A 281,745-nucleotide genomic window follows, 5' to 3' on the forward strand; every position below is an offset into this window, starting at 1 on the left:
CACAGCGTCTTCTACAAAGCTTTACAGATGTATTCAATAACCTCTTGTTTTAGGAATGTACTGATCTACTGTTATTAATGTCAGAAAAGTACCATCTCATCATTATAAGTGAACTTCTGCTACCGATCTGATGAAGCAGGGAATGAAAATGTATTAAATCCGAACAAAATCAAAACTCTGTAGGTGTTTTCGGCTTCAAACCCTCCAGCTCCAGCTAGTCTTGTAGTTTTCTTTCACCATGGTCACAGTAAACTCCTAAGTAGAGCGACATTGAGGACGATTAGATGTCTTCAGAGAGGACGACTGAGTCTTCAATTCAGCTTTTGCTGGGAATTTGTAAATTTTCAAGGTTTGTTGAGGTGATGTTTTAATAGGAGTAAAAAGAAAAAATGTTTTTTACCATTGCCACTATGAACTGACTTCATTCATTACATTTTCTTTTTTTAATTGATGGAGACATGGAGCCGTTTTTCAGATTTGATAGAGTATCATTTCACTAACTCCACATGGCATATTTCTACAAGGTTTGTTTCCACTCGTACGGTGACATCCTGCTGCTACATGCGAACTGTACAAAAAATGATGTTTAATTCTTTCAGAAATAAAAGAACAACCCTGCAAACTTCATCATCGACTCTCCACAGTCTGAGATGGGATCACTTGGCATTAGAAATGTAGTCAGTCCCTCTGCGCTACATTAAATCTGTAAGACTGAGAGAGCTCAAAGGCTGGAGTCACACTTAACCCCACTGGATTCACCCCACAAGAAGACTTGGACGGCATATCAAAGCCATCAAGTGGACGACATGTGACAAATGTCCAAAACCATCCAACATTTTAACATATAATCTCTCCTCGAGTGTTGGGCGTATGAAACACATTAAAAGTTAGAATGGCTCTCACTTCAATCCACGCCTCAGGAAGGTTGTGTTCTGTCATAAGTCCTGTTCATTGGAACGATGCATCTGAAGGTCACACTGTTGCCAGGACTATGGAGGTCGTAACCAACATGCAACCTTCTTCTAACCTTCTTCTTCTGCCGCTTATCCGGGGTCGGGTCACGGAGGCAGCATTCGGAGCAAGGAAGCCCAAACTTCCCGATCCGCACAAACCTCCTCCAGCTCTTCCTGGGGGATCCCGAGGCGTTCCCAGGCCAGACCGGAGACATAGTCTCTCCAGCGAGTTCTGGGTCTTCCCCGGGGTCTCCTCTGGTTTAAGTAGAGGTTGTGTTGGGTGATATTTGTCAGATCATTCAGATGCTGATGGGAATGTACCTTCAGAGAGTGAATAATAAAATACTGGGCTCAACAACATCTAAAATGTATTTTAGCAATTCGAGGAGGCATGTGGTTGGCAGTGTGGGGAGTCAGTGAAATAGGTTGGAAGGTGGTAAAGTAGGGAGAGGTTGCGTTGGCCGTGAAGGCTAGGTCTTCTGCAGGGCTCATCCTGATGACCTAGTGAAGAAAAACAGGCCAAGGCTGTATCACTCAGTTCCGTTGACCCATCGATGAAAGATGGAGTAGCAGGTGTTCTCCTGGAGTTTAAGACCTGGAAACGTACTCTGGGATTGGAGCTATTAATGGGGCCAGATTTTAAGTTTCACAAACGATTAGCTCAGTTTTCAAGAAGAGCTTTTACCGCCTGAGCATCAAACAGTGAAGGTAAAACGGGTTTTATCCAGTGGGACTGTGAAAAGCCCATCCATGCTTTTATTACACCATGTCTTCACTAATGTAATGTGCTGTCCTCAGGGATCAGTCAAACGATCCTGCCCAGCTGCAGCTGGTGCAGAATGAAGCTGCCTGTCTTCAGATGTACAGAGGAGACCGTAATGCCCTCATCCTGGCATTTCTACATTGGCTTCCAGTGAATTATAGGATCCATTTAAAATTCCTGTCATTTGCCCACAAGTGCCTTCACCTTATTCGACCCGTCCACCACTCTGACCTGCTGCAGCATCACACTCCAACATGGCCCCTGATGTCAGCTGGTCTGCTGCTCCCACTGGTTCCTGGAGGCAGGCTGGGGTTATTCTGCGGAGGCTCCTTAATTCTGGAACATGTTGGTATTTGATTGTGATAAAACAAAATTCATAGAAATTAAGCAAATTATTCTTTTATAATTTGACAACTCAAATACCACTATATCAAGTTTCAGGCGTTGCTTGAGTTACCACTTCATGGTCATCATACACCAGAGCATGTATTCTGATCAGTTCACAGCTGTGAAGGCTGTTGTTGCCTTTATCCATCTGGTGCTGCTCCACGTCCAGACAGATGGACAACCACGTCGTCATCTCAATGACTCGCTGATGAATGATTTTGTCCTACGTCCAAGCTGTCATCATCATCTCCATCCATTGATGAGCAGAATGGACCATTCATCCACAAGTAAAGTGGAGTCATGCCAGAAGCAGAGACTTGCATGTGTGTTTGATTATATCAGCAGCGTGGCTCCTTCCAGGAAACGCCTGTCACCTAATCCCCCGCCCCCTTTTTTTTTTAATGAGACATGCCCTTCAGCTGCTTTTTATAAACAAAAACCACAAGAAAAATACATTCACGCTTTGAAGCAATGAGTGTACTCCACAGTGCTCGAGAGTTCATGCAGATCCATGCAGCCATCTTTCCTCGCTGAATGAATCAACAAAGTATGTTTCGGGTTGCGCTTTATGACTGCATTTCACAATTCGAGACAGTGCTTTAGTGTTGCTTATACAGCTGATGTATGATCCACAAAATGTACATTAAAGGCACGTGGAGTTGCCTTTGATCTATATGACAAAATCATTGAAAAAAAATAACCCCCTCATACACTATATACACACACACACACACACACACACACACACACAAGAAATAAAAATGAATGTAACATGAATATAAAGTACTTCGACAAAAAAAATCTTCATGTATTAAAAGATAATGCATAATAATAATCTGCCACACATTTGTGCTACAAGTTAGACCTGCTTTTCTCTTTACTGCTAGTTTCTATGAAACAATTTTGCTTGTGCTAAAAACATAATAAAACATAATATTGCATATTGTTTTGGGGGCTGTGTTTTGTTTTCTCAACGTTGACAGGTTGTCTTTGAGCAGGTGTTCCAGGTTAAATTCTCCAGGCAGCAACAATAGCGGCGATGTTGAACATCGTCTCAGAGGATCTCGCAGCTTCAATGGTATTTCCTCTTTTCTTACAAAGCTGGAAGCAATTTCAGCCAAGTGGGTTTGCCAGCCCTTTCATTCACTCTTCACTCATATCTTATATCACATTTTTGAAAATACACGCACAGACAAAAAACGTCTCACCCAGTGGTTGCCGTATAAAAAGTGGTCAAGACACGAGCATGTATGAAGTCTATCATGCACACTCCACCATGATCCCTTCTTCCATCTGCTTGTGGTTTTTGTATGTCGCAGTGTTGAAGAGTCAGCGTTTGATCTGCGTGTCTGCATCCCAGAGGTTTATGGGTAATAATGGAGGAAACATGGCGTATTCAGATCAAAGCAGGTAAGTTCAGAGGTTCACGGATAAGATGGAGATCTAATTTGACTATATTTCAGATTTACATTTATCCTTTAGTGCAGTTCAATGGGCTTAAGCATTGTCATTGGAAACCGCCTGCCCAATTTTCACATGTCGCTCCAAACCAGCCGATCCATCTTTGGGAGTTCCTGAACTATTGCGCTGCGGGCACATGTCATGTTGTCAGAGTGAGATGACAAAGATGGCCCAGGTGATCACAAGTCATGAACAACAAACGTGTCTAAGAGCAATAAAAGTCTTCATCGCTCATAATATTGCCATTTGCTTTTCAGCATGTAGACACAGTTACACTGGTCCTTATCAACGTTAAAATGACTGTTTAAAAGTAGGGATGTCTGATATTGTCACTGTCATGTTGTTTTGTTTGTATTTATTTCTAATATCAAATGATAGTGAGATCTGCAGCCGTACAGTACTGAAAACTGTACTGAAAACTACTCTGAAGTACAAACACCACTGTCGGAAAGAGGGACAGTGCACACAAAGAGGCCCAGTCCTCAGTCCATTACAGGCTCATATGGTCAGTGAAATTATGAACTAGGAAGGTGGGCTGAAGGATGAAGTCTTTCGTGTATCCAAGAGCAAAGCTGATGAAACAATACAAAAATTCCAAACCATGGACATTTTGTTGTAAGTATCGGTCGAGTCATGTTATTGGACATCCCTCCTGAAGCGTGTATTTATACACCAAAGGCAGGGAGATCACATGACTTTTAAAAAGTAGTTCACTTCAAGAGCGGGAGGACACCCCTGTCCTCAAACAAGTGTCCAATAGTCACAGGCCGAATTCTCATAAAGCGGTATTTATTAAATATCTACTGATCGAAAACTTCTATAATGCCAAAAGGAAAATCTACACATTTCATTTGTGTCAGACAAAGAGACTTTTAAGAGGATTTTGTGAGCATAAACGGTAAAACCACCAATGTCTAAGAAAATATGAAATTTCAAGCTGTGTTTTATTGTATTGTGTATTTTCAAAATATTTTGTATTTGTTTGTAGTCATATTTATTGCAAAAACGTAAAATAAATATCAATTCTGTTTGACTGCCCCCACTGAGATTTGAAAGGCCCTAAAAGTGTGCTAATTTCAGGGGATTTTTAATTAGAGCCCAGCAAAGTATAGAGTATCTTTTAATAAAATTCCCCATTAATCTTAGCTCATATGCAGAAGTATGTTGTAAGAGGCCCTCAGCTTGCTTTGGTTCCCAGTTGAAGTGACGAGTCACAGGCAGAGCCTACTTCAGTCCAGTGGTGATGTGACTGGGAACATTAAGTAGAAAAAAAACATTGTTTTCATTTTCCTTTGAAAACTGCTAACAGCAATTCTTTCTCCACAGTCTTTCACATCAATCAGATGCTAAAAGGTCTTTCCATCTCTGCACGACCGCTTTCAACAAGGAAGTAGCGAGACACACCTCCCGGCGCGGCACATGATGCGAGTGAATAAATCCCATAAGTTTCCATTGAAACTTAAAATAACTTTAAATGGAATGATTGGACTCCAAACTTATGCTAGGGTTATGTGTTTTGTATTACTTGCCTTATAAAGGTTTAGAGAACAAGCAAATGCCTTAATTTTAACTGACAAACAGCAACTGGGATTTGCAGTGAAGAAACAATCTGTGTGGAATCCAGGCTCCAGAACCGTGTCTGTCTGTGTGTGTGCAAAACCACGCACATACAATATCAACCACCACTACATGGGTCAATATAAGCGCAGACATGTTTTCGGGACGGTCCCTGAATGAAGCTCACATAGCTGAAGAGGGATTATTGAAAGAACCGAACTGGTTTCTGTTTACTTAAGGTGAACTGGTCACCAGTTTACATTCCTGTACACACTGGGTGCAAATAGACTCGCCGGATGATTTATTTTCTCAGCCACATCTGAGCGAGGCTGAAAGGAACTTATTGATAACGTTATGGATCATTTATTTAGTTTGGGTTATGGAAGGAGTCGGGGGAGGGAGCAGCCTAGATTCCTGCAGGTGATAAAAAAGTTGGAGTCAGGTCATCGTGGAACAGATAGAAAAGTTTAAACAATGGGGGGAAAAGTCTGAAGGAAAGTGCTTTTCTCCATACTGTCGTTCTCCAGGCAATCCCTCTGTGCAAGATGATTGAGTGGTGGATTTGATGAAGAAAGTGACTTGATCACACTCAAATCTCCGGGAAAGCGCGGCGCTCAGCCAGAAAATGAATTACATTGAAAGCTTGAAATGGGAATTCAGACTCCCCGGGAACAGATGTGGGTCGCTGCTCTCTGGCTGTTAGACTGCCTTGTGCTCAGACTTAAATATTTATTTGACATTTGACAAAGAGGGCAAGCGTGTGTGTGTACCTGGTTTAACTATACTTGTGAGGACTGATTCGAGGAAAAACACCTTCTTGTGAGGACATTTTTGCTGGTCCCCACAAAGTTAAAATTTCAAAATAACTGGGTCATTATAATTGAATTTAAGTTGGGTTTAGGTCCTGGTTAAGGTTAGCCATTTGTTGTGGATGGTTCGGTTTCGGGTGAGAGGCTGGGGAAAGCATGAAATACATAGATACATACATACATAGATAGCGGTACAAGGTGTTTGCATGGGTGTGTGTGTGTTATAAGATTCAGCTGAAAGAGTTTCACCAAACATGCCACAACAGAAGGGCCCACAGAGACACTGCACATCCAACATGTCCTGAGTGAAACAAATCCATAATAACTGTTCCAGTGATGATCTGACCCGTCACTGTAGTGCGCTACACTGGCCCTCCAGTAGGGGCCACACCTCTGGTAGATGACAAGAAGATGTAGGAACAATCACAAGGATAGCGTAAACTTGTTTAGAAGCTGGCAAATAAATCAACACTGACCTTCATTTTTAAATGTTTTTGTGGCTGAGAAAGTATTCATGTTAGGATGAGGACAAAGTTCAAAGCCAGTCTTCTGCTTTTGTGAGAATTGCTTGTCTCCTTCTTCTTCTTCTTTTACCTCCAATTCCAAGATTCCTGGTCCAACATTTCTCACCTCCCTCGCGATGTTGTCATGCCTCTCCACATGAGCCATCCCTCCGATATACTTGTTTCTAATCCGGTCACTCCTAATAAAAACTAACTGTGCTGCCTGTACAGAGCTATTTTCTTGACATCTATGCACAAACCCATTCAAGTCAAGGTGTCAGTCATGGCGACTACATGCTGTTTAACTGAAAGGCATGAGAAGCAGGTGATCGCTCGGAGAGTCATTCAGAAGTTTGGGTAAAATCATAGGTTTTTTCTCCCTCCAGAACTACTTTATTCTCCAAATATCCCTGTGTTAAAAACACAAACCAAAGCCAAGAGTGTTTGGCAACCGCTGCGAGTCTGCTACTCCATTATTGTGATTGCCTTTAACCTGCAATCAATATTTACAGCGCAGTAGCCCAAAGACTCGGAGGACTAAGCATTTATTTCGTCCTCAGGCTTGGTATTCCATTAACAGTGAGCTGAGGTGGAGGTCTGTCCCAGTTCGGAGCGTTGCAAGGGTCTCAGGTAATGATGGTCAACAGAATCCGCCTCCTCTGGCGCATGATGTTGGAGTCACAGAAACAAGGTCAGACTGGCAACAATGAGGGTACAGAGATGACGCAAGGAGGTTAAAGAGGATGAATACGGAGAGGGAGGAGGTTGGTGAAGAAAAATAGGAGAGTGAGAAATCAAATCTTGGGAGTGTGAAAGGCCAACAGCCCATGCTGTGACTCCATCTGGCCTCCTCCCTCAGCGTGAACAAGTGCCAGAGCGAGAAATCAACACATACAGTACGTGTGTATGTGTCGGGAAGTGCTGCGTATGTGTTTGTGCGACTGTGTGTTGTTGACCCCTCAGCGCTGCAACGTGTTGCCGCCTGACCTGTATACAGACTGGAGTCAGACGATTGGGACACATCTGTGATCCTGGCAGCACACAAGGCGGCTGTCAGCACCCCGAGCTACAGGGCTGAGATGCTGGGACAGCTGAGCTCCGTGGCACTCAAACTAAGATTTGATCATGTAGGCCAGGACTGATCTCGGGGCCCACCTTTCCCAGAACAAATGGGCCTGGGGTCCATTCAAGTAACAGAACTAATGCATAACTCTTGATTTCATTTGTGTTCAATGACCATATTTAATCTACGTAAACAAACGAAAACCTTGGGCAATGACATGAAACCATGTGATCATCGCAAAGATATTTACTTGTCATCGAAAAGTCCGACCAGAAGCAGAACCAGATATTAATCAAAATTTAAAAAAAAAAGTAAAGTCTAAATGAAAGCATCGCCATAGACTTTACTAAATAATTTTAATAACTGCTTCAACAGGTGCTTTCATGAAAAGTTTTTACTGTTGAGGCAAGCATCACTTTCTTTAGCATTTTTCTTTTCAGGAACTTCTCCATAGTTGGTAACTATCACAAATTTGCAGCTGTCAAGTTAAGTCAGTGACACACTACTGCAGCTGAATGTGGACAAACAAAAGAAACTTTTAGCAGACCAACAGTCAGCCAAGGCCCTTTGGTTAAGAATCACTGATATTGGCAACAAATAAGACTCAATATTTATGGGTGAGGTCTTTAGGTTTTATCTATGGCTAAAAACAGACTGACTCAAGTCATGAGAAAATAAGGAAACACTGACCTTGTTTTAATTTTCATGTACACCCGTATTAAATCAGTTAATTTAATCCTTCACTTTTAAATTATGTTAAGAAACTTTAATTCAATGTTACAGTCAGTTTATCTTCCCTACATTGACTTGAAGTCTCATCACAATTAAATTTCCCGTCAAACTTTTCTCTTAACCGTTTTCATGTTGCCCTTCTTGTCAGTCATAATCATTGATTAACATTTAACTGTGGAGTAAAGAATACGTCCATCATGATGGTTGATAATGTAATACTGAGCCTGTTTTTTCTCCAAACAATTATCACAATATACTGGATTGAAAACGGTTTTCTAATTGAAGAAACTGTTTTCTGGGATTATGCTTCATCTTTTTGTTGTCTTTTTTTCCTTTGCAATATAATTTTTTTACAGTGTTTATGCATATTATTATGTATGTCTAAAATCCTAAAATACACGTTGGTAACATATCCGACATATCAACCATTAATGGACTGATCGCATGGCTATTTACGGTCAATCATCTCTAACAACACTGTTGTTAGAGTGAATCTTAGAGTCCAATATAGTCAGGCTTAACAACAAGTTAATATGCACTATAGAATGATTAATTTCTGGCTAATGTGCTAATGCCAATATGGCTAATATAATACATGGAATGTAAGATACATTTTATTCAAAGCGTTTTTTTCTTATTTCTTGTAGCAGCACTTTTATTGCAGCACTTGTAGTTTCCTTTTCTTGTGCCTTCCAACAGTTAATAAAGTGCATAAACCATTTCACGACACGTTGTCATGCAGCTGAGTCCACGGCTGCTCACAAGAGCCAAATATCATTTCCCACCACTTTCAAGAAGGGTCTGATTCCACACTACCAAGCAACTCCATGGAACTGGAATCGTACGAATGTGGAGGAGGAATGTGGGCCACAGCTGCACTCTGCAGCTGGACCTCATTGAGCTTTTCCCCTCGCTGTCATTCAAACAGATCCAGAGGGACGGCAGCGCCACAGTGCTCAAAAGCACATGACATAGAAAATAGGGATCCTTTTACACTTCAACAGAGTGGATGGTCTTTTGTCATTCTAAACCAAAGAACAAAATAGAGGGCATTTTAGTTGGATGGTTATAACAGGAACACAGACTTGGGGGAGGAGAGGGGTGTCACTTGACTGCAAGCCCTTACACCAGAGGTGGGCAACTCATTTTCCTAAAGGGCCACATTAGAAACTGGTACGGTGGTGAGGGGCCACCATCATAAGAAAGACAGTGACGACTACAAAACATGACGGAAAAATATTCAAAATATATACTTAAATAACAAGGACAAAATGAACCTAAAAAGATGAAATGTTTATGATTAAACATTAAGAAGCGTAAATACGCCATGAAACCTCTTGAAAAATTTTATTTTATATGCTGTAAATTTGAATATAAATCATCAATGGACCAGACGTCCAAGATAAAAAAGGCAATTTATTTCAAAATATATTTTCACTATTCCCTCAATGTATTTTGAGGAACAAGAAAAACACAAAATGGCCAATAAAAGGAAAATGTTCGTCTTAAAACAAGAACATGCTATATTTACTGACTGGTGGTGGTGACTGAAAGAGAAAGAACAAAAAACAAAATTAGGACATATTAGTTATAGTTTTAGTCTGACGTCAAACGGGCCACGAAAACACAGGCATCGGGCCTCATATGGCCCCCAGACCGCACTTTGCCCAGTCTGCCTTCCACTGTATCATGGTCGTTTCACATCTTGCCTCTTGCATCTTGCGTCCCATGTGAGCAGATGACGATCAGAACCTTGACGTTTATCGTCCCAGAGAATGGAGAAATGACCACAAAAGGTCTGATCATCTATCAGCACATTCACGCTTTACAGTAAACCTTTCTCACCGCAGTGTTTCTGTACAAACATCTGTTCAGACTCGGAGCGCAGCAGCTGCACAACTGCATATCCAGGGGACTCGTTACGTAACAGGCTTACTGTACGTTGATAACCTGAAACAAATGATGCATTTCAGACCTCTGCCCTTTTGACCGACTTTTCTTCACAAACATCAAAATAGCAGAAATCGGAGCGTCATAATCCCCTGTGCTTAATAACACGTGGGATACAAACAGCTTAAAAACCCACTGACTTGAAACCGTGGGTGGAAGTTGATTCCCTAAATATCCAGTGACCCATTTCCTGCCTCCTTCGGGTGCTTTGCCCCGGTCTCATGTGAAGGATGCACGTAATGCCAGCGAGCTGAGAGCCATGGAGGGGAGATAACTGCTGTCTTTATTTCATCCAACTTGAGTTCCAAATTTCATATTCGGTGACTAGGGGTGTACAGTTCCATTGTGCAAAAATGACAAACTACATGTTCATGTTTGTGCTGAGAGGCTAAGCTCTCATGACACAGTCACTGATCTGTGCGAGCGAGTTGTGTTACTGACCAGTTTGCAGTTTGAATTGAAAGCCTTTCTCTACAGACGGTCCTCTGAAGCCACACCTCCAGAACCTTTGAGGTGAGACTGAGGGAAGGGAAGAGGAAGGAGGGGCGGGACAAAGGCTGGTTTATTACGTATCCCAAACCAATCATTTCGAACCAACACATCTTCACTCGAAGATGAACTGACATTGGGAAAGTGGATTTTTGAGTTCTATCCTGACTTCAGCTGTGCATGTTGACACAGTACACTTTCAATTGAAGCACAGGTTCGGCGCCGTGGGCAGCGCATCGCCTCAGAGAAGGACAGAGGTTGGCGTGACGTAAGACCTGTGAAGACGTTCCTTTCGTTCTTCATGTAGTTATGTGTCAATTCAGTCATGAGACATACAGGAGAGATCTACAAGGGGCTGTATATAGTCACATAGCTTATGATCTAAAACACCTTGGTGCTTGGCCGCGTCGCACGACGGACAATAGTGTCACAAAGACGGATGAAAAAAAATAGATCCCAGGACAGTTCAACTTTACTCTACTGAAACGGATGAGTCCACAGCTAGAACGCCAGTTCTGAAAACCAACTATGGAACAACACATCATTTTAACATTGAAATTTTTTTCAAACAGAGTCACATATGCAGATGGAGCTGCAAGTTACTTCCATTACCGAGAAGCACGTGCAGGAATTTTGAAGACGTTGACTGTAAAAGGGTCTATACAGGACCCCAGATAGTAATAGACAGTATGGAATGAGGTCAGTGAGAAAGACAAAACAACATGGTGCAATTTCAGGCCGTTCTGTTTTTCAAATCTTCCTCTCAGACAAAGCACCTCATTGAGTTTTACAAGGGCAGTGTAGGGACGGGCAGTTTTTTTTTTTGTTTGGACATTGTTTGTTAAAAATCGGAGACAAAAATAGCAAGCTTACACAAGTGCACTGTGCTATCTGCAGTCATTGTTATTTTCTTGGAGCTGAAATCTGATTCACCCACAAGCGTTATGTAATAAGAAGCTTTATGTTGCCAGGCTTGATGTAGTCATGAAGTTGTTTATGTAACGTTCGGAGTGAGTCAAGCAAATGGTTAGTGAGCGTCTCGTGAAAATTATATTGATGCTGTTGTCCAACAAGTAGAGTGCTCAATATAAATATTGCACGCCGAGCGGTACAAACCACATGATCACTCCATTAAAAATGGATGAATTTCACTCAAAGGAGGGCAGGGGAATCACTTGATACTTAAAAACGGCAGGCAAGCCAGGAAGACTGGCAAACTGGATCAATATGAGTTTGTAGGACAAGCTGTTCAACAAAATATGGCCGCTATATTCATTTCACAGGAAACAAACAAACTGCATTTTTTCCATTTAAATCCATGAGAAGAGTCAATCCATTGTTTTGTGTTCAGTTATTAAGAAATTTACATGGAAATGGAACATTTTACTGTGAAAAAATAGTGCATGAATGGCGCAAAGTGTAGATTTCACCACACTAAACTGTACAGAGAGAAGAGATGCACCATCCTTAAATGGAAAATGGTGAATTTCTATCTCCATTTCAACAGTAATACAACAATGCTTCCAAGTAGTATCTGTCGAGGGCCGGAACAGTTGTTGATATTTTAGATAGATAGATAAATAAATACTTTATTAATCTCCGAAGAGAAATTCCCAAGCTTTTTTGTGAACTAAGGCAAGATATGTCCAAAAATCTGGTGTCTAAACTTCTTTTAAGTTTCTGTTCATCTTCCAATAACAAGTATGACATTTTACGCAAAACATTCAGTTCTCCCCATTCTTTTTGTCTGCAATTCCAATTGCGTAAATAAAACGGACATCACTAAAGCTCATTCATGAACCTGCAAAGGATTATGGGATCCACAACGCACTGCACTGGATAAGAGACAGACGTCATGGAGCAACTTTGTGTCCGTGGCGAACTATTACCTTGAAAGACATGCATTTCATCCTGGATCTGGATCTTTATGAATCTGTGAATGCATCTTTACTGAAGCTGGATCCCTATATGTTTATAATGTTTTCAGATGAATACAACTGTGAACTTTGCGTGGTCCATGACTAGAATGAGGATCGACATATCGTAGCGTTGTCCCTCTTGTCAATGGCCCGACGGTTTGGTGTGTGAGCTTGGTGGCTTCTATTGTAACCAACGCAAACAATTACGAGCTGTAGTTATGGCCACGACTCAAGCCGCTCAGCGTCACAACCGTCTCTCTAGCTCACCTCTTCGTAGCTACCCACTCACCCAAACAGTGAATAATGGAACTGACAACAGCCACAACACACACAGGAAGTCTTGACACATGAAGAGTGACAGTGCTCATTCAACGTCTCAGTTGGGAGTTTGTGTGATGTTATGTGGTTCCGGTGTCAGGCTGACTAGTCAAAATTCATGGTCCTGTCTGATGTTAGTTGTGAGTCCAGTCCAGACTATAGAGCGCACCGGAATATTCGCCACACCCACTGAATTTAAGAAGGAAAATAGATCTAGTTCATACATAAGCCGCACTGGTCTATAAGCCGCGGGTGCAGTGGTGCTGTCTGCAGTGTAGAAAGGTCAGTGGTGCACCAGGCTTAAAAATGCATGAGGATCACTTCTAAACTAGTTATGAAAACGAACTGCAGCATGGAGACTGACTCATGAAACAAACTGGGCAATGTTCTGAACTTGAATCTTGAACTCCTCACATCTTTCATTGACGTTAAAGCACTCAAAATGTGCTGTTTTCACCCGTGTGTTTGAAGTTCCGACACCACAGCCGGTCTCAACTGCTGCTTCTCCTCTCCAGTCCTCCAGGACATTGGCTCTGTTGGCGTCCAAAAACAGCGCATTTTGAGAGCTTTAAGGTCAATAAAACGCCTGTGACTTCATTGGTTAGATGTGACGAAGCTCAATATTTTGGTAGCATGATGCACTTTAGCCTGTAAAAATTCACATATTAGCCAAAGGGTTCAGACTGCGTCAAATGCCATACTGAAATTTGAACTCCAGCATTCACATGTCAAAAATACAGAGGTGTTCCTCTTCCGTTTACCTCAGCTATCAGTTTCCCTTAACATTGAGGCTCAAGCTAGAAGCTTGTAGTAACTGCCTATCGCATGAATTATGGTTATTTTCCAGCAACATCACCAATGTCCTGGTAAACAGTAAAGAGGTGGTGTAGGTGTTGTGCAGTGTGTCTTTTAATTAGCTACAGCTTGCTAATACACAGTTGGCTCTCACCTTGTCATAAGACGCTTCAATTTTTAATTCCAGAGATTCAACAAAATATTCCTCTGAGAACTCAATCCATATTGACACTGTTCCGCAGTGTTTTTCAACAAGAAGCCGGTCAAATGCGCAACTTCCAGTTGTTTTAAAACAGCTCTAACTTGACTACACACTTTCACCACAGAACCATGGAGGGAGTGATCCTTGTCGGACCCACGACCCAAAAGACTGTCTGCACCGCAGAGCTAACAGAGCTAATGGCTAACGTGACGTCTCATTTCAAAACTCCTGGATTGTCAAAGTTTGCTTTGTGGTTTTAAAGTTGGGGGAAAACTAAGTGCACAACAAAATAAATGTGCTCCAAAAGGTAAAGAGAGAAGGAACAATTGTTTTTATGAAGCAAGTTCAGGCGAAGAAGCTAAGGATTTGTCTGGAAACTCAAAACTACAATAAAATCATGCGAAAGAGAAGTGATAAAATCGAGACAGTTATTTTAAACATGTAAATAAATCGTGATATATTTTTGCCATATTGCCGCCCCTTTCTGGAGACATTTGAAACAAACACCTTTGCACCTTGCAGATAGCCTGGCAAAACAAGCGAGTGTCAGTAGCTACAGTTTTCGCAAATGAATAGGGATTTTCTATAGGACTTTAAGCACAAGTGCGCTTTGGCCCAGGTTCCTTTGGTGGTGTTTTCCCCCAGGATTTTTTCAACGAATCAAGGGTGCCGTGGCTAGAAAAAGGTAGAAAAACACTGCTGTACAGTAACTCGCAGGTGCTGTAGTTTTGAATGTGGCAGAACAATGACGCAATCTCAGCTCCTACCGTGACACAAAGTTACTGTTCTGAGCTCATGTGACTGTTTGAAGAAGCCAGTGGACGAGGGCAACACTGGTCATGTAGTGATGGTCAGTACTACATGTACCACACAAGAAACCATGTCCCCACACTAAGCTTTCACACCTGGCCTGAGCTGTCGGTGGGGTACAGGAAGGCTCCAGTCTGCCACCCGAATGCTCCAAATTCTAACCCTCCAAACCTCTCATTGGTAATTGTGACTCATCTAACAGCTGTTTTTGTGTCTTCCACTGTTCTGTTTTTAAACTGGGCAAATGGCAGCTTCAGCGTTGTCATCTGAATTGACAAGAGTGGCATCTGGTGTTGGACTTCGACTGCTGTAGACCGTCTGCGTCTGACAGAAGTTATGCGTTCGGAGAACGTCCTCCACTGACCTTGGTTTGTTTCCACTGTTCTTGAACTGTTGCACTGCAAACCATCGACAATGCCAAGGAGAGATGCCACAAAGGGAATAAAAATTCTGTCTGTGATTTAAAAGTTGGTGTAGCCAAACGTTTATCATCCTTTCATAGAAATAAAGTGAAACATATGTCGATGTAAATAACCAACTGAAGGACCTACGTTTGAAACATTTATTAGCGGTGCAGCTGGAAAAAGGGCCAACTGGCCGTACAAGTCAAAAATAAAGACTGGGGAAAGAAGTGTTTTTCCACAGGAGACTGAACGTCATTGAGAAGCGAGTGAAATCCGCTGTGTGGAAACGAGAAACTGGACGCTCACTTCTGACAAGTAAACAACCAACTCAAGGTTGCTGAGTATCTGCCAGCGGCCCGAAACACAACTAAGGCCATGAGGTGCTTGTCTGTCAACTCTGTGTGTTATTGAAATGGATTTTCACAAAACATTGACAAAAACATTCAGTTGCCAGTTAAACTCCGGCAGAGCTTCAAGTGCCATTGCAGATTGAAGAGTTCAGTTATGTCTCATCTGGATCAGACCTAGGTCAGCTGTTAAAGTAGAACTAGAAGACAAAAAACCTTGAATGCTCATTTCAATTTTTAATGTTACTTCTCAGTTCAGTCTGATTCGCTAGTCATGAGCCTCATGTTGAGAGCGAAGGAAAGAAAAGAGAGGTCAAGACAGTTTGGACTGGCCAACTCACCGCTGCTTCACTGGTCCCTGCAAATACCCATTGGGCACCTACTGCGGTGTGATGCCTCGCTGCTTGTGTGCTACGCTACAACCCAATGCCATGTCAGCAAAATGCCAAGCAAATTCAGCGACGCGTCGATGTAATCCAAAGTATCTTTGTAGAGGTCTTAGAAAGACATGAGGTTGGACTTCAGTTGGAATGACCAACATTCATTTTGCATATCATTTGCCCTGAATAGAGAGGTCTCTGTATCGTTGCGTCGGCTCAACTGCGCCACGCAACAAAAATGAGTTTGTCATCTCAGCGACTGTCTGGTTTCATTAGCTCCATTAAAAAGATTCAGACTGTGATTTCCAACCCGATGCTTCTGGACACATTTTCCCCCTCCATCCAGACGGAGTGGCCTTGGTCTGGTCAGCGGTAAAGAACGCCAGTCTCCTCCAGCATTTCATTATCTTAAGTGTGTCTGCGGCAGTGAGGGAGCAGCCCGCATTGAGATGCACCATGGGTCGGACTGCTGAAGCCAGCGCTTCACAAACGGTAGCCTCTCACACAATACTGCTAATTGGCTGCTGACACTGTGAGACTTCCGAAAACCAAATATATGACTGGCCATTTCTGTTTCTCGGCAGATGTTGCTTTTAATCCTGGACTCAGGTTTAGATTCTGAAATATGTTTTGAGAACATTTCTGGAGTCAAATTCAGTATTGCGCCAGAGGGGGCGCCACATGAGCGGGAGGCGCAAGAAATGAACACTTTATATTATAGAACATATATCACCATAAATACACTACTCATATGTTTATAAGCCAGTAATTAATCATAATTATTTTCATATTAAGTCAGACTGTGTTTTACCCTGGAATGGGCAGCGAACGGTCACTCTTAACAGATATTACTGGTTATTAGCAGTAAATAAGCAATATATTAAGAGTTCATAAACGCTCACACATCTATTGTAAGGAACGTAGTCGGGAGACCCACATGCAGCAGACAGGGACTGGAGAATGAGTTCAGCAGTTTAAGTGAGCTCACTTCTATTACTAATTCTCAGTATTGAAGGAGTCAAAAGTACAAACAGAAACACTATTACAAACTAACAAAGGAGGTGGGAGGAACAAAGGAAATTCAAAAATGTCTACACTAGCTGGCGAAAGAGTTCAAACCAACAAAAGCAGAACAAACAACTGATTAAATTCTACAAGCGTCCTTGAGCACGACAGAGTCCAACAAACAAGTGTAGATAGAACAACAAGCGTCCATGAGCGCGTAACAAGTCCAGGAAGTCGGAAGAGGAACCAGGTAAACAGGCACAGACACACTGGAAAACAAAAGAGATCAATCAGCAAAACTCATGAACAAAAAGCGCGTGGCAAAATGTCCATGGTCCAGAAATTAATCATTCAGGCTGGCAAGACAAACACAGAGGGTCATACCAGGGAGAACACATGTCACAAACTGACGCTGGTTGTCATCTGGCCGGCGTTGAAATAGTGCAGGGGATGATTGTGGGATCAGACTCAGGTGTGTGAGTGTCTGTGGCGGGAGAAAGACACCCAATCCTGGAAGAGAGGCGGAGAGAAAGGCAGGAGCAGGAAGCATTTCAAACCAAATTGAGAAGACGGAGGGGGGTTTGTGACATCTATAGTGTTACTGACGTTCATCGACCATTCACTCACACAAGCAGGCTCATTTAACCTAGAAAGACCAAGCATGACCAATGATGTCACAGTCCACAAGCTTGAAACAACTTTTTATTCCCAACTAGTATTATTGGACCTGAACACAGTGGCCACTCCCAAATTCATTTCAGCAGCCATTACATGACATATAGAATGAAGAAATGGTTGACTATAAAAACCCTTCCATGGTGTTCACTAGAGTGGTGGTTCCATTCGGCAATTAACATGGAAACTGAACGATCCAATATATCAAGGCAAAAATCCAGTGGTGAAAGAGTGCACTGAACACAGAGAAGCTTGGTGGTAAACGGTAGTTACGGTAATTAAAATGGAGACTGACATACAATGTGTTAAGCTGAGTGGTTACTGACTTTTCATAAATGTAAATACAGTCACAGAAATCACTTAGAGGCCTTTCACACTGACACGTTCTTGTTCTGGTACCGGTGCTGTTCTGGATTCTCAGATGCTTGGTGCGTTCTATAGAAGCAGCCCAGGTTCATCCAAGTTTAATCGGAAGTTAAGTGAGAGGGCGCAAGAAAGTGCTACTCGGTTGGAAGTAAACAGCACAATAGCCACAATAGCAAAGTCGCATCAATATCCTGGAAGCATCTTTCGCTCCACTGAAACTATTTGTTTTCATCCAGCATCCAAAAGAGGAGACATTGAAGACTGTTACATCAAAGGCATCTGGAATGTAGCAACTCGACTGATATATTTTTCAGACATCACTATGGAATTCAACATGCCCTCCGATGATGCCACAGTCTGCAAGCCTGAAACAACTTTTCAATTCCCAACTAGTATTTTTGTACCTGAACACAGTGGCCGGTCTCAAATTCATTTCAGCAGCCATAACATGACAGACACAATGAAGAAATGGTTGACTATAAGAACTCATCCATGGTGTGGGGACACATATTAGCCCCGAATGGTAAGTCAACTCCAGGGGGAAAATCTACTACATTTATGGAAATATAAATCAAACCCCACACACAACATGATATAACAGTTCATTCAGGCGCACTGAAAAAGCTTTGGAACCACTGCACTGGAGGGGAAAAAGGATCAAGAAAATGAATCTAATTGGCAGGTCAACAGAAGGTGGCAAGCATCTGTGAAGAGCTGCTCATGTTGTCCATATTCACGCGTTGCGTGTGATTCTGTGGAGCCTTTGAGCTCGCCAGCATACAGTATTTCGCAGGTAGATGGATTTGGTTGCTACTGGGAAAAGATCTTTTATCCTCCACCTTGATGACATCACATTTTTCTAAACTAGTAAAGAAAGAATCCACGTCCTCGGAGCCCTCTGGAATATTATCCAGGTGTTTACTTCAGGGTGTGTTTGGTTCCAGAGCTCCAGAAGACTCCTGAGCATGAACTGCAAATGTACCTTGCTGTGTGTTTCACCGCTGTATCCAAAACATCTGTTGAGAATCCAAATCTAGAGTCGACTCTGCAGAACACAGAGCAGATGTTCCTCTAGCTGACTGATGAAAAGCAGACTCTTCTTCCTGCTCCATGGTTTCAGTGCAGCAAACATTCACACAACTGTCACGTGAGGCCATGTGAGCCAGGGGAGGCGCCATAAATTGGTTTGTCAATCACTCTGGCAGCAGATGTTCAGCAGATGTTGAATTAAAGTGAATTAAAAAAATAAAGACACAATAGAGGCACATTATGTTGTCACCATATCGATCATTGAGAAATGACATTCCAGTCAAACTACACAGAGGATTTATTTGGACGAGTGAATGACTTGGATAAAGGGTTTTATTGCCGGAATGTGCTTTTATTTTTTTCATTTTCAGTAATGATATAAATGGTAGTGGGAATAAAAACAAAATGCAATGCTGAGTCAGCTGTGACTTGAGCCTCTTTCTTCTTTTCCGCTCACACAAGGCTCTTCATCCGTCCTGCCTCTTAATAATGAAAGTCCAAACATTCTGTTTCCTCATTCCAAATCTAACTGAGTGAACTGTCTCGTACTGGACGCAACTGTGAAGTAAAGCGAGGAAGATGAAGGAGCGTGGCATTTGATTTCCGTTGGTCAGGAAAGCAGAGGAGCCGCGCTCGCGCTGGGAGAAGAGCCTGACGTTGCATCTCCTCCTGCTTCTTTCCGCTTCACTTCACTCACTTTGCAGATGAGCTTGGCAGCGGCGGCCGCCCCGTATTTCAGACTAATTTATGACCTCTGCAGAGTAGGGAGCATTAGAGAGAAGCCACGTCAACCTCTGCCACCGGGCGCAGCCATGAGACAGCGCGTGTGCCTTTGTGTGTCACTGTCTGTGTGTGTGTGCGCGTGTGCCCTGGGTGTGTAGTAGAGAGCATCAATTACAGCAGAAGTTTATTAAATTTGCAAAGCCTTAGCTGCACCCTGAATAGAGAGTTTCATCAGCTCTCTCTCTTCTCTCTGTTTCTTGGATCCACTTTTCCAACCTTTAAGCAACGAATGCTGTTCTGCACACAACCGAACGCCCACTCCACAAACAATGCAGCGTGTTGTGTATCATAGTGCTGAGTCAATTGTGAAGTTCCAGATCGGAGATAACAATACTGTAATTTAATACACCAGTGAGCATCCTACTGGTACTCCGATTTCCTCCCACATCCAATACCATTAAGTTGTAGTGATGGGATTTTTCATTGGTTGCGAGTGGTTGTCTGTTGAATTTCTCTAACCCAATGAAGCTGAGGGAGGATTACCAACACAAACAGAGCATCTAACAGCAGCCTAAATAGTGTCTAGTTTTGGAAGCAAGTTTGAGAAAAAAAAGAGTCCTTCTTGCTGTTGGCAGTGCTCTAAGACTAGAACAAAACAAATTCAAGGCCGAGGGGCCAAACCAAAACCAAAACTCTTTTGTCTCAAGGAGCAGAGAGAAGAATAAATCTTATCATTTCTGCCCCCTTTTAATGTATGCTATATTCCATGACATTCAGGAGTAATGGCATTCTCCTGTTAATGCAGCTGTGGAGGCTCTTCTGCAGTTTGGTAGTGACCCACTTTATCAACATGGGACCGAGCCTCTATGCCTTCATTTCCGGGAGCCTCTTTCTCTTTGCCACTTGTTCTTCCTGCCTTTATAGACCTTCTGTTGCCTTTTGACACCTTGCTGCCCCAATAACCTTGATTTCTATGTGAAGAGACTGAGATTATCGGCTTTCATAACTTGTGGCAGTGAATATACAATGACATTCTTGGCCCTTGCCTTGACTTCCATGTGTGCGATTCTCTCCTCAGACTAGGCTGCCGAGTTCACTGTGGACACATTCAACAACAACCTTCATTAATGTCTCCTCCCATTCCATTCTTTTTTTTTTACTTGATCTATAAGTAGATCAAGTAAAAATACATTTTTTTTTTAGTTTCCTGTTTTTTTTCCTCTCAGACTTGGTGAACTTGATCTTACAGTTCACAACTGCTATATTTACACATTTCTTCCTTATGTTTGTTTGCTTTTACTCTGCTCAAATAATATCACAAATTTCCAATTTCCACCATTATAACTCACACCCACATCTCATGCCAAAGTTTTTTTAATTATAGTTCCAAGTCAGATGGCACGTTTGTAATGTTTTTAATGTGAAATGATTGATGTGGAGATGTTGGTGCCAGATGTTCTTAGTAATATTCCCAGTTTTCATTCAGGAGCTGTGGCTCTTTTTGCGATGATCTTGCCATCTGATGACTAAGTTTCACTTAGTTCAAAATGAGTGCAACAAAATCTAGATCAGAACAGTTGAGATCACAAGACACAGAGTGACTTCGCTGAAGCTTTGCCACTTCACCAGCTGTTCACTGGCACGCACCGATAAATATCAACAGTCGACTTGGAAACTTTCAAAAACTGAAAATTCAGTGCAGATGGAAGAGAACTTGCTGAAAGATGGGAAAGCAGATGTATGTTTATGTTTCAAGTATTAAATGCAGAATTGGTCTGAGAGTACAATTGCAGTGTTTTGGCACAAACAGATGCTTCTAGCTAAAACCAGTCTTCCAAGGATAGAGACCCTTTTTTGTTTGTTTTTTTTTCCTTCAAAAGAACACAGAATACTCTTCAAAAAAGTATTCAGGTAGTGCAGCTCATCCAGGATGGCACATCAATGCAAGCTGTGGCAAGAAGGTTTGCTGTGTCTGTCAGTGTCCAGAGCATGGAGGCGCTACCAGGAGACAGGCCAGTACATCGGGAGACGTGGAGGAGGCCGTGGGAGGGCAGCAACCCAGCAGCAGGAGCGCTACCTCCTTCTTTGTGCGAGGAGGAACACGGGGAACACTGCCAGAGCCCTGCAACATGAGTTCCAGCAGGCCACCAATGTGCATGTGTCTGCTCCAACAGTCAGAAACTGACTCCATGAGGGTGGTATGGTTTGGCAGTGGCTGGGTAATGGTGTGGGGTGGCATTTCTTTGGAGGGCCACACAGCCCTCCATGTGCTCGCCAGAGGTAGCCTGACTGCCATTAGGCACCCAGATGAGACCCCTAGTGAGACCATATGCTGGTGAGGTTGGCCCTGGGTTCCTCCTAAAGCAAGACAATGCTCGACCTCATGTGGCTGGAGTGCGTCAGCAGTTCCTGCAACAAGAAGGCATTGATGATATGGACAGGCCCCAGACCTGAATCCAATTGAGCACATCCGGCACATCATGTCTCGCCCCATCCACCAACGCCAAGTTGCACCACAGACTGTCCAGGAGTTGGCGGATGGCTTAGTCCAGGTGTGGGAGGAACATCAGCTGGTTCATCAGGAGCATGCCCAGTCATTGTAGGGAGGTCTAACTGAGTCTCATTTGGACTTGTTTGAAAGACATTACATCATGTGTTTTTCCACTTTGAGTATAACTTCAAATCCAGACCTCCATGGGTTGATACATTTGATTTTCATTGATCATTTTTGTGTGATTTTGTTGTCAGTATTTGTTGTCAAGTATTTAATAAAAATATTCATTCATTCATTCAGATCTACAACATGTTACTTAGTTTTCCTTATTTTTCTGAGCAATATATATAGTATATATATATATATATATATATTTATATATAGATATTTATATATATAGAGAGAGAGCGAGAGAGATTCACAATGTTCTCCAGCCGTGGACGTCAGATGTGGAGCCAAAAGGATAGAGTTAGAGAGTGTGCCGTCAGCGCTGACCTCGTCCCATGACAACCATATGTTCTTTTGTTAAATATGCATGTCTTCTTCCTGAACGTGATGTGAGATATTCATAATGGACCAATGCCCAAAGGAGCGGCGCTCACATATGGTTCCACGTAGACTTAACTGACTGACTTTACATAAGAGACTTCAAAGACTGATCTTCTCCGTTTTTCTGTCGGGAAAACAACACTGTTGTGTGAAAATGTTTTGCATCCAGTTCAACTAGTTATGAATTATTAAAGCATAACTAGTGTAGTATACTTTGTTTTCTTTATAACATGGTGATCAAGCCAGAATCGTCCTTGAAGACAGAGGAAAGTGATTCATAGACTGTGGAAGCAATACTCCTTCCTAAGTGAGCAGGTCAGTGGCGGCGCTGTGAGAGCTGTGACTTCCCGCTTCCCTGACCCAAACATGACGTAATGAAATTGATACTTGTATATTGTTGCGCGACCACACATTTACACATAAGTGACCTCAGTGAGATGAAGCTTTGGAGCCACTCTCTTTGCTGAACATCTGAAAGACACAGCCTTCTCTCTCTCTGTCACTAGAGGATACAATAACCAACCAGGCACTGATCATTGATCTTGGCGAGGAAGACTTCAGAAGCAGTGGAGAAAAGAAAGAGCAGAGTATTTGATGAGAGTATAGGGATCCTGAGTGAAAAGAGTGGAGAGTTAGCAGCTGATGAGAGGAAGTGTAGGGACGTTTCGACTGCAGAAAAGAAAGTAAAACTCAAAACATGGGAGGTGGAGTCGAGGTCCTTTACTATGGTGTAGAGAGGCAGGAGAAGCTGAATAGGACAGTGGGGAGACCTGCAGGTATGTGAGGTTTACAGTCAGTGGCTGTGACATGAACAAATGGGACCGGGGCCCATTCAAGTTATCCACATTAACATACCAAAACCATGTGAAATGACATGAAACCATATGATATCGCAAATATTTCTTTGTCTTGGAAAAGTCTAACCAGCAGCTGAACGTACGTCATATCACATCAAATTTACTAGAGAAAAAAAGAAAATAAAATATACACTTGATACAAACTGTTGTGGAAAAAAAATAAAATTATCAATAAAATTAATATAATAAAATAATGTCAAAATGTCATAAACTTTTATTTTCAAAATAAACTGTAAAGAAGATATAAGTTAAGTGTAAATGAAAGTATCAACATAAAATTTTGAATTCATTTGAAAAACTGCTGTGACAGTTGAAAAGGTTTTACTCTTGTGGAGGTGGCATCACTTTCTTTATCATTTTTTCTTTTCAGGAACTTCTCCATAGTTGGTAACTACCACAGATTTGCAGCTGTCAAGTCAATTCAGTGACACACTACTGCCACCATACGTGGCTAATGTATTAAAACTGAGCATCTGGTGTGTGTAAAAGAAAACTTTAAGCCCTCTAGGAGGCGCTCGCGGCCCAACTATGGGCCCCAGCCCTGTGGTTAAGAATCACTGATGTTGACAACGCACGCAACTGTGTGAGAGCATGAAGATGCTCAGGTTTTCATTGGGAATGACCAGGAAGGACAAGATTAGATGGTGTAGAAAAGTTGGGAGATAAAGTTAGGGAAGCCAGACTCAGGTGGTTTGGACACACGAAGAGGAGAGACGGGAAGTAGCAGCTCAGAGATGGAGAGGAAGGAACCACTCAGCTTCATGGATCTGTGTCTTCCTCGTCTTTCCAAATGGCGTGTGTTGATCCACAGGAGATCTTCTCCGGATGAACACATCGCTGCTCCGTTTTTATCCGTCTCCTCTTCCACATCTGGGAGTTAAAGCGGCTCCTTCAGCAGCTGGAGGCTTTTCTGGCCTCATTTTCCTGCCTAATGTTCCTCCCCACCAACCCCCCCGGCTCTGACATCACGCTGCACTGATGCACCGTCTCAGGTTACAGACTCAACTCGGGCTGTTTAAAGTCAAGGCCAAACAGGAATAACTTCATTGACATGATCACTTGAAGAGCTCATTAGCAGGCCTCTTCTTCCAGGGTCGAGAGGAGATCAGCTCGCAGCAACACCACACCAGAGTGGCACACGTTTGCATGCTGTGAATGTCAAGTGAGTCATACCACCTACCAGCACCTCGTCTCTCTGACTGGACTCTTTCTTTCTTACACTTGGAAACAACACCTTATGACAGACAATAATACCATATCAAGTGAAGAGCACTTTAAATTATTCAATTTTTCTTTTTTTTTTGTGGATGATTCCTGGTGAGTTTGGTTTGGTTCCGTGAGGCCACATGTAACAATACTAATTGGAATTGAAGAATCACTATAAAATAGCTTGTGAGAAGTGAAAGACTGTCTCTGACCTGTGACATCAGGACCTTCTGTGCAGTATCATGTCGCTCCTCCATTTATCCTCAGAGCTGCAGTTCTTGTCAGGGGTTCAATAACTATCAGCTGATTCATGAAAGGACAGGGCGGCGGGGTCAGAGGTCCATTGGTGTATGCTGAAGACAGGTCAATCAGATGAGCTAGTGGAGCGGACATTACTGAACGGGGTGATGACGGTGTCTCGGGTTCTGAGGCAGCAACGTGTTCAACGCTGTGAGGAAGAGCTTTTGTGTTTTCATAGTGCAGTTATCAATTAGATTGAACCACAACTGGGCCTATAACTGGACCCATATGTCCATCTGCTTCTGCTTAATCCAGGAGGGCAGCAGACGACGCCAGCAGGGCCAGACTTCCCCAGAATCGTCCGCCAACTTTTGAGGGTGAAAACCAGTTGCCCAGAAAACCTCACCAGGGAGGCATCCAAGAGGCATGGTCCCAGAACCTCCTCCTTTCTACGCAGATCAACAGTGTTTCTGTTCAGCTCAGCAGCATTTCATTGGTTAAAAAGGTGTCTTCTCTACGACTGTCCTTCATCAAAAATTCAGTTTGTAATTTTCATGTTTATTATTTCTATGGAGGGGTTTGTTTGTTCGGTGACCTTTGGGTCCAGCTCTGCTCTCTGCTGATGAGGCTCTGTTGGCTCCATCAGGTTTCTTCGGTCCTCACTGGAGCAGTTTCCAGCTGAATGTGAAGTGACACGCTTCAAATAAGCCTTGAAACGAAATCATGAGATGTCACAGAAGCCAATCCCTCATGTCAACATTTTGCAAGTCCCAATGTAATCTTGTTCGTATGTCGTCACCACAGTCAGCTTCTTCCAAACAAAGCGCTCTGGCCACTTCTCAGACACAGATCGTGCTCAAAATGACTTTATGACGGGCAGTTTCTACTTTAAGTCAAAAGCAATGGACACTCAGCTACCGCACCTGAGCTGACATCAAATTTTATATTTGTCCACAAGCTCAAATAACGTCCAGGTCCTCCCATTCTAACGTGAATAAATGCACAAAAAGGCCTAAAATATAGGAAATAATGTTGAAAACCTGAGCTATAAAACCTTGAGTGTGTAAATCTCTGTGACACTTCAGGTTTCGTGAGGCAGGCGAGTTTCTTTATGACCCTTTTGAAAACTAATAAAAAGTCACCCGAAGTCTGCAAGATACTATGAATGATTCATATTAAACGTGTTGAATTTTCATTCGTCTTTTGCTAATGTCGAACTGACAGCAAGTTGAACTGAGATACAAAAGGGCGAGGAGGGACATTCATCACAAGGCGCTGTTGAAGATGGTGGAGAAAACCTCAAAGGAAAGGAGAGAAACGTTGATGCACTGAGACTTTCAACAGTTCAATCTCAACTGTGACGCTGTGTGTCTTGTGAAAGCCGAAGTGACTCCCCAAAAGTGGGATGAGTTCAGTGTGGGAAGCCACGAAGCGAAAGTAAACCTGGGAGCAGTAAAATGAAAAATGCATTTTGAAATTCAAGGGTGGATGTCGTGACTGTTTCTGGACAGCCGAAGGAAGAAAAGATGCTGCTTACAATGCACACATACTGATGCGCTTTAACATTGTGACCGCTGTGTGAATAACATTTGTTCTCTCGTGATCGGGGCACCTGTCAGTGGGTGGAATACATTTGGCACTGAGTGAATATTTTGTCAGCAACGTCAACAAAAACGTAACTGGACAGGCTGTTCTCGGTGTCCACAGGTCAGTTCCGATGAGAATGGTTTGAATAAGTAACGTGCTTTTCTGTCTACCTTAGACCTGGAGTTTTAGTAAGGCTCAGAATAAAACCGAAGTGTGGCAGCTCAGGCATCTTGAGGCCACCTGGAAGCCTCCCTTCCTAGCACCATTTTTCCTGACAGTTCTCAGTTAAATGGAGCCATTTCTGGATGTAATTCAGATGGTATCCTGCAGTGGGCACTGTAATACTCTAACAACAAAGAAGACATATGAAGCTTGCATGTTAACGGTGTGGACTGATGACAAGGGTGAGTTGTACGAGTCACCTGCTACAGCACATGATCCATCGACATCAGCAAGAGGAGCAATCTGGCAAACTTGTTGTAACTTGGTGACTGGCTTCTTGCTAGCACTAGCGCTCCAGTTCTAATGTTGGTAGCACGTCTGTGTTCACAACAGTCATTTGGCGATCACTATAATGAAGGTGTCGCTGGAAATTTTGTGTTAATATTTGCAATAACTTAAAAAGCTGGAGCCGAACGAGAACTACTCTGCGTTCCGCTGGCTCTAAAGTAACGTCGGTGAGTGCGCTCAGACAGACAGGGCAGTGACATCATGTTTGAGGAACAACTTTCACCTGGAAAGATGGAGAGAGCATTTTCAAATGTATCTTTCAAACTTCAAAGGCGTCAAATAGCGACTGACTTTCATACCTTATTTTGACGCTTCACAACTCTCTGTAACTCTCTGTAAAACTCTCTGTCACTTGATGTATATATACTGTAGCCCCTTTAGTGGCTCTCCTCCTAACTGAGCGTGCTGACTGAAACACACAGTCACTTGTGGAGCTTTAGATTCCAAGAGGAACATCATAGTATGCGGAGAGAAAGGAGGGCCAACCCATGGTTACCCCTAACCTCAACCTCCATCTTCCTTTTACACGACACGCTACCCTCAGCATCAGGATATGTGGCGGAAGGCGAAACTTGTGCTTCAATTGAGAGCCTAATGCATCATCATACAATGATGGAGACTGACTTCTGTGTCAAACATAGCACGCAAAACTCACTTGAAGAAAGTAGTTATGTGACGCCTTGGGCTTGACCATGTATTGCTCTATTAACTGGCTTCAAATAGTATCGGATACAGCGATTGGAAAGGCCAGACTCGCATGGATGAGTGGCCTCACTGACAGACCAACACTGTCTCTGCGCGGAGTGAGACTGAAGGTCAAACTGAGGAGGAACGTTTTGGACTGGAGACATGGGTGATAAAGGATGACTGAATGGAGGGAAGGAACACCGGAGGCGCAGCTTCTCTCTGTGACAGACAAGTGCACTACATCACCCCTTTTTAAGCCTTGAGTTCGACATCTCCATAGTGTGCTTGATCAGGGTATGAAAGTGACTCCACAATCGAAACTAGAATAACCTTCCACTCAATGGCAACACGCTTACATACTAATACATACAGACTGGTGCGTAGGTCAGCACTTCCCCATATACTGAAGCAGGCTCGTGTTGTGTGTGACCTTTCAGTAAATGAACCTTAGTCAAACACTGAAATACTCAGCAGGGTGACACACAGGCTTTCTTCTATTTCATTTGATGACTGGCATTTAATCTGCCGCACACGCAATGACGCTGACCTCATGTGTGATTCCACAAGGCAAACTATCGATAGAGGAGTTGACTGGGTGGGAACACAGATGTGGCCCGTAACATATTCACTGCGTGTGCGCGTCCTTCTGTCCTTCCTGCTGTCAAAGTCACACGTGTTGAAGAGAAGGAGTGTAGACGTGTGACATGCTATTAAATTCTGAGTTTCGCAGAGTCAGGTTGATCCATTCATAGTGTATATAACAGAGGTGAAAGAGGCCATCGTGTATATCAATTCAAACCAGGCTTGCCTTGTGGACAAATATTCCACAAACATGTCGACAGCTTTGCAAAGTCAAAAGTGCATGGATTCTATATTCTCCTAAAACAGGGGCGTCAATCTCACGACAAAAAGGTATTTGCTGATTCATTCATTTCAAGTGAAAAAGGAAACATTTTCCATCCGTTTTTTGTTCAGAATGTTTAGGATTACATTGGGTTGATATTGAATAAACCATTATTCACTGTGCTAAAAGAGACCAGCCACGCAGTCGAGCTAGAAACATTCCTCTCTCCGGCCTAAAGCTCGCTGTTATGCTTGGCAATAAAACCAGAACACCAGAATCACCAGAACATCCAGTACGAAATCCTACTTGACAGTGCACAAAAACAGCTCTCCATTATTTCAGACTGTACTCATCGGAGGCCACTGTTTTTGTCTGGGATGGCAGGAAGTGATGTTTGACTCACCACAACAGGAGCCGACTCGGAGGGCTGTGAGTCATCGCCGCTTAAAGGGCAGCAGGACTGGACGTTTTGGACATAAAGACAGAAGTGGTTTTTATTGTAACTGCAGCCACTTTCGAGTCAGAGCTGGTGAGATAAATGCAGCTATTTTGGTGGTGGGAGGATTTATGATGACTCCCTCTGACAATGAAATGAGATGTAACGCTGTAGAAGATTGATGATGAGCAGCTTTCTCAATCATTAGCGCCATCTTAATTAATGTTGATGTCATTTTTTGTCTGCATGATGTGAAAATGTGAAATGAGTAAGAAATATTTCAAGCTATCCGGAACATTATGGAACGTGTGTGAGCAAGTCCTTCATTTCCAGACTATAAGCGACTACTTTTTTCTCGAGGTCTGAACCTGCAGCTTATACAGCGACGTGGCGAATATATGGATTTTAACAGGCTAAAGAGCGCCATGCGCTGTTTTCGCTCGCGTGTCTGCAGCTCCACCAACAGAGCCAATCTACTGGAGGACCGGAGACGAGAAGCAGCAGCTGAGACCGGCTGTGGTGTTGGGCCCAAATGCAGTGATGGAAGAGTCACAGGAGGCTGGAGTGAGTCAAATACAACAATTTAACAAATAATACAAACATATACAACAAAAGGCGTCACCAAACCAGGAGAAGAAAATAGAAAATAAATCCAAAGTGTCACTGAAACTGGGAAATATCCACAACGGAATGAGTCCAAGGGAACAAAATAAAAGCAGATCATGACAAAAACAGCACATTTTCAGTGCTTTAATGTCAATAAAAGATGTGAGGAGTTGATGATTCCAATTCAAAACATTGTCCAGTTTGTTTCATGAGTCAGTCTTCATGCTGGAGCCCGTTTTCCAAACTTGTTTAGAAGTGATCCTCATGCATGTTTAACCCGTGTGCACCACTGACCTTTCTACGGTGCAGACAGCACCACTGCAGTAAATGCAGTGCATTTCCACAGTACAAAGTCGCCGACCTTTTACACAAAACCTGAATGAAACTACTCCGACATATTGTGTGTGGCTCTGATGAAGATATTGTGATGTTTACGAGCGCTAATGCCAACCCTGCAGCCCAAAGCAAGTGCACGTTCACTTGAGAAAACTCTTTTCTTCCTATTTTTCTCCAGCGTAAATCCTTGGGGCGCGGTAAGCTGCTTTGCTGCCCTCCGATCTGTCTCTTATGTTTATCTGCAGCTTCACATCTCACAGCTTTCACACGCTTTGTTTTCCCTGCGAACGTGTTTACGCCTAACTGGGCTTCCACACTTTAAAAATGATGAAGGGAGCGGAGAAGTGTTTGTGAAGGTGATCTCCTATTTGTCTGATGTTTCAACGGCTCCCCGTCCCATCTGTTATCAGCCAGAAGCAGCCAGATTGACAAGCATCAGGAACTTTGGATAAAAAGCCGTGCGTCGCCTTGAGTCCAGCTGAGTTGTTTACCACATGAAACAACACAGTTGAGTGAATCGATAGGTTGTATGCAAACCGTATCCAGAGAATGACTCAGTTGTGGCACTCCGGCTGACGTTTTAAACGCTGCAGCTTTCTTCAGGACGAGGGTTTCTCACAGCAACTATGAGACCCATCTGAGTTGGGCAACCAGGGCTACCGGGTGAGCTAATCCATAGCAGACGTACATAACCATAATAGGGCTGTTTTTGTCTGGACTTCACCTCCTACCCACCAGTCCTCACACTATAACATAATCCTGTCATGAGCTAAGAGTGAATTTGTCCCGATAATCAGCTCTAAAAACAGTCAGGGGCCAGCGACCCTGCCTGCAAGTAAAAACCTGGTTTTTGTATCAAATCTTTTTCATGACTAACAACTTAAAACAACAAACAACCTGGTGAGCTATGTCTATAGAATTACCATTAACATTTACAAAACACTTGTGCTGTGATGTGGCGCGAGCTGCATCCTCTTGAATATAGTTTTAAGCAGTGACGTTTCATAACACCATCGATAATGACACCATAGCTGGAGAAATATGATCCACTTATGCTCCTCAACTGGGTTCAGGTGATGCAATGCTCAGAGAGGGAGAAAAAAAGTAGCGGCCAATACACAAACTCTCTCAGCGGTCACCTTGTCGACTGTGGTGACTGCTGTAATACTTTATAATAGCCTCCTGTGATCCAGGAGAGGCACACAGTAGAACCACAGGGTAACTGGGAGGAGCCACCCGGGCAGACCCAGGACACATTGGCAAGACTAGGTCTCCACCAGCAGGAGGTCTGGGTGTTTGACTGTATCAGCATCAGTTTCTTCCTGATAACATTTGCGAGCTTCTGTAGGTGGCGCTCTCACAAACTCCAAACTCTGAGCAGGTCCATGTGAGACACCAAGCGTGGCAGAGAGTGGCCTGACCAGACACCACCTCTCCTGAAAGACGTGACACTTGTTATTAGAGTGTGTTGCACTATAATGATCTGGGTTTCAGGAGAGCCTCTCCGGCTGCTCCAGTCAGCAACATAAAGCCTCTCCTGGCTTCCCACTCATCTGTCAGGAGCGCCGCTAAATTTAATCAAACGATCCGCTGTAAGTGAAACCTCTCATTAAGTCCACGAAAGTCAGAGAAAATGGAGGAGCGGTGTGGTGTGCAGAAATCATCTGCTCCCCTCAAGTGCTGCTCTAATTAAATTCACCTTTTTCCTCTCACCAGCCGTTGTTGACAAGCTGCTCTCCAACATCTCCCCCCCCCCCAGACACTTCAGCTCGTGGTCCCATCGCAGCAAGCACGTGTGAGTTCCTGGAAGCAGCCGACCAGTCGGTTCACAGATGATGAAACAGTGGTGTAAAGGTGTGAGAAGGAAAGATGATCACGTAAGATAACACAAGCGTTCCACCTGGATCATGGCCGCCTTAACTGTCATGTCATGATGTCAAGTTACCTCATGTAATTCCCTGAAACAGGTGCGTAGATTAGGGGAGGATACATGTCATCGGCGTTTCACCACTGCAGATGCTAGTGTGGGAAATTTGAACATGGATGTCACCCGGCTCTGGATGATGGGGAGCATGTCAGGCAGAAGCCACGGTGGCGAGGGAGGGAGGAGAAGAGGATAAACTCTCTGTTTGGTGATAATTGAGCAAATGTATTTCTAGGGAACTCTGGCCTCCCCACTGTCCACCGGCCTAACACACAGTCGTTCACTCTGATATGACAAGGGGAGGCAATTACATGTCCCGTGGGGCTACATGAAAACTCTCGCTCGGAACCTGGGAACGCAACGTTTTAATGGAGTATTTGTTTGTCACAAGCGGAAGTTCAGACATGAACTCAGGCCTTGTAGACTGGCTTTGTGTGTCATTGTGTATTGTCCAACCCACAGCAGAACCAGGTGCAAGTCATAGTTATCAAATTTACTAAAGAAAAAAAGAACAAAATACACTTGATTTGAACTGTTGAGAAAATTGGAAAATCTGAATAAAATTCGGAATAAAATAAATATCATAAAATGTATTTTATTTAAACTCCAAAGAAGATGTAAGTCAAGTGTAAATGAATGTATTGCCATAAAATGTTCTAACTAATTTTCAAAACTGCTTCAACAGGTGCTTTGATGAATAGTTATTACTGTTTGGGGGCAGTAGTTTGGTGACACACTACTGCCACCATACATGGCTCATGTATTAAAACTGAGCATCTCACAGCGCTCATGGCCCAAAGGCATAAAACAAAAAAAACGTTGTGCTGCCCTCTAGGAGGCGCTCATGCTTCAGAATCACTGCTCTACGACACCTGTAAATGTAGCTGCTTGTGTGGAGCTGTGGAACGCTCCTTGTGTTTCCTGCAAAAGACCACAAAATCGTTTCCATCCCGAGAGCCGCGGTGTTTAGGAACAGCAAATACATGTGCACTTCTTCATCTTTCAAGACAATATTTCGCAGCAGTTGAAAAGTTGCTCCTATAAGTCAGTGGTTCTGTTTACAGCGAGCGGCGCATCATCAATCCCCTGATTCTTTCCGGGTCACATAAACACGAACGGATCACGTACTGAGGGGGTAATATTTCGTGCAGACACATTTTTAGACTTACTAAACTCAGAAATGGATTAACATGGTTCTTTCACTCTGACACCATTAGTTAAGGTGGCGTTTCATCTTCCTAACACTCTTCATTCATGGGCTCCCATTGGTGGTCCCCTCGAAGTGAATCCTGTCTGCATGAAGTCATCCGGTTTACTGAGTGTATAATCCACTTGCTAAACTGGATGTGAAGTCTGAGCTACCGCTCCAGAGCAGCGCCATTGCTTGAGCAACAGTCTGGTCATGATCAATGAGCTCAGCCACGCAGTGGAGGAAGGGAACTGGATCGAATGTCCGATATGCAACTGGCTTTGCATATTACCTTATGAATTTGTGCATACAGATTATTTTTGTGTTTTAATTTGGGCTGCGTAGCAGCAGTCAGCGGGGAAACATGAGGAAAATGCACTAAACATTGGAAGAAAGACGTGTTCTGGCCCCTCTCCAGGGGTGAGAAACGTGCTCACTGTGCTGTTAAAATCCAGAATAAACATTCAGAAAGCACAAAACAATGAATCCAAAACATAACAGAACAGCACTAACGTACCCTGGATGAGTTAAAAAATTGTTTTGTCGACTGTCTCTGCAGTCAGTTTGAAGCTGCAATAATGTAATATTCACCAGCAGCCTGTGTATTGTACATATTTCCAGTAGGGGACAAATCAGGGGAAAAGACATATTCAACTTTGTTTCTTAAAAAAATGATCCTGTGTTGTTTGGTGACTCTGTTGAATGACAGAAACCTGTTTGTTTAGTCCTTTTGTTTTCCTTAAAATATAAAAATTCTTGTCTTGTTCTCATAATAAACGTTCTCATGAAAGTCCAGTTCAACTGCAGTGAAGTTGAGTGAGGGTCCAGAACACTGTCCAGTCCATGACCTGCTGTACATCAAAACCAAGAGTCCGTCACCAGCCCAGAAATCTAATTCTGATGTTTGCTTTTCTTTAAGTTTGAACTCTGAGTATGGCAGAGTGATGGAGCGAGGCTGTGTCATTTCATGGGGACGTCTGGGGAAGATGAAGACCAACGGTGGGGGCAGACTGTTGATCCCTGAACAGACTGCAGAGCCGCTGCCAGCAGATCTGCAGTCTGTGTCATTGAGACAAACAAGTGTCTGGCCACTCCATTGTTACTTCACACTCATGCCAAGCCGTGCACGTCCTGGCACAAGCAGAGAAGAAGGTCTTCATTCTCTTCACATATAACAGAGGAAATTTTGAATTCATTAAGGAGGTTATAGAAAACGCTTATAGGCAAAGTTTCTAGTTTATTACATTATAATAACTATGAGGATGGTACAGTATCGTACCGTTCTGATTTAACTGTATCCTAAATGAAGTCAAAAAAACTGTTGTTTTCCATGTTATGGGTTGCAGTGTTTCAAGGTCTTATGCTGCTAACCATCAGAACATCCATGCTGCCACTGAGCTCCCTGGTTTACCGCCTGCAAGTTGACGTGCACCAACATGCAGGTTTTGTTCTTTCTCATCCAATGTAGCCTCCGGTCAGCTGACCTGATGGTGAGTTCACAACTTCCTGCAACAAGAGCAACAGCAACAGCCAGACTGCCGATGCCAACAGGAGAACGTGTGGTCAGGCAGATGGAAATTCTGGACCAGCAGATGACTCCTACACAGACTGATGTCACATGACCTCCCCGCACACAAGTTCGATCAGACATTGTTGGCTGTTGACAAACAATAAATATGCATCAGTCTGCTGTGTTTTCTCATCCCAACAGTTGCATATCTATACATCGAGGACTGCAGCAGCTACAGGTCACCTGTCTTTTTTATTTAGTGCTAACATGGATTAGAAATACCCAGGTTGTTTCCTCTTTATTCTTCTTCGACTGACCCGGTTCAGTCATCAGAATATGATATGAATATGATATAATATGAACCCTTCTCATCTGCTGTCTACTGGCTCAAGCTGCAATAGGAGAAGCACTGGTGGGGGTGGGTGGTGAGTTTCTTGCTCCCTCAATGATGATGCAAGACCTGATTTTACTATGCTCTCACAAGGTAGTCTTTGGAAAGTGATGTAGCTCTAAAATTCCAAGAGAGTGACTCTGAATGTTTCCACAACACATTCTTATTCCTAAGGCCTCATCTTTTGACAATTGTCAAAGCGTCCAAGGTTGACTCAGAAGCCAGTCATCCATGTTGTACGCCGAAAAGGACCCATTTTCACTCGGAAGACGTACTATAGCGATGATCCTTAAGGGACGTTTGCACCCAAGGTGGACAGAGAAGTCAGCCTTCCGCACTACATGTTATTTCATAGGTGTTTCAAAGGAGTAAAAATGTTTCTCCCGTGGAGTATTACGTTAGATGTCACTTGGTATATATAGCATGTAATGTGTCTCTCCCCTTTACTGACAGCGACACATGACGATGTAGAGAGCCAAAGGAAAGGAGCGCCATCCCATGGCGAACCCTAACCCAAACCTCCATCTTTCTTTAGCTGTCCATGGTGTCAGGATATGTCGCGGAAGGCGTAACAGGCTTCAATTGAAAGCCTCAGGCGTCAACATGCAACTCTGAAAGCTGCCTTCTGCATCAACAAAGTCACTTGAAGATAGTCAGTATTTGTTATTTATTTATTTCTGGGAGTGAGAATAAGTGGCAAAAATGTACCCGCACTTTTCCAACAATGTTACCGTCGCTGATCACGTTGGTAATGCTGTACAACAATATATCCACCAGGAGGAGCAGCCTGGAGTCAAGAGTTTATGACAACAATAAAGTCCCAAACCAACTTGGTGACTGTGGAAAAAGTATTGATAATGTATCTCTTGAACAAATGAGGAAATTGAGGCAGCGTTGTATGAAGTGGTGGTCAGTGAAGCCGTTGAAGATATCGCGAGTGGAGGACAGAGAGTTCCCGCCATTGTTATGCCGTCTTAGAGCTGCGTATCAGGTAGTAACAGCACCACTGCCCCCCATGGCTTCCGGTGGTACTGCTCTGTTTGGACCGTATCCGTAAGCTTTATTCAGAAATAATGACAACTTGAAGGCAGAGCACAAGCAGAAGACTTGGAATAATGGATAAAGAAATGCAAATCTTCACTTAAGCTAATGTACAGGACTCTGGAATTCAAAATTGCCTTCACTTAGGGGAAATAAAGAGACAACTGTAATACAATCCATTCGTCTCTCTGATCATGTTCCATCCCTGACACGCCATGGAAAGCGGTGCCTTGTTGTCGTGTGTTTGATGTGGAATTGAAATAAGCTTCCAAGCCAATCGCCGCACAGAAAGGACCATCCTCCAGGGGGTCAACATGTATCACAACACCGCTGGCTGAAATAAGGCATCCACTCCAAGCAACAGGTGAATATGACATAGAGAGCGGGTGAGAACGCCGCTCCAGATGAAGCTCTTTCATTCACCTGAAGGAAACTGTGAGACGCTGGCAGGCAGCTTGGCAGGTCCCTGTTAGCCAAACCTCTTCTCAGTCCTGGCTCTTTGTGTGCCCACACAGAAGAAAAACAAATGCTTGTGTTCTACTCACGTGCAGCTAAATCTCTGAACAAGGCTGCAGGTTTTTGTTTCTCCGAGGTTCCAACTTTCTGTCTGCCGTTCATTTAAACACTCGGGACAAAGGGTATCTTTTTTTTTTTTTTTTTTAAGGTTGAGCAAGATCTGCAGGAGGGAAAAGAAAATCCGATCGGGGTATTGGAACATGCATTTTAATGCACCTATAAAGGCATGCTCCGCCTTATCATCAAGGGGGAAATATGGAAATGCACTTTTGTTGAGGCTCCAAAAGTGATCGCTCATGTTGCTGTAGCTGAGAGAATAATGAGAAGCCTGATGCAGCACTGCAGTCTCTCAGGCCGCAGACTGATGAGCCAGGAGCTCATTGCATTATGGAGAGAAGGATGGAGGAGTGAAACACCACACACACACAGGAAAACATCCCACTGACACAAATCTGCTGCCAGCTTCAATTCCCACGCCTGTACATCACATTTACGGGGAAAGGTTAAGCAGAAACAAGCGGCTGAATTGGCCTGGTCAGGTGGGGAGAGGCAAACTTGATTCCAGCGAGGGGAGGTGAGGACAGAGGTGACCACAGCACGGCGGGGCGTCACTTTAGAGTTGAGATGGAAGAGAAAGGAAAAAGGAGAAAGAGCGTGCAGGCGGATGGATTGGACTGTCAGAGAGACGCTGAGGTCACCGAGTCTCACTCGAGTGTCTGGAGTCACGTGTCTGAAGGTACGTCTCAACAAGTGCACCAAGCCGATGCGCAACACCACGTATCGACTGAGGGTCCAAATGGTGATGAACAGAGCAACAACTGTTGTGGCTTCAGCTTTATGATCGTAGTGGCTCTTCATTGTTTTGGCACTTTTACAGCCCTCTATTGGAAAGCCATTACATAAAATCAGCACAGTTCTTCTTTCTACATCGGCTGTTTAGAGGTCCATGTGTGACACACCGTGTCAGTGACTGGGTGTCACGTGTTGCACCAGAACACAACCCTGTTCTGTACCTATTTAAAAAGCTGGTGAGTGACTTATATCAACTGCTTTTTTTTGTTTTTCTTAACCAAAGGTCCTTGGCGTTTAACAGGCTTGAGGAAAAATTGAGGAGCACTGGTGTCCTCTCAGACATGTGGTGAGTCCATGAATCCTACCCACTTCCATTCAAGCCCCTTCAGTTATAGAGACTACACAATGAATCTCAACCAGTTGTGTCGACCTCTTTGTCTCAAAAGGACTCACGCTGACAAGAGTTACCAAATTTTCTGGACTAAAGAGCGCAACGGAATATTTAACAAGGAAAATAGATCTTTTTCATCCATAAGCCACACTGGACTATAAGCTGCGGGGGCACTAGTGCTGTCTGCGCCTCAGAAAATGCATGAGGGTCACTTCTAGAGATGCTCTATTTCTAGTTTTGAAAACGTGGTCCAGCATTGAGCAATGTTCTGAACTTGAATCATGAACTCCTCGCATCTTATTTACATTTAAAGTGTTCAAAATGCGCTGTTTTCACCCTCCAGTGGATGGGCTCTGTTTGCAGAGCTGCGGACACACGGGTGAAAACAGTGCAATTTGAGCGCTTTAGGTAAATAAAATGTGATGGTTTGATGTGACGAGGCTCAATATTTTTGGACTGTAAAAGGGAAGATGGATGCTCCAAGAGACAGGGAGAGCACTCAGCGGAAGCAGCTGTCTTCAACCTCTTTCATGAAAGTTCCCACTCTGGACGTTTGCAAATGTTTCAGATTCAGGTGGCCAAAGAACGCTGCACCTGACACAAAACAGCAGCGGATTCGGTCGATCAGATTTTGTGATCTGCAAAAACAGGCAGTGATCAGCATTCACCGATCACGCCGAGATCCACCTTTCATAATCGGTGGCCAATCGTTTGGAGCATCCCTAGTAAGAATCCATATATTAGCTGCGTTGCTGTATAAGCCACAGGGTTCAGACTGTAAGAAAAAAAGTAGGGGCTTATAATCTGGAAAATACAGTATTTTAGGAGTCAGTCTCCAGTCGAGCCCCTCAAGTAATATGAGGTCAACTGAATTTGCATACTCAGCACGAATGAGTCAACTCTGGGGCACGTGCCGACACTTCACATCTGTGACTCCTAAATTACCGTCCTTCCAAATTTGGACTCGCAAGCAGAAACATTAAAAGGGTAGTTTCTGACTGACTTTATGGTGTAAGCTCACGCATTTCTACTTGAAATAACAGCTAAGATAATCACACCTGGACCAGTTATAACTCCTCCCACCTGCCAGCCACCTTTTTTTTTCCAAGTGTCCCACGAGAAAAACAAGGCATTTCTAAGCTCAAAAGTGAGCAGATCAGGTGAGAGGCTCTGAAGGTCACAACGTCCACATGAACAGGTCCATTTAAAAACTGTTTTCAGAAAAGCAGCCGACCATGTCATTTGATTCTGAGAAATGGAATTGTGGATATTTTGAGAGGACAGTGCATAAAGGTCAAAAGGTTTTCTCTAAATGCACCAGAGCTCTACTTTTAGCTCACCAATTTAACCACAAGGAGTTTGTTGGTGTATTCAAAACCTCATATTTTGATCTTAAATCCAAATAAAAATACAAGGAACAGATGTTCTCTCCCCCACATTGAACTTTTTAGGTCCTTTTCAGGCTTAACATGAGAACATTTGGATGCCAAACATGAAGTGACAGAGATGGGTAATTTCATCTTCACTCATCCACAAATCACCAACTTTATCATGGTGCTTTAACATCATTTATTTCAGGTGAAGAATAAACCAATGACTTTGTCGTGAGATCAGCCTCACATGAAGATGACTTTTCATGCTCACATGTGCCAGAGAAGTCAGAACGTAGTAACCTGTCCCATCATTGTTTGGTGTTCAGCTGCATGTTTCAGTGGCAGTGAGCAACAGACTCCTCTCAGCCTGAGCATCGATCGGCTCCAGATCCGTCCAGGCCAGAGCACTGAACCACTCTCCAACTCTTGTGCGTCATTTGAGTCACTTACTCATCTTGACTTGATTATATTGTATTATATTTAGACCTGAGTATACAGGTGTTTAGGAGACAAAGTCAGAGGCTAGACTGAGATGGTTTGGACATGTACAGAGGAGAGAGAGAGCCAGTACATTGGTAGGAAGATGTTGAGGTTGGAACTGCCAGGCAGAAGGTGGAGAGGAAGGACAAAGAGGAGATTGATGGAGGTGGTGAAGGAGGACATGAGGTTTGTAGGTTTGAGAGAAGAGGAAGCAGAGGACAGGGGGAGATGGAGGAGGATGATCCGCTGAAAGAGAAAGAACAAGACTCGTTTAAACTTGATTCCATTTGTATTTAACCTTTAACAGCACAGTAAGTTGCGACCATGTATCCACTCGCTACATTCCTTGACGTGTTCCATGTCTTAATCATAGGTTCCCGCTGAGGTGTGAGAAGCTGTGAGAGTGAGTCACCCAGAGCTCAGTGGGGAGTTTGTATTTACGTCACAGATAATGACACTTCATTTATGAGTTGCTGAAAGTGACAAGCGCTATCGGGTTAGATATCGATCTTGTTTACTTTTCCAGAGAAGAGTGCACTCACAGAGGGTCAGACCCGAGGAACTGACCCGGACGCCAGTGTGAACTGGCTGCCGGCAGGGTCTGTACCTTCTGAGTGAGAACCTGTGAAGAACAGTTCACCACCTTCCACGAATGGAGGAAGGTGGTGGGAAGCTTGGAGGGAAGCTTACAGAGGAAGACGGAGGGGGAGCGAAAGGAAGAGACGAATCTGAACACATCTGAATTCCATTAGCTGAAGCAGGTTTTGAAAAGAATAATGGTAAACAAAATGTCATTTTCCTGAGCAGCGTCTGGGGAAAGGTTTGAGATGTGAAATCAAAAGCGAGGCTTCAGCACCTTCCATATCGATTCCTGAACACCTTCCGCCACACACACACACTCTCACACACACATTAAACAAACAACCTGGGGTGGACGTTCAAACTGTGTCAACACTGTCCATGATGCCTGAGTGAAAAGTGATGTGGTTAAATGTGGTTCATTCATCCTCCTCTGCACCAGGCTGTTCCTCCCGTCAAGTGAAGCGTCTGACAGAAATTCTCTCCGAGTGAGACTTTTCATCCTGCCGCTGTTCCACCTCTTCTCCCAATCCTCCAACTCCCCTCCTGCCGGCACCTCATGTCAGTGTCTCCATTGTGGACCAGATGAGGCGCACGCCAGTGATGTTGATGCTCATATGGACGGATCGCCACGTGACATCAGCGGCGCACTTCTCTTCTTCCGCTCATGAAAACAACAGCATTTGGTGGCAAAGTGATCATCCCTCAGGGACCAGGAGAGCCGTAAACACACTGCCACACTTGACCCAGTTGAATTGATGTTTAATTTAAAACACTTTAGAATGAAGGAGCACAGCTTTTATCTTTTGGCTCATTTTCTATTGATAAGCAAAGTGCGTCCAGACTATAGCTACCATGATAAATACATAAGCTCTGAAGGTGCAGTCCAGAGTTTGAGCCAAAATCCGCTCATGCTAAGTGGGTCCACCACGCTATTTCTGGAGCCAGATAGAGAAAGTCCTAGTGTGTCAGTGAGCAGCACTTTCAGTTTAAAATGTGGAGGTAACGCTGCATTTTTAAGCAAAAGTTTGACTTTTCATTCACGACGGGTCCATCCTCAAAACACGAGCAGTGCATCATGGGAACGCCTGTGTGTCTTCTCTGAGAATCTGTTACAGAACTTTTTTTTTTTTAAACAATATGTGGTCTTCATAAAAGTCCATTCTCCACTCATTAATGGTTAAAGAAGAGCCATGACCATCGAGAGAGGACTAAAGTTGTGTATTACAATAGTGTCCAGTGACGTCCTTCAGAGTGAAACGGGTTCTCCATCAGCTCCGAATTTGGACAAAAGCTTTGGGGTTGATGGCACCGATCGGAATGATCTTGTGTGAAAATTGCCTGAATTTTAAATATAAAACAACTTCATGTGTACAACAACTCACTCACAACTTTTTGAAGGTCAAGAAGTGGACATTTATGTCCAACACTGACGCACTTCTCCGGCTTGGTGTAATTGCCATTGTGCTATTCCACTTCTGAGTCATATATATATATATATATATGAAATATGCGTTCAGTAATCATGTCAATAAAGTCAACTTTGACTTTTAGAAGTCAGCCTTCCGAGTCTTCGGAATTGAAATGTTGACTCACTAGGCTCTCAATTGGACCAGCATTTCCTGATGTTTGAAAACAATGGTCGGGGGTTTGGATGAGGACCGCGGGTCTCACTGTTGCTCTCATTGTGGAATATATTGCGTAGCACATTTCGGCATCACAAGTCAAGCTCAAGACCACCTGAGATGCCATGTATATAGCAAGTGATCCGGCTCTTTTCTAAGGTCAGAAACCCCATGACCAAGCCCAGGTCAACAACAGTGATTCATAACCCCGGAGCCGAGGGCCATTCGATGATATTTAGATATTGTTTTATTATATTTATTTTATTCAGAATTTTATCCATGACATACAGTTTTTCCACTTTTCTCAACAGTTCACATCGAGTGTATTTCTTTTTTTCTTTAGTAAATTTGCTGAACATGACGAACATGACTTGCATCTGATGCTGCTGCTGGTTGGACATAATAAATATCTTTTGCGATGATCACATTATTCTCTTGATTCCTAAATTTAAAAAAAAAGTCACTCTCTCTTCAATTCCACCCTTTTCAATCCGACGGGGTATTTGAAGAATTTTATCTCACTTATTTGTGACAAAATGTCAATTTTTTGTGTTTTTGTCATATTTTTGTTTCACTGATCTAAATGTTTTTTATGTCAAATTTTACATTTTTCTTTTGCGATGGGTGCCTTGTTTCTGGCCCTAGCCTCCCAAAAACGTCTGTGCATGTGCCTGTGTTTAAATAAATTTGGGTCAAAACCGGTAGCTCCACTATACTAAAGTGAAATCTTTTACCTGGGTTTCCCTTCGTCCTCCTCCAGCGAGACGTTCCAAAGACAGAGAGCAGCAAGCTGGACTTGTATCTGAAGAAGAAGGAGATGTGATGATGTCATTTACATGAGACAGTGATTGGAGGAAACCCATGAAATCGGGGGGGCCACGATCCATCGATGGATGAGATTATGCTGCCTGGCTCCTTACAAATAAACCATCAGGCCCCTGAGAATACAACAACAGGAAACAAGGAAACCTTTGCCAGAGCAGCGTCTGCCTCCCAGTCACAGTTTGACATGTTGGGGGGGTAATAAAGACGGGAGGGGCGGGAGACAAATGGGGTGACATTTTGTATGTGTGGAGGAGGATGCTAAACTGTTTTTATCAGCGGACAGAAGCGGTGGCAGCTACATCAAGGCTGTGAGGGTGTTTGGCATTTGATGAAAGAATGAGCAGGGGGTCTGTCCTTTCCACCGTGTGGGATGCAGATTGAAAGTGTGTTAGAGAGCTGTGACGGATGGAGGGACCTCCCCCACCCACCAGGCAGGAGAGATGAAGCCGGTGACGGGGGACATACCTCACCACGGTGCGTGGCACTGAACGCCATCCGTCTGAATCCTGAGCAAACATTATCGCCGGCTCCTTATTTCGGACATTCGTCAAGTCGGCGGGAAGAGGAGCGCTGCACGGCGCTTCTCTCGCTGGAGTTCACTGGAGGTGAAGAGCCAGGGAAAAGACAGAATGAATGACTCCTATTTACGCCGCCAATTACTAGTTACTTGAGTGTTTCTGGAGTTCAGCGTGTGGCCGAGGTTCTCTTGTCGGGATTAGCTTCGATGTGATGTGAAGAGGCTGCAAACACTTTTTGGGACTTGGCTGATCATTACAGTTAATTAAGACTAATTCCATTCTTTGCGAGTCGAAGTGCCTCAGTGACCATGGCAACCTGCTCCCAGAATGGCGAGCAGCAGCGCGGCCTGCTGCCGCTCCACTTCCTGCGGCAGTCTTGGTGATTTGTGGAGCAATTACCACATGGCTGGAGGAGAAAAGGCACTTCAGCGAGACAAGTCGGTGTCTCGTCTTCAGCGTGACATCCTCATGGTGTCTGTTGTTCTTTTTCTTTCTCTTTTTTTTTTTTTCGCGGCACCAGCTGGAGCGGAACAACCACGTCATCTGCAGTGTGGAGCTGGAAACTGTAACGGTTGTGAGGGGCCATCCTCAAAAGAAAGACATGACAGAAAAAATATCCAATATATATACTTAAATAACCAGGACAAAATCAATGTAAAAAGATTAAATGTAAGTAAGGATATTAAGAAGTGCAAGTATGCCATGAAACTTTTTGAAATATTTTATTTTATATGCATTTAATTTGAATCTGAGTCGACATAACTATGCACCAGACATTCAAGATAAAAAGACTTTATTTCAACGTATATTTTCAATATTCCTTCGATGTATTTTGAGGAACATGAAAAACACACAAAAATGGCCAATGAAAAGAAGAAAATTATAGTCTTCAAACAAGAACATGCTGTAAGTGGTGGCGATGACTAAAAGAGAAAGAACAAAAAAAGAAAAATTACAACATAACAGTTAAAAGGGCCACAAAAATACAGGCATTGGGCTGAATATGGCCCCCGGGCCGCACTTTGCCCAGGTCTGGTTTAGGGAAAACAAGACAAAGCACGTCAGTTTTGACAGGCAGGAAATCCCAACACCAACAACCGCTCCTGGCTGGTTCCAGTCATATCTCTCTGACAGGTCATCTCCAAGTCACCATAGGGATTTACCTGCAAGGGTCCATTTTAGGTCCCATGTTACCTTACGTGTCCTTCCACTGCTTTTACCCGAAAAGAATTCTCAAGGCTGAAGATCTCACTAAGTGGATGAAACAAAATTTCTTCAGGTGAACCAGTCAAAAATAGAAATATTAGTCTCACCAAACTCTCCAAGCTTCCCTGATAGAAGCCTTGGACCCTTATCCAAAAACAACACCTATAGCTGAAATCCTAGCGTCCTATTTGAGCCCTCACTTTCTTTTGACCTTCACATGAAAAAAAGCAGCCCAGTACTGTTTCGTCCAGATGAAAATGATCTCTAAAATCAAACCCATTCTCTCACATGGCGACTTCTATATTCTCACGCCTGAACTACTGTGACTCCCTCTTCACTGGCAACAAGAAATGTCTATCACAGCGCCAGCTGGTTCAGAACTCAGCAGCAAGGCTTGTAACTGGCTCTCACAGACCGCAGCGCATCACACCAGTATTAGCTTCTCTGCACCGGCTCCCTGTCCTCTTTAGAATCCACTTTAAGATTTTATTAATAACTTTTAAAGCCTGTCTTGGCCTGGCCCCCTGCTGCATTGTAGAACTGCTGACCCCTACTGCTGCTCTAGATTTAAATCTAGAGGTGACATTCAGGGATCCCCAACTCTGGAACAGTCTGGCACAGTAGATCTGAAACATGACGTGCAGCACCACATTTAAATCCCTGCTAAAACTCACTTTTGGTGTAGTCCACCATTGCGGTCGAGGGAGTAAAGCACTTGTAAACATTGTTCTAAAAAGTAGAAAGTATAAACAATCTCTTATTATTATTATTATAGTTATTATTATTATTATTATACAAACTCAACTGTAGCTAAGTGTTGTAGCGCTTGACTCGACTCGTGGACTCAAGACCACATGACCAACGTCTTGGCCTCAGACTCGACCATGCTGGACTGAGGACCTTGTGTCAAGAACAGTCAAGACTTCCTCAGACTGTTTTAATTCATGAGAGATCCCCGACCAGTAAGGCTTGTTAAGGCTTGTTTGTTTTTGAAGCCACCACCTGAATGTGACCCTTATGCCCATTAATGAACCTCTTTTACCTCACAGACAGGGATTGATCATGGAGGTTGTGTCTCATTGGGCTTGACTTGCTCCTGCCCCTCCTTGGTCTTGGTCTTGACTCGATCTGGCCTGCTGGGACTGGACTCATCCTTGGGTTAGGTGGTCCTAACTGCAATACCCCTTCAGTTTGTAAATAGTGATGATGTATGACCAATGGACGTGAGGCAGAATTCAGGTGTTTATCAAGCTACACCAGAGGGCTACTGTACTTACAAGAGATTGCAAACTATATCTGCAAAAACTGACGGAAGAACACCAGCAGAACCCCAGTGTGTTGATGGAGGATATTGGGAAGTGGCCAAATATACACTGGTAGAACTACAGTCCAGTGTTTAGGAGGCTGGAAGCATCTATTAACTCGACACCTCTGACTTCTTACAACCCACCCATGACCTCCTGAAGACACTGTGCTGAGAATGTTGCCACTTGACGTCACGACTGCACTGATACAACAGTCTTCTAGTGACCATCTGCTACAGTGGCTTATTTTCATGTGATGACTCATTCAGGTCACAGACTGAAAAGTTTACACACACTTGCCGCTCTTTTCTCCGTGATCCACAGTGGTTTTGTGTGATAAATATAGCAGCGTTTTCTCTCGACTGTTGAAAGAACCGGCATGAAAGACGACACTCTAAACTCATGTGACTATCACTACTTACGTTGATAACAAAGGTAACATATACAAAAGCTCTTGCATTACATTTACCATGTGCAGCATGTTTTAAAATAAATCATCCTTCCTTGTACTCTTCTCTTCTTACTAGGTGATAACTCCGGTTCTTCCATGCTTACTTCTATGATTTTTCTCTGAATGATTCCTCTTGCAACACAATTCAAAACAAGGGATGTGGGCCGCAGTGCATTGCGCATGCGCACACAACGCTCCTATTGTCAAAGCTGAAAGCAACAAGAAAAATAAATGCGCGATTGATGATAACTTTTGCTCGTATGATGCGCCGACCGTGACGATCCGTTTTGGATCTGAAATTGGCAAGTTGATATCGGTCTGGCGTGAAACGTCAGTGGGAATTTTTTTTGTTCTAATTTATTTTTCCGGCGTACACGATTTGCAATTGTAAAAAAAATAGAATACTGTCAGACTGTCGAATTCGTGACCAGTCTTTGTTTATTTTATTTTATTTTATTTTATTTTATTTTATTTTATTTTATTTTATTTTATTTTATTTTATTTTATTTTATTCCAAAGCACTCTCCTAGTTGGTGGGATTCCCACTGACCTAGGCAATAAATTGGATTCTGAAAACATAGTTGACAGGTATGAAAGTGTACCTTCCATCCTGAAGGCCAAAGACCTTTGTTGTTGCACACCAAGTCTGCGACAAGATGAGCAATGTGGACGACATGGCAGAGGGTGTGGAGAAGAATAAGACCTGGGGAATCTGGAGGAGGAAAGAAGGAAGATTGATATCTCAGGTGAACCATAACAAATAAAGAACCATTCACCTTTCAGCTGCAGCGTGGGCTTCCACAGTCTTGCTAGCAGTGATAAGCCACTGGGGTGTGGAGAGGCTCCTGCACACCTGATCCTCAGCAGCAGGTTTGTTGACGCCGTCTCGAGGACGTCACTGTTTTAAAAGCATCAACAAGAGACGGAACAAGGGAAGGTCTCCGAGGGCAAACAGCTCTGCTGCGCCGAATTGATGATGGTAATTGCAGCCATCTGTCCTGCGTTGAACCGCAGCAAGTGTTATTTGTTCACAACAAATTGAGCCTTTGACTGCCTCAGGCCACGTTACTCTGGCCACATGCACCGGGCCGAGCTCAAGAGAGGAGGCCGCGGGGGAATGACAGCCTCATGTCGGAGGATGGACCTAAAACCAAAACACACTGGCGCTGCAGGAAGTCGGTTACGGTTGAACACCAGCGTGTCAGTGAATCTGTGCCAATACTGACCTCCAGTGGAGGGACGTGGGAGTGACCGCTCGGTGGAAACGCTCCGCAGGACTTTATTACCCTTTGAATACTGTACTGTATAAGCAACTTTTATTGAAATAACGGGAGCATAATTCAGTCCTTTTAACTGTGTACACAAAACTACATTTCACATCTAAAAATGTATGGCGGGTTTGGTTATCTGACTCCCCAAGACGTTCATGTCGATTTTATTTTTTACTTAACTTTTCGGAACTTATCAGAATTTTAGTATATATTGTTTTATTTTGCTACAACTAAAGTTTCTATCATTTGTCCTTGAACTGTCGTATTCATTTGTTATATATTTAGTGACAGTTAATATATTTATTATCCTCTTAAGTTTGACTTGACGTCTTGACAATGATGTGACACGTATTAACCTGGTCTCCATGATTTCCCTTGTTCAGCTTTTCGAAATTAAAGATGTATTAATATCATGATCAGAAATCAGAAAAAAGCTTTATTGCCATTATCATGGAGGATCCCACCAACTAGGAAAGTGTTTCGATATATATATATATATATATTTATATATATATATATATATTTTTTTTTTTTTTTTTTTTTTTTTTTAGTCACTAATAAGAAAATAAACAGGCGCTGTTAAAAAAACAAAAGGCTAGTCAAGGTCGGTGGTGAGAGGAGAAAGAAACGTAGAGGTTCTGTAACTCACTGTAATTGCAATTCATTGTGATCCCACCACCATCGGACCAACCGGAATGAAGCAGTCCTTCGTCCGATATTTATAGGTACGTTATCAAACATAGTATAAGTCATGGTGCCCCGTGATCGTTGGAATTTTTAAGATGACAAAAATACGCATATTGAAGTAAACACAAGTATAATGGTGTTCGTTCATCTCTGTTTGCGTTTGAGCGCTTGCTTTCTAGTCTTTTGCGCAACTATGCATTCTGGGAAAAAAAGACACGTGACCAGATGTCGCCAACCAGTGAGTCGGATTTTGAAAAACGTTTTTTATTTCACTTTCGCTTGGATGAACAGTCAACAATCTTAGACTACGGGGGAATGTAAATATATATATTTTAAAATCATTAATGGTCCAGACATAAATGTGCCTATTCTTGCCTTTTGTAATTCATGTAAATACTTCGTTGCATGGGTTTTGTCTTGCTCCGATTTCATCATCAACAAACTTGAGCAGCTCTTTTGTCTGGTTTGAAACTATGCTCTGATTCCGGAGTCCAGCTGCTCGTGATGGACTCAAATCGAGAAGCGGAACCACGTGGTGTAAAACCTTGTTCACTACAAATTCAAAAACACGTCAGCTCAAACCTGCTCATCCTTTCTGTCCTCTTTTTGAGGTTAGTAATGAGGAATATGTTGTTGCATCGAATATATGATTATTATTATTATTATTGATCAAATCTAAAACAAAGCCACAGTGGCGCACCAGGAAGTAGGTTGAGGCTGAATAACATCATGTCAGTGAATCTGTGCCGATACTGACATCTAGTGGGCAAAAGTGGGAGTGAGCTCGTCGTCACCTATAGTCACCAGAGATCCTCAAGATTGAATTAGTTGATGCCTATAATAACTTTATCGAAATAATCGTGGTCACATTTGTTTTGGTTTTTTTTCAATTATGTAAATAAACAATACATTTTAGACAAAAAATATTATAACCAGAGAAGATTACTGTGTCAATCCTGAACATTTTCATGTTGAAGTATTCCATCTGATTTGATTTATTTCAGTTTTTTGTCATTAGTTTACTATTTTGACTAGTAAATGTGGTGTAAAACTGCCTTTATAAACACTATTGTGCGTCAATAACTTCCCATTATGCGGCATTGGTGACCACCAATTGGACCGATGATGGCGAGCTATCTAATGTGCATAACAACAGAAACTTAAAGCCTCTTCACTCTGTTGACCTTGACCGGCCTTTCGTCACGTCCAATGATCAATTGCCTATATTCTCTTTTGTCTCTAAATCATGACCATTGGAGAAAGCTGAGTCCTGCCCCTGTTGTGGGCTCCTCTCCAGTTCCATATCCCAGCACAAATGACACTCTGGAAGCCTGAACTCCAAACTTGACTGAAGTTAAGGAGCCCAAGATTTTTGAGAAATTCCTAGTTGATAAATGCAAGAGTTTTGTTGGTGAATTTGGATATTTTATATTATACCAACAGAAGGAAGGAATTCTTCATCATTCAGTCACAAGTGGTAGAGCTGTTTATACATGTCTCACCATCAGACTCTCCAGCGTCATCAGATCTTAGTCCCAAATGCACAGTTCATGTTCAAAAGCTTATATTTGCTGAGCTCACCGCAGGGAAGAGGTGCCACCTGGAGTACAATGATGTTTATTATAAATTCAAAAACACAGTAAACGATCTTCGCTCATCATTCCCGTCCTCCGTTGGAGGCCAGTAAGAAAAAAGTGTTGTGTTCACATGAGTCCAAGTTTGTATTCCACCATCATGTGTGGCTCGCCCATCACCTCACTCATAGCCGGGTCTGAAGACAGACAGGAAGTAGATTTGTGAGAAATGACGTAAGACCTGAAGAAGCAGACTGGGCTTTACCGTTGAGGATGTCCTCAAAGCCGATGGTCTCATCACCACCTCGGAGAGTGTCCAGTGCCAGATTGGAACTCTGCAAGAACGGCAGACGCTGGATCTGGAAACAGCAGAGGACAAGCTGGTTCACTCAGAGAAAATGAGACGGATGGAAGTCACGCCTCAGAGACACCAACTGAGAAGCAAACTATTCACAACAAGCACCATCTGCAATGGAGCACCGCCACATTGGACGGTCACTCTGAGGGCATGAGACACTGGAATGGATACCTCAAAGCAGGATCATGGGACATAGGCCTGCTCTGCGGGACTCACCTGTCTCGCTGCTCTGTACTCCATCTGCAGTTTGAGAGGTGCGTGAAGACCCTGGATGTTCCTCAGCGTCGAGAAGTTCATCTTGTCCTTGTTCACCTGGAACTGCACACAAAAAAAGTCAACTCTGGAATGGTTTCACATGCATGGAAAACATCAGGGAAAAGAGTGCAGATTGAATCGAGAAACAGCATTTGGGGCACACACACATCCAGACAAGTCATTTTAACAAATACAGTGGCACCTCGGTTTTCGAACGTCCTGGAATTAGAACAAATCGTAGTCCGAACAAAAATTTCAAGATTTTTTTGCATCTGATTTCGGACAAAAATCCAGAATTCGAACGCCCTCGGAAAAAACATAACGTGTGCGGACCGATCAGCTGACCCACGACGCACTTTGTTAATGTGTATAACGCAGCCTCTGTGTGCAGACGTGTCCTGTTAGCTACATTTACTGACTGTTTTTTCTTCATATTGAGGTGTAAAACCTTTCCTGTCTCCACACTGGACCGTGGTAGAGTGTCACAGGGATGAGGCGAGTCTGGGACAGAGCGTGACTTGGTTTATGACTTTGTCACAGCCAAACTGCACAGAAGCGCACATTCAGAGCTGGACACGCACCGGGCACCTCTTCACTTCTGGAGAGACGTCACTCACTCTGCAACCCCTCCCACATGCAGCGGCCATACACATAGACGAACAGCGCACCTGCAGCAGACACTCTACATTCACTCCTACAAAAGACTATTTTAAGCCTTGGAACTCATTATTTCTTGTTCCATTCATTGTAATGGGAAAAATCGATTCAGATTTCGAACAAGTCACTTCTCGAACGGCCGTCTGGAACGGATTGTGGTCGAGAACCGAGGTGCCACTGTACACTGAACCTTCACAAAGCTCCTGGGGCTTATTTGTTAAACAGTTTAAGACAAATGTTGATTGGTATCAGGCGATAACAGTGGAATCAGAACACACTAGTAAGATGAAACATAAATCCTAACCCAAAAATTACTTAAACATTATGAATTATTAATTGACTTAGCAGGACCAGTGTGGTCTGTCAGGGTGTGTTGAAATGATGTTTTCTTTTTTTTTTTTAATGGCACAACAAAAAAGTCAACACAAGTAAAATTTGGTTCCAGTTAGGTCAGTGCACCAGTCAACGCCTGTGGTAGATCCATCCCACTATCACTACAAAGCAAACCTCATGTATATCTTTGACCTAGACACACTTATAATCGATTTATAATCGATTAATTTACAAATAGTTGCAGGTACAAAACAGCAAGTGACCACTTACATTGGTTTCTGACAGTTCCAAAGGGTGTGATGGAAGGAGTTCATTCTTAACACTGGTGAAACTGGGGGGAGAGATACATGGGAAGTGAAACTTAATCCAATTCTTTAAAGCGACACTTGTATACTTCATGTTCAGACAAACACTGCCAACTAGAGAAGTGAACTACAGGATGCAGTACCCGGCGCGTAGTGAATCCTGGACTCCATAAGACGCGTGTGGGTTCCAACCGGCCACAGGGACACTGTCTTTAAGCTGGGACCGAATACCTCGAGAGTTCTGAAAGAGACACAAGTTCGCCGTTTATTCTTAACTTAGCGTATTAATAATGCAAAAGTGAAACAAGAGCGTCAACACGGTTGTCGATGCTAGCTAGCATTAGCTAGGATGACTAATCACAATCCCCCGGGTTTGACTTTAAAGCGACTGGATATGGCACACAGAATAAAAGCGAGGCGTAAACAGTCGTTAGATGGCAATAAAAAATGACAACTAAAGGCTGGGTGAGTATTAACGGTTAAGAATGAAAGCGCAAATTCACCATTGTCGCAGAGCGCTGGTGGTTTCTCTTCAACCTACTTCCGGTGTGACTATTGCTTGCAACGTCACATCCGGTAATAGCGGCGTACGTTGCGCTTATTTACATTATTATTTAGATAATCTTAACATTATGGGATTTTCCGTAGCCGATGTAAATTCTACAGCTATATAATCGTTTTAATATTTTCAGCCAAGTCTTTAAAGCAGCGTTATATTGTAAACCGTGGGCCTCAGCAGCCGTCAGGGGGTATAGCTCAGTGGTAGAGCATTTGACTGCAGATCAAGAGGTCCCCGGTTCAAATCCGGGTGCCCCCTCTTTTTGACCCGATGTTTTGTCTCTTGTCCTTTGACGTGCGAGTTATCGCATTTTCATCCAAATGTTGTTGGTACTGTAGTTTCTGTTGCAACAAAACCATCCTTTTTATAGTAAATCATTAACATCAATCGCAGATTACACGATATGATGATAATTATTGCAAAAACCTGACGCATTAATTGCCTCATTGCCGCAAGTAGGACACAGGTTCGACTATGGAATGGACGGAACCTGAAAGAGGAGTTTTTTAAACCAAAAATAAAACGCGTCAAACACAGATAAAACACAGCACAAGGCAACGGTTTACATGTTTTAGTTTTATGAAACACGCTGTATCGCCTCCGTCAAATGAAAGATGCTTTATATCGAGGGTGCGTTTTAACAAGGCACGACTGGGTCAGCCAGCGCTGTAGTCCAGTTGTTCCCACTAGATGGCGCAAACAGGCCGAAAACTAAGTTGTGGGAGTCCGAGCAGGTGAGTGAGTTTGAAACTAATGGGCGCCGAATGTAAATATTAAGACTCCCGTTTTTCCTTATTTAGCAGAAATCTGAAAGAATATGGAATCTCAATCTAAACGTTAAATTTATATTTATATGTAAAATCTAAATTTTCATTTTTTACATTCGGCGCCAAGCACGACACAATAGTTAGATAACGGCGGTTTTCGGTGATCGTGTCCTCGGTATTGGGTTCCATTTCGACACACTTGGCGGTGATAAAAGCGTCTAAACGAACGTATCACGGCGCGTGAGCCTCGTCAAGGGAAGGTCTCTCCACGCCCACTTCTCTGTGACGGCGCGACCGTGGACTCACGGCAGGCTGCGCGCACTTCCCACCAACATGCGGAGCTGCGCGGACCAGTCGGAGAAGTTGGACTCAGGAGCCGGTGCGAGGACTTGCGTGAGCGCTGCTGCGAGCCTCTTTTCTCAGCTCAACCTGCGTTGACGTGGACGTAACTGGATGTAAATATCGGTCCTGGATGTGGGATATCTCTCTCTGACTCGTCGTATCCCTGTCTCAACTTTTTGGATAAGACATTTTGGAGACAGCAATGCGCGCAGGATCCCACTAACAAATGACCGCTCTGAGTTTACTCGCCACTCCTCCGCTTCTCCCCCTCTTCTTCACCTCCCTCCATCTGCGTGTCAGGGACTGACCTAGTCTGCTCGTCTCCATGTGGCCACCTCGCCACTGGACCGGGATGAGGGCAGTGGGTTGGCCGGTGCCGGTCACCGTCCTCGGGGCTCTGCTGCTGGTCATCATGGACGTGAAGGCCAGTGGCGAGTACTGTCACGGCTGGCAGGACCCCGCGGGAGTGTGGAAGGAAGGCTTCCAGTGTCCGGAGAAGATCGATGGAGAGGACGCGATCATCTGCTGCGGGAAGTGCGAGCTGCGGTACTGCTGCTCCAGCACCGAGGCCAGGCTGGACCAGGGCAGCTGTGACAACGACCGGCAGGCGCAGCAGCCCGGGACCGAGACCAAGAAAGACAAGGATTCTGGAGCAGGTACCTGCAGAGAGTTCAACTGAAGACATCTAGCCATTATAAAACAAGTTACTGAAACAAAAAAAAGTCTGAATATAACAAAAAAAAAAATCCCCAAAATGAGTTGCCTGTTAACGTGGTGAGTAATATAGAATTAGATCAGGAACAAGACTGTTGAGGGGAGGAAATGGATAAGATAAGATGGCTAATCTTTAAATGTGTCAGGATGGATTTAGTAACACAAACTGACATTTATTTGTCAGACAAATAGACTTCTTCATTCATTCATTCATTCATTGTCACCCACATGTCTTTCCATCTCACGCTGCATTACTAAAGTTTCTCCTAAATAATGTGAAACACTGCAATGAAAAATGGGAAAACTTTATTAAAAGAATGAATCTTAATACTAATAATACTTAATAATAATCCACTATCTTCAAATCAAGCATCACAGACTGAGTACTTAAGAGGTTTTCAGACTGTGTTCTGGAAGTCTGCCTCTTTATTCTCAGGCACTTTCCAGACAAGGAAAGCAAATTACTGTAACATCCACAGTTGCTGGTCCCCGCTACTTTGGGTGAGAGACCAGGGACACCCTGAACAGGCCCCCACCACTGTCACACAGCAAACTAGAGTCACCACTTCACCCCTATGGTTTTGAAGAGTGGGAGGAAGCTGGGTTGAACCACACTTTCCTGCTGCTGGGCTGAGCACTAAGTGATCAGAATCTCTGCTCGTCTCACAGACACCAACCCACACCGACTCTAGAAAAACATTTCATTCTTTAACAAGCTTGTTTTACGAGGGTCAAGGGAGGAAACGGGAGCAAGAGGCGAGTCAAGCACAGGGAGAAGATCCAAACAACACACAGCAGACAGTGAAATGTATTTGCTGGTGATAATAAAAGGGAATGAAAAACATGATTGGTGTGCTACAAATCAGAGAATATAAAGGGAGAGCGTGAGAGTATCTGGCCATGAAGCTGGAGAGAAAAACCCAATGTTAAATGTGAATGAACCCAATGTTGACGCCTCATCCTGACACCAAAATAAGTTCAATTTAATGTGAAATGCTGCTGAAATATTCTATTTCATTATTGCCTAAAAATGACCTGCTGCCGCTCGCAGGTCATGTGTCACGCTTGATATCATAAATTTCGGACCTATTACAGGACAGGGTTTCCTCTTGTAAACAGAACACTGCATCAGAACGTCCCTGTAAAAGATCCATCTGCTGCCGGGCCTCTGCTGGCACCAACAGCTGCACGGGAGACAGCACACTCATCCAAAAACACAGTTAACTGCACGCACAAATGGCAAACTGTGGCCCGCTGCACTTTATAAATAGCAGTGTGTGTTGGTGCCTGCAACAGGCAGAGAGAGTCGGGCTCGTATCGCTGCGTCCCCACGGGGATCAGGTTTGGACTTGACCGGATCTTGGACAGTGTGACTCCGTGGAGGCGCTGACAGCTCTGTTCATACTAAAACACAAATCATGTTATGGATCATTTGGGAGAAGCTAACCCCCCCTCTCAACCCCTCTTCAAGTCTTCTCAGAGGGAAGTCACATGTCTTCCTGCCGACCTCGCTCACCCTCCTGTCTGGTTTTGTTAATTGTTGAACACTGAACCGCAACGTTGTGTCATCGGAAGAAGTCAGGAAAAGGGAGGATTTCCAGTTAATTCTGGTGAATCCAGGAGCGTGCCAGAACTAACTCTGTTCCAAAGTAGTAAGAGTGTGATCCTCTCAACTGTACGCCCAGAGTGGTCCCAACTGAATGTGAGATGAAATATGGGGCGTCACATGATCAGCATCCAACTTGAGAGCAGAGCATCTCCAACTTATTATTGACATTCAGGAATCTGATTTCTTTCTGCTCTGGAGGACTGACTAGATCCAGGATTAGAGGGTGCAGGGTCTGCAGTCTGACTCCACCAGCGCCAAGCAATCACAGCTCTGTAGCAACTGTAGTTTATAATATCATACCAAAAGTTTCACTCAGGCAGAGTAAACTTGGTGGAACCGTAATGTGTAGGAGACCATCACAACTTCTCCAGCCTGGCTAACTCGTATTTCATTCATCTGGTTACACAGAGATCACGTTTTCAATGGCGTTGGTTGGTCTGTCTTCAAAATAACTTGAAAAGTTATGGACAGATAGTTATGGACAGATAGTTCCTTGAAATTTTCAAGGAACTATAGGAACTGGAGTAAGGAACAAGCATTGATCTTATTTATTTTTATATTTTGAAGGATATTTGTCATTGAGTGATCATGTTGGGCTGCACTGAAGCTGCTTGGTGGAGGTTTGCCGTTTGTTTTTTAGTTTCCTGCTGCTATGATCGCAGTCAGTGTAGCTATGATATTTTCAACCAAGCATTCCAAATGTAGAAACCACTTATGAATTGCATCGTGAGACTGAGACCCACAATTGTGACCGGCAGTAGCTGTGAATATGTACACTTGGCTCAGAAGTCATTTCTATGACCCATGAGTGTTAATACTTTGCCTAGTGCTAGTTTAATGCCGATGGAATGTACTTCCATCGGTAGGAGAGGAGTAACTCTTGTGTGCAATCGTTGGTGAATCACTTTGCTTTGCTGACTGCACTAGCCTCTGATAGAGACTGATGTCAAGACTAAATCCTGTTGAAGGACTACCAGTGGTACTAGACCAGTGGTACCCAAGCCCCGGCCCAGGGACCGTTACCGGTCCGTTTTTACTCAAACTCTAACTACAGAAGGAAGAAAATACCATGCTAGGGAGCCAGTATTGATGAGAACACACGCATGTTGAAAACCCAACTGTTCAGCCTCTTGTTGCTGAACACTGATCTGATGTCAGAGGCAGGAAGCGAACGTCCGCGTCTGGAAATGGAATCACGTACATTTGTAGCAACGTTATGTTCACCTTGAATTAAATTCATCTTTGTAGTGCGAGCTAAAATAATCCACGTGCCTCCATTGCAGCTGTGTGAGAAAGTGATGGCTCTTAACATAGTAAATCAACATCGGTCCGCTGGAGCCGGTCCTGGGCCCGTTTGAGTCTGAGGGCTTCGACTAAATCGTGTTTTATGCCTCTCTGCTTTTTCGCTGAAGTTCTGTTGGTGCATTATATTCATATTTCACATGTGGCAGGTCATTAATCACCTGATAAGATACACAAAGATATGCAGGAAATTATTAATGCCCTGGACATGGAGCAACACATGGTCCAGACGAACTGAAGGAACCCCAGGAGGGGAGCACGGGCGGCTTAGTCACAGAGGCCGTGCCCAAAACAAGAGCCGGCGTGCGGGGAGGGGGTCTGCTGTTGTTGCAGCACGGCTGCCACGGCTCAACTGCAACAACAGGTGTGGAAGACTGACAGAGAACAATGGTGGCCTAGAACCCGTCATGCGACTGGAAAGTTACTCAAGAGAAATGGGGGAGGATGGTTTTGCAATCGGCACCAGGCTCTGGACTCGGCAGATTCAGAACTAGAATGATATAAATGTGTGCACAAAGCTATGTTTAAAATGCTGTAACTTTTTTTCTTTTGTTTTTTTTTTTCACTTGGAAAGCCCTTGAACTAGGTGTCAAACTCATGGCCCAGGGTCCCAATCTGAACTCCTGAGTCATTTTATATGTCCTGTCATGAAAAGCCTAGACCTCCTCTGATGCATGTTGGTGTCCATGCTCACCACGCTGCTGTCATGCAAGCGGAGGATAAAAAAGTCAGCTGAAATATTGATCCAGATAAAAAGGAAACCAGTGTAAGATGGAGGAGGGAGTTTGTGTAAGTATCTTGTGTTATGAAGTGTAGTCGGAGATGATCGTCCCCATTTCGCTGAACAGACTTGAACCTTGCCACGTTAATAAGTCATAGGCTCATAGTAATTTAACTTAAAGTGGGTTGAACTTCCGACCAATCACAATACAAGTAATCTCCGACTTACGACTACGATCGGTTCCGACCAACCGGTCATAAGTCATATTGGACGTAAGTGGAATGCCATTCAAAATAGCCGATGCGAGGGTTATAGCTACTACTGTAGTGGTAGATGGCTGTGTGAGAGTGAGATGCTGGGATACTGTGCTGCCGTAAGTGTCGTACACGATGCCGGAGACATTGAATTAAATAAATAAGCATCTGTTGGCTGTGGTCATAAGGACGGGTGGACGTAAGTCGAGCAAGTCGTAAGTCGGATGTTGCTTGTACTAGAGACTTGGAACCGCATTGAAGCATTGCAGACCCTGATTCTGGACTGCATTTCCTCCTTACATCATTTGAAATCTATCAACTATTTTATTAAAATCCTCCGCTTTGGTCCAATATAGTTTTCAAAGCCCATGAAACCAGCAGAGCTGCAATGGCAAACGCTGTCTTCTACTTCTACTTGTGTCTGTCTTCTGGCACGCAACCTTAAAGTAGAGCTGCTGATAGAAAAGCTCAGCCTGGAAGTGCTACATTGTACTGAGAAAGTCAACCCATCAGGAGGTTTGTGGAACTAACTAATCCCCATGTTGAGAAGGGGGGGGCTGGCTGGGACATTTCTGCTTCTGTTACGTGCGCGTGTTTCCATAACAGACTTTTCAAAGGAGCTCCTGTTAAAGCCTGTTTATTAGACGGCGTGTGGCTGTGGGCTACATCAGCTTGAGAGCTGGACACCGCTTCCTGACCAAGGCTCTCGTGTGTGTCATGTCATGCTCTCCAGGTGTGTGACATGCAGAGATTTCTGACTCCCCCTCCTCACTTTCCAGCAGTCTTAATCCAGGCAAACTAGCAGCACGGCTGCGCTTGTGTAGGACCAAAATACCCGACTTTAACAGCCAAAACTGGTTGGCATGACTCAAGTGTTGGCTGAGGGTTTCAGCATGGAAATATCCCCAGCACATGGAGGCATGGAAACACTGCTGACCATTGCGATGGTTGAGGTGTGTGTCTGGGAACACCTCATCGGTCTGACACTGCCAACGTCTCTCAGCAACTAGGAGCAGAACCGAGCAGAAGTTACAGTTTCAAACTCATCTTAGAAATGTTCTACTTCAGCCAAGTGGTTCTCCATCAAAGCTGGATCACTCACTGCCATCCTCCACTCGTAACCAATGACAGGAATGTCAATGACTTCTCTGCTGACAAACCAATGGTAAAACCTGAAGTGTTTGTGTCACTTCCACGGTGCAGAGTGAGAGCAAGTCCCATTCAGGACTAGGTTGGGACCTAGTTGTTTTCTTGTTAGCAAGGTTCACAGCTCACTGCGACATATGTGTTGTCTGAGGTTCAAAGATTTGCACCCGAGAGCCAAAGGTAGTTCTGGAAACCTTGTTGTGTGTCAACATCCGATCCAAAGTGCTGATGTGGACCACCGTCTGGTGGCCCTGTTGACTCCTTCCTCACCAAAAGTTAAATCATGCAGGGGTCATGATGAACCCCCAGAGGAGTCGTTTGCCTTCTACAGGCAGCGGAAAAGCTTAGCACTGAAAAGTAATGGAAATTTTGATACATGCTGCTAAATTTCCCAACATGTTGCTGGCTAGGATTGTCCTCAGAATGTGGTGAATATTCAGTCAGCTGGTTTCTCACACTGTGGATCAGTGTCCTCTTGCTGTGTAACCATTTCCAAGTTCCTTACTTTGGTGCGATCCCAAGTCCGTTTACAGATATTTTGACAGGTCGCCTCACACGCCGTACGTACATCACAACAGTCACGAGGAGGAGGCTCAAGCAAGAGTGTGGCAATTTGTAGTTCATGTACCTCCAAAAAAAAGGTCAGAGAAGGGCCACAGTCGCTGAATGAGCGTAAGAAACAACCACATTCATGCAGAATTTGTTGTTAAGCTAAGGCTAACGCTAAAGCTAAGCGCGAGTCAGTGTTCGGCTCGTAGCTCTCGGGAGCATTGACAGCTAGCGCCTATTTAGCTAGGCTATATGGTGAAAAGGCAGAAATACTGGAGTTCACAGAGGAACACTGTCCATTAATGTATAAGCGACGGCAGAAAGTGCCCTGTTTAGCTTTTATTACCTGTTGACGTCTGAAATGTTTAATTTTATTTTGAGTTTTTAAAGAAAGTAGACAATTGTGAGGCTCTATATATCAGTTTCAATAATAAAAGGGGAAGTCAAAGTCAACTTTATTATTAATATTAAATGCAAGACATCCAGTATAAATGAAATTGCAGTCCTCCCAGCACACAGTTAAGATTATAAAAAATTCAAGTACTATTGAGAGAACAAATAAACAACAAAAACAGCTAGCTCGAAGCTAAGAACTGCAACTTAGTTGTTAGTTTTCATCCTCCCGACTTAAGAACGCCACCCTCGTCGACCCTTGCAAACAAGCACCGGCGCATGTCTGCAGGGTCGAGGGCTTTGTGGACACAGCAGGGTGCCAGGGATTAAAACAGATCAAAACAAAGTTAATAACTGCTAATGAGAGCCCCAGGGACCCAAACCTCTGAGTCCTTCTCTTCTGGTCCAAACAGCACATGGCTTTTTGTTTCTCCGTCGCTGCCAATCTGCTCTCACATGCCGGAGCTCAGAGGCCAAACTTCAGCTCAATACTTTGATCTTGCTAAAGCAACATGACTCAGTGGACTTTTTTTTCTTTTCTTTTTTTTTAAGCTCTGTGCTGCCCCCCACAGACCCGGAGTGTGTTAACTTTTTAATTGTGTCACAGTAAGCCAGCACTAAGTCAGGAGTAAACAGCGATTCATTATGACCCCATATGTGGCCTTTATCTCAGTCACTCAAACACCTGGCGCACTCCACACGTGTGTGTGTGTGGCCCTCAGAAGATGTGCCAGAACCAAAGTCGAGCCGGTCCATTAAGACATGTGGACCACAACACTTACAGCAACGAGAATCAGGACGTCACAACTGGACCTCACAACACTTCCCTGATCCATAGCTAGAGTGCGATTTATGTATATTAGGGGTGGGAGTGGATAAAAAATATCGTGTAAGAATATTCATATAAGAATATTTGCCACAAGAAGCCACATTTTTCAATTTGAATGAATTTGGTATTTTACTGAATCAAATGATGGACCCATACATACATTTAAACAACAAAATATTGTTTATTTTGCATCAGTTTGACAATGGCACAATAAATCAGGATGGTGTCTATATTCAAGTTTTTATATCACTTTATTTAAACTAAAGCTCTTTTCATGTCTTGAAAATATTTGTATAAGAATTTCAATTTTATAAGAATTTCAAGTACATTCAGAGTAGTGGAAACCTTGAACATTGTGTAGCAAAAAACATCCCTGAACCAAAGCAAACAGATGCTTTTGTTCAGGGATTCCTCCATGTTTGTTGTTGTTGTTATCATCCGAGCTGCCACGTGTCTATATATAGTTTTCTCTAATATTAATCCAATGGACTTTGAAAAGACTTTATATTGCAATGATCGACTCCAAACAACCAGCTCTGTGTTTGTCTCTAGTGACCCATGAGTTAAAGTCTGCTCTGTCTTCCTCCAGTGCCCATCTACGTGCCCTTCCTGATTGTGGGCTCTGTCTTCGTGGCCTTCATCCTGGTGGGCTCTGTGGTGGCCATGTGCTGCTGCCGCTGTCTCCGACCCAAGCCAGAGTTGTCGTCCTCTCCTGGGGCCACGGGCAGCGGACCCGGCAGCGGGCGCCTGCTGGAGACTATCCCCATGATGGCCAGCGTGGGCACCTCCAGAGGCTCCTCCTCCCGCCAGTCCAGCACAGCTACGTCCTCCAGCTCCTCAGCGCCCCCAGCCGCCCCCCGGCCCGCGGCCCCTCCGGTAATGAGGGCCCAGGCCTCCTGCTGCCTGCCCCCAGACGCCAGCGTCTTCGTCAACATGCCCACCAACTTCTCGGTGCTCAACTGCCAGCAGGCCACTCAGATCATGCCTCACCAGGGACAGTTCCTGCACCCTCAGTACATCGGCTACGCCCACCCTGTTGCCGCCACCCCTGCCTTTTTGGACCCTACCCAGGGTGTATATAGACCCCTCCAGTCCCCCTGCCCTCCGCCCACCGCCGGGTCCTCCAGTGTCACGGGCGACCAGAAATACCCACCAGTGACAGTGTGATGAATGTCTGGACTCTGTGGTGAAGTTCCTCCTGTGAGGTCCGAGTCGGGGCCCTGACTGGAGCCTGCTGCTCCGCCAACGTGTGCCTTGCTTTTACACTCACAAACTCACAAATGTGAGATCAAGTCCGAGCCTCTGTTATGACAATGAATGGCCACCGAGCAAAAAAAAACTTCTTATTTGATTGAAAAAAAGTTTTCCATCAACATATTTTAAATCCGCCCCAGGTCATCGTGTCTGTCGGCAGCCACTCTCCATCTTCACCTCCGTGGAACAAACACTTGCTTTGTGCAGAATAAAATACCAAACTTGAGGCTGCAAATCACTCTCACCGGTGTGATGACATCACGTTGGCCTCCTTAACAGACCGGCGACTGTTACGTCTGATATTTGGTCGATTCACACGTGGGAATGAGCTGGAACTCTAAAGAGGCAAATGAATACCGAGGCAAGTGCTGAGGGAGAAAACGCTCGCCACTCAAATATTGACTGAAAGATTGAAAAAAAACAAACAGATTTGCTGTCTTATGTGAGCAGAGTTGAGTGACGGCTGAACGGGGCAGAGGAGAGGACCACATGCTGCGCTCGTGCCACGTGCACATCTGCACTCGGGGACTGTTCAGTTGGAGTGGCTGTGTGAGTGTGTGAGAAGTGTGACGTGCGTGAGTCAAGTGGTGATGGCCAAAGCAGCTGCGATGCAATGTGAAAAGCAGTCGCAGTCTCCCTGAAGACCATTGTAGGAGGCCATCTTGTCCCCCCCACCCCTCAAAAAGAATGTGTCAGGAACACACACTGCTAATATCGGTGATATTATTTCGACAAAACTGTGCAACCCTTGAACACTTCAAGCCATTGACATTCAGAGCGTGGACTGAGGCCGTGATGGTGGCGGCGTAAAACAAACACCTACCAGCAAAAACCTTCCACAGAGGAGGGTGACGACAAATTCCCAGTAATAATCTACACACACACACAACAGCTCATGATGACTTCAAGTCCAAATGTTTCTCTTTTTCCAAAAAGAATAGAGGAATGTGTGCGTGGAGTCACCCCCTGGTTTGGTAACTCAGTAACATACAACTTCAGGAATTTGTTGCTCCAGTGAACATGGAGCAACGTGGGATGTCCAGGAGACCTGGGAGTGCTGTGTGTGTGTGTGTGTGTGTGTGCGGATGTGTGTCCACATGCAATTTCTGTTACAAAAATAAAAGCATCAGTCACTGTGGCGGGAATATTTAAGTCCAGTTTGTTTTTCTTTGTAAAGTTTGATTAATTGGAAGACAAAATAAAAAAAAGAAAACACTGGTCTGTCACACTGGCTGGTTCCCACGCGGCTACAGACTCTGGACCCACCCGAAAGAATCAGCACAGCACAAAAACAAGAACTTCAAGATCATGAAAAGTCACTGATGTGTAGTTAGAAGTAGTATGCTGAACTTTGTTTCAAGAGTGTGTCCACAACATGATTTATTCCACATTGAGTCAATAAAAAAAAAAACTTAAGTCAAGACTAAAAAATGACTATTGGACGGGGGAATTGACCCACAGTCAAATGATTAATGGAAATATATATATTTTTTTTTAAATGCTTGAATGAAAAAGGCTCTGAGCTCTGAGAAAAACAATGATGACAAAACTGTATTTTAAAGAGGAAGAGGTACATTTTTATGCAGGTATGGAGAATGTGAGGATACAAAAGAAGCATGTTTTCCTCTGAAAGACAAGAAGACACCAGAGAAAATCAGTTGCAACGCTTCACAGTGATGTCATTACTTAAATTAAAATCAGCCTTCAGAATATCCAAATCTCAAGAGAACATCACTGTGTTGACAGGTGCCTAACTACGACCGAGCAAATACTCTTGAAATTGTATCAAAACAAATGATCTGGTTCCAGAAATGGGACAGTTTTCATTAACTCACAGCCGACATGAGACATCAGGACTGTAAAGCAGACAGCTGGATGCTTTATATCTCCATCAGACACTGTGTAAATAAGTTATTTTAGAAATGATTAATACAAAAAAATGATACGCAAGTCCAAAAATAAAGTATGAAATGAGATTCAAATGAATCTAATTTAAAAAAATAAAATAAACACTGGCAGGGAACTCATTTTAAAAATAATTTAGAAAAGATAAATGACAACGTCCTGAAATTTCGGCGTGACATATTAAATAAAATCATAATATATGACACTGAAAACAAACAAACAAATTCAAATTTAAAAAAAGAAAATAATACATATAATTTTAAAATCAGTTCAGTTGAAATGAAGCCCAATAAAAGGCTATATGCAAAATTCAAGAGCCACGTCATATATTGGGACTATTATAAAGAGGGGTCAAGCCAAAACAGAAGAAGAAGATTTTGATACTCTCATATTATAAGTGTAATTGAGCCATGACATTACATGATTAACATGAGTTATTTGATTGTATATTTGCTTTTGTAAGCCATTTTTCAAATATTCTCAAAATAAATGGTAAATATTGGTCGACCTTTCTAAATGGCAAATGTGTTGGTCACTGAACTATGGGTGAAAGGTGATTTACTACATGGTATTTTTTGTTTGTTTGACAAAATACTTTTTAAATGAGTGTTACCTATTAAAAGAGTCGAATTGAGACCTCTTGAGGGCCGCACCTCTGCCATGTATGCTTCCGTTGTTATTTCTAATTGAACATTTTGAGAAAAATCCTCAAGAATCTGAAGTGCAAAGTCTCTGGAGGAACATGATGTGAGTGTTGTAGCTGAGACAGAGACCAGAACATACAGAGACCAACGTGCAAGACAGACTTTGAAGGCCTGGAACTGAGGCGAGACCAAACTGAATACAGAACTAGCTACTTGTTTGTACTTATAATAGCATTTCAGTTCTTGAATTATTTTTGGAAAAACTGGACTGGTTCTTCTTCTGGTGTGTTAAATAGATTAAAACATTTTTGGAGCATGGCGCCTGTAGATGAGCAATATTTGTCAAAGAGATGTTTGCAGAAGACACATCTGTGTGATAAATGAGTTTCCACCGTCTGAGATTGATAATCCCGCTGACACACACACACACTTAAGCTTTGAGAAACACCAATTACACACACATTGACAGACAGAGCTGCCACCCACCGCGGACAGAAACCGCCGTCGCATCAGCAGCTCACACGCTACAGACAAGAAACCACAACAATGCGCGGCATAAAACCATGACGATGCCTCTGAGCTCGCGGAGGAGCGTTTTCTGGCAGCTTTTCCTGAAACTTGGCCGAGGCGGAAAGCAGGGCAGGTCTTTCGGGAGGTGCTGAAAGGCTTAAATGGCTCTTTGGTGGTGTTCAACCTGATGGATTCTGCACATTAGAGCAGCTGCAGTCAGTTCAGCTGGGACACCTCCAGGTGGGGAAGACATCTCCGGCGACTCTCCACTCATGTTTAAATTTCAGGCAGATCTATTCAGAGCTCTCAAATTGAACCTCTTCCGCAGCTACTCTTACAGTGAAGACACCGAGTCATGGATTGATTAAGTTTAATGATTAGGACTGGGATAGACACTCGTTCATCCTCCCCTCAGTCTTGCATTCCTCAACATGGAGACACAGACAACAGACTCTACATTCAGACAAATTCCAGAGGCAGAAAGCCGCACAGTACCGTCTCCGTCCGTGGTGTATCTGGAGGAGCATTAGAGCTACTTCAAGTCTTGTTAAAAGGAGTACAAAAACATGAATGAAAGGAGAAAACAAAAAATTGGATACGTGACCACTTTAACAATAATAAAAAGAAAAAAAAAAAGCGTGTAAAATGCTGCCGAGGAACTGCTGAGTCAGCTGACGGTACCAGACGGGCGGGTCACAGACAGCCAAGTTGATTTCTAAAGACAGGGATGAGCAGCAGAGACGAGGCGGCTAACAGATGGAGAGATAGACGGGAGCAGATAAGAAAGAGGGGAAGCAGGTCCTGGTGCAGGCTGGGGGCCCGGTCACGACCAGCTCCTGTCACTCTGCCTCCATGTTGAGGGGATTCAGCTGCACCTGTGACTGTGTTTATTTGGCCGAGGTTCAGCCGCAGGTGATGACTGACACCTCAAAGCTATCACACACACACTTATGGACCGGTACACACATGCATACAAACACCGGAGCGCCAATGCGTGCAGACATACATGCACAGGCCAACACACACACACACACACACACACACACACACACACACACACACACACACACACACACACACACACACACACACACACACACACACACACACACACACACACACACACACACACACACACACACACACACACACACACACACACACACACACACACACACACACACACAGTAGCACGATGAAGTAAACCCAGGCTGTGGAGTATATGGATATGAGCAGCAGTCTCTGAGTTCCACTCGTCATGCTTGTGCGCGATGACTCATGCCTGTGCAGCTCTTGTGGAAACCAAGTCAAATTCCAGTCTGGTCCCTTCCTTTTAAGTTCCAAGTCCAGCGACGGCTTCCGTGCCTGGCCACGGGCGGCGCGGGGTCGGGTCAGAGTTCCAGTAAGGCCACAGCGGGGTATCTCTCACCCGGCACGAGGGCGTCGGGTAAGTCTGTCTCCGCTGTTCGCTTGACGAACGTCGCTTTGGCGAGCCAAAGCCGGGGTCAGGGGTCAGGTCTAGAGGCTGGGGCGCTGCTGGCGGGTGGTGTCGTAGGATCGAACTACCTGGGACTGGGACACCACGCCGTGCTCCTCCTGAGAGAAGGCGTAGCCATCTGCAGAGCCAGAACCGCCACAGTTAGAGAGAAAACAGAAGCATTGAACAGTTCTCAGCTGAAAACAAAACCTTCTTCACACCCTCCAACAGCACCAAGGCTCCTGGGTGAAGAGGATTCTCTCAGTAAGACCTTAATCTCCATGTCATCTGATAAAATCTGTCCTCTCTTGAGCTAGAAACCAACATGTCTACATCTTTCTCATCACAGCAGCTTCACATCACATTGGCCAGCTTAGTTAAGCCAAAAGAATTTTGAATCCGTTTTCTTCAGATACATCACTTGAACCCTTCACCAAAACTCCTGGTTGCACCATCACACAGGCACCATTTGCAGAAAGACACTGACGCTGAGTAACCCGACCCAGAACACTGCTTCATCTGGGCCAGACCCTGATGACAACCCTGTAAAATTGATGTCAAGTGTCCACGGCACAGCTGCTCACCAGAACCACGTGCTCTTTGTCAAACACTCTTATCAATTAAGGTTATAAACTCTGATTTATTCAAGACTTTTGACCTCCATTTCTCTGTATGAGCTAACCACAGCAGCTAAACCAACATTTCCTTCTACAAAGGGAAGCAACACCGAAGCCCCTCAGCATTTTTCCGGTTCGGATCAAGAGTTTGTGACCAACAAAATAAAGAACACGAACTTCAAAATTTATACTGACGTGAGACGGTCTGCTGCACAGAGTTTGAACGTCCGACGCTCGAAGGTGTTTTCCTAAAGACTCTTGTCAGCAGATGGGCACGTTCGTTCAGACTGCAGAGGGAAAAAAAAACATGAAGCAGTTAAGCGACAAAACATTTCTGTGGTGATGACAACACGATTATTGTGCTACTGTAAAAGATGAACATTTGTTTATAATCTCTGTGACATTTTGGCATTTCATTCAGAAGGTTTCCCTCACGCACAAGTCAGAGCTGCTAAATCCAGCCTGGGAGAACTTAAGAGCAGCTGCCATTTATTTTTGGCCGATGACGTGTGAACATGAACCTTATCAGTGAGGCGCAAGTTCTCCATCACTGCCTCCAGGATCTCAGTGACTTGTTTATCGGCTGTACAGGGCAGATATGTGTTACTTAAAACTGATGAGTCCAGGACTCCAGGATGTAGAAGTGGCACAGAGAGGCCGACGCCCATGTTCATATGTCATCGGGTCCTGAGACAAATTACTTTAGGAGTCCAGAGAAAAGCCCAATCAAAATGCCAAAAACAAGGTGATAGCTAAGATGTGAGCGGACCTAGCAAAAACGGAGGCACTTGAAATCCTTTGACGCTGTTATTCTATGTAGGAAGAGTTGAAAAGCTCAGAAAGTTTAATTCCGGGAACTTGAAGGAGCGCAGCCAAGGTGAAGTGGATGAAGACCAAAGAGGCAGATCTCATCAAACCTGGCATTTAATTGAACCCAACATTCAGTCATAAAGCGGCTGCAGGGTAACAGGACATCCACAGTGAGCGCTCCCCCGTCCTCCTCCCCTCTTCTCTTCATTTTAGAGAAGACTGGATGCTCTGTTCTAAGACCACACGCCGTCACGGCCTCTCTCCTCGCACCACCAAAAATAACGAAAGCCTTTCCAGGTACTGAGAACAAACGCACGCACGCACACATGTTCTCAGGCCGCATAAATAAAACCATTAGTCAGTGTGATTCACTGCAATAGGAAAACAAAGTGAAGTTCTGGCAGTATTTAAATTAGCATGAGGAGTCATGAGAGACTGGAGAAGGAGAGCGAAAAGTTGGGAAGTCTTCAAGTCATGTACGCCACTGTTGGGACTTGAACAGTGCTGAGAAGTTTTCTTAAGGGTTCCAGAGCCAAAATACTGTCTGTTAGATAGATGACACCGCTGAATGAATCTGAAAATGATGGAGAAACAAGTGAGAGGTTGATGAATCAGCGGCTTTCAGCGTACCCCCCCCGCTCCACGGTGATGTTTCTGCCTGGATCCCGATCAACAACGACCCATGGAAGTGCTGCGTTTGAACTCTTCCCATGAGAGTCCCGTGTCCTCTACTTTTCCCATGCCTACCCCGGGACCTCCGCAGGAACTACAAACACAGATGTGCTTCTTTCCATTTTGCTCCGCTCCGCCTCTGCCCACCCCTGCTTCACTTCTTTTTTTTTTTTTAAAGCTATACGTTTGAATGAAGAACACTCACTCCTCGAGTTTGCAGGCGGGGTGAGTCTAGGACGGAGGCCTGTTCAGGGGTCAGGAGGAGCAGCACGCTGACTCACCCTTCCCACTTCGTGCCAAAAACATACCTCAAACTTTTCAAGAAATTTTTCAATGACTGCTAAGAAAGCTGCTGGAAATCGGTCAGTAAAAAGAGTGGTCAATGAGCTTCTGACCAATAAAACACCTGGCTATCTGCTTTTCAGATAATAAAAACATTTCCCTAACGCCATGCTACTTTAAAAAACATTTAGGGACACTACAAACACCATCTTGTCATGATCAGAACATGAACAAGCAAACAAGGCGGCAGGGTAGAAGAGTGCTGCAGCAGTTACAAAGCCAATTTTATGACCTCTGACCCAAATGTTCAGAAACAAACCAGACTTTACAGGTAATAAAAAAACATCTTGTTTGAAAAGGTCTGGAAAATTTGACTTATTTTTGTTAGTAGGAATAAAGGCAGTAATGGTATTAATCATTTTATTGTAATAACCTGTTGACATTTATGCGTTTTGTTTTCTTCTTGCAAAAACTACTCAGTGTACCATGACAAAGTTTAGTTATTACATGCCTTTGAGTTCTTCCTAATGCAGATAACAGAGTAACCAATAATTCAGGGGCAATTCAGTTTCCATAGGGGCCACATGATAATACGAGACTGTTGTGAGGGGCCGACGCTCCAACAGACAGCACAGAAGAAAACTTTTTTTGTCCCTTTTCTCTTGTTTTTTTTGTTACTAAAATACAAGAAAACAATCTAAAAAAGGATTTTATGATATTCCTTTCAGTTTTATATACATTTTATTCACATTATGGACTACAAATGCTATCTGGGCCACAGAACTATGGGTAAAACAAGTAAATAATGATAATAATTGAATTCCAATGTATTTTAGGTACTCATTTTTACAGACAAAAATACAGCTAAAACGAGCATTGCTCATTGAAACATTCTAATTAATTCAACATTTAAATATAATTACTTATTTATTTGTGGGAAGAAAAACACAAAAATGAATTGTTTTAGGTCTGTATTTTCAAAGGCCTAAATATCACTGATATGTTACAATTGAATTAGTAATGAATGACGCAAGAACTTTGTCTGGAATAGTTAGACGCCAGATAAACAATCTGGCTAAAATAATAAAAAAGGCCAAGAAAAGCTCAGAGAATATCGACATGGACCCTTTTCTTCTAACCTATTCCATGAATGTTTTCTGAACTAGCATCCACATGTCACGTCACACACTGCTAAATCACAGCGGCTACAGCTAGACACAGTCACAGGAAACACACCAGTTTCGTGCAGCAGGTCAAATTGGTCCACCTATGAAGAGTTTGAAAGACGGTGGTAAGAGTGACAGAAACCAAAACACAGTGCACACAGGTCATTCCAGGTCAGAGGTCACACAGTGGGACAGGTCAAACCCAGAGGCTACCTCTGTGGACATGTGACAGGTTGGGTTGTGAGGGACTTCAGCTTTGGCTCGCGCCCTGCGGACGGTGCCGGCGGGTAGACAGACGACATTGTTTGGTAACAAGGACAACAACAGGAAGACGTCATCACAGGTGAGAGGCGCGGGTGGAAACTCTACCTGCGCCCGCTGGCGTCCCTCAGCACGGCTGCACCTGGGTCCACAGCTCTGGCCTCCAATTCCTGCACCTCTTCCAGCAGAGACTTTCTCACAGTCCGTCGAGTGCTGCAGCACAAAATCATCTCATCAGAACCGTGAAGGAAACTCTGAGTAATTTGGTCTGTGTCATGTATTACAAAGCGTGTGTGTCCGTGTTGACTCAGACTTAATGTGGGTTATGTAAATGGCTGGGCAGAGGTTAATGGTGCCTGAATGGAATATGCATGCACTGGTGTTAGACGAGTGCTTCTTACCAGGCCCAGGCAAAGTCTTTGAGTAAACACGCAGTCGGTACCAGGACCAGTCCCAGCCAGAAGTGCCAGCACTGCATCACCCTGCCAGCCTGCAGAATTACCCACACAGACTTCAGTTATGTTGCTGAAATCTCACATGCAAATCCAGAATCTGCAGGCAAACTGACATTGGACGTCCGATTGGCTTCAGCGTCCTACGATTTGCAGTCGACTAAAATTTGTTGACAATCGGCTTCACTATTTTGCATATCTTCATGAGCTTCTCACACCGTCATTGGCAGAAATTCCTAACTAACTGTCTCCACAGTGGCTCCCTGAGCAAAAATCTTGAAGGACAATCTTATGTCTGGTCTTACATTCTTCAGCAGTCTCCACCCATCACACCCACAATATTCTTGCATCATCACTCTGAACCTCTGTTGCGTGTCTTCACTCACAAATCTCCATCTTAAATAAGTAGCATGAAGCTACTTTGATACTTTACCGATGAGTGGAGATGTGCTCAAATCACGGCCTGTCTGTTTCACTTCATAATGTTCACTCCACGGCCCTGATCCAACAGCAGAATCTCCTACTGCCAACCCAGATTGCGGTCACACTTGATTGAACTCCTAGTTTTCCAAGTAGCTCAGCAGCCAAACATCTCTTTTTTTTCCCAAATTGCAGAATCAAAGTTCCTTGTTCCAGATTAATTTTCACCGATTCATTTCAATCATGATTAATAAGCTTTTAATTGCAGGGTTTCCGCCACATGTTAACAATCGTGGCGCACCACCACAGCTTAAATAAGAGCCGCCACGCCACAAGAAAAAATCTTTTTTAAAGATGAACTCTCAAAGGATCAAACGTATTGAAACAGAGTGGAAACTTTGAAACAAACTGATAACACATAGCGCATCATGGAGATGGACTTGAAAGTGACTGTATTTGGCATGTTTTTCACAGACAAATCCAGAAAGAAACTTAGTAACTGAATCTGTTGCTCGAAGAACTCAAGTCACAAATTCAGTCAAAAACTCTGGTACATTGTTTCTCTGTAACTTCTGTGTTGGCTGCGTTACCTTCTTGGATTTTTTTTAAAACAGTTTCAAAAAAACTGGTGGAAAACATATTTGGCAAATTTGCTTCAGCGCCTCTGTTATAAAGCATAATTTCACCCAGAAAATTAATTAATATAGAAATAGAAAAATTTATTAAAATAATACTAAATACAATTGGGGTATAACAGTATATGTAGATAATTACACTCCACATATATTCACAAGCAAAGACTTATTACTAGGACTGGTAAAAATAAGATTTTAATCTCAATGAATCGCACCAAAGCTCAGATAATTCGCAATTAATGGCAAATTAATCTGTTCCAATGTAACTTAAAGGAAGAATTTATCAACATAAGAGTGGCCTGTAATGCTTTCTTACGCATGTTTACTGCAACAGTCCAACATAACAGGCACTGTTAAGAACATTCCTTGGAATGACCTCAGAGGCACTGCAGAGGCTCAAAAACATGCAACAAGCACAATATTTTTAGCGTTATTGTCCACTCTTGTGGATTATATTTACCCTCAAGTTACATAGAGAACAAGACACAAAACGTGCAGTGCAATTCATTGAGATGAAAAATGTAATCTATTGACAGCCCTACTTCGCACTGTTAGGCAGTGGACATTCAGATATCAGTAGCAAGTGGCCCTTTCCCAGATCTCCAGAGAGAGAGGGAGACAGCACGCCGCTCTCTTCCGTCCTGACCCCCACAGACAGATGGGAATAAAGATTGGGGCAGTTGGGGAAATAAGAGAGCTAATGGGGCAGTTAAGTGGAGACGGTGGTGGAACAGGGGGGCGGAGGGTTGAGTGTCTCAGGCTATTCCGCAGTTAGACTGAGCAGCTGCAGATATTCGACCGCATTCCTGATTTCTGACACATTTTGAATAAAAGGTTGGATGAGAGTTGAGACGGCTCTGTGTCGTTCACCTTCCCCACCCAGGGGAGAAGGTCAACCCGCCGTGTCAATTTGTTCTCGAGGTTTCTAACTCTGTTCAACATGTTCCTCATCTTCCCTGGCTGCAGCCCTTTCTATCGAATCAACACCTCAGCGGAGGACAGTAAAGGCCAGAGCCTCTGGTGACACGCAGCAGGTGCAGGAAGGCCGGCCAGAGGAGCAGCCGGGGCATAAATCTCCATCTGAGCTCCAGCCGTGCTGACGTGGAACACCCAGGAGTCTCCCAGGCGCCGTGTGTCGTGGTAGGTGACACAGATGAATGTCGTCTTAACCCCCTGCTGGCAGAATAAATGACTTGTGTCCACAGAGGTGACTTGCCTGGCCCAACATGTCAGGGGCGATGGGGAAGGTGGGCCATATGGCCGAGTAGACTGCGAAGAAGACCATCCACAGGATCATGCTTCCCCACACCGCCAGGTGGGAAAACTGCAGGTGACAGAAGGGACATTAACACTCGGCATTCTGGGATTAAGGCACAAAGACAAAGGTCAAAGATGGAGGTTTTCTGAATATAGACTGCAATTCAACTCTCTCTTAATGGCCCACTGTGATCAGCTGTAAATGGATGCTGTGAGAATTCCAGTGTCAGATGGTTGTGTGGACAGCTGAACAGACAACGGTGGCATGACAGGAGATATGGTGTTGTCGATGTTGGCCAGGCGTACACTGAGACGCACGGACGGTGCCCCAGTAGAGGATCAGTAGAAGCAGCCCAGATACTGGCTACGCAAGTGGTGCAGCTGGGAGCGCTGTTAACATCATAAACCAAAAGTCTTCATGTTGTGTAACTTCATTGCCACACAGTGGAGACAAAAAAAAAACATGGGGCAAACTTAGGTGTCATTTGTAGATGTATTAGGGCTGATCAGGGATGTGATTTAAAAAATCTAATTAGTTTGAGATTTGGAAATGAATCACATTTTGTCACCTATATTCGTCTCCTTTATCATGGATGTTTCGGTGGGACATAGAATTGGCGCACAGAAAAATGTTCAGAGAAAGAAAGTGTACATGCGATTAATCTGTAATTTGTATCGATAAATACTTTAAATTATTTAAATCCGTAATTACACAATCAATATTAAGTCCCAGGCTGAATATTGATCTCAACTGTCTAATGTCACTTCTGTTTTACTCATTTTAATCTTGAGACGCTCATCGAGGATAGAGTCATCATTTACTGTTGAATTCGTGAACAGCCTTGTTGTTATTCTATTTATTTTTATTTTATTTATTTATTTTTTGTCAGCACTTTATTCCAAAACACTTTCCTAGTTGGTGAGCATGGCAATAAATTAAATTCTGATTCTGACGTGAGAGGTTAGTGAGAGCATATTTGACTAAGCTAGTGTTTATTAAACATGAAGTAGCAGAAGTGGCAGTGACAGAGCTACTTAAATTTGTGTATGCCTAATTTTAATGACATGTTTGGGAATTGTTAGTTTGCCGTCGATGAAGAGTCGTGACATATTGCAAATGAGCAGCGGAAAGTAATATCCAGCCACAAGCTGACTGCTTTGAAACCCACAAACCCACGCCACAAGCTCAAGGCGCACCACATCATTACCCATGTTTCCTCCACTATAAAGCATCTCAAAGAGATTATGTGGAAACACCACTTTTAATCCAGTACCAGAGAACTCAGGCCAATGTGTCTACGTGGTCCAGAGTTGTGTTCGTTTTCTTACCCTGGTCCAGGCGGTCGTCTCCATTCCAGCTTTCAGACACACTGTAACCACCACATACTAGACACAGAAACACAACATCAGTGCAAGTCTGAAATAATAGAATTACAATGCATAGCTAAATCTGTTAAAATACTCAGAACCCCGCAGTCTTCTGTATTATACATCCAGCATTAAGCCAACAAGTAAACAGCGCAAGCAATCGCTGGAGACTTCAGGGAGTAAACTGATATGAGTGAGAGCTGGACGAGTGCGGACAGGAGACAGACTGGCTAGACGAGGAAAGATTGACTACAGGCTGGGAAAGAAAGCTATCTACACACAAAAGTGCACAACTGACTGCCAAAAGAAACACAATAAACATGATAAAGAAACAAATATGAGCACTTAAAGGTTCAAGAAGACTTACCGTGTAAACCATGTTCCCCACAAACAGGTAATCGTTACCCTGGCCATTGCTGAAGGGAGAATCTGGGGAGAAAACATGTTTTATTATAAGGTGCGACAAGACGAACAGAAAAGAATACACTTGTTCTAAACCTCTGCACATGGTAGACCATTTTTCTCTGTCTCTTTCTTAAAGTTCTGAAATGTTATTAAGCTCAGAAGCATTGGCGTTGGTCATTTAAACTCAGAATTTCAGATTCTTTCATATGTATCCACATAGATACAGTTCAATTTATTTCTCAGAATGGGTCACTGCTTGTTATTAAGGGTAACGATAGGTCACTATCCAGTGTCTGAGAAACCTGGGTAGCCTATTTGTGTGCAGGCAACGTTTTTAATAAATCGTGAAAAAAACAGGTTTTAGTTGTATCAACTTGTATTGTTCAGTGTTAATTTTTTGCTGAACGGAACTTTTGTTTAGGCATTTTTTAACCATACAAACAAACAAATAATAGTAATGAATAAAAAGGACAAACCGCCTGCAGGGGTCTCCTTACAAGGCCCTATAAATATATATGAGCAAAATAAGTATGAACACAACAACAAACATCAGTGACGGTCGGTTCGACTCAGTGATCTTTATCAAGTCTGACCTAATCTGATTTATTAAAGCAAGTTAGCAGAACGGAATCTTTGTTGTGAAAGTGACCACAAATTCAAGACATGCTGTTGTGGGTCTCCTTCGCTAAATTGATTCTGTATTATTGATTTTATTTTCTCCTTCATAGATGCTTTACAAGAATCTATTTCTTATTTTGATAAATGACTCCGGTCTGCGAAACGAAAATGGATGAAACTGGAACAACATACGACCTAAACCAGAGAATGACAACAAAGTCACAAAGCAACACAGGTAAGCTGTAGGTCAGTGTAGAGAAGACGACCCAAATTTATGATGCAACAATATTATTTTGCTCATGTAAGGTTTTCAAAGGTTCATGCATGCATTCTTTGCCAGGCCACACAGAACCTATAGGCAGGGAACCATTCATATCCACAAATACCTTAATACGACTTGTTACAGTGGTCACATTGGTTCATACACTCCCTGCCAAAAGTGACTTACCGTGCTCCAACATTTTCAGTGGAAACCAAAAGAGAATAATTGAATGAATCAGTGCGTTGATGCAGTGACCCCAGAACACCTGAAGAAGAAGACAATTGTGTCAAAATATTATTAACTGCAGCCAGTTTCTAACGGTAAAACACGAGCCATCCAACACACACTCAGACAGACTGTGCGAGCTAGGTCGTGAGGGTGCCAAAGAAAATGAAAGACTTCCTTATTCTGGCCTTAGGAATCTCAATACGGTTGCCACGGTAATACACACGTCCGCCTGCCGCACTTGTTTACTTGCTGGCATACCACACAAACAGCAGGCATCACTCGGCGACCCAACAGGTGAGCAATGAGGCATGAAGGGTCAAAGGCAAAGTTTGCTTTGACTTCAGAGGCAGCACAAACTGCGTGTGTTCTTTGGGTCTGTGTGTACCCTTGTGTTGAAGCCCTCTGCATTCTGGGTGATACGGTAGAGCTGAGGGAAACGAAGCATGTTCTGCTGGCTGCACGGCCGATCGAAGATCCCCAGAGTGAATGGAGGCAGTGCTGTAAATATCTGGGCCACACAAATAAACACACAGCTGTTAGAAACTCACAGAGTTGAGGGGGAAAAATCCACACTGTTTGTATCGGGTGATTGTTGACTGCCCATTTTCGGCTTTAAAGTAGTGCAAACTTGGGACTAACAGTCGCTACACTGTGGATAACACAATGAAGAGCGAGATTGATGGTTTGATAGGTTGAGTGCCAGGGATGCCACTTAACATCAGCCGATTGAACAATGACAGGGTTAGAATGAGACACTTGAGACTCAGATACTCACCACGTTGTAGAGGCCGATGCACCAGCGTTCAAAGAGAATCTGGCCGGAGAAGCCGTTGACAAAGGCGAACCAGAGCTGGAAACACAAAGGGAGGATTTAGACAGAAAGACACCATCTTACAGAGGAGTCAGCAAGTCACAACTATAATAGGAGAATAGAATCCTTGTAACTATAATTAGACTCCAGCAGGAAGGTTATCATTGTTCAGAACGGAGCAACAGCAATCCACAGCAACGCTAGAAAAACTTGAAAAGCAGATGTTTTTTTTTTTCAATTTCTTAATTGAAAGGATGTTTATTATTGGTGTTGTCACTGTCACATTCACCTACTTGGCCCCCTATACTGACCTGTAGGCAACGCATGTCTTTTCAGAAATATATTGTTTCACTGAATTCTAATGTTCTTTAGAAAAAGGGGACAGATGATAGGGCAAGTGCTCCGGACAGGCGAGTGTTGTGACGGGTCTGTATACAGCCCTGGGCTGAGGTCACACATATTCGGTCTCCACAACATGGACAGAGACAGTTTTTAACCTCTGACCTGGAGCAGTCTGCAGGGAGCCAATCATGCGAGATAATCATGGAAAGCCAGTATTACATGGGGAGACTAGGAGCTGTGGCGTGAGCGGGACAGAAGTCTGCAGCCTTGGGCTCCCATGAGGCCTTGCACCTGCTGGCATCATTAATGTCAGACAGTCACCAGAGGAGGGGGGGGGGGGGGGGGGGGGGGGGGGGCACAGCTGACAAATACCAACTTATAATAGACAGGCCACGGCTGCAATCTGCCTTCAATACACACACAGACACAAATACATTCACAGCGAAGCACTGAACCCTCGGAGTCAAGGTCTCGCCACTGCTGATCTTAACACACATTTTCTGTGCGTGTGTGTGTAATAGAGACAGAAAGCAGACACCAGAAGGGCACCTCGTCCATCAATGTCAGGCTTGTCAACAAACAGCTGCAATACGTCTCTGTTAACGTGGGGTGTGTGAGTACAATTTGTGTATTGCCAGTTTCATTTTAAACCTAACAGAAAATAAAAGACAACTATAAAAACCTACACTCTCAAATGACATACACCATCAAACATTAAAAATAAAGGAGACAAAAATATTTCTAAGAAGTCTAAAGTTTTAAAGTCACAGTTAATGATAAGAAGCCAGCAATTTGGGGGATTAAAAAAAAGGTTGGAAGGTTTTTCTTCTTCCCAAATGATGTCTCTTATGCAAGGCAGTTTATCCATATAACGCTCAATTTGTCGACAAGAAAACCAAATGACAATATCTTTTTTCCTATACACCATCGACGATCTTCCGTTGAAAGTTTAATTTTCCAGATATGATGATTTAGCCTGAATACGGGCAGCTAATCTAGCAGGGGGACGCGAACAAAGACGTTATACAGAATATATGGTGACATAATTGGAAATAAGCTGACAGTAAAAGCTTTGCTTTGACAGCTCGTCAATGTACTTTTTTTCTCTGCCTACGGTTTTCTGTCAGCACACATCTTTTGCGAATGAGAAATGGAAAAATGATATCCAGCCAAACGTTGGTTTAAAAACCCACAAAGCCACTGGGCAAGCTTCAAGGCACATCAAACCATTTCCACATCATGTTTCCAGACGAAAAAAAAAAAAAAAAAACAACATAACAGAACAGGCCATGTTTGTTTTCGGGCCAGTGGACAGACTCGTACCTCGATGATGTAGAGCACCACATTCTTGTAGAAGCAGTAGAGGATACACTTAGTGACACGGTTGTAGCTCCAAGCTCCGTGAACCAGCAGCAGCTTCTCCAGATAGGAGAACTGTCAATCACAGACAGGAGAGGAGTCAGAGACGTTAGGAGATCTGAGATAAGAACCCTCCTAACATCCCTAAGGGCAAACTGATAAACAACTTTAACAGAAGGAAAAACAAACAAATCAGTAATTAGTGTTCAAATACTTAGTGTAATCGGTGCTGAAATCTTCAATGGAAAGCTAAATAATAATTATAATAAAATGATGACTGGGATAGGCTCCAGCACTCCTGAACAGAACATAGCGGCGGTTAACAGAAGACGTATGTACAGTGTGTGTAAAGCGATGACCACAGAGATTAGGGCAAAAGAGGACACCTGGTACACCAGTCGTGACTGAATTTCAACAGCGGTGAGATTGTACAGCGATTTCCTACTAAGACTGCAGCAGAGGCCGGAGCTCACCTGAGCTATCGAGTAGTCAGAGGAGTTTGTGGCCTGCATCCCTTCGTTGCCACTGATCCCCACTCCAACATGCGCCGTCTGGATCATCCCCACATCATTGGCTCCGTCCCCGATGGCCAGCGTGATAGCTTTCACATGCTTCTTAACCATATCCACAATCTCCGACTTCTGCAGTGGAGACACTCTGTCCAACAGGAGAAAATAGACGCTCAATTTTAGACTTTTGCAGCTGTTGAGACAAAGATTGTTCAAAAAGAAAAAAAAAAAGGCACATGCGTTATTCATGCAAAACACTCCTTGACAACTATTGAGATCTTTACTGGTCTTCACTTGACATTAGTAAATAATAATCTAAATTTAAGCCAGTTTCTGAACGTGCTTTGTAGTATTTGAGTGTGTTTCCACTGAGCCTCCACCCTCATGACCTCTATTGCTGATCCTGTGCCCATAACCGGTTCTGTTTCTTCAGATACAAAAAAGGACCCGAGGAGACTCGATTACAGAGTCGTCCCCTGGGGGCCGTTAGGTGTTGTTTTGGAGCATTCGCTGCTGTGGGTCATCATTTTCCTTTCATACAACCATGCGTTGCACACGAGAACAAAAGAGGCCGATGGATGAGACGATGCAGCTTATAACCTGTAGCAAAAGGTAAAGTCCCTACTGATGTATTGGTTTACTCTTGAGTCCTCAGTGATGCACTTGCCTTCAGCAGCACATGAGAAGCTTTAAAGTCAGGACAATACATGTGACAGGAGAAAAATCGAAATGGAAGGCGACACTTGATGCTGTTGGGTAAACAGCTCCGTATGTTTCATTTCATTATCAGGTTTTCATGGTAACGGAATTCCCAAAGACTGCCTGAGAAAATGGTTCCGAAAAAAATCTCAGGTGTAAATCCAACATGCAGTGTTATAAAACACATGTTCAATTATCATAACCCTGCTGTCAAATGTTACATTTCCTTCCTGATGTCTTATCTTAGTCTCTTGAGGTGTAAGTGGAGATTTGTAATTTAATAACTTAATATCTCTGGCGCTGATCGGAATCAGCATAATGAACAATTAGAGCACTTCCACTTCAAACCTTGACTTGTTCAAAAAAAATAATTCAGCATGACAGCAGCTGAGGGGGCAGAAGAACATGACCGAGAAATCAGATTATGAAACAGTCAAGTTTATTTTCATGTAGGGAAACAAAAATAAACCATTTTACTACAGTGACTCTGGTGTCCAAAATACTGTGCCGTTTACCATCTGAAACTGCAATCACAGAAGGAGAGTCGAGTTTGTTATCTCTGTTGCCAAAACATCTTTTAAATGAGGAGCTGTTCTAAGTGCCTCACAGACACACCTTCTGCTAGCGCTACCTGCAGACTGTACAGCCAAAACAAAGAATGCAACACGGGACGAAACTGATCCTGTCAGCTCCAAACAAAGATAACCACATTTCCCACAGCATGCAACTCTTACAAATAGGACAGTAAAGATAAGAATCCTGTATGGATTCGAGTGACATCTTCTCTGACAATAACAGCTCAGACTGTGCCATAATGTGAAACAGCCATGAATGTAAAGCTCAGTTTGGGTAAACTGCTGTTCCCCTGGAAGAAGTTTGTGGCAGCGTGCGAAGGACCCAACATCAAGGTCCAAAAGTTGGCAAGCCTCCAGCAGCCTCCTTTGTCAAATCAATGATATAAACACATTCAAGCAAAACCACATGGAAGTTGTTCTACTTACCACTGACTTTTTTTTTTTAAGCAATCTTCCTGAACACTATATGATCGTTACGGTACGATACTTATTCTGATACAGAATTGACAATACAGAATACATTGTAATACAGTCAACAAGTAAAAAAAGACAAATCCAATATCCAAATATTTTAGTATTAAAAATTGTGGAATTAAAATATTGTTACAATATCACTCAATATTTGAGTGGATCAATATTTTCATATAGACCAACAGGACATTGCAGTGGCTCTTGCGTGACAGTCACTGACAAATCCTTCAAAAGATTTGTGGATCCAGATCCAGAACCATCAAAAGTTCATTAGCTGTTTCCAGAAAACGTCTGTTCATTTAAGTCGTTTTGTTAACAAACGCAGTCAACAATATTTCTATTCTTAAAACAGAGCAACATGACAGAGTAAATTAAGTGCCACAACCAGCCAAATTTTATATCAAAATATAAGTGATGAAAAAGCAGGTTTGTGAAGATTAGCTAAAAAAGACAGCTGCTGTTGAAAACTTCAGCCAGGAAATGGATTTCCATGAGGCCATCGCCTGCTACCATCAGCTCAGTCTACAGCATGGGTGGCAGGCTTGTTTAGGGGACACCAGGTGTAAACAACAACACAGTGGTGTGACTGTCTCCTCACTCAAGTTCCTGTAGCTGCACTCAGCTCCAACTGACCCACAAGAAAAACAAACCACGCAGAAACATCTGCTTTGTCTCTCACGAGCAACAAAGTTGATGCTTTATACAATTGGAAGGGCTGCTGCCTTCTAATTTAGAGATTACCCAAATTCCACTTACAGAATTTGAACATGAAATTTCACTGATTATAACAACAATCTTTGCCGCTTTGATATGAACAATGGGGGTGTGTTGCTGAGCAGGATGTGGTATGATGTAATATTGCTATTAAAATAATGCCACTCAATCAGAGGTAAACCCTTCTAACCCCGACAGGAAGCCCCTCAGGCCATAAAGATGATCTGTCTTTTGGGATATGGAAGTGGATTCATGTCCTGGTCAAGCTGAAATCACAGACCTGGGTGGTCTCAATAGTTTTCCTGCCACGGCGCTACAAGCACCCTCCCCATGCTTAAGGTCAACCTCTGCTCCTAGTTTTTCCTGTTTTCACTTTTAAATAAGTGTCTCTTCAAGTCTCTCACCACAAATCTGTCTTTATCACATGAAGTGGAGAGATGAAAGGCTGAGGTTGTGCTTCACGGTGGAATCCGGCAGGAAATAGGTGACTGCTGTGGTCATGTATAAACAAACATGGAGTGAGTGAATGAGTGAGTGAATCTGGCAAAATGTGACTCATATGTATGAGCACTGTAGAAACACCCTCCATAAGGACAACTACGGACATAACAACTCATTGAAAACTTGGGTCAAAACCTAAGCTATCAGAAGAACTTAAGGTTGTGAAAATGAATGTTTTTATTTTCCTGTGATGACACAACCAAGGGAACAAGGGATCCCAACGACATTTACGGTTCCAACAGTTAATAAACCCAGTTTCTCATGAGCAACAAAGTCACTGAACCATCTATCACGATTGACAAAATTTCAGCTAAACTGCCTATCTGTTGGAAATGACCAGTGTGTCTTTTCACATGCATCAATAACCACAACACACGTGTGACATCTATGAACCACTAATTTACGGTGCTTAAGATGACAATTTAGGGATTAGAACTTCCAAAACGTCCACTGCAAAACAGAATGAAGACAACTTCCATCCATTTTCTTCTGCCCATACCTTTGTGGGGGACCTGTCCCAGCTACAAATAGCGAGAGGCGCCCTGAACAGGTCGCCAGATTAACAACCATTCATGGAAACACTCACTCCAAACTGTGGGAGAAAACCAGAGAGCCAGGAGGATTCCAAGCATGGGGTCAACATAAAAATGCTACACTGAAGTTCAACTATTTCATTCGTACGGCACAGAGGAGAACAGTGTGGGCCATGAAAGGATTTGCCTGAATATAACCTGACGGCGGGTCGTCTGCATGCTACATAACTTCACACACATTGCCTTGAATAAAAGCGCTCGTAAATAATTTGGGGGTTAACTGGAGGCAGCATGGATCTGGCAGAGGCAGACAAAGAGGAAGACGGAGTGAGAGGGAAAAATGGACTGCAGGCAGTTTAGCCAGGCCTTGGAGAAATGAGTCCGGATGTAGCCTTGATATGCAAGAGAGAGTCAATTACATCCCTCCTGCCTACAGTACATGCAAGCGCGCAGACATCACGCACACACATACCAAACACGGCCCAAAAATGAATGGAAACTCTTTTGTTAATCACCGCAGCTGGAGCGGAGAGAAACGTGACCCAAAAAAGGTAACAAAAAGTAAACACTCTTTGATTCCACTGAGTGGATATGTAAGGGAGGTGTCATCCCACATGTGACTGTGTGTGTGTGTGTGTTGGGGGTGGGGAGGTGAGGATCACCACTGAGCATGACCAAGCCAATAATCTGACAGTAACATGGAGGAAATTCATCACATTGTTCCTGCTGGGCAGCGTGACAAACTCTGATTGTGCTTGATTATTTGGTGACTGAGAGTAGCAGAGGTCAGGATGACACGGTCGGCCACGTGCTTGACATGCACTGGGGAAATGATCCCTCCACGGTCTCCTTCAATGTAGCTGCGACTTCTCTGAGGCAGTTTTACAATTAACCTTTCAAAATAAACTCATTTATCTTTTGAAAAGCATGTGGGATTTTACAAAGCAAACACCATTAATACAAAATAAATCATAGCAAAACCCTACAGAGTTAACACAAGAGTTGACATCAAGATTGTCAACATGTTTGTCATACATCACCACAAAAACACTAAGCCAAGAAAAGTCGACCAAGTTCTGACTCAGTATTTAAGGTGGACAATGAAGGCTGCATTGCAATGCAGCAGTGTGTAACAGGAGGCAGGAACACATAATAATGATGGAGAAACAGTCATTACAGACCGGTGACACATGAAAGGACCAGATGTTGCTGCGATCTAGGGGAGATACATTCCATCATGACTGAGAGGATGATATCAGATTTTTTTTTAAGAGACAGAGTGATCTAATATGGACTCACAATTGTCTGTAAATGACCCAAATGTTATGGCTTCACTCTGTGAACTCTCCCTTGAATCTGGACTTTGACTCATTTTGCAATAATTCTCAGCTTGATTTGAACTCCAAAACAGAAGACTCTTTATTTTTTTTTTGACTCTTCAGTTTGGAGAGATCTGTGGGAGGTTCCAAGAATTTCAAGATAATCGCATGTGACACAAGAGGAGTTCTTACCGGCAACAGATGACCGCCTTGCAGGACAAGGCCAGGTCCAGGAAAGCCTGGCGGAGCTCGAAGGAGAGAGCGTACTTCAGGGTCTGGCCATCAATGATGAGCGCGAGCTCGTTCTCCTTCCTTAGCGAGTCGCCCAGAGAGGAGCAGTGGGTCGTCAGAGTGGAGCGCGTGGCCTGTCGAGACAGAAATGAGTGACTTTCATTTTCAGGTCCCAGGACATAGTCATTCAAAAGACGGTTGATAAAACTTTCCAAACTTTGCAACTGAGATCTCTGCTCAAGTCAACAGATGGTCTGTGCAGAAAACACAAGCTTTCATGGGTACAAAAAATTTAGTCATGGAATAATTCAAGTTATTGCATTAATTTTGACTTATACTTTAATCATAAAGAGTGCAATTTGGAAGAATAAATCCTTGCATATGAAGCCAAGAGTTTATTTAATGTAGTTTTTCATGTGACATAATTGTCTTGGAATATAAACCATGGAGCTGCAGAACAGCGTCAGTGATGTGATGCTATCAGTCTTTTCCTTTCCTCCACTAATTCAGAATACCTGACTGAGACTCCCACAGTCTGACGGATGCTTGGCATATTTGTGGGACTTTTGTGGCCTCGCAAAGTGGTGAAAAAAACAAAATCACACATCAAACCAAGACAAATTTGTTGAAAGGTCAAAGCCGCTGTTGGCAAATAGAAGACATGTGCTTCTGGTTGCACGTAAGTCTTTCATCCCGTGGATACAAGTTGCTTTTATACACCAAACAATTAGCAAATCCAATATCTAGCTCTCAAAGCATCTGCTCTTCAATCGCAAATAAAACAAAAATGTGCCACAGTGGATGAAAATGAGATCATGACCAACTAAATGTGATCAAAAACACTGCACGAGAAAAGCAACGAGCAGGACAAAAACATCACTCATGTAACGACAAGCTGTGTAAGCCGACGCCAACTTTTCTGCTTTTGTCTTTGCCAGTTTTGATGAAGTTCTTAGTAATAATGGAGTGAGGTTTAATAGAGAAAATAAACATCAAGCAGGGACATAATGAATTCCATGTGGAGGAGCAGACACGCTACAAGCTACCAGTTAGTCCTCCCTCCAAATGTGCTCCTTATTTTTGACACAAAAAGGACTCGATTACATTTCTGTTTGACAGTAGCTCCAGAAAAACACAAGTTGAAACACAATTTCATTCTATTATCTGTATAATGTATTCCTTTATATGAGATTCATCAACTCTATCAAAACAGCGCACCCTTTCAACAACATGACAGTTAATTTCACAAGTGGAGTTCTGTTTTAAATACATGACTGACAAAGTACAAACTACACATTAACAGAAAAATTATAATTCAACACAGAGATTATTTTGATTATTAGGTATATGAATTGCAATGACACTGATCTCACAAAAAGAAAAGCGCTTTTTCTTTATTCTTTTTTCTTTTGAAGCCCCTAAAATGAATTTCCAATCTGCATACTGTACACTCCTGGTTGTCACATCCAACTAAAACAACATCAACTTGAGCCAGACAAAACAAACTCCATCAAGGGACTTTTCCTTGTTGAACAATCCAACAAATACACACGCACTAGAACGGAATGACGTAAACAGAAATGACCCGTAGCTGGAATTGTTTGTGGAAACAGGCGATAGAACTAAACAGGTAGTAATTATCTGCACAGGACATAACTGCAGCAGAAAAGTGCAAAACATTAAGCCTTTTATTTGGCGCCATTTCTGTCTCCAGTCTCTCACAGAGACAGTCCCCAGATCTGAAGATCTGCTTCGTAATGGTCCAACCATCCATAGAAACTTCTTGCACACCAAATATAAAAACAGGAGCCTTCAGTCTTGCTTACAAACACACAAATGTCCCTTGTCTCAAAAATTCCTTGCGCTGCCTGAGGCAGTTTGTTTTTCATTGTATGCCGGAATTCCTGTTTGCAGCCACCTTTCCCCCCCAAACAGGGTAAAGAAAACCCAAACATAATGAAGGGATTAAATGAGATCACAGGCTGTCAAGAGCTCTGAAACTCAAAGTGTGTTCATGTCGGTTTCACTGAGGGTTAAAAAAAAAAAAAAGAAAAAAAAAAAACGTGTGTCGGTCTGAGGTGACGATGACGTGTGTGAAAGGGTTAAAGTGTGTAGGAGGTGAGGACGGCTGACTTCACCACCAGTCCTCACTTCCCGACCCGAAGACTGGCACGGGAAAAAAATGATCATGAGACAAGGGAAAAATGGACGCTTCAGTAAGTGCGACATCTCTTTATGCGGGAAAGATTCTTGACTAATTGCTCATGTGACAGCAGCACTGGTGCAAATCCGAAACTCATCCTGCTTGAGAACATCTGCATCAGCGCTGGACAAGAGATATTTTTCATGCACAGGTGTAAGGCAGTAATAATAATAATATTACAAATAAGCCAGATGCTACTTTTAATGGAACTTGTGTGTGTCCCATCAATATTGCACATACAACAATCCATCAACATCTATCACTGAGTCTGACTTGCCAGTAGCATAAGCTTGAATTATTTTCGGGTCGCACTTGCAAAGAACCAGGTCACGCAGGTCAATCCCCAGATGAATGCATACGCAGCTGTGAGTTGTCATTTAAGGTCTCGTCAGAACTTTTGCACCAGCTAAAATAACCAGGAATAAAAACCATGTAAACACGGCCTTCGGGCTTCAGGACTTGTGTCATTCACAGAAACCTGCCAGTATACTTTGTCGCACAGAGATTCATGACAAATATTAATTATTGGATGATATATTTGCTTATTTCCTTTCAACCATAATCAGATACCATTTCAGAAAAAGACAACACTGCCAAGGATTTTGTCCATAATTATTGAAAAAAAGAATCTGTCTCCAAACAAAAACAAAAACATCACGCAAACCAAGGATGACATTCCACAAAGGTTTGAACACAATATACGACACAGGAAAAGAGATGAAACTAAAAATCAATTAGGCCTGGGACATTTTATTTATAGGAAATAACAACCAACTGACCCAAACAACACATGTAAATCAGATCAACATATAGCGAACATTTTTCAATGCACAAATTTGTGAACCACATTAGCCAATGTCATAACCTAAACAACCACACAGAATGAAAGTACATGCAAATGAAGTGATGGACAGAAAATTTAAGATGAAGATATTTTGTCATCAAATGTAGAAATGCAATTGAAATTAATTGATTGTGAAACCTCTAATTAACCAGATTATTTTTTTAATTCAATCCCTCTTCTAATATAAATGTCGATGTAGAAGAGAAAATAAAATAGTTAAGTCAAAAGGAAAACATGTTTCAGTATCGATTTCCACTTGACCTTCGGCTCCAGGACAGTTTATGATGTAAAAAAAAAAAATAATAAATCAAGTTAACTCATATACACAGAGTCAACACTGTCGAGGGCTTTAAAAGGGAAAGAAGCCTCTAAATATAAAGGTGAAAAATGCATTCTAGGCTGGACGAGTCAATTCTGGCAAGAGAAGAGTCTCGTGTATGTTTATTTTCACATAACAATGTATGCACGACTCTCACACAATAATTATGTGACATTTTTGGCAGCCCTCTACAGAGAATGTCTTGTTCTTTAATCGGACCAATTGCAAAAGGCGGCAGCTTTTTTCATGTTTCTGAAGCCAAATATTTAGTTTGTCGTTGAGCTTGAAGAGAGGACAAACTCTCTGAACACACACGCGCACGCAGACAGCCCAAGTTCACAGGCCCTTCAGTATGGAATTTTATCAGGTTTATATTTGGATCACGAAATGGCTCGGGCGTAGAAGCGTTTGAGATATCACAGGTCAACTTGGCTTGCCACATACTTTACCATGACACACAGAAGTACAAACACACATATACATACTTAGAAAACTATGCAGCCACTGCACTCACACAGACCGCGCCATGGCCAGAGTTGTTTTGAAAAACCAACTTAATGTCTATGGACGTAACATAAAAAAAAAAAGAAAAAAATAGAAGATAGTGAGAGAAAAGTTTCTGGGTGAAAGGGAGGTTGCGTCAGAATCCCTCAGTGACTTTTAATACCCAGTTTTATCATCAGACTGAGCAGACTGAACGCCCACATCCCGACAGAAACACACACACAAGAGAAATAAATCAGTGGGAGGCATGACCTAAAAAAAAAAAAAAAAAACGTGATTCGTGCCAGGACAATAGTACACACACAATGATGCACTTAATATGTTCTTGAAGATGATTTACGAGCAGAGAAGAGATGATGAATGAGCTGAGGACAGACGTGGTTTGTTCTGCCGTTGCATTGTGGGCAGCACGATGGGCTTTGGGCAGCTCTGAGAAGGTTGAATGTAAACGCTGCTAAATTTGGTGACCACGTTCCTCTTCCTATCTCTAATGGACTGACTGTCTGAGGTGTGCCTTCAGTCTGTGTGTGGCACGAGACGCGCTGGTGACAGATGGCGCTTGTCACAGCCACAGTGGTTTAAAAGCGTTTACCCAGGACGCATGGCTTGCAGGATTTGTTTTGATGAGGAGAAGCACCAAAAGGAGATCATGTTACCACTCACTCATCACTCTACTGGTGGCCCTACCCCCACTCCACTTTCCCGTTATATAAAGAGGTTGTTTATTGAATATAAAGTCCTTTTTTTTCCTTATGTGTCTGCGCATCATGAAAGACAGATTTCGGAACTTGTTACAGCACTTCCTGTCGGTCTCATTAACAGACCAATTGTGCTGTCACCGGGAGGCTCGCTGCATCCTGTGCATTGAGAAGGTGCTGACAGATGTGGAGGTGGCGGTGTGAAACAGACATTAAACGGACAATGGACGCCAGGAGGCGGCCTGCAAGCCATGCCAAAAAAGCAATGGATCATCCCTATTTCATAAAATTTTTTAAAAAATGCTGTGCATTTAAACTTGTATAACATATGTTATTTTGGCTACCATTTAAAACAAGTTCATTAAAACCTATTGGTCCACGGAGACATATTTATCTGAGAGTAGTCTGGAAATACTGGAAAAAAAACTGGAAATCTTTCATCAGGCTTCTCTGACATTTTTTTTTATACTATTAAGACAGAAATATGTTGCTGACATTCTTTTCTCCACAACAATAAACAGCATGTTGCACACCTTGCTTGGCTTCTGTTATGCTTAGCCTTCATGAAAATACAAAATCTGGGGGAAGAATAGTTAAAAACATCATGTCACGGAACTATTATAGCGAGCATCACATTTGAATGACAAAAAAATTATGTTACCTCACCTATTTTTTCCTGATTTACTTTGAGTTCAGGATGTCTAGGCGCTTACAATAAGTCTTGTTGAAACAGCTTCCCAGAGAGTCAATGCAATATGTGTCCCAACACTTGTCAGATGCGTAGCCGCCGTCTCGCGAAACAATCTCACACCGCAATTACAAGCCGAGAGATGAATTCCTGACAAAACAATACAACTATGTTAAATCAATGTTATCAAATCTTGATTAGGCAAATCTTGCCTCTGGCATGAAGCTGGACGCTCCGCTGAATGAGAGAGTTGATCTGATACAATATCTTTCATAATGAATTAGCTCTACTGGCTGACTTAACAAGCTTTGCAGAGATAGGTTGCTTCGCAGCGCCTCATCATAGAATCACATTTCATGGTCCTTGCTGTATTGAACACAACGTACTTTAACATTCAACATCTTCAGCTGCTCACTCACAGTTTTCCAGCCACAACACCAGCTCTAACTTGAGAGACACCAAACCAGATTACAACTGCAGTCTTTACATAGCCTTCAGCATTACTTCTCATGGATCGAGTGGTGGGTTTGAGTCCCACAAGTGGAACTGTTCTTTATATTCATGATGTGACTTTTGGCTAACTCAAAAATTTGTTTAGACTTTTTGCAAAATTCCACCCTTTTCGAGAGCCGGAAAATATTTTTTTTTGGACTTACACATGCTTCTTGTATGAAGTAACACCAAACTTGGATCAATTTTTGCACAGCTACCCATTGCATTGTCAGTGTCATCCACCATAAGCTTCCTTCTCCAGTCTACATTTATGCAGGATTGTCCCTATTGTACAAAAACTAACCCAAGAACCTGCCTCATTTCACGTCACTCAGCTTGGGAGCATTTTCTTCTCACGAGCATTGCAGAGTTGCCCAACTGACGTCTTGTCATCCAAACAAGTCTATGAAATAATCAGACATGTAATGAATTTTGTCAATATGAAATCCACTTCAATATTAGATTAATTGACCAACAACTCATTACGCACCTTCTTCAGCACCAGCTCTCACCACAATGCATGTACCAAGGCCAAACCAGAATACAACAGCACAAAATTAAGTCTCAGCTGACACACTCGAACTACAAATTGCACATCTATATGAAAAAACAATACATCAATTACAGAAATAAATGACAAAAAAACCACAAAACTTCTGCTGCAATGCATTCCACAGTGATGCGCAAACTAAATTACAGCGCTGAGCTGTTTTGACTTTGAAAGCAAATTGAATTTGTCTATACGTTTAACAAATGTCTGAGTGTTTCTGCACGCTGTCTGGGAGCTGTCGGAAGGGTATGAAAAGGTCAAACAACCTGGCCTGGACAAAGTACTTACACACAAGATATTTTGAATGCTACGCAGAATGTTGTGCAGTATGATCTCGCCAAAAGATAGAAGTAGATGGATACAAATGAAGTGCTTTTTTTTTGTTTGACGTACAGGAAGTTGACAAGCAGACACTCACACACATTAACAGGCCGGCGGTTAAACTTCATAGGTCATTATCTTCCTCTCATGGATAAACAGACAATAAAAACGGTTATAGTGAGGCACCATGCAGTTGTGCTGCCAGTTGTGTGGGGGTTGAATAAGCATATGTGGGAGCAGGGACACGGCATGCAACAGGGACGACCACCTCACATTAAAAGGTTGTTTTCATTAGTCAAAGCACAATTCTAATTCACAACACAATACAAACGTCTCTCCTTGATGTTACGTAAGGGTGCTTTGCTGAAGAAGCTGGGTGTGTTTGCTTTTCACCATTTAAAAGGGATTAAACAGTTTTAAGAGAAAGTAAAGTCTTGCTTGATTCTCTTTTAAAAACAAGATGTGATTGACATGTGGCAGCACTTAAAGAAAAGTCACCGACAGCGTGAGAACGGCACGAGAGCCAGATTGTGTCTGTGAGTAGTTTTCAAGAAGACAAGCAGGAGACGGGCATCAGTGCTCATCTCTTTCATCCCTTTCTCTGTAGAGACACCAGAGACTTTAATTACCTGCACCTGAGAGCACACACAAAGAGCCCCACCCACCGACCGAGCTGAGGACCACACCCAGGTTCCCACGGAAACAAACACGTCTTGGATCTACTTCCTGTCTTTTCGCACGGAGCGAAGGCCAACACAAGCGTGACGGACATCAGCTGGAGGAAGGCGTACTCACATCCAGAGAGTCCTCGTTGACAATGATGAGAGACATGCCGTGTGTCACCAGGCGACAGGAGTAACCTGAGACACAATTGGAGAGGGGAGGGGCACAGAAGGGGGTAACTATCAATTCAAGTCAAAATAGTCATTGTAGTTAGCTGAGTGCTACAAGATGAGAGGAAATCCACTTGATCAGATATTAGAAGCTTCAACATTATTCAGACCAGGTCAACAACAACCTTTGTACCAGCTCAGTGGTTTTGCACGATCGACAACTTTAAACTTGGTTCACATTATCAACTTTTAATTGTCAATAAAACTAGTGCATGCAGCAGATTCATGTGGAACCACACAATCTTTCACTTCAAATCTTTCTTCTTAATGTGAATGCACCTGTTCATGACATTACTTGTGAATTCCATTTACATTTAATGTGTCCCTTTTCACCAACTAATCTGTTTATTTACCTATGTTGATTGCCGTTTCCTGCTTGTCTCCAGTGAGCACCCAGATTTTGATATCAGCCCTCATCAACGTGGCGATGGTTTCTGGGACGCCAGCCTGGAGACGGTCTTCTATGGCAGTAGCGCCCAGGAGCATTAGGTTCTATGGGTGAAGCAGATGGAAATCAGATAAGAGAGAAATAAAAACAGAAGAGTTACGGAGAAACAATGTTTCAGCTGTTAATTTGACAAAACATCAGCCGCCTGTGTGGGAGCTTGTTGTCTCCCGACATCGCCCGACTTATTATCAGGATGTCAGCCCTGCCAGCGAGTTGGTGCAGCGGCTTTCCTGGACATCTTTACCAACTGCACGTCTTCCTGCCAAAAAGTAAGCCATTACCTTTCCCCCGGTGCTTTAATTTGTTCTGCAATTAAACGCACATGTACCCTCATTAGACACACTCCCACGCACACACAACCATCGCTCAGACACAAGGCAACACTACTGTGTTGTTGACTCCAGTTTTATGGGTCTTTTGGCAGACTGCCGCAGGTAATTACCCTTGTGGTTGCGCAGTCTGAGCTCCCTTTTTCCTCCTGCTTCCTCTTTTTTTAATCCTCAACTTTTCTCACTTCTACCGACTAACAACTTCATCATAAAGATCTTTTGACTCAGTCACTGCGCTTGCAGTTCAAATCATTCATGTGTCACAGCCAAAATGTCACAAAAAAACAACATGAACAACAATGTCACATGATGTTTTTTTTTTAAAACAAGGCGCATACTTTGAGCACAATTCTTGCTCCAGCCTCTCTTCACTGGACAGCCGCAGAAATAATAGAGCGTCCTGCAAGCAGGGAGCACTGTCTGCATTTTCAACAAGCACAAACTGAATTGAAAAGAGCTAACCTTCTCCAGAAGCTCATAACACTCCTCCAGTTTCTGAGCACGATCCTTCAGCACCGTGCTGACCCGGTTGTACTCTTTGAGCCACTCCTGGTAGGCACCTTCCTCTAGGTCAACATACGCAAAACACAGAGTCCTGAGACCTGACAAAAGAAAGTATGAGTGTAAGCCAAAGGTTAAGTTTAAGGAGGAATGTGTTAGACAGATGTATGTTGTTTTAACACTTGCAGTTTGGTGACTCCCATGTGAACTTTCATTACATCAGTTAATCACAGAGTGGGAAGTTATGTGTCAGGGAGCTGATGGATTGCTTGTTTGTAAACAGAATCACACCACAAATCAGTCCAACATTCAGAGTTGGTTAGAAAAGGGCTTACTAAGAAGTGTTTTACTTGTGGAAGAGTAATTTAGGGTCGTTCATGAACATTCTAGTTTCCCCACTGATTTTCAATAGATCAGTCATGTGACCACCTCCAGTTAAAACAGGCATAAAATTTGACTTTATAAAGCACAACATATAATAGAATCACTGTAACCCATGACCTTTAAAGGACTATGGTGACTAAACTAGGAGTTTCCGGCGTGATGAAGGTTCCTTTCTCCTTTGGGGCTCTCACGTGAGTCTTGGAGGAAATCGGCAGCGCTACTGCCATCTGCCGTCCAATCTCGCTCATTACATTTGGAATATTTTACATGAATGTGGGTTAAAAAAAACACCTGTGTGGCTGCAAATGCGTGGCTACGGTTTGTGACTGCTTTTCTCGTAGTTTGATCGATACCAAATTTTAACGCCTGTAGTCACAAAACAGTATTTTCTTGAAGTATTTAAAAAGACATGAACAACTAAAACTTAGGTCTTTGTTATAGACAGAAAATCCAACCTTCAGTTGCAAACTGTTCCAGATGAGCAATGGTTAAATCTTTATACTGAGATGTTTCATTCAAACGCTCAAAAATGACGTTATCCTGCAAGAAAGAATATGGATTAAAAAGTGTGAAAATGGCTGGATATTAATCATCAGCTAAACATACCGCTCCTTTGCAGTACAGCCTGAGCCTCCCGTTGGGAGTCCGCACTACCACGGACATGCGCTTGCGGTTACTGTGAAGGAGCTTTGGTTTAACACCTAGGTATTGCGCAAGTAAAACTGGGAAATGTTTAGCCATTACCTGGAAAACTCCAGCACGTTTAGAAGCTCATAGCTCAGCTCTTTACCTCTCTGAAATGAACAAAAAAGTCACACCTAGTTCGGACCCACAAATGTGACACAAGCAAAAACTTACAGCTTCAATGATAACTGAATGTGGAGTCCTTGCGCTGAAGACAAATCCAAGTCCTTTTGCTCCTTTGACCAGAGCTCCTTCGTCAGGTGAGGACGCCTGGTAGATTATTTGGTTTGCTTCTCTCTCTGGCACAACCGTGTGGCAAACTGCCATCATTGTCAGGAACTCACAGATCTGGGGCGAGGTAGGCTGCACAGATATCCATAAAACAACCGAGGCATCAACATCGCTCTTTGCATATAACATAATAAATCCAAGTCAAATACTAACATGGTTTTTTTCAATGTTCTGGCTCAGAGCCGGGTCGTCAAACTCCGTTGAATTGTTGCTGCTGGACGGTAAATTGCTGCAAAAAAATAAAAAATAAATCAAATATTGACTTATCAGCTCATCTGAGTGCATCATTAATGGTGGTCAGCATGCAAAACTAAGTGTTAGAGAAGGGATGAGGTGGGTAGAGGGCAAGGCCACTGACCTGAAGTCCTCCATTGAACGATCACAGTCAAGATCAGGAAAGTGGCTGCAGTGATGGTTTTAGGAGGTGTGGCGAAAGAATTCATTTGATGAGTTAATAAGTTCAACAGATCCACCATGCAAAAGTTAAATGGTCAGGAAACAAAGATATTCTACTGCAGAAAACAACAACTAAGTCATGAATTAGTAGGAAACAGCACTGAAGAGAAATTGATGGTGGAGTTCTTTCACTAGAGGGAAGTAAAGAGACGTTGAATACATCACTGACCCATAAGTAATTCCAGCGATGGTACATTTCTTAAAGTGCATGACGTTACAGGTGAGCGTTCCTGTCTTGTCTGAGAAAAGATATTTCACCTGCAACAGAAGAATCAAGTCAGAAAGTTTGCGTTTGGATAAATATAAATGAAAATAAACGTCATGAAGTTGAAGTGACTTCTGAGACACTGAAAGAACAGGCATGAGCAGACTATTATTCTAGAGCAGCCATGCACAGTATATAGAAATGCTAAATCGTTTTAAATTGTAATAGAAATTGAAATTAAGCAAAATAAATTTTAGAAGCACATAATATTAATACATTCTGGCCAGATTGTTCACAGACGCAGATCAGTGGTTCTAAGAACAAATTAGAAAGTCAGATTTGTGTGTCATCCGAGAAAAAGTCTCGACTCAAATGACTCAGACATTCGCAACTGAAACCTGTTATTACAAATGAATACCAAGTCCAGCCATCACCATGAGAAAAGTCTTGATGATAATCACATACAGGTCAGCTGGTTTTGTTTTGACTGTAGAATTGTTAATAAATTTACTGAGTTCACGTTTCTGACCCCTTTAACAATGCACATATTCAATACATGTCAGGTATTCAACTTCAATTTTGTTGACGGTGCAATTAAAAAACATAAAACACAGCTACTTCCATACTTTGTGTGAACTCTAAAATACCACGAACAAGCAAACTGAGATGATGAATGCCATTTGATAAGTACAATGACCAAACCACTCTGGCAAATTGAAATTCTGACTAAGTTAAAATCACTTGACTGATTTTCCAGCTAATCGATCAGTCAACAACTCAACAGGCAACTCATGCTACAACACATGCCAACACCGCTCTTTTGTGTCCCTTACACACAAGGTTTGCCATTGGAAACTTCTTCTTTTCTGCTTTCAAAAATTCACTTTTTTGATAAAAATCTATAATCTTTCAGGGGTTATTTTACCGGCAATTGCATGAACACAAAGCACCTGATCTCTGTTTTCAGATGGTGTATGAATTTTCTAGACAGGACAAGTCAGCTTGTACAATCAGCTGACCCACTTCTGCAGGACACTAATGCGGAACAGACATAAGACAACTGCATTCGACTTCAGCATCACAGAAGTAAATCAAAATGGTTACTGGGTATGTTGTCATTAGCGTTGTTTTTGTTTTAATTGTAGTCTGCATTAAAGCTGTCATTTTAGTTTTTAGTTGTTTTAGACATGCCGATAATCTCTATTCCAGTTTTATGCGACAGATTTTTAGTTGGAGTCATCCATAACAACTGCAGTCTAGTTTTAGGCAACACAAAAATGACCACATTTGAGTCTCTTAGGTAAGTAAAATTAACTATCTAATGCCACAGAAATGCATAGTACACCAGACAAACCCCTCGCTTCTGAATTTATCACAAGCATAAGCAAAAATCTCCTAAATAATTAAATTAAGATGAAATTCTAGTCTCATTTTAGTCATCGAAAATTAAGATTTATGTCAACATAGTTTTAATTTGGAAAGCACAGTCTCATTTTTACTCATCAACAATACAGCATTACATATTTAGTGAGGCTACCAAAATGAACGCTTTAAAAGCAGGTTAACTATAGCCAGTGTTAACGCCGCTAATATGTTGCATGTGCAGCACTACTGTACTGCGTGTAGTTACTGACAATGTGAACTCTGCTCTTGTCTCGTGAAGTATTTACACATGGAGGAATCTGTAATCACCGCTGAAGGTTCAGACTCCGGACTCTGTCCCTTCGGTGTCACTATGAACGAACGCTGCATTTCAGGAGGAAATATGATGGAGTCTTATCATTTTTGTCTGCGAGAAATGGTGTCGGTCCTGAAGGCTCTGCCATGGGCGGAGCTCTGCACAGCCGCTTGAATCATTCTGACACCGCATAGCATCCATGTCCAAACAATTAGCAATAAAACTGTCCTGTAACCGGATGTTTCACCTGTTCTTTAGGGCATGCGTTTACAATGTCAAGCTCAACGTCAAGATGTTGTTAAGCATTCAGTGCCTCTGAGGTTTTCCAAAGAATATTCTCAACAGCATCTGTTATGTTGGGTTGTTGTCGTAAACAAATGTTTGCATGAGGAAAGCATTAATGGCCACTCAGCATTGTTTCTCCTCACGTGATGAAGGTTCATTATTTAAATATTTCATCAGAATTTTCTGAAGACAAGAGCTACACACGTTTCACATAATTTCATTGCTAAAAATTTTGTCAGAGTACTTCATGCGTCGGGTGCTGGCAACAAAAAGACTGACCTGTCCCAATTCTTCGTTGAGATTGGATGTTCGGGCCATTGCTGGTGTGTCAGTCTCAGAGTAATACATCTCCACGTCCTGCATCATTACAGAATATTAACTACAGACCATGCACCGTTGTATTGGTGATGCAAGAATGACTCATACCCAGTTGATAAAAAGGGCCTGTGTGAACTTGACCACCTCCAGTGTGACCAGCAGGCTGATGGGGATCAGGTTATTGTAAAGGATGATAAAGGTCAGCAAGTTGTAAGCAAAGTTAGTGGAGATGTCGCCTGCACAAAAACAACGATCACAGTAAACATTGGTGCTTTTTCAATACAGAATTTTAAAGCATCTCTGTTTTGAGATGAAAACAGAAATGCGTTTTGTTTCCTCACCCGCTCGGGACAAATACCAGCAGGCGTCTTCAGTATGCTGTCTGTTCCAGATGGCCGCGCCCACAGAACTCACCAGGGCCATGACCAGCAGGATGCAAAACAGAACCAAGATCTGCATATTGGTGACTCGCTCCACATTAGAGCGTTTCAGTGGGGCTTTAGTGGAGTTCTGAGAGAGGGAAAGGTCAAATAAGGTCAACTGACAACACAGACATTTTTGAAACCGTGCCCTGAACAAGACATTATTTATGAGTTTACCTGCATGAGTTTCGAGTCATGACCAGTGTAGACAACGATTCCGACAACCCACTGTGTGTTCCTGAGCTGGGCTCCACGCAGCAGCACCTGGTCCGGACCCAGAGGAGCAGGGCTGAGGAGAAATGAGAATGTGAGCAACACAAACCATCACATACATTATTCAACACAACCTGCTGTTGAGCTTCCAGGGATGTAAACAAAGTGTGATGTTTTGCCATTTATTGGAGCAGGGGATGCATACAGTATACTTTTTATAGCCTTTCAGAGTTTCACGTATTTGCTCGCCAACATTCTTCGTCCATGCAGGTGTATTAAATAATAAATTGGCCTCAAAATTAGTCGTGCACACAGGACTGAGTTGATGAAGGAAAAAGGCTCGATAAAGAGGACGCCAAACCTCTCAGCTGTAAATACCCGTCCCCATTAGGAAAAGAAATGCTAATCAATCATTCAGACCAAGACCATCAGTACAGTGGCTACGCTGTGAGGAGACACAAATTGCAAGCGGAATATTCTATAGAAGATATTTACCCCTCCGAATAAATAGCTCCCTAGTGTCGACAAAGACTAGAGGATGCCCGAAATAATAATTTAAGATGGAGTATTTAAGTATTACTTGAGGTTTTCCAGCCGTAATGTGCCAGTGAAGTCGTAGAGGTGCCTGTTAGGACCTTCACACTCTAAACGCCCAGAGAGGCCGGTTAAATCCTCCAGTGTCTGAAAGCTGGCGGTCAGTGAGAGGCCCTACAGAAGGAGACAAAATGACATGGGTTAATGGTGATCATGAAACTCGTGGTCAAAGATGATTGATGTTCTGAAGAGATGCTGGACAACAGCACGTGTCAACAAGATGAAGTTCATGTTTGATCAAAAACAAGAGGAACTGTGCCGTTATAAACCAAACAGGAACAACTCCACGTTTGTACTGAATACCAATGTTAATAGAAATTAGGTTATACCATATTTGTTGCATGAATATGTAAAAAAAAAAAAACTAAACCAAGTGCACTGCTCTACAGTGATGACCCAAACCAGGCTGATAACTAGCACCAATTTCACACTTCAAAAGTCATACATCTGAAAAAGTAACACCAGGCAAAGAGTGGGACCCACTGATAACACTAATTACTGTCTAACATGTATTTTACTGATAAAATAAATAATAATATTTAGCATGCAATGAGCTCTAGTGGACAGAGGGAGGCAGTAGCATCACAGAGCTCCTAAAAAAGACTGGAGAAACTGAAAGAAATGAATGACAAAAACATTCAAAATGTTCACTTTATCACCATCGCCACTTGAAAGTTTATTAACAGTAATTTAATTGTATGTCCGACTAACTGAAACAGTCTGGTATGAGACATCTGATCACGTGACCGAACGCTACATCCAAAAAAGATGAACACTGTTAAAACAATTCTACGTCAGAGCATGCTGAACCAACCCTGAAGGCTTTATTGAAATAAGTTTGTTTTGGAGTTGGTCTGTAGACAAGCAAGCAAACAGAGCCCTTACACAACTGGTAGCAAAATACAGTGTACAAGCACACAGAGGTAAAAACAACAAGCAGGTTTGCATGCATAAGCATATGTAAAAAAATATTCAAACATGATGGTGAAATAATAAAATCTGCTTAACAGTGAGAGAGCGCAGATGTAGGAAAGTTGATGAAAGTTTTGTTCCTACCTGTCGGATCTTCAGGTTAGTTTCGCCATCAAGGTTTGAGGTCTCCGTGTAACACATGGCCTGTGGTTCGCTGAAGACAGGCATATCAATCTTACAAACGCTGCTTGATAGCTTTTTACTACATTTTGTTGGCGAGTAGCTTTGATCTATGAACCATAAATACCTGGAGGACACGATGACCATGTCCGCAGGCAGGTGCTGGCCATTGGTCACCTTCACAAAATCACCTACTGCCACCTAGAGGAGCAGTGGAACAGAGGTGTTGAGAAGGATCAGTTCGACTCATGAGTTAGAATCAGATTTGGGTATAAAATCTGTTAAATAGGGAAAAAAAACAATATTTGCATTATGTAGTTTTACAAATAAACTTTTTACACCACCCAAAGCAGTTCTAACATTATTAGTTTATTAGTTTACAGTGAACTTCATTATATTTTTTTTTACCATTTAGTGGTCTCCAGATTTTAATCAGTGTTTTTCAAAGATGCTTTTGTTCAGTCAGTGTTTTATCAGTCACTGCATTTGGTGCATTCACATCCAATTGAGACGCAGCCGTGACTAGGAATGAGTCGTTGCCTCAAGCGAGGAAGTTTTGGTATCTTAGGATCTTGCGATGGGAAAAGGAAAATTGGGGACAACATCAGCAGGGGACATGTTCATAAGAGAACGAGGGCCACAAAAGAAGCTAAAAATATGGAGCTGGCATGACTACAGACACTGAGGAGAGGGTTTTTTTAATAATATTTTAACAAGGATGTATAGAATAAAAGCAGTCTAGTCTAAATGGCTTGAAGTCGGAAGCCTACTGATCAAATTCTGGCCACCATCGGCAAACAAGATACACAACTCATGAAACATATCTCACTGAGTCACAGAAGTAAAAAGTCATCTTTTTATCTGCACACAGCACCAGGGACAGGCACATTTAAACAAACATAAACATGGACGATTTAGAGTCCTAAAATAACTTCTGTATTCATAAGCACAATTTAATGGGGAGCAGCCCTGAGTGTGACTGTCTTCACCATAAGTTTGTCCTTCATTTTAGCCTTTTTTTTTTAGTAAATGTGACCGGTTTCATTTGTATATTAACTTTTGGTATCTCTTGGTAAAAGTTAAAATTACGAAAATGCAGCCAAAGATATTGCAACAAATTCATTATTTGAAGGGAAGAATACTGTAAATAAAAGTCCAGAATTTCATGGCTTGGATTTTGATTTGGTATGCAGCTTCATTCTCAAGAGACCTGAAGTTAATTCTGCTGAAGAGACACACAACTAGACAGACGCACAGCCGTGACCTAGAGAAACACGCCATACTTAATCTAGCGTTCCAACATAGCCTTCATGTCCCTGTTGCACAAAGCACCTGGGACTTTGGTTTTTATCTTTACTGAACGGAAGAAAGATTTTATCTTCAACTGTGATGCAGAAAAGTCTCTTGGGATGAAAGTTTGTGTAGTTGAGCGTATAAGAAACTGCTGTTCCTCGAATGTTCTCTCCAAAAGTGTTTCTGAACACAGCTAGAGAAGGTTCGTGCACCTTGTCTGACCCTGCTAGCTACACGGGGTGCATTCCAGCGCCACTCTTGAGGCCACAGGAATTCCAATTTGCTGCGTGCCAGCTGAGATAAAAACATTCAAAATTATTTTAACAAAACATTGACTAGTCCAAATCATGGGCTTGTTAATCATCCTTAACCCTGACAAGGGAGGGATCACTGCACTCTGGTGAGACAGAACACCACAATGTAACCTCAAAACAAGTACAACACTCAGTCACTGTCAACAGTATTGCCACTAATAAATCAATAAATGTGCTGTTTCTTCACATTGAAGTAGTGATATGTACATGTTGCTTCTTCATTTATGACAGCTAATGTGCTGATCTGAGTCAGAAGAGACACAGCGAGAGAGAAAAGGGGCTGCAGCGGTCGTGTTACCTGTTTCCAGATGATGGTCTGCCAGGCTCCGTTGCGAAGCACTGAGAGACAAGGACAACACAGCCATCAGTCAAGCTATAGAGCTGCTCTCATGCAGTATTCATCGCCACTAAACTTTTGTGTGAGTGACAGTCAACAGCCTTTCACTCAGCAATGAAAGCCGAACAGAAGAGTGGTAATGGACACAAGCACACTTGTGGAAAAAAAGCACATGCAAATGCAAACAGCCACAAGGGAAGAATAAGACAATCTAATCCATTTTCTAGATCTGAATGTGGACAGGGCCTTGGCACCAAAATTAGATAGCGCATTGAATTTCCAGTGCTGGTTAGTCATTAAGTTGCAGGTTTGGCTTTATTAAAATTTTGCATGCTGCTTTTTGTAATTATTATTACTTAAGTAATTAAAAAATGAGAACCTAATTGAGGGAAAAAGCTGCAATATTTAGAATTTAAGTTACTTTAAGTTATATAGTTTAAAGATTGTGTTGGAGGGAAAATGGTAACAAAAAAATCTTGACATTACACAATAAAAAAAATAATAAAATAAAGATTATTTTAGTGTGTGAGGAAATAATTGCGATATTACATGAAATTCTAATTTGTTCATTTTTAATGTATGTAAATACACGAAAATAAAATGCAATACCCTTTATATAAATATTGTGAATCTTTCAGAAAATTAAAAAAAAGGAAGATTAATACTAAACTCATGAGGGCCAGATTAATACAGGCAGAGGGCTGCATGAGGTCATGAAGCATGAGGCCCCGCAGGGAGTACTTTGACCGGGTCTGCTCTAAACTGACTGACTTGTTTAACCAACAGACTACATAAAAAGGTGTGTTTCACAGAAGTATTCCTCACACTGATTCTTCATTTTCTAAAACCATATTCTGATTGGATAAATATGACCCAGGGACATCGTGTCGAGTTAAAAAACAGACATTTGAGACCAGTGTTATGTCTGTGATTTTTACCCCACAATGTCAGTAAACGGAATAAAAAAGGGAATTTTACGTTCAGCAATTGGGTCCAGGAAAATGACCTCAGGTAACTAATCCACGGCGAACAGGACAGAGGTAAACGTGTCTCAAACCTAATTCTGTGCTTGTGCATTTTTTCAGTTTGGTATCAAGGCTGGTTTGATCCTGATCAGTCAGCACCCTCCTCCACATGAAGGCCCTTGGTTTAATAACAATCAAGGTCGAGCACATGAGCAGCCTTTGCATGGGAGCTTCAATGAGAGGGAGGCACATTTGAGAAGTGGTGGAAGAACTTAGTTCTTAAACTACGATTGAAACACACACTAGATGACATTGCAATACCTGTTGTCTTCTTCTTGTTGACAGTGTTGTCTGCTTTGTGTCGTTTCTGTGGGAAAAGGCGGGTGTATCTCAATCTCATTGTGTTCACGGAAATGCTTTGCTACTCACATAGTCCTCAATGATTTCTTTGATCCCGGCCACAGTGAGGATGAAAATGAGAGGGACCAGCGTGGTATAGCGACCGGTGGGTGACACATCGGGGATTTGCTGTGGAGAGTCAAAAGCGTAGCACTTGACTCATTGATCGTATCACACAGTGGTTTAAAGCATTCCGAACCAGCCAGATAAAAATCAGCTGTTACTGCATTAGTCAGATTGAGAAGCGATAAGATGTAAGACAGTTTCTGAAATCACATTATCACGTAGCACCAAATGAGTGGGAGCAGATATCACATTCAATTTCCCAGAGAACAGCTGGAAAAGAACAGGCGCATTTCCTGTGAACGATTGAACCGTCGTAACACGCAACAAAGTCTGATGTTCAATTTCACAGCAGTTTAGTCTTCATTACCTGCATGAGTGCGATGAAGAGGAAGAAGGCATTGGCTGCCCGTCTGATCTGCTCATACAGGAAACGGGGCAGGAAGCTGAAGACGCCATACTTGGTAGTACTACAAGGGGAGAGAAGGACAAAGCCTTGCTGACATCGGACAGACGGGTGAAGAGGCCTGGCAGAGTATTACCAAAAGTGTATATCCATGCATAAAATATGTGCTAATGATTCCTTAACCCGACACGCTCCAGCAGCATTATCTTAATGGCTGAATAATAACAGACTCCATTTGTGTTTTAGCGCCTGCAGCACTTCAAACTGTGAGACACTTGACGCCCGAAGAGGCAAATCAGTCACATCTGCCTCAGACTATTAATAGAAAGAGTCCTAAATTTAGACCCCAAACCACAGAGAAATACGGGAAATCTTGGCAATCTTGGCCGATATGTCACTCTAAGTATTGACTGGACGGCTGCACTGACTGGCCTTGATATAGATGGAGGCTGCAGTCAGGGCTTTTACCGTCTAAAAATAAGAGACGGCCTTCAAATGAAGGTCTGCCCTTTTCCAAGAGGCTTGGACCATAGTTTTAATGGACAGAGCATGCATTGGTGTGTAACATAGCAAAAGACACGGTCAAATCCCCACAATACACTCCATCGCTAACACACTGTGAAGAAATGCTACACAGACCAGAACGTGACACACTTGTTCATCCTAACAGAGACACCTGAGCGGTAGAGAAACTCCCCCAGAGTTCCCACAGATGGAGTTGCAGTAATCTAATCAAAGTCAAAGTTAGACAGGCCAGATTCTGCATACTTCCATCAAACACGAAAACATCTGGCTGTGTTGTTCTTTATACTATAGATGCCAGAATTTCGGCCGGGGTGAGCAGCTGTTAGCTGCAGGACCGGTGCTGTCCTGCTGCTGTGTTTCAAGAACAAAGCAGGTGTTTTTAAAGTGAACTATCAACAGAAGAGTGGCGACGTGTGCTCTAAGGAAAAACATTGGCACTTTCTTCCAGTTCCGCCAATGTCACCTTTGTGTCCATCCATCTTTGTAAACAGCCTATCCTAAGAAGAATTCTTTTAAAGTTGCTGTGTTTCAGTGAGGCTCAGCATGAAAAACAAACTTATCAAAGTGCTCTGCAGCTGTTCCCAAAACACAAGAGACCCTGAGAATTTATTTAACAAGTTAGCATGTTGCTTTAACTGTCATTTAACTATTAAATACTATAAATAGTTGGAGGAACCAAAGGCGGTATTCAGGGTGGAGCAATGTAGGATTTTTTTCATGCCTTCTATTTAAAATTTTCCTCATGGTTTTCGTCAAGCGCTTTAATAGCACGCTCCTGGGTCACTCCAGGGCGTCCATGAAAATGTCTGCTCTACTGCTTTCAGCTTAAATTAAAGTTGTTATTCTAAGGCTGGTTTTAATAGCAACCTTTCTTAATGTAAATGGGAGCAGCACTAATGCACAGGTAATACTAAGCAGAAGCCGAAGCAGATGGGAGGATGCGATCACATAAAAGCTACAGGGCTTCAATCTCAGAAAAATCAATGTGGTTAGTGAACCTCTGAATACATAAAACGAAGAGTTTCAGGAACACAGAGACAGTGCAGGCCATGGATCTGGAGCCTCGCAGCCTCTCTCTACGAACAGTAGGCTACTTGGGCCGGGCAACAAACATGATCCAATTTGATGAGAGCGGGAGCTCCCACCTTAATCTGATTAGCTGAGCTGAAACTGGATCGTTTAAAAGTGAAATTGAATCTCGTGAAAATAATGGGAGTCTTCTAAATGTCAGCAGACAAAGCAACCGCCACGGAGGATACATAAATAGCCGCATCATGGTTTGCATGCATATAAATGTTGCTAGAACGACTGTCATTGGGGATGTTGATGTCTCATAATGCACTGTAAAGCCTCTGCAGTTTTCCTTCCCAACATGGTCCTCAAGCGAGGACTCAAATCAGAGAACAACCTGCATATCATCAGACTGGCTATGCATGTACTTTTGCGCTGTTGGAGCAATTTAAAGCAGACTCAGAAAGAAATGCATGTAAATTACTTTAAATACAATAGCGTGAACATGTTTTGCATTTTTGGCTCCGTTCATGTCAGATTGGGGACTGAATGGTGAATGGTGCCAAAGCCAAGTCACCCATTCACACTCACCCTGATGGCAGGAGGCTGTGACGCAGCCTTGGGAAGCGCACCGGCTGAACCACCAAGGATTAAGCAATTAGATGTCAAATAAGCGTCTTGCTCAGGGTGACATTGAAAAAAATGGACTTGGAACTGGGTTGGAACTCACAGCCTTCCAGAGCAACCACCATCTGAGTTGTATATCCAAAGAACACCTTGCCACAAAACATGAATCGACCACGCGAGGTACACCGCATAGCTGCTCTAGCTTTGGAGGAGCTCTGATGTAGCGCAATTGTTGGGCCAAATTCTTTCACACTTTGTCTTCAACCCTTGTTATCACACCTCAGTCTTGAACTGAAAGGCCAGAGGGCTTAGATCACTCAGACGGTCGTGACAACGGAGGATCAGAGATTAGACGGGGTCAGGGTGAAAGCACTTTATTTCAGCACCATACTAGACAACAGACTGTTGACTTTTCATATGCTCCCTCTCTGACTACCATGGTGACTGAGTTGAGCCAGATGTCCCTGCTGCATAGCAACGTTCTGCTGATGAAGACCATATATATGTTACGTTTTTCTCAGGAAAAAAATGATCCAAGAAAACTTTTATGACTTTGGAATTTGGAATCACACTCAATGTAACTCTTTGACAACATCATTGTTTGGTATTGAGTCTCCAGATGCTTCATTACCATGTAAAACAGCAAGCTGCTTTCCATTAAACGATGGGTGCAATTGATTCTCAGCACTGCCCTTCAAACTGAGGACCTACAGATAAACTAGTGCACTCCAGGATCCATGTGACACACTGAGATGCAAAGATCAACACAGACACTTATAGACCAGCAGTAAAACACTGATCAATGTGCAACCCTTCTAGATTGTTTTTTTGTGTGAGCAATTTCCTCTTATTGAAAAAGCAAACCATGTTTGAATATTTATGGGTAAAATATTGATCGTGTTATAACTTGTTAAGCCTGGCAATATTCAGCGGAGACCTCGACCTCACCCTTCTGCAAGAGCAGCAGATCATGTGTGATCCATTAAATGAAAACATCTGAATTAGGAAATATAGGAAACATAGGAAAAGCGTTTCGAGAATGATTCTGAAAGACAAACGAAAACTACCCTTGTTGGGTCCAAAGTCTAGGTGCTGCAACCCAACTTTAATCTGGTTGTAAACGCACTAAGCAAATAAAGCCGGATGCTTTCAGTGTTATCTCCTGTCACTTTGTCCACATGGTCAAAAAATAAATAAACAGCATAGCACCATAGGAAGTGTAAACATGTTTTGAAAGTGTGTCAAATGAAGCCAACAACTTAAGCAAATGATAGTAAAGAGTCACACCTGACATGGTTGTCGCAGAACTTGGTGTTCTGTGGCCTGTTGAGCAGCACCGTCCTGGCAGTGGCGTCTATGGGATCCGCCTGGGAAGTGGTGCCGGACATCTCATCATCTGCCTTGCGGTAACCGCTGGACGAGCAAGCAGGTCCTGCACCGTTGGATTGATGAGAGAGAGGCGAATCTGAGTGAGTGGGTGGGTGGGTGGGTGAGGGAGACACGGAGAGACAGAAGAGGGGGAGACAGAGACATAGAAGGGAGACGAGGTTTACAGTTTAAACTGAAGGCTACCGGAGGGAGCTGAGGCGAGGGTCCATTCAGTGACGTTTCCCGCAACACCCCTGCCCCCTGCGTGTTATAATGAAGGTAATGTACACACTTCGTGACGCCCACGGAACCCACGGTGGATAAAGGATGTGCTGATAGGAGCACAATGGCGAGCAAACACAAGCAAGTCTCCAACAATTGCAATGTAAACGTGACCGAGGTGGACGCGGCGCTTCTCCCGCTTTGTCATCCAAACAGGAACCGCGTCGCGAGCGCTCCCTCACACCGCGTCATCTCGGCTCGAGCGCCACTAGAAAGTGATTTCGGAGGGGGATTTGGGTCAGAGTTTCCTCAGCAGGCGCGGACCTGGGCCAGGATAGATGCAGCTGCACGCCCGCGTTGCCTCTCTCCACTGCCGGCTGGACGAGGGTGGAAGCTCCGGGAAGCGCCGGTGACTGCTTCATTTGGTCACCTGCCGACTCGTGAAGCCTTTCTCCGGCTCTATCTGGACAAACTCCTTTTAGCAATTCGAAGCCGGGTTCCTGGCAGCTAGAGGTCCGGACAGCGAGGGAAAGCCATATGGAGCTCCTTCGGCGTCGCGGGGGTGGGGGCCCCAGCTCCGCTTTTAAAGGGCCAGAAGCCCCATAACGCCGGCGGTCAGACGCCCAGGAACCAGGAAGCAACCTCAACTTTTAATGTCACTGTGATCACCGACAACAGGTTCCTCGTCATGTTCGGAGTAGATTTACCGGCGCCTCTTCATACATCGCGTACGTCGCCGGTGAACTGAACCATCATCTCGGCCTCCTATTATGTGGTCATCCTGAGCCATTCTAGGAGCCAGTTGGATTCCTTCTATTTATCATTTAATTTGCACGCAAACATGGTGTATATGAAGCGTATATATACACCCCATGGTTTTAACCCCATGTGGGCTGAAGTTACACCCAAATACTTGAGGCCGGAAGTGGGGGAGACCCTGAACAGGAGGCCAGTCCAAAGCACGTATAGACAGAAGACCAGTAGAGTAATAAATTCACTTGCTAGGTTCGGCTTGTGGGAAGAAACCGGAGTGCCGAGAGAACCATACAAACTCCAAGTAAGAGCTGCAAACATGAAGTTTACAAAAGTGGATTATATTTTTAGGGAACTAAAGTTAATAAAGGAATCTGTGATTCAGCGTCAGAACGTCATGACTAGTCGACTCGTGAACCCGCCGGCAACTATTTTAATAGTTGCCTATGTTGAGGAGTTGTTGCAGCCCTACACAAGCTATACTTCCACGGAATCTCAATCCTGGCACTATGAATTTTAAAATCCACAGTTGAAGAAACACCAGAGAAACAGCACACGCGTACTGAGTGGTGCTTTGTTACTAAAACTTAGTAGTAAATACCGAACTATTACAAACTCAGTCGAATTACTACTTGTACTATTTTAATGTTATATATCTAACTAATCGACCAGGGTATTTATTTGATTTTATTTTTTATGGCCTTCATGAAATAAAAATAATGGCAGCATGAGTCCACAAATAAACGAATTAATTGTGGTGACGGAAATTTGGACATGTCCAACAGAGAGCACAACACACCTCACCAACTCACAAGTATTTTAATTTATCCAAAGACTTGCCTCAAACTAGATTCCCACTTCAGACCTTCCTGCAGAGAGGCTGCAGCACCGACCACTACTGTGCAGCCCTTTATTTCATTACTTTCACTTTCAGTAACGTCCTGTTCAGTAACATGGTTGACATTACCTTACACTTCTGCTCTGAAGTGATTTTATTTCATCTTAAAGCAGCCTAAAACAATTAAAAAGAAACTAGCGCAAGATCTAGTATTTAATAGAACTCATGTTTATTATAAGTAGTGGGTTGTAATTGCTGTTGTTCAGTCACTTGGGCCTATTGTGTGTGTTTGTGGGCTGGCCTGTGTGGAAGCACACAAAGGGGCAATTCCATTAAATATTTACTTACGAATAAGTGCTCGCAGGGTTTAGCAGATTGAGTTTCCAGCTTGGAAAATTATTGCTCTATGACTATCACGGATGCCCTTGTGGTTTTATCATGTTCATTTTGATATCATTAAGTCATCAACGCAGAAGGTGGAACTACACCTGGGTAATCTGCGATGAACTACTTAAGATCTCAACTTTAAATAAATATTTCCAATTCCCACTTCACAGTAAGTCCATTTCCTCAAGCGCAATTTCATTCATCACTGAGGTGATTGGACATTAAATAAATGGCCGTACTTAGCCATAAATACTTCACTTGGGACGAGGCAGAGAGCAAGAGTCAAAGTCTTTCCACGGACAATGATAATAAGCCTACAATCACTCATCTTCGAATGAGTTACCTCTGGACCCAGAAGAGCTGTATGTCACAATCACGGCTCAGCATGTCACTGCGCAAATGGAGGTGAATAAAGATAGCAAGCGATTGTACGATACAGCATGACACGATACACACAGAAGGACAATGGACATGTATGGCGGAGACACACACACACACACACACACACACATATATATATATATATATATATATATACACACACCACCATGCAAGTGTTTACTTCAGATGAAGAGTTACAGCACTCTGTTCTCCTAACACGCACCTTTTAAACAGACTGGATTTCACCTTTTCAACAGGATCAATAACATCTTTCTCAGCAGGCCACTTTGGCTCTTTTTCATCTACAGGCAGATCAATTCCCTGTTACTCATCTCTGATGGAGCAGAGGTGCAGTCTCCCTGTAACTCATTACTATGCGAAGGATGAGTCAGCAGCAAACCCCAACAGAGCACAGACAGGTCAATTACACATGAGGCCAGACAGGTAGGTCTGGTAACCTGCAGAGGCTTTGTGGGGAAGACAAGACTTAGCCACAGTTCTGGCAATCCAGACACAAAAAAAAAATGGAACCGTTGTTCAAAAACCTTGAAACCAGTCGGTCAGTGAGTGAGTTTATATCAGATGTAAAACAGGGGGAATATAATTTAATCAAGTGGCTGCTACCCTCCATAAGCTCCGAAGCAAACATCAACTGGAGGTGCCTAGGCACCGGGCCAAACTTTCACTGTCCAACGGATTCGCCACTAAATAATAGAATAAGGCAGGCTGCATAATTTATCGACCGTACTCAGCGGAAGATTTTACACCAGGAGCTCAGTCACAGCACCCGACCGCCACCTTCATTCACTTATGGGCTCATACTTGTTTTAGTTAACACTAAAAGAATACATCGAAATATCCAATGCTGTGAAACCTCTGGCCACCATAAACATGGGCATTTTCAAAGGAGTAAATCGGAAAACAAGAAGTAGCTTGAGCGACAACGGCAAATATTTACCACAAGCAAACCAGAAAGAGAAATATGAAGTTCAATTAATAATGATAAAACTAAATGGTTAAACATAAGGAGTGTCAACAGACATGATACTGAATAGTTTAACTGACACATTTTTAAAAAAGGAACTGTGACAAGATTGGGGTGATCAGTTGAAATTTGAAACGGCCTGCAGCGTCTCATAAACTCATGAAAAATCACTATCAAACAAGAGAATGTATATTACAATGCAATTTTAAAATTGCATCTCTTAATGTGTGTGTCAAATGTCACAGCTCTTTAAATCAAGATCACGAGTCAAGTCAAAAGTCCAGGCTCATGAATAACGTTGCAAACCACTTCACAGTGTTGAATAACCCTACATTCTTCTGTTTGAAACCTGGTTAAGATTAAGGAACATCGCCACAGTATTCTGGGGAATAGTTGGGATGGAATTATGAGAAACATGAAGATGGGACGGTGGAGAAAAATGAAGTAAGGCTAAGAATGGAGTGTCAGAGTGAAGAATAAATAAAGCCATGAAACACAACAGGCTCAAAAATCCTAAAGCAGAAGCAACAAGTCCAATGAAATATTGTAAATCCAGTCGTCAACTCTTCGGTGTGATGTGGGAAGCATTACCGACAGAATGTCTTCTGCCTGAGTGACTGTGACGTCCCATGCCTGGTGCGTTCCCCAAGCGGTCTGGGGGGTCTTATTCGCAGGTTCTGATTGATCTGGTCAGTAGTGTCCCTGGTGGGTCCATTTGTCGCCATAACCAAGTCAAAAAAAGCCTCTTAGAATCGCTGTGAACGAGCATCATAATCCCATCTTTGTCTGCTCCGCAACTTCAACGCCAGCTTAACCTAAACGCTGGTAATCCAGCAGGTGACACTCAAGAGAGAGGTTTCTCTCCAACACACACACACACACACAGATATAAACAATGGGATCTGATGGCAGCATGCAAGACCCCGGATCATGCAGAATGCACCAATTCTGCAGCCGAGTCTCACACATGCAGTGAAGCTCATGGGCATGCTTTGTTTCCTAGCATGCCACGTCAAGAGACGCAGGTGTCGGTCAACGCCCATGCACATGGCTTAGACCTGAACCAAAGTGAGGCTGGTCTACCTTTAAGCACATGCAGTGAAAAGCCTCCAACCCTGCAGCCACCACTCCAGGCCCAGAGGAGCTACAGAGTGTCCACGGCAATATGATTAGATGGTGACCTTTTCAGAGAAGAAGCAGAGAACATGTAGCTCTTGAGGGCCAGGGGTTCGGCAGGGAACTACTCCTAGTAGCTGTTGCACGTGGTCACATGCACCTGGGCACGCCAGACACGATCCAGTCCAACTCACTTTTGTCAAACCTGTCCGCGAGGCGGGCACACATGGTAGCACTGGCACCCAGGTTTGGGTCTTGTAGTTCAGAAGCCTCCTGCCTAATGGTGTTCAACACTAACTGCTCTGTGGTGCCAATGAGGCAGCGGCAGGAGAGAAATAACACACATAAAAAATAGTAAATACACAGTCTCAGCATGTCTGTAGCAACGGGACAAGTCTGATATTGAAGAAAATTGAAAACCAGGAGCTTGTGTATTGAATGCGCCTTGAAATAAGCAGTCAAACCACACAAATACTGAACAGACAGCACCATCTATTGGGCGATGAAGAGACACTCTTCAGCTCATCACTACCTGCGAAGTGACTTGTGTTTGCACAGTACGAGAGCTGAATGATAACATATTAAACCTCCACTTGGAGTAGTAAAAAAAATGTTCTAAAAATAAATAGCCCTACACTTATAAGCAACACTCGAAATGGTGAAAAATGGTAATACAATTTCATTCAACCATATGGTTCTGCGTGATTCAACAGAGGATGGAAGTCAATGGTCTCAAGGCTTTTTTTGCCTCAAGAACAAAATAGGACTAGCTTGTACTTCCCAATTAGTCTTGCCATGAGTTCGGACTACAGTGAAGCAGTGAGAGCGGAGATCTCACCACAAATCAGCCAGCTAAAACAACACTCAGGACCAACAATGGACGACAAAACTGAAGGTTGACACAGGAAATGTGCAGACAGAAGGAGTAAAAAATTCACTAACTGGTAGCTCTGCTTTGGCTTGGAGATTAAGATTTTTAACTAATTTTGCATCTGAGAAAATAATTTATAAAGTACTTCAGGTAGTACTATAGCAGCACAAGTCGCAAGTCCTGTACATCTGCACAATGATAGGTAATGGATGAGATGAAGTCATCTACTCATGTCACATGTGCATCACCCAAACACAACTAAATGTAAATCTGTCCAAGTCCTGAAAAAAAAAGAAGATGAAAATTCGTCATTACTACACTTTTAATTACTACACAACACGCAGTATATATTGTCTTCATCTCATGGCATCAATTTGGATAAACAAAAATATAATCATCACACAGTGCCGTTATAGATATTTATCAATGCATTTCCTTTTCTTTTTTTATGAGTATAGTTTGTCATCTTCAGTTTTATGGTGCATTATTCAATTATTTTAACTACTGTGTTCTTTATACTTCCTTTTCACAAACCAATGCCAACATTTTATTAAGGCGTATGTTCGCCTCTAGCCATTATTTTATGGATTATAAAAAAGTATATTGAGTCAGAGCTTCATTGAAACATTAGACCATGAAATTGAAAGAATTAAACAAGGTCAGTAGAATTTCAAGTCAATCCTTTCAACTTTATAAATATACATGGCAAAAAAAAAAACCTGTTCTGTGGGATGGAGTTAAAGACAGGAGGAAATGGAAGATGAGACCAGTATTATAAAGGTGTTCTGAGTAACTATTGTTTATCATTTGGGAAGAGCGACTTTTAAATATCACTTCACCTCACAAGCAGTAAGTCGACCTCATCTCATCCGGCCTTTTGCCCAATGACGCCCCCGTCTGGCTGAGTCAAGTAAACCACCTTTGCTGAAACTTCACTATCTCTCGAGGGGCCACTGGCAGCCTCACAGCCATGACAACCACTCATTATCTAGCCCAAACAGATGCGCCACTCACAGCCGATTGAGCATTGTCACGTAGAAAAACAACCGCCTGAACACGCAAGCTGAAGAAGCAAAACGTTCCTAGTGAAGTTTTAAAAGACATCAATCCAAACGTGGGTCTATTGGTGTGTTTCCGAGGCAGATTGCACACGTCATAAGGAGGGCCGTGGCAGCTCGCTAATTGGAGCAAAGAATCAAGAGGTCAGGCTTCAGGAGATTAGAGGCGGAATACGGGAGGGCGCACGTGTTGGCGGGGCTTGTCGCCCATCTGCAAAAATGCAATCCTTTCCAATAGGCCTGATCGAAACACCATTCAATAAATGCCAGGGTCATCTCAACAAAAAAAGTGGAGAGCTCTCGTATGACACAAAGAAAGCCTCCCTCATGCGTTACTTACAATTTCATGTGAATGAACCTACAGCCTGAGGACAGCGTGGGCTCCACTCTGTCAACAGTTTGCCCTGCTTTCTATTTCTGGAAGCTGCAGGAGGCATGCAGCCGCTCACAGAGACAACAGCAACGCAGGACCATTATACACGACAGGAACTATTAAAAGCCTCTGGATGAGTCGTATGTATTCAGTTCTATTCCAGGACAATCCAAGCCAAAGTCGGGTGAATGGTCGTAGCATTCCATGATCCGACTCTTCCAGCTCTCAGAGTCTTGTGAATCCTGCAGGCTTTGGTGTGATAGGGATTCAAATTTGAGGTAACTTGTCAAAATCATACTAAAATAAAGCCGTCTTAAACCCTTCGAACAGGCTGTTAAGGCCATTTGGAAGTTGCTTCCCACATCATGAATCATCTTGAAAAAGGTGTTTCTCTGGTGTGAACTTCAGTCATCGTCTACCAAACAAGTATGGCTCCTGGGTGCGCAGGTTAACCACTGCCAGAGCCTGGGGACACGGTAGGAGGAAAGTGGAGTGTATAGAGACAATCCACATATAAAACACAACAGGATTGAAGATTTTTTTTTTTGATAATGTGGACAATAATCTTACGTTTACAGTGGTTAATAGAATCAATTAGATGTTTGTTATATTTTATCAAAAGTACAATTTTAAAATTAAAATTTTGTTCCACTTCATTAAGCTTCAGATTCTGAACCTAGACTTCTATTGCAAGTACATGAATTCAAAGAGAAAGGTGATTAGTGATTACAGTCTAGGAGACCAGACTATGACTTACGATTATGTCACTCCATTTAGATTATATGGGGCTCATTTTAGCCCAATAGTTCACCTCCAACTCTGCGCATTCATGCAACAAACGCTTCTCTTTTCCACCTTTCTTTGATTCGCTTCCACCTGCTTCAGGTTTTTGGACGTTTCCACTTTAATGGTGAACTCTGTCAGAGGGAAAAGGCTGGACCTTGGAAACTCTCAAGGTTATTTGTGCACTAAATTTGAGCCAATATTATACGGGGTTAGTTCACCTCAGTCCCCCACTTTCCTCCCACAAAATGCCAAATGTATATCAGCAATTCCACAGACATTTGAATGAGGCTCTGTTGATCCACTGAGGAAAACATGGAGCCAAGTCAAAGTGTCAACCTAACCCAAGGGAGCACTTAAAACCTGCAACATGGCTCTTGTGACTGCATTTAAATAACTCAGTTGTAGTGGTTATATTGTAAATATTCTATATATAATAATCAGAATTGGCTCTCATCAACTCATCAAATACTCTGTGCTCGTGCACGAGGTATGCTGAGGAGCGACTGCAGGCTCAGAATGAGGATTTCACCTTCCGAGGTCACATGGTTCTAAATCTGCAAGCTGATGAGCTGCACTTGAGCCACAGCTCCGTGTCACTGTATGGCTTTACAGACACTTTTCATATTTCAACGTGAAAGACATAAAAGTTTCACTTTCACATGCAAGTTCAATTACTTTACAAGAATGTGGTGGGCCACCCGTCTCTGTTTTAGATGTCATTAAATTTTACGAAACAATAATGTCCATTTACTTAACTTTTTCTGTGCTTTTATATAGTAATAATAATAATAATAATAATAATGTTCCAGCTTCAGCACTCCACCTTTAGGTCCGAGGAAGCTCACCTGGTCAGAGGTGTCCCTAAACATACCACACTCACCTTCACAGAAGCTCATGCAGCAAATTGCTCCAGCATTGCTGTCGACTCATATATTTTTGACAGGTCACTGTGATGTCATTCAATTCGAGTTCAGTTGCACCATTGAATCACTAAAGAAGAAGTACTTAGGACTCCATTCCACAGGAAATCAACCGTCCATAAAGTTCATTCCAGGTAATTGGGTTTCTAATAACGATGTTATGCACCTCAGACTCGGGCTGAGCAGTGAAACCCTACACAGCCTGCGTGCCCTTGTACCCAGAGCGGGTGACGGGGAAGAGAAGCCGGAGATGACCCACCACACATGCCGCAGTCCCGGACACCACGGGTCCGCATTACTATGCCCCTCACATCGCCACGCAGGCCGCAGTTCCCGCTTTAATCTCGGGCCTGATCCCGACACCAGCACCGCTGACATATGCCCACATCTCACGGCCATCCACATCCAGAGGAAGATTACAAACGCGTCGGAACAGCGTACCTCCCTCGCTGTGGATCTTCTTGCCTCTCCGGTTGAAATACATCTTGAGCAGGAGTCGAACACGGTGAGTGGAGGAGGTCGGAGCGGTCGCATGCTCACGGCTCACCAACAGAGCCGGGGAAAGGTGTTGGGTGAGCGGGCTCAACACACCACCACCTCCGCCGCTGCTGCTGCAGTCGCTGCGTACCGGGAATCATGATCTCGCGGCAGGACAGCGGGGACAGGTGGTGTTGTAGGTGACGGCTCCGGTCAGAATCAGTAGACAGAGACGCCAGAAGCACTTCCGGCCTGCGCTTTCGCAATAAGCTCAAACAGTTCTATTGAAGATGCGAGCTATGACTCATTCTCGTATTCAGATACAAATTTGAATTCAAGTTCAAATTGAAGGTGGTTTTTTTTATAACCCAAAGGCGATAGCCTCGCGCTACATAGGGCACTCCAGTTGCCTCCTACCGGCCTTAAACGGACAGAACTTACTTGAAGACCCCTAGGTGTGTACCGTTAGTAGTCGTCGTGACATAATTTTGAAAGGGCATCAGAATCACTTCCGGCATTGTATTAGCTGACTTTACAGTATGACGTTGATTCCGCTACATCGTGGGAATGAGCATTAATGCGTGCGCGCACCTGTTCCGTGGACGTAAAGGCGTCGTATTTTCAACTACATTTCACCACATGACTTTAATCTTGGGTTTAAATGCACAAGCTTCAACTAGTAATAGTCTTTACGTCTAAACCAGGGCGAATTACAGTTAATATGCATGTTTTATTACATGAAACAGGTTCATTAACACGTATTTAAATACGACGTAATTGAGATTCTATTAGCAAGCTATTACATTATTGACAGAAGACGACCATGAATTTAAACTTTTTCTTTTATAAACTGAAAGTATGAAAAAGAAATGGTCCTCTTTGACAACGCGTTCAGGGTCATGACTCTAAGTTGGCAACAAAAACAGAGCAGGAAGCAGGAGAAAGAAAGAGGAGAAATCTCTCACAAACTACAGATTAATTTATGTAACATACTTAGCTACTCAAAAGTGAGTGAAGAGACTTTTGCCAGTGTGTCATGATGCAAGATTTTAGCTAAATTTGGTGCTGCCGTCATCTGTGTAGACGAGTCAAGCATATTGTTTTTTATATTATTTTTGGTAGATTTTCTCAGGTATACGTCTCATGTTTTGGATTTGCTTGACAGAATGTAGGCGCTAAGTAGAAGGTTTGAATGTCATTGATAAGATAATCCCAAAGCAAAGGAAAATGACTTCACCTGGAGTGATTTTTTGCAGCTCTTCAATTGTTTTCAGTCCATAACCTTCACTTGCAAGACGTGACTCCTTGTAACGTCAGAGAAAGCATTGCCCTGAACTGCCTGAAACCCTCACATTTAAAGTCAAAAGAGGCAAAGCTCTGACTAAATGATGTGTGAAAACATCAAACATAAAAAATGACTCAATCAAAGACACCAACGTGATTAATCAAAGTGAGAGGTAAAAACTGTCTGAAACTGCAAGTGTGTTGGTGCGAGGAGTGACCTTGCGCTGTAACATATTCCACCAGAGTGTACCTTCTCTCAACACCTTTCAGGAATATGAACAAGACCTGTCTCAAGAAATCTGAAATACTATAAGCTAGTCACAAGTGGTTAAACAGACTGAAAAGAAAACATCAATAAGGCAAAGAAATTATAAGGATAATAAGTCAATGAGTCCACCCATCATCCAGTCCAGTGTAGGAGCCATGTAGACAAACGTGAGGCATAACAAAGCTATTTTATTCTGTTAAGGAGCAGATGAAAACCCACGTCTTCATTTTATTACATGGCAACAGATCCCGTCTTTTAACATCAACTTGACTCACGCTCATCACACAGCACTGTAACACACACGCATCACGTTAGAAAAGTTGCGTTTCCACCTTTTAAAACACAGCAGATAAACAACGCAATTCTGCACGAGTGCCTGAACATCCCCCTTCTAGAGAAGTTTCATTCAAACACTGCAGCCTTTCTGTCTTTACACACACACATACATACATACAGCTTCTTTCTCACAGTGTTATTAGTGACGTGCCAACAGCAGACACAAATTAGCGCCTGTGTAATACCTTTATTGAAGGTGACCTGGATGAAGACACACTGGTTTGCTTTTACGCCCACATTACTCCCCTGTGCAGCACTAAAAAGAAACGGAGCAGATATGGGACAAGAAGTTCCTTTTAAACGCACAGAATTTACGACATGGGCCACTCAAATACGTGATGGATTGTTGGTGACAAAAAAAAAGCCGTCGAAGCGCAACAGATCAACGATGGCAACAACACAAAAAATAAAACAGCATTTTATTGACTCCCACGTTTTGGATTTGAACGCTTGCCGGTTACCCAAACAGAAACATTTTTTCAAACAGTATAAATATGGTACAGAAGAATTTCAAACTGAAATTAACTTGAACGTGGAAGTAAACATCAACTTTAAATACTATATTTTCTCTCTATTGCACAACTCAATTCTCCATTACACATGGCGTGCCATCTGAAAGTTTTACTTGAACGCTGCTGATTTTTAAATAACACGTGAAGGACTTAAGTCTATATTTTCAATCAATGCGCCAGTGTGTGCAGGGGGAAAACAGAAAGTACAAAACAACAGAATGAAGTATTTGATATTAAATACATCTGGCACGTACTACTGGAAAACATTTTGATTAACTAATAAAAAAAGAAAAAAAATTAAAATGGATGCACGCAATTTACATGGATTCATTGAACAATTAACTTCCAGTCCAAGCAGAAGAGCATGAAAAAAAGCAACAGTGAGGTATTTACAGCACAAACGGCAAAGTTCCAAGTTTACAACCAAAGAGTGATTTGTCCAGTCAAGACAACCTAAGCCTAAAAAGTGTACAAGGCCGTTTCCATCCATGTCATGAACTGAGAAGTTTCTAAAGCATTGTGTTAAGAGAGAAAATGGTGAAAGAAAAAAATCTAAAAAAATAAAATCTACATTTTCTGCATTTATATTCTCTTTTTCCATAGAATTTTGGTTCATTGTTCATTACTTTCATCAAAGTTGACCATGAAAGCACTGCGAACATGCACAGCCCACTGAGGTTCGTTCATCTTGTCAGCGCCCGACAGTTGCGTTGGTCAGCTGACAGGTCAGTCATGATGTACCGTGAGAATGGGCTGCCTGCAGATGGGACAGGTGACATTATCGGAGAGCCAGCGGTCGATGCAGTGGATGTGAAACTCGTGGGAGCAGGGTAGCCGACGCAACTTGTTGCCCTGTTCATACTCATTGATGCAGACGCTGCACGTGCGACCCATCTCGCCTTCGAGGCTGATCTGGCCATAAGTACGAGTGGCCAGATTGTCAATCTGCTCTTTGGTCAGGCCACGAGGGTGTTCAACTACTTCTTCATTATTAAGCAAAAAGAACTGTGCCAGGCGTAGGATGGGTAAAGTGCCGTTTTCTACTAGGTTGTTGGTGTCCCTGCTCGTGGCTCGTCCATCCGCAGCATTCAAAATTCCTCCTCCAAGAAGGGCTTGGCCTGCCTGGTCCACCTCCTCTCGCCCCACTCTGACCTGATCAGCACTCTCAGCGCCCATCGGGCCCACTGTTTGAGTTCGGCTAGCTGGGGTGGACAAATTACCAGTTCCACTCACATCGACCTGGTTAGAGGCAACATTTTCAGAATCACCCTCTGTTTCCATAAGAGAGCTGAGTTCTCCAAATCCTGTCATGATCTGATGCAAGATAGACCGCAGAGCGGTGGAGTTGGGTTCTCCTAGGCCAGTCTCACTGATGCGCCTCAGTGGGATTCTGATAGTGCTAACATACGTGCGGATGCCTGCTCTCTCAGAGCGAGAGATAGTGCGTCTAAATCCACCTCTGTCACTTTCAAACGTGACAGTATTCTCAGCAACTCGGGCTCGAGAGCGTGTTCTGCTGGCGATGCTATCCCTGTCACGGTTCTCTCCGGGCCGGATCCTTCTTACCTGGAGGTCCAGCATGATAGTTGGGTGTCGGCGGACGGCTGAACCTCCTCCTGTCAAATGCGGGTCACTTTCACGTAAGCCAGTTTCTGTATTTGACTCAGAGAGAACTGCAGGTTCCACTGTAGCCGGTCTTGTTTCCATGGAAACAGCATTTGAGCTGGTGCCTGATTCTACAACGTAGATGCTGGAATCACTGACGCCACTGTGGGACGGTGAGGAGGAACTGAGGCTAGAGAGCCTATGAAAGGGAGAACGACTTGGCCGAGTCAAACGTGGGGAAAGGCCACCCCCTGATGTAAATCTGCGTGAGCGTCCACGTGATCGAGTCCTACTAACACGGGACTCAGATGCAGCCGAAGGCAGCTGAAGCCCAGACAGAGGGGGGCAGTCTAGAGAAACAGTCACATCATCACGTCCCTGCTCTACACTAGCACTCAGTGGTTGATGAAGGGAAGCTGTCGGGTCAATCATGGCTGGAGCATCAGGTGTCACTAATTGGTCCAGGGTGACACCCCTGCGCAGAGTAGAAGTGGGTCCAGATGCCATCAGCGGAGGTGGAGGCATTGGCGTAGGAGAGGAAGTAACACTGCTTCTGGTGCGGCGGGTTTGCATCCTCCTATTGATGGCAGGGCGCGGTGAAGGGTAAGGAGCCGGCCTTGGTGTTGTCGACGGGCGTAGGTTGGAAATGTATGGAGCACTGCGACTTGGGGGTTCAGTTGTCGTTGGAGGGGGTACTGCTACATCTGCATTGTCTAAAGTGTCATTTTGCTCCCCAGGCTCCGTCTGATCATGGTTGATGTTAATCTCCAGGCTAAACCGAAATTCTCCACTGTTGGGGTTGGTCCGGCTGACAGCGCGCCATGTTTGGTTGCCACTCTGCCCACTGCGGGTAGCGTTACCAGTGCGTCTGAATGTGTTCAGCCACTCCAATAATGAGTCTCCATTTGATGCATCTGCTGCAGGCTCTGTGGCTCCTGTGAAGACAGCGCAAGGTTACACAGCAATAACCATGGTAACTATAGCAGGTACTGATAATTCTTGTTAAGAAACTGGCTCAGTGTTATAACATAATGGGTCAAAAACAACAAATGTCTTTTACTGGTGACAGTCAGATACCTGCTCCACGCCTCGCATGTGCCTCCCGCTGTTCTCCCTCCACAACACCAGCAGTATTTTGATCGGCAGCATCCACAATCTGTGATGGCTGTTCAGTGCTTGGCTGAGATGCAGCCCGCTCCTTTGCTCCATCAAGACGTTGCTGGAGTTCTTCAGGACTCACCTCACCTATGAGAACCAAACACACAACAACACAACAACGGTTACAGGCTCCTATTCGCTAATACTACTTTCAAAGGAGTAGGTCACATGTGGTGTATCCTCTCACCAGGAGTGCCCAGCAGGTTGCTGTCTCTCATAAGGCGATACTCCTCCTCACTTAGTTCATTTATAAAGTGGTAATACGCCTCCTCTCGCTGAAGTCGCTCTGCCTGCCTCCGACGCTCGTCTCCCCCACCAGGAGGGTCCATCACCGTAAGGAGTGCTGTTACAAAAGTGAGTATTTTTTACAACATATTTAAGACTTTAATTATGTAAAAAAAAAAAAATTATAATAATCAATGCTTTGTACAACAAAAGCTACAAGACACATAAATCTTTAGTTTGTTTCCATCCCTGCCAGACAACCTCTCACCACAAAAAGTTTGGGTGAATCCTGACATCCCTTAATGACTGGTTGATTTTTATGACGCTGTGCTGTGATCCCTCGGTTGTTGTATTATCATACTGCATAAATGTGTTTCGTGGGGATAAAAGTGAACAGAATATTTAGATTGGCCTGATAAAATGCAAGTTATATATTAGAAGTTAGACAAATAAAAACCACTCAGAAAAAAAACAGCGTTAATTTAGAAGGACAGAAAAAGATCTAAATTCACTGTGCGAACTCACTGGTAGAGACAAGAGCCTCTTCGTGTGAGCAGCCACTTCAGATCAGATGCTTCCATTGTGGACTGCTGGCAGCTCTCAGGCCATTTGCTGTTTTTGCAGTTGATTTGTGGCGGAGGAAGATTGACCAATTATTGGGTGAGCAGGTCGACATCCTTTATATTCTTCTCTTGGTTGTCTGACAGGGTTTATGAGAGGAGCCCTTCATAGAACACACTCTACTACAATGCTGAGTCATGAATTCAAGTGTTAAGAGTAGTACTACTTGATCTGCATCACACCCCAAGATTTTGGGATGAAAGAGATACTTCCTTAAATGTTAGATTATGCATTACATAGGTAGGCGCATGGGCATGGCAGTGTGTCGAAACCTTGTGAAGGGAAAATTCTTTCTAAATGGACAGTATGCATATTTAAAAAAAAAAAACCTCAAAGAACAAGAACGTATGATTTCCAAAATGGTCAACTGCAGGACTACTTTAGCATATGATCTATTAGGAAAACGCAAGTAAATGTCCCACTGTGTTCAAGGCAGTGCATGTTCTTTGTTTAGGATATGCTGAATTTGTTCATAAAAGGGTGGAGTAAAGTTTCTTTTTGTATCAATACAAAATATACATGGATACCTGAGTGACTGCAAGCACCCTCAGCACTAAGATTGATCACACCTGATCAACCTTTTTTTTTTATGACAAAGCTCCTACCAGAAGAAGAGTGAGGATTACTGAAATAGAATAGCTACGTGCACAACACCTTAATAACAATCCGTGGCATTATCCGACCAGGAACAATGTGGTATGCAAGCAATATAGCAAAAACCTCAAACAGCGGAGGGCCACAGTGAAACACAGTAAAACTGCTGTTGTCATCCTTGTCAAACCCCAATCATTGAGAGGTTAGCTACGATTGACACCATATTCGGCCAATCACCGCGCCTCAGAGGAGGGCCAAACAGCCGCCTAGGTCTCCTTGTAAACGAAAGGTAATCGTGGAAAGAAAACGAATGTACATACTGATGTCTATGACCATTTAGTCGACAATGCGCAACGTCACTAACCTACTTTTCGTGTTTTAAGTACAACAGAAACGGCGATGTGTTTTAAACACGCAAGTAGGCTTGCTAACAGCGCAACTAGGACATCGAAGAGGCGAGCACTGAGAATCAACGAAGCTAGAAAACCCTCTGAATACACACAAGTTATGGAGTTAATACGTGCGAATGTTCAATTTCCACCCGATAATGTTATCTAAAAGACATGACAATGACAAACAGAGGAACTTTGTACCTGGCGATGCAGCTGTAATATGGCAGTCTCTTCTCTCGCGCTAACCAAGATGGGACCAGTGGTGTTACTTTACATGGTCCGTGTGAAATACCCCAACAACAAAAACAGTTCCTAGTCAACACATTACCGTTTCATTGTTTAATTGCTGTGCAAATGTGGACTGTTATATACATATATATTCTTTCACATCCAGGGGCGTATGGCTAATTAAAGCAGATGCTAAATGACTTCTAAAGACGAAATCTTATGACTTTATTGACGAAGTGCCAGACTTTTATAAACAGGAAGTTTGTCTTTAATTGGGTCGTGTGTTAATATGCGTGTACTTTGCGGGTACTCACTCTGCGCAAATTGGCTGAACCTATTTCATTAACGGTTCATGTTTTAAAATCACGTTGGTGGTTAAAAAGAGAAGGCAACTACATCTCATTAGATGTCACAACCTCACATTTTCCCACGATAAATGAGGAGACTTTGCTATGTTCACGGAATGGATTAAAAATGCAGTTGTGATATGTTTTATAGTAATTCCCAGTGTTCATGAAACGGGCGTATGTAAAAGAATTGCTATATTTAACATAAAGACCCAGCACAATTGATAAAAATCCCATTACAAAAATATTTTGAAACAAATAGTAAAAAAAACAAATAACATTCTAATAAAACCAATTTATGAGGCGATCAGAATAATTGGACACGAGGCAGATGCATCACGTTCTAAGTAGCTTCTCTAGCATATGATTTTTGTATACTTTTGTATTTTGAATTTGTTTTGCTGCCTTGATGGAAATTGTATTGTCCGTTTTGCGAATGTTGTTTAATGCAAACCAAATAAGTAGCCAAGTGCTTTGAATATTTTTGCTATGTCGAATTATTCACAATACTGATTTAGTTTTAAATGGTCATGTTATTATGAGGCCGAGAAGTCAGTAAACAAAGCACTGCTCTGATTCAGTGAGTCTTTACGACATTTTTACGACGCTGCCGTGTATTGATACGTTGGCTCTACCGAGTGAAGTGCGTCTCTTTGGAGCAGATACCGGCTGCTCGTAACGCAGTAACAACAGAGTGAAAACGGCTCCTTGCTTGTTTTTCAGTCGGACTTACTGAAAGCACCGCACTTATCCCCAACGGTGCGTTTAATTTTACCCGAAAACTCGATGTGGAACGTTGGCTGAAGGAAGAAAGGACCACGCTGGGGAAGCTCGTTCGAGTAGCTAGTTGCCTCCCGAAGCGACGCTTAACCAAATCAAGGGGGGGTGTATTCAACCCGAAAATATTGTGTGAAAATGGACTATGATTTTAAAGTGAAGCTGACTGGTGAACGAGAACGTGTCGAGGACCTGTTCGAGTACGAAGGCTGCAAAGTGGGAAGAGGCACTTACGGTCATGTATACAAGGCAAAGAGAAAAGACGGGTGAGTTTTAACCAACAAGGCCTCCAATCTGGTCTCTGCATCATTTATGCACTCCTGAAATACATGTCAGTTGGCACACCTCGCAGGATTTGCTAGTTTGATCTGAAAGGATTTTTTTCCTGCCCGGTGGAGTCACAGGTATGTAACACTGGATGGTCTTTAAGACAACAATGAGCGCATTAACGTCACCAAAAAATTTCCGTGGGACACTTGAAGTCGAATTATTTAACATTGTGGGCGCATTTTAAATTTAATCGGCGCAGTGGAGACGTGTCTACAAAACAATGATACTGTTAAAACTGACTTAGACGGGCAGGCATCCGTCGTGTGGATCACCGTGGCAACTGCGCACCACCTGCTGTGCTAGGTGAACGGGTAGGCTGAAGTTAACAGGTTAACTGTCGCCCATTTTACTAGTGGACTATGTCTGCGCGTCAGATAACAAGAGATTTTAATTACTTTACTTCAGAGCCACAGTTTATAACTGCTTCAATTATTTATTAGTTAGACCTGACCATTGTTTGATTTATGTGCATTTTCTATTTGAATAAAGTGGAAAATGTTAGGATTACAACATATGAATGAAAATGAATGAAATATGAGAAATAAATAAATACTGTGCAAATGTATCAATCAAATTTGTGTATAGAAAATGCCCCCAGAACACCTAAATTAATAAACATCAACTTCTTACTAGTACCACTGTCAAACAGCCATGCATCCGAAAACCAACTAGAGTGAACACCTAGCACCCCACACCTTCATTGTGTTTTGTCACAAAGTGCCATTGCACTGCAGTATCTGTTTTTGAATCAAACGGGGTGCTGCATCATTGTTTTTTTTTTTATTGTTCATTTGCTTTAATACTAACTGGATGAATCCTGAATTCTGGGACACTTTTTTTAAGTGGTAGGGATGTGTTGTTAGCACCTACATGTTTGTAGCTTTTACTGACCAGAGACTGGTTTACTCTTGCTCCATGTGTGCAACTTATTTTTGCTGCAAGTGGAGTAGTTTCTGTGTCCCTGGGTCCTTTCTGTAAGTTAGTGATGTATTGTTGGCTTCATCCTTCAGGTTTAAAGTAAGGAGGTTTGTCATCTTCTGGAGACTCAAGAGTAGAGCTGCGGCTATTTGGTTAAGGTTGATCATTATGGGCCATTTCAATTTCTTTTCAATAAAAGCTGAATTGTAGACTTTCCTCGACTAGTCGTCTGTAGTTTGGTCTGTTTGTATTACTTTTAGTGGTTTTCATTATAAGTAGCATTGTTAGTGAATCTGGAGCAGTGTTTCTGACCACCGGGAAAGCCAAGGGCTGCCTTGGTGATGACACCGTCATAGTAGTTGGTGACGTCTCTGGCTCTCTTTTTCAGTGATAGCTTATTAAAGTTGCCTAGGTCAAACAAAAGCTGCAGCTTCTCCCAGAGTTTGGGAGTAAGAGTTGATGGTATGATATATTTGTTTGTTGTGCAAATGCTGGACTCTGTCTGTGCTTTCCCTTTTTAGGCGCAGCATGAGTTTTATGAGGGTGTGGGCGTGCTGATGAACACAGCAATGCAGAGATGCATGGTTTCCTTCTGCACTGCTGGTCGTCTTCTTTTGTCAAACTTTTGTTTCCCCGCTGTTTTTCATCATCTCTTTGCTGCTACCAGTTCTGTATTACTACCACCGGGGGACAGCGGCGGCCAGTGTCACCCAAATGAAGCCTCAAGTGTTTAAAGATGTGTCTGTTCATTTTAGGAGGCTGCTTTTTATGGGCTCATTTGTGCTGCATTGGTGGGATGAGGCACAACGAATGGGTTTATGGGTGATGATTTAATGCTGGGGGAGGAACAACTCGCTACCAATTCATTGGAGCAAGAGCCTGTCCTGGTGCCGAGGTTGTCCTTTGCCAGCTGCCAGACATGGTCTGTTTTTTTCTCCCTCTCTTTTGTTTGAATCCTCAGAGGTGAGCTTGATTACACAAATCCAGGGGTAATGCAGCTCGGCCTCTCCTCTGTGTCTCTATGCCAACCCCCAAGTGCCTTCTTTGTTTTTCTGTGCAAAAGACTCAAGTGGCTGAGGTTAATGATGCTCTGCATTTCTGTGTTTAGGAAAGATGATAAGGACTACGCCCTCAAGCAGATTGAAGGAACTGGCATCTCCATGTCAGCCTGCAGAGAGATTGCTGTAAGAGTGGTGGCCATCCTGTTGTTTTCATTGCTGCTCTTGGGCTACTGTGTGTACAGAATGGATTGCTATTTAACTCTATCACAAGAAGTATTAAGTTGTATTAGTTTCTTCTGTCATTCCTCCTTTATGGCACCTAATGATAAACAATCTGGTGGACGCTTAGGAAAGTGTTTTTCTGTTTATTTTGCAGTTGCTCCGAGAGCTGAAACACCCTAACGTCATCTCCCTGCAGAAAGTTTTCCTGTCACACGCTGACCGTAAAGTTTGGCTCCTCTTTGACTACGCAGAGCATGACCTTTGGGTAAATAAGGCAAAGTTTAACGTTAGAAGTAACATGGCAATATCCACTTTCATGTTTATGCTAACATAAGCAGTGAAATCAAATAGTTGTTACCTATTTTGGCTGTTATTTGCAGTGATCTTGCACCCGTAACACCATGCTCAACACTCTGCAAGTACCGTTTCCTGCAGGGTTATGTGAGACTTAACCACTATTAGCGTGTGTGGTCTGCCCAGTCCACTGTGTAGCTTGTTAGCTTGAACAAGAATGATTGTGTGTTTTGCACGCATCCGACTCTGCAATTCTCTCCGGTTACTGATTCATTTATTTCTCTTGAAAAAGTTACTGTTACTGTTTAATAAGACTCAATTATGTGATGTTCACAACAATCCGCGTGTTCCATGTGGGCGTGACGATTGGAGCTGTACTGAGGCCTTGCCATTTAATATGTTAATTTTAATATGCTATTATGATGTATGGACATTCATTTGTTTATCAACTTCCTACTGTTCAGATATAACCTACCTACTGTTCAGATATAAATGATTTTTTTTTGGTTACATATTTGACAAAATCTGGTTACTTTATTTGTCATGTATATACTCTCTATATGTTCTATATTTTCTTGTTAACTATGAAAGAGCGTTTGATGCGACCACAAATTATGTGAAAGAATAACTTAAGCGATTATTTATTTACATCTAACCAAATCCATCACATCCATGCGATGAGATTGTCTGAGAAATATCAGCCCTATCACGCTTTGTACTTAACTTCTGTTAAGTTTCTGTGGTCATATTGAAATCACAGTGCGTGTGTAAAATTGATTTGGATGTGGGTGTATCATGCATCTTACTTAGGTTGTTCATTTACATTCATCAGATCCTTTAAGTCAATTTCTTTCAAATCATCCACAAGCGGAAAATAATTTGTCTCAATGGGTTCACCCCTTAATATGGACTCTGAAGGGTTTTGTAAATAGATGAGGTTGCACAGGTTTGTTGGCATGTTATCAACAGTTGAATAGGTTCTCAGTTTCTCTGGGATTTGCTTGAAAATTGAAGCCTTTTTATTTATTTATTTTTGTTGTTTTCTTACAGCACATCATCAAGTTTCACAGAGCGTCAAAGGCTAACAAGAAGCCACTTCAGCTTCCAAGAGGAATGGTCAAGTCTCTGCTCTACCAGATTCTGGATGGCATCCATTATCTACATGCTAACTGGGTCCTTCATAGAGACCTTGTAAGTGAAGTGGATAGTGTCCCCTTGTCCCGTACTCTTAACCCCTCAGTTTTCGTAATAGATTCGTGTTGTGAAAATGCCTTACACTGGTATCGTTTAGTTATCTGGATTAGATTTCTGCCAAATGAAAGATGGTCTCACTGAATCCATTCGACTAGACTCTGTTGACACGGTTGCTCTTCTTATAAGATCCACTAGATGGCAGCATTGGCGAGCCATGGTGTTAACTGTGTTTCAATTGTGAGAATTTAATTTTGCCGTCTCCTGCATGACTCGAAGATGACAATGAATGTGAAAATATTTCTCGACTTAATCTCTCTTCCTCAGAAACCAGCCAATATTTTAGTGATGGGGGAAGGGCCAGAGAGAGGGAGAGTAAAGATTGGTATGTATTACTCTATTTGGTGGTTGATCCCATTTTACCATCAATATGCTGACTAATGTGGGTTCAACAGCTGACATGGGATTTGCACGCCTCTTCAATTCACCACTGAAGCCTTTAGCCGATCTGGACCCTGTGGTGGTCACTTTCTGGTACAGAGCACCTGAGCTACTTCTGGGAGCTCGCCATTATACCAAAGCCATCGGTAAGAGTTGGAACTGTGAACCCACCACAGCTGAAAGCTATGCTATTGTAAATGCTGTGTGTCGTAACCGATTGGGGGGGTTTGCCTGTTTTTCTTAGACATTTGGGCGATTGGCTGCATCTTTGCTGAGCTGCTCACGTCTGAACCGATATTCCACTGTCGCCAGGAAGATATCAAGACCAGTAACCCGTACCACCATGACCAACTAGACCGTATATTTAACGTCATGGGTTTCCCTGCAGGTACGTCTTGATCAATTTCAAAGAAACAAGCTGACAAACCCCGGGGAGTGGCCCGAGTGTGTTGCGAGACACAATTTTGTGGCCTCTTTGGTGGCTGACCAGCAGTTGCTGTGCCTTCAAGGGGCCTCTCTATTTGATCATTTTCAAGAAGAGCTGCAATGTCTGTTAACTTAATCTCATATCTTCTGCGTCTTCCTTTTGTCTCCTTTTATTTATGTTCGCCATTTCTGTGACCTCTAATAGATCTGTGAATTTCACAAATATTGACTTAGAGTTGTTTTTTCTTTCCTTGGAATATAAATTTTAGCAAGATGATTTTGCGTGCAGCTGCCACACCAAGATGTTTGCAACAAGGCCTGAGTTGTTAATGCGTATCATGCTGCCTAGAGTTCACAGAGGGAGAGTGACGTCAACTCATGCTATATTTCAACAGACAAAGACTGGGAAGACATTAAAAAGATGCCCGAGCACTCGACACTGATGAAAGACTTCAGGAGGAACACGTGAGTCTACTGAGGAGCTCTGTCCTACTTTCCCCAGAGATTTAAATCAACTTGACTATAAACACTATGCAATGCCGCAGCATCTTCATATTTATGCCAGTGATAGCCCACTAACCTTTCTGCTGTGATTCATTCTATGTTGACAGCTACACAAACTGCAGCCTTATAAAGTACATGGAGAAACACAAAGTTAAACCAGACAGCAAAGCATTCCACTTGGTGAGTTTTTATGCATCAGTGTTTACACTGTTTTGGTTTCCTTACTGAGATGTGGCAAGGTTTATGTCTAACTTCTGCAATGTCTTTTTTTAAGCTGCAAAAGCTCTTGACCATGGACCCCATCCGTAGAATTACGTCAGAACAGGCCATGCAGGACCCTTACTTTTTGGAGGAGCCGCTCCCCACATCTGAGTGAGTCGTCATTGTTCCTTATGGGTGCTAGTGTTATAGTACTCGATTGGTCTTGGTCTCGAGACCAGGATTATTGAATGATGTTTATTGAACATCATTATATAAATGATGTTTTTAGTGTCATCATTTATTGAAATGATGCCAATGAAAACACAAGCTTAATTTCCACGAGCCATGGATGTTTCTGTCATTTAGTTAGAATGTTTCTTTTGCGATTTTTCTGTTACAAACCAGCTGAAAAACACCATAATCACGACCCCCTTGTTGATGACGCATTAGTGTTTTTCACTTGTTTTAATGTTTCCACTTCTTTTTATTACTTGTGCTCACAAGATTTCATTGAAAAAAGGTCATAACTCTAAAGGCATTTTACATGGTGGTGCGCCACAATCTATTACATGTAGTGGAAACCCTGAATCATATTGTCCAGTGATGCGAGAACACGATGCAAGATCATGTCTTCACTGGAGTGTGATTCACTCATTCATTGCACATCCGCTGCTAACACGCTGGTTCATTATAGCTATTACCACGCCATTGGTGTTTATCGCTGCCACAGTGGCACAGCCGACTGTAGACAGGTCATCAAAACTTGGGGTTCCAAGTGGTTGTTTTTGCACTCATAGTCTCAGGAGGCATGGGATGCAACTCACTTATAAGCCACTGTAACCCATGAAGCCGTAATAGGATGAAGAAAATGTGCATGAGCTGTGGAATTACTGTAAGACACGGGGGCTTCCTACATGAAAAAATAACTGAAAGCATCAACAATATGAGCATAACGTCAATGGTATCTTCAACCGTAAATGATGACAAAAATCCTGAAAATCACAGTGGATGATTTTTAAATAATTAATAATAATCCCCATTCTTCTTTGTCAACCCTGTTTCAAATGTATGCAAATGTGAAAGTAGTAGGTGGAACATCTGATGTCTATTTTCTGTTCTTCCTCCTTTCTGTAAATCTCTCCTTTGACTGGTGTTTGAGGTGCTCACATCAGTTTCATATGCAAACGCTTTACTCCAGAAGAATAGCTTGTATTAGTGCAGTGACAGAGTGGTCAGCCCTTGAAAGTGTGCTGTGATGATTAAGTAAACATCCATGAAGGTGATAAACCCCTCTCTTGTGTTCCCCAGTGTTTTTGCTGGCTGTCAGATCCCTTACCCCAAGAGAGAGTTTCTAACTGAGGAGGAACCAGAGGACAAGGCAGACAAAGTAAGGAGAGAATGTGTACGGCATTTTCTAACATTGTTCCCACTAGAGAGATGATATTTCTCTGGAAAAATCCTAAAATGCATTTTTCGATCTTAGAAAAACCAGCAGCAGCAACAGGGAAACAACCACACAAACGGAGCAGGGCACACGGGAAACCCTGACAATAGCCACGCCCAGGGTCCGCCTCTGAAGAAGGTGCGAGTTGTCCCCCCCACCACTACCTCAGGTGGCCTCATCATGACCTCAGACTACCAGGTAAGACTTTGAATAGTTTCAAGTATGTTTAAAATATGCTATGTGAATATTTATTAACCCAAACCTCCATCTTTTTTTGTTTTCCTCCTGCAGCGATCTAATCCACATGCTGCCTACCAGAACCCTGGACCAAGCACATCACTGCCCCAGAGCAGCATGGGATATTCCTCTACCTCCCAACCGCCACCCCAGTACTCGCACCAGGGCCATCGCTACTGAGACCATACAAACTCACGCACCCATACACACAACCACAAACAGCCCCTTCCTGAAAGAATGTACTGATGGAGGAGGACGTTCATTGCAGAAAACCTCCCACCCTGCAGAGGGCTCCGTCTGTGCAGCAGTCCATTAGGCCAGCAGGCCGACCCTTCTACCGTAGAATTCGCCATAACTCGTTTTTAAGACAGTACCACATAGCACACTTACAGAATTCACCTATGGGAGGATGAGGAAGAACGGTTCTTTCAGTTTGAAAAGCTTTGTTTACTCAAACCAGCCAGGAGAAGGCCTCCCCTCTTCTGTCTCCACAACCCTCTCCCGCCGCCTCAGCCGTGGAACCTCATCCTGTCAGTGCCGGATGAGACTAAAAGCTGCTATGTGACTGCCAGCGTGGACAGATTCCCTGTCTGTCCGTCCTTCTGTTTTGTGTGTATGTGTTTGCAGCCCTGTGAGGGCCATAGCTTAGGACTGAACTGAGCTGCTATGAAGCACGCTGGGAGGTTGCAGAGACCCTAACAGCTGTGGAGTTGAAGGTTTTTGTTCAGAAAGGACAAAAAGTGATTTGATTTTAGTAGTTTCTAATTTAATGTTTTTTTTCACAGTCTTGTTTTCACTGTGAGTGTGACAGAGCAGCTTCACACTGGCAAAGTGCTCAGCTGCTGTGGACAAGCAAGCCTTACAAGGTGACGACAAAACCAACCAATCGCATGGAGGAAGGCAGGCGGAAATGCATTGTACTGTATTGTATTGAAATATTTTACATGAAGCAAGTATACCAACAATAAAAATGGAATCATTCATTTGGTGAGTGTCTTATCATTGTGTATCTGACAACACAGTTAGTTGGCATCGTTTTAGAAAGACCAATTACAGCCTGATGCTAAAGGCTCAGCCTTCAATGCCATATTGAAATGCACCAACTGAAGCTAATAATGTTTGTCAACATTTCTGGTCACAGTTTAGATATTTTGATCAGTGTTCTGTCATTTGATGCCAAGCTAGTTGGGTGCAACCATCATTTCTAGTTCTGCCATTTCAAAATGAATCAACTGCACATGTTAATCCATCACAGTGGTCACATGTGTGCTTTGGTATTCACTGTTAAGATGAATAATGGATGTCGATGATGCAGGCATGTAGCTTGTCCAGGAACAGAACTGCATTTTTAATATCGAAACTTCTTTCACTAATGCACTGGCTGCCTGCTTCTGCGCCGTGGCCAGAACCATGGGAGTGATGTCGCCCCAGACGTGACAGGACAAAACTCACATCCAAGGATAGAGCAGCTCGTCCGCTCGTTGAACCTTGTAGTATAATATTTGAGTCTCTGCAGTGCACCTAACATGGTAATAAGAGGAGCCAGGTTCCGTTATAAACCTCGCGAGTCCTCCAACAACGCCCAGCACAATCCCCGCCCCTTTTACTCGCTATATCACCCTGTTATTGGACAACGGCAACGTCAAGCGTCTTAATCAACAAACTCTATTGGTCACTAAAACCGCTCATTACGCGTTACGACCTCAAACCCAGCATGTGATTGGTGGGACCAGATGGTGGGCGTGTCCCTATCCTCAAAGGATTTCTCTCTGGAGTGGCCAGACGGGCTCGGGGACAGAGGATGGCAGTGCTAGTAGTATCTAACGGGACATGCGGACCGGCTGAATTCTGCTAATATTTCAAGTTCTGGTAAGAGTGCTACCATTATTTTTTTCCAGCAGCAGCTGAAATAGGCCATGAATTGTTTAATTGTGTCTCACTGGTACTGTGAGTTGAAGTCTAATACAGCTGAAGTGACCAAAACAGTGAGCTAGCTAACCAAGTGGTCAGTAGGAGCCCCGGTGGGGGATGACGAGGGAACACACCGCAGACCGACTGTGGCTCCACGAGCCTGCATCCTCTTGCCTTAGCACCGGGTAGTAACGTGTGAAGTGGGTTACACTCACAGACAGTGGACGGCGGGGTTTTGTTTTTTTGGGGAGGGAATGACATCTCAACGGAATGAAGAGCTAAACAGATGTGGGTCAGTCCATCAGATACGGGAAGCGGCGGTGCGGAACACTGATTGATTTCTCTGTGTGTGCGTGTGCGTGCGTGTGCGTGCGTGTGCGTGTGTGGAAGTGCCACATTGTGACTGTGGAAATCAAGTAACTTCGGTCGATTGCCCACATAAAATAATGTAGTGTATATATATATATGCTCGTATTTGACTTATATTTACATTACAAGTCAGTGGCATTAATCTCTGATGCGAATATTGACTTTCATTTACCAGCCCAGTCTGTCCCTCAACTAGTTATTGGACATCTGCAAGGGTTTGACCCACTTGGTTCGCACTCTCAACATGTTTGTGTTTGCTGTTGGGCACATCGCTTTGCTCCCATTGAAATGTGAGAGATATACTCAGTTTGTGTCGACATTCTGGATGTGCTAGTCGCCTAAAGCTCTGTCAAGCCAAAAGAACACTAGGGACTGGCTGAAAACAAGTCACTCAAAGATAAGATTTCTCAATAATTTTTCATTCCAAACTTTAATGTTGTAAACTCTGGCGCATACTTTATCATTTCCAAGAGTAATTCCTTGCCAACGTGATTTGGAAAATTGGTGCTTGGAAATGCCTGAAAACAGTGAGCAAAATGAGCCTAAACTATACAAAATCAATTGGATAGTCTTGCATTTGGTGGCACGTCAAGATTGTTTTTCTCTACCTTGAGCCCCCAACTGGTCCATCATGGGTGTGTGGTTGTGAACATGCATCTAATTAAACTACTTATTATAGAGAGCAGCCAAGCCAACTCATGGTAATGATGTTCCTGGAACAAATGCTGCTTTTGTTTAAAGAGTTTGATCTGTAGCCCATTGTTCACATTGTTCCAAAAAAGGATTAGTTTCCTGATGTTAATATTTACTTATTGTATATATTGCTTTATTTCACGTAACTTTTAGATAGAAATAGAAATGATATCTCATAGTTAAATAACTAATAAAATACAATTCATGAAATAGATTGTTGTTGTGTTGACATTAAAATAAAGTCAAGTGACATTTGGCTTTTTTGTTGTTTCTTTACTTTTTATTCAACGTAAAATGATGTGTAAACTCCTAAATGTGCATATGCAATGCTAAAATACGTCATTGAGTTAAGCATTCTGTCGTCGCCTTGATCGGCCTGTGACCTTCTGCTATGAAAAATTCAGATTGCATTCATGAGTGGAATTGCCTTCTTTTAAGTTGAAGGTGGTGGCTGTCAATGACAATGACAGCGAGTCCAAGCATATTGTACAACATTTATAGCTGTCATCCATTTGCCTTTTCTGATAACAACATGACCCAACTCTCCATACTGTATCCAATAGTAGTGTAGTGTAGTAAGTACCCACGCCTGGCACTGTACCTTTGCAGGCACAATATGCTGAATGTTAAATGGAAGAATCCGCTGGGTGACAGTGGCTTTTTGGACGTAGCAGATTTTTTTTTGCATCATATTTAGGGCAGTGTGACCTGACGTAATCCAAGTTGCAATATTCATAAGATCTGAGCAAAAAAAAACTACTGCAATGAAGGGGCTCATAAATTGGTAATGACCTGTCTTCCACATCTAAATGGAGATCTCACATCTGAAGGAGAGGCCTCCTCTTTGAACGCCCATGTGCCTGTGTACTGGCTGTGTTTTCCTCAGCAGTCATTTCATACCGCTGATCAGGCTGTTCTCATGCATGTGTGGGTCATTTGAGATGCGTTTGTCCAAAATGATTGAGGCATCAGAACTCCTTATTGAAAGGTTCTCTTGGGTGGTGTAAAGCATAGAACCACAGGCCTGAGAGGAGGATGAGGGTGGGAGGTGGAGGGGGATGCATGGGAGAACTGAAGCTGTTGCCTGGAGAACCAAGCTCTATTGTCCCAAGAACCTTTCAGTTGCTTCCCCGAGGTCCCTTCTCTTTCCCCTCCCCCATCAAAAACACCCTTTCCCCCCTTTACACACACACACACACCGCCACACAAACACTTTATCCCCCTGAAATGTCACACACATCCTTTCCAAACTGTCTCATTCACTTTCTCCTCTCACACTCACTGTCCATGCTCCCTCCGCTGCTTGTTTCTTACAGGCAGACCTTCCTGCCCTCCCCCTTTCTTGGCTCATTATTTCGCTCCATCGATGAGATTGCCATGCCCGCCAGACTGTAAAACCAAAACCACAACATTTTCATTCAATTACTTCCCCATGGTGCGACCCAGATCGCCCAAAGTGCTAAAGCACTGCAGATGCTTTTGCGCTAGATATGATGACTTCATTTAAATCCTGGCACCACACGATGGTGTCGCTTGACTCTTTGTTTTGCTTGATCGGCGTGGGACTCTTGGCTGTGGGGCTCCTGCTGGGATCTACTCTCATGGGAAGCAGCATCAGTGGACAGGGCTGGGCAGCTGAAATGACATGGTGTGCGTTCAGATGTGCTACTCAGTCGACTCACTGCAGCATCCTTTATTTGCCGCCGGAGTTTTGACCCCTTAATATTAAAGTATATATGATATACAGTACAAAAACAGTTAGGCTAATGTATAAAGCTAAACTGTTTTAGTTTATTAAAGACATCCTTTGGAATGTGGAGCTTTTAGTGTTCAAATTGGGTAAAAATCAAGTCCCCCAAAATCTATTATTATCTGTCTCTCAGGCTTGAGCTCCTGTGTCTTTCCAACCTGCTCTTATGCTGCACTCCCCTTTTTGGATGACTTGCCAAAAGCTCGCTGCATGCGAAACACTGTGGAGGAAGAAAGTAGGTTGTCTCTGCTGCGACTCCAACCAGAAGTTTGATTGTTTGGACAGGAAGCAGAGATAAAACACAGTCACCATCAGGAAACAAGGCTCGGACTGAAGCCACAAAAACAGGAAGCAGGATGAAGTGGTCATAAGATGGCTGCCAAAAGAGCATTAGTGGAAGCTATAGCTTTGGTTATTGTTACCTGCGCCTGGTTCGTGTTTCAACGACAATGAAAGTCAGACTTGACTTTGTGATTTAACTTTGTTTTATTTGAAATGATCTATGAATCTCTGTTTGTGTCAGGATTCCAGCTGGCCGTATGACAAGCTGCCCCGGGATTAGCTGGCATGCTGTATCTCCTATCCCTAATGCCTTAATCTCTCTGCTGGTTGCCACAAGTCTTCTGGCTCTGGGACACTTCTGCTCATCGCTGACTCTGTTTTCGTGCACAATATATCGAATTTAGACCGAATTACAGGATCATCAAACAATCTGCTGCAGTTACATGGCTGCTAAGTCGCTCAAATTGTACCTTCTTAAATGCCAAAGAACCAAATCTCCTGCAGATTACCATGCTGGTGGGGTTGACTTCCAGGACACAGATTTGGAGAAATAAACAGAATACTTATTATCGTGTCAGGCTTTTGCAAACAAGTTACAAAGATGATTTAAGTTGTCGTTTCAATCTGAGGAACTGGAGCTTCAAGTTATCCCCTCGAGCGTGCTCTCCGAAAAGTTATATTATTCTGCAGCTGTCCAATGGAATCGTGTGTTCAGCCACCCGAAACTCCTTCACATGAAAATTTCAGATGGGGGAAATTCTGGGGGAAGTTGAAGGGGAACTTCTGCTGTTAATTCGTCCATGTTACATCCAATCAACCTGTCATGGCTTTGCAGTGGTTGGGACGGCGTGGTGTTTGTGTCCGGGGGACAGTATCCATGAAACATACGGTTTGTAGGGCTGTGCAAAATTTAACAGTTGTGACTGCTCACATTACTACAAAAGATGTATCAAACTATTCTCAAAAAAGTGAGCTGAGGTGGTGCCTGGATGTTGCGCAGATATGACTTTTGGTGGATTCATCCAGTACTGTCTTACGCCTTACGTCATTGTTCAATTTATTTCTTTTTTTTTTGTACTTGTATGCATGCATTTATGTTACCATACATTTTCTGGACACAGTGTCGTGTTTATGACAGCGTTGAAGCACTTGTGCAGTGAATTGCGTGTTGCTCGCAGGCAACAACAGTTTGTGTGCCAGCTGCCCACTTTCTGATGACGTAATGTTATATGCTATGTCTTCAGATTTTTTTTTATATTTTCATTGTTAAATGATACTTTGAATTAGCTTTTTAATGTCTATTGCACATGAAACATTTATAGCCACAAAAAGATGAACATTGTGGATGAATCTGGTCTGGTTTAGCTGATGCTTGTTGATGCATGACTCAGTGGAATTCAATACAAGGGAAGTAACATTACAGTCAATGCAACGTTTGCACTTTCCTGGACGGAGCAGATTGATACCTAAAGTAGAAAAATAGGGGGTTGTTCAGTTGTCATGTCACTGTGGTGAAAGAAAGACAAAAAGTGAATTTCAGCACAGCTGCATTCTGTAAGTAGACAGCCGTTTTACTGGGTACGGTTGTGCTTATTTGGTGTAAACTAGAATGTGTCTGCTGTGATGACAGTTTGAAGTCTTGAAAGTCTACCATGTTTTAGATATTTCATGCATGCCTCCCCTACATGTTTGGATAGTTGGTTTATTTAAAGATTGAGGAAAAAGTTTCATGCCACAGAGAAGACTCAGGACGCATCGCTCAGATGGTAGAGTGGTCAGCTTGCGACTGGAAGGATGATGGTTGGATCTCAGCTCAAACCGAGCCATTGGGTCTCTTCGCATGTGTGTAATGTAATACAACCTTTGGTATGGGATAGATCTAGAAAGAGCTTTTTAGTAACTATATTATTTAATTATAAGTTGCAGAGGATCAGTCAAACTCAAGACCCAACATTTGATAAATGGTGGTCTGCCGGGTAAAAATCAAAGCCCTTGTGTCACTCAAAACAGCTAGACCGTTGCGGTAGTTGTAGCTCTTAAAATAGTTCATGTTAAAAAGCCAATGCTTGTTTAAATGGTCCCTTTTTGAATCTGTGTGAATGCTGTGACTTCAATAAAAATTTCAGTCAAAAGTAAAATGAATCACCTTGTTTTCCTCCTGGTACACGTCGTAGTTGTATTTTAACCTATTTGAAAAAGTGTGTCATTTGCATTTTAACTTCATTTCCACATGATCCTAAATATTTCCTCTTGCATGTAATGCTCCTTCTTAAATCTAAATTTCTCAGTAAGAGGATTAGTCAAGTGTTATCTTTCCTTGTTCTATGGGTTTGTGTCCGACTGTCATTTGGGAGAGCAGATGTCTCTTGACATCTGGTCTTCATCACCTCCTCTGATCAGTGTTGCCTGTCTCTCCCTGCAGTCCCTGTCGGGCGTGAGGCCTTACCATGCCGCTGGTGAAGAGGAACATCGAGCCCCGTCACCTCTGCCGGGGGCAGCTCCCCGATGGCATCGGCAGTGAGCTGGAGTGTGTGATGAACAACACACTCTCGGCCATCATCCGTCAGCTCAGCAGCCTGAGTAAGACACACACAAACTAAAAAAAAACAACAGATATCATAAACGTTGAACTGTTATCCCTCGCCGACTTGTGTAGAACAACTGGCCTCTTTGTTGCAGGCATGATCACATGTTTCCATCATCAATCCTCAAGCCCTGATTGATTTGGGCATTGTCATGGTAACAAGGCCTGGGGGTCACTAGGCTGGAGCAGTGGGCTTACAGCAGAGTCACATTTGTACATGTGGGCCAGAAATGTAATCCTTTTAGATTGCCGTGCATAACGTGAACGTATGAAGACAGCTGCGAGCGTGTGACCACAGATATGTGTGTGTTCGCTGTGTCTGTGTGGAGATGTGCTTTGTATCGATCGTATACTCGGTAAATATAGCAGACGCTGATATCAACACCAAGGACATTTAACGTTCAATCCGTCTTCTCCCCATTCGTCATCCTGGTGTCCTCTGTCATTTGGTTCAGCAATTACTGGATCGATTGCATCTGACTGTGATGCAACACAGTTCAGGACTGGCCACTCGGATGTTACAGGAAGATCTGGGAGCTTTCAGGAAAGTTGGCGCTGATATCCAAACTCAAGGTCCACAGTTCCTGGACTATGGAGAATTTCTGACCCACCTATGTCCCATCCCTAAACTACTGCTGTGGAAAATAAAAAAGAGGTTATCGAGTATCTTGAGAACAGTGGGTCTTGCAGTAGAATAAGCAATCTGATTCTCCTATTTTCTATTCACCACTTATGTCGTTTCCGTTCAGCCTTTTCACCCTCTTTTCCGAATGGGCTCATGAGTGGGGGTGGGCCTTTCAACAGCTGCCGTGTATGTTATATTTAAATACGCAGTGAAGAATGAAGGCAGTCGCTCCTGCCCATACGTCTGCGGGCTGCCTGTGTGCAGAGCGTCACAATCCTCAGGAGAGGTCAGAGTTGACAGCTCTCAGCACGCCAGATCTGTGATTCTTCCTTCCTCTACATATTTTCCTGCGGCCCATCCTGTCAGCGGGAGGGACCGAAATAGCTGCATGTCTGTGTGCGTTTCCCATGCGCGCCACAGTGCTCCACACCCAAAACAATCTAGTGAGAAGACCCCGACAGTCGCCCTGCTTGTTAGCGTAGCCTCATTTAAGTATTTGCCTTTATGTTTATGGACTTGAGGAGGGTGGTTTTTTTTTCAACCCGGAGGTTGGAGATCCATTAACCCTGGACACTAACTGCTTTGGCTGACTTCCTGCTTTGCACTAGGGCTCCTGTTAAATCACTTTAATGGACGACTCTTCCCACAAAAGCCATTTAAAACACTGAGTATTGGCTTCAACCCACGGATAATACTAATAATGCTGGTTCTTTATTCCAGAAATACTCCTGAAATACAACCAGCACTGCCATGTTTGACAAGCAATTTAGCTCAACACTTCATCTTTGTTATCTTATTCCTTTCCTTATCTCATGCCATATCAGCTGTGTAAACACTGACTAGTATTGAACTTTTATAGTGGCTTCAGCTTTGATAAAACTGTAAACTTGATAAAACCCTCCTGCAGATGTTAAGTTCAGAAACTGCTGGATGAAGGAGGTGATAAGTTCATAAATCAATATAATGAGTTTGGGACCAGTCACTCAAAGCTTTCCCTTAAATACGACCCAACACCATCAAGGATAACTTGTAGTATTCACACTATATTCTTCTAATCAGATACAAAGGAAGGATGTGAGTTAGTGTGTTAGTTACTGTGACAACTGACTAGCGTGACTAACATGAGTGCTTTTGCTTTTACTGTGTGAGGAGCAGCCTGTCACATGGTGTTATTACGTTTTTTACTTTACACTGTCACATGGAGGGGAGACCTCTGGGGGGGAACTTCATGGGAAGACATCCACATCAAAGAGTCCACGCTTATGAATGGCAGTCAGTGTGCATGCTCGACTTTGTGTCAGCGCTGTCTTTCCCTGTGACTCCTATTAATCCCAGATTAGAATATTAACATGATTTTCAAAAGGCTATTCAATTACAATTCTGCTCTGTCATATATCTCCACTGTTCTCGGCCTGGACTCCAGCACTCGGTTCATCTTCCTTCACGCTACACCGTCTGTGTCTCACACATCCCTCGTGTATCGCCTGGCTTATGCTTATGGGCCTTGTAATGGCATATTCATTCATTCATTCCACCCACTGGTTCCTCTGAACCTCCAGCCCCGAACTCGTTCGACTCCAGTGATATTGCCTTATCATCAATATGAAGAGGATGTTGCTATTTGGGGTTGTTTGGGGAATCATTTCCTGCAGGAGAGTTACATTACAGCGGTGTCGATCGATGCTGTCTGTGTCAGCTCCAGATAACTCTCGCTTTCTTTTTCTCACCTTTCACTGCTCACTGTCCACTGCTCTGCATGGTTTTCTCTTCAGGCAAACATGCTGAGGACATATTTGGGGAGCTTTTCAACGAGGCCAATACCTTCTACTTGCGTGCCAACTCTCTGCAGGACCGCATTGACCGTCTGGCAGTCAAAGTCACGCAGCTGGACTCCACCGTGGAGGAAGGTGAGTGATGCAGGATGTGGGAACTCATTTTGTTTTGATTTGTAGCAGTGCTTCACAGACAAAGTCTGACCCTTCTTCTTGTCATTCTGCTCACAGTTTCCCTGCAAGATATCAACATGAGGAAGGCCTTCAAGAGCTCTACCACTCAGGACCAGCAGGTGGTATCCAAGAGTAGCGTGCCCAACCCCGTGAGAGAGATGTGCAACCTGAGTGACAGGCCTCCGCCACTCAACATCCTCTCACCATACAGGTCTCAAACTCATATCTGTTGCAAAATAAAACATAATTCAACAACAGACAAACAAACATGTCTCTTCAATGTCCTGTGTTCTAATTTCAATATCTGTTTGGGCAGGGATGACCACAAGGAGGCACTCAAGTTCTACACGGACCCCTCCTACTTCTTTGACCTGTGGAAGGAAAAGATGCTGCAGGACACTGAAGACAAGAGGAAAGAGAAGAGGAAGCAAAAGGTGTGTCTTGATTCAGAGGAGAGTGAAACTTGGTCCCGGATTATCAACATTATCACACCATTTTCTCTTCAAGTCAAGTCGAGCTAGACAGTTGCGCTGAGGAATACCAGTTTGAAATATTTCATGTTTCTCATGATTTCAATGAGCTGGATCAATGCCTTCCTGTTCTTCTTTTTCATCCCTGCTACATTTTATAAATTCCAGCGGTTCTATAGCATGAAAGGATTTTCCATGTGACTCCCTCCCTGCTATTAATCCCAGATTAGAATAATAACATGATCAGAAGGGCTCTTCAATTACAAATCTGTTCAGACCCGATTTGAGTTCTGCAGGAAAACAGCATGTTTTAAACCGAAGCAGATCACTTGTGTGAAATAAAGCGCTTACATATGAGAAATGGAAACAAAAACAAACAAGCTGCAGCTGGAATTTTCTCATCAAAATGGAGACTCCATTGCAGAGATTTAGTGGCAGCACGAGACATGGGTTGGAAGTCATTCCAAATTCTGTGATGGTGATGATCTTGTTCCCATAGTTTGATGGTGTTTCTGATGTTACCTTGAACCATTTGTGCTTCAGGAGCAGAAGCGCTGTGTGGATGGAACATTACAGAGGGAGGTGAAGAAGGTCAGGAAGGCGAGGAACCGCCGCCAGGAGTGGAACATGATGGCTCTGGATAAAGAGCTCAGACCGGATCACCGGCACACCATCCACAGAGACAGAGCAGCCTCTTCTGAGGGGTCCGTGTCACCAGAGAACAGGTGAGCACACGTGTGTGGTGAGTGAAATGAGAAGTTAGCGGCATTGTTTGAATTTGTCACCGTCTCCTTTAGGGGTCATGGCGCCGATATGCACCACTACCCTAACTCCATGAACCACGCAGGCCACGCCCACACCTACTCTGGCCCGCCGCCCAGTATCCTCGCGGCCCAAATGGCTGCAGGCCATGTCCCGCGCGGCGTGGCGGACCATGACAACAGGGCCCGGGCGATGGCCTATCAGAGTGGCACACTGGGCCGGACTCACCACCATCACGTCCCGCTGCCTCCCCCGCCTGCTGAGGCCATGAACGGGGGCTCCATGTCACTTCCACCAGTGGACTATGGGTAAGGGCGCACACCAATATTTAGGGGAGATAATGAGATTTATTATTCTTAAATAAGAAGAATAACGTTTGCACTCAATTGATTAAAACATGTGGCACTGCTGCCCCCTAGCGTTTTTTCTGATAAAAACGGCCCAGTAAAAGGGACATCACAAGTTGATTTTTGCCTCTCTGTTGCAGCATGGATGGTTATGCCAACACCGGTCCTCCTCCCCCACCAGCTGCCCCCCTCATCCCCTCTGCCCAAACTGCCTTTGCCTCACCTCCTGGAGGTCCAATGCCTGCTGGCGTGATGGCTGGTGCAGGTGGTTATGCCCCTCCCCCTCCGCCCCTCACTGGAGGACAGGTGGCTCCTCCTCCACCTGGTCCTCCACCTCCTCCTCTTCCAGCTGGTGCCTCCCACCCCACGACCCACAAGATGGTCTCCTCACCCCCTGCAGAGACTTCAGCGGTCAACGACGCCCGCAGTGACCTGCTCGCTGCCATCCGAATGGGTAAGAGCTGCTGTTCATACCTGCGTGATTCTGTGACGTAGGGTCAGAATCAGGATGGGACGGAGAGATGCAGGACTTTCAGTAGACAGCTGATGGTCACATGATTAGTTCTGAGTCCAGATGAAACACTGCTTATGATGTTCAGCGTTGTGTTGACTTCAAGGTCTTATCTTGATTTTAACTGAGGATTATAAGTGCTGAGACTTGAAGATGGACAGGTGAAAATGTGTCGTGGCCAGTGCTGCTGTCCCTCAGCCAGGGGATTGGGGCGACTGTGAGCTGCTGTGGACTTTGTTGATCTTCTCCAGACATTCCAATTTCCTCCCAAAGTCCAGGGGATTAGTTCAAGTGATGACTCCAAATAGTCCCTAGGTGTGAATGTGTGCCTGTGTGTGTGTGTGAGACCTGCAATGGACTTCTCTCACCCATCCCCCAGTAACCCTGTTGGTCCAATAAGTGCGAGATAGTGAACCACAAAGCTTTTTACCTAATATTATTGTGAAACCTGTGTGTGATCTGTACACTTTGATACCATTTTGGCATTTCAACTATAAGTAGCAGGTGGCAGTAGAGTTCCACAACTTGCTTGCACATCTCACACAGTAGACAAAAGCAGGAAAGGGAGCTAGTGCTGCAGTTCCTTCTGGACTACAGTGTCACGGTTTCAAACATCTGTTCCTTCTTCAGCATGTCTTGAAAATGTCACTTAAATCCATTCATCCATTGATGAGTTAAACAATGAAGGTCAAACTCGTCATGTAAATATTAGTGGTGGGACTTAAATGAGTTAATTATGACATTATTACGATTCATTAATTACAACAAAAATTTAATTTAATTTAATTGAACAGTTTGCTCTCCAGACAACAGGGAACCTTTGTAAGTGCAGGAGTTCCTGGTCCACTGATCCCACTGGTGCACAAGACACGTGGCAGCTAGGATGATAACAACAACAACAAACATGGAGGAATCCCTGAACAAAAGCAAACAAAAGCTTCTGTTTGCTTTTGTTCAGGGATGTTTTTCAGTACACAATGACCAGGGTTTCCACTACTCTGAATTTACTTGAAATTCTTATAAATCTGAAATTCTTATCCAAATATTTTCAAGACATTAAAAGAGCTTTAGTTTAAATAAGGTGATATAAGAACTTGAATATAGCCACCATCGTGATTTATTGTGCTATTGTCAAACTGATGCAAAGTAAACAGTATTTTGTTGTTTAAATGTATGTGTGGGTCCATCATTTGATTCAGTAATATACCAAATTCATTCAAATTGAAAAATGTGGCATCTTGTGGCAAATATTCTGATACCACTAAACTGGGATTAATTGAGATTAATTAATCACAAATTCTCAAATTAACTAGATTATTTTTTTAAATCACATCCCATCCCTAGTGAAAATAAGCAAACAATATTCTTAAGTCAAGCAACACTGTGTTCAAAGGTACTCCATCAGTGGAATGTTCAGCTATTCGGGGAATAAATGTGAAGTGCAACAGCAGAATCCACTTCATTACATATAGATGAAGAGTGTGCTTTGCTCATGTGTTTGAATTCCTGGTGCGCGTCCCTGCAGGCATCCAGCTGAAGAAGGTGCAGGAGCAGCAGGAGCAGCAGGCAAAGAGGGAGCCGGTGGGGAACGACGTGGCCACCATCCTGTCCAGACGCATCGCTGTGGAATACTCCGACTCCGAGGACGACTCGGAGCTGGAGGACAACGACTGGTCCGACTAACACCAGCACGCCGACCGCGCACGCTCTCACTGAAGACGTCCACAGTCCAAGTCGCACACTGAAAACACACACTCCTACACTCTGGCTCGCTGAAGGGTCCAGTTGGGGGTGCAGCCCGGCTGCTGTATAGAGACTCATCCTTCGCTGTCCGATGGTATTTAAAAGTCTCTGCACCCCCACGGCTGTCTGGCTACCCGACATGTAAACACTATAGACACCCCGTGAAGGTGCTGTTTTCTATATTTAAACACTTTCCTCCTGAGCTAACCCAAATGTTCTTGTCTTTTTTAATGTTTTTACTGATGCAGGTGTGTAACATGTAGCAAGCATATTAGCGCAGTGGCGCCCAGACTATTACAGTCTTATTATTATTATCCAGCCATGGAGCTCAGTGCTGTATGTGTTTGGAGGTGAGGGGGGTTAGTGGGGCGGAAGGGGTGGGGGGGTCATGTATATGCTGGTGTTTGCTCTGTAACCTTTGACCCAGTGAAAAATAAAATGACGAATGGAGAATCCTCACGAGCCCGTCTCTCATCTGTCGTCATAGGGACGACACATACCTGGACCATAGACTTCAGTTTCCATGGGAACAGAACAGCTAAGTTGCCAAGGAAACAGGGAGTGAAGAAGAAAGGGGCTCAGAGAGAGAGAGAGAGAGAGAACAAACCAGAGTTTCTATGCACAGCACATGTTTGTTTTTAATAAAAAATTAACAAGATCTGTCAGTCGAGTGAACTAACCGAAGCAATTAAAAAGTACAACTAACACTTTTGGAAAAATAGACACCACGTTCACACCATGTTTGTACAATATCTCAGTTAGTGCATGTTGATTATCGTTAATACATTTTGCAGATACTGAATTTGTTGTGCCATTTTCAACCCCCGAAAATAAAGTGCATTTCACATTGAAAACTACGTTGACACAAGATGCTGTTACCGTGGCGACCCACCCTGACACACAAACATTCACAGGCCCTTAAGTGTTGTGATATTTAGCTCTAGTTTAGTAACCGTAAAAAAAAAAAACACTTCACTGGATTGAGCGCTCATTCTTGGCTGGGAAAAACCCAAATACACGTGTGAGCGTTACATCCAATACCAGTCCAGAAACGAAGCCCTTATTCACACCAGCGTGTCCCCCTCCTCTTCGTCCAGGTCGCCGATATGGAACGGCCGTCCAGAGGAGGAGACCCTTTTCACGAAACCTTTTCCCTCCTTCACATTGACTGGCTTGGGTGGTACCATGCACAGTGGTGGAGATGCCAAGACCCGCCTCTTTTCTAAAGCATGCCTTATTTACAGAAACAAACCAGAGGGGACTGAACATCTTCATTATTACTACATTCAGAAAAAAAAGGCTTTACAGCGCCATTGTATGATACAAGATCAGAATCAGAACCGGGTCGGACTGAAGTGGAAAAAAATAGAACTTTTCAATGAATATAACAAAATAGACTTTTTTTTTCTCCGAGGGTAAAGGAATTGGTGGTTTGTGATGTGCCAGGCCGCTCACAGGAGACGTGCAGTCTGACACTGTGCACAAGATCACACGCGGGCCTCGACCTGACGCGCCGGAAAAGCCGCTCCTCTTGATGCCCTCGCCTCTTTGTGTGAGAGGGAAAAGCAGGCCAGGCTTTTTGCGTCGTCGTCGGAAGAGGCCCTTTTAGCTCATAGATTCATTCAGAGGTCACTTCATGGACACCTGCCTTCACCAGATTGATTGAAGTGGTGATGCGGAGGAGACCAGTTCACTCAGAGTTCCTTTCACTTTGGCTTGAAGTGCTGGGTCGATCTCGTCCTCCTACTATCACCTTGCTCAAAAGCACGACATGCTACAACATGTGACGAGGCCACTTTTTCTCAGAGAGGTCGGGAAGACTGTGGCAGCATGAACCTCAGAAGGTCTGGGGTCACCAGGGACCCCGGTCTGAAACCCTTGCGGCGACACAAAGACACACACATGCACACACCCCACAGGCCATGCAGCTCATATCAGATGCACAACAACAGGATTCTGGAGGTTCGCAACGGTGAGGTGATGATGGCAGGGAGACGATGGCTCTGGATGTTATTGCTGTCTGGGTATTGCTTCGCCTCTGTGAACATAACTACCACTCACTGGCTAGTTATTGCTGACGCGTGTAAACCAGGGAGTCGACCTCAGAGCAGCTGGTGTGGAAATGAGTTCACTGCGGTTTTCACCAGAAAGTGTTTGTGCTGAGTCATCCATCCACCTGACAGGTGATCCGTCGGACCTTGAGGAGCAGCTCAGCATCCAAAACCGCCAGGAAGAGGTTTCTGTCCATCTTCACTGAAGGACGTCAGTCCAGTCACAGGCATTTTAACATTTCAAAATGTTCACTCAGCTGCTTTTGCATTCGTTGGTATTTACTATTGAACGTTCTTTTCAAGCAAGGTTTGAACAATGTCCACATCTAATAAAATCTTCAGCGTGAATGAAACAAGAATGTGCACCTTTGAGGTGTCAAATTCATATCACTGTAGCAATTAAAAAAATAAAAATATATCATTTCACGTGACCCTTTTTATAGCGACTAGCGAATCATACGCGCTTTTAGTAACTTAGGACGATCGATCGCGAGCATTTAATTTCCCTTCATGTACTTTGCGGTGAATGTGGAGGCAGTGGCTCACCTCAGCACTGAGAAACAGGAGTTAAGCAACTCATTGATCGGTTATTGAAGCCAGAATATCGGGGTTTGTAGCAGTTAATGTTCAACATTATGCTAGCAAACAATGATCCAAAGCAGGGGTGGGATTTTCTAGAGTGAAAGCATCTAAACTATCAGTGTGCTCTTGTTGACAGTTGAACAAACAATTTGTCTGGCACCCGACAAGTGACCTCTTTTAGTGCTAAATGTATTTTATATGAAGCACTTTGGTTATTGGCCACTTCAGCTTTGCCGTCTGACGTTTTTTGGCACTTGCTTCGAAGGTAAATTCACACCAAATGCAATTGCCACCTGCACCCAAAGTTTCCTGGCATATGTTGTGAGTGATTCCGTAGTCAAAAAAGACTCACCACAGAGACTGCACGTCATGCAAAACAGGGTGAAATGAAAACATCGCATCTTTTTTATCCTCATTTACATGCCATATGACAAAGGGAATGCTCCCCCCCGCCACGGTGCCCTCCATGATAGGCCGCAGAGTCTGTGCTAATGCGCCAAGAATGAACACTGGAGTTCGGTGTCACTCACACCTTTGCATCACACGCTTAGTTGGATTATTTTTTCCTTATACTAACTAAAGCTAGCTCTGTGTGTTTGCCTCCCTCCAAACTCGCCACGCTCTGAATCACCTGTCTCCAGCTATTTGCACCTGTCACAGACTGTACGTCGAATCTTAAGGATCCAACAAGAAAGTGGCTGGGACATTTAAGGTAGTTGAAGAAGGGCCCAGCAATGATCACCTAAACACCTGTCAGATGGATGAAACCTCTCCACTAGAGGAAGAAATGGGAAAGTGGTTTTGTGTAGAAAGATTTTGCGGCGATGGTTGCCATGGTGACACCCAGTGTGTGACTGAGGATTTGTGCTTGTTGGATGCAGATGACACAAGAGAGGAGAGGAAGGGGCCGACAGGTCGAGGGGGACAGGTCTTCTGGAACCACAATTGAGTTTGTTTCAGATTGATATGTAGCGTTTTCTTGTGTTGATTGGCCTTTGTTGCGGCGAACTTTCAATATTAGGCGTGTTCCTATTGGACTACGACGTGGTGGCGTCCTTCATGGAGTCGGCGGTTACATAATCCCATGGACCTGCATGTGGGTCTGAGGATGATCATAAATGGAAGGTGGGGGGTAATGGGGTGGAGAGTGGAGTGGTTATGGGGGGTGGAGGGGAAGTGGAGGGGGTCTCCTGGGGTTGTTCTTAAACCTCCACCAGAGGAGATGAACCGAAACAAGCAGTGAGCAGAAGACAGAGGGAGGAGAAGGAGGCTGGTTTTCTGTGTGGAGGACGGCGGATCACAGAGAGAGCTGCTGCTATTTTTAGCTCTCTGGGGCTGTTTAGCTTTCGACGCACGTTCAAAGTGCAGCAGCAGCAGAGCGGCAGGATGCTCCAGACGGATCCGCGGCCACTAATAATCCCTCCATATTTGATGAAAAGAGCAGCACGTGTCAAGCTCCGGTGCCGCCGCTCACCAGACTCACATTGCTCTTTCGGCTGCTGCCTGAACATGTGACGCCTTCTTCTCCGCAGAGCCGAGAAGGGCGTGGCACGGATGGAGGGGTGGATGGAGGGAGGGAGGGGTGCAGCTCGCCTGGACCAGGGAAGACAGTGAGACACTCCGGCCTGTGAGCAACCCTTTTGAGCACGGCCGGATGCCCTCTCGCCGCCGCTCTCGTGGACACCGGGATGAGGAGCCGCGCGCCTCGCTCTTCCTGGCGGGGGTCAGACGTCGCTGGGAGTCCGCGCGCGATGGGCCACGCTGGCTGGCACGCAGCCGCAGCACACCAGCCACAGAGCCTTCTGGATCTCCTGGTTCCGGAAGGCGTAAATGACCGGGTTGATGACCGAGTTGTAGGTGGCCGGCACCAGCGTGGCGTAGGTGTACAGCGGCGGGTAGGTGTAGTCGGCGATGAGGGAGTAGACGGTGAAAGGCATCCAGCAGGCGGCGAAGGTCCCGAGGATGATGGCCAGCGTGGACACGCCCTTCCGCGTGGTGACGTAGTGGGGCGTGGCTGCCAGGAAGTGGTGCTGCAGGGCGATCTGGTGCGCGTGGCGCATCACGATCTTACAGATCTGCACGTAAAGCTGCAGCATGAGGCCGAAGAGCATCAGGAAGGAGACGGACAGCACGGCGATGTTGTTTTTGGTCAGCGGCCGCACCACGCTGCAGGTGGCCTCCTCCGCCAGGCAGTTGACCCCCGTCACCGGGAGCAGACCCAAGCACAGCGAGAGCCCCCACAGCAGCACCAGCATGGTGTAGGTGAAGGCCACCGTCCGCTCCGAGTTGTAGGTGAGGGCGTAGTAGAGCGACAGGTAGCGGTCGATGGTGATGGCCAGCAGGCTGAAGACGGAGGCGGAGAAGGAGGCCACCACCAGACCCACAGTCAGCAGCTGCGCCGAGTCGGAGTGAAGCAAGTAGGCACAAGTGAAGTGTAGGACCAGGCCCAGGCCGGCCAGGAGGTCCGCCAGAGCCAGGCTGCCGATCAGCAGGAACATGGGAGCCCGCAGCGCCGGGTTCTGCCAGATGACCAGAACCACCAGAGCGTTCTCGCATGCGATCAGCGTCCCGGAGGAGCAGAGCACGATGTCCCAGGGGTTGACCAGCAGCGGCAGCGGGCCGGGGGGCAGAGCCTCCTCCGGGGGGAAGGTTCCCAGGCTAGTGCTGTTGTTCACCAGGCTCCCACCTCCACTGGACCAGGCGGTCGGGTCGGGGGTCAGCCAGCTCGGGGTGGCCGGTGGCTCTTCACTCATCGTGCCCCCCGTCTGGAAAACACAGCAAAAAACGGCGGGGCGTCAGCGACGCCAAATCTGAGGCGAATTACAGCATCCAGGCTTTAACTGTTTCCCAACAAACATTTCAAAATAAGTGCTCCATTTAAACAGAGTTCAGAACAGGAGAGAGCCGCGGTGGGTCCAGGTTTTTGTTCCAACCAATCAGGTGTCTTCAGAATGTAGTCCGTCTGGTGTCGCTTGTTTCATCTGAAACCTCACTGGTTAAACTGTGAGTGCTCAATCGGTAGGAACAAAAACCTGCACCACCCCAGCCTCGGAGGACCGGATTTCCCAATCCTGGCTCAGAGCAACCGGGGGGGGGGTCCGGATAGGTTTCACACCATCACTATTGAGAAGATTTAACATGTAATTCTGAGTCAGATACAGATAGAAGTGAGTCGCCGATGAAGAGCAATGACTGTTAGCGACGTTTATGAATACACCTCAATGAACGTTGCATTATTCATGGTTATTGATTCGATCTTAGCAGAATATTTTTCTTCAGGAGGTCGGGTGTTAAAAATACCTCATGTTGCCTCATTGGAGTTTTTTGTTTTTTTCAAATATTCCATTTAGTGAACCTCATGCACAGAACCCTTATTTTCTGTGACCTCTGATCCATGCTGAATTATCACGTCACTCCGAGTGACTGCCAGCCAAAAGGACTCATTCCTTCAGTTTTTCTTTTCTTAATGGACTTCTATTTTAAGACCATCCAACTGTGCCAAAAGTACCAGTTTGCGCTTCTAGAAGTCTTTAAATATACTTTGTCCCAGCAGCAACTACCGCAGCGTGAGCCTTTTTAAATCCTGTAAATCCAATTTTTGATATTGACAGGCAAAGAGGCAGTGTAATCTGAGGGATCACGGAATGAGCAGGATGGTCCCGGAACTGTATCCGCAACCTGGAGTTTTAACAGCGACCACTGAGTGAGGGCTTCATGTTTGTCATGCACCGCATCTCACCTTACTTCCTGTTTGTCAGCCAAATACAATGTGTTTTGGAAACTCCAGTGGAAGGTGACATGTGATCAAGACGGGAGTGAAGAAGACAGTGGAGGATTACATCATGATCATCATGTAAACTGTGATCTGATGAGATTAAGATTAGGATTAAAACCATACAGATGAAATGGAAAAGCAAAATGGATGACTTTAACATGTAAAAAATGAGCAAAGGTGGCGAGTCATGAGTCTGATGGCAAATTATTCTGAAGAAATAATCTGATGAAACTGCACACACATTTAGGAAATGAAATTTTAAATGACTGACTTATATATTTTGTGTATTTTAATTGAAATTGATCTGAGGAAAGTGCAGCTTGGCAGCCACGTGTGGCCCCTGTTTCTGAACCTCAGGAGGTGAGAGTGAAACCATCAACCTTTCTCACCTGGATTAGTCATTTTCTAATCTTGTTTACAACCTTCATCTCACTCCTAAATATAACTTGTTCAGTTCAATTGTGCCATATTGAAATGAAACTACCTTCTTAGTGTCAAGTTTCTGAACCCTTAAAAACTGACCTCATCCCTCTCATTATACTGAGAAATATATGAAGTCAAATTTAAATGTCAGGTTCAGGGATTGATGCTATATATATATATATATATATATATATATATATATATATATATATATATTATTGGTTGAGCATCTTTGGATAAACTGTTAACTGAATGAAATAACAAACTCACGTCACCCCTCAGGATGAAAAGGCATCACCCCTCTTGCTGAGGTGCCGTTTCTCACCATCTAGTTACTCGGGCAGTTTTACAAGTTACAAGTTCGTACAGAACAAAAAAAAATCACACGCAAGATTCGTTGCTCCTCAGGGGATCTAACTGCCCTAATAGATGCTTTACTGGTTAATGCAAGACAAGCTTCTCCAGTTAAATCAATACATATGGGATTTGACCCTAACCCCGGCCTAACAGGCAAAAATGAGATGCTGGGGGCGTGTCCTCTGAGCAGGGCTAAAAAAAATCTGAGTTGAAAAACGACTAAAACCTAAACTAGGATTTCCATTTTGATAGACACATGACACATGAATTTCAGCTGCAGCCGCCTATGGTGAAATCCCCAGATAAAGAGGTTCCACATTCAGCTCGTGCACACAAACGTAGACCAAAGACTGGTCCGGGAAAGGTTTAAACCAGGGCTTCCCCTCCAAACCCCGGTCCAGCTGGGAGCAACGAGGCTGGGCATCCTAAGTATTGAGTTTGAAAAGAGGATGATCCCGCAGCAGTAGCAGCAGCAGCAGCAGCAGCCCCCCTCTGTGCACGGCCCTGTGTGTGGATGAGCTGTCGTTTCCACTGTGGGTCCATTAAAGCTCATCATGCAGGTCCACACCACCAAACACCAAATGATCCCAGTCCACACCATCACATGCCTCATGGTGTGTATGGGCACCAGGCAAGGCTGGTGGACACCCACAGGCTCCGCAGGCTCCCAGCCTGGTCTCCATCCTTCCCGCGGAGATGCTGCTGCTGCTGCTGCTGCTGCTGCTGCAGCATCTCCATCCTCCACGTCAGCGTGCCAGACCCAGGAAGGGTCGCGTGCTCGGCGGGCTCGGCGGGCCTACCTTGACCGTGCGAGGACCAGTCTAGATGGACGGAGTCCAGCCTCCGAGGTCCATGGTCGTGGATGAGGATGGAGCTGCCGGGAGCAGATGCTGGTCCTGGAAGAAAGAGCCGCTCTATCGCGGACTGCGGCTGTGCGAGGAGGAAGAGGAGGGAGGGGAGGGGAGGTGAGGAAGGAGGCGTCCCCAGCGGACCGACCTGGCTCCTGGTTCGTGGACGTCTCAAGGACGCAGACTGAGGCTGCACGCGCGCATGGTTTAGAATCCGAGCTATTCTGGTCCTGCCTGGTGTGTGCGCGCGTGCCCGCAGGCCCGCCCGCGTGCGTGTGTGCGCGCGCGCCTCACCGCGCCATCTCACCTGCTCACCACCTTAGCGGCCAGGACAAACGCCGCCGCTTCTAAAATACGAATGTTTTGCTCTCAAATAAAGAGCGTCTCCCTCGGCTGCGCGTGGATTATAAATAGCCCTGCTGCGGTACCGTCCATCACCACCGCGGGGCGACGAGGAGGCGCTATGAGTCATCGGTGCGGGACGGAGGAGGAGGGACGAAGACAGCGAGTTGGAGGAGGGACACGAAGATGAGGAGGACATGAGTGGCATCGATCTGGAAGAAGGGTGTGATGGTGCAAGGGCCACCGTGGGAGAATGGACACGAGGAGCATGTTGCTGTGGAGGAGAATAGAGGGACAGAGAGGAAGCCAGAGGCTACTGGGACAGAATAAGCAATGAAGCACACCAGGTTAGACGAGTGCTAGAAAAGAGATAGAGGAGGAAGATGCTGGGAAATAGAGGGTTGCTGGGAGTGAAAACTACACTGAGGAACAGATGAGGTTGGAGAACAATGGGTGTCGGACACAGACGCTCGCAGGTGCCATGGATGCCAGGTTTGGTGGGTGGCAGGACAGAGGGTTGGAGGAGCTGAGGAGGGGACGGGACATTAAGAAACTGGGCCAAGAAGATGCAAGTTGCAGAGACAAAGGAAGTGAGCACTGTGTTCGGAGTCAGCACGACTCCACCGGTGCACAGCAGAACACGAGGACTGAGGAAGGTGTCAGAGCAGGAGAGAGAATCCGCCCTCGCAGACGTGATGTCACACTAAACCAGGGAGAGGAAGACGCCTGCTTCAATCTTTATTTCTTTTTCTTTAAAACAGAAAATAATTGCTTCAAGCAAACCCTCACATGTAACTCTCCAACACCTACAAAACGGTATCAAAAGTGCACCATAGTGTCAATACATCTTGCTCAAGGGCTAACATGTTTCCAATGATAATATTCTCGTCATATTTATACAAATACCATTCTGTACACTGCAGATATACACCACCCAGCATGGGGTACACGCCGCCTCCTCACCCACAAGCGTTTAGACCATCAATATGATCTACCACACGAAGCCAAGTTCACATGAATGATTAAATACCCATCAGCCCAGGGCGGGATCCAGAACATACAAACATCTGTACAACCATCAGTGTCTTTAGAAACAATCAGTTTTTCATTCAGCGTGGTCCCCCCGTCCGGCAGCAGCGGAGGATGGACGCAGGGGAGGAGTGAAAGGTCAGCAGGGACACAGAGAGCGGCGGGGGCTTCCACGGCTGAGCTGCGGCGGCGAGTGAGTACAAGCACGGGTGAGACACCGCTCCACGGGCCGCCTGTCTCCTGGGTGACCGGCTGCTGTTAGTCTCTGGACTGGTAGAAGAGGATGTAACCCGACTCCGAGTTCTTGGAGATTTCAGAAGTGAGTCCGTAGAATTCCTCTATGGCCTGAGCATCTATTTTCTGAGAGAGAGGTGGGAATAGAGACACAGACGGTTAACTGAGCAAAAGTGGACCAAAAACTAGATCCCAACAAAGCAACGACCCAGAAAAGATGTTCAGGCTTTGTCTGTTGAAAACGCAAGGAAGAGATTATAAACGTTGAAAATGTAAAAAAAAAAATGAATGTAGGGAAAGGGAATTGGGGAAATGTTTGTGCGACAAGAGGAACATAGGACGGTCTCCTGTGTTCTGTCCATACATGTGTTGTGAAGCTCACCACAGGAAGCCCAACATTTGCCTTTGATCATTAAGTACAGTGGCATTTACAGACAATAAAAGGTTTGTTCACCCTGCGACCAGATCTGTGTTGGAAATTCTGGCCCCTTGTGTGACGGTATCGGTCCAACTGTCAATCATAAGGACCTGACAGTTTGAGCAGACAACTGGGGTGGTGGGAGGGTGAGGTGTCGTGGGGACGTGTCTGTGGTTCTTCTCCGTGAGCCGAACACTCGTATCTAAAATACCTCTGCAAAGTTAATGTATGATTTGGAATTTTTGGTCTCGAGTACGTCAAGTTACCTTGTCATCATTCGTCAAGTCAGATTCTGAACACAACTGGGATCAGGACAGAAAGAGGAGGGCGATGTACTCGTGTTTACTCAAAGGTTCTGGCTGAAGAATGAGGTAGGTCTTGTTTCGTCTTGGAAACCATCATGTGGAGGAATTCTCCCAGACTGCATCACCGGATGCTACACACCTACAGACCTGTAAGCAGCACTGTGTCTTCACCTGACTGCATGGTCGCCCAATACATATATACAGTCTATAGTGGATTTTGCAGCGACAGTGGAATGTTCTTCTCTGTAATCAGCTTAAACACCAGTGGCACAAACAATGGAGCACAGAAGTGTATTTCAGGTTCTCACCTCCACAATATCGTCGTCGAACAGCAACCAGAAGTCATGACTTTTCACAATGGCGATGTAGTGACCCCGGTTTGGACCGCTGCACAGAGAGAGACACAAAAACAACATCAGAGTGACCGAAAGAGTTTGGGTTGTCAAACCTACAATAACAGGAATGAATGCCATGATCAGCCTCAACCTCCCTTCAGTTGTAATGTCATCATGAAAACTGTGCAGCTTTGCTGAAAGGTGAGGTGACGTCAAACGAAGAGCCGCTGACTGACTGTGTCCCTCCATGTTTCCCGTTGAGACGGAGATTTCTTTAAAGGGCAAATCACAGCTTGTGCCACTACTGGAGGCGGGGAAAGTTGCTGCTGAAATTAGTCACTGATCTACTTCCATAGTCTACACTGGCTGTATCTGAGGCATCTAGTTGCTCCTGTCTGAGTGCTGCTCGGTGAGAACAATGCCGTCCAGCGCTGCAGGGTTTGAGCTTGTATTAACATGTTACTGAGTCATCTGCAATCAACATTGAACAACAACAAACAGCATTTTCACATTGTTGCATATTTAACCAGCAGATGAAAAATACACGTAATAAAGACCTCTGCTACTGTACTACTCCTCTACTACTGAATCCTCCTTCCACACAACCACTACGTGGGGGCAACAGAACAACAACACAAAGACGCCGCTACTTTTGCTGGTGTCGTCACTCATCCACCTCAGGGTTCTGCCCAGGACTTTTCCCTCAGTGTGGGAGGTCTCTGTTGTCCTGTGAGAAGGTAACTGTGCTCTCTAATCATAACAGAGCTGCAACAGCTAGACAATTGTAATCGACTATTAAATGAGTCGTGATGATGTCATCTCTCTCTTTTCCCAAACACAATCGTCAGCTAGTGAAGTTGAAACATTTCACAATGGCCACAACAAAGATTTGCAACCTTAGAATTCCATGTTCAGGAATTAAAATCTAATCTAAAATCTCAAAAGTTTCAAAACAACATTAAGGATGTCGCAAGTGTTTACAACAATTTAAACAGATATATTTTCAACCTTGTTAATTAGATTTACAACAATACAGTCAGATGCATCGCCATGTTTATCGACTTGCGAACATTGCATCCCGACTATTTGACTAATAGTTGACATAGTTGGTGACTAGCCCTGATCCATTATATTCCTTTCAGTGTTGACTTCAACCACCAGAGTCACAATAGAGTCAGTGTACACAGCAAAACAGCAAATATCCTCTCAAAAATGACCTCAAACACTGGGTCACTGACAGAACACTGACACTGTAAGCACAGCCACACAGTGACCATTATCTGTGCAGCCGTGAAAGTTATCCGAGCCACTGATCAAACATCATACGGGCTCTCGCTAGTCTCCAATAAAGTTTCACTTCACTCGTAAATCTGAATCAATAAAAAGAAATACCGTATTAACAATACTAAATTCACTTGAGCGTCCAATAGATTTCAAAATAAAGCATGGACAATTAAACAAGTCACCAAAAGAAGCATTAAAGAGAGTGAGACGCAACTACTGCCAGTAAAACATAATCCGTACCAAACAACAGCACGTTGAACTACATACCTCCCACAATGCACCACCACCGCCACCAAGTCGTACAGCCTCTCGGGATTAGTGGCGTCTCCCGACGTGTTGAAGAGGCGGAGCTCCAGGGGGAAGACCACGCGGTAGGAGAGCTTGGTGTAGCGCTGCAGCTGCTCCATGTATTTAAAGCGCTTCAGGTGCAGAGCCAAGATCATCGGCAGCTTCTTCACACGCATCCTGGACCACAACAAGTCGCAGACCATCAGACCAAGTACTGGCATGACCACAGTTTACTGACCTCTTGTGTGCCTCTTGCTTGCTTCTACATTCTTCACAGTAGTATTTGTACTCACTGCACAGTGTCTCTGTGTTACTGAAACCTCTGAGGAGAAAGGGAGAACAGTTGAGTGAAACCAAACATCTGCAGCAGGCCAGACTCAGTGTAAGATATTTAATTATACCTGACATAATAAACACAATAAAAGAGGTTAAAGTGATTTGAAGAACATAACATGAACATAAGCCACTCAGTCTACTTCCCACTGTTTTACATATTTGTTAACTAGTATTTTGTTCTGTAAGAACATTGAGCATCGCTGTCATGTCTTCTCTGTGAGATCAATGAATGATGCTTCTTAACTGATAAATGATCATTGGTTGAAACACTTGTTAAGAAGATAAATGATGAGGCCAGTGATAATGTTGCACTACTATGTCACCTGAGGCAGTGTGTGATGGAGGTATTCTGTTCTACATCCACAGAGAGGTCGAGGAAGTCCTCATCTTTGCTGCTTATCTGAGGACAGAGAAAGACCAAGACTCTGTAAGTTACATTTGCGGTGTGGGCATCCGGTGCAAATAAGCTCATTTCTTCAGGGGTATGACTTCAAACGTGAGGAGACAAGAGTCCAATGCGGTACCGTTTCACAGGTGAGGCATCGAGTCTCATTGGTCAGAGTGCCTTGGAAGATTTCATGGACCCATGTGGGAGCTGGCGTGGCATTGCTGTTATTGTTCTGAGAGTCTAAAGTGCCGTTGGCAAGGCGGCCATTTGTCTTCTCCTGCTTCTTCTCCTCCTGCAGCAGGTCCGCAATGGTATTGAGAAGGTAGTTCAGGAACTCATGAGCGTCCTGCTGCATGTAGTTATCAAACAGCTCTGAGGGAGGGATAGAAAAATAGAGCCATCAGATTGGTTTGCAGAGTGAGATTTTGTTTTTCCCAGTCGAACCATTCTCTTTTCGTAGCCGTGTGATGAACTTCTTTGGTGGTATGACGCCCACTTTCCTCTTCTGGTTGGCAATGCTGTGGAACAGGTCGGCCAGGCAGGTGAGCAGGTTCTCCTTCCGTCGTGGCTGACTGCGGTACGCCAGGATTTTCTCCCGGAACGGCCGGCAGAAGTAGAGAGCCTGCAGCACTGAGTTGCAGTAACAGGTGTTCCCAAACTGTCAGACAAATTCGGAAAATGGGGAGAGATCACATACCGATCAGCATTAAAAAAAAAATCCTTACTGACCATCCTCAAATTTCGTCACTTGCATCTGTGACCACTTCTCTCTGCACCAGTCTGTGCCTTCATTATTTAAGGGTCTGGTCTTATAACAACCAACAAACTACCTTCTCAACTATTCTGCGCAAAAATAGCCATTTTTAAATGCATTAGCCTACTACACAGTTGTTGCAACTACAGCAGTGCCACTCAACCCCAAGTCTTTTCAGAGTATTTTATGATATTTATGAAATAAAATACTGCCTTCCTTAGCAATAAATGACACGCTTATATTTTTATGACCAGTTGGATTCCATTTGTGAAGCGTTATTCTTGGCGAAACTTTTTTTGTGAACAGACAACAGAATAACACTAACCTTGAATGAATTTCATTTTAACCATTGTCCGTACGTCAGCTTCATACTATTGGCCTGTGCTCATCTATAGCAGGGTGATTCCGCACAAGGTTTCTGAATTTAGCCGTATTAGTTCTTTTCTGGTCAAGGTAAAGTGCCCAGTTGTCAACTTATAAGTGCAAATTACTATTACACACACACATCATACATCTGTTATGTCATTTGTTAACAACCAGTATTACAGTGCAGCTCGAAATAACCAACACACATGCGTCTTAGAAATGACAACAGTGATATTTTGGATTGAAAAACAATGCAGAGGCCAGTACTTACATTGACAAGTCCAAAGTAATGCTCATTGACCGGAAACTGCTCAGATCCAATCTCTTTCTCCAGGGCAGAGGCATTGGCGCCCTGTGAAGACAAACAAAGTTCAGGTGCGAAGTAGTAGCACTCCTGACTCCTAAAAACATCGCAAACCAAAACAAAGGCTGAGGAGGGTGGGTGGCTGACTTTCCACTTCAGAGCAACAGATTTGACGGCAGACTCCTTTGGTGGTCAAAAATTCCACAAGGTTTCGTTTTCATCTTAAATCTCTGGTGAGAACATTTGACAAAATCTCTGTAAACGACAACGTTCAGATCCTTTATGATCTACGTTTGTTTACTTGCACTGCACTATTTTTGAACCACCGAACGAAGGCGACTCAGCGGTTTAGAGGTATCGACAGATAAAGGATTTGCAGTGGGTGTGTGCCCGCGTATGCAGTCGTTATGACCACGCTTCATAAACATCCCGAGCACAGAACGCTAGGTTGCGTCATATCACCAGGCCACACTGCAATTAAAAGAGCCCATAGTGAGAAGTGGTCATCCACTGTCCAGCTGCGCTCCAGTTGTTGCAGCTACCCTCGCGTTAGCCAGTTAGCTGTCACCCGCGGGGGCAGCAGGTGCACTGACACAGCTATAACACTGACTGTGTGAAGATTTCCACTCCAAATATCTCATTGTGTCTCACAGTGAAAGACGCTCCAGAGAGTCCGTCTAATAACGTCAGCACATAAGAGCGTAGCTGCTGGCTAGCACCGAGTCCATCCGTTCAGCGCCTCGGTTTGTTGCTCCGCTGCGACAAAAGCCCGCTGGGGAGAGGCGTCACGGTTCCAGCGACACGCATCGCTCGCCTAGTGAACTCACCATGGTACAAAAAGAGGCAAATTTGGAGACTGTCATTAGGATTTCCATTCGGCTAGCGCCATCTTCCACCACACCAGCGCGCGCTCACGAGACTGGCTGCCCGCGTGAGGGAGGGCGCGCACGCGATTCCGCTGATCCCGAGTCGAAGCTACTGAGAGACGGAAGAGTCAAGAGGACTCACGTCACGCTGTGTGAACGTTGCCTCGGCGAGCGTCATGTGAAACTTTTCTCTTGTTCTGAAGTCGTTTACGTAGCATTTTAACGAGCGATACTAATCCAAGACAAACACACTGGAAATGTATTTGCCTTCTATTTTGTAAATTAAAGCATAACATTCAAGGTGCAGCTGACTTAAGCTTTGCGCATGCGCCGATCTTTTTTGTAATTTAATCTTTTGCCAAATCAAAAAACAGTAGATCGATATTATGTACGCCTTATACATAATTAAAATTTTGATTTATTTTTTAGATTTCATTATTGTCGTAACAACAATAATGGCACTGGAGATTCCGTGCAGGCAAATACCGAGACAGCTCCACTTGCGTGATTACAAGGCGGAGTTTGGGGTCCTCCAATCTCTCTTTCCGCCGTACCCGCCATCTTGTAGCTGCCCGGGGTAAGATGTTCTCCTAATTCGATGTTATTTTCTCCATATTAATGGCGATATTGCGTTAAGAAGTTTTACGTATTCACATTTAAGTGTCATTCCTTTACCACAAGGTCACATTATAGCTTGTTAAGTTACGTTCTGACAGTGAAAATCCCGGTTAGAGCACTCGGCATCTGCAGCGTGGTTCTCTCCATGTGGGCCAAGCATAGACGTAGTGCCGCAGTGACACAAACCGTAGCATCATGCCATACTGCGTAGCTTCAGTAGTTTGTGTAAAATACTGAAGTTCACCATTCATTATAGTCCCGTTTATGGTTGTCGCTTGTCTATCTTTTGTCAGGCTGCTATAAACATGCACTGTGAGAGTGACGTCCACAGTTGTCATTAGCCGTCAAAACTATTATTCATCTCTCACACTGTCAGTTGGTGTCTGCCAAAATGACGTAGCCTCACTCTTCACTGTAGTATCGTTGGTGTTGACGTACTGGATCTAATATACCTTTTATTTTCAGTAATCAGGCAAAATGACGAACACCAGAGGCAAGAGGAGGGGAACCAGGTATATGTTCAGCCGGAAATTCCGCAAACATGGTGAGTGTAATTTCAAAATTTCCCACGTCAATAAAGTTAGAGGTGTATTAACATGAGTATTACCCCACAGGCCCAATCCCTCTGTCCACGTACATGCGCATCTACAAAAGGGGAGATATTGTTGATATTAAGGTAAGTTTCACATTTTCTATAGTCTCTAGAGTTACCACATAGTTAAAATAGTTGAAATAAAGCATAAACAAACATAATTTGAAGACGCATCTGTGGGACTCAGTAGACATGAAACTTGCAGTTTCTCTTGTAGAAAAACACAAGTTTGTAAGTATAAACAAGTTGTTAAAGCAGTTTAGATAGATAGCCTTTGTTCTCCCCCACAATGGGGAAGTTTATCTACGTTCTGTTATTGCATATGAAAAACATGATTCAGGACAATAAGCAGGACTCAGATTAGCATATATACTTAAATGTATATGTTTGTGTTCGCTTGTTAAATATACCAACTACACTTTTCCTGCAAACTGTTCTGTCAAATCTTCAAAGAGTTCTCTGGCTGCTACCAAACTGTTTCATTGTCAGTCTTAAGTCTATCAATATAATGCCTTGCAGATATGCCAAAATAATTTCTTGTTCAACATCTTTTCTGTCTTAAAATTGAAAGAATAAAAACGTTTTACATTGCTGTAAAAGAATTGAAATAGAAAGATTAAAGACATAAATTTTCCTCCTAACAGTTGTACTTGTATTGCTAAAGGTTTTAAAGATACTGTATTTAGATAAAAATGACTGAACAGTCCGTCTAGTTTCTGATACAGATAATGCTTATGGACCGTGATTCAGGTTGTCTATAGCTTTCATCCATCCGCATTGAAGTATGAACTAGACAACAAACGGGTGACTCCCCATCACTGTTGATCTGACCAGCTGAGCTTGCAGGTTATTACCTTACAACTGAGTCAGTGCGTTGTCCCCGTCGACCCAAACCTGTTGTTTGATGTTGACCACAACTAGAATGATGCACCATCACGATGATGCTTGACCATAGAACGGTTTTGTGTCTTGCAGGGCACAGGTACCATTCAGAAAGGTATGCCTCACAAATGCTACCATGGCAAGACAGGTCGTGTCTACAATGTCACCCAGCACGCTGTTGGCATTGTTGTGAACAAGCAGGTCAGGTGAGTAGACCTACACTAAATCTGGTCACAGAAGAAAGGTGGTGACTTGGTTGTCTGACAATAGCAAGGGATCCCCATCTTCACTTTGCCACAGGGATTGCTTAATGTCCTCAGTGGTCATTCATGTGGGGGAAAGTATCATGTCCTTGCTAACCACTACAAAACATTTCTTTGTTTTGTGGGTGCTTAAGGAGACAGGTCCCATTAGCACTCAGAGATGGTCTTCCTTGTGTGGTCTCCTGCTAAACCCTGGTGCTTCTCCTCTCAGGGGGAAGATTCTTGCCAAGAGGATCAACGTGCGCATTGAGCATGTGAAGCACTCAAAGAGCAGGGACAGCTTCCTGCAGCGCGTCAAAGAGAACGAGGCCAGGAAAGCCGAGGCCAAGCAGAAGGGCACCTGGGTGGAACTCAAGCGTCAGGTAAGGAGGCACACCGAAACGCGTGGGTAACGGTTGACTGCAGAAGAGCACTCACGTTCCATCTTGTGTCCTTGCAGCCTGCTCCTCCCCGTGTAGCTCACTTTGTCAGCACCAAGAAGAACGAGCCTCAGCTGCTGGAGCCCATCCCCTACGAGTTCATGGCATAAAGTGTCATCCAAAATAAAGATGTTTGTACACATGCTTTTTGCCTTTGTGTCCTTTGTTTGATAACTGCATCTCTCTCAGGATGACTCTGGGTGTGTGTTAGGGGAGAGCTTCAAATGTCCTGTGTGAAGAGGGAAACAAATTGGATATGCAGGGATGAGTTTGGGGAGGATGTGGACTGTAATGTGGAATGGCATGATGTTGGGCTCAGTTTTTACTTTATGTAGCACATGGTGATTCCTTGTTGAAGGAGATTAAGATAGCTGTTGTGTCTGTGTGTGGTATATTGCTGCTGAAAGCTGCACATGCTGCACACTGGCCTCAGAAGTCTCAAACCAAAATGAGTGTGGATGGAAGTGAAACCCGACTTCTGTTATGGCTGTGTACATGTCCAGTGTCACAGGGTCTACAGTGGATCCTTGGTTTCAATGTTATTTTTTGTTGGAGCTGAAAAGTTACTGCGATATCGTTTAGAAATTAAATCGCCGTTATTGGGAATTTTCCAGGACTGTCCCTCCCGCCAGGGGGCACTGTGTGCCAAGTTTTGTGGGCCTCACGTTGCGGTCCGAGCTGTGCGTGGAAAGCAGCCAGTCATGTTTAATAAAATGAATATTTAACTGGGCTATTTTAAACCATAACCATCAATATTACAGAGGTGTCGCTGGGCGTGTCCTCTCTTGGGTATGCCAGAGCTGATACATGTGTTAGCGTGAGTAGAAGTGAGTTAAAGAGCCAAATGTAAACATGATTTTGGCCATTCACAGTCTTCTTGTCTACTTGTCACAGACACTGACCTCTGCAGGACCAACATGAGCTATATCAGGCAGCTGGTCATAATGTCATGGTCCACAACAGGCATTGATCTCACTAAAATGTTGATGTCATTCCAAATGTCAACGTGAAAGAAAGATGGAATGGCCACCTTGTGTGTGTATGGTGGTGTGTGTGTGTCCACGCTGGCCTCTTGTCGCTGTTGAATCAGCAGCGACAGGCTGACAGGTTGGCTGGTTATGTGACAAATAGCTTATCTTATTCCACCTCGGTACTTCACCCAATATTTACACGAATTAGCAGCAGTTTACTGAGATACAGACCGCAGGTGACAGGATGAAGTGTGTGTGTGTGTTTGGCAGATAAGTAGGTTTGGAGCGAAGATGCTGACAAAGGCGCGTTTCACGGACGTGCGCTCTCTTTCATATTCATGCTGCAGATGAAGATCAGAAAGGCAGATTATCCTCAAGTTTCCCGTTGCTGCGGAGGTTTTCTTCACCCCTTCACCTTGCACACCACATGTCAGCGAGGTCACACACGGGTCTTATCAGCGCAGACTAATAAGTATCCAGCAAACAGATAGAAAAATGAAATGTCATCAATCAATGAGCGTATTGGCAGTTGAAAACCCTTGGTATTGATTACCCAGCTCTGGATTAGCCTTGTTAAGATACCAGATATTTTGTTAATTCCCACAGAGTGGAGATGCCAGTCGACGTCCGGAAGCACGGATCAATACGCACTCAACCATTAACACGGCCACTACACAGCCTAAGTGATCTTGTTAAAGGAAAAAAAAAAAAAAAAAAGAGAAAGAAAAAGGCAGATCTGAAGGCAAGTTTTCCACCCTGGACTGAGATACACTTGCTTGTCGTGTGTGGCACTGACTCATGGGAGTTACTGATTGAAGGAAGCCAAGCCGGCGAAGGTGAGAAAGCAAGCGAGATGTGTTTGTGTGTGTAGTCTTGTGGATGAAAGCTCCATGTTCTCCTTAATCACACACGTTTGACACACACAGATTGAGTCTGTCAGCTCAGAGCAGCTGTATCGACCTGAGACGTTACATATTAACCACTCTCTCACACACACACACAACCACACAGGCCTCAACAGGGTCTTAGGTTCGAATCCTGCTGGAAGCAACTCTATGTGTGGGTAGAGTTTTTAAGCTCAGTCTACTACGTCACTGTCCTGCTCTTTATTTTCATGCAGACAGGAGCGCTTTAAACACATTTAGTTTACTTTAAATTCAGTACTAACAGGAGGTTTTTAGGAGCGAGAAGTCCAGCCCTCTCAGCTTGCGTGTTGCCCCTGCGACCCAACTCCTCACTTGTTTTAGACAAGCTCATCAATCACGCTGCTGTTTACATGTTTAAATCAATAGCCAATACAGATTTATTTTCCAAAAATTGAGGACCTCTGCGACACAAAAACACCAATCTATCTATGGTCATCCAGACCTGCAGAAGCCTAGACAAAACCAGACTCGAATAAGAGCTCAGACGTAATTTTTAATGATTAATAACCATGTTATTATATCGCCTCCATAAATATATAGATATAGATATTGACCACATGGCGCCTCTGGCCGCTGCACTGGAGAACAGGGTGTGACTCTGGGTGCCCATATGACCTGTGTGCGTGTGTGTGTGTGTGCGCGAGTGCTCAGCACCCAACAAAGGCACCAGGAAATCCCAGCTCAGTCCAAACAGAGTGTATCTTTGTGTGATACCAGAGTGACAGAGTCTGAGCGCGTTATCAGGCCGAGCAGAGGGAGAGGCGGGCTGGGGATGTGAACGCTCATGTATTGATCCTGACCCTGACAGAGCGGTGGATGATGCTGATAACCACGTCCTCAGAGCGATGCCTGCTCACCTGAAGCGTGGGAGGGCAGCCAGGTAAGCACAACAGGCTCTCAATAGGCCTCATTCACATCAGTCAGTCACACCAGGGCGAGCTCCAATATTTAGACAAGCAGATAGTCTTGTTGGCAGAAACCTGTTTTCTTTTTTTTGCGTCGGTGGTCACTAGTTCTCCCACAAAGTGTGTGTGGTGGGCTGCTGGTTCCTGAATAATCCACTGGTTGGGTCGGTCTAGGAAACTCTATTTCCACACACATATGACCAGCAAAAGTACACGTCTTTTTAAGCACCCCATAATGGATAAAATGGCTTCCATTTCAGACTTAATACAATGTTTTTCCCCATTGTAAAAGTGTTGTCATAGTTTATATTAGTGATTATAGGATGTGAACAGAGGTGGGCAAAGTTCAGCCTGGGGGCCACATGCGGCCCTCGTGAGCTGAGAAAAAAATTGCAAAAGAAATAAATAACTGTTAAAGAGCTACTAAAGGTAGTAAATAGTGCCTTTATGCGTCAGATTTTTATGGGGTTTTTTTCCCCATAGTTATGTTTCCAAGATGTTCACCACTTTTGCTCTTTAGGATTTATAATGACAATCTTGAAGTGAAGTAAAATATAAAGACTGTATTAAGAATAAAAAATAAAATCATAATATAATAGCCAGTTTTTTTTCGTATATTCTCTGTGTCACTATTATTTTAAAAAAAAGGACATTCTAGACCTATATATAAATTTATATATAGGTCTAGAATGTCCTTCACTTAATTGCAAAAAAAAAAAATCCTTATCCTCTCCGAAATGGAATAGTGAAGTTTAGATGACAGACTAAAATAAGCAAATAAATCACACTGAATTGGGTGGGAAACCTACAAGGGTTTGAGTGATGTCATCTGTTGAATGTGATGTCACTTAAAGGAACAGTATCTTTAGTTCCGGGGTGGTTTAGAAACTGCAGGACGAACATAAATCATGATTTTTATGTATGAAATTATACTTTTTAAGAAAATATATTAGGTACAGTGTCAGGGCAATATTTAAATAATGAAATAAATGCAAATTGGGTTATAAATGTGTTTATCAGACTCTATGGAAGAGGAGCAATTGGCCATGTCTTTGGAAAAATGTTTTACAATGACATTGGAAAATGCTTGATGTAATTCGTAACACGCCAATTAACAGTTTTATTTTAGTTATTTTTACATTTTTCACAGCTCCTGAAACGGACCAGACACAAGCATGACCCAGAAAGGATGACCCAGTTCTTACCTGAGTCAAAATAAAGGACAGTTTCATTACTGAATCATGAAAATTCTTTACGTTTTCTGCCCTTATAACCCTGCAGAAATCTGTGGTATTTAGAAACAAAACTTTTCAAAAGCAGTTGAAGTCCAGTTTGACTGTCACCACAAAGTACAGAAAATACATTGGTGGTCACTAATGTTGACAATAGTCACTGTTATCAGGACAAAACACAACACAACACAAGTATGATAATGCTAAGAATATAAACACCTTCATACATTCCTGATCTGATGAGTCCAAGGTTCCTCCTGGGTCATGTGGGCCGGATCTGACCCTCCTAGTCCACAAGCAGAGCCTTATATGAACAGGTAAAGGCGCCAAACATGCAGAGAAATGTCCCCAAACAATAAATCACATCTATCTGCAAACAATATTAGAGTGCTGATAAGGTGTGTGTGAGTGTGTGTGGTAGACAGACAGTCGCCAACCCACTACTGGCGCTTTACACCCTCAGACACAAACACGAACACAGATAGAGGCAGCGCGAGGAGCCACAGTGACATTTTTAAAGCCAAAATCAATCAGGGGATGTAGGAGCTGTGGACCTTGCGGTGTTTGAGCAACAGTGAGATCACTCTGCTCAAGTGCCTGTATCCTTCCTTGGCTCTCTGACTGGGAATGACTTGGAATGTCAGCTCTTTGTCACATGAAGCTGTGTGGCGACACAAGTCCCATCAAATGTGCCAAATGGGACGCCGAAGGTTTTATGGATTATGAACAGACATTGGCTAATAAACTGCATGATAACATGGCAGAGAGCAGATGACACAGCAGCGATCGAGTCTGCCAACAGCTGATCATGATACTGACCACACTGGAGTGAGGAAGCCCAGAAGATGGAGCGACACAAAGGGAGCGGGAATTAAATTCAAGTGCAGCTGCTGGCGTCCAGGAAGCAAATCCAAATACAGCGACCTTTATTGTGATCACAGTTCAACAGTGAAGTGAAACTCACTCCCTGACTTCTGGGTTCCAGTGGTGGAGGTACAAAAGTACCACTTTCACTGTGCAAATAATAGAAACAGTGCCAAACTCAATCACGGCAAGGGCACAAAACATAAGACACTGTATTCAATAAATATACTTATAATTCTTTGAGATATGGAAGTTATTTGCTGACATTTGTAGCCCTTGCTTTGCGAGATTTTAAACCCAGTCCAAGCCCCAGGCCACCACCAGTCAGTCTCCATTTCAATTTCTAAACACAATTTCAGTAAACAGCATCACTGTGTGTCAGCATACGTAACTTACTGGTTCAATTCTGACTTTTTTCTCCTTTATTCTCAAACATCCGTCCAGATGAATTACCGACAGTTTTTTCTGAGCATTTATTAAATGTAATTTTATACCAACAATGCATATTTAAAGCCGTTGTGGGCCACATAAAATGACTTGGTGGGCTGGTTTTGGCCCCCGGGCCTTGAGTTTGAAAAGTGACATGCATTATCAGAATCAGAATCAGAAAAACTTTATTAATCCCAAGAGAAATTTTGTTTGTTACATGCTCTGTACACAACATATCACAATATATAAAAAAAAATAATATTATAAAGTGCAAAAAAAAGATACAAAATGATGATACCAAAGATCTTAGAAAACAATGCGTAAGAAATGCAGTTCAAGAACAGAAAATGTGCCAAAAAACCCTTCATTGTATTTTTTTCAGGGACGAATTGTATGTTTTTATTGCCACAGGAAGAAAGGACCTCCTGTGGCGCTTGGTCTTTGAGTTGGGCAATCTCAGTCTATTGGTCCATGTGTTTCTGTATAGGACCAGGAGCTCATGGAGGGGGTGGGTGATGTTGTCCAGGATGCTCCTTAGTTTCAGGAGAATCCTTCTCTCCATAACCATCTCCAAGGAGTCCACTTTCACCCCACCACATCACCAGCTTTGCAGATGCATCTGTTGTTAGTGTCCGCCACCGTTAATGGACACCACCGACTCATAAAACATCCTCAGCATTGTCCCGCAGACGTTGAAGGACCAGAGTCTCCTCAAAAAGTAGGGACGACTCTGACCCTTTTTGTAAAGGGCGTCAGTCTTCCGAGCCCAGTCCAGTTTATTGTCTATGTGGACCCCAAGATATTTATAGTCCTCAACAATATTCACATTGACCCCACGGATGGAAACAAGGGGTCACAGGAGACTTGGTCCTGTTTCTTTGCTCACGAGCACAGGATCTTTTCCAAAGTGAAAGACTATTTTGGGCCAAACTAAACGACATAATGGTCTGTGTTTGACCAGTTTGACAAGTTTCTGATCATTTTTATCCAAGTTGTGAGATGGACATCTTTGATGTGTACATTTAAATGATTTGATTTCGCCAAACTACACAACATTTGAGGAGAAGACTTGGTTGAAATCTCACGCCCTCCACCTCCCCGTGAGTTGGTACGAGCCGACGAGGTAAATCAGGGACAGGTGAGTGGCAGGGTGTTGGAATGTTAAGTGTCATGCCTTCAGCTGACACGCTCAGTGCCTGACAGCAACAACACTTCTCGGCTGTTGTGGTGACGATGGGAGAGAGGCTGCAATGTCAGAAGAACTATTTCTGCTCCTTCCTGCAGTGTAAAGCCAGATTCAATAAGCTTTGGAAGCTGGAGGCTCACCAGTGCAAGCACACGGGTTTGGTAAGTGTCAAGTCCGTTGCAAAAAAGCCGCAGTGTTTCTGTGGCGAACGATCTCCTCCACAGAAACCCTTCACCTGTGAGAGCTGTGACAAGAGCTTCCGCACTCGATACCAGCTCTTCCGACATGGGCTCAGACACAGTGGAGAGAAGCCTCACAAGTAGGACCTTCAAATGTAAAGCAACCTCTGAAAGGAAGAGGGCAACCATGGTGTGTTCCGTGTCCTCGACGCAGGTGTCTGGCTGAAGGATGCTCCGAGCTCTTTGTCTCCAGTACTAGCATGAAAAACCACATGCTTCGAGTCCACCTGCAGCAGAGGAAGCTCTACCATGTACGTTCACATTTGAGCTTTTTCTGCAGGGATTAAAAAAATGATAACAATAATAAACATTTGTTTTGTTTTTAGTGCAACCATATGGGCTGTGAAAAGTGCTTCAGGAAGCGGCACCAGCTTCACGCCCACAACTATGAGCACACGCAGGCGCCCCATTTTCAGTCGGTGTTGAGATGAAATGAAGAGTGAGCCAAGCTGAATTCATGTCTTTTCTACTCAGATGCACCACTGACGGCTGCGCTAAAAGCTTTGTCACCAGAGGGAAACTGAAGCAGCACGAGAAGATGCATCAAGGTTTGTTAGACCGTTGTGCGTGTGTTTTGTTTGAGAATGGAACAGGTAAGTGCTGACTCATCGTAATCGCCATTGCTGCTGAAGGAACATCCAACACATGGCTTCAAGACCCAGTGCAAGTTCAGCCTGTTTGCACCAGAGTGAATGTAACCTCTGCCCTTCCAGGGTATTCATGTGGAGCTGAGCTGTGCCTTTTCGTGGCGCCGACCTGGATGCAATATCTGAAGCACAGACAGGTTCACGCAGGTTTGGATCTCCCACTTCTTTTGACTCTGCCTTTTTTTTTTTTTTTTTTTTTTTTTTTTGTAAATCTGATTTCATCTACTGCAGCCAAGTTGCCATGCAACACATCCAAAAAGCAGTTTAAGAAAAACTTGTTCAGGCACCAGCATGCGTCGAATGTCCAAGCTGAAGGAAAGAAGGAGTTAATTTGTCCCAAAGTGGGATGTGACAAGAAGTTCAGTAAAGGCTTCAACCTGGAGAGCCATGTGTTGGGAGATCATGAAGGCAAGAAGCCCTTCGACTGTGTGAGCTGTGGGAAGAGCTTCGCCATGCTGGTGAGTCGCCGTCGCCGCCGGTGTTGAGCTGGAAGACGCTTCGTTTCACTCCTTCCATTTATCAGGAAAGTCTGTGGCGGCACGGAGTCGTCCATGACCCTGAGAAGAAAAGGATCAAGGTAAGTTCTCCCATAGGTTTTGTTGCTTGCGCTTGCTGACTGTTGATCTTACAGAAGCTGCTGCCGAAGAAGAGCCAGCCTTGGCAGGTGGCACAGCGGAAGGCTCACCGCTCGGTGATGGACAAACTGGTGGCCAGTTTGGAGAATGTGGAATGCTAGTTCTGTGAGGATTGTAACTGAAGCGAAAAGAATCACTCTATTTCTGTTTCCTTTGGAAAGGTGTGTAATAAAACCTGGTTGGCACTGCATCAAAAACCTCTGCTGTTACTGTGTCATCTTTTAAATCTGTTATTTTTGAGAGAAACTGAATTATTGTGGCCTGAATGTTTATGTACATGAGTTCAGAGAAGGGTTAAGAGGACTCTGGGGGTCAATTCTGTTGGGTAAGAGCAGGAAAAGGCGTGTGCAGCAGCATAGAAAAACAGGATGGATCAAGAAGCGTCAGGTCAGTGGTTTCTCTGATTCCTGTCTGAAGTCACACAGATCATGACTGTAATTCAGATCTGGGCAAAGTGTGGCCACTGGTAGCAGTTTGACTGCATTTATGTGGCCCTCATTAGGTCAAAGTACAGCTATAAAACTGTAGAAATATTTCTAATAGCAAACTATTATTCATACTTGTATATAAATATGTAAATGTCATTTTGCCTCAACATGCTTAAGTATGTTCATTTTCAGAAATTTTAAAAGCTTATTACGAAAAAATATTGATAGAGCTCTTAAATTGGTCAATATCTAAAACAATGGGTAAAAATGCTTTTTGGAAGGTTTTTTTTTCAGTGTTTTATTTTGAGGGACAAGAATTACTGATAGAATCAGTATTACTCATTTAATAATAAATTTAGAATTAGTGATGATATTTTCACTGTTCACAGTTTTAGGATTTTATTTTATTTTTCTTTATTTTTATTTTTTCATGTATGTCTTGTCCCTCAAAACAAACTGATATAAATTTGTAAAATATTCTAAAATAAAGTGCCTATGTATCATATGATACATCACACACGATTTATATCATTTAAAATATAAAAATATTTCATGATTTTAACAATGATTCCATTCATATCATGGTTTGAGGTTACCGATTCGATTCAAGGTCAATTTTGGTTCAAGTAGAACGACACGATCCAAAACGTTTCAGTGACTTGAAATCCATTTTGTAGATTTTAATCCAAAAATTGTAACCTGTGTTGTAATGAAATAACAACATGGATACTAGACTAGTGCGTGAGAAACTAATTCTTCATTCAGACAAGTCGACATTGAATTTTAAATGTCACACTGAAAAAAAAAGGAAGTCAGCCTCTATACTTCTCATGTGAAAATATATATATTCCCCCCTGCGAGTGGGAGATGGTGTGATGTTGACTGATGTTTTCTAGCATCTAAAAACCACCAGGACTCACAACCTTGGCAGAATATGTTTATTAAACAATCAGAACACACATTCACACGAGTATAAAAGAGCAGCTGAAGGGACAGCTGGTTGTCATGGTGATGGGGCCGGGGGCCAGCGCAGCCCCCGGCATGTGGCAGGTTTCTAATAAGGCCTTCGGGCTCATTCAGCTGGATACAGCGCTGGTGCTGCAGACAATCTTTAGCGGACTCATGTTCTCCTCGGAGGGCTGCTCCAGTCTCCACTCTCAACGGTGCATCCAACCGAATACAGCTCTGGATTCTAAATCTGCCTGGTGAGGTGACGACACACACGCGCGCGCACACACACACACACACACATCGCCTGCTAACAGTATCAGTCTTCACACAGGAGTGACCACAACATGACCATATGAACACAGCGGTGCGTGTGTGAGAGCAGTCTGTCGAGAGGCATGGCACAATTTGGATCAGGTCCTGCTGGGTCTAACACAGTTCTGAATGTTTTTTGGTCCAGGATGGAGGGATGTGTACCACTTCACTATAGCCACGGCGGCTCCTGGTGTACGACATTCTGGGGGCGGGGGGGCGGTTACACCAGGCTGCCCGGCCAGGAGACCACGGTCAACGCCACCCGGCTGCGCTGCTCCTTCAGCATGGGCACCAGCGCAGAGTGGCTCATTCCTGCTGTCGATAAGCCGTTGACTGCCACGATCATGTCACCACATCTGAAACCAGCGGGTAAAAGAACACCATTTAAACACTTAAAAGGACTAAAAATGATTTAAACAATTATACCAGCCTGATTCTAATGCCCTGATGTCCGTTGAAGAATTAAATATTCAGAAAAGTTCAGAAACAACTGAGGAATTTTGTGCAAGCAAATCAAAAAACATTACAAAACAAACCATCCGAAACTGGTGTTGAAAAACTGATGACCAAAGAAAGTGGGATCATATCTGGGATTTAAAATTCACTGGCAAAAAAACAGGAATTCAAATGATAAAAAAAAACTTAGATACAAAAGCAGCTGTCAGATAAAGAGAGGGAAACAGCTAGTGTTAAAGCACATTCCAAAACTATTAATTACAGGTTTTATACATTATAAGAGGCTAATGCAAACATATGTGACACCTGTGGACTTAAATAAACATAATAAAAATATTCCAGATTATTGTACAAATTTTTTAGCAAATATAGGCATTTTTTCCATTGTATTTGGGAATGTAAACATATTCACATCTTTTAGGATGAAATTCAAAAACAACCAGAACATATTCTACAAAAACAAATCTTATTAGATGCCAAGTTATTTATATCAGGACCTTACCCAGAAAAACATAAATATGATAAGAATGAACGAGCTTTTATCGATCTTGATATTTTGGTTGCAAAAAAAATGTATTGCTGTATTGCTGTGGAAAAATGTTAAAAGACCAAAAATAAACCAGTGGTTGCATATGTTGCTCTCTTGTTTACAATTAGAAAGAATTACATATAAGATCTCAATACCTACTGAATCATATGTTATGTGAAAGATTCAGACTTGGAAGTACACATATGCAGTTTCATTTTTTCCCTGTTTATATATCTAGATAGATAGATAGATAGATAGATAGATAGATAGACAGATAGATAGATAGATAGATAGATAGATAGATAGATAGATAGATAGATAGATAGATAGATAGATATGATGATATATATGTGATGTTTCTTGGTGCACTTTGTTACTTGGTTAAGACTACATTCTTTTGTTTTTGCTGAAGATATTGTCTGAAGTTCGCATGAGAAGCAATGTGGTGGGTGTTCAATATTATGTTGTTTTTTTTTTGGTTATGTTTCATTATAATTCTTTCCCCTTATTTGTGTATGGTAATATTTTGAAAAGATGAATAAATACAGAAGAGCTAAACATGATCAGATGTCATAGCTTTGGATTTTTGCACTGGTATTCACTGAGAAGCCAATAGCAAAAGCCTGAGTCATGCCATGGACCTGCTGTCGGCCTTTATCTGTGGGCGTGGACTCACATCAGGCCACTCTTATCTTGCACTGTTTATCTAAGCGCTAATTCATCATGATGTCACGGTCAGCATTAGCCCAGATAGTATTGTGAGTAGCTCACTTGAGGCGGCCGTCGTAGTACGCAGGTGTGCCCAGGACAATGGTTTTGATAAAGAAGGCCTGGTTGCCGTGGTTTTCCTCGTAGCCTCCCACGATGCTGAAGCCCCAGCTGCCGGGGTGACTCCGCCGCAGGACGATCTCATGACTACTGTGCAGGTAGCTGCAGATCAGAGAAGGTGGTGACTCAAGAGCCGGCACCAATACGAGGGATGCTCCGATCAGGACTTTTGCTGCCGATCGCCGATACCGATCACATGAATTGGCAATGAATTTGTGATCAAAATGATGAGACCTTCTGTGTATATGATGTGGAAAAATGAACTTATTCCATTTTAATTCAGACACATTTTATATACCTCTTCAAGGAGGCAAAAATAGAAAAACCTTGCTGAATGCAGCAATTATTCTGTCAAACGGACAATTGAAAACATCTAATTTGGTGTGAGACGTCACTTGAGACGATACTGTAGCGGGATTCCGATAAAGTTTCCACTCTGAATGTTTTCGAAACTTTCAGATTCAGGTGGCTGACGAACGCTGCACCTGACTGCAAAACGGCGACAGATCCGGCCGTTTCCATTCAGTCTCCGCGTAAATAACACCTGAGACAGGCTGGTCATCTACCTCTGTGAAAGTAATACTTATTTCTTATTATTCCGAATGTCACGCTCGGACCGGCAGGTGTGCTTTATACGGCGTGTTTCATTTGAAGGCGCTTCTCTGCGCAGCATTTTGCCGTGCATGTGCTGCAGGATACAAAGTTCACAAGACAGACTGAAAGAACCTCCACTGCAGACGTGCCGCTGCTTAGTGAGCAGCGAGTAGGGAGGAGCGGACACATCACAACCTGCGGGGCTTCATCAGATTCACCGATCACGCTGAAATCGGCCGATCATGATCGGTGACCGATCGATCGTAGCATCCCTAACAAATCCACAGCCATTTTCTCCTCACCTGGGCAGACCGAGCCACATGACCCACGATGGGGACCAGTTGGCGTCAAAGTCACTGTCGTGAGTGTGAGGCAGCAGCTCGTCGTGCTCGCGCTCCTCCACCATGCTGACCTCCAGCACCCGCAGCTGGACGGAGGGTGACGCGGCACTGGCTTTCAAGGTGCCCACAGCTTCGCTGTGACTCAGGTAGGTCAGGTCCTGTCCGTTTATACTCAGCAGGACGTCGCCTTGCGAGACCAGAGGGAGACATGTTCAAGACCCTGGTCTTCTTTTCAAGGTGAACTACAGCGCCCACCTCGTTTGATCCGTCCATCCCTGGACAAGCAGCCGTGCGGTTGGACACTGGTGACAAAGATGGGCAGCTCCCCGCTCTTGCTGCCCCGCCCACCTGCCACCGTCATACCCAGAGACTCGTGCGGTTCCTTCTTCACGGTGATGTGTTTCTCCTTACAGCTCACACACTGAGAAAGATCCTGGAGGCAAATAAACACAGGTTAGGGACGAGACGTTAACAAAAGAGACACCAACTTCCTGACAACAACTCGATTCTTCATCAAACTGGCACTTGAGCTACAACCGTGTTGCCTTCTAAATAAGGTGTTTCCCTGCAACTGACTCTAAATCTCTCCTTACAAATCTTGCTCAAATAACGCTCCAATAAAACCACTCTGTTCCCACTCGGCCTTTCATCCAAAGCTCACTCTGTGGGTGCTGGTCCGTGACAGGTGTGGACTCGGGGTGGTGCTGTGGTTAGGCAGGAAGTGATCAAGGCAGTACAGGTCTCTGGTGGAGCTGGACTTAGGTGGCGGAGGTGGGGTTGGTTTGTGAGGTCGACCTATCAGGAGTTGAACTCGCTCTCCACTGGCCTGTTGAGAAAAACTGCATTAGCCGATCTTTTTTTTCTGAGTCTGACCAGTGTCAGACCTGGATGATCTGCGCCGCCTGCTCAGGGGTCCCGTGACGGAGGTCCTGGTCGTTGACTGCCAGGACTCGGTCATTGCTGCGCAGCCGCCCGTCTTTGGCTGCCAGGCCTCCATCCAGCAGGTCCAACACAAACACCCCGGACTCGTCCGTCCGCCGCACCAGCTTGATGCCCAGCTGCTCTGCGGAGTCCCGCTTGTGCAGCGTGATCCTCTGTGTGGCTGGACTGGAGGGAGCGCCTTCCGGGGTGGAGCAGGGAGCGTGGGGCACAGCTGGTGTGGAGGAGGAGGAAGAGGGAGGCGGCCGGGAGGCACAGCGGCGCTCCCTGAGGACTGTCAGCTGCAAGGTGGTGCAGGGACGCGCCAGGGTGGAGCGGGCGAAGCTGTGGGGGACGTTACTGATGTCCACATTGTTCACCTGAGAGGAGGGGAAATAGGAGAGCAACACTTCAGAGTACAAAACTCAATGATGTATTTATCACGATTAAATTATTATTTTATTATATTAAAATCCGGGTGGAACTTTGAGAGACACATTTTGATGAATTAAATACAGAAAAAAAATATTGAATCATCTTTCAGAGGAAACATTTTTCACTACACTAATTCCAAGTCCACCACATTATATAACGTGATATTATAACCAAAATATCCATGATGATTGAGACTGAATGAGATTGGTCTGATGGATGGAAAATTTGAGTTTAAAAAATTAATTGAAACACAAATAAACGGCAAAAAGTGGAGCATCAATTTGGTGTCAGATTTTGAAATAACATTCTTCTCCTTTTTCTTTCAGCTTCTCCCTTCAAGGATCGCCACATCTCACCCTGTCCTCTGCTTCCTCTTCTCTCAAACCTACAGACCTCATGTCCTCCTTCACCACCTCCATCAATCTCCTCTTTGACCTTCCTCTCCACCTTCTGCCTGGCAGTTCCAATCTCAACATCTTCCTACCAATGTACTGGCTCTCTCTCCTCTGTACGTGTCCAAACCATCTCCGTCTAGCCTCTCTGACTTTGTCTCCTGAACACTTGTGCTGTCCCTCTGATATATTGCCTTCTGATCCTATCCATCCTGCTCACTCCCACAGAGAAGCTCAGCATCTTCATCTCTGCTACCTCCAGCTCTGCCTCCTTCCTGTTCTGTTTCCAAACCATACAGCGTTGCTAATAATACAAACATTTGCAAATATGAGACTTCCTAAGCTAAATAGTAGATCTAAGGGAGAATATACAATTCTATAAATCAAAAGTGAAATTAAATAAATCCCCCAAAATAAAAAATGGGGGGCATTTGAATTAAAATTTAAATATGTTATATATAAATATAATAAAAATGCTACATTTAACAAGAAAGAATAGCAAAAACATGCTACTAAAAATTTGAGAAAATTCAAATAGAAAGCTCAACTTCGACCTCAGAACTGGTTTAGGAAGGCAAAAAAAAAAAAAATTCCCAGCTCTTGTACTGTGTTTGTAGATGAACTTGCTCACCTGCAGAATCTGATCGCCAGCCAGCAGCCGCCCGTCTCTCGCAATGACGCCGTCCCTGTAAACCTCCTGGATCACGATGTTAATAAGCGGCGTCTCATTTCCTCCGACGATGCTGATGCCCAGCTCCACGTAGGGATTGGCTCGATGGACCTCGATGGCTGTTATCTCTCCTTCGGGCAGGGAGGGAAGCTTGACGCAGCCTGATGGCAACACAAACCGCATTAGGCTCAGGCACTGAGGATTCATAAACAAGCGTAATGTTGTTGTTGGGATGTGATTATGTGGATTTCCGTCCAGAGAGTGTGATGTCATACCTTCTTCAGCGGAGAGAGGGGGTGACTCAGGGCAGTCCCAGCCAGATGAGGTGGAACTGACCGACCGGAGGAGGTGGATGCAGGGATTACTGAGGGGTCTCTTCACCCGCGGCACCACGCACTCCAACCCTACCACACCTGGAGGTTCAGAACTCTACAGTGACTCTACAGTTTTAATCTTCCTCTTGGTATTTATAGGCCTCACTGTCTTCCTCTGTGCTCTCCTCGAAGGCAGGGTTATCCAGGCCCGCTTCGTCCGTCCACATGGGCCCATTGGTGCTGGTGTTGTTTGGCCCACAAGGTGGCGAGGGAGACCTCACGTCCCGCAAGTCTGTCTGTGGCGATCGGGGGGATCTGGGAGGACTGGTCACCATGGTTTTGTCGTCGCCGCTCTCCTTACGAGGGACGTCGACAGTGGTCTGTTGACACCGCGTCCCGGGGCACCTTTCACCAAGCAACAAGCGTCAGGTTGTTAGTCCACCTGATGTGTAAAGAAAACTCCAGCTATAGTTCATCTGAGGTGAAGCTGAGAGGTGACGATTCTGACGTTTAACCCGGAAGGTCATGTGAGCTTATATTATATAATAATATAATATAATAATAATAATCTTATATTTAATGTATGAGAGTCAGTTAATGTAAGAGAAACTACATTTTCAAATATATAGTATATATATATTAGTGGTGGGACTAACAACATTATTACGATTAAAAAAAATAATAATTTAATTAAAATTGAATTGAACCGTTTGCTCTCCAGACAACAGGGAACCTTTGTAAGTGCAGGAGTTCCTGGTCCACTGATCGCACTGATGCACAAGACACGTGGCAGCTAGGATGATAACAACAACAACAAACATGGAGGAATCCCTGAACAAAAGCAAACAAAAGCATCTGTTTTCTTTTGTTCAGGGAGGTTTTTCACTACACAATGTTCAGGGTTTCCACTACTCTGAATGTACTTGAAATTCTTATAAAATTGAAATTCTTATCCAAATATTTTCAAGACATTAAAAGAGCTTTAGTTTAAATCAGGTGATATAAAAACTTAAATATCGCCACCATCATGATTTATTGTGCTATTGTCAAACTGATGCAAAACAAATATATATAAAAATATATTTTGTTGCTTAAATGTGTGCATGTGTCCATCATTTGATTCAGTAATATACCAAATTCATTCAAATTGAAAAATGTTGCTATATATATATATTAATATCCAAACGCAAAGCATTTTGTTAAGACATTTGACTGACATAAGACATTTGACTGAGTATCTCCAAATAGGTGCTAAAAAAAGTTGCAGTTTGCAACTCAGACTCTCGACCTTTGACCTGTGTGAAGTGAAGTGAAGAGCACAGGGCAGCCAGTGAGTCCTGTCAGGCCGTGATCCATAGCTTTAGCGCCGTCTTTTTCTAGAGCACCTTTAATCCACAAACCCGTTACACAAGTGATCAAGTTGGCAAAAGGGCAATGTCTAAAATTATCGACGCCATTCTATTAGCAGCAGCATCAGATCATCCATTAATCCTGCGCGCAAATAGAATCTGTGCTAAAGACAGACTCCAGCCATCAACATGGTCGGACCATTATCTGATCAACAGACCACAGGCTCCTGCATCGGAATAGAGAAAAAAAATCAAGTTTTTGTCACACATATTATGATTAAAAAATAGTACCTGATCAAAGTTTAATATTGATGATCACTGACGTACAACTCAAGTATTAGTCATAATTTCTGGTTTTAAAATGGGAATTCAGACTCAAGTCATTGCGGTCCAAGACAAACCCAAACAGTCTTGAGCTTAAAGTAATGTCAGTTAGCTTGAAAACGGCATCTGACATGAATCCAAACCAATCTTAACAACACCACAGACACATTGAGCCTTCAGGTTGACACTGGTTATCAGATCAATATCACCTGGACCACCAGAGAGTCTCCCTAATCCATGTTCAGGCCTTGATCCTTTGTCATCCCCACAAACAATGCTCACCAGCAGCCTCTGGCCGCGACTGTCTTGGACCCGCTGGTGCTCTCACGTGGGACAAAGGGTTAATCTTTTCAGAGAATGTCACGTTCGACTTACACTCGCCTTCTTTGATCTGCTCTTTGTTCTACACACGTGATGACACCGATCACACGGAGGCTATCGACAGAATTGATCCCAGCTTTAAGTTGGGTATAATTAGGTTCCAGTGAAAGCAAAAGCTTGTTTTCCTTTAAAAGAATATGGAAGTCAAGTTCTCCATTTTGTTAGATAGATAGATAGATGGAAAGAATCACGGACAGACAGACAGACAGACAGATAGATGATAGATAGATAGACAGATAGACAGACAGACAGATAGCTAGATAGATAGATAGATAGATAGATAGATAGATAGACAGATAGACAGATAGACAGACAGATAGATAGATAGATAGATAGATAGATAGATAGATAGATAGACAGATAGAAAGACAGACAGATAGATAGATAGATAGATAGATAGATAGATAGATAGATAGATAGATAGATAGATAGAGAGAGAGATAGAGAGATAGATAGACAGATAGATAGATAGATAGATCGATAGAGAGATAGATAGATAGATAGATAGATAGATAGATAGATAGATAGATAGATAGATAGATAGATAGATAGACAGACAGACAGACAGACAGACAGACAGACAGACAGATAGATAGATAGATAGATAGATAGATAGATAGATAGATAGATAGATAGATAGACAGACAGACAGACAGATAGACAGATAGACAGATAGATAGATAGATAGATAGATAGATAGATAGATAGATAGACAGACAGATAGATAGATAGATAGATAGATAGATAGATAGATAGATAGACAGATAGATAGATAGTCAAGGGAAGAGATTTTCCTGATCCTTCTTCAATAGGTAGATAGATAGAGAGATAGATAGATAGACAGATAGATAGATAGATAGATAGACAGATAGATAGATAGATAGAAATCCATATTCAGCTCCTGAAGGCGAGCAGTACAGTCAGATGATGTGTGGATGTATATAGATCAGTCAACACTTTCATCAAAAACATCTGTAATAACTATATTTTTAGGTCGAGCCAAACAAAGCTTTGGATCAAACACCATGGATTTAGCTGTCTGAAAGTGAAGGTAGCAAAATGTGAGCGAGCTGAGCTTGAATTAAATAACATCTACTTCTGTAAAATAGCACAGCAGAGTCGCTGCATAAAGGACTAATGGTCTGTTTTAGCAGCGTAGGACGCAGCATAGTAAAAGAGGAGGGCACTTAATAAAACACACACATGCATGCAACATTTATTAACAACATCCTGTTCCTGACCAGGCTTGGAGATGCTCGGGGTTTCTCTGACTCAATGCTAAAAAGCTACCACGGTTTACTTCTCTCTTTTATTTCTTAAAAGCCAGCGATGATGTCCAGTAATATTAATAATAATATGAACTTATATGTCAAATCTACAAGAGGCCACGGCACGTCTGCATTGCCAAACACTACCTCAGCTAATCATTAATAAGGCGTTACACAGTTGGGTAACACGACTATTTGGTGGCCCAAGCTGCAGGACAGGACCACTGAGAAGAGATTGTTGAAATGTCCACTTTCCTTTTGTTTGTCGGGAAAAACAGCTGACTCAGAACATCTTGTTAGCGTGAGCTTGTTAGCCCAAATCTACTTAACTGTGGCGTTTGGTGTTAGCTAGTCAATAAAGCCGGCGTCAAAGCACCAGCGGTTTATTCTGCGGCAACGTAAAGATTTTCAGTTGCAATAGGGACCCCCTGTGAGCAACAACCCATCCGAGAGTGAGGAGGGAGAACGAATGCAGACAACGTGAAAAAGCGCCACCATCAGCACGGTAGTGTCCGCAACAAACCACAGTTTCCACGGTTTGTTCCGCGACAAACCCCCAGCTCATTGTCAACAGTCGCACCATGACTGGATTACGAGTCAATATATAACACAGCACAAAAACGCTGTTTGGTTTTCTTACAAGTTGCGTTGCACTCACCATAAACCAGGGTTGCCCTTCGCCGTCTCACAGAAAAAGTGGTTGAACAGATCTCTGGTGTTGAAGTTGCTCAGCATGACTGCAGAGTGAGTAATGGAGTCGCCCAACACATGACTCGGGCAAGGGAACCACTAATCCGCCATCACATGACCTGCAGTCTAATAATCCCCTCAGGGACTCACACAGCACCTGGTCTACAGGGGCGACATGCCAGTGCAGCGTGGACACCTGACGGGTTGGAGGTGATGAGTAATCCGGGACATTCAAGGCACATTTTTTGTGCCCCTGGCTGAGATGTGAGATGGTCCTTGCTGGTATTACGATGGTTTTTCTGAACGTCCTCAACCCATGACAAGTCAGAAATGCTTTGGACAGATGCTTACCTGTGTTTGAGATGGGCCTCCAGGTCACATCGGGGCATGCTGAGGGAGCAGACTGGGGTCAACGGGCAGGACACAGACAACTTGTCGAGCAGCTTATGAACCAGAATACTGGATCTCCGGCACGCCTGCAGCTGGAGCCGAGTTCTGTCCAGTGGACAAAAGTCCCTGTCCTGGAGGAAGCTCCTCAGGCAGCGCGCGCAGAAGGTGTGTCCACATGGCGTGTCTAGTGGCTGCACCAGCGGCTGCAGGCAGATCTGGCAAACCAGGTCGTCGTCCACCTCAAGACGGTAGTTATAGAGGTGGTTCTCCCGGCTGCGGTGGACCTGGCCGCACTCAGAGCACAGGTCCTCCAGCGCCAGATCAGGGGGCACGGCGAGACCCACCTCGCTGCCCGGGCTGCCCATCTCGGCTCCTGCAACGCAGCTCTGCTTTGGCACCAAAGACTCCAGTGGGGCAGTGGAATTTGGGAAAGGGGCAGACACACTCCTATCCCATAAGCTTCAGAGGAGGGTCAGGATGCGGGGAGGACGGATGCCTCCCGGCGGCTGATGGCGCATCACCCTGCAGGTCAAAATATAAAAACAGGTTATTCATTTTCCCTCTATTTCCCAGACAACCAGGGTCACGGGAGTGGAGCCAAGCTTTATCAGGAAGGAATAAAGGGTCATCTGCTTTTAAAAAAAAGTCTGTAACGTCCATTTATGCATGTGACTGCCACCAACGTGCATGTGAGGCCCATTTTAGTTGTGACGGCCATTGTGTGCGTGCGTGTGTTTTAGAGTTGTGTGTGTTCAGATTATGCCTCTCTGCTCCTGCCCACTAATCTGGCTGTATAATCTCTCTTTTGCTCTCGCCTGCTGCAATCTTCCAATTCCACTGAGAGGGAATAATCTGGGATTGAGTCAGAGGGAGCGCACAGATCATAGGAAGTCGGATTGGGAGAGCAGCAGAAAGGGAAAGGTGTGCCAGGAGAAGGTCGGAAGACGCATAAGAAGGAAGTGATGAGGGGAAAGTGGATTACTGCGAGGGAGGATGAGATGGAGAAGTCATGAAGAGCAACTCTTCCCACTGCCAGATGGATATTGTTTTCTTTTCTGTACAATTGCACGCAATCCACACTGCAACAGAGAGAGAACATGCCTCAAGCCAAATCTTAAAATGTTGCACTCAAGAGTGTCCGTTGGAGCTGATGCACTGTGCACACAGATCACTTCCACGTCCTCAGACATTTAGATGCTTTATTAGCTGCCTCCCCACAGGCCTGGTTCCCTGAGCGGACAGCAGGGGGCGGAACGCGGCTCACAGCTGGCCAAACCTCACTGAGTACCTGCCTCTGTTCCACTGAGGGTCTGCTCCTGTCTCCATGACGACCTGGAGCCTGTGCTGTTCGGTGGGGCTTGACATTCAGAGTGTAGCCAGAGAAGGATGCAGAGGAGCCACTGTCCACATGCAGCTCTCTCAGGAGGACGCGCGCCTGTCAGACGATGATGATAAGAGGCCCCATGGTAGCATTATTTGCGTCTCTTTCTGTCTCTCTGCGACGCGCTCCTGTGACAACCTGTCTCCTCCGTCTCCTTGGATACCAGTCTGGTCCTTAATTATTTCATCCTTCTCCTAGTACGTGCTCTCGCCTCTGTGTGACTGGCTGCTTCTGTCTCTATCCTGCAGCTGGACATGAATTAACCATGAAGACACAAGGCTTCTCTGTTCCGATAACAAAGCTGTGACATCACCACATCACACACACTGACTTGACACACACAGGCAGGCGGGAGGATGCAGACGCGCACGCACACACACAACGCACAAGGCTTTTTTTGGATCGTCTTTATCAATAAGTAAAGTGCGGCGAGCCCTGGACCAGTCGCACACTTGGGTCTATTTTAAACAACTTTCTTGCTACATTCTGACACAAATCCAGGTCATACAACTAGGAAATGCTTGTGAAATCTTTTTTTAATTCCACTCTGTGTGTGTGTGTATCAGAGCTATTGTTGTTGCTTCATCTTGTTACAAATAACATGCTTGTTTGTCACTGCACCGACCGTAATGTATGATGACAATTTTCTGCATTAAGTAAAATTGGGTTTTATACAAACTAAAGCCGCTCACTTAGGCAGAATCTTAGCAAGATCCCAATACAGGACGGGCTACTTTGCCACCAGAGAATATAAACAAGACCTGATGACAATGAAGGTTGCGCACGTTTCTCTTTGTCATTGTCCCCCTTCTCCATGGCAACACACCCACTGCAATGTCATGATCTGCATCACCTGGATGTTGAGAGCATGACATCAGAGCATTTGGAGAGCAATGCCCCCCATCTGTCTGACTCCCACCGACCCCCCGCGAGCAGAAACCCCGGGACAGATGAGGCGACAGCATCATGCTCAGCATCCTCCACGGTGACAGCGCGAACACATGCATGCAGATGCAACGTTACCTAATGCCGCTGCTCCTCCGCGACTCCAACCCCAAAAGGGGGGGACGACCATGAGCTGCGAGACCACGATCACGCATTCACCGCAAAGGACCGTCCTGCAAACCCGCAACAAAAACGCCCCCGTGCCTTTGGCGGGACTGGCCACGCCCACATGTGTCCGTCAAACAGGGCGGGCGGGGCTCGCAGCTGTCCGTCTCAAGTCAACGCCTGTCTGAGACGGAGCCTGATCAGAAGAATGAGGGGAAACAGTCATTTATTTTGGGGTTTTGGGCTTTTTTTTTTATTCAGTAAAAAGTGTGTTTAGACCGAGTGTGTGTGTTTGTTACAGGCTTTGGAGTTGAGCCATAATCATCTGATAATGATACTCGTTGACGTAGATAGATAGATAGATCAGAATCAGAATCAGAATCAGAATAGAATTTATTGCCATGGTCACCAACTAGGAAAGTGCATCGAAATAAAGTGCTGTTAATAAAATAAAATAAAATAAAATAAAATAAAATAAAATAAAATAAAATAAAATAAAATAAAATAACAAAGGCTGATCACAAATTTAACAGTCTGAAGGCTGAGGGGAAGAAGCTGTTCCTGTGATGGGAGCTTCTGGTCTGGATGGACCGTAGCTTCCTGCCGGAAGGAAGAGGAACAAGACAGACAGACAGACAGACAGACAGACAGACAGATAGATAGATAGATAGATAGATAGATAGATAGATAGATAGATAGATAGATAGATAGATAGATAGATAGATAGATAGATAGATAGATAGATAGATAGATAGATAGATGCAAAGTTCACTGTTGTACTGCTACAAACTGACAGCAGTGGCCAGGATGGAGCGACGAAAGCACTCCTTCACCCCGCAGAGGTGGATCAATCTGTCAGTGAATGTGCTGCTGAGTGCCGTCAGGGTGTCCTGGAGGGGATGTGACAGGTTGGCCATAAAGCTTTCCCTGGCCACTCACCCTAAACCTAACCATCCAAAACAAATGGCTAAACTTAACCATGACTTTTAACCAAAGTTATACCCTTTTATAATGACTTACTTATCCTGAAGTCGTTGTCCTCAACCGATTAAAAGGTCCTAACTAAGCAACACTGACACACACACTCATATCTCAGTGTCATGTTTTAGACACCCACAATGACTGTGGACGACATAAAAATGTCACACAGTAAAGAAGCAGGTTTGCTTCAAACCTAGAGGCACCCAGCTCGAATCCGTAGTGTGACCTATTCTTGCTGTCATTGACCATGAATCCCCATATGTTGCCTGCGTCATAACTGCGTGACTTGATTTCTTTTAACAGTTGACCATGTCCTTATCGCAGGATTTTGAGGTTTCATCGAGGACTCATTGACTTCCCCCTCTTTCTTCAACCAGCTGTGACAGATGGATCTTTAAACAACCTCTGGCCACACTGAGATATATTCAATTCAAGTGTAATCTTTACGGCAAAATCACCACGGTTCTTTTTCTGGGCAGCTGCTCCAATTCTACGATTATTACCACTCAGGTAAAGCAATCTGTCCATAGATAAGGAAGCCAAATAAACATTAAACTGAATCTGAAAATACAGTATTTGGATTACACCACAGACAAATAAACATTACAGGGCAATATTGTAGATATTGGGAGACAAATGAGCATCTGGTATAAGAATAGTCAGTCAGAATGGGAAAGAAAAGTATTAGTGTCATTCGAGGACAATAATTTGTGCTTAAAGAAACCAACCGATCAAACAATTGCCACAAGAAAACGAAATGTATTGAAGTGGTTTATATGGCCATAAAAGTTATTTGGAAATATTTGGTAATCTATGTCATTTCCCCGTTTGAGTTTAATAAAGCAAGTATAGTCTGCCAATTTTAGCACCCAGGCTGCAGCCCCAAATTTCTCATGGTAAGGTCATATTTGCTTTGTACATAACCATGAATCAATATTAACAGCTACAACAATCATTTCAGCATTGAAAATTCTGTATTTGGGGTATAATCAGATCCATTTTTGATAATTTAACTGAATAAAGTCAGTCTAGACTTCATTGGGAAATATACATATATTTTTAAATATATGCAAAACATAAAATATATACAATAATCACGCTGAAGACATGAAAGTATGAATTTTAATTGATGTTGTCAAATTATTGTTTAATTTTCGGATGTAAACGAGAACGCTTGTGTTTTCAGGCATCGCCGCGGATACCTAACAGCGGTCTTTGCTCGTAGGACCTCACGCAGAAGTAAACAAGGAAGATGTCGCTGTGATTAAAGCCGCACTATCGATCCACCAGGATTTATTTCTTGCCTGGGGCTCTTACTTGTATCTCTGGAATGGCAGAAGACAATGAACTGGAAAAGTATGTCAATGTGCAACTGTTTAACACAGTTACACTCTCCTAGGTCGCCGCTAGTTGAGCACGGTCGCTAATTCACTCTTAAACGTGGTTCCTCGATCTGCTAGCGGTGATAAACGTCTCACGGCGACTGTTGCAGTTACATTGTTGCGACACAATAAGCACTAACTCTGCTTCTTTCTGCTGATTCAGCAGCGAGGGTTACACCGGGACACTGTACCGTGTCCACACTAATGATTCACTTTCCCGCGGACACGTTTCGACGTTTTCCCCCCGGCTCCCTTTCAGGGTCTGTGTCTTCTCTGTCCTTAACAAACTGCACTGTCTCTCCTCGTCGTTGTTGTCTGCGGTGTGTATGTAGGCGAGCGGTGGAGGAGCTCCTCAGGGAGACGGACCGAGCCCGGATCAGAGCAGAGACCATGGGTCCAGCGGGATGGTGAGCAATGATGTCTGACACCGCACCTCTGTCCTTCAGGTTCATGATCATCTTAACAAGCCACTGCTGCAGTGAAAGTTACAACCTGATGTCGTCCATATCCCACAACCTCGTTCCAAACCTGACTATAAATAGTAATAAGACTCATAAGCACACATAAATAAATAAATTCGATTCTCCTCTTCTGTTCATGAATCCTGTCACATTAGAGAGAGACACATCTTAACCCAGATGAGACTTCTTTTAATGGCTGCTCCATTCTTGGCCTTGCAATTTTGAAGCACAACTTGAATTGCTGAACAAAACAAAGGTGTTTGACACACACAATAATCGAATTAAATCGCAAGATCAGAGCCCGAAATCTACAGCTTAAATTCTGTCACTTTAGCGTATCAGCATGCGCTGATCTGCCAGTTGAAGTCCCAGCATAAAGTTTTGCTTTTGTCTTTCCTCTACGTTCATTCAGGATGAAATGTCCTCTTCAAAGCACCAACAAGCGCTTCCTCCTCAACACGCTGCGCTCCACTGGCCTGCGGCACGACGACGACGATTCTCCACCGAGACGGTCCAGCAGTGGAAGACGTCGCAGGAGTGAGTCACCTAAACGAAGACGCGACCGCAGCCGGTCCCCTCGCCGAGAGTGCAGGAGTACTGAAAGACAGACAGACCGTAAACACCATCGTAAGCACAGTGACAGAGATAGATCACGTGATGGTGACAGGGAGAGGAGCCACAAGCACAGACATAGAGAGGATGAGCGGCACAGCAAGAGTAGCAGGAAGACCGACAGAGACAAACACTGACTGTAAACTAAGGAGTAAACGATGAAGATTTGCCTCTCTGTTCAGGATCCAGACTGAAACCAGTTTCCTCTAAATGTTTCTTCGACCTCTTTACCATTTATTTCGACTCAGTACCATTGCTCAGTTCAGAAGGTTTGTTTCCATTCTGTCTTCGTTCGCTGCCAATGTTTACACGCGTTCTTCCGCCCCTATGCGAGTTTTATCGTCTGACCATATTGAGTTTTTTCTTAGTGAATATGGTCGTGTTTGGTCCACTCAACCCCCAGACACCCACACATACTTGAGACAAATAGTTTTTCTTGTTTTTTGTTCTTTCAACTGGTCAACTAATTCTTCTATTGAAATTAAAAAAGATTTTACACTGACCGCCTGCTACAATGCATTGCTTCTTAAAGAGTTAGAAATACGCTCCATCTGTATTAGTCTTAGAAAGGTTTCTCACATTTTACCCTAAATTACTTACACTTTTTCTCTTTACCAGGAATAAAACTTCATTAAGAGGTGAAGTGCGTAGTATGTCACAATCCTACTTGAACTTCTCACAGCTGTTTCATTTGTATTTTGTCTTTTATCAGTGACTATAACTTAAAGAAGGATTTGTATGATCACAGAAGAAGCCTTGGCTGGACCTGGTTTGATGGTGTTTGTAGTAATGATTGGTTGGATCATCATTTTACAGTGTGATGTATGAGAAAATAAATATCAATGATAGTAGGCAATTTTGGTTGGCAAGTTGTTTTCATGAAGCTGTCAGAGACTCTCAGAGATTTGTGTTGAAGTGGTTCTTTTGGATTCCACCTATACTCTCGTGTTTTAGGACCTGTTGAAATCTGATCAAAATGTGTTTAAAAATTCATGTTCACATCAACACTAAGCTGTCATTGAGTCAACACTTTTTAGACCAGGCTGCCATGCCACATGCATAAGTTGTTAAAATGGACAATTGTCATTGTTCCATCCAGGTTAGCTAACCTTATCATTTCAGTTATCAATCTTAAGAAATTTTCAGTAGTAACACTCGTGACTCTTAAATGTCAGTGTTGGAGATGAAATCCATAAATTAAATGAATTTTGCTAAGATTTTTAGCGTTTCTGATGTATCTAGCATAGGTCTTTGTCAAAGAGAGAGTGGAGAAAACTGTGTAGTTTTATGTTAGCATGGTGCCATGGGAGGAGTTGATCCAGAAGAGTCTGTGCGTGTTGTGGCTATTGGATATGTGTTTTGAGACCTGAGGGCAAAAGTCTGCACATTTATTGTCTTCACTTTAGTTTTATCGTTACTTGCGGGGGACCAATTCTTGGCAAAACACCTTTTGGCTGGACACCACAATTCCAAGCCTCAATTTTAGGATGAAGACTTTCAAATAACTAGGTTATATTACTCAGATTTAAGTTTGGTTAAGAGTCCTGGTTAAGTTTAGCCTTTTGTTTTAGTTGGTTAGGTTTAGGGTGAGGGTTTTCAAAATATATAGCATCACATTATCGATGGTTTTGTCATGCTCACTGTAAAAGTCAGTGATCAAGGGAGATGAAGAAGAGAGTGCAGGCAGGATGGAACGACTGGAGGCGGATGTACAAGGCGAACTGTGACAGGGGAGTATTGGCAAGAGTGAACGGGACACTTTCTAGGACTGTCGTAAGAACTGGCATGATGCAGGGTTCAGAGACATTCGGTCAGAAATGGATTCTTCTGAGGCGCAGGGCATGTGGAGAAAGTTTAAGGCAAGAGATGGTTTGGACACATAGAGAGTGGACGTGGTGAGCAGAGTTATGCTTCTAGTTTAAAGAAAAAATGAAATGTTGCTGTTGTTTACTGTATATGAGCTGTTGCAGTTCAATATGTGATTTGTTTTAGTGGTTTTAGTTTGCAGAGCGGCTGACTAAATAAACATCATGAGGTCATGCCATGGGTCGAATGAATTATATTTTCTGTTGGATGATGTCTAAAGTTTAAGAAGCCTTTGTCGAGGGAAGACAGGATTTGCATATTAGCCACTGAAACAGGTTTCTATGGGTGGGTGGAGTTGTCATTTATGGTGGGGGTTGAATCACCCACCTAGGGGTAAAGCTGGTTTTGGCATCTCTTGAGCAGGTGTACTCAGAGCTCCTGCTCACTCTGTAACAACATTTGAGGACAATAACAAACAGCTACAAACAGGGTGGCACATTGTTTGAACACTTGCTATTTACAGCTCCACACTGAAAATGCATGTATGCATAAGAAAATATTTTACAGTGCACTCGCTTAGCTGCTTTACATTTCCCTCCAGCCATTACTCTTTGCACATGAACGGCGTGTAAAACTTGACGTTCTTCACGCTCCGTAAATCATGTGGTCCATCTGTGCTTTCCAACAGCGAAGATTCAGGTGAACAGTTTCCTTCCTCTTTGCAACAATGATCAAATATAAACACCATGGGACCACTTATTTCGTTAAAGGTGGTTTACTCGAACTTTATTGCATCACTGAGTGGCCCTTTTAGATCCGAAGGACAGTAGAGACGCAGTAAAATCCACCAGATCGCCGAGCTTCACCTGAAGGGCAATAAATCCGGCTGGTGACAGACTCTCTCGTGGGCGGACTCCAGGCACTCTCCGTGTACACATCGCTTAATCGACTCCAGCTCACTCCAAACTAATTGGTTTACCAGAAGAGCTGTGGTTTAATGGGGCAGACACACACTCGCCGAGGGCTAATGGCTAGCAAACACAGCGGCTGCCATCACCGAGGGCCCATTGACTGGCGCGGGGGCCCCAGAGCTTCTAAATGGTGTTAAATGATGCAGTTACAACTGTGTAATGGCCACATCTAAAAAGTCCGGCGGCTGAAAAAGACTCTGCAGAGGAAATATCGTGTTTGATCTTTTCATCCAAGTTTCCACGACAACGTTCCCATCATGTGGCTGTTATCATGTGGGGCGATCGATGAGTGTGGCCGTCTATAAAATCTCTCAATTTTATATTGTGAATATAAATGGGCCATTTACTGACTCAACTCTGTCACCACAGGTTTATTATGTGTACTGTCGGCGGACACAAGCCAAAGACACTGAACAGGATGACAAGATGTCTGCTTTGTTATAAGGGGCAACAGGAGTCGCGGGGGTCATGTGTCCTATGGAACATTGAAGTGACAGCCATTTAAAATTTGTGTTATTTCCCCCCTTTTAGTCTATTATATAAATATGGTGTAATTGACAAAAAAAAATCCATGAAGCTAAAAAGTACACCTGGTTTCTGGAAAACCAAATCACTGAGAAGAAACCAAAAAAGCTTTCTTTTTTAAACGCATATGTATAGAAAAAAAAAAAGATTACATCCCAAATTGAGTATACTGACACTCATTTTACAATGTTGAGTTCAAGCAAGAACAGCACAAATGTGCCGCCCAAAAAAAATCTTTTTTTGTTTTTGCTATCTCAAAACTATCATTATAAAGAAAACTGAGAACCATTAAGGTCCATTACTATTAAAGCTATGTCTTCAAATGTCTGTTGAAAACTGCACTATGATGAAGGAGGTGTGTCTGTGCTGTTGCAAGTTACACAGATTTGTTTTCACTGCTGAGTCTGACTTTGTTCTGTGGAGAGGTCTGTCTTCTTTGAACCCTGGAATCATGTTGTGAATGTGTGCTGTTGCTTTGATGCTGTCTAAACATCATATATACTGATTTACTGATGCCAATCCTGCATTTGAGAAGCTGGAAATACCTCTGTTGTAGCTGGCTGCACCGTTTACATGCCTCACTCTCCTTTTCCCTCCTAAATTTTAAACATCAGCGCACCGGGATGACTTTTCATTTACACATTCCAAATGACTATTTATCCGGGCAAATATTAGTCAGTCAGTCTGTCAGCATCCAGTCACACACTCTCAAAGCTCAAAACATGGTCGTGTTTGGTCCACTCAACCCCCAGACACCCACACATACGATGATGATGTACACATGATGTCAGGTCTGACTGCCATCTGGAATGGAACAAACTTGGAATCTGTTTAATAAATCACACATAAACCTGATTTTGGAGCATGTAACTGCACTGGGGCAGACTCTGCCATATCTCCGTTGCGGTGTGCCCTCCATCCACCATTCATTGGAACTATCCAAGGGTGTTCAGATGTCGGCTTCGCGGAGCAGATTCAAACTTTCAATCCACACTTTACTGACCGCCCCGTTCTCTCCCACCAGAGCCACTGCTGCTGTTGACATGTGGGGAGCAGTCTGCCACTGCAGCGAGTGAGGCGCTCCACAAATGACTTGAGATCCTTAGGAAAGTGAAATAAGTCTGTACACAAGTATTTTCAAATAAATACCTACAACACATATCTAAACAAAAAAACATGGAAACTGTCGCTACAAAGGTGCTGCATTCCTGTTTACAAAACTGGAAGGTCTTCTCCAGCCACCTCATTTCCATCTTAGAGCCTTGTTCAGTGCGGCACACAGACGCAGTGTTTTGTTGTTTATGAATTACAATACTTTTGTTATTCAGGTGTGCTTGAAAATATGACATATATTTATGACAATTACTTTTGGTTTACAAAACATCCCACAAATGATCAAAAAACAGAACTCTAAGCTTAAGACGTCCCAAATGTTTCTTTTTTTGTTCGTGTTGACATTGTGACACGCTGAGCGGTTTATTATTGTTTTGCATGCCGGCTACATTATGAGACATTACCTCACAGAGCTTGACTTCACTGAAGTTTCAAATGTCTTCAGCTATAGAGAGATTTATATACCTAATCTATTGATGATATAGTTCCATTATTACACATTAAAGTACTGACATTTTATGTAGCAGAGGTGTTTTCGATAGTAAAGGTCCAAGGTCATTCACTGGCGTTGCTTACTTGGTCTAATGGGAGGGCGGGCTCAGCATGTGCTCACTGTTTACCTAGAGATTTTACTGCTTGAGGTTGAACTATACGACCGATTTCGTCTCCGTGTGGACGGGGCCTAAGTGAAACTCCACGCAGGCTGCAGACTGCTCTGAACCTGGAGGTGCGACCAGACCAATAGCTCCAGCTCTGCAGAGTCACATGGTCCCACAGTGACTCACCTGCCGGAGCCTCAGGGCCGCGCAGTCTCAGCGGAGCAGGTGAAGGGACGCAGCCGGCTCCTCGCAGCCATGAATCGCGAAGACCACTACTACCCGACTCAGGTTTTTAAAGAGTCGTGCGTGTACCAGAGACCCCAGGGAGAGGAGTACAGCCACAGCCCGCCTCCGTGCCTCTACATGGGCCGAAACTCCGTCTACTCTCCGCCATCTATGGCGGTTCTGGAGCCGGCCGCTATACCTGACATGACCCCCGCTTACGGTCTACCGGTGCGAGAGGATCCGGGGGTGCCGCACCTCCAGCATCCTCTGGGGCTTCAGCAGCAGACGCTCCCGGTGAGCGCGGGATATGGAGACGGAGCGGAGGCCGGCAGATATCACCTTCCCTTCCCCTGGATGAAAAGCACCAAGTCCCACGCACACACCTGGAAGGGACAGTGGGCAGGTAACTTCATCGTATAATAATTTTGAAATTTGAAAAAAAAAAAAAAAAAAAAAGGTAATTGAAGGGAATTAAAAATAAAAAAAAGCAAACGAATAATATATATTCAAAATTCATACAATATTAACCACCTACCATTGCATATATTATTATTATCATTACACGTAGACGTTTACGGCTGTAAAAACATTCTCTAACTTTTTCACGTCGTTTATTTAAATATTATGTTTAATATTTAAAAAAGAAAAACTTGCTATAAAAATACTAAAACACGTGTCTCCATCCAGGACCGTACGTGATGACGGAGGTGGAGGAGAACAAGCGCACGAGGACGGCGTACACGCGTGCGCAGCTTCTGGAGCTGGAGAAGGAGTTCCTGTTCAACCGCTACATCTCGCGGCCGCGGCGCGTGGAGCTGGCGCTGACCCTCAGTCTGACCGAGAGACACATCAAGATCTGGTTCCAGAACCGCCGCATGAAGTGGAAGAAAGAGGAGGACCGCAGGAGAGCGCGGGCCACCGACCCGGATCAGGACTCCTCCATCACCTCCGTGGACCAGGGAGAGAGCGCGGGCGGGGTGACGTCCACAGCCACCCCGCCGGTCTCCCCGCTGCACGGCCTCGCCAACCACCGGAAGCCCGTTTAGAGCAGAACCAGACTCTAGGACTGCGTGTTGGCTGCACTGACCGGCAGCTGAGGCCGTGACGGGAACAGTATTTCCAAGAACCTCTTTAACACCATCGGACCACATCGAATTTTGGAGTTGCTCTGACACTTAAAAGCACTTGTTTTGCTTCTGAGAACACTATTTGGCGTGTGATTCTAAAGTCATTAATATGCAGATTAGAAAGGTGTCTTTCACTCACGTGGGGTGAGGGTCAGGGGACACCCTGGACAGGCTGATAGTCCATTGCGTCGAGTCACCCGCTACTCCAGTCCATTTGGACTTGAGGGAAGTTGGTCCTTCCTGGCAGAATCTGGCTTCTGAGATAGTGTTTTACATCTGAGACACTTCCTCTTCACTGTAATGAAACACTGAACGCTCCTTAAAGAAGTGTCAGTGAAATCCCACTCTTCTCAAGCAATACTCCTGCTTCTATTTATTGTGCCTTTCTATGATGATATAGCTGAAATATGTGCCTTCATTTCAACTTGTTTACAATACTGACATGGTCTTTTCGGAGAATGTGTTAGCTATAGCGTAATAAAGGGAATATATTTGTCAGCATTCTTTGGTGATCAGGGAGATCAGAGTTTATTCAAAGTGTCCGCTGGCAGCAGGCTGTGCAGGCGCAGTCGGCAGATCTTCTTCACCTCCTGGATGCCGAGAGCTCTCTCCTCGTGCGGCTCGTTCTTCAGGCGCTCGGTCAGCCGCAGCAAGATGGTGGCCTTGTCGTTCATCCTGGCACAGATGACGAAGGGGAAGCCGAAGCGACGCTTGTACTCTTGGTTAAGTTGAGACATGCGGGACACCTCTGTGGCGTCGAGGCGGTCCATGCCGGCACCGGCCTGCTCCTCTTGAGACTCTCTGGTCAGCCTGCCGCCCTGGAGGTCTCTGCCTGCTAAGTCGGGGTGACACCTGAGGATGCCCTCTTTGCCTGCAGACAAACATGAGTCAGTTCGTGGGGAGTTTGGGGTCTGTTTGATGGTGTGGTCTGGAGGCTCCACTCATCGTGGCTGAATGAGATCAACAGCAGCCGCAACCACCGGTACAGGATGCCTGGGCACTCAGCTTCGATCTTCCTGCTGAAGTGTCCCTGCCTACGTGCGTGTGCTGAGTTCCTGAGTTGGTCCTGGGTTGGATACAAACTTCCGAAACAAGATGACATTTAACGCAACACGCAGTAACCAGAATGTTTCAAACTTCAGCTAGAACTATTGACTCTACCCTGAGTCTCTCGTGGATGACATCCGTCATCTCTTAGAAAAAACACTTGCCTATTGTTGAACCAAATATTTGTATTTATTGTTTTTTTTCCTTTTAACTGTGTTAGTATTTTCCCTCAATTTTGATCATAAACAAATATTGATTTTCTTTTATACTTAGTTTTACATGACTCTTTGTACCAGGGGTCTCAAACTGATCCACAGAACCAGTGGGTGCAGGTTTCACCAATCCAGTGCCTGGCGACTGGTCCAGCTGATTGGTTTGAACAAAAACCTGCACCCACTGTGGCCCTTTGAGGGACCCCTGCTTTTAACTACATAAGGCAGCAACACAGTGAAATAAAACATAATTCTGATGACAGAAAGATAGAAACTACTATGGTGTGAAAGTTAAATGTCTGAAGTGTTACACACAATACAGACAAGTCACTCTTTAAAATGAAATGCTGCAGCGCTGAAATGCTGAGCCAGTCCACTCACCTGACTCTGGCAGGGCGTCGATGAACCGACCGATGGCATCGTCCAGCTCAGTGACGCTCACAAACGGCCGGTCAGACCAGACAGCTGCTGCTACCATGGGACATTTCTCCACCACGTTCCCAAAGGTTTCCACAAAATCCTCATAAGAGAGAGAGTTTGCGGTGACAAGGTCCATTATGTCTCTGACTCTGCTCCTCACTTTGTTTGACGGCGTGTTCGGGCTGAACAACTCGTTCACCAGGTTAAAGAGGGAGCAAGTCAGCAGGCAAATATTTGAATCGTATTACTGGCTGGGAGCACAACAGATGCAGGTAAAACTGCGAGGAGAAGTTTCCTAGTGGCGATCAACTGACATTTTTGGACTTTGGTCAGAGGGTAACGCACTTTAGGACGCAGAAAAAACAAACCTGGTTGTGGTTAATGATTCATTATTTGGATTGGAGGTGATATTAATGTTCATTAATTCATTCATGCATTATCATCCACTGATTCTGAGGTAGACGGCTTGGGCTGATCCCAGCTGAGGCCCGACTCAACTAACAATAACAATTGACCTGGAGAGAAGTGTGTATCGTGAATAGAAAAGCTTTAATAAGTAAATGTTATATAGCAACAAGACAGTAAACACAGAAGAACATCACCAGTCAGAAAACACAATATTTTACCCCGCCCATGCAAAAAACAAAAACAAATATAAAACCAAAATAAGAAACTTTATTTAAACCTGCTGATAAAAGGAGTCTTTCTGCTCTTAAAAAAAAGTGTGTTTAAAATGCTGAAGTAAGAAAATAAATGAAATGCTGCTATTACAGCCACACGTGCTGATTAAACCACCATACATTTTTTTTTCTTTTATTATGTAAAATAGGTATAAAAATATGAATAAATGTGTGTGCATATATACACCTGCTTGTCAAGCTTGAACAGCAACTTAAAAATGGCTTTAAACTTTGAATCGTTTGCAGAAAAAGATAGATTAATGCTCACTTTTTTTTGTTTGGATCTTACATTTTATATTGTATCATAACATTATCATAACAATAACTTAATTTCCCTTATTATTATAACAATTATTATTATTATGTTCTTGAGCCATATACTGAAAAAATAAAATCCTCTGGTATAAAAAAAATCCACAAACACATAATAATGAACAAAAACTAGTTGGTAAAGTGTAAAATGCATGTCGAAAAGCAATGATGACAAAACTGTTTGAGAATAATGAGTCTGAATAGGAGTCACTCGCTGCCCTCCATCTCCATCACCACCGCTTCTGCTCTGCTTCTTTCAGTGGACTGAGTTTGGCAGTAGTCGTTGGTGTTCTGGCTGCTGCCCTCGTTTTGTTTGGCCAAAGCAGAAATGCTTCCAATGGTCGACACATTTTGGTATTCACCAGTCGTCTGGTCAGGCAGGTTGTGATAGAGCTGCGGTAGGAAGAAATCGAGTGTATACCATGAGACAAATATGGTGTGAATTCAGGAGTATTGTTTTGGTTTCATTCAGCACCACCAAAACAAACCTTCTCCTCCCTCTCTGTCAGCTGGTCCCACATGAACGAGACCACTTTGGAGAAAGACGGCCGGTCACACGGATCCAAGGCCCAACACCGACACATCACCTCGTATCTGCAGCAGAAACACACACGTATTTGCACTCTGATTTCTTCACTTTCTGGTGACTGCTGCACTCACACAGCCTCCTCTGCGTAGTAAGGACACTCCATCTTGAAGCCTTTCTCGATCAGAGAGTAGAATGTGTGATCCACCTTCATGCCCGGATACGGAGTGACACCTGGAGCCAGTTATTGTACCGTTAGAACTCCGTCATGATTGATAAAACAGCTGCTTATTTTCATCTACCAAGTGAGAATATCTCCCACAGGAGGATTCCATAAGCCCAGATGTCACTCTTCATGGTGTACATGCCCTGGAAGATGCTCTCCGGCGCCATCCACTTCACTGGTAGTCGCACCTGAATCACAGCGGATTCTCTCAAGGCATGACCAAACACTCCGGTATGAGCAGGTGAGGTCACGTACGTTCCCTCTCACGACATAGTTGCTGTCGTTGTCGATGTCCCGAGCCAGACCAAAGTCGCCAATTTTCACCCGTCGACCATTGGTCACCAAAACGTTCCGGGCAGCCAGGTCCCGGTGGATGCACTACAATCATATTGACGACAAGAGTCAATGACAAGTCAATGCAAAGTGTTGACATATGCTATGAGCAAACCGACATTTTTGGAGGAGAGGAACTCCATCCCTTTGGCCACTTGTAAGGCAAAGCTGAGCAGGTCGTCGTACGTCAGAGCCTGTTGGTCATCTGTGCCATCATCAGGGTTCTCAAACAACTCTGGATCTGGAGAATCAGCACAAGTTGCGCGTCAGCACCATCGATATACTTTACATTTATATATTTATAGTATGTCGCAGGAAAATAGGGCGTGCTGGCTCTGACCTTCCGTTTCATCGGGAGCAAGAAGTGCGAGGTTCTCCTGCCCCTTAGTGGTAGCAGGGTGCATCGTCATGTAGTCGTCGGTCACGTTTTTCTCACTGAAAAAGGGCGAGTATTTATACTGTTTAACTGTCTTGTACACCACAACAGTGGGTAATTCGTTGCAAATAATAAAACATTCAGTACTTTTTTAATGTCTTTTTTTATGTTTTATGTCTTACAATGGAGAACAATGCTCATTGGTTTCCTCAAAAAATTCCAATCTGACCTTGAGCTTTTCTTGTGCATCAGGTTGTTGTACAAAATACTGAAACGGTCTTTGCTCAACGCGCTGATCCTAGTCTTGTGGTACTGCTCGCTGTGGTTCTTCAGGTAATTCAGCATGTCTCCATGACGGCAGTACTGGAAGATCAGATATATGGGTCCTGGAAGGAACGGCATTCACACGGCGTTTCAGAATGGATCCCTTTATTTTTCTCCAAATGCAGCTGGCAGAGATCCCACCTGAGGTTGTGCACGCTCCAAGGAGGTTGACGATGTTGCCATGGTGACCAATGTGCGTCAGCATCTTCAGCTCTGACATCAAAGCCTCTTTCTCCACAGTTTGGTGTTTCTCTGCAGCGACAGACCCAGCACATATTCCCTTTCAAGTTACCTGTTTCCCAGTGTTCTGCTTTGATCCACAGCGAGAGCACAAACCTTTCAGCATCTTGACGGCCACCTGCTGAGAGACTCCAGCCTTGTTAATGCCATGAGCTGTTGCCTGGAGGACTTTCCCAAACGCACCTGCGCCAAGTTCTTTCCCTGGAGATGACAATCATAATCATAATAGTATCCAGCCATCCATCCATCAATCCATCCATCCATCATACCTAACTCCAGATTCTCTCTGGGAAACTCCCACTTGGGTTCATACTCAAAGTCCTTAAAGTTGATGTAGATGTAGTCATTATCATTGGGTCCCACCATCTGGATCATCTGCAGCTGCGGCTGGTATTGAGGTTTCTTTAGGGAAGCAGAGAGTCAGCGTGTGTGCTTCCCTGCGAGTGCCATGACATGTGTTTACCTTTTTCTTGATGAAGTAAGTGAGAGCGATGCTGACCAAGATCAGGGCCATGATCAGAATCAAACTACCCACCTGGAGCATTTGAAAGCTGGGATCTTCGCTACTCAGCTGACCTTAAAAGAGAAAATAACGTGCAGTGACAAGTGCAAATGAGCTTCTGTCCGATCGGTGTGTCTCACTTTTGACGGCCACAGGCCGGTAGGAGATGGAGTACTGAACCGAACACCAGGTGCTCACAGAGTTTGTGAGGCAAAACTTCAGATAAGGTCCCGTCAGGAGGTCTCTGCTGAGCGCACTGGTGATCGCTTTGTTACAGTGGACCTCCGAGACTGTCCCTGAAGATCCTGAGATCTCGGTCCACACAGAGTCTGTTTCACAGCTGCAAACAACCAGGGATGTTAGAAAGATGCCTGAGTCAAAACAGGGTTCGCTAGTCGTACCTCAAATTACTGGAGGAGCAGGAATACCAGCTGTAGTTGGCCGGCGTAGCACTGGACGTCTCAATGGTGAAGTTGTTGAAAAGTTGGTCCAACTTGAACTTGGGGTCATCTGAAAAATAAAAGAAAAGACATTGGAAAAACAGATGCTGCAGAAGTCAACAAAAAGAAGCCAATTTAATTGTATTGTGATAAAAAACAGTTCAAAATATTTACACTGTCTGTCCTAAAAAACAGGGAGAGAATCTCTTTATCAGCCAGGGTGAGAGGGATTTCTGTCAGTTTGTCAAAGCCTTTTGGAGTTGTTGTGGCTCTATTAGCTTCATTAGGCGTTGCCACTCCTTGGGAAAAAGCCAGATTAAGTCTGTGAAGTGTGAGAGGTCGGTGTTGGAGGTGATGATTCTACGTTGGGAGTGTGAGCTCGGGAGCTCAGCATCCCCATTCAAAATGACTCTGCAGTTGCTGAGTAAAGAAAGAGCTGAGCCAAAAGGCAAAGGATTTTAAGTTGGTAAAAAGTACTCCTACTTTCACCTGCGGTCACAAGACCTGTTGTGACCAAAACAATAGTTAGTAGATAGATACACAACCAGGGTGAGTGTGTAGGGTTTGTAGACTCTGTTGGAAATAGGTGAAAAGCTCAACGTAGACCAGGAGAAGCCAGCTGAGGTTAGCAGGGCATTTTGTCTGGAAGCATCCTGGACACCTCCCTGGTAAGGTGTGGGGGCATGCTAAGCTAGGAGGAGGCCCCAGGGCAGACCTGGGAACACCTCTGTGTGAGGGATGAAGGCAGTGCCTTTATACCCTAATACCACGACTAAGTAAAGAAAATAAATGTACTTTTCTATTAATAAGCATTATTGATGAATGAAAAATGAAAAATGAAATGAAAAATATGGCAGGCATGAAACTATATGAGTCAAGAAAGCAAACCGAGTTGTCCTACCTACAATACACACAGATACAGTGTTGGTCTGCTTCACTGTTCCGGCCCTTATGTGCAATTTATAATCTCCAGTTTGGAGAATCCCACTCATCCACACCCTCCTGAGAAGAAAGAAAAACACATTAGATCAGAATTTACACACTTCAAAAATGTTAAACTTCATAAGGATAGTTCATGGTTACCTGTGCTTGGTGACCTCCTTATCATAGAGACATGGTGTCCTGATTCGGTCGGGACGCTCCCACACGCAGGACTGGAGAACAGGATGGTAAGAGATGTTGGCCTGCAGACGACTGTCAGACTTGGCCTTTGGTAGGATGATGCTGTCCTCCAACTGGACAGTGAGGGAGTCTACGTCTAAAAATATATAGGAAAAAAATATATATTAATAATGATCAACATGAGATGAACTCGGTGAAAAGATACTCACCACTGACTTGAACATAAACCGACTTGTGTTTATCTTTCCTTCTGCATGTGTACGTCCCACTGTCCTCTAGGCGGACAGACTTGACCATCAGGTAGACGACAGTGAGATGGTAGTATGAGTCATCAATGACGCAGATCTGGAAAATAAAACATATCAAAAAATTATTTATTGTCAAATTCCAAAATCATCAATCTTTCTTACTTCAAATGTGTCACTTTGAGTTAGATTCTCTTTATTTCTTTTACGATTCTTTTAGATTCCAATGCAGCAGTGTGATACACTAAGTCTCGCTTGATCATAATCTCAGATTTGGAGGCCACGTCAAGGCCACCAGGAAACAGAAAACTTCCTAAGGGGATTTTTGTAACTCTACCCAGAGACTTCACACCTTCCCCCGCAAACGCTTGCCGTGTGATGCCAGAGTTGATAGAATGACATGTAAAACAACTCCGGCTGCACTCAACAACTAACTTGCCGGGGAACTTGTTGGGTGGGACTAAAAAAAAAGGATGAGTACCTCCTGACTTGAGCACTCTGAGGACATATCTTTCATGTCTTTATTCCAAATCAGATCCACGTCTTCCTCGTATTTGACTTTGCAGCGCAGCAGCAGAGAATCTCCAGGGCTCAAGGTGACATTAGAAAACTCATCGTTCGTCCTGGCGCCAACGTCAAGATCTGTAAGCCCCAAATATCTGTTCAGACACTTCAGATGGCTTTGAGTTTCACCGTTTCAAATTACCATAGTCGTACACTTGGGAGCATTCTTGGCCTTCAGGGTTTGTCGCACAACACATCACCAGCTTGTTGAAGAGATCTGAACTTTCTGTTTCCATCACTGCAGCTCCTGTGTCGCTTGCTTTTCTCACAGATTCACTCTTGATAGGTAAGCTACAGAATAATGACACACACAAAAACATCCAGGTGAATCATGTTGTTGACCGCAACTATCTCCGTCCAAGATTCTTTTTGGATTCCAAAAGTCATAAGAGGCTCAAGAATATGTTTGCGGGACACAAATAATAGCTGTTCCACTATGTGAAGGACATAAGACAAGACAAATATTAACAATTAAACAAATCATACTTGATCCACTTGAGGGAGGGTTTTGGTGAACCGTCTGATTGACAGATTAGATTGTAGACCTCATGTTTCTGTGCTGCAGGCATCAGAGCCAGTAGGGGTTTTGTGGGGCGTCCTGAAAAGAAAAACAAAAGCTATATGCATATTTGTTTTTGTTCAACTGTCATAGCAGACATGTTGTTTGTTAACTTACTTGTCACGTGAAGAGTCACAGACTGCGAGTAGTTGAGCCCAGTGCTGCCTGCACAGGTGAGTTGGTAATTTCCAGAGTCAGCAACCAACAGTGGGGCCAGGACAAAAGACACGCTGCCATTTCTAGGACAAGGAACCGGCACATAGATGGTGACATACACACATGAGGATGCCAGTCTCAACATCTCCATGTACAAGGCACAGTCACCTCAATCGTGAAAAGAAACATGTGGATCAAATTCATTTTAAAAAATGTGTTAAAAACGTACTTTTATTCTTTTTTTTTAAATCACAAAAATGAAACCACCATGATCAGGGGAACATTTTGACCATATAATCAATGCAGAGAGTCAAGTTATATTATTATGATTTTGTGTACATTTTATTGTGTTTACTTCATTTACCTCACAATCGTGAAAGTCCAACTACACACCACCCACACTGGAAAGGCAAAAAAAAACTCACCTTGATGTAGTCAGGTCATTTTCTTTCATCCAGTTGCAGATGGTGTCGCCCTCGAGGCCCTGCAGTGAGATCAGGAGTTTCTTCCCGACATTAACCTTGATGTTGACCGGTCCGGAGGCGTTCACATGGTCAGCAGCAACAAAGCAGGCCACCTAAAATAAAGTGGATTATTATCAGCGCTAAACTGACTGAGAACTGGAAGTGCAACTGACGTTGATGTTTGGGGATTTGTTCGCAAACAAACAAAGAGCAAATATATTTGTGTGTAAACACCTACTGGATGAGGTCAATTTGTTTTTTGAGGAACATAAAAGAGAAACTGAAAAGTGTTTCATTTAACCTCTTGGATCTATCTGTCCACATAAAAAAATAGAAGGAAAGGTAGCGCACACAAACATATGACTTTTGCTACAAGAACTGAAAGAAAACAGCAGCATAGAACATTCTGTTTCCAGAGGTAATAAAATATGTACAATACTGTCTCCAACTTCACGTGCCATGGAAACGTGACATATTTTAATTATAGTAGCATTATTATTATGAATAACAGCATTGTTAGTAATAATTGTCCTCAAACTAGGACAGTCATTGTTGCCAAAACAGCTTTCCTTACAAGACAAAATGTAGTTATTTCTTCTCACTATTTATTTCCTTTTAGGTAATTCTGATCCCAAATTGCTAAACACAAAACTCAACCTTCAGGACTGAAGAGGTTAAATGAAACTGAATGAAGACAATGAAGGTCTTGTTTAAATCTAAGGGGACCGTACTTCATCGGTGGAGACACAGTCGTCGTCCTCGGCCTCCTGGTTGACTGCACATCGCGCTCCAACGGCGCAAAGAAGGAGCACAGCTTGGTAGATGATAAAGAATGGTGTTCAGTGAGTATATATTTTACAGTTCAATATCCACAAAAATATATATGTCAAAGGATTCAAATCAGCTTATCGTGCAATTTTAAAATAAATCATCAATTTTCATTTCCTGTCCTTTGCCTTTTATCTTTGATATTATTAGCTGAAAAGGGTTTGTTATCTCACATGGAGATGAAATGGCAGACTTTTTGGTGCGTGGAAATGACATTTTAATTTTAGCAAACCCATGAAAAAGTTTAATTTGTCCTTGCCATAAGCAATTGCAGTATCTGATCATTGTTAACTCATCATGTCAGTGTGAGCCAAAGGTTTCTTCTAAAGTATGTGACAGGATTGGACTCACCCAGAATCATCCTTCGAATGTGAGGCTTGAGTGAGTCACCTACACATAGTGAGTGAAACTGTAGTTTATGGTGGGGGGAGTAGTGTGATGCAGGACACGCCTCCACGTCTCAGTCTGGGACTTGTGTTGACAAAACTCACCATTTGCATATTGTTAGTGTAAAAAGTGCAAAAAAAAAACATTGCTAACACAATCTTGTATTTGTCAGGGTTCAATTGGTCACTATTTAACATAAAAAGTTTTGACGCTTATTCGATTTAAATGAATATATTTGTGTTTTTACGTGCGTACTTTGAAAGTAAAAGCGTGAAGATATCACTGAAAATGAAGAAGTTCAGTCTAGTTGACCACATTCTGTACTCGAGAATTCTTTCTCAGGCTGTTTTTATTTTGTGTGGAATGAGCGGTTGGTAACCGTTGTTGACGCTCTTGCAGCGGCCGCAGCAGGTACGCGTTTCCCACAATGCAAGAGCAGCGAGCGCGTCCGTGTCACAGCAAAAACAACAACAGGCTACTGTGGAGCTGCAGCTGCATGGACCGCGACCACAACAACACGCCGTTTTCCCCCGTCAGTTTAGCTCCATTCCTGACGCAACATGCAAGTTAGCAGTGCCATGTGAGCTCGGATGCGCTGTGGGGTTTCTTTGCCAGCAGAACTTTTAACAGTCCAGTTCTTTGACGGAAAACGGCTTCCATGCTAGCAGGCTAGCTCGAGTCCCTATGTTTGAGTGTCTTCCGGCAGCAACGGCGGCGGCGGCGGTGTCATGAACAGTGGACTCCCAGCTTCAGCTGCTCCGCTCGGGGGTGCCGGGATACCCAATGTCAAGGTGAAGTTTTGCCGATACTACGCGAAAGACAAAACCTGCTTTTATGGAGACGAGTGTCAGTTCCTGCACGAGGATCCGTCCATGTCAAGCCTGGCGCTGCACGGCGGCGGCGGTAGCCCAGTCCCGTTCTCCATGGCCGGGGGTGGCGGGACTCCAGCGGGGTACTCCCTCGGTGGGCCCGCGGCTACGTGTGCCGGCGGAGGTTCGACCATTGTGCCTAAGAAGAGCGAGCCCATGGGACCTGCCGGAGCTCCCCTGGATGGGCCTATGCTGAGCAGTGAGTACGGCGCGGCCTCACTCGAGTGCACTCGATGACTTTACTTTGTGGCCTTGTGGTGCTCCGCCGAAATTTAGCCCGGGGATCCACGGAGGCCCGAACATGTGCTAACTTCTCGTGCTCCGGGCTCTGCGCGAGTCCGCACGCTTTGTGCAGGTATATCGTGACATGTAGTATTCGTCTGTAACCTGGACAGCATGCAAGTGAAGCTGTGCTCGCACGGAAGAGGCCTGCGGTGGGTGACAGCTGTGAGTGGGCAGAAATCCGCCAAGTTAGCCCGTGTAGCATCCACTTAGCTCGCCGCGGCTCATGCACTTTTAAATTGACCGCGTTTGCAGGTTGTAATAACTGTGTGGCCAAGTAGCGGCTGTCAAAATTCCTTCCGTCGTTAAGTCATTTCGTGCTGGATGACACACACATATTCACACATTCACAACGGTTTACTTGCTAAACTTCTCGGCTCCGAGTTGACGCGTATGTAACTAATAGAACGAATCTAAGCGTTCAAAAACTGCATGTGTAAGTCTTCCGTTTAACGCCATTTTGCATTTGTGGTTCTATATTTCGTGCAGTAACGCGAGGCTGAAGTAAACCACACCGCATGTCTGAAAACAAAACACATAGACCAACTTTTTATGCCTCATAATCCAAGCTCTCACTGTCGCTAGACAGAATCAAGATATGAATACCACAGTTTTACAGTTCAGCCCCAGAGAGATCTCAAAATCGATGTTAGTGACCACAGTTTCTTAACAATCGGCTGCTCCAAGGTGATGTGAATTGTGACAGTCTGCAGAAGAAGATCTCTTACCTAACAAAAGAAAACATCTGCCCGTGAAGTAGGGTGACTCGGTGGTCCTGTGCTCAGACAAGATAAGCGTAACGTTTTCAAGACTTGGTCACTCTGTGACTGGGCAAACTGCCTTCATGGATTTCGACTGACATTCTCTTATTTCATATTAAGCTGTAATGGATTGCTGCGAGAAATTGTTTTGTAGCAGTCGGTCTAAGGCAGATCGCAATCCAAAAAGAGTTGTGGCAGAAGGGAAGGTCAGTGTTTTGTATGTCCAGCTAAAATGCGTTATGCTTTCATGTCAGTCTCACTAAATATCTCGGTCAGAGAGGAGTTGTTTACTCCATGTTGCAATACGGTCATTGCAGGGTTCTTCCCAAGAATCAGGCAAGTGAATATGCACACAGAATTTCACAATGTGCTCAAACTATATTTATTTAGGAAGTGCAGCTGCAACGCAACGGCATGTTTACGTGGGTAAAATGGCTTCATGCGTGTATGCGCTGAGTTTAACAAGCATCGGGCTGATGAAGACGCCAGAGGCTGACACCTGCAATGCCTTAATTCTTTTGGTTTTCTCACACAGACAGCTGTATTTGGTTGACATCGTTTTCTCTCTCCTCTAGTTCCAGGTATGGAGGGTGCACCCTTGAGCGATGCCAATCTCACCAACTCTTACTTCAGCAGCAGCTTTATTGGGGTCAATGGATTTGGAAGTCCTGCAGAATCGAAGTACTCAATGATGCAGGTACCAGTATTGTGAATTTCACTTCAGTAGTCAGTGCAATATACGTGGCTGAAAAAGAAGTGGTGCATGCACTGGCTTGCAGTGTTTCTTGTTACATCTTTGAAAAGACAATTTTCTATGGTAATAATGTAAACAATTCTATTTGGTTATTGAAATTCTTCCTTCTGTTCTGCTGTTGGCTCATTTTATTTTTGTTCGGAAACCTCGAATAAGAGCTTGATCATGCGCAATCTCTAATGCCCTTCTATACAAAAGCACCATGTAATTTAATTTTGATCTCAGAAAACATTTGTGTGTCAATTTGCAGCGAATAACCACCAGCAGCAGCTCTCCCAGCCTCCTCAATGATGGTGCCAAGAACTATAGCCACAGCACTCATGGTAAGACTTTGTTTTATTTCTTTTATTTTTTTAATTTAATTTAATTTTTTTTGTTCAGACTAGAACCCAACTTCACTTTGTAAATTTCTGGTCTGTCACAGATCCAGTGAACTCTCCCACATCTTCACTGTTCAGTGATTTTGGTGCTCTCAGCATATCCCAAAGGCGAAAGGTGAGCACAGCACACTTTTAGAAATTGTCAATTTAATGGCTGCTTTGTCCTTAGCTTTCTGCTCTATGTGTGTGTGATGTGTGTATTTGCGCCACTAGGCTCCTAATCCAGCAGCAAGCGAGTTCATCCCGAAGGGAGCTCCTCGGATGGCAACTATGGCTCAGTCGAATGTCCAGGCTTTTCCTTCACCTCTCTTCCAGCATCCTGCTCTCAGTGGCTCCACTGCTTCTGCACTGGCTCCAGGTGAGCTTTCCATCTGGAGGAAATAGTATTGTCCCCAACTATTGCTGGATTCTGTCAAGTTAATGCAAGTATAAAAAGAGTGTCCCATGACTGTCTCCACATGTTGGTGAATGTTCTAGTTCAAACTGGACAGTGATGGCTCTGGTAGCATCCAACAGGAGTGTAATAACTGCAGTGTATCACTTTCTGGGCTGTTCAGTATTGAAGAACAGGGTTGTTAAAATAAAGGTAAAGTCAGCAAATAAATCAAGTTGTGTTCATACTAGGACTGGGACTTTCAAGACATTAAAGTCATCAGTTAATTACAGAAAAATCAAATTAAATGAAACAGGTTTTCATGTTTTTCAATGAACCAACTCAAGATGGAAGCACAAAACATGTTGCACTATCCACTTAATTCAGCAAAGAGTTTGCTCATCACCGGGTAACTTCCACTCTGATGTTTAAATGGAGCAGAGCCGACAATGTAGTTAAAATATATTTTATTGTCAGAGCGCCTAATATTCCTCCGATTAGAAAGCAGTGAGCTAGTTTTGTGAACGATTGTTAAAAGTTTGGAACTTATCTGCGGTTTACTCCTGTCATCAACGTCAGACATCCCGTCAATAGCAGCACGCGACTCACGAGATGTGGATCACTGCAAGATTACGGTGGTATACAAATATGGAGGTTGCGAAAGGTGCGAATTTGCATCATATTCTGTGAAATTACCAGGCGGAAACACAATTTAATGTGTACCAATGAGATGACACCATGAGTTGGGCATTATACAGGCACTAATAATGCAGTCAGCAGTGCAGTGGTCCATCACTCCCTCGCTCCCACTTTTACTTGGCTTAGTGTAGATGCACATTGTGACCAATCACACGCGACTTCTGCCAGGAAAGCAAAGACAGAAAGCTCCTCGCGGCTCCAGTAGTTCCCCTTGAAGATCTGGCTCTAGAGCCTCCACTTGTTCAACATTCCGCTGCAGTTATATTGCAAAGTCAATCAGTGAATGGTATTTTTATGAGAAAAACCCTGCCTTGCGTGTGAGGCTGTGGGAAATGATTAAACAGCACACCACATGCTGAATGCGTGAGACTTCAGATCTTGTCTTCAGGGAACGAAACTTGGCACCGAATGTTGAAGTGACTTTTGATACTCTCTACGACCAAGACATTTTGGTCGGTGCCACCAAAGTTCCGTTACTGTTATTTGAATGTGTCTTCAGTTCGTCCGACGTCTGTTTACAGACATGTTCTTTTTGTATGGCGATTTTCAGGCATGTCTTTGTCTGCTGGATCTTCTCCTCTTCACTCTCCCAAAATTACACCTCACTCATCTCCTGCTCCACGTCGGCGCAGTCACACCCCAAATCCCGTCAACTACATGGTACCCACGACCGCATCGGACCAGGGCGCACACATAATCCAGAAGGAGACCGTGGGAGGAACTACCTACTTCTACACTGATAACACCCCGGCCCCAATGACTGGGATGGTGAGCTCATCTTCTAAGGACTTTCTTCTTATATTGACAGTCCGAGAACTTTAGATGGGGTCTTGCATTGTTCACTGTTTCTGAGTTCATGTTATTGTTGCTGCCGGTTGTGTTATAGCTACGCAACTGACTGCATTGCAGTCTCATTTCTCAAGAAATGGGAAGCTTGATTTTTTTTTTTTTTTTTTTGTGGTTTTGCCACAGGTGTTTCCTACCTACCATATCTATCCCCCCACTGCGCCACATGTTGCATACATGCAGCCGAAAGCCAATGCACCGTCCTTCTTCATGGCAGATGAACTCCGACAAGTATTTTCCCTCTTCTTTAATGGACCGTTTCATCATTAGTTTATCGTTTTATCGTCGATTGTCACACTGTGTTGTCCTTGCTTGCAGGAGTTGATCAACCGACATTTAATAACCATGGCCCAGATCGATCACTCAGAGAACCCAGGTGAAGGCCCTGCATGATCGCCTTTTTTTTTCTCCTGGTTATGTGACATTTGTTTTTTACTGAAGTCACTTCTGTCTTGGGCAGATGTACCATCTGAAGTGGACAGCTATCACAGTCTGTTCCCACTCGAGGCCCTTCCCCATCCAAACCGCATGCAGAAAACCAGCAACTTCAGCTACATCACCTCCTGCTACAAGGCAGTCAACAGTAAAGATGACCTGCCTTACTGTTTGAGGAGGATACATGGTGAGATCCTGCTTGGAGTTCTGATTTTGATCAAGCCATTTTTCAAGTTAAGTTAAGTACTGCAACCAAGAGGTATCTACATTCACCATCTGTATGTAGATGTTTGTATTGAACATGCATTTAGGCCCAAGTTGTACACATAATCCAAGTTCATCTTTGGCTGTTTTGCACAAATGTGAAAAATAAAACATTTGTCTTTGATCTTTTCATTTAGGGGCTTTTCAAGTTGTTTCTAACATGCAGAATATTTGTTACGGTCACTGGCTTTACACTTTTTAATTGATGTGCTCACTTGAATGTGGATTGATTAATTACAGAATAAAAGATTAGTTGGTGCAAACAACACATTTATTGCATTAACTTTTAACATTTTTTAGACCTACGATATACAATATGTCAATACCAAAAAAATCCATGATGAATGAGACAAAGAGGTTGCACTGATGGATACGTTTAAAGTCTAAAGTTCTTCAGGAGAAATTTGATTCATTGTGATTAATTCATTATAAAAAAACTCTAATTGATATATATTTTTATTATCTAAGCCCACCTCTGGTTTTAGTTGTATCGAGCTCTTCTATGGAAATACAGTTTCATGCATACTACAGGACTTGACCCCTGAAGATTGCAATGTACTGTCCTTTCAACAGAATCATGAAAAAATGTGGAAGAGATTATCTGATAAAGGCAACATTTGTTGTTGAGAGTTTGTTCTCTAATCTTGTGTTTTCACTATTTTTCTCAAGGTTTCCGTCTTGTCAACACCAAGTGCATGATGTTGGTGGACATGTGGAAGAAAATTCAACACTCAAACTCAGTGACCTTGAGGGAGGTCTTCACCACAAAGGCCTTTGGAGACCACTGTGAGTGAGCTTGAGACGTTCTGCCACATGACATCTGCTTGTAGTTTGCTGATTTTAAACTGTCCTCCTGTTTCACCTTAACAGCCCCATGCTGTTTGCTTGCAGCCTTCCTCCCCCTGAATCCCTCTGAATTGTATTAAAAAAAGAACCCTCCCATTATACATTAGTGTCTTAGTTTACAGTATATTTAGTCACTTTGATGGTGGAGTCATGGATCGTATATTAACTATACTTTTGAAATGAGTGAGTCTTCTCGATAGCAGAACATGTACGGCACGCTCACACTGGCCTCATAGTGCTGAGGAAGGCAAAAGTCAGACAGCGCTCCATTTTTAACTCCACTCACACTATCAGAAAGTTCAATCAGACCAAAGCATATTTCCGTCATAATGTTGTGCAACATCTGATATATCTATAATTATATTACGTAGATGAACAAAATTCCTGTAAAGTTTGAATTTCCGATGGCAATCTTAACCAACTGCATTGCTTTGTCAATTCCAGTTCTATTTCATTTTGTTGCCAAACATAAGGACAAGCAAACTAAACTGGTTTTATCTGACTCTAGGACCACTGGAGGCAACTTTGGTTGCTGGTTGTTTGTCTGACTTTGCTCCTGGTTTCTTCTCAGCGTTGGTTTTCTCTTACGACTTCCATGCGGGTGCCGAAACCATGTTCAGCAGGCACTTCAATGACCCAACAGCAGACTCGTACTTCACAAAGCGCAAGTGGGGTGAGTTGTCTTAAGTGTTAACCACAATTGCAGTGTTTACAATTGCAGTGTTTATCACATTGCTGGCCAGACGACCTTATCTTCATCAAACTGTCAGTGGACTTGCCGTGGATTATAGAGCGCACCAGAATATTATCCACACTCTCTTAATTTAAGAAGGATAATGGATTATGTCCATACATAAGCAGTGGTGATGTCTGCGCCCTAGAAAGGTCAGTGGTGCACCCTGTTTCACAATGCGTGAGGATCACTTCTAAACTACTTTTAGCCTGACTCACAAAAGAAACTTGGTAATGTTCTGAAATTGAATAATGAACTCCTCACATCTTTTATTTACATTAAAGTGTTGAAAATGTTTTCACCCGTGTGTCCGAAGTTCCGACACCACAGCCGGTCTCAGCTGCTGCTTCTCGTCTCCGGTCCTCCAGGAGATTCGGCATTTTGAGCACTTTCAGATAAATTAAACGTCTGTGAGTTTATTGGTTTGATGTGGCGAGGCTCAATATTTTGGCAGCATGACGCTCTTTAGCCTGTAAAAATCCATATATTATCCATGTCGTATAAGATGCAGGGTTCAGACCTCGAGGAAAAACTACTTACAGAATGGATACAGTACACAATACAGTATATTCCCAACTAGATATTAAGAGATACACCAGTGCCCCTGGCTCATATTGTCTGAAAGCTGCCATCTTGCTCGACCTGTGGAAGTTTTCATTGCATGAGGTTGTCGAGGAGAAAATAGGTTTAATTAAAGTTATATTTGTGCGGTAGACTGTGACTCACAAAACACATGGCTCACACACTCAATATAAATTCCTCTGACATGGGGAGCATATAAAGTTGAAGACAACTTGTGTATTAGAGACCACAGCTTTGGGTGTAAATTGAGATTTGGTTTAAGATGTAAAAGTCTGTTTTGCTTGTGTGACTTCAATCTAAACATCTTGTGGTTGATCCAGGTCAACATGAACCCCCGCCTCCACGACAACATGCCGGTCTGCTCCCGGAGTCTCTGATTTGGGCCTACATTGTCCAGCTCAGCTCCGCACTGCGCACCATCCACACAGCTGGTCTGGCTTGTCGTGTCATGGACCCCAGCAAAATTATCATCACTGGCAAGACCAGGTATGCAAACACAAGGGGACAGATTGAAAACGCAAGCGCCTGTGGCCATATTCACCTCTTAATGTTCCCATCTCTATAGGTTACGGGTGAACTGTGTTGGTGTTTTTGATGTCTTAACCTTTGACAACAGTCAGACCAACCATCTTGCTCTAATGCCACAGTACCAGGTAAAACAAAACTGCACTTGATGTGATTCTGAAATGGACTAAAAACACTTTCTTTTTTTTTTTTCTTCAGCAAGCTGACTTGGTCTCACTGGGAAAGGTGGTACTGGCGTTGGCGTGCAACTCACTGGCTGGGATTCAAAGGGAGAACTTACAGAAGGCTATGGAGCTGGTGTCCATCAACTACTCCTCAGACCTCAAAAACCTCATCCTGTATGACACCAGTCTATATATGCATTATTAATCTGAAAAATAATATCCATGTTTTTGTTATTTTGCACATTATTTAGGGGCAACTGGACGTGACACACATTCATATTGATAGATCCATGTGTAGAATTAAGACGTGGAATCACATTTCAACATTAACGTGTTTGTGTTGTGTTTCTGTTCAGGTATCTGCTCACAGAACAATCCCGTCTGCGCAGTGTCAATGACATCATGCCAATGATCGGAGCCCGATTCTACACTCAACTGGATGCATCACAGATGAGGAACGATGTCATTGAAGAGGACCTGGCGAAGGTATTGGTTGAGAATGTTGGTGCTGAATGTTTTTTGTTTTGTGTGCACAGCTATTTTTTTTTATCACGATCATATCAATTTAGATCACTAAGAGGGAAGTTGCCTCATGTATTCTTCACACTAGTCATTTTGGTTTCCCGATATTGGCGTGTCAAAAAGTTCTTCTGTTGCTTTATCTACAAGACCCAACTTCCCTTTGGTCGTCACAGTACATGTGATCTTAAGTACCTACAATGTTATGAGAAAATCTTCGCTGCTCTAAGTGAAAGAAAGAAATAAGATACTGGATCAAATAGCGGCTCAGTGAATGTTCATATTTTAAATCATCGTCATCATGTAAATGTTCATTCTTTGGTGGTTTACATTGTTGTCTTAGTGCATGAGAATGTGTCTATATATTTTTTTTAATTATTATTTTGTATTTTTTTACAGGAAGTGCAAAATGGCAGACTCTTCCGCCTGTTGGCAAAACTTGGCACCATCAATGAGCGACCTGAGTAAGTCACCTGAGCAGAGGGAGGGAGAGACCCTGATGGTGTGGCGGCTTTCATTCAGATTTTTGTTGAATCAGGTTCCAGAAGGACCCGACGTGGTCAGAAACGGGGGACCGATACTTGCTGAAGCTTTTTCGAGATCATCTGTTCCATCAGGTGACAGAGGCTGGAACGCCCTGGATAGACTTCAGCCACATTGTCTCCTGCCTCAATAAGGTGAGACCAAAAATACCATTGGCTCCATGAAATAATTGTTTATTTGAAGAATGCGTTATGGAAGCAACAAGTGAACATTTTCAGTACATTAAAAATCACTATTTTGTAAGGAGCCTGTCCAGATACATCCTTTTACAGATTGATCAGCTGCTGAGGTTTTTCTGCATGAAAGGAAGGTTGCAAGGACATATTTTCTTGGCAGCAGCAATGGATGTTTAAGGAGTACAGAACCCTGACAGACAAGAAATGTGGCCAAGCATGTTTTTGCTTTGTAAAAACTTGTTCCTCTTTATATGGAGCCAGCAGTTATATGTTTTAAACTGACGCATGTCACACTTCGTCGTGTCACATGTGAACCTGCGAGGGTTTAGTCTCCTTTTCAATTGAGTTGTCTCATCAATGCACCACAGCTAGAAGGTCCTGGGTTTGAATCCTTCTTGAGACAATTTTGGGTTATGTGTGGGCTTCCGTCCAAGCACTCCGGTTTCCTCCCGTAATGTCACTTGGCAGCGAAATTGTGTGTCCACGAGTTGTCTGTGTGTGACCGGCTGACGTGTCCAGGGTGCCCCTTTTCTCATGTGTACACTGCACTCACTCAGTCACTCCTGCTGCTCTGTTCCCCTCAGCTGGACGCTGGTGCTCCAGAGAAGATCAGCCTGGTGTCCCGCGACGAGAAGAGTGTCCTGGTCGTGACGTACTCTGACCTGAAGCGCTGCTTCGACAGTACCTTCCAAGAGCTGCAGGCTGCCGCTTCTGGCTCGCTGTAGCGCCCCCTTCAGGCGCGGGCTTGGCTCACCCCGTCTTGGAGCACATCATTGCACTACAGCAGACGACCAGGCCCAAGAAGTTGACATCAGCAAAGCAGCAGAGCTCCGTGAACCTCAGTCACTTACACTGTCCACCAGGAAGGCTTTTCTTCACGTTTCTTTCCCAAATTGTCCCAACAAAAACATGGCAGGTCAGACAAACCCAGAAGCTGTGAGAGAGACGTGTCTGACATTTTTTTAAATTCTTGGGATCAAAAACATAAACGGCTCATGAGGTTTTGGACTATCTCCTGCTTTTATTGTTTCTTTCTACAGTTGGGAGGGGGGAGTGTTTTGAGGAGGATGCACTAAGATTTTAATTTTTGTCCAATTTTTTGGTTGTTATTTTTATGACCATTTGTGCGCGTGTACAGAACACACATGGACTTGATCACAGGAAATGTCATGGAGCTTTCAACTGACTCTGTTAGGAGACCACTCCCCTTCATTCTGACGCACTAGTAGACGGGACACACCACTGGAGGACTTGGTGAGACGGGCTGGCCTCTGTCTGAGGGCCATGGTTGAGTTTCTCTCCTCTGAACCACTGGTTTGGGTAGGAAATGTTCTGAAAACTGGAAAAAGCTTTTGGTTAATGACACAAATAATTTGTCTCTGGTGAGGCAGAGGAGGGCTAATATTGTGGAGGTCCTCGTCTGCTGCTTGTCCAGGGTTTGTTTGAAAAGCAGCGACTCTGGAATCATGAACTGGTCAAATGGACTTTTTTTTTTTTTTTTAAGTTAGCTTGTCCAGCACTTGGTTGTAGCCCCGTGACCGGGCCTAGTGTTGAGGCGGAGCCACAGCTGCCTCTACGTGGAATGTCAGCATTTTGTCTCGTCTCAACGTTACTCCGTTTTGGTCCCTTTTCGCCTCCTTTCCCCAGACCTGGTTTCCCTTCAGCGGCTGAAAGCCGACTTCACTGATGATGTTTTTGGTTTTCCTGTTTGCTTGGTTTTGCATCATGACGCGGTGGAGAACAGAGCTAATTCACCTTTCTTTGTCAAGCCAACTTTTCATTCTGTGGACCAACTCCAGCAGGGATGGGGGGCTTCAGAGGGCCAAAGGAAGATCTAAAAACTATGCGCCAGCAGTTTTTACTTTTGACTTTTTAATATGGTAAACACACGCACACACACACACACACACAAACTTTTTGCTGGAGACGGAAAACGTGCTGCTTGTTGTTGCTCTCAATTAGTTTGGAGTTTCTCTCAGAATTGATGAAGCTGTTTGAGTCCGATGAGTGAATGTCATAGTTTCATCAGTGGCCCTCTTGTCCAGCCAGGTGGGTGAGACACAGCGAGGTGGGCGGAGGAAGATGTCAAAACTCATCCTGCAGGGAATTTCACGTTGCCCTTCAAGACAGATAATGTTGTACAGTCTCGCCCAACCCTGTCCTCAGTTGCTGCCTCATGCCTTTTTCCCGCTCTTATTTAGCTCCAAAAGCAAATTGCCAATTACAGTTTCTTTGACGCCCCAAACTCCAAAGTGCACGTCTGTTTTCAAGGGCAACATCTTGACAGAGAACTGTCAGAGTGAAGTCGTGCTATTTTCTCTGTGATAGTCAAACAGAAGCTCATGTTTGGTGAATGTGGTGCTGTAGAACTCCCTACCAGACACAACACCCTCAGACTCACACATATCCGCCCAGTCTCTGCCTACATGTGTGCAGATCACAATCCTCCTTATCGCAACGCACACACACACACACACACACACTCCGTCGTTTCTGGTAACATCCCCTCCTCCTCTCACCACACAATCACAATCTCGGTATGTTTTATGCCCCTCATGTGTTTATGGTCTCAAATTTTGCAATATTTGTGTGTACAGCAGTATTTTAATAAAGAATACCAAAATTGACATGCGCAGATTTGTCTTTTGTAGACTCTAGATTGATATTACTGATGTATTAGTGAGAAAATCCCAAGCAATATGAATAGAAAATGAATTAACGCAAGGCTGGTTTTCACTCTTTCAGTGTCGTCGACATCCACATCCAAGTTGTTAGGGATGTAACCAGCAGGGAAGGGTGACTCTTCCAGTCTTGCAATGAGCTGGGATTGACCTGATGTTGTGCCTCAGCAGTGCATGACTCCTCACTCAGAGTCCAGTCATTTTAAAGTAGAGCTTGAACTTTCTGTAGTGATCGAAGTGAGCAAAGTTGACTTCACCAAGTCATGTAGTCAAGTTGAGGTCACAGCTGGAGCATCATGTTCCCCTGAACCACAGCTAAACATCAACTTTCTCAGTAGTGTTGACCATTTATTCTGGTTCCCCAATGATTTCAGTCTTTACATCGGAGCTTTACAGTCCTTGTGGCTGAAATTCCAAAGCTTACTTCCTCGTTTTCAGTTCTCCGTTCGACGTATGAAAAGGTCACCACACTACACTGGCAGCTACCTCTTGGATCTGGCAGAAGCAGGCCATTTTGGAAAAAAAAAAAACATGATTTCTCTCTGTCTTCTTGAACACAAAACAAGAGCTTAAAGACAAAACTCCAAATGTTCAGGTGAATTGCCTGCATAGCTGTTTAAACACAAATAATGTTTATTATGTTTCTGTTCCAATATTAAAGTTGTTTACTTCTTTAAATGTTGTGAGAGTAAATGCAAATGGGGCTAAAATACATCTGAAAACTATTTAATAAACAAGCTAAATTCCAGCATTAAAGTACATTCTTGTGTTTCCAGCATGTTGTGGCTTTAGACAGGTCAGATTACTGCAGGTACCAAGACATGACATACATTCAGCATGAACGTCGTCAGATTACAGGGTGATTTGCTGTTGAGCAAATACAAGTGTCACCTGTCAGTACAGATGGAATCATTGAAGAGACGGGCAGAGAAACGCAGGAGGAGGAGGCCGCGCCTCCTCCCACTCGCTCTGCAGCGCTGACTGCTTTTTGTCTTGGAGGCTGCTGTCGTCTTCACTCAGGAGTGTCTCCGTGATTTCCTGGGGGTTGGTGGAGAACCTGAGGAGGAAACAAGTGATGTTTGGTCAGAGTGGGTTTAGTTGTCAGCTCGACCTGGTGGCCCTCGTGCAGCCTAGAGCAACCCCAAACTCAGTTGCTACGTGTTTGTATCGCCACTGCTTGAGTTTGTCTGCTTGTCCGCAGTCAAACATAGCTTGGCCGCCAGATTACTCTGGTATATGGCGGCCAAGATACAGTCGAGAATCAGGCGTCCATCATGTTTTGCAGATGCCCAGACGCCCCCCTAAATAAAAGCCTGCTGGAAACACAGTTTCAGTCCACCCACTAGACATTCTCCCAGTGACAAGGTATCCTTCAAAAATATTCCTGGATTCATATGGAGATCCGAATCACTCCCAAAATTAAACCGTCTCCCATTTGACATCCTGAGAATTTCATTCAAATCCATGCATAACATTTCAAGTAATTTTGCACACAGATAAACCAACACTGTCGGAAAAACACAACCTCCTTGGCGGAGGTAGTTATTTGTGAGGTCTGACTCCTTCAGAAGGGAACATCTCTGCAAGTGGACACCCATCAACCTGGTCCACTCGAATCCCAGGTTACACTGCCTCACAGCGACCCTACATAAGCAGTGAATATCAGTCTCATAGCGTGTATTTGTGTTGCTGTTAGAGGATGCTCCGGTGGCGATCCAGTATGAAATGACTCTCCTCGGAAGGTTGCGTTGGAGCTTTGTGAGTGATTTTCAACTCGAGCACATGTCACAATAATTCAACATTGACGGTGTCACACTGTCAACACCTGCTGATGCTGTTCTCCCACAAAAGTTGCCGCAGTTCCTCAGATGGCAGGATCATCCCGCTGTCGCTCAGCTCCTGGTGAATCAGACAAACACAGTCACACTCCTGAGAGTGTCTTCTGGTGTGGCATGTGTGTTTGTTTGCACCTCCGAGGCGCTCGCTTCCTCGCAGGGCGGTTCCTCAAACATCTGCAGTGTTGCCAGGCTCCGCATGTAACTGTAAAATGTGGATTCACGGTCAAAACAGAACTAAGAGTTTCTTAACACACTTCCTCTTGAGTCTGAGGCGAGTTTCAGTTGCGATCATTTGATAAGAGCAGTGAAACGAAGTACCCCAGGTTCATCACGGCGAGTGGGCTCTGCTTGAAAGACCCACCGCAGACTGTGCCTCCAGATCCCAGGGGGATGTAGTCTTTACCACCCTGAGGAGGAGAGACAACCATGCATCATATCAGTAAAAGCAGGGAAAGCAAAGACAAGCGGTGTCTCCGAAAATAGTCTGCAGCTGCAGCGGCTGAATTATGCAAAACCAGGAATGCCCAAAATCCCATTTGCAGGTTTCATTAAACTCTTATTAAACGCTGCCAGCCACATGTAAAATTAAACTGTGACAGGAAATGACATCACATTAGCTCTTTCCGACAAGATCGCTGGAGTCAAATAAAATACTGAGCTTCATGTTTTAAACCCCTGAACAAGTTAAATGAGATTAAGTTAAGATCTCCTTGTGCTATTCGTCTAAAAAACAACATTTTTTCATCCAGTACGACAGTTTATATGTCGACAACCTGGTTTTTGTATGTAACACATGAAACTTGCTCCACTTGATAAAATTCTGTAAAAAGGGTTAACTATTATCTATAGCTGGCAATATGGAAAAATATCATCAGACCTGGCATCCATTTGTCAAGTACATTAAATGAGACTCATAAATTCTGGACTCTGTTTTGTGAACATTATGGACGAACTGACCTTCCTTGGACTTTTCATCTACGGACTGAATGTTCCACCTGGCTACAGTCGCTTTTTATTTATTTATTCTTAGTTTAATTATGTTTTATTTATTTATTTATTGCTGTTGTTGTTTTGGTTTCGGCCTGGTGCTCTTTGTATGTTTGTTGAATCTAAAAATGCATAAATAAAATAATAATAAAATGGTAACCTTTCAAGAGAAATTAATTTTTGAAACGGCAACCACAGTGAAGACCAGAGGACCATGTTAAAAAAACAATGCCTCACCTGCTGCACGCTGGTTTGCAGCAGGTCGCCCAGAGTCTGCACCAGGGTGGAGAAGGTGGGTCGGTCCGTGGGACTGGACTCCCAGCAGGCCAGCATGGTGCTGTAGCTGCAAACACAATCCCACATCGCATGTCGATTAAGACCCTGGTTTACCGTGGTGGAAGCGGTGGAGCAGGAGAGAGCTACATCTCAGGCGTGCTGTACTCAGGCGCTCGCATTCTGCTCCCTGCCCTCAGCCGGTGGCAGAAGTCCTCATCGATGTGGAGACCGGGATATGGAGACGCTCCTGTGGAATCAATCATTCACTCCTGCTTATTTAAAAACTTTCTCAGACAGTTTATCAGAAGAGAGAGAGTTACTCAAACACCAAACATCAAAATAGACACTAGTTGCTAAATGACAGTGATAAACATGTTTTTTTTTTTGCAATTAAAGTTCATTTAAACAAAGAAGAAAACGTCGTACTTTGGCCACTTGAACTCTGCTGCTAGCATATGACTGCTGAGCTAATATTTTGTCAGATTAACAAACCAAAAAACAAGAAAACCAGTGTATTAACCTTTGTTTACTCCTAATCATAAGCCTAAAAGACTTTTTAAGATATTTCTTTTTTACTTTAAATATAGGTGTCAACATTTCTAAAAAGCCCCATGAAGCTAACACATTGTTTTTGACTATACTTGCCACTTTTAGGCAGACAACAATGAAGCCATCAAAAAATATTGATTTGGTCGCACAGTTCTAATAAAATATCGGCAGTAAAACCACGGTTAATCTAGTGTAGCTGCTGCCTCTCGGGTCCCTCTATCCCCACAGTAGTTCATGGACTCAGAGACAATGGTGACCCCTGTTCTAAGTGTCACAACCACTTTGACTTTTGTTGGTTGTGACAGCTGATGAAAGGAATCTTACCCAACGAGAAGATCTCCCACAGCAGAATGCCGTAAGACCAGACATCACTCTGGGTGGTGAACACCTTGTCAAAGATGGACTCAGGAGACATCCACTTCAGAGGCAGACGGGCCTGAGCAGAGGAATATGTCAGAAACGTTTGGCTAACTTAAAAAAAAATAAACGTTTTAGATGTGTTTCTTCTCTCATCCTCCGCCTTCTACATCAGTTTCATTCTATATAAAACAAAAAAATAATAAAAACAGAAAAAGAACCCTCTGGATCTGGAGGTTTCTTCCCATTTTCCCCACCAGAGATTGGACAAAAAGCATTTTCACTTAACCTGTTAACACTGTTAACACCACTCACATCGCCTTTGCGAACGTAGTCAGGATCTTTGTAGATGTCTCTGGCCAGGCCAAAGTCACAGATCTTCACCACGTTACTGTCGGAAAGCAGAACATTTCTGGCGGCCAAGTCTCGATGGATGCACTGATAAGGACACGTAAAGTCACGAAAGCAGCGGAAAATACTGTTCAAATAACAGGGCTGAAGATCAGACCTTCCGAGAAGCCAGAAACTCCATCCCTCGCGCGACTTGGAAGCTATAGGAGATGAGATCCTCCGGAAACAGAGGATCCTTTTTGTTTCCTTCTGCTGACAGAAATAAAAGAGTTTGAATCAACATCGTGATGGAGGGAGTGGAAGTCATCACCTGCTTTACCTTGACTCTTGCCCGCCACCTTTCGAGAGTCAAACTCTGAACGGGCCACCTGAGATTGAATTAAGGACGATCCAGTTAATCGGGATTATATTTTCACATCATAATTGTCTGAAATGTTTGATTTTGAACCTGATGTTTCTGATGGGAAACTCGTGCTGCGAGAGTAAATGAGGGAAGTAACATTTGCTTCAGAATTGCAGCTACTTTTTAAAACCCCAAATTGCAGAAGTCGGTTGTGTGTTTATGCCCGGCACTGACTGGCCGCAATGATTCAGTGCTGCTTTGTCTCCTCACCATCTTCAACGAGAAGACGGAAACGCTTACCCTGTTTTGCACAAACACCTCTCGCTTGTTCTTCAGAAAGGCTGACAAGTTTCCGTGGCAGCAGTATTCCACAATGACCATCAGGGGACCTGCACACACACACACACACACACACACACACACACACGTCATGTACCAAACAACATCGCAAACTAAGATGGAACAGCGACATATGTCAAGGTTTGTGCTCCTTGACAAGGACAACCATTTATGTTTGAAAGTACATGACTTAAAATGTGTTTGTCTAAATCTGGGACTTGACTTGGGACACCTGAAAACAAAAAAAATACAAGTGTAAACAAGTGACTAAGTTGTTTATGACCATTTGTGTTGATAATTCAGATTTATTATCTATCTAGACTGAGACTACACATCTCAAAGAGTGCCACAGGAGGTCTTTTCTTCCTGTGACAGTAAAACTGTACAATTCACCTCTGTAAAAATTTACTGTGAAAGATGTTTTGGTATGTTTTTTTCATCTCAATCTGTTTTTAAAATTTTTTTCACATAGCCCTTTATGTGCACTATGTGCATAGTCTTCTTTCCTATTTCCTCCACTGTCTGTTAAAAAAAATAATATTTTGTGTTGAGCATTTTTATTTTACAATTTATTTTGTTGTTTACAGATCATGTTAATTTACAGATAGAATTTCCTCCGGATTAATAAAGTTTTTCTGATTGTGATATGGCGACTAGCGTGTCCACACACACGCACGCGACACACCTCCTGGTTTGGTGCAGGCCCCAAGCAAGTTGACGACGTTCAAGTGGTGACCAATATAGTTCAGGATCTTCAGCTCAGACATCAGAGCGTTGTATTCACTGGCCGTGGCGCCCTCTGGTGAAAAAGAAGGAGAACTGTCGGACACTTCAACCTGCCACTTGATGAAAAGACAAGTGGAGCTGCTGCCTTGGTACCTTTGAGCATTTTCACGGCCACAGTCTCACAACCAGCCTTGCTGTGGATACCGAACGCGGAGGCCTGCATCACCCTCCCGAACGCTCCTCGTCCCAAATTCCTGCCTGAGAGGCAAGAAAGGCACGGGTGTGTTGGTGCGTGCCCTTCATCAGTTGTGCTGTCGCCCTCCCTGACATCATCAACAGCCCATCTAAGAGGATCCTCCGCCGCTAATGTGGAGCTGATGAACGCGGTAAACACACCCTGCTGGCTTTGATTAGCTTCGGGCACCAACACACACACACACACACACACGGCCTGATTAATGGAAAGAGAGTCCCTCCCAATAATAGTCTGATAACATCCATGAGAAAGTCTCACTTGCTCCTCTCGCATCCTCCTCACGCTGCTGACTGGATCCTCAGAAGAGCGGCCTGCACTCGTCCTCCTTTACAGGCCCGTGGTTTGAACATCCACATGAGTAGTTTATTTCTATTTTACTCTCACACTGAAGCACACTCACTACAATGGGGGACATCTGACATGCTGTTTTTAAAGGCAAATATTTGAGGCGACAACCCCATATTGTGAAGGAAAAGAGAGAGAGAGTTTTCACAACTCATTTCAAACGGTACCTAATTTCAGTCGCTCTCTGGGGAACTCCCACTGGGTGGAATCATACAGTAACCTCTGGCACTGCTCATCTGGTGCACCTTCTCCCGAGTCCAGTACGATCGACAGGTACTCTGGTTTGGTCCGGTTGGCCTGAGGGATCAAAGGAGATTCATTCCGATGAACTAATTCAGTGAACTAATTTATTGCTTCACTGATTCCAAACGTTTTGGGATTGTAACATTATTGGATCATGCTTCTTATTCAATGCTCTACGACTGTGATGCTTAACCATAGGGCCGGGGCCCATGGTTGGGTTGCGGGCGCCTCCTAGAGGGCCGCTAAAAGTTTTTTTGTTTTACACCTTTGCGCCGCGAGACGCTCAGTTTTAATACATGAGCCACGTATGGTGGCAGTAGTGAGTTACTGAATTGACTTGACAGCTGCAAATATGTGTTCTTGAGAAGAAAAAATGATGAAGAAAATGACAGTAAAAACTGTGCATGAAAGCAACTGCTAAAGCAGTTTTGAAAAACATTTTATGGCGATATTTTCATTTACAATTTTCTTATATCTTCTTATTCAACTACTACTACTTATTTCATGAAGTTTAGACTTGTTTTTATTATATTTATTTTATTTCGAATTTTATTCATTTCTTCCAATTTTCTCAACAGTTTGCTGCTGGTTGGACTTGTGAGTAGATTCAATATGGTTGTTGATCACAAATGAAATCAAGAGTCATGAATCAGTTCTGTTACTTGAAAGGGCCCCGGGTCCATTTGTTCTGGGAAAGCTGGGCCCTGAGATCAAAAAGGTTAAGAAGCCCTGTTCTACGAGACTCTCACCTGGCGCAGTTTACGAATTAAGACTGTGAGCAGGAGCCAGAGGAGCGTGGCTGCCACGCAGGTGCAGGTTAGGAGGGGGATCTCCAGGTAGGAGGCTTCTGATGGACCTGGACACAGAAGGATCCATCAGTTGTCGAAGGAGATCACATCTCTAAGATGTGGCATAACTAGGGGTGAGACTCGATTGAAAAAAAAAATGAATGGTTTTAATCTCATTTCAATATTTGACACCAGGATGATCTTAAACATGAACTTTTTGCTGCTTAAAGTGCACTGAACAACATTGCTTTTAACCTTAAATTTACTGTCAATCAGCACAATCTCATTCAGTCTGTTCCTCTGTGTTTTTGTACATGACATCACATTGTATAATGTGATGCACCTGGAATTAGAGACTGAAAAATGTGTGTTGTGTGTGTAAAGAATTCATCTCTAAAAGTCCCATCTTTAGTTATAACTAAAGATAAAGATAACCAGTCAAACATGGACGACATGTAGCTACCGTAAATAATACATAAATATTTGTAGAAATGGTGTCTACAAGTAGCGTGTTATTGTAAAAACCTGGGGGCCATGATTGTTGCAAGATGTACAATTTAATTTGCATTTCTGTGTTGACACAAGGCCTAGGTGGCATCACATAAGAATAACTGACTGATATCTATTTATTAATGTCATCAGAGAAGGGAGGTAGTGGGGCACAGGTCCAGAAACAAAACACACTCACTGTTCTTGACCGACACGAAGGCAGAGCTCTCAGCCGAGCCCCGCTCATTGATGGCCTCACAGGTGTACCAACCCTGATCCTCCACAGTCACCCGGCCAATGTGGAGGCTGCCATCCTCCTCTGATATCACGATCCCTTTAAAAAAAGGAAGCACAGGCTTCAGTTTCTCTCAGAAAAACACAACAAGCTATATCTTACCTGAGCCTTGCAGCAAAGCGTTGTCGTTCTTGTACCAAGTGATAGTTGGGGGTGGGACACCGTTGGCGGGACAAGAGAGGGTCACCGAGCTGCTGACATTGACCGAGCAGTCGGTCAAGTTACGCAGCAGCACTGGAGGTTGCAGTTCTGGACGGAAGGTCAGACACAGAACAGCTACACAGGGAGCCCACACTGATGTGTACTGTCACTGTTATCTACAGGAACGGCTGAAACATTCAGAAGAAACATGCTGTGCTGTTTCCTGCTTCATGTTAAATAGTAAACACTATACTTGTATATTAACTATTCAAAAATATTTAGTTTTATCGTTTTTAATCAGAGATAAAATAAAGACAGTTTTTGATAGAAAAAAAAGTTCAGGAGGAAAGAAGCCAACTTAACATAAACAACATAACAACAACAAAGTCAAATTGACATAATGGAGCCAGGGATTTATAATTGTTTGCATTTGCAGCCAAAGTTAAGTGAGACGAGTAATTGATAATTAAATGTAAATCGCATTTTTGCATTAAAAACATACTTTCAATGACCAAGTCCATTACCTAGGAACCTTCTCCCCGAGTGTCTGTTTCCGCTGGGACATTTTTAAATGGACGGAACGCTCGCTGATTGGTGCCTTTTTGCCTGACGATCGTGTGGCGTCACCGCAAGTTTGTTCTTGGAAATATATTGAGGTAAATGTTTCTGCATTTTATTTCAAATGGAGCGAGTTTTACTGTTACGAAATAAGTGGAGGTTGTGCCAAATGAATATATGCTGCATTTATAGGCCGAGCTTTGTTTATTTACCGAGAATGTAATAAAAATAATATGCAAAATAGCACTTAGCTTCTGTTTAGTTAATTGGCTTTACATATTTTTGTAACGCTTTATTGCCTTGTCAGGCTTAAATACTCGCACAAAGGTATACTGTTCACTGTTCACTGTATACTGAACTGAATACTATATATATATATATATATATATATATATATATATATATATATATATGTATGACAGAGATACAATAGTTTTTTTTAATACGTCAAGGTCCGGACGCTAAAGCTGGTCTTTTTCTTTGCCCCACACCAGCTTTGAATATCTGTATTTGTCTCGAAATGAAGTAAATAATTTAAGACAAAACTATCATGTGGCTAAGATTACAAGTACTGAGGCTTATGTTTTTACAACTTCCTGTAAGAGACTGTTCTATAAATGGCCCCTGGCGTGAACAGTGCACCAATAATCTAACACCTTTCTTTGAGCAGGCTGACGTGTTGTTTGTTGAGGAAGTATCTTGAATACCAAAAATGGAGTGTGTATCATAGTTGTGTGGTAAGGAAACCGATACATGATACAGTGAAACTGAGGCTATTTTTTGCCACATTTTCTGGACGAGTGCCACCCATGGAGAGTATTTGTGAACACACAGTAGTGACACATTTTTGCTGCATGACTGTGTCCTTTGAATAAACCCACGAGTCATCGACTGTTTTGTCATGGTTTGTTTTGGCTACAGTGACCCATGACTTCAACTTTTTCTAAAAATACAGTGACCATTAAAGGCTCCTTGTTCTTGGATTGTAAGACGTTAGACATATGTAGTTCCTATTTTTCGCGCTACTCTTTTCACAACGTTGTAGTTCCCCCGTGCGTCACTCGACTGACTCCATAGTCTTTCTAGTAAAAAGTCCTGTGAGGATCCCTGGGGAGGAAGTGTACGTGTTGTGTGGAGAACAGCAGTAAAAGACATGAAGAAAAGTCACTTAACCAAGGCGCTTGATTGTTGTTTCCCCTATCTTCCTCCCGGACAACAATTGATGATTGTCCATGGAGGCTGGGTCCTGACAGTGTGTGATTGGTTGATTGTTCCTCCGGTCCTGTGCAAGGGCCTGTAAATGTGGCATTGTGGGAAGTGCCATTGTGAGCTCTTCCTCTAGACAAGAGCTCATTCCCACGTGAAAGAGGTGCAGTTCTGGAGCGCAACAGCAAAGGCAGGGTGGGGCCTCAGGAAGCCAAGGGGACCCAATTCCCAAGCAAGGATGGCTCGGCCAGGATGGATGTTTGTTTGTTTGTTTGTGAGTGTGAAAACATGGGGTTCTGAAAAGCCTTAGAATGCTATTTAAATCTTTCCTTTTGCTAGAGAGGTTTTGATGTACAACTTCCAAGGTCTTGACAGATCACGAGCGTGAGAGGCACTGATAGAAAGAGTCCATCCACTTTGGGAGATGTAAAATGACTCACTCTAACTTGTAAAGGTTTAAGTCCATTTGTGAACTGGGGTCAGCTCTAACAGCCCAACCCCAGATTCTGGCTTGTCCTACTGACGTAGTGTCACATTTAAAAAAAAAAGAGAAACAGCAGTCCATTTGAAATAGAATGAATATAAATGATGTGAAATTGACCTAAATCTGTGTATCAAAAAAGCCACCTACTTGTGACGACCACCTGCGTGTCAAGGTGCGTCCTCTTCCCAGAGAGGAGATGATGGGTGGAGCATCTGTACGTCCCAGAGTCGTGGGATGTTAGGTTGCTTAGCAACAACCCAAGAGAGTTTGAGAACTTGCCAGATTGGAAATCGAGACTCAAGGGGAAGTCGCTGGGTTGCGCGTGGCTAGTCCCGTTCAGTCGTCTCCAGGACGGTGTCGAGTACAGATATTTGTTGGCGGTGCAGGTCAGACTCAGGTGGCTGCCCTCTCTCGCGTCTTCGCTCTGCCGCACACTGAAGCCTCCAGGGGTGTCTGAACAGAGGAGGAATGTCACATCACAGAAATGTTTTTTCACTCAGAAGCCCTCTCCCTGTCTGGACGTGTGTCTGCTGTGTGAAATGTGAGCTCTGATTCAACATATCCTACATTTTCGGACCTTTGATGACAATGTTGAATGGCCATTGTGGGTAAAAGCAGCGAGTATAATACAGTGAAAAGGTTTTTTATTTACTTTAGCCATTTGACACTTCCCGTGGAAACGGCTCAAGAGTTTCCTGATGGCAGATAGTGTTTATCTTTCCCGAACACCCCAAGGCCTCCCGAAATAAAGCGGACCTTCCAGTCCAAGGAAGTCCACTCCATGGGGAAGTGGAACGATAAGAGCTCCTGGTTCCTGTTTTACTCCAGCTCACACACTTTCAGCGCCGTGAGGCCTTGCACACTGACCACTTAAAAGCACACAAGACTCCTGCGTGCGTCCAGAGGTGAAAAATACATACCTCACGTCACACACGTAAACGCGTTCTACTGCCAAGCTGATCACAGTCTGTGCAGCTCTGACCTTATAAAGCTCAATGCCCTCAGTGCCCTAGTGAACAAAATAAAAGAAAAAACTCTCTAATATTGCTCATTCATTTTATTCTAAATATATGTGTTGGTCTTAGTCTAGTCTTGTGTGAAGGATGAAACAGACAAATGTGTCCTGTTCTGTTTCACAAATCAACAATATAGGCTTTGAATTCAGTTCATGATGTGAAAGGGTTTTGTGGAACAGAGCTCCATTGGCCTCATCCATATTTGAAACCATCTGTTCTGATCTTGCAGTGAAGAGACCCACGTGATGGATGTTTCAAGAGTGGAACAGTCAACCATGAGAGGAAGGTCATACTCAGCCCTCAGCACTAAGAAGCTCTCCAGGTCGGTTGTCATTGTCAGGTATTGAAAACGGTTCAAAAATCTGATCTGTAGAGATGAAACTGTGATTAGTCATGTGATCACCGGTGATGTAGAAGTGGATGTCCAATTGATCTGAGCCTGCGGAGTTTGAGGCGATGCAGCGATAAATTCCTGACACAGAGGCTCCCTCCACGATCAGAACCCCCACCACCTGCACAAAAACACAAACACACAATTTGCATAGACTCACTGAAGAGATAAAAGAAGTGACCAGCAGCTTGCTAAACACGGTTGCTGAGCTCAGCAAGTATTAACCACCGCATGACTAGCTGGACACACCAGCAAGTACATTTGTGGCCGTCGACACATTAATGCCGTAAGAACAACAACCTCCACACATCAACCATGCACAAAAATGACCGGACGTACATCACATGACTGACCACGAAGACAACACCGTGTCATCACAAACCAATAGCCACATTAGATCATCTGCCATGACAGCAACAATGGTCACCACTTCAAATGAAACTGCAAACCACTACACCATCAACAAACACCACGATAATACCATCTCCCGTCAAATAACAAGCACCGTCTGCCATCTGAACTACACAACAATGACTTGCACACCAACAGCAACCACCCAAAATTGGCATCATCCTTAAGCATAAATTGAATTTCATCTTAACACACCTATTGACACTTGACCAGTCACAAGCTCGACTGGACATCACCTTCACTGACTGGTGCTCAGAAACTTCAAAGTACTGAATCCTTGAATTGTTTTTTTTTTTTTTTTATTCCCAACACCAGCTCAAACAAGTCATGAGCTCATCAGTTCCTCTTATCGTACATTTCTCACATTGCTTCACTACTCACCTTTTTCTTCCCCTGAAGCACTTCCTGTCTGTGTTTAACACTCAGGATGCGGTTGTGTGTGGACGCGGTGGGGCCACTCTTTTCCACGGGACTCCACAGTGAGGAAGATGTGGGACACACGCACCTTCGGAGAGTAGGGAGGGAGGAGGGACTCAGCTGTGTTGACACAAGTCATGTTTAGCTGCTTCCAGGTGTTAGTCTCAGCTGTGTTCAGCAGGAGGTAGACCAAACCATTTGGATCATCATCTATCAACTCTGCCGTCATTCACACTCATCCTCATCATCATCATCATCATCACCCACCAAATTAGCATCACATCCTCCCTCGCACGTCTCTGCTGACAATAGTGGATCTTTGGAGCTCTACGTAATTCTGTGTTGTTCATCTATGGGGGATGCAGAGGTGCTATTGTCATCCAGCGCGGCAGCTTCCTTCCATTCTTACCTACTGATCCTACAACTCCAGGACAACAGTTCCTGTCCCCCTCATGGATTCTCACAAGTCTAAATCCATAGATTACACACCCTTGGAGCTGTGGGAACTGGAACTTACGCAAGTCGCTTTTCTGATTGTCTCGGCACATTCCTCAGACTTATTTTGGTCATGTCTGTGTCACACTTTTGTTTCTGACATAAAAAGGTTTTGAGGATAGGAACGGTTCTTTTGTTTTATATTACAGTTTAGCATGTACCTGTGCATATATAAGATTTGACTTGTAATTTGTCACTGGAAGCAACAATAATGCAGAATCTTGAAATGAGCTTTCATTTTTGAGTTGCTTATCACATGGTTGTAAGACGTTTCTCATGAGGTACACTTCCTTTCTGCGTGACTCAAGTTATGAGCTGGGTCAGTGACGACAGTGGTGTATGAATGTGAAAGTAAAGGAGGGATAAATCACAGTGGCTGAAGTTGTTTAGCAACATTACATTACATTGCATCATTTACAACACAGATTGTTGGCGCTACTGTAGCTTAGCGTTTGGTGCAAATTTATCTGGTCTGTTGTCTGCAATTCTGTTTTCAAATCTATGACAATAGTCGTATGATAATTCGCCTACAATAGTTGCTCGAGCCTTTGTTATTCGTTAATTGTCTTGTCTTGGGGCTTTACGGTAACATTACTGGGTAATAACATGCTCACACAGGCACGCAGTCATGAGAGTGAAAGAAGAACTTCCACATCCACACGGAGACATTCAGTCTTAAGTTCTAAGATGATTAGTTGGACAGGGAGGCTGTGGTTAGAAGAGAATGAAGCCAACACGTGTACAAAAACATTCACACTGTGTGTGCCTGCCAAAAGGGTTGGGGCTGCCTGGAAGTATGAACTGTGTATCGGTACGGGTCATCTCCTGACTTTTCTTCCTGTCCTGCCTAAAATACGCTCGCACCTCTCCTGTCCTCCCCAGAATAACTATGGACACATAAAACAATGCAGGAGTAGGAGCAAAGTTTATTGCCAAACACTTGCAAAAATATATCTTAACAGTTTCATACAATTTTAGCAAATATTGACATGTGTAAGTTAGTTGTAAAAAATATTAAATATTAGGTTCATATATTACTCATAGAACATCTGTTTACAAAGAATGGAGGGGAAACACCCGTAGAACTGGAGACAACGACGGCCTGTGGTGACACACTTCTGATTTTCGGATTTGAATACAAAGACGAACATGGCTGATATACTGACAATGACTGACAGACTCTAGACATCTAAACATCAGATGACACAGGAGGAGGATTATGAGAAGAAGACAGTAGTAGTCACTGGTATACAGCCTACATGGTAGGTGTCTAGTGACCAAGACAAAGATGGTCAGCTCTCCCTGTTTGTCCATCCAAGGTTCATTTTCTTCCTCTGGTGATTTCATTATGGGAACAGCATATCACAGCTTATGTGAATATTAGAATCAGAGTTTGAGACAGGCACACTTCTGCACCCGTTATAGTACCACTCTTGGACACAAAAAGCAAAGCGGCTGAAGGACTGTGACTGCTGAACGGATGGAATTGCACATCTTCTGGCTCAGAACATATGTAGGAAGCAACACACAAGGGGAGGAGTGAAACCTGGAGGAAATAAATAAATAACTAGTCATTCCTCTGTGGTCGGCGTGTCTCCTGGTCTTCACTGCTCAACAGTGTTCTGAGTCACTTTTCTCTCAGAGGACACGTCGCTCGATCGCTCGTCTCTCAGGGATCCTGCTGCTACATGAGAAAGCGCTGATGAGATTGTTTGGAGTTCAGCGCTCTAGGGTGTGGGATGCGATGTTCCTCTGGTGGGGTGGAGGGCAGAGCTGGTCTCAGAGGTATGTGTGGGGGGCAGCAGAGTCGGGGGGGGGGGGGGGGGGTGCTGGTGGTGGGCTCTCGAGAATAGATCAAGCTCTTGAGGAAGCGGACAGTGCCACGTTTGAAGACGCGGGGACAATCACGCTGCTGGGAAGCGTCTCGTGTCGGAGAGGAAGCCAAACAACAAGAGGAAAAGCACTCTGATTTTCGCACAGGAAGCCCACTGCGCCTCCTGCCCGGGCCAGATAAGAGCACTGCGGTTCCCAAGGCCAGACTTAGGATTGGACCAAGGACCAAGGCATGAGGCCCTCTCAGCCTGAACCAGCCTCTGTCCCTGGGCCTCCTCCAGCGCGGTGTCAAGCTCGTGGTGCAGCCGAGCTGCAAAGAACAAGGGTCCGGTGAGGATCCAGCAACAACTACACTAGGCAAACATTGTCAACACAGTTTGAGAACCAGAACAGAGCTTTCCGTGGAACCTTCTGTCAGACATGTCACGGCACGGAAATGTTAATAGGCTTCTGCACAGGCTTTTGGTGTGAAAGCATTAATGCCGCTGAGTGCTCACCACTGCTTATCAGCTCACATTGTGATTGATGGAATGTTGACTTGAATATTGACCGTTAATCCCTTTTAATAGCTGTTTTTCAGAATGGCTCTTAGAGTTGATGCGAACCGTCCCATTGACTTTCCTCAATAGGCATCTCTAAAGCTGAGCTGAGATCTAAAGGTGCAGCCGGCAGATTCAAAACACATCGCTGTCATATTCTGATGACTTTTGGCAAAGAGCGGCGTACGAAAGCAAACAGGCGCACTTCGGCATGGCGCCATGCAGGAGCGCTGGGGTCGAGGGTCAAGTACGCTGATGATGTCAGCGCATCTCACAAGGGTAATAGAGTGTGGGCGGCTGGAGCGGCGACCGCAGGTAATGTTTAACCTTTCTGTCTTTGGTCATAAGCAACACAATACGCTCCTGACCTCCAGGACAGACTTAATGAATGTTTTTGCCAAGTGGCTGTTTGAGCGTGAGCGCGTCTGTTCAAGCGTCTGGCCTGGCTGTCGCTCTGCACGCCAGGGCTGGGCCGCTTCTCATGAGAACGTTATATATAGTGCGTATGTCAGGTATAAGAAAAGGCATTGCAGGATGCCGTGTGCAACCACAATAACAAACAGGCCTCTCACCCTGCGTCCTGCTCAGGAAATTCATTAAATCATAGCGTTTGATTTGGAAACCAACTAATCGTGACTGAGAGCACAGGTCTATTGAAGTGTGTTTTTCATTGTTCTTTTAAGTCTGAGATACACTGTGTACTGTGTCTGTGAACACACACACACGCACACACACAGAAGCACACATGTGCAGAAGAGATGACTTTGTTTGAACTTAAAGATGGAAAAGACGCACAGACAGTAAGAGAACTAACATTGAGAATGCAGTTTCTCCAGAAACACACACGTAAACACAGGCATGATTAAAACACACAGTCTGAGAGTAATGAACACACACACACACACACACACACACCCATGCACACAAAAGGCCCCCAAAGGCATCTGTTCTGGTTACAAGGAGGAAATTGTCTGCAAAAAAAACACATGCTGAATTAGACAAAACATGTCTCCTTTTAAAAACCACACAATGCAAGTTGGATTTAACACAAAGCAAAGCTCAATGTCAGATGGCATTTCATTAGGAATATAGAGAGGGTGAAAAAGGACAACTAACTTAAGGCTTTAGAACTGAATAACCCATAAATGGTTTCTTCTCTATCAACATTGTTTGCCATATAAAAATGTGCTGATAAGTAAGAGGTAGTGCCTTGTTTACAGAACAAAATGCAGGCTTTGATAACCGGTGACCGATGCAGTGAAGCTAAATGACATTGGACGTTTAGTGCCATGGCTTTGGTTGTCATCACGTTTTTCGGGGGATATTATCCCTTGGCCTTATTTACAGTTGAAATCAATGAAAAAATGAAGTTAAAGTTGGCCATTTCCAGGTAACTTGGGTCGCCACTGCTCTGGAGTGCAGAGTCAGACTGAAGTGTAGGGACCCATGTGGCTGGTGAGTCACCGGAAAAGCCGTCGGTGGTCCCATGGAATTAGGTCATCCCAACTGAGCTTGCACGTTGGATGGACATGCTGTTTGTTTTCAACTTGGAGGCCGCAACATCAGCGTTTTTCACGTTTAACACGACTTCATGGCCATGGTGCTTTGCTGCTGTACCAAAGCGAGGCCTGACCCTGGACACTAGCTCGCCTCCGCTAGCCTCTTAACTCAATAGTTTGTCTGCTTACCGGCCTTTAGATGGACAGGGATGCCAGAGCCACTTGATGTTTGGTGGAGGGACACCATGAGACGTGCAGTGTAGAGTTTTCCTGCTCCCGCGAGGCACAGTGCCGGGGTCCTGCAGCGACACTTCTTTCTCTCCGATCTGCGGACAGACTGTTGAAGCAGCGGCATCAGTATCGAAGACGACTGATGTGTGTGAGAGCGGTTCATTGTTGCTCCTCACCATTGACCACAAGGGTGACCGTGAGATTCCGGCTGAGTCCATATTCGGGGATTGTAACCCGGATGGTATATTTCCCGGCGTCCTCCTCTGCTACATCCCGGATAATGAGGGAGCTCCCAGACACGCGGTACCTGGAGCACTGATCCGCTGCCACCATCCCATCCTTAAACCTGCGCCACAGCATTTGTTATCGTGTTAGAGAATATTTCCAAATGAGTCGGACAACACTTTCTATAGGAAAAGGCTATGCATAAATAATGGAAGCTATCATGGTTAGGTCTTTCAAACTAAGTGATGAATGATATCTATAAATATTTTGGATGAGTCATAATCCCTACCAGATAACCTCAGGGGTTGGGAACGCTTGCAGCTTTGGGGTGATCTTGTATGATTTCTGTCCAGCGTCAACCTTCACAACACAGCCTTTTTTGGGCTTTAACTTGATGAACGGACGCTCTGGAGGAGGAGGAGACCACAAGCAACTTGTTGGTTACGTTACAGTGCTACAGTTTTGTAGGCCATGGTTTTAATGTCGGGGAAATGACTCACCATAGACGATGACAGACACATTCTGCTGTTTGGTATTCTCACCGCTGGTGACACGACAGGTGTACAGGCCCTGGTCTGAGAGCTGAACCTCGGGGATGGTTAGGATGTTGTTAAACTGTAGATGTGCTCTGAGTTTCAGAAGCCTTTTGGATGTGTGGCCTCTGTTGTTGTACTGGAGGTCAGATGAGGGAAAGAGACACAGATTAATTCAGTTTGCTGGGAACAGTCAAAATACATATGAAGTGGAGTCACTTGAATCTAATAGGTGCGGCCGGTGGCACTATAGTCGAATATCTCCTGAAGTCAAGTGGGTTTGTAAAGAAACATGCAGTGTGTGAGTTGGAATCAAATTCTAGACTGATTTTAAGCGCATCAAACAAATAGATCAGCAACAGAGCATGTCCATATCGTTGCCCACAAAGATCAGTGTTTGAACTTTACCCATCGACAGGTTAGATTTTAAAGAATCACTCCTGTGACTGGTTGCATTCGATTGAAATGTTGACGATGTTAATGATTGAAGTATAAAAAACAGAATTCTACAACCACTTTTTCCTGACTGTTTTATGACATGACATGGCGCCTTGATCGAATTGGACCGCTCTGACCCACATGTAAGGTTTAAACACAAGGCCATGTTGAATTGCTTTAGGAAGGGTTAGTGGAATCATTTACCATATTAAAGTCTGTCATTGCCCTCTCTAGTCAGGAGATAAAAGCTCAAAACAAGAAATGGCTTGTCCCGTGTTGCTTTACAACATTACGCGCTTTAGGCTGTGTCCCATTTCTCACCCTAACACAAGCACTGAACACTAGCACTTGGTTTTGAGTGCCCTCTACTATGAAGTGCCCTCGTACGACCAAGTGAAGTGAATTGACTTCCCGAAGAATTGGGACAACACTTCGCGACATTACGCTTTACGCATGACGTGTTCACTTACGTCACGCGTAACGACGTGTCATCGGCTGCTGTGCTGAGTTTTGTTTCCTGCATATCGAGTGTTGGAAACGTTTTGGAAATGCCAGCTCCAGTGTTTTTGCAACCTCTCGCATCGGAGCTGATAATCTCACTTGGTTTGGTGAACCAACGGAGAAGAATGAGCGGCGCGCTATGTTCCTCTTATATGAGGATGCTAACGTTAGCCTGGATGCTAGTCGATTGTTGTTTGTTAGGAAGAAATAAAAACATACTGTAGTACATACATGTTGTATTGTTCCTGTTGTCGGACACGGTAGACCATTTGGATGTGATACGAGAGACAGTAAACAAACGGAAGATTAGTCCTTGTTACTAAAATGTCCCTGTTGTCCTGTCCAACATTGTTTTTAAATAAATAATAAAATAATAAATACTGGAAATCTATTCACGCTTCATATTCCCACTTCGTTTCAAGTCACTCCGGCACCCCCTCGGTTTAAAGGGATCATTTCTAGTGGTGAACGTCAAGTGCCCTCGGTCTTAGGAGCACACTACACTTACACATGAACACGCAAAACTAACACGTGTTAGGGTCAAAAATGAGTGTTAGGATGAGAACTGGGACACAGTTCCACATAATTCTCGGTAGGTTTTCAGTGAATTTATTATGAATCGACAGTCTTCTGACCTTTCCAGGATAGTCCCACGAAATGTTGACTCTGGTATTGAGTTCACCAGTCGCAGTGCAGTTCAAGACCAGTCTCTTTCCTCTCAGCGTCTCCACAGGACCACTGCTGTTCAAGTAAACCTCCATGATGTTGCTCACTGGTAGAGCAGAGGCAAAAAACATTCCAAATATCAAGAGACTGATGAGGCACGTGGTGAAGCTGTAGGGCGCACACATACCCAGCCTGTGGACCAGGTACATGCGTGACGTGCGCGTCACGCCGTTAATGACTGTCTGGCAGTAGAAAAGGTTGATATGGCGCAGGGTTGGCGAGTGAATGGTGAATCCTTGTTTGCTGCTCCAGGTGATGTTCCTCTGGTCTGGGATGAAGACTTCCGTGTAAGACTGCGGGAGGAGAACATTACATGGATCAGACTCATGCGTAAGAAGCAGCAGCAGTGAGGCTGTTAGACACTAGATGGAAATGTGTCTTGTATTTAGGCTCCAGGTTCTGTCACACCTGTCCTTACAGCATTTTTGGAAACCCGTGGTGGAGAGCAGGCTGTTTTGTCACAGGTTTTGTAACTACTCTGATGCGCACGCTTGAGCAACCTTGTTGTTTTCTTAGGGGCAAGCCCAAGGAAATGTTTACTAGAATCGCTGTGACACTGAAAACCTTCCACCCTCTCTCAAGGGAGCAGGTAGACCCCCCACCGAAAGTTCACCAACAGCATGGATCGACTGATGTGGCTCCTCCCAGAGTCAGGTGACGCTTTCCTCCTTCCTCCTTGGAAAGTCTTTCCAATCTGATATCCCTCTGAACTCACTGACGCTCCTTCAAAGGCGCTGCGCTGCCCTGGCGACCCTTCTTAGCCCCCTCCGCTGAAGGTGTGGGTGGGGATGCAGGATAAGTCGGGGCTTACAGCAGTCACGATATGAAAAGCTTGACTCACATCCATCCGGTTACATCCTGGATCTACAGGATACAGACATTTGGGCTGGGACCTCTTTTCCCAACCCTATAGTGCTGGTGACCTCCTCCTCATTTTAACTGCAATAGGTGAAGGGTCCCTCAGTGGATCCAGCAAAAACATCCAGGAAAAAACAACCTCGACAGTGCAGAACACGCCATGTGAGTGAGTGTTGAAGAATTGTGGTGAGGTTATATTTGGATTGTATTTATGGCTCCAGGAGTTTGCGAGGGGATGGAAGCAGGACAACGAAATGAAGGGGTGTAAAAGGTGATGTCCTGTCATGGCAGCCTTCGACACTCATTCAAAGTTTAGGAAATGAAAGGGATATAAACTGGAACAGGAATTTTGTTCTTCCTCACTCCTAAATATAGACATATTTCTAAACATGTTCTGTCTCCAAATGTAGATTTCCTCTTTATATTTATCCAGAACAGAAGCTGTCAGGTCAGTTTACATTAGCCACATTACTCAGCCGGGGAACGCGGAGTCAGCAAGAGGAAATATTGGAGTGTGCCCAATCAATGAGCTGATAAACAGGAGTCTTCTTGGAACACGCTGAGGAAATTCAGTTCAAATTTTAGTGTTCCGTGACATTCGTCAAAATGTCAGTGGTCACCGACGTACTAGTACATTTCCTTCACTACCTACTTTTGTTGTATTTGTATTTGTGTTTTAAAGGGCCAGTTGAAGTCCTCACAAAGGGGAGCTCAAGTCTCTGACTCTTCCAGTGGTTCAAGCATGAGAAACATCTGGAGGTGCGCAATAGAATCGTTTTATCTCTCGTAACACTGGGTTTTTGCTGCTTATGATGCTACATAGATCAAAGTCAAGCTTTTTTTGTCAACAACTGAATGACTGTTGATGGGAAAAGAATGCTGTGAGTGATACAAGGACTTGCTGTGTTGTAAACCAACACTGGACCAACATAACCATTGACAAATGACTATTAAATTAGTGGATGGCAAGTTCATTATCGTTCTCTTGGCACAATCCACAGGAAGTGGCGAAATGGCTGAAGCACATCAAAGGACACATACTGTTCACCACGCCTTTTGAGCAATTCGAATTCAGAAAAATACTTTTTCATAATTCACACAATAATATTTAACACTACATAAGAGTTTATATCATGTTCTATGCTCACTTGGGACTAAGAGTGAATTTGGTCGGCGACTAGTGGACTATCGACATATTTATTAGCAAAACAATTCTTCTTGATAATATTTTTTAGTATTTTACCAAATGGTGTTAAGTTCTGGACAGTCCAGCATAACCAGAATATCCTCTAACAATCAGAAAAGAAAAGTCTCTAGCGTATTTGTTAGAAGATAAATCCAAGTATAAATGGTTTGTTTGCTGTTTGAGCACAGCTTTGCAGGATAAGCCTGCAACAAAGAATCGGAAAGAGCGAGCCAAAAGTCCAACCAGTTGCACGCTTGCTTCAGAGATGTAATATGTTGTTACTTTTTTTAATTCCAGACTTTGATGGAATGTTCATGCAGCTACATTAATTCGCCGATTCACGGAATCCTTTTAATTCCAGCTGGGAGGTACACAGGCCGGAACATTGCCCAACTTCACTCCCGCCTGAAGACAATGTGTTGCACTTTGATCTGCAGAGGCCAACAGTAGCTGCCGCAGCTTCCTCTCTGTGGCAGGCAGCTGTTTAAAGCATCAAGGGAAAGTTGGCAGCCGAGGCGCTTACTATGAGAGTTGGAGGGTCCGACGTGGGAAGTGGCGCTGGCTTGTCGCCAGTGGGGCACTCCAGATCTAATGTCCTGTCTCCAGGGGAGGAACCAAGCCAACAGGATGGCGCGGGCGCCGTTCGATCGGAAACAGAAATTAAAGTGGCATCTTTGATTGGGATGATTGTTTGACAGTGGGGAAATGCATGTGATCGAGTGATGAGATAGACATCCCCCTCTCACCCCCCCACACATCAGTGGAGTAAAAGGTGCCGAAGTAAAGAACAATGTGCAGAAACAAACGTGTCAGCGAGTCCCGAAGGAAAAGCCTGACCAAGACGAGCAGTGAAGTGTTTTTCGGAGGAGCAGGAAGAAGTTTGACGTCAGACTGGAGCTTTCATCATGGCACCGTCATGTTCTTGGACTGACCTTGACCAGGACGGTGGTGAAGTTAGGATGGGTGACTCTGCAGGGAATGACCAGCGGCCGCTTCTCCGTCATGTACAGCACATCCGGGCTCATGTCTGAATGGTCCACAAACGGCTGCTGGCTGTCTGAAACGCAAACTCTCAGTCAGGCAAAGTCCAAATGAAACACCAACTCTGGGAGGATTTTTGGACGCTGCACTAATACAGTGAACAGAACAATCCCTTGCTTCTCCACACACAACTTTACATTCAAGGTTTTCCTCAACAAACCAAAAATAAACATATAGAACTGAACAACTGACCTCATGTAGTCAACAACAAATAGAGATTGTTTATGGAATCAAATGGCCTCCCTGTGTAGTTCTCCTCCCAGCCGCACGACTTTAATACCTCACTGCCATTGAAAGGTGTGGGTGTTGCTCCGTGCATTGTTTGTTGGGGGTTATTCATGGAAAGCAAATCTCTGAACATTTGAACAAAAGTACCCCAAGGACTGGTGGACGCAGGGCTTCCTTCTCTGGCTTTGATTTCATGTGGAGGAGGTGTGTGTCCAGCCAGAGCTGCAGGCCAGGTCGGCGCTTAATAGACGTGGAGACCTGAGCGATTCATGACACCCAGGGGCCATGTTGATCTTAATGGCGTGCCCTCTGGCCGTGGCCTGCAGCAATGGCTCGGTGCCCGGCCCAAGGATAACGTGGAGCCGTGTGGAGACACTTGCTAGCTTCCCACACCTGACCTCAACCATTATGACCTTTCTTCTTAAAATGAACTGCTCTCTGAGGGTCTGTTTTATTATCTACTGTATCTCCTCTCAGTGTCTGCAAGCCACTGCAGTCTGTTCTCCCAAGCACCGCCACAAGTTGAGCATTTGATGCTCTCATTGGTGCTCTTGTCCGTCCTAGTCACGGCCACTGAAAGCTACTTGTGACTCTTTCGGTCTCGGAACCGTGGCTCCTGGCAGATCTCACAACATGTGTGTCGTTGAGGAAGTATGTGACGATCAGACGCCACCGTGGATGGACTGGACGTCTTGATCATGAAGCTGAAGTGTGCTTTCTTTTCTTGTGCCAAGCCATTACTTGTGCGAATATTCAGTCAAAGGTGACCTTAACACAGTTCCAACTGATCTCGCTGACGGAGATGCCTTCAGATCTTAAAGACCTTGGAGGAAGTGATAGCAAGGGAAGCTACACCGCGTTTACTCCGATTCTTGTCCCAGGTTTAGTTGGTTTGATATCAGCTGTGGTCGCTTGCCTTGATCCTATTCTTCTGTCCGTCACATTGGCAGACAGCGCCCCTCACCACCACCCCCACCTCAAGCCCCGTTCATCTCTTCCCCTGCACAGGATATTTCAAGCTGACTGAGGCAGATAAGACTGATGCCCTGGGAAACTCTGCCCAAATGTGAGGCTTTCAGCCGCAGAGCTATTTCTGCCTCACAGTGTTGCACGAAAGTCGAAGTTGATTTATTTATAGGCAACAGGAGGTAACAAGACTTGGAGAAGGATGTGTTGTTGGGACAAAGTGTCTTTAGATATAAATGACTCGGGGGTTCAGCAGCAGCACATCCTGTTTAACCCAGAGGAACAAATACAAGGTGACGCCGTCAGGCCTGTGCTGTTCGCCAAGTGTCTTACCTGTGAGATAGACATAAACCGATGAGCTCTTCTGGGTCCAACGTTGATACCGACATTGGAAGAGTCCGGTGTGCTGGGCTTGTGTGCGGGCGACCGTCAGACGGCTGCAGTAGTGCTGACCCGTCCTCCCGCACGCCGACTCCTCCACCTGCACCTGGTCTAGCTCCAGGCCTGCAGGGAAGGCCCACACCAGCCTCCAGCGACCCCTGGAGCCCAGGAACGCAGGGTTAGAGAGAGAGAGACGCGCTTCATGCTGGTAGAAGACCAAAGTGGAGGTTTGAATCTGAGCATGTTTAAACACAACTACACACTGTGTGTACGGATCCCGCAAGAGTGTTGCGTCAAGTCACCAGTGAAACACGTCTTGTGATATTGGACAGGTGGCCATAAGTCATTGCTCACTTCACTCAACTATTTTTGAAGGATGGCTCCAGTAGCCGCAACAAAACAACTTTGCTCTCACCAGACATCGGCTTCCTTCTCTAGCTCTCCTGTGGAACACTTGGACCCCAAGCTCCTTCCTTCTGATCCACCATGTCACTGCGAAATCATGGCTCAGTGATCGTCACTGGGTTCTGGCCTGCAGCGTTTGTCAGTAACTGACAGGAAATAAAGCACTCTGCCTTTTGGCTCAGCTCAGCTTGAGAACAACTGACTGATACAGCTTCCTTGTGACATTCGCTGTCACACTCCATCCTTCCTGCTTCTTTGCAGATGAAGTCATTTTGAACTCAGAGTTGGGTCCTAAATTTGGCCCTTTCACAACCTCAGTATTCCCCTTTAGCCAGAGCCTGCCTCAGCCAAAGTTTAGGAAGTACAAAGTTCTAAGTGGAGCTGCTTCCTAACGCTGAAAGTTTGAGGATATTTGGTCCTCAAATGTGGAAGAACATCTCAAGGGAGCTGGAAACACACCTGCAGTTGAGCACCAGTGTCTGTTTGGAGTCCAGTACCAGGGTCGGGTCCTGCACATCCAGTTTGGGCACGCTGTACTTCCCCTTCTGATCTTTCTCTTCGAGGAGGATGAGAAAAAAAAAAAACATATCAATGACTCAACACCAGTGTTTTACTGTCATCTGAATGCTATGTACCTCAGAGTTAGCGTGAGCTGAAGGTGAATAATCGACATATTTGTCAGATGAATAGTTTGGGAAAATTGGGTTGATAGTTGGTGTCTTCTTTAATCCAACTTCACAGTGGACCACTGGATTTTAAGGATGTGTATTTTTGCCCAACCACATACTTTTGACAAATAAACAGAGGTGTTTCTTCAGCCCTACTTCAAGCTTAATAACGTGGTAAAAATAATAATATTGAAACTGAGAATGATGGACTTTAATATTATAGCTGTCATGCCACAAGGACCTGGATCTCTAAAGTCTTAAAACATAATCACGTAAGACGGAGTTTGAGAAAATAGTGACCACATTTATGACTAAGCGACAGTTTTGTTGTCTGAAGTTTTGTTGTCTGACTGTGGAAGCAGTAAATGACTAGAGTGTGCTGTTTTACTGGACCTGATTCTTCATTAATGTAGAGGTGAGGATCACAAGGCGGACAACTGAACTGTATTTGGAGGCGTTCAAGTTCCATCCCTCGTATTTGGTCATGAACAAATCTGGTCTCTTGTGAGAGAGTCAAGTGGTTCCATTGGCAAACAGAACCAGCTCAGGGTGGCCCCAGCTCTTGTGTCACAGCCATCAAAACTGACGTTTGCGACCGTTCTAAAGTGAATTTCTTGGTGGAAACCCCTGTATTCAGTCACTTCCCGTGAGTCCTGACAGGCCGCAGCATCTCCCTGTATCTGTCTCCAGTCGGTTCCCTGCAGGACGGAGCCTCCGTGACCCTCCTCACATCTCCTTGCCCCGTGCCACTTGACAGCTCGTGTGGAAATGCGTAAGCAAAGTGGCTCTTGTTTATCAAATGAAGACGTTTCTTTACTCCCCGGTGAAGGTTTATTAATGAGAGATTAAGTCCATCCACCCTTCCTTCCTCCGCTGGAGCTCATCTACTCACACACGCACACACGACACTCCACCGCTCTGTTGGAGGTGGTTCCAGTCCTGATAGTAAGCCACGTCTCAACTTCACTACTAATGTTATCCAGTGTTGCTGTGAACTTCACATTAGCACGTTTCCTGTCCGCCACTGGAAGATGGAAATCACACATGGTGCAGAGACTGCCCTTCTCTTTGTCAGCCACAATCACACTCTTTCCCCCGGAGGATTTTCGATTTTCTTTTAAAGGCACTCACTTCCTAATGGGATCATTTCCGCTCATTTTATGTAGTACAATGAAGTGTAATAGATTTATTCTGTATCTCTGGGGCCAGTCAGCAGTCACTTTATAAAACTGGAAAGATAAACCTGTCTGACTCAATACACTGTTTTAAACCCAATTATTGTCTTTCCCTTTATTTCTCGTTTTTACTGTACAAGTTCTTAAGTATTACACATAATTTTCAATGTTTTATTTATGTATTTCTGCAGCATTCAGGCCTCAACTACTTTGTGATCATCTCATTACAAGATAAGGAAAAATACACATGCTTATCGCATGATGTATGGCAACATAAAATTCTATATATTATAATGTCATTCTGGAATGTATTCCCAAATGTTTGGAATTTTTTTTGCCTCATCATCAAGTTTATCTCAACTGAATATTTTCTTCCCAGTGCAATAGATAAATAAATAAATACTACTACGCTTGGAAAAACATTTATATTCTTTTTGTTACTTTTCTACTTTGTTACTACTTTGTGCTCTTTAATCAGAAACTTAATTTCAGGTGATATTTCATACTTCTCTTTTTGTAAACAGCGTTTTTGTTTTTGAATGCAATTGTTATGATTGTTTCTAAAATGCTTTGCACTTACAATTCACCGTCATTTGTACATAATAAGTGTAATTCAAATGGTGATTCAATATTTGTCTCTTACTATTTATATATGTACGTTACTGTTGACTGTTTAATTGTACTCTTTCAATATTTTTTCTTTATTTTAAGTGGACTATTTCCAGTTTTAAGGTTATTTGAACTTCAGAAATCTGTGTTGATTTTTGGTGGATAATAATAATAATATGTGACATATAATAACATGTAATTATGGCGATATAAAAGATATAAAAAAAAACGTATAATAGGTGTAATGTAGCTAGAGATATCACAGGTTATGGCTCAAATAAAGAGGTCCACAGACACAGATATGGATTGCAAGGATGTATTTGACGTTTTAACGAGGTCAAATTTCTATATTTTACCTTTTTCATTTGGTAATTGGTTGGATACATTATATATTCACGTTCACAGACACACTCATTTTACTGCTCCCAGTTATTTCGGTTTTATTCTACAATTCTATTTAATTTAGCTTTTGAATTAACAATAATAAAAAAAAGTTGCGACGATAACTTTATGATCATAAAATGCACTTTTTGTGAAGCGGAAAAACTATTCATAACATCTGAAGATGATGCCAAAAGTTATGGAGGAATTCTTTTCACGCATGAATTATTCTTCAGTTCTGTTCCTCTCCCGCGCTTAAAGCACAAAACAAGTGTAAAAAAAAAAAAAAAAAAAAAGTAATGAACCGAAAGTTTCGAGACGGTTTTATGCGTTCAGTGTTTCTGCGTTCTGGATTTGCCACTTCACTGACGCGCGCCTCAAACCGCTCGCGGAACCTGTTACTCACCTCTGGCCACGACCCCCAACAATCCACAGAGCAGCGAGATGAAAACACACTTCATGGTGCCACACGCGGCTTAATTCCTCTGTGTCGCAGCTCTGGAGACGCAAATCACTCCACGAGTTCCCCAACTTCGAGCGCAGCGCAACTTTTGGCCGTCGCCACGGAGAGGATGCGCGCCTTTATGCTGTTCCCACAGTGCCGCGGTGACGTCACACTGACGCTCGCGGACACACCCTTGATGGTCCGCGCAGTTGGTGGAAGTCGCTTTCTCACACGTTTGACTCCGCATCGGGGAGTTTATTGTACTGACGTTTTCTTTCATGGAGGGACGTGTGTCTGCATGGTGATGAACCGGTGTGAGTTTGGCGCGTGACCCGCGCTGGGTCACAGGCTTTTGAGGAGATGATGAAAGTGAAAACGGTAGAATTCATCACCACCAAGTGAGAGGGAAGTGGAGGACTGAGTCGTGTGTCTTGACTCAGGCCTGCGACCCAGCAGGACTCTTGGCACTGAAGGAGACAAGTGTGGAGAAGCTGTGGCTTGAGTCAGACGTGAGCTCACAGCTGACTGTGTTCCAGAGCAACATGACGGCGCTTCTGCCTCCAAGGACAGGAGTGACTTCAGAAAAACAAGATGGAGCTCAGTGACTTTTTATAAATTCAGTCTTTTAATTTGTATAAAATAACTTTGGAGCAGGATAGTAATGTAACAAATATACACAGCTCTATCTGTATACAGTGTCCTCCAGATATATTGGCACAGCTAAAACAAACGCGTGCACCGGCTCTTAACAAACTGGGTCTCCTCCTCCTCCTCCTCCTCCTCCGCTCTGCTGCCGACATGGTCGGCGGTGCTGCGATGGGTGTCCTGTCCTGGACGGGTGCGTTGTCACACCTGACCTTTAGTCTGTTGGTGGATCCAGTCGGTGAACTTCACCACTTGTGTGTAGACGCCAGGCCGGTTGAGCCGGGCGCAGCCCTCGCCCCAGCTCACGATCCCGGCCAGGAACCAGCGCCTGCTGCGCTCCACACACACCAGCGGGCCCCCGGAGTCACCCTGGAGGACGGGACCAAACCATCCAGCCACGTCAGTATCCAACAACAAACTCATGACAAATGCAAGTTTTGTGGTTTATCAGTGACTCATGTCGTCTCAAACTAATATCCTTTTTTTTTTCTTTTTCCAGGTTCGACAGATGAAAGTCTGTAGTCACAACAAGTAGCTGTGACTACGCTACACTGCAGCTTTTCCAGTCGATCACATCATAACTCCTCAGCGCATGATACTCAGGACGGGAGGTAATGGTGGTCACTGTATGTCAGGCACGTCCAAAGCCTGGCACAGGGGCCATTGGTGGCCCTCAAGCCTGTGGCCACAGTCATACATTACTTTCTGGCCCATCCCACTAAGTGAAGTAAGTGACTCCTGAACTGTCATTCATTCATTCATCATTCATTCTGTCAAGATGAGAATGGGCTTCAAGTGACTGCCATTTTGGCTGATGAGAGTTCACTCACCACTCACATGGATATTACGGAACTCGCTGTCCTGGGTGGGAAATATGAATATGGAATTGAAGTCAAAACTGGAGTCGAAGAAGGTTTTTCCACAGGTTTTTTGTTTAGTTTAAAAAACATCAACAATTGAAACTAACAAGGTTGAGGTTCGAACTCATTCCGATAAATGAGCCACCTTGTTTGATGCTGCTGTCCTTGTTCACAGCTGATCAAACATGAATGTATCCATCTGACCGCTACATTAGTTTTAAAATATGACTGATAAATTGAGTGTTGATCTGATATATTTTTATCCATGATCCCTCAGTTGTGAAGTCGGCCCCCTCCCGGAACCTCTCTGCTGTACGTCCTTGTTTACCGTGGTATGATTCCACTGTTTTGACCTCCAGCTTCCTCCATCACACCACCATTGTCTTCTCCTGTTTGTTCTTCTTTCATTCTCTCCCCTGCTTTGTTCATCCCACGCTTCCCTGTCTGAGTGTTTGCAGCTGCAGCTGTGGCTTTGACGGCTGTGCTGGGACTGGCCACTGGGGGGAGACAGAGTGTCGAACAGGAGCCTGAACTCGCTGTTCTGAACGGGGCAGACTGTGCGCACAGACCAACGGTGATACACGCATTTCCACGTGTGTAAATGTACTGCCCACACACACACAAATCTCCTGAGATGTTTAGTGATTGACAAAACTGTACTCAACAGGTGGGCACCTTCTCCACTGGGCACCAGCCCCACATGCTGCGAGGACACTCCCTCACCTGACAGGCGTCGACGCCTCCCTGCAGGTTTCCAGCGCAGAGCATCCGGGGAGTGACGGCCTCATCGTAGAGCTTGTTGCAGGTCCCTCTGTTGATGATCTTGACTGGCGCCTCCTGCAGGCGAGTGGCCAGCTCACCTGTCGTACGAGAGACGGAGGCGTCAGTGGGCTCACTCTCTCTCTCTGATGCGCGGGCCACATGGGATGCCTCACCATCCTCCATGAGGACGCCCCAGCCGGTGACGAAGCAGCTGCTGCCCATGGAGAAGCTGTGAGACGGCGCCGGGACACACACGGGCTGCACCAGGTCGCTGAAGAAGACGGCGGCGCTCAGCTCCAGCAGGGCGATGTCGTAGTCCGAGGTGAACTGGTCGTACTTGGGGTGGAGGAGGATCCGTCGTATCTGCCTGGTGGCCGCACCTGTGGCCCCTGCGGTCATGACCCTCAGCCCCATGTGGGCTCGCCAGGCCCGGGCGTCAGAATACCTGCGGATGGCATCTGCATCATCACAGGGCCTCGGCAGCTGCGGCGCCGCCACCCTCTTACTTGATGGTGTCCGAGTCCTGGAAGCAGTGGGCGGCAGAGACCAGCCAGCGGTTGGAAACCAGCGTGGCTCCGCAGACGTGTCCGTAGCGCTCCATCTGTAGACTGACCTGCCAGGGCCAGGACCCTGTCCCGGCGTCAGAGCCCCCCACGATCTTGGTGCGCTTCCTGGGCCTGATGCCGCAGGCTGGGTCAGAGGCGGAGAAGCTCAGTGAGAACCAGTAGAATGTTTCTGCACCCGGATGAGAGCGCGTTACCACAGCGCAGCTCGTCGGAACCGTCGGAGCAGTCTTTGACCCAGTCGCACTCCGGGTTGGCCTTGCTCACGCACTTGCCGTTGGAACACTTAAAGGAGGAGGGGGAGCAGCCCTTGACGTCTGAAGAGAGTGAGGCTGAGTGAGAGAGGGCTCACCAGCTTCCGCTTCACTCAGTCACTCACAGGCTCGGGTGCAGTTCAGCTCGTCGCTGCGGTCCTTGCAGTGGACCACGCCGTCGCACACCGACGACTTGGGCAGGCACACTCGACCCGGGCACGTGTGGAAACATTTACCTGCTGGGGAGGCACTTTTGTCTGTACCTTCACTATGATGGGATGTCGCCGCGGTTACTCACCACACACGCCCTCTTCGCTGCTGTCAGCGCAGGAGCTGCCACACTGGCTGCTGTGAGCTTTACACTGACCTCCGGCACACAGCACCTCCCCCGGCCTGCAGGGCGCTGCGCACACGTCAGATCCAAGGCTGTTACAGCACACTTTGGTTTCAGTCTTTATCAGTCATTCGCTTTAGTTTGTCATGACGCATTTTGTTTCATCAAGGCTGAAATACTTTAGTCTCTGACTTACTACTTACAAAAAAATGTATCCAAATAACAAAGAAAAATAAAAAAAACTTTCTTTCAGAGGGAACATTTTTAAGTACCAACTCCAGGTGCATCACATGACATAATGTAACATCCATGAGGAAGGTGAGTCCATGACTTAGTGCTGATTTACAAGTTGAAATAACTTCAGCAGAGAAACACAAAAATGCTGTTCTTGTGAATTGACGTCCATGGATGTGGTGAACGACGTGTCTCAGACTCACAGCACTTGGCTTCATCCCGTCCGTCTGAACAGTCTCGGACTCCATCACACACTTTCCTCAGAGGGACGCAGCGTCCGTCTCCACAGCGGAACTGGCGAGGACACGCTGGAAAGACAAGTGTAAGACAAATGTAAGCGGTGACACAAGGACCGACAGAGCAACTTCAGAACAGATGAATCAGATGTTTCAAGTTAAAAAAAACAATCTTGAAATGGGAACAGAACGGACAGCAGAATCTTGGAGTAAATGCCTAAGCAACCTCTACTCTTGTTCAGTAAACTCTAGGCAGCAGTTGATCCAATATAAGGTGGACAGTGAAGCTTCACTCATTTTACCCATTCACATATGCAACATGTATCAAATGCAAACAGCGTTTGATCAGATTTGGCAGCCATTTTTAATGTATATTATGGCGCAATTACAACTCTAGACACCTCTGGACTGTATTTTCTTCTGTTATATAATTTACGAATGCTTGAAAGGATCATGCTTTTATTAATTTTCTTGTGTGGAGTGCATTTCTTTTTTCTTTCTTTTCTTTGGGGGAGTTCAGTGGGATATGTATGTTCTGTAGTGACAGGCCCTCAGAGCTTGGTTATGGCCTAACATAACCAGAAATCATGAGCGTATTGATGACAGAAGTGAATTTCATTTTTCATGTATTACAAAAATACATTATATGCAGTACATATAACAATCATACTCATGTCACAGTATATCCCAGAGTTGTTTTTCCAGGTTAGAGTTTTCATCCAGTCAGAATTCAGCTAGCTTGTGTTGTCATGTCCAAGGCCTTCAGCAGCAACAGTGCAGGCACAGGTGCCCTCAGAGTGAACGGACAGAGTTGATGGATAGTTGCGATAGCCAATCAAATCACAAGTTGGGGACAGTGAGTGAATGCAAACGTTTGAGATGTTTATTTTATTCATGTTTAACGTTCAATGTTAATGACGGGGCGCAGCTGTGTGGCTCTATGACACGTTTCTTGTGCCGCTGTCGGCAAACTGCGTCCGTCTTGTTGGAGTCTTTCTGAAATCTCATGTGATCAATCATAATAAAACAAAGTGGAAACACCAAAGAGGACGTCTTAAATGTGTCGGTTTTCGTGTGTTATTTGCAGAAAACTCCCGGAAGTCTGTTGCTGGCGGAACCCAAGTCGGTCCGGACATATGAGAAGACAGACTTGGTTAGTTGACTGAAGGCCTAGGTGTAAAATGCACGGCCTGCCACTGATGTTCTGTCTTGCATGATTGAAAACTGGAAAATAAAATAGATTCAAATATCTGTGGTCACTGAGGTGTTTGATCTCTTGGGCAATGGTGGTAGAAATGTGTCAGGGAGCGAGGAGTCTTACTCACATCCCTCTGGAGAAAGCACCCTGAAGAGCAGGTGGAAGCCCTTGTGAGTGAGTGATTCGTCCGAGTGGAAGTGGAGGGACAGAGGCGACGGGTGGACCCTCTTCCTGCTGCTGTCTGACACCGGGTTACACAATCTACGCACAACAAGACCTCAGAAGTGAGTGCACCTGCGAGTTAGCATGACTGCCTGGACTCACTTGAGGCCTCCGACGTCCAGCCAGTCCTTCTCACACTCGTCCGAGGACGGGGACTCCTGGATGTCGATGGTCACGATCGTAACGGAGATCAGGTATCCAGGCAACGGAGCCTGGTGGAGGAAGGAGGAAGTGCTCCACATGGATTTGGACAGAAGTAAGTTTGTCTTCACACTCACTCTTAGCGTCCAAGTGCAGTCAGCGTTGGGCGGGTAGAAAGAAGGATAGTGTGGTGATGAGATGGAGCCGTTCCAGGAAGAGATGGAGCCTCCACATGCTGAGAAGGAGGAGAGATGCCTTTACAGACCACGGATCATTGAGTCTAGTTCTCAGACATGTTGGTGCTCACACCTGCTTTGGGAATGGCCTGGAAGTAGGCTTTAAACACGGCCCCGTCTCTCTGCCTGCTGAAGGAGAAGGTGACCAACATGACATTCCCGGAGGACGTCAGCTTCATGACGGGGGAGGAGCCTAAAATGGGAAGGCCACACCACCTGCAGAAACCATTGCAACTTTATGACCTTCGTTCCCTACACCGCCTCTGGTGCCGTCCCCATATTCCTGTTAACATGCTAATGAGACGGAGTAAAGGCCACAGAGGAGGCGCCTCCTCATCCGTACACTTTTTATGGGGCTCATCCTCAACATGGTCGACAGGCTGTGGCCATTTGCAGTTGACATTTGTTTGAGAGGCTGGTGTCTTTCAGCTTCATTTACTTTCACAGAGAATTACTTTACAAACAGTGACAGACAAAATGTCAAACCAAAACCAGCTCAGCTCAGAAAGTGACAACACTCGTGTCCTGTGGAAATGAATGATAACTTAGGGTCTAAGTAAGTTTTTAGTCTTGAAAATGTTTGTATAAGAATTTCAAAGTACATTCAGTACAACAGTAGTGGAAACCCTGGTCATTGTGTAGCGAAAAACATCCCTGAACAAATGCAAACAGATGCTTTTGTTTGCTTTTGTTCAGGGATGTTTTTCCCCCATGTTTGTTGTTGTTGTTCTCATCCTAGCTGTGATGTGTCTTGTGCATCAGTGTGATCAGTGGACCAGGAACTCCTGCACTTACAAAGGTTCCATGTTGTCTGGAGAAATTCTTCTGCTGATTTTAACCTTCTGCTAAATTTTCTAACAGAAGAAACAAGCTCACATTCGTTGCTATTTTGCACCGTTTCCAATGACAAAAACAGCAGACACAAAGTCCTCTCAGGCTGACTGAAGTCCTCACCTGGCGATGATCTTATTCTGCAGAGGAAGCAGGAAGTCGTAGGCCGAGAGCTTGTGAGCGCTGCAGCTTCCTGGTGTGGCGCCATGAAGGGTGAGAATGACCAGCCGCACCACATGACCCGAGGGCACTCGCAGACGCCACTGGTAGTACAGCTTTTTGGGGCTCACGAGACTGAGGGTGCGATTGTTCCCGTACTTGGCATAAAGGTCGAAGGACATGGCTGGACAGAGAGACACCGCAAATGTAGTGTCGCTTCACAGTAGTCTTTGCACTGATCTCACGCAGTGCTTCCATGTGACTTGAGACAAGCAGCGTGTGAGCTGCAGCACTACCGTCTGCCACCCCCAACAAGTCACTCACCTTGGAAGCCAAGCTGCCACTTTCCGCCCTGGATGCTGTTAGGATTCTTAATCTTGTCCGACTTCTCCTCAGATTCAAAGTCGTCAGAGTCCAAACCTTCACACAGAGACACCAGTCAGAGTTCTTCATTTTTTTAGCCGCTACATTAGAAAGTGTTGCTGTGTCGGGGAGACATCAGAGACTGGACGTGTCAGCAAATATTCTGATCATAATCATCAAGATAAATATTTATAATCACAGTGTTTTTATTAGTTTGTCTGTGACTACAGTATGGACACATATATGTGTAAAAACCATATCATATTTAGATGAACAACTAGCCTGAGCACCTGTTATAAGGAGGGTGAGGGACGATCTTCCATGTCAAGAGTGAAGACCTCAAGCATATGGAAATGATATTAAGTGCAATATCAGCATAACAAATGCTATTAAGAACTTCATTTGGGAAATACAGAACAACATGTCAACGATACATGTGCATGTACTGTCAAATATATTAGTGATTTCATGCAAGAAGGCAATTGCAAAAAAGTGGTGCAAAACCGATGCACCATCTGTGAAAATCGGCTAAATATTATGATGGAAATATACATCATGGAGTGGAGGACCTTCATACTTACATACCCAAGAAAAACTTGGTAGGACGTGGCATATAATAATAATTCATGTAACAACTGTAACTTTTTTGGTTTGTTGATATTTTGTCGTTATACAGTAAATTGTATAGTTCTTCTTTTGAAAACCAAAATTATGCTTCAATACAAAAGTATTGAGGTAACAAGAATTGCAATTGCGAATTAAATTATGATATATATATATATATATATAATATAAATGAATGAAATGAATTAAACTTCAAATTTATTTGAAAACACATTTAAAAATATATATATATTAGTTCACATGCTCTTTAGAAATATATACATGTGTTGCAAAAAATAGATTAAGAAAACATGCCTTTGACAGATTTCAGCCACAAATTATGTTTATAATATTCGGAGTGCAATGAGACCAATCGGACAGCAGATGGCAGTAGCGTCACAGACCTTCTATGGTACAGCTACTGAGGTGACAAGAAGAAGAGGCTGTGCTCTGGAAATGAATGAGAAGACTTTCAAGCTGTTGGTAAATGTTTTATGCAAGATAGTGACTTGACAATATTCTATGTTTTATGAGATCGAAATGTGGAATTTCTGCCCATTTTAACTAGAGCTGGTGACATGATCGGATGTGCTTTTTGTCCTCCATAGTAATCCAACACGTTTCAGCTATTCTCTTCGGTGCGGTCTGGAGTTTGGCTCCACACCTACCCAGCAGGTGGAGCGTGCTGTCGTCCTGCTCCATGTAGTAGCGCTGCTCGTGGCGAGTGTCCCACAGCACCTTGTTGCTGCCCGGGAGCCGGCGCTGCAGCTTCTCGGGGCTGCTCCTCCGGATGGCCACGGCCACATCATGCGGGGCGGAGAACTTGGCCCAGTAGAAGACGGTGAGCCCCTCTGCTCCTTCACTGTAACACAGAGGGTTGGAAGTCTTTCCCTAGATGGTCATGTGGAGGTGCTGAGGGGTGTAAAGTAAATGGTCTCTGCTGCAGACCTGAAGGCAGTAATTCCTGAGCGCAGGTAGTAGGAGCTCCACCGTGATGACTTGTAGAGGTCTGAGAACTGTTGTGGAAGTAAAGACAGCAGCGTTAGCAGAGCGACAATGGACGTTTGAGTCATGCAGGAGGCAGCCCAGGCTCCTGCTCCCTGCGCTGGCTACCCTCATGTTGGTGCCACATGCTTCCACAGAAGTGATCCTGTGTGTACGTTGATGTGAGCAGCACAGAGCTCCTTTGTGTCCCCAGAGCTGCGGGCCCCGGCTCTTTGGATCAGCAGCTCTTTAATGAACAGATACTATGTCCACTTCACAAGCTCTCGCAGCTGATTACAGCGACATTACACACGGTAGCTGGGGCTTTGTTTACCGATCAAATCCCCGTTTTGCATTTGACCTTTTGCTCTGAAATCCCAGCTTTCATACGGCGAGCGCGTCTGTCATCCCCGGCTGCTCCGCTGCCCTGCGGCTCCCTCTCACGCCGGCATGTCCCCACTGTACGCCGCACACAGCCTGTGATTGTCTGAGAGACTCACAGACAATGTTTTTATTGAGGAGCTGCTCTTCCTCTCACTCCGGCTGCCCGGGCCCTTCCTGGGCTGACAAACGCCGGGCCTTGTCCTCAGCCTTGAAAGAGCCCCGTCCCGGGGGCCTGGGGAAGCCGCGCACACACTTGGAGGCCGGCTCCTGTTACAGCTTTACATTTAACACCAGCAGAGAGAGAAAGTAGTGGGCAGGAACAGACAGAGCCGATAAGCAGGAAAGGAAGAAGTATGTCGAGACCAACAGCACGGGGCGGAGAAAGAGGGAGTCGTGTTTTGATGGTGCCACATGAAAGGCTCCTCCGACGAAAACTGGCCTCTGGCTCTGAGTGTTTACAAGGCTTTTTCCTGTCTGTATTCTGACTATGACCCTTGACCAGACAAAAACAGACTCCATTAAAGCTACTTCAAACGTATCACCAGCAGAGGGGGTCACTCTCAAAGACACAAGCGCATCAAAGGCAGCGTTTCAGACACTGCTTCACAGACGGGACAGGAGTTATCCACTCTAACTTTGGAGTCAAAAAACGCCATCATTTACCCAGGAATGTGGGCAGCCACATGATTCGTATGTTTTTCCCGTGGCCAATTGTTCTGGCGCTGATATTTTGCATTTAATGTGGACAGTCTTTAGCTTTCATTTGAAAGCTCGCAGCCACACTCGGCCTTAACGGGAACACCAAAAACACCAGGTAAACTAAACACCACACAGTGGCATTATAGTGTTCAATTCAGCGAGTGGTTGATGAACAGCTCTGGTGGGTTCAGAGAGGGGCTGGATTTGTTTTCCTTTCTCTATTTTATTACTTTCCACTTCTTTTAACTCCTTTGCCTTCAAAAATACGTAAATATCCTGTGTACAAATGTGTACATCACAGAATCAGTCCAGACAGAGTCAAGCCATTGGATTTATCCTGACTTGCAAAAGAGCACTGCAACAGTCTGTTATTGTAGACTCCTAAACTCAGTGACTCAGTAACCAGACAAGCTGCTGAAGTTCATGTTGTCTATAGTTGCATCTGAAGATTTTTCACATCCAAAAAAAAAAAAAAACCATCTTAAAAGCCGCTCAGAAAACTGTATTCCTATTTGTGGTCCATGCAGCTGTAGAAAAACTAAAACTAGAGCACACGTGGTCAGAAAACAAGTCCAGCGATAATAACAGATAAACAGCTTTTGTCATGATTAGAGTACAAAGATCAGGCAGAGTGTCTTCCTCCGAAACTTCCACCTCATGTCAAATATAATCTGATCAGAGTTCATGCCACATCTTTACACTGTCACCCAGATGAGAGCAAACCACGGCTCGAGGGCACATGCAGCCCCTGACTTGGACTTTTATCCATTTCATTTATTTTCTTTTTTCCCTTTTTTATGTGTTATAGCTATTAGTCATGTTGAAATGTTATATTAAAATGGATCTCTTATTTCAATGCTTATTTTAACAAAATTTCTATTGGAGTCTAAAGATGCCTTGCAATAAAGTTCCTTGATACCATATAAGTGCTACATAAAAATATCTTCCTCAATATCCTTGTTACGTTAAGAAAATGTACATAGAATGAATGAAACACATTTTGAATGTGTCACATTTTCCTCATGTCTCTGTGTTAATAATAAAAAATGAATGTCAAATGTAGATCTGTGGCTTAGCGGCCCTCACAACATTGGCAGAACATAATGTGGCCCCTCAGGAACCTTGAATGCCAGGCCCCGGTATAAACCATGCCACTTTCAAATGAAGCAGAGAAGATGAGAAGTTGTGGATGGAATTTCAGTGAAGGTCAAACCTGGTGGTGAAACACGGCAGCTTCACCCTATCACTCACATAGTGGTTCAGAGCCTGAGCCTGCAGGTGGAACTGAGGGGAGGAGGAGTTTGCCAGCTCAGACGAGAAGCTCAGGTTTGTCAACTCCACACTGCCGCCCAGGTAGAACACTGAGGAAGGTAGAGCTGACAAGATGGAGACCCATTAGACTCTTGAACTCAGGCTCCCGCAGGCTCCACTCACATGTCAAGTAGTGGCAGGTCAACGTGATGGCTGCGGTGAAGGGGAAGAAAGGCAGGAGACGCAGGGTCCATCTCCTCAGTGAGCCACACTTGGGAGACGGCTCCGCCTCCTCTGTTTTATCCTCCGGCTTCGTGGGGGAGCTCAGTGACTGGGTGGGCTTCTTCCACTGCCCCTCTCCTTTGCACTGCGACAGCAGAATGACTCAAATATCATAGCATTTTATTAAGTCTGCGCTTCAGCTGCTACTCATTGTTGCTCTCAGGCAATGAAGAAAATCCAGCCTCCTCCTGGTTCAGTCAAAGACACTTGGGTGTTTACGGCTCAGCAGCCTCACTCAGAGCAGCCGCGCCGTGAGCATCTCAGCTGAAAGAGGCTCCTGAAAGAGTGGAGGGGCTGGCAGGAGTCCCCAGGGGAGCGGACAAAGCTTGGCTGGAGGGGTGGGCTTTCCCACGGCCCCCCGACTGAGTGTCAGCGGTCAGTCAAACACAGAGGACTGACGTTTGAAACAGACACACTCATGAATCCTACCTAAAATCAAATCTGTGGAGGACAAAAAGCTGGAAACACGGACGGATCAGACCAGCACATATGACTGAAGCCTTCGCAGATTTCTCTGCTTATACAGCTCACAGAACGCCACGGGTACAAGCGTTTTTAACTCAGCCCCACTGCTTCCTCATTAAAGTTTGAGTTTAAAAAAGAAGAAAAAATAGACAAATACTAACCTACTTTAGAGTCTCATATTTCAAACAATTGTAAAAACCGGTGTCTGACTTGTGCACTTCATTTCTGATCAAAGGACACAAGGTCACCTTCTTTAGCGCTGTGAACATGTGAAGTTGGCAAGGTTTTCATGCTTAAATATCACACGTTGAAAACATTAGCTAAAGTTGGAAAACATCAACAAGTCGGTGAGTAATGATTAACAATACATTGAAATCTCTGAGGTCAACTGGATTAGATGAACCCAAAGCCTGATCATGAATGTCTTTTACAACATACATAATTGTGAGGTGTTTATATGTGTTTAGCATTTGTTAACGTCATAACCCGTTTGGAAACTCAATGGAAAACCGGGCCATATTTGTTGAACAGGTGGAAGCTGCACCTGGCAGTTGCTCAACTTTATGCGTGTAAGTTTGTCATTCACTTTAAAAGGAATGAATCAGATCTCCCAACAAACACACAACTGGGTGACAGCTCTTTCCAATAATACACATTCCCTTTTTCCTGGCTAATTCTGTCAAGCAAACTGAAGAGAAGAGAGCGAGGGAAGTGAGACCAGTCCACTCTGACCTGCATGGAGGCTCCATGTCCACAGACGCAGTACACTTGACAACTTTGGCTCTCGGGTCGAGTCCTCATAGCACTGTCCCAGGCAGCTCCACACAGGCGATATGCAACAGTACCTCAGACATAGACACGGCGGAGAGGGAGGAGCAGCGAGGCAAAGCCCCGCGGTGCCTTCCAGAAATCCGACCTGAGACCTGCTGACCTGCTCGGCAGGTGCCACACAGTGGCCCAGAATGCACCGCGGGGGACAATGAGGCCACTATGAGGCTGCGAATGTCCATCGCTGCCCCACAGATTGTGATTCAACTCGGTTGGTGTTGGTCAGTCAAAGGACGTCGGTTCAAAGTGGTGATTTAATGTGGAAACCAGTCAGAGATGCTCCACAGTGGACACACGAGGGCGCTAGAGAATTGATAGAAGTGGTAAAATCGAATAGAACTAGATGAGTGAAATGCAGTAATAGCATGTAATTATGTATCGCAACAAGCATATGTTTTAATGACCAGGTTGTCATGTTGCTCTGCTGGCGTCTATTGCGTCACAGTGTTTTATGGCGTGAACGTACCGAGAAACACAGTTTATAATATCCACCATTCTGTGCAAGGGACAGTTCAAACTTCCCCTTTGGAAAAACTAAATTAACTAGAAAACGTTACTGAAGTACAAACGTTGTTGTTGCAGAGAAAAGAGTTAATAAATGCGAGTCCACTACAAAAACAAGCGTTCAGTTTCCAAATATTGATATCAGACATACAATGCTAACTTTAGCTGCGTCGCTCAAAATTCATTTGGAAACTAAAATATTGCTCCAAATAACAAGGTACTATTTTTATATGGAGTATTAAAATGTGGTACAAGTCAAATAACTTTTCCATTGTCCACCGTCACGTGTGGCGATCAAAGGCTGACACAGCTCTGACACCTCGGTGGTTTATTACATGAGGACACACTAGCAGTGGACACGGGCGTCAGCTGATGTGGCTGGAGATCCAAGAGGTGAACTTGTTGACCCTGGTGTAGACTCCAGGCAGGTTGGGTCTTCCACAGCCGGCTCCCCAGCTCACAATGCCGATGAGGAACCAGCGACCCCCAGCAGGAGCCTGGCAGGCCAGAGGTCCCCCAGAGTCCCCCTGGAGAGCAGAGAGTCCAGAACCCAGTTGCATTGTGACCACACAGTGTTTGGAAGCTTGAGGCAGGGCCTCACCCTGCAGGCGTCTCTTTCGCCAGAGGGCACCCCGGCACACAGCATGTGAGGGGAAACCGTGCCATAGCTCTTCTTACACTCGGTCTGGCTCAGGACGGAGACCTTGGCTTTCTGCAGGGTGGAGGGTAGAACCTTGTCTGAAGAGAGCGGAGTCCCAGTAAGCCGGGGACAATGCCATCAGCCACACTGGAATTCATTTGTTTAATCTGAATGTGTATGAGTCTTTCCCTCACCGTCTTCGGAGCGGTACCCCCACCCTGTGACCCAGCAGCTGTGACTGTCCGTCACCGTATGGGAGGGTCCGGGCAGACACACGGGCTGCACCAGCGGGCTGAGGGACGAGGGCCACGGCTTCTTCAGCCGCAGCAGCGCCACGTCGTAGTCAAACGTGTAGGCATTGTAATACTGGTGCACCACAATCCGCTGGATCTCGGCTACGTGTTTGGCACTGCCCTGCGTCAACATGCCCAGGTGGGCGCTCCAGTGGCGCGGGTCTGACAGCCTGCCGGGGTCAGGAGGGCGAGAGGTGAGTCGGATGTTGCAAATTCACATGACCACTGACTGCCACTGACCTGTCCTTGCTGAAGCAGTGAGCCGCTGAGATCAGCCAGTCAGAGCTGAGGACGGAGGCACCGCAGTACAGGTGACCGGAGAAGAGGAGGCTGACCTGCCATGGCCACTCCCCTTCTACAGAGTTGGCTCCACCCACAATCCGCTGTGGCCCCGAGAGTGACTCCAGGTTCTTCAGCGGCGCAGGGCGACCACATGCTGCCGAACAAATATTGTCAACAAGTCATCTGGGTCGCCTCACGTGCACAATACTAGACAGTGGTCTGAGACAGCCAGTTCCGGTCACCTTTGACCTGATGAGGCAACAGCAGCGATGGCTGACTCAGCTGAGTGGAGACAAACAACACACTGCACCCAAACCAATAAACCAGAGAGCTCACTTTTCCAACGGAACAACACAAAGATGAACTGGAGAAGACAGGAGTGTGCTTTTATAAGGGACGTCTATCATAGCTCCTGGCTGGCTTCCCTCCTGCCACCTAACAAAGGGAACCGAGGACTAACCTTTGCTCAGTGGCTTATCAACCTAGACACGTTTCCGCTTCAGCCGTGAGACCTCACCACAGTCCTCCTCATCGCTGTGATCCTGACAGTCAGCCACGCCGTCACACTTGGCGTTCTTTTTCAGGATGCAGGAGCCGCTGCTGCATCGGTGCCTGATGGCTGAGCAGGTTGTTTCTGTGAAAATAAAACCTTAGTGAAAGTGCATCTCGACCAACTGTCAAGGACGGTCGATACCCTGAGTGCAGTTGATCTCGTCCAGTCCGTCGATGCAGTCGGACTCTCCGTTACAGATGAACAGAGGATGCACCGGGCTGCTCCCGCTGCAGCTCTTACTGGGCCGGGCTGTGAAGACATGAATGACCTCAGCAGGCTTGAACGTGCAGGTTAACATTCACGACAACGTATCCTGCCATAAAAGCTATGAATTGAGATAAGCTATCAAGGTGTAACTCATCGGGCCTACAGTTATCATCTGGCCTTGGCGACTGACGGCACTTACAGCAGAAGACCTCATCGCTCTCGTCCTGGCAGTCGTCCAGACCGTCGCAGCGCCGGCTCTTGTCCACACACAGCCCCGTGGAGCACAGGAAGTGGCTTTCCGGGCAGGCTGGACAGCATGTGAGGTCAGGAGCAGGAGAATACACACTAAACATGGGACTTGAACCACAGTTGAGGTGAAACAAAAGGTTCTCAAAATGAAATCATTTTCTGCTAAAACATTTCTATTATTTTCAAACTCGCGTTAAACAAATATTTCCTTCAGGGGTCTCAAACTTTGGCCACTAGAGTGGTGTTTTTTGCTAAACATCATCGGGTCATTTTGTATTTATTTGCATTAAAAGACAAATCCACTTAAATCCTCTTAAAATACGTCACTTGACCAGCCAGCAGTGCACATAAAAATAAGCATGGTAACCATCTATGGAGAACTAACAGAGGAACCATGAGTTAAAAAGCTAGCCACATTCATGGTTGCAACAAAACAGACGCATCCTTGAATTCAAGTACATGAATCCGAGGTAATTCACTTCACTCACGGTGAAACCATCCCTCATTGGACAAAGTGGTAAAACGGCGCACCCAGAGGCGGGTTGCTGAATTGCATCCTGAGAGCCACAAGTGGCCCGCAGGCCGCAAGTTTGAGACCCAAACACACAAAAAACGAATTTCTCCTGCTTATCCCATATTGGCCACGGCCAAGAAGTTAATGTGATCGGTGAAATATCTTCGCTAAATAACTCAAAAAATGGGTAGTAGGGCAAAGACTGGACTATTAAATTATAGTTCTCTGTCAGCTACAACACCTCATCGCACTCACTGCGTTAATGTGAGTGAATTCCCTAAAACTACTGCCACCTGCTGAACTAAGAAAGGTACTGAATAGTACTGGTCAATAAAGGGCAATAATACTGGGTAAAAGGAATTACTGTGTGGTTGGAAAGGAGCCGCTTGGAGGTCTGCGCTCTCTGAGTGTTTTTCTAGTGAATCGTTCTTCTCATGTCGACTCTTAAATATGTCAACAGAGCAGAAGGACCAAAAGTCGCACTTTTTTTTTTTTTTCACGCAGTCATGCGTATAAAGCTGTTGTTTACTAAGATGGACTTGTGTTCCGACGCGGACGCTCTCTCTCAGCTTACGTTGACTGATGTTGTAGCTGCTGTACGAAGCCTGGAAAGGTGGGTCAGAGAGTCGGGCGCTGCAACGGAACTCCACCTCTGGACTGTGATCAGGGATCCGGAAGACGGAGTGGTGGCTGATGTAGCTGCCACAGAAGCTGGGAGCAGAACATGAACACGGTCAGACGTCAAACAAACAAGTCACATGGAGTGAACACCAATGGTGCGCCACACACATGACCTCGTTGACCTTCCACCAGCCATGCTCACAGCCCTTCATGTCTTTTGGTTTCAGCACGTAGTTCTGGAAGTGAATGGCAACTCCCACACCAGGCGAAGGAGTCTAGATCAAGAAAAGCACATGTAGATATAGACGGGGTTTACAAACGTTCAGTAACCTACACGAAATGTCCATGAGCAGGAGCACTGAGGGGGCAGCAGGCTGGGGTGGAAGGGGCTGTAGATCTGGCCGGAGACGTGCGGCCCAGAACCCGTCTCCATGTAAGAGGCACATGCTGAGAAAAATGGAGACATGAAGATTTCAACTGGAGCAGTCACTTGGAACCGCCATCTTTAATAACGTTCAAGGATTTTCTTCGCCACTAGAAAAACATTCGGCACCAACCCGCTTGTTTCATTGCCCTTCATTTCTTTTATTTATCAACTGTGAGATTTTAAACAGCAACAAGTGAAATGAGCTGATTTGGACGACAGGGGGCAGCAGCATTACAGATAATCTCTGCAGAGAAGGTAGTTTAATTTAACTTTCTTTTAAAAATCATTAGTTTGACTGCGTGCTCAAAAAGAATCATTTTTCAGACACGTGGGATGCGACTTACGTTCCACTGGTAGAGCTTCAAAGTGTCCCCTGAAAACCTTGTTGCCGCTGGTCATTCTGAAGAGCAGCAGCATGACGTTGGAGGTGGACACCAGAGACATGGGGCTGGACACTGGCGCACACAGCCTGCAGAAGGCAGGTCAGGTTTGTCAAGACTCGAGCTGAGGCAGGCTTCTTCCTCACATCCTCTCACCTGTGGAGGATGCGGCCTCTCATGGGCAGCAGAGCGTCATACGCAGTCAGGGCGTCGTTGACACAGTCGCTGGGCTCGATGAGGAACGACGTGATCGTGAGTCGGATGAGAAAACCTGGCGGCGCGGTGAGCTTGACGTGGCAGCTGACGCCGAACCACGAGGAGAAGATGTTGAGAGGGACGTTCACCCCGGGAAGATTGGCATAGAGCTTGTCCACACACTGGGATCCTGGCAGGAGTGAGACCTCTTAAGATTCACAGAGAAGACTCTGAGGCGGTGGAGCTCACCTGCTGCGTTGGATGTGTAATCCGAGCGCTGGACGGCTGTGGAGGGACACAGCACAGTCACGCTGAAGTGGACAGAGGGAGGACGGGCAGACAGACCCACCGTTGATGAGGATGGAGTCGATGTCGACGGGCAGACCCAGGAGGTAGCCCACCGACGACCTGTTCTTCACACTGGTGTGCACTGAATCTCGGAGAATGACTCCGACACACTCCTCACACACAGCCGGAGTCTTCAGACGGGGCACCACAAACACCAGCCAGAAATGCACCAGCACACCTCCTTTGTGGTTGTTGCTGAAAGTGAAGATCAATTGTAGATGTTGACATTAAATCCAAATGATTCCTCCTTCTACTGGTGGAGAACCTGAACTGTTTATAGCTCAACCTTTCATGCACCTTTACTACTTATAACTTTACAATTTATAACTTTTATGTTAAGCTATTTATTTGCATTTCATACGTTTATTTTTCACTATACTGTCCTTTATTATTATTATTATTTTTTTTTTTAATGTATTTCTATTATTTGGTCCTTGTTATTGCTTATTACTTATTGTGTTTTGGCAAGTATTGGAAGAAGGCCTTCAGCTTAAACTTTAAAACAGGGCTTCTTAACCTTTTTGATCTTGATGCCCACCGTTCCCCGAACAAACGGGCCCAGGGCCCATTCAAGTAACAGGACTGATTCATTTCTCTTGATTTCATTTGTGATCAATAACCATGTTTAATCTACTTACACGTAAACAAACCAAAACCTTGTGAAATGACGTGAAACCATGTGATCATCGCAGAGATATTTGTCATTGAAAAGTCCCACCAGCAGCAGAACCAGGTGCAAGACATATTCATCAAATTTACTAAAGAAAAAAAAAGAAAAAAATACACTTGACAAATCTGAAAAAATACATATAATAAATATAAAACCATGTGTAAATGGCATAAAATAAAAATAATATATTTTATTGAAACTCCAAAGAAGATATGAAAGAAGTGTAAATAAAAGTATTGCAATAAAATAATATATAAAAATAAAATTATTTTTCAAAATTGCTTCTACTTGTGCTTTCATGAACAGTTTTTACTTTCTTTATCATTTTTTCTTTTCAAGAACTTCTCCATAGTTGTTCACTACCACAGATTTGCAGCTGTCAGGTCAGTGCAGTGACACACTACTGTCACCGTAGAAGGCTAATGTATTAGATGTGAGCATTTTGCGGCCCTCAAAGCCCAAAGGTAAAACAAAGAAACTTTTAGTGGCCCTCGAGGAGGCGCTCGCGGCCCAACCATGGGCCCCGGCCCTATGGTTAAGAATCACTAAATGTGAAAATCTATTTGAGGACCTCACGTATGTTTGGAGTCCTCTCTTCAGACACACCGCCTCATGGATAAGATAAGACAGGACCAAAGAGCACGAGGTGAGTCCTGTCCACGCAGTTACGTGGGCGACCTTGATGGCAGTTTTAAAATGTCCTCTCATTCTTCACTGCATTATATTCACTGTCCAACTCTTTTCAACGCTAGATAAAGAAAAGTCATCTACACACAAATGCTGAGTCATAAACCTCTTAGCACGTACCTGAGGTCTGAAATCACAGCATGTTTGTAGAGCCGGGCCACTGAAGACATCCTGTACACATTGCTCACCTGAAAACAGTCAACAAATCAGCGCCGCAGCGCTCAACAGCACTTCACCATGACGATGCGCCGCGCGGCTCTTACCACGTGTTGTACTCTGTTGGCCATGGAGACAAACTCGTGGGACTCAGCTTGGCGGTACTCGGGGATGAACTCCACATTGGCCACACGCAGCATCCCGGCAAAGTACGCTCCGCTGTTGCTTTCTCTGCGAACTGGAAACATGATGTCGCATCTGTTACTCAAGCGTTCATTTAAGATACGCAAGTCGCAGCAGTGCAATATTAAAAAAAAAAATCTGTTTAATCATAAAGGTGAAATCCCAAATAACCTTTTTTTTGCTTCTCAATAAGTGCTTTTTTTGACAGAGGAAATCTGTGTTCAATCCCTTTGGCCCTTTGATGCACAAGCCTACATCAGTTCAGTTGACTCTCTAGGTTTATTGAACTCTGTCTGAAACATGCCCCCGAAACTGTCCCCGCTTGTGCTGAAGGTCAGACTAGTGAAACCGACTAGATCAGTGATTCTTAACCACAGGGCTGAGGTCCACGGTTGAGCAGCGAGCGCCTAGAGGGCCGCTAAAAGTTCCAATGTTTTCCACTTCTGGGCTGTGAGGGACGCAAGACACTCAGTTTTAATACACTTGCCACGTTCGGTGGCAGTTGTGTGTCACTGAATTGACTTGACTGCTGCAAATCTGTGATAGTTACCAACTATGGAGAAGTTCTGGAAAAGAAAAAAATGATAAAGAGAGTGATGGCGCCCCCAACAGTAAAAAACTGACTATGAACGCACCTGTTGAAGCAGTTCTTAAAATTATTTAGTAAAGTTTACGGGGATATTTTCATTTAGACTTTATTTATATCTTCTTTAGTGTGTATTTGAAAATGAAAATGAAATATATTGTGCATATATGTATACATACCTTTATTATATTAATTTTATTTTGGATTTTATCCATGACGTACAGTTTTTTTTCCATTTTTCCTCAACAGTTTGTATCCAGTATATTTTTTTTATTTGATGAATATGACTTGCACCCGGTTCTGATGCAGGTTGGACTTTTCCATGACAAATCTTTGCGATGATCACACGGTTTCATTTCATTTCACAAGGTTTTGGTTTGTTTACAGAGATTAAATATGGTTATTGAACACAAATGAAATCTGGAGTGATGAATCAGTTCTGTTACTCGAATGGGCTCCAGGCCCATTTGTTCTGGAAAAGCTGGGCGTCGAGATCAAAAAGGTTGCGAACGCATCATGGATGCTTTGGTTATGACGTCACATTGTATAATGTGGTGCACCTGGAAAACGAGATTAATCTGCACCGTTTGGATCAGTGATTTTTGACTGTAATTAATTCATCCAAATGGCTCTTTTAAAGTCATTATGGGCACAGATTTTCAAGCATAAGTAAGAAGAGCTAGAGGCAGTGTTCTTACAGATGAAGACCCACAGCAGCGACCACATGATGACCACCACCACAAACACCACCGCGGCGATGATGAGGGCGATGTGAGGGACGTTCAGCAGACGGGTCCACAACTCCTTCGTCCTGGAAGGCTTCCGTCTGCACCTTCGGTACTTCCTGCGGAGCTTCTCCAGAGTGTGGTCCACGGTGGAGACCTCCACTGACACCTCTGCGATCTACAGAGGAAGAAGAAAAGAAGAATCAAGAGGCTCTCAGGATCGATGAATCCACCACAAAGCTCATAAAAGCACGGCCATGACACTTCCATCCCTGACAGCTCGTGCTCGATGGGATCATCTTTAAGCGCCATGTTTCCATGCGAAGGCAATAAAGAGCAACAGGAAGGAGGGGGCTACGGTTCCTCTTATCAGATGGAGCGCTCATTCAGTTACCTCACGCACATCAATTATTCACTCAGTGTCATCCCACACTGCGCAATAGTAGTTAATCAATTCTAAATAGATACGGATTCCCAAAGGGGCAAATGCATTTAGGTTGTTCAAAGATGAAGATCCAGAAGATTCAGCAGCCTAATGGGTGAATCTATCAAGAGTAACAATGTCAAGCAAGCAACTGTTGTTACTCACACTGGCAGCATCATGTTGACCTGCGTCCTCCTCAGGCCTCTTTTCAACCGCCTCACTCTCGGTGCCCATGACACAGACATCCCTTTCAGCCTGTATCATCTCATTTGGGATTTTTGTTTGACAGATTCCATCACCAGCTCCTTCACAGGGGGAAAAAGGCAGCTTCCGAATGACCCAGACGGGTCGTGGAGTCTCCTCGGGTCCACGTCCACCTGCGCTCTGAAACAGGATCCCACGACAGCAGAAGAGTCCTATAGCTAATGTTTCATTCATTAACGTCGATGGCCACTTCATGTTCCACTCCAGCTTCGTCCGTTTAAGAAAAAAAAATCTACTTAGAAAAACAGTTTCTTTGCACAAGAGTTTTATTTACACTGTAAAGTGGGTGAAGGTGCCAATAATTCTCTGGCTGAGTCGCTCAGAGTAGACAGACTTGTAGCACAGCTAAAACAAAACACACAAAAAAACAAAACAAAAAACAGAATGGATCCAGCCTTTGTCAATCAAAATAAAAATCATTTGTCAACGTCAAAAGAAAAAAAGGAGGCATAAATATTGCAGCTGGAATAATTCAGGAAGTTCTCTAGCGAGAGCAGCATCGTGGGTTGGTATTTTAACACTTTGTAAGGTACCTTTCACAATAAAGGCACTGGACTTCATCGAGACAAAAACAGACGCGAGGCACACACATCAGAATGTTCAGTGCACGCAGCACCCAGAGCACAGAGGGGAGGCTAGTCATTTTCGGAACAAGGCGTTTCGGGTGATGCTGTACAAGAGGTTGTAAGGCTTTCGTTTTGGGGGCTCAGCCAGGGAAAAGACTTGTTGCTGAGGCACGCTGGTTGGAATGGTCACGTGTCGCTGGTGAAGTGGGTGAAGGTTTTGAAGCGGGACGGAACCAGAGTATCCGATCGCTTAAAGAAAGAAGAAAAAGAAGTGAAATGAAAGACAAAAAAGAGAGAATTGAACAGAAAAGCAACTCTTACCCTTCATCTTTCCCTTTTTTGCTTTTCTTGCATTCAGAAGTGCCTGTTTCCGCTGCTCCTCGCTGATCTCGATCCCTGTCAGGAGACGAGGTGAGATTAGATGTGAAGAATAACCAGGACACATTTAGGTCGGCAACTAAGAGCTTTTTTTGACAGTCTCCCTCAAAGATGAGTAGACTAGCATGAGGCATGTACAGTTGTAAATAGTAATGTTTACACTGATGTTAAATGTTATGTCTAAACTTAGGATTTCAATTTCATTTGCTCAAAATGTGGTACGAAATGTTATGTTTGGCAAACATTGTATCTCTACTTTAACGTGTCCACTGTGAAATGTTCCCACACGAGGATGGTCCTGGAGCGACAGCCAATTCCCTGGTACTTCAGATTATGCTACGCAGCGCACACGCGGAAAGAGAAAGATGGCGTCACGACTGGTCGACTCATGGAGCTGTTGGTGACTGATTTAGTCAATGAGACTGAACTACGTTGTAGCAGCCCCAGACAAAATTCATTTCGTTTAGAAATGTGCCCTCCGGTCCAATCCAGAAAGACGAGGCATAAATGACAGCACACAAATGAGAGCACGTTCTGTGACATTACAAACACGCCTGTGTCAGACAACACGCGTCACAGTGAAGTGGCACAGGCAGTTCACCAGCCCTCAGACGTGCCAACCAGAGGCAAGCTATTTGCACCTTCTGCATTGTTTCACAAACCAGTTTCACTGCTCTATACACTGGTTCTCTTCTGCGTCAGCCGGACGTGATCAGTGCACGCAGAGGGCAAAGATATAACATTACAAAGGGAAATTCGGTAACATGTTAAGCATCATCTCATCTATAATGCATTATCAGTACATTTATAAGACATCACAATGTAAAGTACGTGAAAAGCTTTGTAGATCATGTCAGGCTTATCAAGTATTATAAGCTGTGCACTGTAGTCATGATGCTTCAAGAACTAGTAGCCCTTATAATACTAGAGAAACATTGTTATAAGTTACCACACAGGATTATGAACATTCATAACCTCTTCTATAAAGCCTTGTAAGTGTATTACAATGGCTCATGAATGTACTAATAATGCGTTATAGATGAGACAGTAATATAAAGTATAACCCTAAATCCCCCACATGGCCTTCAGTCACATGTAAACTCATTTTTGGTGAAATGATGACAGAAGTCCAGCTCAACTGAAGAAACCATTTGAAATGAAAGCTCCTCTGCAGTGACAGTAAATATGAGTCTCAACAGAAGGTGGAGAGGAGGACGTACAAGCTCAAGAGAAAAGGAAAGTCAGTAGAAGGAAGACTGAATGCCTTGGTGTGAGAGGGAGGGAGAAGCAAGAGTGAAGATGCAGGGAGAGTCAGCAGAGGAGCAACCAATGGAGATCAAAGGAGGTGAAGAGGAGAGCTCAAATGAGGTGGAGTGGGAGGAGCCCGTCGACAGGACTGACCGGTGACAGAAGAGAGTGAGCAAGAGTGAAAGGAGAGCTTCATGGAACAATAGTGAGACCTGCTACGGTGTATGGTTTAAACAATGGGTGGGCAAACCGGTCCTCAAGGGGCCCAGGTGGTACAGGTTTTTGTTCCAACCGATCACAGTGTAACCAATGAGGTGTGCGCTGAAACAAGCAACGCCAGACTGACAGTCAACTGATGATGATGTTCAAATGAAGACACCTAAAAAGGTGTCCTCGTGATTGGGTGGAACAAAATCCGGCACCCACTGCAGCCCTGTGTGGAAGAGTTTGCCCAGCCCTGGTTTAGAGACTCACAAACCGGCAGGAAGCAGAAGCAGAGTTTGAAATGCAGAGATGAAGGTGTAATCCAGCAGGATTATACATATTTGCTATTAAAAATGAGTGTTCTGACAATATCACAAGCACTGCATGTCATTCCTGCGTCAACAACCTGGTCTTTGTTTTGACATGTTTTGGTGCAGATAAGATCAGAAAATAAACTAACTGGATCTATAATAAAGACGTTGTTGTGCTGAGGTTGAAGAGGACACTTTGAAGATGAACTTTGACTAGAGCCGAATAAGGCTTTAGAAGTTGACAGAAGACACTGCTGTGTTCAAATGTGGTGCGTTATTAAGATATCAGATGAGAACATAACCACTTGTCATTGCAACAGGCAACACACAGCATGATGATGTTACTGCAATGACCTGACTCTCATGAAATGTCATATTTGTCCCATCAAATGTATGTTGTATTACTGAATCACAGAAGTTGCCGGAAGAACACTGCTGTGCATTTTGTGTACGGTGAATACAAAGGGATTCGACTCCGCCCCAAGATACAGGCTGATCGCTGCTTTAACCAGATGGAGTTTGTTTGCAGCCAAGAAGAAGTCATGACTAAAATGCAGTTAGGAATGCTGTCACTCACCCATCTCTTGGTCCTCCTTGACTCTGTTCCTCTCTTTGGCGAAGGCCTCTAACCAGCGCTGCTTGTCCTGCACTTTCCTGCAGCACAGGACACACACAAACTCCAGCGTGGAAGCGTTGCGCAGGCGTATGGCATTCCTCAGCATCAGCCCCAGTTCTGTGTTCCGTCCATCAGGCAGGTCCAGCACTTCCACCTGGTCCATGTCTAACCTCCCGCGGTAGTGCAGCAGGTCTCTGCGCAAGACATCTTTTTTGCAGAAGACCAGCTGGTGGTCGAACAGGAAGAAGCTGCGCTGCTGCATTTTTCCTTGGCGGACGAGTCGGGTCATCTCACCGGAGTGGATCAGCTCGGAGCTGCGGTCCAGAACATCAGAACCCTGAAACAAAATGAGTCACTGAACGTGCTGTAAATACAGCTAAGCCTGTCAAGAAATGTGTGTCATGATCACCACGCAAGTACGTTTTATTTTCAAGTTATTATCCGTCAAACATCACAACAAATAAACAAATATTTTCCCTCACATGCACAAAATCAATTTATAACAGAGTGAAAACAGTCATGCAGCGTGACCAAAGCTGTGCAGTACCTCCCAGTGAAGAATGGCAACCTGCCAGTGAGCGATGGCATCAACACTCTCCAGCCGTCTCTTCCTCTCATTTATGAGACTGGCAACATTTTTCATTGCATTGTAAGCCTCACTCACCCCACTGTAGTCACTGGATGGAGTAGAAGTATAAAGTCAAATTTGACTGTGATAACATAATGATCCATCACAAGATGGAAATACACACACAACACAATTCAGCAATATACCTGTGATCTTTTGGGGTGTATTTAAGCAGCTCCCCCAGCTGCAGGGGGTATTTACAGATCTTTTGGACTGGTGTGAGCAGGAACCCCGCGATAGAAATGTCGATCATCTGTTGAAGCAGCCGACAGGCCTCAAAGAAATGTTTGTACCGGCCTGACTTCATGAGGCGCTGCAGCTCGGCACACGCTGCAGGGTGGGTGTTACAGTAGTCAGAGTAGATAGAAAACCCCTCTCCCTGTGGAGAAAAACACGAGAAACTCTTGAAAAAACAGGGTGGGTCATTTATTGACAAACAGATATGGAGTGAACTTTCCACCTGCATTAGGAAGCAAGCGCCGATTTCACTGAGGTGAGGTTGGTCTTTGTTGTACTTTTTGTCCAGGTCTCGAAGGAACTGTCTCTGAAACTTATAGATGTCCTCGATGTTGCTGAAGATGGTGTTCAACTGGTGCTCAGTGAACATGTCGGGGTGCTTACGACACTGACGGATGTATCCCTGCCGACAAGAAGGGAATACACAGACCATGAAAACAGCTCAGACACTGCTCAACAGGAACAGAAACAGCATTGGCGCTGCACACCCATAAAATATTCCCGTTACATAATGAAAATACTTGAGGTATGTTCATAATGTGACAGCACAAAAGGACTCACGTCACAGATGTCTTTCAGGTGTTTGATGTAGATCCGTTCTGTGTTCATTATTTCTTGAACCACATTTGTTCTCATCTGCTCCCTGTGCTGGCTGCTGTGTGGGTCTCTGGGAGTTGGATCCTCCTGATCAGTGACACTCTCCACGCTACCTGCACTGGAATCGCCCTGGTTTACTCGCACCTGAAACACAGAGAAGCTTTAGAGACATTTGACCTAAAGTCCCAGCAGCTTCAGCATAAATGATTGATAAAATATAGCCTCAGGATGCACAGGCTTAATGTAGACAAAAAGGACGGTGATCACTCATGTGATCATATGATGAGGTAAAAGTCATTTATATAGGAAAGGTGCTCGCATCAATATATCTACGGTAACAATGTTAACTGCTCCTTCAGCAGAGCTGTTGCTGCACAGCCGATCTGTCAGTCAAACAAGAGTCTCCTTAACTAAAAGGTAACTGCCAATCAGCAGTGGTTACCACAGAAACCACCAGTTAACAATGAATCGCTGCTCACTGTTAACAGGGCAGAGCAGGATTGTTTGGGCCTGAGCCAGTTTACAAGTTCTTTTTTTCTACTGCCGCAAAGCAAACAGGCACAAGTCACACAGGTCAGGAAGTGCACTTACCCTGACAAAGCTGGAGGGGAACCATCCCTCCCTCTCAGCCCCTCTGCCCCACCACCAGTCTTTATGTGGGGCATCCAGGACTCTGACAACATCGCCCACCTTGAAGGCCAGCTCCTGCTCCTCCATGGTCACATGGTCCCAGAGAGCCTCGGCGTAGACGGCGTGGCCCGAGTTTATCCCCTGGGTAGCACGTAACATACACAGATGAGACATAATTACATGCAGCCTAAGCTGATGTCCGACATGTCAGATTATGGAGCTTTTGCTGATACGCAGCCAACATTCTGAAGACACACAAACCACTTAACATGCTTGTTCATGAGGCAAACAGTGTTGCATCACACGTACGTGAGACAGTTTTGCAGATTATGTTTGACGTGAGGTGTCCTCCATCGACTCACCTCGATGAGGACGGATAGCTCCACCCCCGGCTCCAGGTAGGGTGTGACATCAGGGAGCTCATCAAAGCTGCCCTCCTCCTCCTCGCTGACGCTGTCGTCCAGGGTTCCTGAACACTCAGGCACACCATCTGCAACGCAAGCGGCCTTTAAAAAAAATGACATCTGAAAATGGTGAGCTTAAACTAATCCTAAACCAAGCTTGAGATGAAGACACACCCACAGGTCGACTTCAGGTTGTCTCTGCACAAATATTTACCCCCGACACTCTTATTAGCATTCCTAGACTCGACTTTCCCACGGACGGAGGAGTTTTGTCAGACAACAGCTACCCACCACTGAGAACTCTGTGGAGCCTTCGCCTTCCGACACGGTCCAGTCCAATGGGGGTGCTCTGGGAGAGAGTAGAAGGACGAAACCGCGCAGACACTCCTTTGTAGGGGGGCACTTGGTGGGAGGGGATGGGCGGGCGAGACAATGGCTGCAGAGGAGACAAAAGTAATTTTGAGAGGAAATTGGAGATTACTTTCTAAACCATTCAGGCCAGACAGGAAGTTATTAAAATATGTGCGGTCCTACTGAGACTTCCCTGAGTAGACTTACTGAAGGAAGGCGGCCCTCCTTTTCCTCAGAATCAGCAGAAAGTAAATCCACAACTCCCATCACGGAGTTTGGCCGCTGCTTCCTGTTGTGGATATTTCCATTGATGCTGCCGTTCTCAGGGCTGCCCCCACTCACACATCTGTCAGAATCGACGCAGTCCTTGAGCAAACACACTTCAGCTGTCCTGTCCTCAGAGTGCAGGACCGCCACTTCCTCTGGAATCGGCTGCTTCCGCGAGGAGAGTTGACCATAGTCAGAGATGGGCCGGGGTCTGGGGCGTCCATTCCGACGTCTGGGCTTCACAGACGATTCTGCGGATGCATCCGAGGGTGACGCAGGTGACTCGGCGGGGCTCACTGGTGAAGTAGGTGGGGTGCTGCTGCTGCTCGACTGAGAGAGTTCAGCTTGCAGTAGTGGTTCATGTCCCTTCTGATACGGTGTCACCTGTTGGAGAACGAAATGACCTTACAGATACTGATGTCTCAGAGTTCAGAGAAATTCCATCTCTTCATGCTGAATGGCATTATGTAATACACATAAATGATTCAGTAACTTCAAAAAAGTCTTCCCTCTCATACCTTGTTTCTGTGTGAAGTCGCTCAGTTCTGCACAAAACTGTTTGCTAACAAACCTGATAAATATTTAACAAAGGAACACAGAAAGTATTTTCAACGACTACAACCTGGAAACTTGCATTTACAATTGTTAATGTTAACATAGTCAACATAGTGCGTGGCAAGTTCACAGTGGGCCATTGAACAAGTAAACGCTTATTAAGCTTAAGAGTTATATATAATCGAAATATATATAATCGAAATATAATTGAATATAATCGAAATTAGGAAAAACTGTTTGAAGAAAAAATTTTACAGTCATGTTGTGCTAGTTTAGCACTAACAACCTCTGGTTCCACATGACTTTTTGGAATTTTAAACCGAATGAGGTTGAATAACATTGCTAACCTGCTTTATGTCGAAGAAAGAAACCTGCACAAGATACCAGCAACTCTTTCCCAATAAACAAAAGCCACAACATTTGTGAACAATATGAATGCGCCTAAATAGTTAGTAAAAACAGTCTAATGACAGTGTTTAAATTCTTAAGTGAAATGAGACTTTCCAGTTCGACATGTGTGTGGAACTCATTCCATTTTAAAGCAGCAAATTATTTGAAACCAGTTTTTCCTAGATGTTCAGACGGGAATGTTCAGAGAAACCAGCAAGAGAGTCTGGCAGTAACATATTTAAAAATATAATAAATAAATCACTGAGTTGGTAAAAAAAAAAAAAAAGGTATTGTGACAACACAAGATTACTGAGTGGTGACTGCTTATTGCACTGTGACTTTACGTAAGTAACTTTACGTATCTTATCTACAGGACTACACTACTTAGAGGCACTGGGTTCGGATAATGACGTTTAAATTAGTTTGCTATCATTACAGAGCGTTGGAATAATTACATTATATTGCACTGAACAGTTGAACAGAACGGTTGACGGATCGACCCAAAAAGCACCCGCTTTCCTGTCTTGTTGCCTTCACCTAAAGCACTTTTGGTTCAAGAGCAGTGTTTTCCACACTGAAAAAGATGTGGGAACTAAATAAAAATTTTCAGAGAAAGATCACTCAATCAAAATGAATATATCTTAAGCTTGGACCACATGAAACATCTATTAAGTGTAGTCATTCAAGACTATGTATCAAGTTGGATGATGAGTATTTTGGCAGTTCAGAGTGACCAGCTCCAAGTAGCAACCTTCACCTTGTTTTTACCAGAACTGCAATTGTGACTTTTGCTTCATCAATTGATACCAACTACGGTGACAAAGCAGTTATATCATGATGCCCAGGCCTGTCTTCAAATCTGCATTAATTACTCCCACAACTTTGAATCTCGGTTTACTTTTCAACAGCAAAGACATCACGTTTCTTCAATGATTTCCAAACTTCCAGTTTTGTAAAGGCCTTGCTCACCCCAAACAAGCGACCCACAGACAAGCCATGTCAGGAAGTAAAAGCACTGTTTGACATGCCACAAACACATCACAACCATCTCAACTAGAATCTTTCTTTCTGTAAGAGATAACCATAGAGCAGCATCAGTCTACCTCTACTAGAAGCGAACAAAATGCTCTTTCTTAAAAATGAAGAGAACTATTTACAACTCTGCCTAGTGAATTTAGTTATTCACTGATTCAAAGAAATACTTTGTCCCTAGTCCACTGCTGGTTTGAAGGCATGTGGGTGGATATCATTCAAAACAATGAGCAACACTGAACAAAATAATACAAGAACCACCAGCATAATGATTGATTCTTTCTCCATTAAAGCTGCCAGTAGAGGAGGAAAATACATGAACATTATGGTGATATGATGACCTGACTAGACTGCAACCTGATCAAACTGTTGGAATGGACATTTGTCTGTTAAAACAAGGCAAGACATGGACTCTATGATTTGAGCCACCAGACAGGGTGAACAAAGTGATCTACAGAATAAAGCTTTACATTTGAAATACTCCAATTCTATTCCTACCTCAAGAGTTTCTCGATCTGGATCCGGGCCCTGGCATATGCACTTGAATGGCACACAATGGATTAGAACCATCGTCATGCTCATAAAGACCCGAGTCCTCCTCTACCAAATCTACTACTTTAACTCCAGTAACAGCCAACTTGTTTGGTGAGCCAACGCAATTTCTCCTGACCATATTCAGGTAAAGTTCTATTCTTAAATTAAAACACAATCCGTCTTTCAACGCTGTATGCGATTTGGTCTGCCTAATGCCGCTAGTTCTTCTACCTCGTCCTTTGCCCATGATGCTGGACTTTGGTCAATTTGGCTGTAAGTGGAGGGGGGGGACGTGCTCGAGCGCTGCTGTCTACTCACCAGGGGCAGGAACACAAAGTTACTTTGCACAAGGCCCAGTAATCATAAACAAAGCGTAATCATTAACCAGGCCTGCTCCTTCAGTCAGAACAGCTGCCTGCAACATGTGACCCTGATAAGAGTCAATGGAACACTCCAGCGGCTCCTGAGCGAATGTTTTTGAGCAATACTTTCACAACACGGCTCATCCTCCAAACAGGATCACCAGTCAACTCAGTGAGGAAAAAGTCATTTATATAGGAAGCCCACACAGTCGCTCCACATGATCTCATCCTCATGATGGATGAGCAAACACTTTAGAAAAGGCCTTTTTAAACCTCGATTAAAGAAGTCTGATTGTATTAAAATATGAAATAGGAATGGAGGTCAAGGTTTGCAGTGACAGACTTACAACTTAATGTTATGCAACACTCTGCTCCAAGCAATGCCACTTCCCTGTTACAACATTATTAGCATGCTTGCGCTTAATTTATGCGATTGACTTGAATCACTGGACAACGTCACCATTCATGATGTTGAAAGGGCATAGTACAATGGTTTAAGAATATATCTTCACTAAGTAAGTCTGTATGGAAGAGAAGATGGGGAGGGAAGGTAACACATTGTGAACAGTGTGACCCAAAGGGCTACCATCGGCTCAGCACACACTGAAATCATGATATATTATGGATGATAAATGATATTCCTCTCAAATACTTGTCTCATGGCTGGGTTTTCATATAATTACCAATAGTGTAACCAAAAATTAAACAAAATCAAACATAATAAGTTGGTTATTACATGAAAATTTAAATTATTATTATTATTTTTTTAATCATTTTACACAGCCCATGGACAACTCCCTTGGTCTCTGCGGCCTACCCGGTGCCCATGGGCGCCATGTTGGCGATCCCTGCCTTAGGACATAGAATTTGGACATGTGACGACACAATTTCCCAACTGTCTTACCTCGCATGACTGTGGATTATCTGCCTGATCTTGGCTTTGAGAAGACGGTTGTGGTTTGTGGTATGGTGCTGCATCCTTCTGCATTGTCTGTTCAGAACCACATGAGGTGAGACCCAGCGATTCAGAGAGAGCAGCAGCAGCAGCAGCAGAAGAACTTGGTCCTGCTGCCTCTTGTTGCTGCTGTGTGACGTCAGGCTGCGTATGAACCAGCGGCCTGTGTTCCACAGACATGAGCCGGGCTCTGACCGGGGATGGGCGGCGCTGTCGCTCACTCGTTGTTAGGCAAGGCACTCGTCTGGAATAGTCGTCATGGAGACGACACAAGGGTGACATTGGAGACGGTGTGGTTGGACTGGGTGAGGGACTTTGCCTCCGCCGGACGGTCAAGTCCGTCATGCTGTTCACCAGTTTGGGCATTTGTCCCTTAGGTTTGACCGGACCTTTCCGGCGACTGTGGCCACGCAAGTCTGCCGAAGAGGCGCTGGACGTCCTGTGGATGCTTGTTGTCCCATTTGATGGGTTGATGTCACAGTCTGCTGTTGGCGATGGGGAACCTGGCGATGGCGCTCTACGTTTGAAAGGTGCTTTAAATAAATGAAGGTTTTCCGCGCTTTTACTGAGTCTGCTCAGCACCGTGGCATTTGCGCCCATGCTCTCAGTTTGCTCACATTCCTTCGAACTTTGCTCCAGTTTCTGACCATCACAAGCCTTTTCCTGACAGCTTCCTGTCCGTCTCCCATTTTCCATGTCCAGTAAAGAGATGCGTCCTGCTCCATATGCTCTTCTTATGCTCCTGGAAAAGCGAGAATTCCTCTGCAGTCCATCGTCATCACTCTCGTCGTAATCCTCATAGTCCTCCAAATCAATGTCACTTTGTATGATTTCAGACGTCAAGCGTCCACGTGACATACTGAAGTTTTCCAAACCATTTGAATGATTTGTCGTCTTATCCAGTATCGAGTGTGTATTAGTAGCTTCCTGGTGAGACGAATGCTTCTCTTCACAGTTAACTGCCCGACTCTGAATCCCTTGCAGGACAGTCGACCTCAACTTTTTAAAGGAGTCCATGACCCCCAGTCCTGGGAGTCCAGCCCATGACTGTGGGACGCTGCTGCCATCAGTAACGTTGACTGTGATAGGACTGTCTGCACCTGAACATTGACCAGGATCAGGGGCTTTCCGTGAGGTCGAGAAAAGACTCATAATTCTTGAGGTTTTCCCTTCAGCCTGCATGATCACTGGATTGGACCAGGCCGAAGAGTTGATGCCATTGTGATGGTTCTCATCGGCAAAAGCCCGCGAGGTCATTGGTTGAACCTGCCCACCACATCCCGATAGAACGAATGGAACACTTCTGTCAACGTGAGTCTGGAAAGGATAAACATCACTCAGGGGTCGACTCCGAATCAATGGTTCAACTTTGCTGTGCTGGAAAGAATGGGAGTTTGCACACGTGGATGGCGCTCTCTCCTTAACATCAACCTGAAAACGAGGGGGAAAAAAAACATATTTAGTGATTTAAAACTGGTGTGGCATTCTGTTCAGCATAGAGATCAGTGACTTTGTAAACACAAAGAGGACTGATTTTTTTACAACCAGAACTTGATATACAGAAAATACTTTTACATAAAATACTATTACAGAAAAAAAGACACTGGGACAGCACATCAGCACCTCCAAGCAAACAACATTCCAGCCAGCAACTGTCACTTTAATATTAGCATTCCCAGTAAGTGCCTATTCACTGGAGCTGGTAATGTGACTGAAAATAATAGAGATTCTGCATACCTCTGCAGTGTACTTTGTGTGCACGCAGCCAGTATTATACATTTGCTAAATGGAGCTCTGTACACTCCATCGTATCAACAGAAAAGAAACCATAAATTAGAGGCTAAAGCCGATGCACAACAGTGTGTAGATTGTGTTGGAAAGAAAAATCCTTGTCCAGATAAGTCACCTTAATCTGAGGAAATCAGTGCAAGCATTTTTCCTTGAAACTGCATTTTTATGTCAAAGGAGGGACGAGGCCCCGATTGGGGAGTCTGTGTGTGTGCGCATGTGTGTGTGTGTGTAGCTAATACTCCCTAGCCTTTGAAGTGCAGCTCAGTGAGTGTGATTCAGAAATGAAACTTTCTAATCTGTCGTGATTAATGGTCTAAATTGCCCACGTTCCCGCTGACTACTTCAGCAGCATTTCACTCACTTGTAGACTGGTAGGTTGTCTGCCTCAGAAGTTCGAGGTTTAGCTCCCTCGCTTACATCATCAACAGCAGTTAGGAGGCTGACTGAATGGATGAAGGCAGTAAATGCAACTTCCTTGATGAAGACTCTGAGAAGTCCGAGACACATTCCCTTTATAGTTGTAGTATTTTGAAGAATCTTTTGTTTTGTCTTTAGCCATTTCCCATCCGTCTCCTCCACCTTAGTCGGTTGCTTGTCCTCTTCATATCCTCCTTTATCACATCAATAAGCCTTATGGCTGTCTTCCTCTACTTTTTTTTGGTAAATATTTCCATTCCAAGCAAGAATTTATATCCAGCATGTTCCCTGTTTCTCCTCTACACAAGTCCAAACCACCCGAGTCTGGCCTTCCTCTCCAAACAACTTAAGCAATGAAGTGTAAACTATGGCGATAGGAGGCAATCAAATAAATAAAACAACAAATAGTATTAAAATTAATATTACATAAAAGATTTTATGAAAGGAACCAGTGGCGCGGAATCTTTTTTGAAGAAAGAACACTACACAAAACACGAGAACAAGGCATCTGTCCTAAATAAATATAAATTCATTATTTAAGGAAAAAAAGATTCAGGAAAACTCTCTTGACTCCAAAGAACCAAAAGTGATGACATGCCCATCACAGCAGTAAACAAAACAGACCAAGTAAAAGCAGACCCCTATATAATTTGCGTACAGTACTCATCAACAACCTAAAGTTAGATGATGTGTGGCTGACTACCACTGCTGCTCCCGAGAAGACGTTCATGCGCTCTGTACCTCTTATCCGCACGGCGTTACAGCAAGAAGGAGCAAATCCCAGATGAACATGATATGAAGCCCAGACAACACAGATTCTTGTGATAAAATAACTTGCACCGACTTCTGTGGCCTCGGCTGGGATTTAAGACAGATCCTGGAACGCAACCACAGCTCCCGTCCCGATGCACGCTCTGAAGCAGATGGCTTTTCTCAGTCCAACTCTCAGTGGAATCTGTTGTCACTCAAGCACTCCATCACACCAGGCACTTATGTAAACACAGAGCCTCAAATGCCAAGCACCACTGCTGACGGACACTGAACACCCCTCTAAACAATGCCACAGTTTTCATCTGTGTTCAATACCCGTATTGTTCCCACTCTTGCTCAGCTTCTGAGAAATCATGAACATCAACAACCAGAGAAAAAACAGGGATGAATCACTTCCTTCCCCCCTAAAACAGGAGGATGAGAGACATGGAAGAAACACCTTTAGTTCGACTGGGATATATTTGTTTTGAATACCTTAGTGATTCCGTCAGTCGCGCTACCGGCCTTGTGATCCTTCAACACCTTTGTGTCTTGTGCTCACTCTCGGCGCCAACTGTCACAGACCAGCTGGTATTAACTCACTTTTGGCACAGAAGCAATGTGAGTTATCAGGTGGACGGGGTTGAAAGCAAAAGGAATGACATACAATTGTGTGTTTGAAAAGTCACACATGGTTGACAGCTATATACAGAAAGTGAACTTCATTAATGTGATATTTATGGACCTGCTTAAATATTATATTTGAGCTTACGCATGTCCAGAGGTGTCCATCATTTTGGCAGCACTACCATCTTAGATGAGCATCTTATAATAGATATATAATGTAATAAATACGATTATTACAATTCAGACTAAATCTGTGGACTTCACACGCCAGATGGTTAATCTTAAACTATATATCAGATGTTCTCAAGACACTTCATGCTCGCTTTAATGATATTGTGCTGGACAGGTTCTTTAAAAATGAATGGAGAGACATTTCTTAACATTCCTGCAAACCGTACTGGTTTTATTTGGCCAGTAATGGAGATTCACATAGAAACACATTCCATTGACATGGGCCTAAGAGAATATTTCAGCTTCACTTCTATACATATTTCATCCAGAGAATATCAAGATAAATA

The 281,745-nt window shown here is 44.1% G+C and overlaps 19 protein-coding genes, 1 long non-coding RNA gene and 1 other non-coding gene across 47 annotated transcripts in view; 9 read left to right on the top strand and 12 right to left on the bottom strand.

The window, feature by feature from the left end:
• Positions 1–48,361: 48,361 nt before the first annotated feature.
• Positions 48,362–52,101, bottom strand: pomp (proteasome maturation protein). Its single transcript, XM_053859893.1, has 6 exons — positions 52,051–52,101; positions 51,691–51,788; positions 51,513–51,573; positions 50,214–50,315; positions 49,905–49,998; positions 48,362–49,836 (listed from the first exon to the last, which is right to left on the bottom strand). Exons 1-6 carry the CDS (start codon positions 52,051–52,053, stop codon positions 49,769–49,771), a joined length of 426 nt encoding a protein of 141 aa, XP_053715868.1. The 5' UTR covers positions 52,054–52,101; the 3' UTR covers positions 48,362–49,768.
• Positions 52,102–52,292: 191 nt separating this feature from the next.
• On the top strand, positions 52,293–52,364 carry trnac-gca (transfer RNA cysteine (anticodon GCA)). Its single transcript has one exon. It is a non-coding gene; the product is annotated as a tRNA-Cys (tRNA).
• Positions 52,365–53,200: 836 nt separating this feature from the next.
• On the top strand, positions 53,201–64,962 carry LOC128755292 (protein shisa-2). The gene is made up of 2 exons (XM_053858547.1): positions 53,201–53,871; positions 61,322–64,962. Exons 1-2 carry the CDS (start codon positions 53,541–53,543, stop codon positions 61,897–61,899), a joined length of 909 nt encoding a protein of 302 aa, XP_053714522.1. The 5' UTR covers positions 53,201–53,540; the 3' UTR covers positions 61,900–64,962.
• atp8a2 (ATPase phospholipid transporting 8A2) lies at positions 64,624–117,270 on the bottom strand. Of its 14 annotated transcripts, none has more exons than XR_008414108.1 (37): positions 111,636–115,881; positions 106,679–106,856; positions 103,193–103,292; positions 102,790–102,888; positions 102,682–102,727; positions 101,357–101,397; positions 99,579–99,652; positions 99,416–99,485; positions 98,346–98,473; positions 97,730–97,841; positions 97,472–97,640; positions 97,239–97,366; positions 97,092–97,169; positions 94,814–94,902; positions 94,547–94,591; positions 94,342–94,417; positions 94,072–94,260; positions 93,958–94,007; positions 93,820–93,889; positions 93,669–93,753; positions 92,791–92,930; positions 91,905–92,043; positions 91,454–91,518; positions 84,001–84,173; positions 78,961–79,144; positions 78,452–78,562; positions 76,751–76,825; positions 76,361–76,483; positions 75,934–76,012; positions 74,830–74,891; positions 74,424–74,480; positions 73,054–73,161; positions 70,732–70,820; positions 70,439–70,543; positions 70,140–70,170; positions 67,335–67,426; positions 64,624–66,661 (listed from the first exon to the last, which is right to left on the bottom strand). XR_008414108.1 is itself a non-coding variant. In XM_053858537.1 (37 exons), the coding sequence occupies exons 1-37, from the start codon at positions 115,931–115,933 to the stop codon at positions 66,564–66,566; spliced, it is 3,645 nt and encodes a 1,214-aa protein (XP_053714512.1). In that variant the 5' UTR covers positions 115,934–116,161; the 3' UTR covers positions 64,626–66,563. The 14 variants fall into 14 exon arrangements, 13 of the variants coding, with proteins under 13 accessions (XP_053714509.1, XP_053714512.1, XP_053714510.1 ...); XM_053858537.1 differs by lacking the exon at positions 70,140–70,170 and adding an exon at positions 115,891–116,161 and having other exon boundaries at positions 64,626–66,661; positions 106,679–106,823; positions 111,636–111,743; XM_053858535.1 differs by lacking the exon at positions 70,140–70,170 and adding an exon at positions 115,891–116,161 and having other exon boundaries at positions 64,626–66,661; positions 111,636–111,743.
• Positions 117,271–117,646: 376 nt separating this feature from the next.
• rnf6 (ring finger protein (C3H2C3 type) 6) lies at positions 117,647–123,256 on the bottom strand. The gene is made up of 4 exons (XM_053859498.1): positions 123,123–123,256; positions 121,277–121,432; positions 121,009–121,176; positions 117,647–120,866 (listed from the first exon to the last, which is right to left on the bottom strand). Exons 2-4 carry the CDS (start codon positions 121,416–121,418, stop codon positions 119,053–119,055), a joined length of 2,124 nt encoding a protein of 707 aa, XP_053715473.1. The 5' UTR covers positions 121,419–121,432; positions 123,123–123,256; the 3' UTR covers positions 117,647–119,052.
• An 840-nt stretch (positions 123,257–124,096) lies between these two features.
• Positions 124,097–132,449, top strand: cdk8 (cyclin-dependent kinase 8). 2 transcript variants are annotated; one of them, XM_053859290.1, is made up of 13 exons: positions 124,097–124,539; positions 126,630–126,705; positions 126,899–127,009; positions 128,089–128,229; positions 128,557–128,614; positions 128,685–128,816; positions 128,915–129,058; positions 129,492–129,561; positions 129,708–129,780; positions 129,875–129,972; positions 131,110–131,203; positions 131,285–131,443; positions 131,537–132,449. In XM_053859290.1, the coding sequence occupies exons 1-13, from the start codon at positions 124,412–124,414 to the stop codon at positions 131,660–131,662; spliced, it is 1,410 nt and encodes a 469-aa protein (XP_053715265.1). In that variant the 5' UTR covers positions 124,097–124,411; the 3' UTR covers positions 131,663–132,449. The 2 variants fall into 2 exon arrangements, with proteins under 2 accessions (XP_053715265.1, XP_053715266.1); XM_053859291.1 differs by having other exon boundaries at positions 131,110–131,188.
• Positions 132,450–133,246: 797 nt separating this feature from the next.
• On the top strand, positions 133,247–146,299 carry wasf3b (WASP family member 3b). The gene is made up of 9 exons (XM_053860510.1): positions 133,247–133,351; positions 138,910–139,067; positions 141,469–141,603; positions 141,700–141,853; positions 141,959–142,076; positions 142,656–142,837; positions 142,910–143,182; positions 143,362–143,675; positions 145,258–146,299. The coding sequence occupies exons 2-9, from the start codon at positions 138,935–138,937 to the stop codon at positions 145,413–145,415; spliced, it is 1,467 nt and encodes a 488-aa protein (XP_053716485.1). The 5' UTR covers positions 133,247–133,351; positions 138,910–138,934; the 3' UTR covers positions 145,416–146,299.
• Positions 146,036–153,888, bottom strand: gpr12 (G protein-coupled receptor 12). The gene is made up of 2 exons (XM_053860511.1): positions 153,464–153,888; positions 146,036–150,873 (listed from the first exon to the last, which is right to left on the bottom strand). Exon 2 carries the CDS (start codon positions 150,859–150,861, stop codon positions 149,833–149,835), a length of 1,029 nt encoding a protein of 342 aa, XP_053716486.1. The 5' UTR covers positions 150,862–150,873; positions 153,464–153,888; the 3' UTR covers positions 146,036–149,832.
• Positions 153,889–154,578: 690 nt separating this feature from the next.
• usp12a (ubiquitin specific peptidase 12a) lies at positions 154,579–161,048 on the bottom strand. 2 transcript variants are annotated; one of them, XM_053860777.1, is made up of 9 exons: positions 160,903–161,048; positions 159,862–159,942; positions 158,915–159,128; positions 158,607–158,842; positions 158,406–158,482; positions 157,985–158,068; positions 157,726–157,923; positions 156,148–156,226; positions 154,579–155,242 (listed from the first exon to the last, which is right to left on the bottom strand). In XM_053860777.1, the coding sequence occupies exons 1-9, from the start codon at positions 160,936–160,938 to the stop codon at positions 155,141–155,143; spliced, it is 1,107 nt and encodes a 368-aa protein (XP_053716752.1). In that variant the 5' UTR covers positions 160,939–161,048; the 3' UTR covers positions 154,579–155,140. The 2 variants fall into 2 exon arrangements, with proteins under 2 accessions (XP_053716752.1, XP_053716751.1); XM_053860776.1 differs by lacking the exon at positions 160,903–161,048 and adding an exon at positions 160,722–160,873.
• A 200-nt stretch (positions 161,049–161,248) lies between these two features.
• On the top strand, positions 161,249–163,679 carry rpl21 (ribosomal protein L21). Its single transcript, XM_053860778.1, has 6 exons — positions 161,249–161,337; positions 161,844–161,922; positions 161,993–162,054; positions 162,946–163,058; positions 163,327–163,477; positions 163,555–163,679. Exons 2-6 carry the CDS (start codon positions 161,856–161,858, stop codon positions 163,642–163,644), a joined length of 483 nt encoding a protein of 160 aa, XP_053716753.1. The 5' UTR covers positions 161,249–161,337; positions 161,844–161,855; the 3' UTR covers positions 163,645–163,679.
• Positions 163,680–169,176: 5,497 nt separating this feature from the next.
• Positions 169,177–171,747, top strand: gtf3ab (general transcription factor IIIA, b). 2 transcript variants are annotated; one of them, XM_053860152.1, is made up of 9 exons: positions 169,177–170,208; positions 170,272–170,366; positions 170,441–170,537; positions 170,613–170,701; positions 170,761–170,834; positions 171,000–171,080; positions 171,165–171,391; positions 171,457–171,510; positions 171,565–171,747. In XM_053860152.1, exons 1-9 carry the CDS (start codon positions 170,095–170,097, stop codon positions 171,667–171,669), a joined length of 936 nt encoding a protein of 311 aa, XP_053716127.1. In that variant the 5' UTR covers positions 169,177–170,094; the 3' UTR covers positions 171,670–171,747. The 2 variants fall into 2 exon arrangements, with proteins under 2 accessions (XP_053716127.1, XP_053716126.1); XM_053860151.1 differs by having other exon boundaries at positions 169,177–170,366.
• A 1,181-nt stretch (positions 171,748–172,928) lies between these two features.
• On the bottom strand, positions 172,929–185,680 carry lnx2a (ligand of numb-protein X 2a). Of its 2 annotated transcripts, XM_053860988.1 has the most exons (11): positions 185,543–185,680; positions 183,100–183,660; positions 178,903–179,141; positions 178,698–178,835; positions 178,384–178,583; positions 176,892–177,305; positions 176,669–176,833; positions 176,263–176,440; positions 175,969–176,194; positions 175,016–175,174; positions 172,929–173,615 (listed from the first exon to the last, which is right to left on the bottom strand). In XM_053860988.1, the coding sequence occupies exons 2-11, from the start codon at positions 183,501–183,503 to the stop codon at positions 173,480–173,482; spliced, it is 2,259 nt and encodes a 752-aa protein (XP_053716963.1). In that variant the 5' UTR covers positions 183,504–183,660; positions 185,543–185,680; the 3' UTR covers positions 172,929–173,479. The 2 variants fall into 2 exon arrangements, with proteins under 2 accessions (XP_053716963.1, XP_053716964.1); XM_053860989.1 differs by lacking the exons at positions 183,100–183,660; positions 185,543–185,680 and adding an exon at positions 182,717–183,074.
• Positions 185,681–189,138: 3,458 nt separating this feature from the next.
• Positions 189,139–195,869, top strand: pdx1 (pancreatic and duodenal homeobox 1). Its single transcript, XM_053860462.1, has 2 exons — positions 189,139–194,647; positions 194,932–195,869. Exons 1-2 carry the CDS (start codon positions 194,275–194,277, stop codon positions 195,288–195,290), a joined length of 732 nt encoding a protein of 243 aa, XP_053716437.1. The 5' UTR covers positions 189,139–194,274; the 3' UTR covers positions 195,291–195,869.
• Positions 192,931–197,359, bottom strand: urad (ureidoimidazoline (2-oxo-4-hydroxy-4-carboxy-5-) decarboxylase). Of its 2 annotated transcripts, XR_008414202.1 has the most exons (3): positions 197,012–197,359; positions 195,511–196,242; positions 192,931–194,627 (listed from the first exon to the last, which is right to left on the bottom strand). XR_008414202.1 is itself a non-coding variant. In XM_053860464.1 (2 exons), the coding sequence occupies exons 1-2, from the start codon at positions 197,184–197,186 to the stop codon at positions 195,893–195,895; spliced, it is 525 nt and encodes a 174-aa protein (XP_053716439.1). In that variant the 5' UTR covers positions 197,187–197,359; the 3' UTR covers positions 194,872–195,892. The 2 variants fall into 2 exon arrangements, 1 of the variants encoding a protein (XP_053716439.1); XM_053860464.1 differs by lacking the exon at positions 192,931–194,627 and having other exon boundaries at positions 194,872–196,242.
• Positions 197,360–197,589: 230 nt separating this feature from the next.
• On the bottom strand, positions 197,590–205,373 carry flt3 (fms related receptor tyrosine kinase 3). Its single transcript, XM_053860323.1, has 24 exons — positions 205,299–205,373; positions 204,851–204,933; positions 204,081–204,232; positions 203,617–203,738; positions 203,427–203,538; positions 203,083–203,231; positions 202,858–203,018; positions 202,341–202,476; positions 202,093–202,267; positions 201,911–202,011; positions 200,971–201,079; positions 200,710–200,909; positions 200,531–200,643; positions 200,337–200,469; positions 200,164–200,268; positions 199,969–200,079; positions 199,733–199,889; positions 199,468–199,562; positions 199,247–199,368; positions 199,050–199,172; positions 198,871–198,982; positions 198,703–198,802; positions 198,531–198,636; positions 197,590–198,435 (listed from the first exon to the last, which is right to left on the bottom strand). Exons 1-24 carry the CDS (start codon positions 205,306–205,308, stop codon positions 198,250–198,252), a joined length of 2,973 nt encoding a protein of 990 aa, XP_053716298.1. The 5' UTR covers positions 205,309–205,373; the 3' UTR covers positions 197,590–198,249.
• Positions 205,374–205,761: 388 nt separating this feature from the next.
• On the top strand, positions 205,762–217,706 carry pan3 (poly(A) specific ribonuclease subunit PAN3). The gene is made up of 18 exons (XM_053860324.1): positions 205,762–206,402; positions 207,822–207,943; positions 208,251–208,323; positions 208,425–208,495; positions 208,594–208,738; positions 210,003–210,220; positions 210,425–210,529; positions 210,617–210,674; positions 210,759–210,920; positions 211,667–211,783; positions 212,415–212,516; positions 213,479–213,644; positions 213,724–213,811; positions 213,882–214,021; positions 214,204–214,333; positions 214,766–214,830; positions 214,905–215,043; positions 215,670–217,706. Exons 1-18 carry the CDS (start codon positions 206,063–206,065, stop codon positions 215,808–215,810), a joined length of 2,382 nt encoding a protein of 793 aa, XP_053716299.1. The 5' UTR covers positions 205,762–206,062; the 3' UTR covers positions 215,811–217,706.
• A 47-nt stretch (positions 217,707–217,753) lies between these two features.
• Positions 217,754–246,040, bottom strand: flt1 (fms related receptor tyrosine kinase 1). Of its 5 annotated transcripts, none has more exons than XM_053860318.1 (30): positions 245,897–246,040; positions 243,117–243,213; positions 242,205–242,410; positions 240,569–240,693; positions 237,720–237,885; positions 237,502–237,638; positions 235,895–236,066; positions 235,684–235,801; positions 235,346–235,515; positions 235,128–235,275; positions 230,537–230,660; positions 229,757–229,865; positions 228,485–228,790; positions 226,051–226,197; positions 225,853–225,987; positions 225,126–225,232; positions 224,301–224,430; positions 223,686–223,790; positions 223,492–223,605; positions 222,768–222,856; positions 222,444–222,492; positions 222,282–222,376; positions 222,089–222,211; positions 221,741–221,852; positions 221,015–221,114; positions 220,829–220,934; positions 219,923–220,011; positions 219,737–219,806; positions 219,592–219,665; positions 217,760–218,823 (listed from the first exon to the last, which is right to left on the bottom strand). In XM_053860318.1, exons 1-30 carry the CDS (start codon positions 245,949–245,951, stop codon positions 218,676–218,678), a joined length of 3,726 nt encoding a protein of 1,241 aa, XP_053716293.1. In that variant the 5' UTR covers positions 245,952–246,040; the 3' UTR covers positions 217,760–218,675. The 5 variants fall into 5 exon arrangements, with proteins under 5 accessions (XP_053716296.1, XP_053716293.1, XP_053716295.1 ...); XM_053860319.1 differs by having other exon boundaries at positions 217,761–218,823; positions 222,282–222,373; XM_053860320.1 differs by lacking the exon at positions 223,686–223,790.
• On the top strand, positions 232,916–250,808 carry LOC128756110 (uncharacterized). 2 transcript variants are annotated; one of them, XR_008414194.1, is made up of 4 exons: positions 232,916–246,773; positions 246,843–246,979; positions 247,080–248,043; positions 248,108–250,808. It is a non-coding gene; the product is annotated as an uncharacterized LOC128756110 (long non-coding RNA). The 2 variants fall into 2 exon arrangements; XR_008414195.1 differs by having other exon boundaries at positions 247,080–248,033.
• Positions 246,565–258,442, bottom strand: LOC128756109 (suppressor of tumorigenicity 14 protein homolog). Its single transcript, XM_053860326.1, has 20 exons — positions 258,378–258,442; positions 258,268–258,277; positions 257,078–257,261; positions 256,895–257,019; positions 254,525–254,592; positions 254,245–254,438; positions 252,935–253,030; positions 252,575–252,794; positions 251,694–251,836; positions 251,522–251,619; positions 251,346–251,455; positions 251,149–251,282; positions 249,791–249,895; positions 249,318–249,422; positions 249,145–249,258; positions 248,963–249,082; positions 248,709–248,892; positions 248,376–248,647; positions 248,164–248,300; positions 246,565–246,949 (listed from the first exon to the last, which is right to left on the bottom strand). Exons 1-20 carry the CDS (start codon positions 258,440–258,442, stop codon positions 246,782–246,784), a joined length of 2,652 nt encoding a protein of 883 aa, XP_053716301.1. The 3' UTR covers positions 246,565–246,781.
• Positions 258,443–258,686: 244 nt separating this feature from the next.
• On the bottom strand, positions 258,687–267,001 carry tmprss7 (transmembrane serine protease 7). The gene is made up of 18 exons (XM_053860104.1): positions 266,954–267,001; positions 266,663–266,867; positions 265,303–265,433; positions 265,160–265,227; positions 263,680–263,877; positions 263,584–263,645; positions 263,296–263,524; positions 263,104–263,228; positions 262,667–262,779; positions 262,501–262,607; positions 262,286–262,422; positions 261,148–261,255; positions 260,883–260,990; positions 260,706–260,822; positions 260,147–260,342; positions 259,808–260,076; positions 259,575–259,711; positions 258,687–259,500 (listed from the first exon to the last, which is right to left on the bottom strand). The coding sequence occupies exons 1-18, from the start codon at positions 266,999–267,001 to the stop codon at positions 259,339–259,341; spliced, it is 2,520 nt and encodes an 839-aa protein (XP_053716079.1). The 3' UTR covers positions 258,687–259,338.
• spata13 (spermatogenesis associated 13) overlaps positions 266,755–281,745 on the bottom strand; it is an 18,818-nt gene continuing 3,827 nt past the window's right edge. The window contains exons 1-14 of one of the 4 annotated variants that reach the window (XM_053860315.1): positions 280,695–280,804; positions 277,592–279,073; positions 273,755–274,198; positions 273,488–273,632; positions 273,155–273,282; positions 272,754–272,933; positions 272,127–272,306; positions 271,789–271,968; positions 271,475–271,707; positions 271,248–271,377; positions 270,662–271,037; positions 268,265–268,339; positions 267,279–268,192; positions 266,755–266,867 (exon numbers count right to left, since the gene is read on the bottom strand). In XM_053860315.1, the coding sequence (XP_053716290.1) occupies positions 268,017–268,192; positions 268,265–268,339; positions 270,662–271,037; positions 271,248–271,377; positions 271,475–271,707; positions 271,789–271,968; positions 272,127–272,306; positions 272,754–272,933; positions 273,155–273,282; positions 273,488–273,632; positions 273,755–274,198; positions 277,592–278,899 (3,555 nt within the window). In that variant the 5' untranslated portion in view covers positions 278,900–279,073; positions 280,695–280,804 and the 3' untranslated portion in view covers positions 266,755–266,867; positions 267,279–268,016. Of the gene's footprint in view, positions 266,868–267,278; positions 268,193–268,264; positions 268,340–270,661; positions 271,038–271,247; positions 271,378–271,474; positions 271,708–271,788; positions 271,969–272,126; positions 272,307–272,753; positions 272,934–273,154; positions 273,283–273,487; positions 273,633–273,754; positions 274,199–276,289; positions 276,658–277,591; positions 279,074–280,591; positions 280,805–281,745 lie in introns of those variants that run through there. The other 3 variants (XM_053860314.1, XM_053860313.1, XM_053860317.1) reach the window with 3 other exon arrangements.

The sequence above is a fragment of the Synchiropus splendidus genome, chromosome 3 (genome assembly GCF_027744825.2).
Source record: "Synchiropus splendidus isolate RoL2022-P1 chromosome 3, RoL_Sspl_1.0, whole genome shotgun sequence".
Classification (NCBI taxonomy): domain Eukaryota; kingdom Metazoa; phylum Chordata; class Actinopteri; order Syngnathiformes; family Callionymidae; genus Synchiropus; species Synchiropus splendidus.

Excerpts from the sequence above, each read along its gene's own strand:
- pomp (XM_053859893.1), bottom strand. Across the intron at positions 50,316-51,512 it reads TGGAACTGTCAGAAACCAAT|TTCCAGGTGAACAAGGACAA; the intron begins GTAAGTGGTCAC and ends TTTTGTGTGCAG. Across the intron at positions 49,837-49,904 it reads CTTTGAGGACATCCTCAACG|ACCCGGCTATGAGTGAGGTG; the intron begins GTAAAGCCCAGT and ends GTCTGTCTTCAG.
- LOC128755292 (XM_053858547.1), top strand. The coding sequence starts at position 53,541 with ATGTGGCCACCTCGCCACTGGACCGGGATGAGGGCAGTGGGTTGGCCG. Across the intron at positions 53,872-61,321 it reads AGACAAGGATTCTGGAGCAG|TGCCCATCTACGTGCCCTTC; the intron begins GTACCTGCAGAG and ends GTCTTCCTCCAG.
- atp8a2 (XM_053858532.1), bottom strand. The coding sequence starts at position 111,933 with ATGGTGCTGTCTGTTCAGTATTTGTGTGGTTTGACTGCTTATTTCAAG. Across the intron at positions 97,641-97,729 it reads ATGACTCGAAACTCATGCAG|AACTCCACTAAAGCCCCACT; the intron begins GTAAACTCATAA and ends TCCCTCTCTCAG. Across the intron at positions 94,592-94,813 it reads ATCGCTGGAATTACTTATGG|CCACTTTCCTGATCTTGACT; the intron begins GTCAGTGATGTA and ends CCATCACTGCAG.
- rnf6 (XM_053859498.1), bottom strand. The coding sequence starts at position 121,418 with ATGGACCCTCCTGGTGGGGGAGACGAGCGTCGGAGGCAGGCAGAGCGA. Across the intron at positions 121,177-121,276 it reads CAACCTGCTGGGCACTCCTG|GTGAGGTGAGTCCTGAAGAA; the intron begins GTGAGAGGATAC and ends TGGTTCTCATAG. Across the intron at positions 120,867-121,008 it reads ACATGCGAGGCGTGGAGCAG|GAGCCACAGAGCCTGCAGCA; the intron begins GTATCTGACTGT and ends CTGTCTTCACAG.
- cdk8 (XM_053859290.1), top strand. The coding sequence starts at position 124,412 with ATGGACTATGATTTTAAAGTGAAGCTGACTGGTGAACGAGAACGTGTC. Across the intron at positions 127,010-128,088 it reads ACGCAGAGCATGACCTTTGG|CACATCATCAAGTTTCACAG; the intron begins GTAAATAAGGCA and ends GTTTTCTTACAG. Across the intron at positions 131,444-131,536 it reads TCATGACCTCAGACTACCAG|CGATCTAATCCACATGCTGC; the intron begins GTAAGACTTTGA and ends TTCCTCCTGCAG.
- wasf3b (XM_053860510.1), top strand. The coding sequence starts at position 138,935 with ATGCCGCTGGTGAAGAGGAACATCGAGCCCCGTCACCTCTGCCGGGGG. Across the intron at positions 139,068-141,468 it reads CCGTCAGCTCAGCAGCCTGA|GCAAACATGCTGAGGACATA; the intron begins GTAAGACACACA and ends TTTTCTCTTCAG. Across the intron at positions 142,077-142,655 it reads AAGAGAAGAGGAAGCAAAAG|GAGCAGAAGCGCTGTGTGGA; the intron begins GTGTGTCTTGAT and ends TTTGTGCTTCAG.
- gpr12 (XM_053860511.1), bottom strand. The coding sequence starts at position 150,861 with ATGAGTGAAGAGCCACCGGCCACCCCGAGCTGGCTGACCCCCGACCCG.
- usp12a (XM_053860776.1), bottom strand. The coding sequence starts at position 160,769 with ATGGAAATCCTAATGACAGTCTCCAAATTTGCCTCTTTTTGTACCATG. Across the intron at positions 159,943-160,721 it reads TTGCCTCTTTTTGTACCATG|GGCGCCAATGCCTCTGCCCT; the intron begins GTGAGTTCACTA and ends TTGTCTTCACAG. Across the intron at positions 157,924-157,984 it reads AAGCAAGAGGCACACAAGAG|GATGCGTGTGAAGAAGCTGC; the intron begins GTCAGTAAACTG and ends GTTGTGGTCCAG.
- rpl21 (XM_053860778.1), top strand. The coding sequence starts at position 161,856 with ATGACGAACACCAGAGGCAAGAGGAGGGGAACCAGGTATATGTTCAGC. Across the intron at positions 161,923-161,992 it reads CCGGAAATTCCGCAAACATG|GCCCAATCCCTCTGTCCACG; the intron begins GTGAGTGTAATT and ends ATTACCCCACAG. Across the intron at positions 163,059-163,326 it reads GTTGTGAACAAGCAGGTCAG|GGGGAAGATTCTTGCCAAGA; the intron begins GTGAGTAGACCT and ends TTCTCCTCTCAG.
- gtf3ab (XM_053860151.1), top strand. The coding sequence starts at position 170,095 with ATGGGAGAGAGGCTGCAATGTCAGAAGAACTATTTCTGCTCCTTCCTG. Across the intron at positions 170,538-170,612 it reads AGCAGAGGAAGCTCTACCAT|TGCAACCATATGGGCTGTGA; the intron begins GTACGTTCACAT and ends TTTTGTTTTTAG. Across the intron at positions 171,511-171,564 it reads CTGAGAAGAAAAGGATCAAG|AAGCTGCTGCCGAAGAAGAG; the intron begins GTAAGTTCTCCC and ends TTGATCTTACAG.
- lnx2a (XM_053860988.1), bottom strand. The coding sequence starts at position 183,503 with ATGGGCAGCCCGGGCAGCGAGGTGGGTCTCGCCGTGCCCCCTGATCTG. Across the intron at positions 178,836-178,902 it reads GGAGAGCACAGAGGAAGACA|GTGTGGTAGGGTTGGAGTGC; the intron begins GTGAGGCCTATA and ends CTGAACCTCCAG. Across the intron at positions 178,584-178,697 it reads CCCTCTCTCCGCTGAAGAAG|GCTGCGTCAAGCTTCCCTCC; the intron begins GTATGACATCAC and ends TGTTGCCATCAG.
- pdx1 (XM_053860462.1), top strand. The coding sequence starts at position 194,275 with ATGAATCGCGAAGACCACTACTACCCGACTCAGGTTTTTAAAGAGTCG. Across the intron at positions 194,648-194,931 it reads CTGGAAGGGACAGTGGGCAG|GACCGTACGTGATGACGGAG; the intron begins GTAACTTCATCG and ends GTCTCCATCCAG.
- urad (XM_053860464.1), bottom strand. The coding sequence starts at position 197,186 with ATGGACCTTGTCACCGCAAACTCTCTCTCTTATGAGGATTTTGTGGAA. Across the intron at positions 196,243-197,011 it reads CGACGCCCTGCCAGAGTCAG|GCAAAGAGGGCATCCTCAGG; the intron begins GTGAGTGGACTG and ends GTTTGTCTGCAG.
- flt3 (XM_053860323.1), bottom strand. Across the intron at positions 200,644-200,709 it reads CCGGCCTGTGGCCGTCAAAA|GTCAGCTGAGTAGCGAAGAT; the intron begins GTGAGACACACC and ends TTCTCTTTTAAG. Across the intron at positions 199,369-199,467 it reads TGCTCCCGATGAAACGGAAG|ATCCAGAGTTGTTTGAGAAC; the intron begins GTCAGAGCCAGC and ends CTGATTCTCCAG.
- pan3 (XM_053860324.1), top strand. The coding sequence starts at position 206,063 with ATGAACAGTGGACTCCCAGCTTCAGCTGCTCCGCTCGGGGGTGCCGGG. Across the intron at positions 206,403-207,821 it reads GGATGGGCCTATGCTGAGCA|TTCCAGGTATGGAGGGTGCA; the intron begins GTGAGTACGGCG and ends TCTCTCCTCTAG. Across the intron at positions 210,675-210,758 it reads CGATCACTCAGAGAACCCAG|ATGTACCATCTGAAGTGGAC; the intron begins GTGAAGGCCCTG and ends TGTCTTGGGCAG.
- flt1 (XM_053860318.1), bottom strand. The coding sequence starts at position 245,951 with ATGAAGTGTGTTTTCATCTCGCTGCTCTGTGGATTGTTGGGGGTCGTG. Across the intron at positions 225,233-225,852 it reads CTTCGTGTCGGTCAAGAACA|GTCCATCAGAAGCCTCCTAC; the intron begins GTGAGTGTGTTT and ends TTCTGTGTCCAG. Across the intron at positions 221,853-222,088 it reads ACTACGTTCGCAAAGGCGAT|GCCCGTCTGCCTCTGAAGTG; the intron begins GTGAGTGGTGTT and ends TCCTCTGCTCAG.
- LOC128756109 (XM_053860326.1), bottom strand. The coding sequence starts at position 258,442 with ATGAGGACTCGACCCGAGAGCCAAAGTTGTCAAGTGTACTGCGTCTGT. Across the intron at positions 254,593-256,894 it reads CTCAGGCTCTGAACCACTAT|TTCTCAGACCTCTACAAGTC; the intron begins GTGAGTGATAGG and ends CTTCCACAACAG. Across the intron at positions 249,259-249,317 it reads CAGCGAAGAGGGCGTGTGTG|CAGGTAAATGTTTCCACACG; the intron begins GTGAGTAACCGC and ends GTGCCTCCCCAG.
- tmprss7 (XM_053860104.1), bottom strand. The coding sequence starts at position 267,001 with ATGGCGCTTAAAGATGATCCCATCGAGCACGAGCTGTCAGGGATGGAA. Across the intron at positions 262,608-262,666 it reads CCTGCTCATGGACATTTCGT|ACTCCTTCGCCTGGTGTGGG; the intron begins GTAGGTTACTGA and ends TTCTTGATCTAG. Across the intron at positions 261,256-262,285 it reads CAGCTACAACATCAGTCAAC|CCTGCCCGGAAAGCCACTTC; the intron begins GTAAGCTGAGAG and ends CATGCTGTCCAG.